The sequence below is a fragment of the Nomascus leucogenys genome, chromosome 11 (assembly GCF_006542625.1).
Source record: "Nomascus leucogenys isolate Asia chromosome 11, Asia_NLE_v1, whole genome shotgun sequence".
NCBI classification, from domain to species: Eukaryota; Metazoa; Chordata; class Mammalia; order Primates; family Hylobatidae; genus Nomascus; species Nomascus leucogenys.
In genome coordinates, this window is record NC_044391.1 from 108,295,105 (window position 1) to 108,583,462 (window position 288,358).

The window sequence follows — 288,358 nt, forward strand, 5'->3', positions numbered from 1 at the left end:
GAGCAAACTTCTCTGTTTGGTGGGATGGTTGCTGAGCCCTCACTAACTTCGTAACTTCACCTTCTGCTAAACGTTGCCATGGGCTGAGCTCTCTAGTGCTCAGCAGGATGATGGCGTGGCTCTGACAAACAGAGCTTACTGCCTGGGAATAGGTGCTGAAATGAGATGGAGCTTGAAGAAGTCAGGCTAGCAGAGGGTTTTGTTTTAATTTAATCCCAAAAGGTGACAGATGGTTGTGAGCTACTCTTCAATTCTCCACACATCCCTGTGACCCTCCTCAGGGTTGCCTCCTGCCTTGGCACTTATGGCAGATCCAGGTCTCAGGCAGACATGTTGTAACCACCCAAGGGGTTCACCTTGCCTGCTGCCTAGACAGAGCCAATTTCTCAAGAGAGGGGAATTGCCATAGAGAAAGTGTAATTCACACAGAGCCAACTATGTGGGAGACTGGATTTTTATTATTACTCAAATCAGTCTCCTAGAACATTCAGGGAGGAGAGTTTTTAAGGACAACTTGGGAGGTAAGGGGAAGCCAGTGAGCCAGGGGTGCTGATTCATCAGGGATGAAATAATAGGCAGTCAAAACTGTCTTCTTGCACTGAGTCAGTTCCTGGATGGAGGCCACAAGATTGGATGAGCCAGTTTATTGATCTGGGTGGTGCCAGCTGATCCATCATGTGCAGAGTCTGCAAAATATCTCAAGCACTGATCTTAGGAACAGTTTAGGGAGGGTCAGAATCTTGTAGCCTCCAGCTGCATGACTCCCGAACCATAATTTCTAATTTGTGGCTAATGTTAGTACTACAAAGACAGTCTAGTGCCCAGGCAAGAAGGAGATCTGCCTTGGGAAAGAGCTGTTATCATTTTTGTTTTAAACTATAAATTATAAACTAAGTTTCTCCCAAAATTAGTTCAGCCTACAGCCAAGAAGGAACAAGGACAGCTTGGAGGCTAGAAGCAAGATGGAGTCGAGTCGATTAAGTTAGATCTCTTTCACTGTCTCAGTCATAATTTTGCAAAGGTGGCTTCAATGTCAGTCTGGCCGCTTTACATCAGGGTGACATCCACAGAACTACAGATTTCACTGTGAGTGGGAGCTCTGTACTGAGCTGCCTGGTTGTCACCAAAGCAAAGTTCCTTGCTTCTTTTTTCTCTTTCTTCTACATTATTTCTCTTCCTCCATTAAAAAAAAAATTCTTTTCTTCTTCGTCTCTCTTGTCTCCATTTCTCTTTTCTTCTTTCCTGCTAAGAGTTCTGTATCTTCCCTTCTCTGTCTTTGTTCAATTCATTTGACACATATTAGATACATCTAAGTAACAGGGTGTGTGTTAGGTGATGGGTATATAAAGGTGAGTAAGATGAGATCCTGTTTTCCTGTAACCTAGTTCATTGTTGGCATCAGAACTACAACCCACAAAATAAAAAGAATCACTAGGAGAGTTATGGCAATTTCCAGGTTGCTTTATGTACATGCTGCGGTGTTTGGTTTTTTGTCCTTGCGATAGTTTACTGAGAATGATGTTTTCCAGTTTCATCCATGTCCCTACAAAGGACACGAACTCATCATTTTTTATGGCTGCATAGTATTCCATGGTGTATATGTGCCACATTTTCTTAATCCAGTCTATCGTTGTTGGACATTTGGGTTGGTTCCAACTCTTTGCTATTGTGAATAGTGCCGCAATAAACATACGTGTGCATGTGTCTTTATAGCAGCATGATTTATAGTCTTTTGGGTATATACCCAGTAATGGGATGGCTGGGTCAAATGGTATTTCTAGTTCGAGATCCCTGAGGAATCGCCACACTGACTTCCACAATGGTTGAACTAGTTTACAGTCCCACCAACAGTGTAAAAGTGTTCCTATTTCTCCACATCCTCTCCAGCACCTGTTGTTTCCTGATTTTTTAATGATGGCCATTCTAACTGGTGTGAGATGGTATCTCACTGTGGTTTTGATTTGCATTTCTCTGATGGCCAGTGATGATGAGCATTTCTTCATGTGTTTTCTGGCTGCATAAATGTCTTCTTTTGAGAAGTGTCTGTTCATGTCCTCTGCCCACTTTTTGATGGGGTTGTTTGTTTTTTTCTTGTAAATTTGTTTGAGTTCATTGTAGATTTTGGATATTAGCCCTTTGTCAGATGAGTAGGTTGCAAAATTTTCTCCCATTCTGTAGGTTGCCTGTTCATTCTGATGATAGTTTCTTTTGCTGTGCAGAAGCTCTTTAGTTTAATGAGATCCCATTTGTCGATTTTGGCTTTTGTTGCCATTGCTTTTGGTGTTTTAGACATCAATCACAGACAAACAGAGAGCCAAATCATGAGTGAACTCCCATTCACAATTGCTTCAAAGAGAATAAAATACCTAGGAATCCAACTTACAAGGGATGTGAAGGACCTCTTCAAGGAGAACTACAAACCACTGCTCAATGAAATAAAAGAGGATACAAACAAATGGAAGAACATTCCATGCTCATGGGTTGGAAGAATCAATATCGTGAAAATGGCCATACTGCCCAAGGTAATTTATAGATTCAATGCCATCCCCATCAAGCTACCAATGACTTTCTTCACAGAATTGGAAAAAACTACTTTAAAGTTCATATGGAACCAAAAAAGAGCCCGCATCGCCAAGTCAATCCTAAGCCAAAAGAACAAAGCTGGAGGCATCACGCTACCTGACTTTAAACTATACTACAAGGCTACAGTAACCAAAACAGCATGGTACTGGTACCACAACAGAGACATAGATCAATGGAACAGAACAGAGCCCTCAGAAATGATGCCGCATAGCTACAACTATCTGATCTTTGACAAACCTGACAAAAACAAGAAATGGGGAAAGGATTCCCTATTTAATAAATGGTGCTGGGAAAACTGGCTAGCCATATGTAGAAAGCTGCAACTGGATCCCTTCCTTACACCTTATACAAAAATTAATTCAAGATGGATTAAAGACTTATATGTTAGACCTACATTAATCCAAGATGATACATTCAATACTGGAAGATTATGTATGTACATTCTTGAGTTTAATTGCCCTAAAAAATTAGTAAAGTAAGCATTTCATTTAATGGGCGAGAAAATTGAAGCTCAGACAGGATTGCGATTAGACAATGGGTGGACAAAGCCCCTGCATCTTGTTTCTAACCCAACCCTTTCTCATTTGCTCTTCTCTTTTTTCTGTTTGTTATTTCCATTCCGCTTCCTTCTTCTCCTTAACACCCACTCCTGTTATCTACACTTTTTCAAGCCCCTTTAGTTCATCAAGGCAACTGACTCCTAAGAGGTCCCTTGGGAGGGGATAATGTCCAGGTGTGTAGGTAGAGAGTTAAGGGAAGAAATTTTCCCTTTCAAATTCTCCCTCTGTGCTTCTGTTTCTCTAGCTTCCTGTTTCTCCCTGGCCTTTTGTCTCCACATTCTGAATTCCCTCCTCCTATTTCACACTCTCTGCCCTTTTCTCTTTTTCTTTTCTCTTCCTTTCTCCCTTTGGTTCTTTTTGGTATTTTTAGACTGTCTTTCTTCTTCTCTCCTTTCTTCATTCCACTCTATCTCACTTATCTCAAGGACTCTCCCTCCCCCTTACCCATGTCTCTCTTTGTCTCTCAATCTTGCTGACTCTGTCTCTTGCTTTCTTCTTTCTCCATTCCTGCCCTTCCTACCTCTGCTTCCCCTAGTGGCTTTCTTCTTGCTCTTCTGTTTCTTGGTCTTTCCACCCTAGCCAAGAAGGACAGTGAAGTTCTGTCCTTTCCTTTTTTTTTTTTTGGCTCTCTCTCCCCTTTATTTCTTCCTATTATTCTTGTTTCTGACTGTTCCTTGGCTTCTCTTCTTCTTTTTATTACATTTTCTCCCTCTGTTTCTCTCTCTGAGTCTCTGCTTTATTTTTCCTAAAGATTCCCTCTTATTCGTGCTCCTTTTTTTGACCCTCCTTTTCTCCTTCCTTCCTTCTTCCCTTTTGCCCATTTATCACTATTATATTTTCTTCCTTCCTCTCCATCCACTTTCCTCTCCCCATTTTCCTTTCTTACTTTCTCCCCTGCTGTGATCTGCCATCTCCTCCAGCCACCCTAGCCAAGAAAAACAGTGAAGTCCTGTAGCTGCTGCCTCCTTCTTTTTGGCTTGTGGGTTTATGATGCTGGGACTTTTTCCTGTTCCGGGGCCTCTTGCTCGGCTGCTCCCCTCTGGGCAGTGTTAATAGGTCCAGGCTTGCAGGGGGATGACCTTGGCTGTCATATTCACAATGCTGAGAGAGGCCAAAGAAGTCAGGACCCCACCCCCAGGGAGAGGGATCATCTTGAGGAGCATCCAGGGTGGGGCCTGCTTACTGCATGAAGTCAGAGTCCATGTGGAGCAAACTGTTTTTCCCTTAACTCCTCCTCTCTCCTCCTGCACATGTGCAAAGGCACCCCCTTGAAAAATCCTGGTAATGGTGAATTTTATGAGCGAACAGCTGTCATGGTCATGCTCTCTCAGGCCTCTGGAACTTTGAGCTACCCAGCTCTAATATTGATCAGGCCGCCTCTAAGAACCCTTTAGCTTGGCCTTATATAGGCAACAAGAAGATTCGAGTCTGCTTGCATTCTCTTTGCAATGATTCCTGAATACTCTTGCTTATACCTCCTTCTAGGGAATGACTATGTATGTGGTCAGTGAGTATTCTCCATTCCAAATACATATTGAGCTGAGGCTGAGAGGAGGCCCTGTTGTGGGTAGGTCCTGTGCTGTGTATCCCACATTGCCCATGTCTCAGCTGACGTGGTCTTCCCGATATAGCTGCTTCCTGGGTAAGGTACCCATTAAGCCAGAAAAATTATGATTGCTAATGTGAGCCCATCAGGATGGACACAGTGGCAAAGTCTGGGACCATATGAGTCATCTACCTATAGCTGAGCCTGAACCTATAGCTAGTGCTTTCTCTGATAGGCTCTGTGCATGCTGCTAGGATTGTGTGATGCTGCACCTCTATCTAGATGAATGAAGGCTACAAGGGAAAGCCACAGTTGACTCCTGGAGTCAGAGTTGAGAGAGAAAAATTGTTTCTGGGAGAATCAGAAAGCTTCTGGGAAAAGATGGCTTTTGAGCTAGCCCCCGAAAGATGGATTTGCTTTAACAGTTAGAGATGGGGAGAGAAGCAGTGGAGGTCTCTTGGAGGTTTTGTTCAAGCTGGTCAGTAGATCCTACACTTTGCTGGGTAGGAAAATTCTGATCCATGAAATTAATAGGCCAGGCACAGTGGCTCATGCCTGTAATCCCAGCACTTTGAGAGGCTAAAGTGGAAGGACCACTTGAGCCCAGAAATTCAAGACCAGTCTGGGCCACATAAGGAGACATTGTCACTACAAAAATAATAAAAAATATTAGCAGGCATGGTGGTGCACACCTGTGGTCCCAGCTTCTTGGGAGGCTGAGGTGGGAGGGTTGCCTGAATCCAGGAGGTTGATGTTGCAGTCAGCCATGATCATGCCACTGCATTCTAACCTGGGCAACAGAGTGAGACCCCTTCTTAAAAAAAGAAAGAAAGAAAGAAATTAATAGGTGTGTAGTATGAAGTAGGGATGAAGTACCAAGGGAATTTCTGGGCTCATAACTTGAAGGCAGAAATCCGTAGGTGCTTGGAAGGTAGGAATCCTTGGCGAGGTTGTGGCTTGTTTAGTCACAATGGGCTGCAGCGAGAAGATGGTGATGTCAGAGTAAGATGCCAAGGTGTGGCTTGCCTATAGTCATTAAAAGCGTGGGCTTCAGAGTCAGACCAGCCTACGTAGCATTTTGGTGATGTGTGGGTTTGGTCAAGTTCTCTTTGAGTTTGTTTCTTTATCCTTTAAGTGGCTATAACCATGGAATTTACCGTGTAGGTAATTATATTAAGATTAAATGAGATAATGCATGTCAAGCATGCATGGTGCCCGTACATAGCAGTTGCTCAGTAAAGCTTATCTAGCATTAAGTTATATAGATTATTGATTTTTTTGCAGCATACTTTATCGCTCAAGAATTATCTAGTAACCTAACATTGTTTCATAACTATGTTTACAATGATTACATTGTTGCTTTCCATGACTTTCTATTTTTTTTTATTTTTATTTTTAGCTATACCTGCTGGGATGGGACAACTTTCTTTCTATCCCATCTTCCTTCGGTCAGATCCCCTCAGCTGCCCACGCCTGCCCTCACCCTGAGCCTTTCTGCTGTACGTTGATGGTTTTCTCAGGTTCTGGGGAAGGGGTTTATTCAGTTACTTTTCTCTCAGGCCCTCTTTTCACACGTGACTAGTCGGTCAAGACTTTGTGCAATCTCTTCCCATCTAGATCATTTCCTGAAAAAAAAGGTTTTAAGTTTCTGGTCCATTCATGACACTATTCCTTGTTGTTCAGGGTATTACAGGTGATTACTCAATATTTTTGAACTTTTTGATGTTTTCATAAAGTTTAGGTGGAAAAAGAGCTAAGAGTGTGGGCTCCAAAGCACGTTTTGACAAGGATAACTTGGTAAGTTTCCTGCCCCAGTGCGTAGGCCCAACGGGGTGGCAGTTAGGTTTAAGCGTCTGACAATCCTGATTTCCACAGAAGCCCCACTTCCTGCTCAGAAAGCATGTTCTCCTGTGGCTCACCTCCTCACCAAGTTCCCAGTGGCCCTAGAGAACACATGGGCTGTCTCCCTGGTGACAGTTAAGCCCTCACTCCTTGACCTATCAGTCCTTTTATAACTTAGGCCACGGTTTAAATTTTAGCTAAAATTATTACTGCATTCCTCCAGAAGAAACTCACTGTGTGGACATACTGAGATTTATCTAATCGATTGAATCTCCATAGATTTATCTAATCTATTCAACATCTCCATCAGTTTTGATAACTAATAATAGTTGTCAAAATTCCTGTTTTACCTTTAAAAATAAGAACTGAAACAATAGCCAGTGGGGACTACTAGAGCGGGGAGGGAGGGACAGCAGCAAGGGTTGAATAATTATTGGGTACTATGCTCAGTACCTGAATGACGGGATCATTTGTACTCCAAACCTCAGCATCAAACAGTATACCCAGGTAACAAACCTGCACATATCCCCCATGAATCTAAAATAAGAGTTGAAAAAAAAAAAAATTCTTACCAGGTTAAATAAATAAGAGCTGGATTTGCTGCCCCCTTGTGTCTTAGAACAGCCATAACAATATCATCATTTGTATTCTTTCTTATTTCTTACCAGCTCGGGTTTCACCTGGCCCGATTGTTCAAATCACACCTCGGGGTTTAGGAGACCACATCTCTCAGTTGCAAAGAGCTCTCCTAAGGGAAAGGCTTTTGTTACCAGCACCAAGTTCAGCTCTGTCTGACCGCTAAGGTTTGAATCATCAGGACAGAAAGAAATTTGGCATGAACAGACTTACCAAGATCCAGTTAGCAGGTACTCACGTACCAAAAAAGATGTATTTTATAATATCACTAACTCAGATACCAAGCGCTACTCAGAAAGCAGGCTAGGAAAATTCATTTTAATGGATGTCTCATTGTTTTATTTACTTGATGTTACTGAGTGCCAGACACCGTTCTTGGCATTAGAAAACAAAACTGAACAAATACAATAAGCAAATAGGCAAACAACTACTGCAATATAATGCTAGTTAGTGATAAGTACTAACATGAAAATGAACTAATGGTAAATAAATAGAGGGTAATAGGGTGATTCATGGAAACCACTCAGAGGGTGACATGCAGAAACGTGAATGAAGTAACAGCAAGCCACGGGAAGGTCCAGGGAAGAGTGTAGGTAAAAGAAACCGCAAGGGCAAAAGTGTTGAGGTGAAAAGAGTCTGGTATGTTTGAAGAACAGCAAGAAATCAGTATGGTAAGAGCAGAGTGAGGAAGGCTGAAGTAGCAAGAGATGAGATGGAAAGATAGGTAGGGCCTTGTATGTACGATGAAAAAATTGGATATTACTCTGAAAGTGATGTGAATCCATTGGAGAATTGAGCAGGGGAGCAGTATGATTTAAATTATATTTCAAAGCTGTCATTCTGACTGCTGGGCAGAAAAACGAATCTAGGTGACAAAAAGGGAAGTAGGATGGTAAAATAGAAAATTATTGCAGACAGAAATGTTCCCATCACCCTAGAATATAGACTGCCCCAAGACAGAGTTCTTTATCGCTTAGATCTTTGTGTCTTAGGTTAGTGATCACTGGAGTTAGTGTGGGTCATGAAGTTGATGAGAAGCCCTACTGGGCCAGGGCTCTCTTTTCCTTCTCTTGTTACCACATAAAATTTGTATGGGATTCAGTTGACCTTTTTAAAGAAGGATGAAACTCCTGGTTGAAAACTGAGCTTTGGTTGCTGATGAGATGGCATGTGGGCACTCCCACAGGGTAGATGACCTGCTTAGGAGAGGTGAGGACACTGACACAATGGCTGGACAGCAGGTAAAGGAAAAGCTGGGGAGGGGACAAGTGCCCTCACCTATTCTTAAATAAATGTTTTGGGATAAGGAGTCTTGTCTTAAAGCTCCCCACATAGATAAAAAGAAGTGAAGGAACTGGAGAATGGGGTGGAGCATAGTGTAGGATGACTAGAAGGTACAGAATTACCATCTTCGAATATCTGAAGGACTATTTTTTTTTTCACAGAAGGATTAGCATTGTTTTCTCAGCCTCCCAATACAGAGAAGAATTAAAAATATGGGATAATATTTACAACTTGTATTAGTCTGTTCTCACACTGCTAGTAAAGACATACCCAAGACTGGGTAATTTATAAAGGAAAGAGGTTGAATAGACTCACTGTTCCACATGGCTGGGGAGGCCTCACAATCATGGCGGAAAGCAAAGGAGAAGCAATGGCACGTCTTTCATGGCAGCAGGCAAGAGAGCATGTGCAGGGAAACTCCCATTTATAAAACCATCAGTTCTCGTGAGACTTATTCATTTACATGAGAATAATATGGGGAAAACCACCTCCATGATTCGATTATCTCCACCTTGCCCCACCCTTGACACATGGGGATTATTACAATTTGAGGTGAGATTTGGGTGGGGACACAAGCAAACCATATCACAACCCAAAGCAAGAGAGTAATTTCCATCAGAGTGGCTAATGGTAAGGTAGGCTGCCTTGTGGAATGAGGTTCCATTATTGCAAGCATTCAAGCAACAGTGGGAGGCCTGTGGGTGAGTGTGCCAGACTCCCTGATGGCACCCAGGGAGTCTTGCCTCCTGGTGTTCATACCTTGTTTAGTGAATAGCATTAGCTATGTAACCAATAAGATACTGCGGAAATGACAGTGTTACTTCTGGTACTAGGTTATAAAAGACATTGTGGTTTCTACCTCCCTGGTATTTAGATTATTGAATCTGGAGAAACCAGTCATCATGTCAGGAGGACGCTCTAGCAGCTTTTTGAAGAGGCCCATGAGATTAGAAACCTGAGGCCTCTTAACAACAGCCAGCAATGCAAATGAGCTGTTTTAGAAATGGATCTTCCAACTCCAGTCAAACTCTCAGGTCATTATGACCCTGGTCAACATCTTAACTGCATCCCGATGAGAGACCCTGAGCCCAACTGACTCAGTTAAGCCATGTGTTAATTCCTGACCCACAAAAACTTTATGAGATAATAACTGCTTTGGGTGAATTAAGCCAAGTTTTAGGACAACTTTTTATGTAGCAATAGATAACTAATTTTGTGCCATACAAGAAATTCACACATCAGCTGGAACTGAAATCAAATGGCTTTCTGAAGCCCTTTTTAGCCCAGATCTTTGGTTTTTGACAGTCACTTTATTGGAAAAGAAGTGAAGTTAGACTCAGCTCCCAGCCATCCTTAAGATATATTTGCCTCTTTTCTCTCTAGCTAATTTTAGCAATCCTCCAGAGCACTGGGCAGCCAAATGTTTCAGCTACCTGGACAGGGCCCAAGGCTGGCTTTCGAGAGACGCCATTTCATTATAGACTTTATCACTTATGTGTTGCTACAGAGCTCATATTGAATAATTCTCTAGACACTGAGAATAGACAAGCTCATTCAGTTTTTAAAAATAACGCCATGGATGTATACACAAATTAGGTGCTTATATGTAATACATATAAATACATATTTACATGTGGATATACCTTTTTAGGCATATATGCATTTAATCAAATAACTCACATGTTATATATGTACGCATAAACAAAGTAATCTATATAGACTTGACTTTCTAGAAATCTGACATTTCTGAAAGTCAACACAGAGACCATATTCACCTCAAGACCTGGAAAAATACTACCAAATGAACTAAAGCCCCTGCTACTGTCTTACTAACTAATAACTTACCAGTTTTACTTGAAGGAGAAGAATAGTCATTAAAGGTCCTCGAACCCTATAAACATCTCTACCACTGTGGGAGCCTACCAAAATTTTTGCGTAATTTTTCTGATTGACGGTCAATTGTAAACACGAATTTAATGCTTGTCTCTGTACTGTGGTCCCCCCTTATACGTGGGAGATACATTCCAAGATCCTCAGTGGATACATGAAACTGCAGATAGTATCGAAACCTATATATACTACGTTTTTCCTATACACACATACCTATGATAAATTATATCATATATGATAATTTATAAATTACACAGAGTGGGCAGAGTGTGGTGGCTCACGCCTGTAATCCCAGCACTTTGGGAAGCCAAGGCGGGCAGATCACGAGGTCAAGAGTTTGAGACCATCCTGATCAACACAGTGAAACCCCATCTCTACTAAAAATACAAACATTAGCTGGGCGTGGTTGTGCATGCCTGTAGTACCAGTTACTCGGGAGGCTGAGGCAGGAGAATCGCTTGAACCTGGGAGGTGGAGGTTTCAGTGAGCTGAGATCACGCCACTGCACTCCAGCCTAGGTGACAGAGCAAGACTCCATCTCAAAAAACAAAACAAACAAACAAACAAAACTTTCACACAGTAAGAAATTAACAACAATAATAAAATAGAACAATGATTACAATATACTGTAATAAAAATTATGTAAATGTGGTCTCTCTTTCTCAAAATATCTTATTGCTGTGCGTTCACCTATTTTCAAACCATGGTTGACCATGAGTAACTGAAACCATGGATAGCAAAACCTTGGATAAGGGGGGAGGTCATTTACTAAGCACCTCAGAAGGATGTGTAGACCACCTCTGCCTTTGGTTTATGTGGAATGCCACCCCCAGCAAAACCCATCTTGTGCTAACAACACACAGTTATGGTGTTTCTGTAAGAAACCTTAACTTGTCCTGAGAATTTGAAGTGGAATCCTTCCTACTTCCAGAGATCTTTGTTATTTGCTCTCATGACCTATCTATCTTGGCATGATCTGATGGTTATATGAATGTCAGCAAATCACTATAGACTCTAAGTTAGCTGACAGCAGAGCCTGCCTTCTTTGTAAATAAATACTTTACTCTTACCACACATACTGAAATATAGTAGAGTTCAACAAATGTCTCTTAAATGATGAGGGATCTTTCGGTCTTATATAGTTCAGGTAGCTGGGGTACGGAGTAAAGGATTTAAATGTTTGGTGAATCAAATTAAAAAGGGCAGCTGTCCTGGGTTTGTTTTAAGTGATGATCCAGGGCAGAGGATTTGCTCAGGACCTAACACCAGAATGATGCTCTACCTGAAAATCTTGTTTGTTTTTGCTGAATAGGTACTGAGCACTTTCTCACCATTTTTCTCTCCCTTCTCACATTTGGTAGCTGTAAACATAGAGCTTGTTTTTTTGTTTTTTTTTTTTTTTTGAGACGGAGTCTCGCTCTGTCGCCCAGGCTGGAGTGCAGTGGCGCAATCTCGGCTCACTGCAAGCTCCGCCTCCCGGGTTCACGCCATTCTCCTGCCTCAGCCTCTCCGAGTAGCTGGGACTACAGGCACCCGCCACCACGCCCGGCTAATTTTTTTTTGTATTTTTTAGTAGAGACGGGGTTTCACCGTGGTCTCGATCTCCTGACCTCGTGATCCGCCCGCCTCGGCCTCCCAAAGTGCTGGGATTACAAGCGTGAGCCACCGCGCCCGGCCCATAGAGCTTGCTTTGTGGTACTCCTATAACACATGTATACATCTATGCACCAAATCCAGTCCTGGATCCATCTTATTTACAGTTTTATTCCCTTTTACCTTCTGCTTTTGTTTTTACTATTAAACATTTTTTTAATTTCAAATTTTCAAATGCAACTCCTCGAAATTCTTCATCATCATTCTTCATAATTTCTCATAATTCTTCAAAAAGAATTCCTCAAAATCATCTAATTTAGCACATAATTAAATTGTCTACGTTATCTCCAACATACCTTTTTATAGTTGATTTGATTCAATCAGAAAGTCCACACATCACATTGGGTTGTACATCTCAATTCTTTTTAACTTTATAGCAGTCCTCCTTCCCTCTTTTCTTCTTTACCATTTATTTATTTGGAAAAAAAATCATGTATCTTGTAGAATTGCTCACATTTTGGACTTTGCTGATACATTCTTGTGGTTTTTGTCTGAGACGTTTCCTCATACTTCGTATTTCCTCTGGACTATCTACAGGCCTGATCAGATATGTGTTTTTTTGTTGTTTTTTTTTTTTTTCAAAATCTCACTCTGTCACCCAGGCTGGAGTGCAGTGGCACAATCTTGGCTCACTGCAACCTCCGCCTCCTGGGTTCAAGCGATTCTTCTGCCTCAGGCTCCTGAGTAGCTGGGATTACAGGCACGCGCCACCATGCCCAGCTAAATTTTGTATTTTTAGTAGACACAGGGTTTCATCATGTTGGTCAGGCTGTTCTCGAACTTCTGACCTTGTGATACACCCGCTTTGGCTTCTCAAAGTGCTGGGATTACAGGTGTGAGCCACCGCACCCAGCCAGATTTGGATTTTTTAATGTGAATATTTCAGTGCTAGTGTTGGACAGTTCCTGCAGCATTATATTAGGAGACACGTGAATTCTGATTGCCTTTCTTTTCTTAATTGATCAGTAAGATCAGAGGGTGTCAGCCTGACCCATCCACTATAAAGTTCCCCACAACATCTTAATTAATGAGTTTAGCAGATTTAGATTTTTTTCTTTATTATTATTTCATTAGGAGTGCAAAATAGTGATATTCTGATCCTATTGTTCCCTTTTATTTTTTTATTTATTTGTTTTTGGAGATAGAGTCTTGCTCTGTCACCCAGGCTGGAGTTCAGTGGCGCAATCTCAGCTCGCTGCAACCTCCACCACCTGGGTTCAAGTAATTCTCCTGCCTCAGCCTCCCAAGTAGCTGGGATTACCAGTGTACTCCACCAGGTCCCGCTAATTTTTTTGTATTTTTAGTAAAGATGGGGTTTCACCACATTGGACAGGCTGGTCTCAAACTCCTGACCTCAAGTGATCTCTCTACTTGGCCTCCCGAAGTGCTGAGATTACAGGTGTGAACCACTGTGCCCAGGCCCCTTTTCTTTGATTAGTTGTAATTCTTCTCTAAAGAGCAGCTTCCCTTCAACTATTATTTGGTTATCACAAACTGCAGATTACATAGGAAAGCCAAGATAAATATGTAATATTCTTCCCTTGCCTATTTTTGAAATAAATAGTTGGTATTTTTTTATTTAAAATATCATTATTAATTTATGGATTTTTAGCATATTTGATGTACTTCAATGAGTTGCGGCCATTATTCTTTTTGATGATCCAATTATTTTGTTTTTGGCCAGTGAAAGCTTCTCCAGGTTAGTTTCATTTGCCTTTTGTCTTTTGATGTGACCCTAGGAATTTGTGAAATCTGGTACAAGAAAATATTCCAAATATTTTTTGACTTATATCTGAAGGAATTATTTTTCCAGAAAGTTCTGATCACTTTTGGTGATCTAGGTTCAGAGAGGTACTTGTTGCTAATGGATTGATGATTTATTTCTTTCAGGTCTGTGTAATAGACAAAGTTAGGAAGTTCATAATTTTTATTGGCAATACAATTTCATTATGATATAATACTTATATTTCCAATTCAAATTCAGATAATATGAATTTTTATTTACCATCTTAGATTTTATATATTTCTAATCTCTTTTTGATTACCATAAAAATCTTGGTTCCCAGTAACACTAATGGAAGGACTAATACAATGTGTTACTTACTCTACTAAAATAAAAATAATAACACTGTAATTACTTCCCATCCCCACACTTCAACCTCCTTGAGATATATGGAAACAGTCAAATTATTATGTTTTAAAGTCATTTAAAATAATTCACCATTGAGTAAGCCACAGATTTCATAATGTTAGGTTAATTTTTCCCCCAAGTTTTCAGAATTTTTAAAAATTCAATTTTTTTGTTTTATAATTATGTAAAAAATAACATGGACCCAAAACAAAACAACAAAGCACATTTAGAAATATCTGCGTTCTACCTGTGTCTCCTCTACCCTGTTCCCTCCTCCCCAGTGAGCAATAATAATCCTTAGTTTTTAACTTATCTTTCCGTTTATTTTTAATATAGTCAAATATGTATCTTTCATCCTTAGAGGAAAGGTAGCAATCTTTATATACAGTTCTGCCCCTTGGTTTTTTCTTTTTCTTTCTTTGCTTTTTAGTTGAGAGGCTATCCTGGATATCACTCCATAATGGGTTATAGAGCTAATCCTCCTTGTTTTGTTTAGCTCCATAGTTCTTCACTGGGTGGTGTTTCATATTTTATTCCTCTCGTATCTTACTATAGGTAAGGTCTGCTGTACGGTTTAGGTTGTTTCCAACTCCGACTGCTACAAACAAGATAGTACTGCATAGCGATTTGTGTCTATCATTCTCTGTTTTTGCCAACATATGTTAGGCATAAATTTCTAGACATAGGATTGCTGGGTCAAAGGGAAATGCATGTATTATTTTGTTAGATATTTTTGACTGTTTTAAAAATAGAACATATTATTATGTTGTATGCATCTTTGAAAGCTAGTTTAAACTTTTTTATAAAAAGAACGTTGGGGTGTAAATTACTTTTAATATTTATTTAATAATAATATGAAGCACTAAGTAACATACATTTATAATTATATAAATATCTATCTTTTATAGGCATAAGACTCTGTTATAAAAATTAATATTCATCGGGGATTATCCACAAATTTCCCTTTTCCCCCACTCCACCAAAGTGAATGCAATTGCTGGATGGACCTTTCCCCATTCTTTCACATGCTTTTCTCATCCCTCACTCCCTACATTTGTCATTGCTAGACCAGTCTCTAGACTTTTGTAAGAATGGATCAAGAAGGATTTTATGGCAGGAAGAATGACCCAGGGAGAAAGTTGGAGGGATAGGAGGTGAGAAAAGTGGAGGCGAGGGAGGCTGAAGGTGAACAATGCGTGGTGGAGAGGTGGAGGCAGCAAACGAAAGGTGCTGGGGGACACAGAAGGGAAGAAGTAGAGGGGAAGAGACATAGGAATATGAGAAGTGTTGCTACAACTTGTGAGTCTGATCCACTCTCATCTTCTTTTGGAAAAGCAAGTTAATAAAATTCTTCTATAATTACTTTTCTGGCTCTTATACTGTGTATCTTGAATATGATCACATAGAGACTGATCTATATGGACTGTGACTTCCACAGGGCATCAGGTCTTCATAATGAAAACACCTGAGAGTTTACAGATAATACAATACTGAGATTTAAGTTGGCTGTCGGTGTGAAATAAGTTATATATGAATTAATATAAATGCTGTAGCCTGTGTACTAACTGAAGCCCACCCATATCCCTACAATGTAGGTATGCCTCTTTCTAATTATAAGCAGACCTATAAGGCAAGACTGAGTAACACCAGATGTCCACTTACATCTTAATGCTTGAGTCCAAGTCTTCTGGCATAAAATTATATAGATCACTGGCAAAATATCTAAAAAAGAAGAAAAAAACCCATAGCAACAGAAAGTAAAATCTGATTCTTAGCAAAGCCAATGCATTAGCTAAACAGAATAGTCCGGGGCATCAAAATGTTAGCAAGCATGGCTGCCCTCTAAGGAGAAACTGAGGTCAGGTTGCCCCAGATCAAAGCCCGAGGAGAAGCCAGACCCTGCCATGCACAGAATTCATTCACTGGAAAGGAGCCTTCTAGGCCGAGTCCCTGATGGCATTGAGGGCTGACTGGAAATGCATTCCCTGAGAGAAGGGTTTTGTAATCCTTGATTTAGTTTATTTCAGTGTGTGGAAAACCTAGGAGCTGAATTCAGGATTCTTTCTTCCAGAGAAGATTTGGGCTTGTGTTTGCAACAGCCTTGGACAGCTACAGACCTGCAATTCCTTGAGCCCCTTTCCTTGTGTCAGGCATAATCTGGGAACCGAGTCGATTCTGCTCTCCCTCTGCTCAAAGTCCAGCTCTGGATTTTTGTGTTGATACTGGCATTTGCCCTGAGGGCAGCTCCCTCTTTTCCTGCTCACTGCTGTGGTTTCACCTCAAGGTTTTAAGAGTAAATGTAAAATTTCCATATATTTATCTCCTTTATCCTCATAAGAACCCTGTGAGATAGCAATAATTACCTGCCTCCCTCCATCAGCCAAAAGAGGGAATAAGGTGTTAGAGGATACAAACTCTTTGAAAGTTACAGGCCCAGTTAAGTGGTGGAGTCAGCTTTGTCTGCCTCACTCCGAAGTGAATTTTTTTGTTTTTTTTTTTTGACAGAGTCTTGCTCTGTTGCCTTGGCTGGAGTGCAGTGGTGCGATCTCGGCTCACTGCAACTTCCACCTCCCGGGTTCAAGCCATTCTCCTGCCTCAGCTATGACCTTCAAAAAGCCACTCTGCTGTTTCTCCTCATTTCAGTCCAGACTTCGGGCTTCCAACCAACCGTCTTTTTTTAAAACATGGGAATATACCATCATTCTAACCATCCTTGATATTCCATCTCTACTTCCCACCGAAATGCGTAAAAGCACTTTTTTTTTTTTTTTTTTTTTTTTAAGAGATGGAGTCTCGCTCTGTCACCCAGGCTGGAGTGCAGTGGCCTGATCTTGACTAACTGCAACCTCCACCTCCCATGTTCTAGCAATTCTTCTGCCTCAGCCTCCTGAGTAGCTGGGATCACAGGTGCATGCCACCACGACTGGCTAACTTTTTGTATTTTAGTAGAGATGGGGTTTCAGCATGTTGCCCAGGCTGGTCTCGAACTCCTGAGCTTAGGAAATCCACCCGCCTCGGCCTCCCAGAGTGCTAGGATTACAGGCATGAGCCACCACACCAGGCCATAAAAACACATTTTGCCACAGCATTGAGAATTAAAGATGGCAACAGACCGCTTGCCAATGTCTGGAAAAATTCTCACTAGGTGAGACACGGTGGAGATGCGAATGACAAACTTTCGGTGGATAACACTCACTTTGACCTGTGAAACAAAATGGCAAGGCTGGTCATGAGGATATCAAATAGCAGATTTAACACTCCCCTCCCCCTATTCCTCTCTCTAGGCCATGCCATGCCCGGTTTCTAACTTGCCACATCCACTGAACACAGCAGTTGTCTGGGGTGGGAGGAAAACAGCAGTAGGGTCTGTGACAGTTTCCTCCCAGCATGAGATGTAAAAACAGCCTAGGCATTGCTGCGTGTGGTGGCTCACGCCTGTAATACCAGTACTTTGGGAGGCCGAGGTGGGTGGATCACCTGCGGTCAGGAGTTCAAAACCAGCCTGACCAACATGGCGAAACCCTGTCTCTACTAAGAATACAAAAATCAGCCAAGCATGGTGGCGCATGCTACTCAAGAGGCTGAGGCAGGAGAATTGCTTGAACCCGGGAGGCAGAGGTTGCAGTGAGCTGAGATTGCGCCATTGCACTCCATCCTGGGTGACAGAATGAGATTCCATCTCAAACAAAACAAAACAAAACAAAACAAACAAAATGAAAACAGCCTAGGCAGAGAGTTAAAGCCTGGTGGCAGCGTGGTCTGGGAGCTGGTTTCTTGAGACAGCGCTGCTCTGCTCAATAATGCAGATAATGTAGTTAGGGCTATGATGGTTGGTCTACACTGAATATGTACAGACCTTTTCTCTTGTCATTCTCTAAACAATACAGTATAACACAATGTACCTAGCAGTGACACTGAGTTAGGTATTATGAGTAATCTAGAGATGAGTTAACGTGTACAGGAGGATGTGTGTGGGTGATATGCAAGTACTATGCCATTTTATATCAGGGACTTGAGCATTCTGAATTTTGGTATCCATTGAGGATCCTGGAACCAACCCCTGCATGGATACTGAGTGATGACAGTACCCTAAGTCTGTGCAGGCCTCCAAGCTGCAAATCATAGTGAAGAAATAAGTCCTGATTCCTTAAAATAAATATTCCTTAAAGACCTGGAGTAAAGCCTAGAATGAGTAGGATAGAGTGGAAGGAAGCCCAAGAGGCCTTGCCCTGGAGGTGCTTACATGTGTTCATACCTGGAAGGTGGCTGGAAGCTGCAGGTATGGAGGCATTCCCTGTGAGGACTAAACTCTGATTTGTTTATCTTGCCTGAATTCCTGTCTAAGAGGTCTGGGGAGTCATGCCCTACAAATCATAAATTCTCAACAGATGGGTTTTATTGAACCCTGTATATCATGATTTGCTTTCCAACCTGACTCTGGCATAACATTATGAGACAAGAAAATCAAAATATTTTACCCCAAAACACTTTTCTTTGCCATATTTTGAAAGAGCCATGCAAAGCTGTTCTTTGTGGGGGAAAATTTGCATCTGTAAAGAATCTCTACTAACATAGCTAGATGTTTTTCTTCCAGAACCTCCCAATCCTAAACAGATTAACTAAGATCTGAATAGGAAACCTTTGTCACCTGTTGTCTCTAAGGGCAGCCACTATAAGACTTTAAAAGAACTTTGGTCTCCACAATCTTTATCTTAACCTGAACATTCTCTTTCTATGAATCCCAGGTCTTTAGACAAGCTCAACCAATTGTTGCCTAGAAAATGTTTAAATTCACCTATGGCCTGGAAGCAAGCACCTGCTTTGAGTTGTTCTGCCTTTCTGCACCAAACCAATGTATTTCTTAAATGTATTTGATTGATGTCTCATGCCTCTCTAAAATGTGTAAAACCAAGCTGCGCCCCCCTCCCACCAACCTTGGGCACATGTTCCCATGTTCTCAGGACCTCCTGAGGGCTGTGTCATGGGCCATGGTCATTCATATTTGGCTCAGAATAAATCTCTTCAAATATTTCACAGAGTTCCACTCTTTTTGTCGACACCTGGAAACCTCTCTTTCATGCGCGTCCGTGTGAAGAGGCCACGAAACAGGCTTTGTGTGAGCAACATGGCTGTTTATTTCACCTGGGTGCAGGCGGGCTGGGTCCGAAAACAGAGTCAGCAAAGGGTGGTGGATTATCATTAGTTCTTATAGGTTTTGGGATAGGCGGTGAAGTTAACAGCAATGTTTTGCTGGCAGGGGTGGATCTCACAAAGTACATTCTCAAGGGTGGGGAGAATTACAAAGAACCTTCTTAAGGGTGGGGGAGATTACAAAGTACATTGATCAGTTAGAGTGGGGCAGGAACAAATCACAATGGTGAAATGTCATCGGTTAAGGCTATTTTTACTTCTTTTGTGGATCTTCAGTTACTTCAGGCCATCTGGATGTACACGTGCAAGTCACAGGGGATGTAATGGCTTGGCTTGGGCTCAGAGGCCTGACATTCCTGCCTTCTTATATTAATAAGAAAAATAAAACAAAATAGCATTGAAGTCTTGGGGCGGTGATAATTTTTGGGGGGTGGTATGGAGAGAGAATGGGCGATGTTTCTCAGGGCTGCTTCAAGAATTGGGAGGACCTAGGACATCTGATTAGAGAGTGCTAAAGGAGATTCAGCATAGTCCTGCCAGCAAAGATTATTTATTTACTTCAAGAGTTTAGAGTGGCAGTTTGGGGATAGCACCAGGAGATATCAGCTGTGATGGCTTGGAGAAACAGTGTAAACTGGCAGTGTAAACAAGAGCAGGGCATGTATGAGTAGTTGAGAACGGTGAATAGGAGTATGACTAGACAGAAGATAGTAGGGATGACAAGTTTTTTGGGGCACAGTCTAAGTTGGTCTGGTGTCTGGAATGAGACTGGGGCCTAATAAAAAGGAGCGTCTATACAGGAGCTTAAATGGGCTGTACCTTGTAGCATTCTGAGGACAGGTCTGACTTCTGAGAAGAGAAAGTGGTAAAAGTATTGTCCTGTCCTTTTTACGTTGGTGGCTGAGCTTGGTGAAGTGTGTTTTTAAAAGACCTTTAGTCCGTTCTACTTTTCTTTAAGACAGAGGACTGTAAGGGATATGAAGGTTTCACTGAATACTAAGAGCCTGAAAAACTGTTTGGCTGATTTGACTAATAAAGGCTGGTCTGTTATCAGACTGTATAGAGGTGGGAAGGCTAAACTGAGGAATTATGTCTGACAGAAGGGAAGAAATGACTGCAGTGGCCTTCTCAGACCCTGTAGGAAAGGCCTCTACCAGTGAAAGTGTCTACCTAGACTAAGAGGTATTTTAGTTATCTGACTCGGGGCATGTTGAGTAAAGCTAATTTGCCAGTCCTGGGTGGGGGCAAATCCTCGAGCTTGATGTGTAGGGAAGGGAGGGGGCCTGAATAATCCCTGAGGAGTAGTAGAATAGCAGATGGAACACTGAGAAGTTATTTCCTTGAGGATAGATTTCCACGATGGAAAGGAAACGAGAGGTTCTAAGAGGTGGGCTAGTGGCTTGTACTATAGCATAGCCTGCCTTTGCTGGTGTGTGGCGATTAGGCCTGGTGGAACTGCCATCAATAAATCAAGTGTGATCAGGGTGAGGAACAGGAAAGAAGGAAATATGGGGAAATGGGATGAACATCAGGTGGATCAGAGAGATGCAGTCATAAGGGTCAGGTGTGGTATCTGGAATAATGTGGGAGGCAGGATTGAAGTCCGGGCCAGGAACAATGGTAATTGTGGGAGACTTAACAAAGAGTGAGTACAGCTGAAGGAGCTGGGGAGCAGAAAGTATATGTGTCAGGTGTGAGGAAGAAAATAGATTTCAGAAATTATGAGAGCTGTAGAGAGTGAGTTGAGCATAGTTTGTGATTTTGAGGGCCTCTAAAAGTATTAGGGCGGAAGCAGCTGCTGCACGGAGACACGAGGGCTAGGCTAAAACAGTAAGATCAAGTTGTTTGGGCAGAAAGGCTACAGGGTGTGGTCCTGGCTCTTATGTAAGAATTCTGACCACACTAACCATGCCTAGGAAGGAAAGGAGTTGTTTTGTAGAAGGGGTTCATGTTTAGGAGATTAGCTGGACACCATCAGCAGGGAGAGCACGTGTGTTTTTATGAGAATTATGCTGAGATAGGTAACAGATGAGGAAGAAATTTGGGCTTGACTGAAGTAATGGCAGCTGTCTGTGAAGACTTGCAGCAGTACAGCCCAGGTAATTTGCTGAGCCTGATGGGTGTTAGGGTGAGTCCAAATGAAAGCGAAGAGAGGCTGGGGTGAAGGGTGCAAAGGAATAGTAAAGAAAGCATGTTTGAGATCCAGAACAGAATAATGGATTGTGGAGGGAGGTATTGAGGATAGGAGAGTATATGGGTTTGGCACCACGGGATGGATAGGCAAAACAATTTGGTTGATAAGGCGCAGATCTTGAACTAACCTGTAAGCCTTGTCTGGTTTTAGGACAGGTGAAATGGGGAAATTGTAAGGGGAGTTTATAGGTTTTAGAAGCCCATGCTGTAGCAGGCAAGTGATAACAGGCTTTAATCCTTTCAAAGCATGCTGTGGGATGGGATATTGGCATTGAGTGGGGTAAGGGTGATTAGGTTTTAATGGGATGGTAAGGGGTGCATGATCAGTCACCAAGGAGGGAGTAGAGGTATTTTATACTTGTGGGTTAAGGTGGGGGAATACAAGAGAAGGACGCAAAGGAGGCTTTCGATTGCGAAGAAGGGCAGCAATGAGATGTAGCTGTAATCCAGGAATAGTCAGGGAAGCAGATAATTTAGTTAAAGTGTCTCAGCCTAATAAGGGAACTGGGCAGGTGGGGATAACTAAAAAGGAGTGCTTAAAAGGGTATTGTCGAAGTTGGCACCAGAGTTGGGGAGTTTTAAGAGGTTTAGAAGCCTGGCCATCAATACCTACAACAGCTACGGAGGCAAGAGAAACAGGCCCTTGAAAAGAAGGTAATGTGGAGTGGGTAGCCTCCATATTGATTAAGAAGGGGACGGACTTACCTTCCACTGTGAGTTACCTGAAGCTCGGCGTCCGTGATGATCTAGGGGGCTTCCAAGGTGATTGGGCAGTGTCAGTCTTCAGCTGCTAAGCCGAGAAGATCTGAGAAGGAGTCAGTCAGAGAGCCTTGGGCCAGAGTTCCAGGGACCCTGGGAGCGGCTGCCAGGTGAGTTGAACAGTCCAATTTTCAGTGGGGTCCCACACAGATGGGACGCAGCTTAGGAGGAATCCCGGGCTGTGGGCATTCCTTGGCCCAGTGGCCAGATTTCCAGCGTGTGTAGCAAGCTCCTGGGGGAGGACGTTCTGGAGGAACGCCTGGCTGCTGCGGTTCAGGCGTTTGGAAGTTCTTGTGTGCTGGAGATGTGGCTGGGATTTGTCTCACAGTGGAGGCAAGGAATTGCAACTTTTTTCTATTATTATACACCTTGAAGGTGAGGTTAATTAAGTCCTGTTGTGGGGTTTGAGGGCCAGATTCTAATTTTTGGAGTTTTATTTAATGTTGGGAGCAGATTGTGTAATAAAATGTATATTGAGAATAAGACGTCCTTTTGACCTTTTAGGGTCTACAGCTGTAAAGCATCTCAGGGTTGCTGCCAAACAAGCCATGAACTGGGCTGGATTTTTATATTTGATGAAAAAGAGCCTAAACGCTATCTGATTTGGGGTAAAGAAAAAGGAGCATTAACCTTGACCATGCCTTTAGCTCCAGCCACCTTTTTAAGAATAAATTGCTGGGCAGGTGGGGGAGGGCTAGTCATGGAACAAAACTGTAAGCCGGACCGGATGTGAGAAGGGGAGGTGATAAAAGGATTATAGGGTGGAGGAGCAGAGGCTGAGGAAGAATTGGGACCTAGCTTGGCCTGGGGAGGAGGGGAGAGGTCAGAAGGGTCTGTAGAAAAGGAAGATTAGAAAGACTCAGCGACGCTTGGGGTTGGGACTGAGGGGACAGGCGGGAGGGAAAGAAGGAAGATTTGGGATGAGTTGCATTGGGCACAGAGACTAGGAAGGGACTGAAGTGTAAAAGAATGCCTGGACGTCAGGCACCTCAGACCATTTGCCCATTTTATGACAAGAATTATTTAGATCTTGTAGGATGGAAAAATTGAAAGTGCCATTTTCCAGCTATTTGGAAGAAAATAAGATGCTTAGATTTTAGATCAGGTGAGAGTTGAAGAGGTTTTAAGTTCTTTTTTTTTTTAATTAATTAATTAATTTTTTTTTATTATACTTTAGGTTTTAGGGTACATGTGCACAATGTGCAGTTTTGTTACATGTGTATCCATGTGCCATGTTGATTTCCTGCACCCATTAACTCGTCATTTAGCATTAGGTATATCTCCTAATGCTGTCCCTCCCCCCCCCCCACCCACAACAGTCCCCGGAGTGTGATGTTCCCCTTCCTGTGTCCATGAGTTCTCATTGTTCAATTCCCACCTATGAGTGAGAACATGCAGTGTTTGGTTTTTGTCCTTGCGATAGTTTACTGAGAATGATGTTTTCCAGTTTCATCCATGTCCCTACAAAGGACACGAACTCATCATTTTTTATGGCTGCATAGTATTCCATGGTGTATATGTGCCACATTTTCTTAATCCACTCTATTGTTGTTGGACATTTGGGTTGGTTCCAACTCTTTGCTATTGTGAATAGTGCCGCAGTAAACATACGTGTGCATGTGTCTTTATAGCAGCATGATTTATAGTCCTTTGGGTATATACCAGTAATGGGATGGCTGGGTCAAATGGTATTTCTAGTTCTAGATCCCTGAGGAATCGCCACACTGACTTCCACAATGGTTGAACTAGTTTACAGTCCCACTAACAGTGTAAAAGTGTTCCTATTTCTCCACATCCTCTCCAGCACCTGTTGTTTCCTGCTTTTTTAATGATGGCCATTCTAACTGGTGTGAGATGGTATCTCACTGTGGTTTTGATTTGCATTTCTCTGATGGCCAGTGATGATGAGCATTTCTTCATGTGTTTTTTGGCTGCATAAATGTCTTCTTTTGAGAAGTGTCTGTTCATGTCCTTTGCCCACTTTTTGATGGGGTTGTTTGTTTTTTTCTTGTAAATTTGTTTGAGTTCATTGTAGATTCTGGATATTAGCCCTTTGTCAGATGAGTAGGTTGCAAAAATTTTCTCCCATTCTGTAGGTTGCCTGTTCACTCTGATGGTAGTTTCTTTTGCTGTGCAGAAGCTCTTTAGTTTAATTAGATCCCATTTGTCAATTTTGGCTTTTGTTGCCATTGCTTTTGGTGTTTTAGACATGAAGTCCTTGCCCACGCTTATGTCCTGAATGGTATTGCCTAGGTTTTCTTGTAGGATTTTAATGGTTTTAGGTCTAACATTTAAGTCTCTAATCCATCTTGAATTAATTTTTGTATAAGGTGTAAGGAAGGGATCCAGTTTCAGCTTTCTACATATGGCTAGCCAGTTTTCCCAGCACCATTTATTAAATAGGGAATCCTTTCCCCATTTCTTGTTTTTGTCAGGTTTGTCAAAGATCAGATAGTTGTAGATATGCGGCATCATTTCTGAGGACTCTGTTCTGTTCCGTTGAGCTATGTCTCTGTTGTTGTGGTACCAGTACCATGCTGTTTTGGTTACTGTAGCCTTGTAGTATAGTTTGAAGTCAGGTAGCGTGATGCCTCCAGCTTTGTTCTTTTGGCTTAGGATTGACTTGGTGATGCAGGCTCTTTTTTGGTTCCATATGAACTTTAAAGTAGTTTTTTCCAATTCTTTGAAGAAAGTCATTGGTAGCTTGATGGGGATGGCATTGAATCTATAAATTACCTGGGCAGTATGGCCATTTTCACGATATTGATTCTTCCAACCCATGAGCATGGAATGTTCTTCCATTTGTTTGTATCCTCTTTTATTTCATTGAGCAGTGGTTTGTAGTTCTCCTTGAAGAGGTCCTTCACCTCCCTTGTAAGTTGGATTCCTAGATATTTTATTCTCTTTGAAGCAATTGTGAATGGGAGTTCACTCATGATTTGGCTCTCTGTTTGTCTGTTATTGGTGTACAAGAATGCTTGTGATTTTTGTACATTGATTTTGTATCCTGAGACTTTGCTGAAGTTGCTAATCAGCTTAAGGAGATTTTGGGCTGAGACAATGGGGTTTTCTAGATATACAATCATGTCATCTGCAAACAGGGACAATTTGACTTCCTCTTTTCCGAATTGAATACCCTTTATTTCCTTCTCCTGCCTGATTGCCCTGGCCAGAACTTCCAGCACTATGTTGAATAGGAGTGGTGAGAGAGGGCATCCCTGCCTTGTGCCAGTTTTCAAAGGGAATGCTTCCAGTTTTTGCCCATTCAGTATGATATTGGCTGTGGGTTTGTCGTAGATAGCTCTTATTATTTTGAGATACGTCCCATCAATACCTAATTTTTTGAGAGTTTTTAGCATGAAGGGTTGTTGAATTTTGTCAAAGGCCTTTTCTGCATCTATTGAGATAATCATGTGGTTTTTGTCTTTGGTTCTGTTTATATGCTGGATTACATTTATTGATTTGCGTATGTTGAACCAGCCTTGCATCCCAGGGATGAAGCCCACTTGATCATCGTGTATAAGCTTTTTGATGTGCTGCTGGATTCGGTTTGCCAGTATTTTATTGAGGATTTTTGCATCAATGTTCATCAAGGATATTGGTGTGAAATTCTCTTTCTTGGTTATGTCTCTGCCAGGCTTTGGTATCAGGACGATGCTGGCCTCATAAAATGTGTTAGGGAGGATTCCCTCTTTTTCTATTGATTGGAATAGGTTCAGAAGGAATGGTACCAATTCCTCCTTGTACCTCTGGTAGAATTTGGCTGTGAATCCATCAGGTCCTGGACTCTGTTTTGTTGTAAGCTATTGATTATTGCCACAATTTCAGAGCCTGTTATTGATCTATTCAGAGATTCAACTTCTTCCTGGTTTAGTCTTGGGAGGGTGTATTTGATGAGGAATTTATACATTTCTTCTAGATTTTCTAGTTTATTTGCATAGAGGTGTTTGTAGTATTCTCTGATGGTAGATTGTATTTCTGTGGGATCAGTGGTGATATCCCCTTTTTCATTTTTTATTGCATCTATTTGATTCTTCTCTCTTTTCTTCTTTATTAGTCTTGCTAGTGGTCTATCAATTTTGTTGATCTTTTCAAAAAACCAGCTCCTGGATTCGTTAATTTTTTGAAGGGTTTTTTGTGTCTCTATTTCCTTCAGTTCTGCTCTGATTTTAGTTATTTCTAGCCTTCTGCTAGCTTTTGAATGTGTTTGCTCTTGCTTTTCTAGTTCTCTTAATTGTGATGTTAGGATGTCAATTTTGGATCTTTCCTGCTTTCTCTTGTGGGCATTTAGTGCTATAAATTTGCCCCTACACACTGCTTTGAATGTGTCCCAGAGATTCTGGTATGTTGTGTCTTTGTTCTCATTGGTTTCAAAGAACGTCTTTATTTCTGCCTTCATTTCATTATGTACCCAATAGTCATTCAGGAGCAGGTTGTTCAGTTTCCATGTAGTTGAGCGGTTTTGAGTGAGTTCCTTAATCCTGAGTTCTAGTTTGATTGCACTGTGGTCTGAGAGACGGTTTGTTATAATTTCTGTTCTTTTACATTTGCTGAGGAGAGCTTTACTTCCAACTATGTGGTCAATTTTGGAATAGGTGTGGTGCTGAAAAAAATGTATATTCTGTTGATTTGGGGTGGAGAGTTCTGTAGATGTCTATTAGGTCCACTTTGTGCAGAGCTGAGTTCAATTCCTGGATATCCTTGTTAACTTTCTGTCTTGTTGATCTGTCTAATGTTGACAGTGAGGTGTTAAAATCTCCCATTATTATTGTGTGGGAGTTTAAGTCCCTTTGTAGGTCACTCAGGACTTGCTTTATGAATCTGGGTGCTCCTGTGTTGGGTGCATATAGATTTAGGATAGTTAGCTCTTCTTGTTGAATTGATCCCTTTACCATTATGTAATGGCCTTCTTTGTGTCTTTTGATCTTTGTTGGTTTAAAGTCTATTTTATCAGAGACTAGGATTGCAACCCCTGCCTTTTTTTGTTTTCCATTTGCTTGATAGATCTTCCTCCATCCATTTATTTTGAGTCTATGTGTGTCTCTGCATGTGAGATGGGTTTCCTGAATACAGCACACTGATGGGTCCTGACTCCTTATCCAGTTTGCCAGCCCGTGTCTTTTAATTGGAGCATTTAGCCCATTTACATTTAAAGTTAATATTGTTATGTGTGAATCTGATCCTGTCATTATGATGTTAGTTGGTTATTTTGCTCGTTAGTTGATGCAGTTTCTTCCTGGCCTCGACGGTCTTTACAATTTGGCATGTTTTTGCAGTGGCTGGTACCGGTTGTTCCTTTCCATGGTTAGTGCTTCCTTCAGGAGCTCTTTTAGGGCAGGCCTGGTGGTGACAAAATCACTCAGCGTTTGCTTGTCTGTAAAGTATTTTATTTCTCCTTCACTTATGAAGCTTAGTTTGGCTGGATAGGAAATTCTGGGTTGAAAATTCTTTTCTTTAAGAATGTTGAATATTGGCCCCCACTCTCTTCTGGCTTGTAGAGTTTCTGCCGAGAGATCAGCTGTTAGTCTGATGGGCTTCCCTTTGTGGGTAACCCGACCTTTCTCTCTGGCTGCCCTTAACATTTTTTCCTTCATTTCAACTTTGGTGGATCTGACAATTATGTGTCTTGGAGTTGCTCTCCTCGAGGAGTATCTTTGTGGTGTTCTCTGTATTTCCTGAATCTGAATGTTGGCCTGCCTTGCTGGATTGGGGAAGTTCTCCTGGATAATATCTTGCAGAGTGTTTTCCAACTTGGTTCCATTCTCCCCGTCATTTTCAGGTACACCAATCAGACGTAGGTTTGGTCTTTTCACATAGTCCCAAATTTCTTGGAGGCTTTGTTCATTTCTTTTTATTCTTTTTTCTCTAAACTTCCCTTCTCTCTTCATTTCATTCATTTCATCTTCCATCAGTGATACACTTTCTTCCAGTTGATTGCATCTGCTACTGAGGCTTCTGCAATCTTCGCGTAGTTCTCGAAACTTGGCTTTCAGCTCCATCGGCTCCTTGAAGCCCTTCTCTTCATTGGTTATTCTAGTTATCCATTCTTCTAATTTTTTTTCAAAGTTTTTAACTTCTTTGCTATTGTTTTGAATTTCCTCCCGTAGCTCATAGTAGTTTGATCATCTGAAGCCTTCTTCTCTCAACTCATCAAAGTCATCCTCCATCCAGCTTTGTTCCGTTGCTGGTGAGGAACTGCGTTCCTTTGGAGGAGGAGAGGTGCTCTGCTTTTTAGAGTTTCCAGTTTTTCTGCTCGGTTTTTTCCCCATCTTTGTGGTTTTATCTACATTTTGTCTTTGATGATGGTGATGTACAGATGGGTTTTTGGTGTGGATGTCCTTTCTGTTTGTTAGTTTTCCTTCTACCAGACAGGCCCCTCAGCTGCAGGTCTGTTGGAGTTTACTAGAGGTGCACTCCAGACCCTGTTTGGCTGGGTGTCAGCAGCGGTGGCTGCAGAACAGCGGATTTTCGTGAGACCACAAATTCAGCTGTCTGATAGTTCCTCTGGAAGTTTTGTCTCAGAGGATTACCCGGCCGAGTGAGGTGTCAGTCTGTCCCTACTGGAGGGTGCCTCCCAGTTAGGCTGCTCGGGGGTCAGGGACCCACTTTAGGAGGCAGTCTGTCTGTTCTCAGATCTCCAGCTGCGTGCTGGGAGAACCACTACTCTCTTCAAAGCTGTCAGTCAGACAGGGACATTTAAGTCTGTGGAGGTTCCTGCTGAGTTTTTGTTTGTCTGTGCCCTGCCCCCAGAGGTGGAGCCTACAGAGGCAGGCAGGCCTCCTTGAGCTGTGGTGGGCTCCACCCAGTTGGAGCTTCCTGGCTGCTTTGTTTACCTAAGCAAGCCTGGGCAATGGCGGGCGCCCCTCCCCCAGCCTCGCTGCCGCCTTGCAGCTTGATCTCAGACTGCTGTGCTACAATCAGCGAGACTCTGTGGGCATAGGACCCTCTGAGCCAGGTGCGCGACACAATCTCCTAGTGTGCCGTTTTCCACGCCCGTTGGAAAAGCGCCGTATTAGGATGGGACTGACCCGATATTCCAGGTGCCGTCTGTTACCCCTTTCTTGGACTAGGAAAGGGAACTCCCTGACCCCTTGCACTTCCCGAGTGAGGCAATGCGTCGCCCTGCTTCGGCTCGCACACAGTGCGCTTCACCGACTGTCCTGCACCCACTGTTTGGCACTCCCTAGTGAGACGAAACCGGTACCTCAACAGAAATGCCGAAATCACCCATCTTCTGTGTCGCTCGGGCTGGGAGCTGGAGACTGGAGCTGTTCCTATTTGGCCATCTTGGCTCCACCCCGACAACTATTAAAAATTCAGTTTTAAGTTCTTAAGAACACAGGCTAAGGGGGAAGAAGGAGGAATGGAAGGTGAAAGCTTGCCCATAGTGAAGGAGGCAAGCCCAGAGAAAAGAGTAGAGACTCGGAGACGGGGTGGGGGCTTCTTGCCCTCCAGAAAAGCAGAGAAGGGGCTGGGGCATGGAAATAAGGGATTGGGGCACAGAGATAAGAGGTTGGGGTGCGGAAATAAGCAATTGGGGGTTCTTGCCCCCTAGAAAAGCGAGACTTGCCGCTAAGGGTGAAGGAGAAGGGGTTGAGGGGTACTTGCCCCTGCCCCAGGAAAGCGGGACTTGCTGCTAAGGGTGAAGGAGAAGGGGTTGAGGGGTACTTGCCCCTGCCTCAGGAAAGCGGGACTTGCTGCTAAGGGTGAAGGAGAAGGGGTTGAGGGGTACTTGCCCCTCCCCCAGAAAAGCAGAGAAGGGGTAGAGACATGGAGAGAAGGGGTTGGAGTACTTGCCCCTCCCCCAGAATAGTGGGACTTGCCACTAAGGGTGAAGGACCAAGGCAGGCGTCCCTGCGTGGTCTGACTCCTTTGAAACGTGGGTGAATAATCAGAGAGGGGTCCCTGCAATGATTAAACACCAAGGGAAGGCTGCCTTCCCAGTCCGTGACCGGCGCCGGAGTTTTGGGTCCATGGATAAAACGTGTCTTCTTTGTCTCTACCAGAAAATGAAAGGAACTGAAATTAAGAGAAGGGAGAGATTGAAGTGTGGCACCAAGATTGAAAGGAGAAAGTGGTTGAGGGATAGTGAGGGAAGTTGGAGAAGAGAGTAAAAAGAGGCCACTTACCAGATTTGAAATTGGTGAGATGTTTCTTGGACTGGTCGGTCTGAGGACCTGAGGTCGTAGGTGTATCTTTCTCAGGAAGCAAAGAGCGGGAGGACAGGGGATTGATCTCCCAAGGGAGGTCCCCCGATCCGAGTCACGGCACCAAATTTCATGCGCGTCTGTGTAAAGAGACCACCAAACAGGCTTTGTGTGAGCAACATGGCTGTTTATTTCACCTGGGTGCAGGTTGGCTGAGTCTGAAAAGAGAGTCAGCGAAGGGAGATGGATTATCATTAGTTCTTATAGGTTTTGGGATAGGTGGTGAAGTTAACAGCAATGTTTTTCGGGCAGGGGCGGATCTCACAAAGTACATTCTCAAGGATGGGGAGAATTACAAAGAACCTTCTTAAGGGTGGGGGAGATTACAAAGTACATTGATCAGTTAGGGTGGGGCAGGAACAAATCACAATGGTGGAATGTCATCAGTTAAGGCTATTTTTACTTCTTTTGTGGATCTTCAGTTACTTCAGGCCATCTGGATGTATACGTGCAAAATAAAGGGGATGCAATGGCTTGGCTTGGGCTCAGAGGCCTGACGCTCTCTACTTTCCCCCCAACTTTAGTATCCTGTATGTAATGGAAGTTAGTCACGAGCCATTTTCTGAGGCTTGTGTTTTGAGATGAGGGCTGGGAAAGCTCTAAAGATCATAATAGCTGTGGCCTTTAAATATCTGAAGTGTGCCATGAAGTTGTGGGAAGGATAGCATGTAGTCAATGTGAGTCCAAAAAGCAAACCTAAGGTCACTATATGGATGGAACAGGAAAACAGGTGGCTTGCTCGTTTTTATTTTAAACTCTCAAAGAGTTTAACAAAAGGCAGTGCTCTGTCAAAATCCAGCAGGTTATGAAGTAGTGAGTAAGTGTAGTTGGAGGTATGCAAGCAGAGGTTTGAAATGCAGACAAGGTCAAAGAGGATTCTTTCATTGGGATGAGCAGTTGACCTAGATGATCACCAAAGCTCATTCTAGCTCAGAAATAATACAATAATGACTAACATTTATTCAATATTTACTATATTAGTTAAATACAATTCTGAGACAGCCAAATGCCTAGGCAGATAAAAAGTGATACCCAGGGAATCTCTGACCCGTCCCACAAGTGTTTACAGCAGATGCTTTTGTGCAGATGAAGGAATCTGCCCAGGGCTTGTGTGGGCATGCCCACAGCTGACTGGAGCCCGACACGCACGCTGAGGAAGTGGGTGGATTATGGCGAATTTGCAACTTAAGCAAAGGAGGAGCCTGCTGTCTTCAGTTCCTGTGTGTGGCCTGGGATTAAATCTGTGAGGTCAGAGGCCTGTTAGCAGGACTCCATCTCACTTTGCTGAGTTTGCTTTCTTTTATTCCTTTTTCGCCCAATAAAACCCTGCTCTACTCATCCTTCAATGTGTCTGCTTGCCTAAATTTTTCTAGTCATGTGACAAGAATCCAGGCTTTAGCTGAACTAAGGAGCAAAATTCTGCAACATTTCTATGAATAATAAATACTATTCTAAGAACTCTTAACATATGACACCATTTAACTCGCACAAATTTGTAAGATGGATACCATTATTTGGTTCATTTTAAAGATAGGATATTAAGACCCAGGGAAATCAAGTCACTTGGTCAATTGTCACACAGCCAGTAAGTGGTGAAGCCAGGATTTGAGCACAGACAGGCTGATGGTAGAATTTATAATCTTCATCTCTTGAAGATCAGTGTCTGAACCTGAGGTATTATTGCACAACAGTGTGACACTAAGACACACGTTAGAAAGAGCCAAGGAACAACAGGGATGGACCCTTATGTGTTAGCAATTCCGCATCCTGTTAGTGAGTTACTTAGCTAGGTAATCTGACATTTGAAATGTCTACAAATACTATTACCCAAGAGACATATCACTGCCTGTTGCCTCAGAGAATAAGATAATCATGACCTTGACAGATAGTCTCTAAGCAGTGGTGACTCAGCATGTGTAAATTTGCAGATGTGTTTCTTTGCTTCTTTTGTGAAGTTAGAGGGGCATTATGAATGCATGATCCAATCTGATCACAGGATGCCTGAGGGCAGGAAGTGTAGCTGTGTTTCTTTAAGTGCAACAAATTCCTCCTCTTCCTCTACAAGTCACCTTGGGTTCACAAACAAGTAGCTAAGCCCACGTAGTTCTGGCAGACACAGCACCCAATCTTAAGGAGCTTGTGAGTTATTAAGAACTGTTGTCACCTTATAACTCACTCATAATGAAAATACATGGGAAATGTAATAGAAGTACCAGAAAGAGTTTTTAGTGGTCAGAGAAGAAAGAGCATATTTCCCAGTGGGAGCAGTCGGGGGAATCTTTTCCCAGTGCAGGCAGGATTTAATTCATTCATTCAACTCCAACTTTCTTCGGTGCTCTACTTGATGCTGGGGTTCATCAGCGAGTAAGCCAGGTGTGGAGCCTCTGAGAGCTAACCTTTTTGTTGGAGAAGAAAAATAATTAATCCTGCCATCACAATGCCCAGTGATTAAGAGAGTGGGCGCTGCCACCAGGCTGCCCAGTTCAAATCTCTCCTTTAATCCCTTGCTGGCCAAGCGACCCAGGGCAAGTTATTGAATTATTTCAAGGCTTATTTGAGTCACCCATGAAAGGTGGAAAAACAAGCGCCTATCATAGGGTTGATATCAGAAGAAAATGTAAATCTTTAGCAGTGTGCCTGCTTGGTGTATAGTAAGTGCTCATTAAGTGCTAGCAATCCTTATAAATGCTGTGGTATGGAAAATGTGGGCTGCTAAAGAGAGTATAGAAACTTGCCTCCTCCTTGGCCCAAGTATAGGAGAGAAGCACACCAGGCTGGATAAAAGAGTGTTCCATGAAAAAGGGAATGAGACATTTTAGGTAGAAGAAAGAGCAAGAACAAAGAAATGGAGGTGGGATTATGCATCCTTTTGTGGGAAAGGAAAAGCATCTGCTATGTCTGTTGAGAAACAGTCAGGTGGTAGGAGCTGTGCTTTGCAGGTTAAATGAGACCAGATCATGGGTTGGAACTTGAGTGCCTCACTAAGCAGTTCACCCAGTGGGGCAGCCCTACAGTGTGAGAGCAGGGCTTGATTTCCATGGTTATGTGCCTTTTTTTTCTTTTTTGTGTAGGTCCTGCTAAGTTTACTTGGAATCAGAAAATATTGGAGGACATATAGATTCGGGTAAAGGTATAGCCAAGAACTGTCTAGATCAGAGAGTGGTTATAACTTTGGACATTAAAAAATTGGGGGAGGCTTCTAGATAGCCATCATTTCATATTTATTCTGAAAATGTTTAATAAGGAAAATTTATGAGCACAGCAATACTCCTTCATGGGGAAAATAGAAAGTACCTCCTTATATATGTTTCTGAGTATCTAAGAGGTTTGGGAGAGGATCATTTTGCCTTTACCAAAGCTATAGGTGTTTCATGTAATTGTGACCCACAAATTGCTAGAGCAGGAAGGAAACTTTGAGATCAGGTGATTTTAAGTACACAGAAATGTAGAAGCAGAGAGGCCACGTTCTTTGGTCACATGGCAAGTCTCTTAGCAGTGACAGAATGTGGACCTGTCATTTCTCCCTTTCATGTTCTTTCCACACAGGTCTTGCTAATACTATCTCTCTCCTGTAGTTTCTGAGAGTTATCAACGTAGAATGTATTAACCGAGTTTCATATTTACACCTGAGACAGACCTGCATAGATATGCAGGGGTATAAGGCACCATTTTATCACACCAGATGTCAGTTGCTTTCAGAAGCATGGGTCCAAGATGCCTGAAATACCAGTCAGTCAAACAACAGCAAGAAGTTAAAACAGTAAAGGTAGTGCTAAACGAAAAGGCTACGGATGCCAAAGCCCTTAGCCTAGCCAGCCTTGCTAGCTGCCATATAAGGTAACACCAGGGTCAGTATGACTCATGAGTTTATTCTGGTGCAGACTTGGCCAGTTCTGGGCTGGAGTGTTTATTTGATTGGGCCTTCTGAATCTGTTCCCCATGGGTTTACAGATAAGGAGCTTTAGGCCCCTTGGCCTCCTACTTGGTATGAAAGCCATCTCTCTTCCTGAACAGGGCTTGGCTCCTGGGAGCTGAGAGAGGTTCACCTCCTGGAGCTGCTGCCTCAGACAGCCTGCAGTAAGACTGACCTCACACCTGCCCTGCTGGCCAGCCTCTCAGTCCTGGGACATTGCCCACTCTAGCCTCAGGGCTCACCTTTCCTACTTCTCTTTCAGGCTGTGTCTGGCACTAACCATCCTGCCACCCCTAACCACTAGGTGAGGCGTGGCCTATACCCAGCTCAAGGGAAGGGCCGCCCTTCAGGATATGTAGATCAGGGCTCTTTCTCACTGGAACTTCTCTCTGCGATTCACACAGGAGTTAATCTAGGTCAAGAATTAGGTCCCAGGAAAGTAAATATCTGCTCTGGGACACCAAAGAGAGAACCTGCAGTTTGAGGATTCTTTGTTCCTTAGTGGCTAACAAGTGAGGACTCCCTTAGCCTTCTTCCCCTGAATGAGGTCTACAAAGGAATTAACTTAGATCCTTGAGAGACCAACATTGGCTTTCAAGAGAAAGTGAGAACAGTTTTTAATAAAGTAATGGACTTCACAACTGATGTGACTGGTAGTGAAGTATGCACCTGGTTGTTTCACTGTCTTTTGTCCTGTTTGCCTGATGTACATGACTTTCCAATTTCATTCACCTATGTCAAATTATTGCAACCCCCAAATTCCGTGTAAACTTATAAATTAACCTCCAAAGTAAAGCCAATCAAAAGTTGAGGCCTTAGAAAAATGACAATTTTTTTGCCCTGAGAAGCCAGGCTTCTGGATAATAGACCTACTTACTGTGCTAATTACCTACTCTTATGTGTGCCCTGAGTATTTCAAATATAGACATTCATTGGTAAGTATATGTGAGGATGTAAGAGGAACATTTTTGAACTGTTTTACATATGTAAGTTTATCATTACAATGATAGGAACAGTATGGAAAAATTCAGACCACAGAAGATTAAACTAGAAGTCCACAGCTACAAGGAACAAGAACACGAGTTCACTATTTTGAAAGCCAAAATTTAGGAGAGAACAATGATGGTTAATTTTATGTGTCACTTTGATAGGTCCATGGGGTGCAGATATTTGGTTAAACATTATTTCTGGTGTGTCTCTGTGAAGTGTTTCCAAATGAGATTAGCATTTGAATTTATAGACTGAGGAAAGTAGATTGCCCTCCTCAGTGTAGGTGGGGCATCATCCAATCTGTTGAGGGACAGTATAGAACAAAATGGCAGAGGAAGGGAGAATTCACTCTTTTGCCTGACTACCTGAACTGGGACATCTCTTGAACTGTAACCTACACCATTGGTCCTCTGGGTTCTCAAGCTTTTGGACTCGAACTGTAGCTATACCACCAGCTTTCCTAGGTCTTCAGCTCACAGAGGGGAGATCATGGGCTTTTCAGTCCTTATAATTATGTGAGCCAATCCCTTATACTCTCTCTCTTTCTTTCTCTCTTTTTCCTATTGGTTCTGTTTCTCTGGAGAATTCTGACTAATGCAGTAAGCAAAATAAAAATACTTATTTATTTATTTAATTTCTATTATGGAAAGTTTCAAGATACAAAAAATACATAGAATAGTATAATGAATGTCCATGTATCTACTACTCAGCCTCAACATTACCAACTCATGGTCAATCATATTTCATTTACACCCCTACCCGTATTATTTGAAGGACATCTCAGATATTGAGTTAAAGAAAATGTTTTAGAAGACATATAACTGATGGTTACTGAAGCTGGGTGATGGGCACATGGAGTTTCATTGTCTGTTTCACTTTTCTATGTGCTTGAAAGTTTCCGTAATATTCAGATTAACAAGTAGAGATTGTTTTTGCCATTATGGAAAATCATGTCAAAGAGTAGAATACATAGTGCTCCGTCTTTCTCCTAAAGTTGCATTTCAGCTCGTTACAAGGTATTCTTTTAAAAAGCTTTCATGTTTAAAGACTAAAACAAGCCAGTGGTGTTCTGGCAATGCAGAATTTTACAACTTATAAACATAGGCTTTAATAGTGGTAACAATGAGACTACAACACCCCTTTCACTTCCCGAATGTAGTCAATATTAACTGCCTGCTTACTGTGGGCTGGCACGTTGTTAAGTGCTTTCTATTGCAAGGCACAGAGAGTCAAGGTTTTAGAAAGTGAGATGGTGGCACTCAGTAAAGAAGAGCTTCTTAATAGCCAGGGGTTAGAGAGTGCCGCTACCGCTGGATAATGAGCTCCACGTCACTGGAAATGTTCACATTCAGGCTGGGTAACTGCTTGGCTCTCAATAGGCGTTGGTTATTACTTCGATTTCAGAGGCAACCCTAATCCCAGATCACTGGGTCAGTCTAAAGATAGACAGTGAAGTCTCCTCATTCTATATGAAGAACTACCTTCTCACTAAATTAAAATCTGATTATTTTATGCCTATTTATGTCTTCATATGAAATGTCTCAGAGTCACTGGCACATCTGATCAGGATTAGACTAGATAATTTCCAAGATCCCTTTTACTCCGTAATTCTGTTCTATACATCTTTGTATTTTCAGGTCATGTGGTAGAGACTCAGCCAAAGTGACTGAATGCAAATGTGATTCAGGTTTATTCTGTGGCCACTGTGAAATACACATCTGCTGTCCAGAGCAGTTTCCTCTCAGTTCCAAAAGAGAGGACCAAGTTTTCTTGTTTTATTGCTTTTCTTGGAAAGGTCATGCTCAGAGGGAGGGCAAGTGTGTATCGGAATGGATTTTTTTTCTCTTCCTTTCTCTACTTTCTTTCTTCCTTTTTACCCTAGTGAGTAGAGGTCTTTGATATAATAGAATGAAGGGGCATAAATTTTGTTAGCATAGTAAGAAATAACAGCTATGCAATGGAATGTGGTCAGTATTAGTGGGAGAAAGGTTATTAGCTTATAGATACTCTACACTGAAGGTTGAAGCAAGGTCCTGAAGAGAAAGTAGAAGAGCACAAGAGATCAAAGAGAAGACCTAGAAAGGACACCAGAAAAATAAGGGGAAGTTCTGGACATGCATTCTAGGTGGACTCTCAGTGGACCTATTGGAGACTTGATGGAAGAGTAAAGGAAAGTTGTGTCTTGTTCTCTGAACTCCACGAGTATGCCATTCAACCACAGTAAGATGGTCTGATAACGTACGGTGACTTCATTTCCTACTAGACCTTCCATGAAATGTTATTAGGGTTGAACAGTTGCATATCTTTCCAAAACTGCTTCAGGAAGAATCTCTTGGGGGTACAATCTGAAGATACATTCCCATAGTAGTGGCTGCTTGGCAAGAGGAACATGCTTAAAGCTCAGTCTTCATGTCCTAAGCCAAAGGCTCTGGGTTAGTGTGGGTCACCTGGCTATTGACGTTCACTGGACATGAAATGAGTGAGACTAATTTATCTCTATATCCCATGTGTCCAGTATAGAGCCTGGTCCATGGTAGTTGATAATTCAGAGTGTTTTAAAAAACAAATAAATGAATAAACTGGTTGCTTCCCCACATGTAATGTTGCCTTGCCCCTTCTTCAGAATAAGGGGAGGGAAGCTGTCTTTTATTCTAGCTCAAATATCCTGAAAATAGGGAAATTAGTTTTTGAGGACTTGATAATTTCTCTCAAGTATGCCCTTCTTCACTTCCTGGACCATGGCACTCTTCCCTTGGTAATATCCATAGACAATTGTCTGATGAATGCTCTTCTCAAAGACAAGATCTTGCACTTGAAAAAAAAAAAAAAAAAGCACAGAGACTGGGCAGTGGGGCATGCCTGTAGTCTGAGAACTTTGGGAGGCTGAGGTGGGAAGATCACGTGAGCCCAGGAGTTTGAGACCAGCCGAGGCAACATAGTGAGACCCTACCTCTACAAAAAAAAAAAAAAAAATAAAAATAAAAAATCAGCCGATTATGATGGTGCATGCCTGTAGTTCCAGTTATTTGGGAGGCTGACATGGGAGGATCACTTGAGCCCAGGAGATCAAGGCCGCAGTGAACCATGATTGAATCACTGCACTCCAGTCTGAGTGACAGAGTGAGACCCTGTCCCAGAAAACAAACATAGAAAAAACAAAACACATAGACTGGGCACAGTGGTGTGTGCCTATAATTCCAGCTACTCAGGAGGCTGAAAAGGAGGATTTCTTGAGCCTAAGAGTTCAAGAGTAACCTGGGCAACATAGAGAGACCCCATCTCTGAAAAAAAAAAGCACAGAGTTTTACGGGGATAAAACTTCAAGAGAATGAAGACTGGGGGACTTTGGATTTTGGGCTGTATATCTCTGAAGGGCCCTCGCTGATGGTAGGCACATATGCCTCACAAAATTGAGCAAGAGTTTGGAAAAGAAGTTCAATGGTTGCTGTCGGGATGGAGGGGAAGCAGAGGAAGAGATTCTTATAAATCATGACTGGGCTTGCAGAGGCAGGTGGTACTGGCAGGCTGGGTACCTGTAATGCTTTCCTTTGCTTTGATCCAAAGGGAGCAGCCCTACTGTTCCTATCTGGCTATGTTTTGGGATTGGACTTGCTGGATTAGTTTACTCTTTGGCTACTTTGCCTTTTTGGTCCTTAGTTTGCTTTTTTTTTTTGCAAAATAATGTCAACCTCTACCTACATCATAGAATTTGACATAGCATTCTCAAGGCACTAAGCTCTTTGAAGGATGAAGAAAAATAATCAGGTACTGTGGTAGAAAGTCTCCAAAGATGGCTGCCACCAATTCCTTCCCTTCCTATAGGCACAGGCAATTTCCCCATCAAGAGTTGAAGTTTATTTCCCATTCGCTTATATCAGGCTGGCCCTGTGATTGCTTTCATCAACAGAATATGACAGGAGTGATGTTCTGGGACTTCTGACTCTAGCCTTAAGGAGGACTGGAAGCTTCCATTTATTCTTCCTAGAATGAATCTTCTTGGAAACAAACTACCATGTAGTGAAGAAGCCTAAGCAGCTAAAAGGAAAGACCCAAGTGGAGAAATACCATAATAGTGAATAAGGCATTATGAAAGTTCACAAATGGCAGAGGCGTTGTGGAGAGGGAAGGGAAGTCCATATTCACGGTAATTGTTTCTTCCAGTGAAAACAAAGGTCTACCCCTTCCTTGATGGAAATGGTCCAGTGTAATCAACTTGCCACCAGGTCATTGGCTGGTTCCCCATGGAATCATGCCCCAGTCAATTGTTCAGTGTTCATCTCTCTCTGTTCTTGGAATTTGGGCATTGTATTAGTCCATTCTTGCACTGCTAAAAAGAAATACCTGAGACTGGGTAATTTATTAATATAAAGAAAAGAGGTTTAATTGGCTCAGGGTTCCATAGGCTGTACAGGTAGCATAGCTGAGGAGGCCTTAGGAAACTTACAATCATGACTAAAGGTGAAGCAAAGCAGGCTTGTCTTACGTGGCCGGAGCAGGAGGAAGAGAGAGTGAAGCGGGAGGTGCTACACTCATTTAAACAACCAGATTTCATGAGAACTCACTATCACCAGAACAGCAAAGGGGAAATCCGCCCCTATAATCCAATCACCTCCCACCAGGACCCTCTTCCAACATTGGGGATTACAATTCGACATGAGATTTGGGTGGGGACAGAAATCCAAACCATATCAGGCCCTCAGCAGTGGATTTAGCGAATTCCTTATATACCATTGTGATATTCCATATAGCATTGCTTCTGACTGGCAACTCATTTCAACGTAAAGGAAATCTGGCAATGAGCTCACACTCACGAAATTTATTAGTCTTAACTATATCACCCATAATCCTGAAGGAGTTGGCCTGATTGAACAATGTGGTGATCTTTGGAAGACTCAGTTATAGAATCAGCTGGGGAACAGGACCTTGCAGGGCTAGGACAATGTTCTCGGGGATGTGGTATATGCTCAGAATTAGCAACCATGATGATATAGTGCTTAGTTCCAAGAATTAAAGGGGAGAATGGAATGGCTCTCTCAAAATTACCCCCAATGGTAAAGTAGTTTTTTTCCCTTTTCTTTCTGTACCCACAACTTTGAGCTCTGCTATTTTAGAAATCTTAGTTCCCAAGGAAAAAATTGTTTCCATTAGAGAAGAAAATTAAAAATTCCTTTAAAGTTGAGACCACTACATGGGCTCTTAATATCATTAAATCAACAAATGGAGGGGCTTACTGTTCTGGCCCAGCAATGTTGGGGCATTCTGAGAGGAAAGGGTCTTTGTTTTGGGACTGTGAGGCACATTTAGATCTTTGGTACAGGGTACCAGTAGAAACTTCCAGTCATGGGTCTAGCCCTAAAACACACCCCTCCTTCTTCTCAAATGCCATTTAGGGATAGAAAATTGCGCATAGTTGAGAATTTTTCATGAGTGCATCATTTCAAGAAAAAAAATTAGAGGCTTGTTTTTTCTTTTCATCGCTCTATTTTCTAGTTGGGAACTTAATTTAAACCATTTTATCCACTTAAAACATGATCACAAACTTTAAGAAATTGGCCAGGGTGAGGCCAACAGCTTTAGAGATGTCTGAATTGGCATTCTCTAAATTGTAGATTCCATGGTGTTAGAGGTCATTTGATAGAGAGCAAGTTGCAATACTACAGTGTTTTTTTCTGTCTCGATAGAAATTTTTATTAGAGAAAATACTCTGCTATCCAGAAGGATGCATTATATTGGCCTCTGCAGAGCAAGCTCAAGTTCTAAATAAAACTTAATTTATGCCAATGGGGATTGCATCAGCTGGTTACACACGCGCGCACACACACACACACACACCCCTCTGGTGATTCTTACTTTCTGTCTTCTGTCATCATAGTGTTTATTGTAGCAACACCTGCAAAATACTTCTAGAGGATTTGTTCTGGGTAGCACTGTTTGTTATAAGCTCCTCTCAGCTTCACGTATTTTCTGGGAAGGTCCACAGCCCCCATTCTCATTTTGGCCAGTAGCCCCCATCTGAGGCAGTTCGCATCATATCTGTGAGGTTAGTTAAATGAGTTTACTTATTTAGGTGTTGGTTGCCTTAATTCAGAAGTAAGAATACTGACTAGAAGGACTAAAAGTTTAATGAAGTGTCCTGAAGAACTTAAAAGTTTTTCCCAATGCCAGCCAGGTGAGGTGGCTCATGCCTGTGATCTTAGCACTTTGGGAGGCCGAGGCAGGAGGTTTGCTTGAGCCCAGGAGTTTGAGACCAGCCTGGGCAACATAGCAAGACCCCATCTCTACATAAAAAATGGGTTTTCCAGTGTTAATGTTCAGTGGCTCGATATATTTAATTTCTGTCCCTCTTGCTGTGTTCAGTACAAATCTACTAGAGAGGAACCTCCCCAGAGATTGTCAACTATATAGCAGGCCCCAGGAGACAGAGCCTGGCCCCAGGCATTACCTGCCATGCCTCTTTAGAAGCTTCCTTCTTCCAACCAGTGGCCTCCATCCTACCTCCTGCCCTCCCAGGATTCAGTTTTCTAAACATAAAGCTGTTTGAAACCATATATGACTAAAGTCAGAGGGGACCTTACCTTTGTCATCTACCCTAATTCTTCATTGAACAGATGGACAAACTGAGGCCAAGGGAAATTAGTGACTTGCCTAAGGTCACAATGCCAGCCAGGAGCAGAGCTGGGCTATGTGTCTCCTGACTCCCAGTTCAGTGCTCTCTCCATTTAGCCAAGATGCCTGGTATCAAATGATTGAGGCTTTACAGCGTTGCTGTGCCTAGAGATGACTTTCTGTACCATATTTTCTTTGGTAAGATTTCAAGCTAAATATCTCTCTCAGCTCTAAAATATTTACACTGAGTATCAGGGGTCTGTGGACACCATTGCTTCATTAAGTTTGGCAGCAGAGGCAGCATCCCCAGCAGTAGCAGGGAGCCTGGTGGGTCAAGTACAACTCACTCCTCTTCTGGGGAGATGTGGCCTCAGTGTGGGGGGCGCCCAGCGAACCATTTGCTGAAATGATATAAACTTCATTTGCAATTCTTGGGGTCTGTAATGGCCACGTGAATGATGAAGAAACACACATTTAATTAGCAGATGTTATGTTCTAGATTCCATGCTGAGCATCACAATGGCTAAAGCTGGGGCTTTGTAGACAGTCGTATAGGTTCAAGTCCCAGTTCGACTAGTTATTAGCTGTTAAATCTCGCGCAAGTTATCTAACCTCTAGACTTTAGCTCACGTATCGGTAAAATGGAGCTGCTGCTGCTATTGCCTACCTGTCAAGGTTGTTATTGAATGAAATAAGGTAATATTTATAAAGCATGAGAACAATGCTTCCTAAGCACTTACCAGGTAAGTGCTATATAGTGATTGCTATATGGTGATTGCTGTTACTATGCAAATTAAAAATATATTCACATAAAACATTAACATGTGTTTTTACTAGGATGAAAAGATACAGATTACATATATTAGAATTGCTACCTACAAGGCTATATGGAAATTTTTTTTAAAAAAGCGGCCAGGTGCGGTGACTCACGCCTGTAATCCTAGCACTTTGGGATGCCAAGGCGGGCAGATCACCTGAGGTCAGGAATTTGAGACCAGCCTGGCCAACATGGTGAAATCCTATCTCTCCTGAAAATACAAAATCAGCCAGGTGTGGTGGCACATGCCTGTAATCCCAGTTACTTGGGAGGCTGAGGCAAGAGAATCACTTGAACCCAGGAGGTGGAGGTTGCAATGAGTCGAGATTGTGCCATTGCACTCCAGCCTGGGCAACAGAGTGAGACTCTGTCTCAAAAACAACAACAACAACAACAAACAACCAGGCAAGCCATTCTAGAGCCCCTGCTTTTAATCACAGCAGATACTGTTTTGTTATTATCCCACTGAGAAGATGAATAAACTGAGGTTAAAATAGTGTAAATCAAGGCATCAAACATTCATGAAGTGGCAGGAGAAGCACTTGGAAGATGGTTTCTGGTATCAGATGGGTGATTTTTAGGTCCTTTTTTTTCATCACTAAACTTCAAGATCTGCTGGCTGTCCAAAATTCATACTGTTTGAAGAGCCTGCTCAGATTCTTCTAGACACAACAAGCTTTTGGAGAGAGTGGAGTCAAGAGATGGGTTTTCCAATCGTAGGAAGTATTGTCTCTAATGCTTGTGATGAGCTTTGTCAACAAGTTTTATACAAATAGATGGCAAGAGTGTGATGTGAGAAACTGAAATAAAACCAAAATGCCCTAAAAGACAGGATGGGCTAAATAAATTATGCCTATCCATATAACAGAATATAGGTAGCCTATAATATACTACTATGGAATATGACCTAGAAAAATATTCATGATATATTATTTTTTGAAAATGTCACAATGTGGTATGTAGAATGTATGTGGTGTGCAGAATGTGTGTATATACACACACATATACACATGTATATGTACAGAAAAATGGTAAGCGGGATGTACATATCATAATGTTAACAGTAGTCTTCTCGGGTGGGGTATTATGGAAGAGTCTTACTTCTCTTTTCTTTCATCTATATTTTGTAATTTTTCTAGAATAAACCCATATGATTTTTTAAAACGAAAAATAATTTATTAAAAATAGCAGGAGAGGCATATATAGTAAAGGCTGTTTTGCCTGTGGGTGGTGCTCCTCTTCTGCACTTCTATAATCAGCTTGGAAATAATCTTGTCTGCTCCTGCCTGGCTGATGCAATGCGCCTACCTTTGTGCACAGGTGGCTGTTCTTGCACAAGGCCATTACAGCATGGATCCTATTGCACAGTAATTGGGTATACAGTCAGCTACAAGCACTGACATAGAGCCTGGCACATGTCTGCAAACCCTACCCACATGCCTGGATATGTTTGAAATGAGTGAATTAATGAACTGGTCTGGGGTCAACAGCTTGAATTTGTATACAGGCTCTGCCATTTATAGGCTAGGTGAGTCCCAGGCTCCTGATCTGTACTGCAGCAATAGTAATCATAACTTAAGAGACCTTCAATTGTGTTTTGAAAATGGCAAAGTGCTGGTCACAAGATGGCTGGGGAAGCCGAGAGAGAGTTTATTATTATTGCTCCATCTACTAACAAATTTACATCTCCCCATCCCTCATTTCTCCTTGGCTTCCTAAGGCATCATGGTTACCATAGCAGCCAGATGCTGATGATGCCTCAAGGGAGCGGCAAGGTGAAACTGAGCCAGTTCCCAAGTCCTCACCTCCCCATACTCTTTCCAGGCCAGGGTGAGATGGTCTGAAGCTCAATCTCTGGTCAGGTCCCCCATTCTTTCTTGGATCATTTAGACCCACAAACTCTGCCTCTGCAATCTCAGTTCAGGGCCTTGAAACACCTCTTCAGAGACTCCCTCCTCCCCAAGCTCTGTCTTCTGGCGCCCTGCCTGGTTGCCTTGGAAACAGGTTCCACTGCGGACAAAGGAGGGAGCTGGGTCCTGCTTCCTCCTGATCTTGTCGATGAGGATTTTTAGACCGTGGAGACTACGCTGCCCTGCCCTGCACCTACCCTCACTCTCCGTGTTCTCACTAAAGTGGAAATTGCCTTCCCTCACTACTGAAGAGACCATGTGTAAAAGCGTGACCACAGACGAGTGGAAGAAAGTCTTCTATGAGAAGATGGAGGAGGCAAAGCCGGCTGACAGCTGGGACCTCATCATAGACCCCAACCTCAAGCACAATGTGCTGAGCCCTGGTTGGAAGCAGTACCTGGAGTTGCATGCTTCAGGCAGGTGAGTAGCCCAGGAAGGTGGATCCCTGCAGGCCGCCTCTAGGTCCCTAGCTCTGGGGGACCTTCCAAGAAGAGGAAGATTACATAGAACCCAAGTGTTTAGCTTCAATCTCACTATTAGGCTGGCGTAGACTGGAAGTCAGAGAAAGAGTCCCTAACTGGGAACTAGGACACTTGAGTTGGATTTCAGCTCTTCTACTGATCACCTGTGTTACTCTTCCTCTCTGAGTCACAATTTTTCCATCTGGAAAATAAAGACATAGAATATACGTATGAGTCCTACACACTGACATTTTACATATTTTCTATTTTAACAATCTCTTAAAAGATAGTTTAAAACCAGAGAAGAAGGGCTTGAGGCCCACTGGGGGTTGAGAGGTCTGTGCTCTGGTCCTGGGACCAGTTTAAATCTATTTAACTCAACTTAATTTCACTTAAAATATTGAATACATGAGATGTGCCATAAACTGGCTCTACCGTTGGCTCCATGGCTCTTGAGGAACTCAATTTTCTTCTTGGACCTGGGTTTCTCCTTTTGCACAGTGAGAGGTTAGCCTGTGATCCACAGAGCAGCAGGATCGGTCGGCATCACCAGGAACTTGTTAGGAAAGCAGAATCTTGGGCCCCTTTTAGACCTGAATCAGAATCTGATTTCAAGAAGAGTTCTAGGTGATTAGTATGTAAAAACTATCTGAGATGAATTTCTAGCACTCTTGTTCATGGGTTCAGAGTGTAGGGGCTTACCTTTGAGACATAAGATGGGGAGGCTGAGTGGTGCAGCCTGGAAGTCAGAAGCAAGGCCTTCCTGCCTGCCTTGGTTCAGCCAATTCACTTCAATTCAGGAAACATTACTGGGCACCTGTTATGTGCTGGGCGCTGGCTCTGCCTCTAGCTGTGTGTACATGGATGCCTCTCTCACTCTCTTTGTCTCAGCATAAAACAAAAGATTAATTAGGTGATTTCCAGGTCCCTCTAGTTACGACATTTTTCAATCCAGGTTTTGTAGTCTGGTCTGAGAGGAGGAAACAGTCTCTAAAAGATGTGAGTGAACAAGAAGAGAATGAAAATGTGAAGCTCCTAAACCGGCTGACAGGAGGGGTGTCAAGGGCTGGACACTTACAGGCGGGACTCAGGAGCTTCTTGAAGACCTGGAAGGCTGTGGGGGCTGAGTGGGGAGGGCTTGTGGCTGCCCCAGACCTGGCTGGGGACCTGTAATCCCCAGCTGGCCCCAGCCAGGCCTGGGAGACTACAGGCCTTGGGGATCTGGGCACAGACTGCCTCCACCTCCAGGCCTTGTGATGCATTAACTCTGGCACTGGCCTGGACGCTGATAGCTAGTAATGGTGTCATTTTCTCCTGATTTGGATCTAGCCTGTTCACAGTCAGTGTTAACAGATAGAAATGTGCATATGGATTATGTATTTCTTATCTGGTGTGAGCAGGAAGGACTCACCTAGTGCACCGTGTGCATTTTGCAGATGAGGAATAAGAATGACGCCCAGCGCTGGGGTGGAGGGAGGTAGGCCTCTGGAAAGCACTGAGGAGGTAGAGCACTGCTGGATGCCAGGTGACATCCTGAGGAACCTGCTCTAGTCCTAGGGGCACTCGCAATGCTGAGTGGCTTCCTGGGGAAAGCTGATGAACCCAGGGCGCCGGCAACACACTTCCTCAACCTCCAGGCTCTGCTTAGCCCCCACGTCCTCTCACCCCATTCCTAGGGCTGTTTCCACCTCCTCCGCCCGTCTTCTATTCCTCCCTCTCCTCCCGTCTCCTCAGGTTCCACTGCTCCTGGTGCTGGCACACCTGGCAGTCGCCCTACGTGGTCATCCTCTTCCACATGTTCCTGGACCGCGCCCAGCGGGCGGGCTCGGTGCGCATGCGCGTCTTCAAGCAGCTGTGCTATGAGTGCGGCACGGCGCGGCTGGACGAGTCCAGCATGCTGGAGGAGAACATCGAGGGCCTGGTGGACAACCTCATCACCAGCCTGCGCGAGCAGTGCTATGGCGAGCGTGGTGGCCAGTACCGCATCCACGTAGCCAGCCGCCAGGACAACCGGCGGCACCGTGGAGAGTTCTGCGAGGCCTGCCAGGAGGGCATCGTGCACTGGAAGCCCAGCGAGAAGCTGCTGGAAGAGGAGGCGACCACCTACACCTTCTCCCGGGCGCCCAGCCCCACCAAGTCGCAGGACGAGACGGGCTCAGGCTGGAACTTCTGCTCTATCCCATGGTGCTTGTTTTGGGCCACGGTCCTGCTGCTGATCATCTACCTGCAGTTCTCCTTTCGTAGCTCCGTATAAGATTCCGTGGTTGGGCCCAGAGCCTGTCGAGGGTGCCAGTTAGCTGATGGAAGGGTAGAGGAGAGACGTGGGTTGAGAATAGTGTCAACTTCTAGCGCTGGTGATGCCACTGCCTCAGTGGGGATCTTGGACAAATTATACAGTTTTTCCATCTATAAAACTTAGGGTTTGGGCAAGATCATTGGTTTATCATAGTGAAACCCAGGACCCCAAAGTTCTGCATAGGTGCCTCAGGGACTTTTGGATTTGGAAAGTAGGCTAAGCTAGTGGGTGTCTCCAACTCCTGGTCTAACCACCCATCCTCCAACTCCTACCTCCTCCTCTTGCTTTGATCAGAACAGCTTTACTTTAGATGGGGTTCCATTTAAGATTTTTGTACCAAAAAAAAAAAAGTTTAACTACTTTTAAAACGTTTGAAAATTAGAGGACTGGGTGATGTCAAAAGGGCTTTCCACAGTAATGAGCTCGACCTTGCTCTTATTAGTCCCTCACCCCTGCCCCGCATGATCTCCCACTTTCTCCAGCTGCAGCCTTAAATTAGCTTCTTTGCCCACTCTGAGAGCCTCATCTGTGATTCTGCCTTCACATACGCAGCAGAGGTTTCCCTTGAAGTGCAAGAGGCGGGAGATCAGGCTGTTCCTTTGCTGCCAGGTACACAGGGTCTCTTGCTTTTGTTTCTCAGATTCCAGCTTCTTTCCACTCAGGGCAGATTCTGGGGTCTGCCTGCCTGAAAGATGGTTGTTGGGGTGGGGTCTCATAGAGCTAGGCTTCTCACCCACTGCGTATGAACTGGCAGAGAATTTAGGGGAGGTTTAGAAGACAGAGTTTTAGAAGCAAAGCACAAAATCTCTGGGAAGCATTATAATGGAGGATCTTCAGAGTGCAGGGACCAAGTCCAGCAGATTCTCAGCAGTGCTGATGGCCAGAATTCAGGAGCAGGGGCCTGGCCTCCTGGGTTCTTTGCTTAAATTATAGTCGAATGGCTGTCCCACATTGGTCAAGCCTGAGGCCTCTTGCCAAAGATCAGTTGTCCCCCTAAAGCCACAGGGATGGGTATCTTCAGCAAGAGAGAGGGCATTAAAGATGTAAAATGCTTTGTCCATGGGGAAGTGCACAGATATGTGGAAGAGCCTTACAAGGCTGTAAAATGAGATGTGATATGGCTTGAAATGGGAGGAGAGAAGACTTTCTGACAATGGGGGTCTGGAATGGAATTGATGGGGAGAGGCAGCAAGCTGCAATTTTGAGGGGCCTCATTTACCCCACCTGTGTTAACAGCTTGACTACTCTCCTCTTTAATAGAAAGTCATCATCTGTAGTGATGGAGGAAGGGGGATCACTTATATAAAGATAGGACACTTTAATAGAGACAGGATATCTTTAGTAAGGCTTAGTAGTCATTAATGTGTGTTTGAGATTCCCCCACTGTCCTTGATCTGTAATGAGCTATTGGTCTCCTCCATCCCATCACCCTGTCTCCCCTTCTCTCCTTTCTGCACCCCCCCACCAACTGCCACATGAGGCTCTATCTAGCTCCAGTTCTGGGCCAGTCTTGTCCACAGTCAGGAAGGATGGAGGTCAGTCATTCAGGGGATCAGCAGAAGATCAGTTTTACTCCTATCCTGGCTCAAATTCAAGTAAGCAGTGATGGCTTCCTTTACTTCATTCACAAGTCCTGATTTACTTGCTAGATAGTGGGTATTCAGAATATGCGGATTAGATGAAGAAATGAATACTGTGGGTGCAGCGGAATATAGGGGGTGCTCTCTGGTTTCTCAGACATTTCTGCTTGCTGCAGAAGTTTTCAACCCCGGCTGTACTTCAGAAATTCTGGGGAGATTTTAAAGAAATATAAGTACTTAGCCTCTACCCCAGACCAATGGGATCAAAATTTGGGGGAAGTGGGACCTGAGCATCTGAATTAGAATAAAACACCCAGGTGATCGACCTGTACTGCCTGGTGTAATGCCTTCTAACTGAGGGATAGACTTCCTTTTGCATCTAGTTTTATGAAAAATGAGCCCTGAGATCTTCCTTGATAATTTGCCCTAGATTCTTTAGGACTGGGGCTCAGCTTCCCTTTCTCTAGCTGCCCTACAGACTCCCCAACCTGTGCTCTGGGGATTTCACCCTCCCTCACACTCCCTTGCTCCTGCAGGTTTGCTGCTACAATGGCTGTGTTCTGCTCTGAGAGTCTTTGCCACTGAGCTCTGCCACCCTTACTGGGACGCTCGTAAAACTTGTTATAATTACTAATCCCTGCTAGGATGTAAGTTCCAAAAAGCATAGACTCCATGGATTTCATCCACCTCTATTGAATGCATAACAAATGTTCAATAAAAATGTATTGAATGAATAAATGAATCAATAAGCTGAGCCATCTCCAGCCAGATCCTCACCTCTCTAGCATATTATGCTTGTGACAATATTTGGAGTCTCCTTCTCACTTCACCACTCATTCTTTCTAGGTCTTGCACTTATATATCCCAAAGCAAATCAGTTTAAATTAAGGTACTTGAAGTAGGAACAGTGTTTTGTTTTTATTTTTGTTTTGTTTTAAGATGATAGCATGTGGTCATGTGAAGGGCCCTGAACCCTGCATGGGGAGCTGTGGGTCCTCGTTTGATTTTAATTGGGTTCTGCTGGGACTTTGGGGGGTCATTATTCTCTCTGGGTCTCTGGGTCTTAGATGCTTTTATGATATGAAGCATTCTGAAGTCTGTCTTTGTGCCATCCTGTATTAGCCCATATAAGGCATTTTTACACACTTTCCAATGACAAGTTCTCCAGCCTGTGTTTCAGCACCCCCAGTGACAGGAGATCATTACCACCCAAGGCAGCTTATGCCATCTTTGGATAGTTCTGCCTTTTAAAGAAGACTTTTTCCTTTTAAGCCTCCCTCAAAAGTGATTTTTTTCACTTTCTGGTTCTGGTTCTCACAAGCGGGATCCCACAGGGGAGGATGTTTCCTATTCCCCGTACAGATCTTTTCTCAGCACTGCAGCCAGGGCAATCCTTTTAACCTAAGTCAGATCCTGCCATTCTTGTGCTCCCTTTTGTGTTCTGTAAAAGCTAAGACCTGCAAGGCCAAACATGATGTGGCTTCAGCCATGTTACTGGCATCTTCTAGTACTCTTTGCCCTCATTTCTGTAGCTACCCTGGTTTCTTTGCCGTTCCCCAAATACACAGGCATGTACATGCTTAGGGCCTTCTTCTACCTGTTCCCTCTGCCTGGAATGGTCTTTCCCAAGAAATTCACTTGTCTTACTTTCTGACCTTCCTCAAGTGTTGGCTCAAGTCTCAACTCAGATGCTCTTCTCAGGCCTTCTACTTCATGCTGTCACCTGTTCCCCCACCCCACCCTCTTTCTCCTGATTTGCCTTGTGCTTACCTTAGCCTGTGTTTTCAGAAAGCAGAAGTCAAGGCAGAGGTTTATGTGATAGTACTTGACTGGGGAGCATGACCTCAGAAAGCTGGAGTAAGACAGGGGGAGCACAGCAAAGCAGGAGGGAAATCCGATGGAAGGAGGCCTTGTCAAGTTGGCCATCTCCATTGATGAAGGGTTGTTCAGTCCCACAGAACCATCTGAGAAGCCGGTTGAAATGCATCTCCAGATCACTTGTGGGTAAAGGGCTATCTATCCCCTGGCTCCTGTCTTCCAATAGCTGAAGTTTGCCCCATAGGATGTTAACTTCCCTCTACTCTGGGTTGTGGTACACTAACTGAATGAAAACATGAATGAGTAAGTGCCGAAAGGGTATCAGAAGGCAAGGTTAGTGTCCTTGCTCTGACTTTCTCAAGGTACAAGTTCCAGTTTCTGACTTTTGCTGTCCTGTTCTGGTTGGGTTTCTTTCTGCGGGCCCACATCCACTCCACATTCTTTAAAAATAGCACTCTGACTTCCTTTTCCAGGAATTACCTGTCCCCCATGCAATATAACGTGGTGGGATATCAAGGAACTCTGCACCTCCCCTCAACTCCCAATCAAGGAGCACATGCCCTAAGAGAAGTTGATTGGAATTTCAATGATGAGCAAAGTGATAAAAACACTAAAAATGGATGGAGCCTATCAATTCCAATGGTGGCCCCCGACATGATTATAAAATTGTTTCTATTGTTTTTGCTATTCATATCCCCTGCATGGCCAATTTTTTTTTTTTTTTTGAGATGGAGTCTTGCACTGTCACCCAGGCTGGAGAGCAGTGGCGCGATCCCGGCTCACTGCAAGCTCCGCCTCCCGGGTTCACGCCATTCTCCTGCCTCAGCCTCCCGAGTAGCTGGGACTGCAGGCGCCCGCCAACACCGCGGCTAATTTTTTTGTATTTTTAGTAGAGATGGGGTTTCACCGTGTTGGCCAGGATGGTCCCGACAGCATGGCCAAATTTTGTCGTTTGCTGAGACTTGTTCTCCACTCTTCTGATTCTGTGAACTTTCCCCATAGCTTTTCAATACTTTCCCTTTTATGCTTAAATCAGCTGCCATCTCTGTGTGTTTCAACCAAAGGACTCTGACTGATACACCAGGACTTCTCCATTGGGTCAACTCTGACGATGAAAGCTCAGACCAGAGCTCCATCTGCCCTCTCCCTGGACCTTCAACTTCTCTGTTCTCTGTGCTGAAGTGCCTGCCTCAACCCCACACAATCCCCTCCAAATCTTGCCTTTTCTTTTCTTTTTCCTTTTTTTTTTTTTTTTTTTTTTTTTGAGATGGAGTTTCGCTGTTTCACCCAGGCTGGAGTGAAGTGGCGTGATCTTGGCTCACTGTAATCTCCGCCTCCCTGGTTCAAGCGATTCTCCTGCCTCAGCCCCCCGAGTAGCTGGGATTATAGGTGCCCGCCACCACGCCCAGCTAATTTTTGTGTTTTTAGTAGAGATGGGGTTTTCCCATGTTGGCCAGGCTGCTCTCAAACTCCTGACTTCAGGTGAGTCACCTGCCTCAGCTGCTCAAAGTGCTAGGATTACAGGCATGAGCCACCAGGCCCAGCCAAATCCTGCCTTTTCTCCTTCCATTTACAATGAGATGTTTCAAGGACTGTTCATAGGCTGCCTCCGCATTTACACTTCCAGTTAATTCTGCAGGCTAGCGTTCACCCCACAATGTTGCAGAAATTGTCCTCATCCAGCTCACAATCAGGCATCTTATGGCTACATACAATGAACACATTTAAACCTTATTTTTCTTGGCCTCTCACAGGAGTTCAACACTAATGACCAACTCCAAACACTCGCTTCACTTGGTTTCAGGGACACGCACCCTCCTGATTTACCTTCAGCTTTTCTGTCTCCTTCTTCTCTTCTTCACGGGGTTCTCTGCCTCTGCCTGCCTCCTGAATGTTGGTATTCTTTAGGCTCCAATTCAGTCTTAGTCTCTTTGATCCTCTCATATTTGTCCATGTCCTCTGGCTGATTGAATCTATTCTGTGTTCTTTAATATCTGTATGCTAATGACTCAAATATACATCTCAAGGCATGAATTTTCTTTTGGACTTCTTACATTTATGTTCTCTTTGACATCTCTCTGTTTGACTGTTTCACAGGCATTTCAAAGTCAACATGTCCTAACTCATTCTAAAATATGTTTTCCCTCTGGTGTTCCATAAAATTTTTTATTTTAACCATTTTTAATTGCACAATTCAGTGACATTAAGTACATTCACATTGCTGTGTAACCATCACTGCTGTTTATCTCCAGAACCTTTTCATCACCCCAAACTGAAACTATCAAATCATTTCACAGCCCCACAACAACCATCATTCAACTTTCTGTCTATGAGTTTGACTATTTTACCTGGTTTACTTTAATACATAGAGTCATTTATTTTCTTCCCCTCATATTTATTTCAAGCGATGACTTCATGTTTCCAGTGGCGTCATAGACACAATATTTGTCCTTCTGCATCTGGCTTATTTCACTTAGCATAATATTTTCAAAGTACGTAGTATTAAAGCATGTATCACAATTTCCTTCCTTTTTAAGGTTGAATTGTATTTCCTTGAATGTATATACCACATTTTGTTTATTTATTTTGTCTTAGTCCATTTTCTGTTCTTACAACAGAATACCCAAAACTGTGTAATTTATAAAGCAAAGAAATATATTTCTTACAGTTATGCAGGCTCAGGAGTCTAAGGATGAGGCACCGCATCTAGTGAGGGCCTTCTTGTTGGTGGGGACTGTTTATGGCATCACAAGGTGGCATCACTTGGCAAGGGGACTTAGCATGCTAATGTGCTCACTCAGGTCTTTCTTCTTTTTCTTATAAAGCCACCAGTTCTCCTCCGATGATAACTCATTAATCCATTAACCTATTAATCCATGAATGGATTACTCCATTTGTGAGGCAAAGCCTTCATGACCCGATCACCTTTTATAAGCCCCACCTTTCAATACTGCCACATTGGGGATGAAGCTTCAATATGAGTTTTTGAGAGGACGCTCAAACCATAGCATTCTGTCCTAGCCCCCCAAAACTCATGTCCTTCCCACATACAAAGACATATATTCCATCTGCATAGCTCCAAAGTCTTAACTTGGTCCAGCAGCAACTTAAAGGTTCAAAGTCCTAAGTCTTATATATGAGCCTGTGAAATCAAAACAAAATATCTACTTCTAATATACAATGGTGGGACAAGCATATGGTATACATTCCTATTCCAAAAGGGAGAAATAGAAAAGAAAGAAGGGGTAACAGGCTCTAAGCAACTCAGAAACCCAGGAAAGTAGACATTGGGTCTTAAGACTCCAGAATGATCTCCTTTGACTCCATTTCTGGCATCCGCTACACACTGGTATGGGAGTTGGGCCCCACAAACCTTGGGAAGCTCTGCCTCCAAAGCTTGATTGGGGTCCATCCACCCAGCTCTTCCAGGGTGGGGTCTTGGTGGAATTCCATTCCCAGAGCTCCATGAGGCATTGCCCTACTGAAGACCTTCAGCAGCAGCTCTGACCCTACATTTCTGCTTGGCATTGCTCTAGTAGAGGCTCTCTGTGGTGGCTCTACTGTCACAACAAGTCTTTGTCTGTGCTGTCAGGTTATCAATGACATTTTCTGAAACTTAGATGAAGGCTTAATAAGCCTCCATAGCTCTTGCTTCTTGCAAGTCAGCAGAATTAGCACCATGTGGATGCTGCCAAGGTTTATGAATTACCTTCCAGATCTGCTGCATGAGCCACACCTTGGCCTGCTTGAGTTCTGGCTGGGGTGGCCTCAGAGTACTGTGCCGGGGCACAGAGTCTGGAGGTGGTCTTGGGCAGAAAGCACATAGAAAGTGCCTGGGCTTGCTCCCTGAAACCATTCTGCCCTCCTAGGCCTCTGGGTCTGTGATAAGAGGGGCAGCCTTGAAGATCTCTGAAATGCCTTTGAGGTCTTTCTTCCATTGTCTTGAGGAATAGCACCTGGCTCCCTTCTAGCCATGCTAATCTCTTTAGCAAATGGCCTCTGGGTTATATCCTTGCTTTTTCACTTTTTACATGGCTGGGCTGATACATTTCCAAATCTTTCCACTCTGCTTCCCTTTTAATTATAAATTCTTCCAATTATTTTTTTTGTTCCTCAGCCTCAGTGTAAGCTGCCAAAAGTAACCATGCAGCTGCTTGTTTTGCTTAGAAATTTATTCTGCCAGATACCTTAGCTCATCACTCTCAAGTTTGGCCTTCCACAGAGTTCTTGAGTGTGGACACAGTTCAGCCAAGTTCTTTGCAAATTTATAACAAAGATGGCTTTTATTCCAGTTTCAAATACTTTGTTCCTCAGTTCTATTTGAAACCTCATCAGAATGGCCTTTACTGTTCATATTTCCATCAGCACTCTGGTCATGACCACTTAACCAATCTCTAAAGAGTTTCAAACTTTCCCTAGTCTTTTTGTCTTCTAAGCCTTCATCCGAATCTAGGCATTTCCTAGACTGCTCCTCCAAATTCTTTCAGCCTCTGCCCATTACCTGATTCTAAAGCCAATTCCAAATTTTCAGGTATTCTTTACCAGCAGTACCCCACTCCTTGGTACCAATTTTCTCTCTTCGTCTGTTTTTTGTTGGTTCTAACAGGATACCTAAAACTCCACTCATCCATTGAAAAACATTTGAATTGTTTCCACCTTTTGCCTATTGTGAATAATGCTTCCACAAACATTAGTGGACAATGATTCATCTGTTTGAATTCTTGCTTTCAATTCTTTAGATAATTTTGTTGTTGTTCAAAATGGGGCATTTGGAGTACAGCCACCTCTTCCAGTCTTTGCAGACTGGCTTTGTGCCAGAGAAGCCCTTCACTAATTAGCTGGGTGTGCCCTGTACCTAGGGATCAGCTAGAGGTGAAAGCTTAAAGTCTTTTCAGTTCTTTTATGAGCATGCATCTTGCCTGGGCCTATGGCATTTTCAATTTCCCAGTATACAGGCCTGCTTTTGAATGTCTTCATTTCCCAGAGTCTCACTCCAGCTTCTCCTCTGGGTCTTAGATGATCTATTGTGTAGCTCCACCTGTAATGTCTTGCCACAGGTGTCTGTGGGTCTGTAGTTTCCTGGAAGCTTTCTAAAGCAGACTCCCATGCCTGCGACCCTAGGTTAAAGAGGGAGATTAGCCCTCTAGGCAGCCCCACAAAGATGTTAAAACATTGCAAATAAGGTCTGATCTGCTCCTTCTGTTCTGAGGGAGGATATTGGGCATGGGCTGCTGCATCTCCCTGTGCCACACCAGGGAAAGGGTGGGTCAAGGGTGAATAAAAACACCATGAATTTCCTGATGTTTTGAACGTGGCTTTTTCTTGACTGAGCATTCACTTCTTTGCTGTGGACCTTTTACCATTTTCCAACACTCCTATAAAGTTAATTTCATCGAGTTTCTGGTTGTTTTAATGGTCTGTGAGGGGAACATGGGTTTGGATCTGCCTCATCTGCCATTTCACTGCAACACACTCAAATGTTCTCCCTGTTCTTGTCTTCCTACAACCCAGCCTCCACACAGGGCCATAATGATACCTCACACATGCTGTTCCATCTGTTCCTCTTTTCTCTTTGCCAGGCTAATTCCAACTCATTCCGTTTCCAGCCTACACTCTTTCCTCTTCATTTTATCCATTCAAGAATAGAATAGATGCTCCTGCTAAGAACATGTATATTTCCCTCTGCTTTCCATTTCATAGGGTCCCCTTCCAACTGTAAGACTTTATGATTCTCAAAGTCTACTTAGGGAAGCAAGTATTTACAGAGTCATGGGATGTTAGAGTTGGAAGAACCATTAGAGACTCAATCACTTCATTTCAAAAATGACAAAATGTGATGACAGTGTGGGAGTAACTAACCCCAGGGCCTATTGTCAGGTGATGGTAGAGCAAAGCATCCAAGTCTCACCTAGTTTTAGTCCAGAACTGTTTCCCAAGACTCTTCCTGATCTGCTAGGAAGATGTTTCAATCTAAGGAGGCTTCACCTGCCTCTCTTATTACCTCTTATACTTGCTACAGATGGGGAATTCTGGGTTTGCACATGGGCTTTGCTCCTGTCTCGGCAAAGATTTCTCTGTGATGTTTCTTTCTTTGCACACATTGCCACATGCCACATAATGAACTTGTTAGATGTATCTTATATGTTATAAATAAACTCCTCAGGGAAATTCCTGGATTCCGGGCCTCTCCCACTGGAGCTTTTGTTTGCTTGTCTTGATGTTCAAGCTAGGAAGAGAACTACAAGCACTGAATTATAGTTCCAGAGGCTGAAATTCTTGGTGTAGGGTTGGGAAAAATTATTACCTTTATTGCTTTCCTCATGCCCATCTGGACAGAGGACCAGCTCAATGGGAGGATTCCTCTTCGGGGTCAGGAGCCTTGAGAACTGAGAGGACAGCCAAGTAAGGAGTATGTCCGACATAGTAAGTCCATAGACTACCAGAGCTGTAAGACAAATTAGAGATGCTTTGAGCTAGGGCCCTTATTTTGCACATGAGAAACTGAAGCCCAGACAAATTAGGAAACTTGACCAGCATTGTGTATCATGGGGTAAGAGAAGATTGTGAATTTGGGGTCAGAAAACACTTGAGTGCTGGTTCTGCTACTTACCAGCTCTGTAACCTTAAGCAAGCCTCATTTTCCTCCTCATCAAAATGGAAATAATACTATCTGCCTTGGAGGGCTATTGCCAGGAATAAAGAATACCCTGTCTGTGATAATGCCTGCTATAGGGCACAAGCTCACGGAATGCTCATGCTCTTCTTTCATCCTCTTTCCCTTTTAATTTGCAGCTTCCTCTTTGAGTCCTGAAAGGCTCTTTCTTCTCTGTGGTTTCAGTTAAGCTTGGTTGGTAAATACTTAAAAAAAAAAAAAAAAGGCAAGGGTTAACTTTGCAGCTTTGAAATGGTTTCCTTATTAACCGTAGAGTTATTTATTTTCTTCCCTCATTTTTATTTCAAAGCAATGATTTCATTTTTCCAGAAGCATGATGGCCATTCTTCATTCTTCAAAGATAGCTGTTTAAAAAAATCTCTTTAAACAGAAAACACCAGTAATTTTCTGGGCTCCCTTCCCATTGGCTGGAATACCCCAGAGGAATTTAGTTCTTTTCCAAGTCCTATTCTGGCTCTCTGTGGGACTCCCAGCTAAGGAATTTCCTTTGGAGTCATTTTTGGCATTGCCTGGGTACTGCCACATGCACCAGGGAGGTGAAATCTGCCTGTTATACGACTATGCCGTTACAGAGTCCTGTGGAGGTGGTTGCATTAGTGGTTGTGGTATAGGAGAGCTCATTGGCCTAGGAGTCAGAAAACCTTGATTTCAGACCTGGTTTAACCATTATCTAGGCTGCTGGCCTTGGGCGACGTAGTCTTTCCTCTCCCCTAGATATCAGTTTCCTTATTTGTAAAGCAAACAGATAAAGTGCCCTGAAGGGTCTCTGCCAGCTTTGACCTTAATCACAAACTGCTACTTAGCCCTATTTTGGGGAAGGAGGGGAATTTGGAATGGTGTCCTAACCCTCACCCTTCCAACAGGTCATCTGGTTGTTACCCCAGGATTTCAGTCTGCCTAGGTTGGTTTGGTGTTTGACCCTCTTATCTGAAACCTTCATAACATCTTTCTTTCCTTTCTTATCTGGAAACAAACATATGTCTTACTCTCTGACTTTTCTCTAAAGGAATTCAAGTTTTTAAAGGCAGTTACCTTGAGAGGTGTTGTCTTATACAAGAACTTGGGTGGTAGTGATGAAATTTCAGTCTTTTTCTTATCCTTTCACTTCTTTTAAAACAAGCCCAATAATCCTACATCACCATCTTAATAGGGTCATAGTGATATTTACAGAATGTAATAAAATATTCCCTATTTTCAAGATCCATTCATTTAATGGATGTTTATTGAGTGCATATTATATGTCAGATATTTTTCTAGGCACTTGGGGATAGGGCAGAGAGAAGAGCTACTAAACTGCTGTTATTGTGGATAGAGGAGCTAGACAATACACAATATAAGTTGAGATGTGTGGTATATTAGATAGGGTTACATACTAAGAAGAAGAACAAAGTAGGCAAGGGAGATAGGAAGGGTAGGGAATGAAGTTACAATTTAAATTGGGTAGTGAGGGAAGGCCTTATTAAGATGACACTGGGGGAAAAAAAAAGATGAAGGAAACGAATAAGAGGAATGGCATGTGCCAAGGCCCTGAGGCAGGAGCATCCTGAAATGTTCGTACATGAGGAGGCAAATGTGTGCAGTAGGACCGGAGTGGTAACGGGGATCAGGTCATTGTCAGAACATTGGTTTTTAATCTGAATTAGATAGGAAGCCACTGGAGAAGCTGAGTGGCAGGGTGATGTTACCCAATTTACTGTCACCAAGTTGATAGTAGACCATAGAGATACAAGAATGAAAGAGGAAATATCAGCCAGGAGGCTCCAGCAGGACTCCTTGCAAGAGGCTGTAGTGACCTGTTCCAGGATGGTAGCAGCTGTGGTTGAGTCTGGATGTACTTTAAAGGTGGAGCTGAGAGGATTTGCTGGTGACTCAGATGTGCAGTATGAGAGAGAGAGGAGTCAAAGACGCCCCAGGATTTTTGGCCCGTGCACCTGGAAGAATGGAGTGTCTACTTTCCGAGATGAGGAAGGCTGTGAGGAACACATTTTTGGGGCAAAATGAGGAGCTCAGTTTTGGACATGGGCATTCTGTTAGACATTAAACATGAGAAATGCGAAGGTGACAGTTGAAATATCACGCCTGTAGTTTAGAGGAGGTGCCCAAGCTAGAGATGACATTGGAGAGCCATCAGCATTTAGGTGGTTTTAAATGTCGTCAGCCTAGATGAGATTATTTAGGGAGTGAGGGTAGAGAGGAAAGAAAAGAGGCCAAAGAGCTAAGCCCAGGGAATCCCCATGTAGAGAGGTTGGAAAAATAAGGAGAAACCAACAGGGAGACTGTGGGGACTGAGGCACAGAGAGCAGGATTCCCTGGGACTTTCAGAGCCTTGGGAGCAGAGTGAGGGCCGGAATCCAGGCCTTCACAGCCAGGTTCAGAGCTCTGTCTACTGGCCCAAGGCTCCTTCTCTCTCATGGCACCAACTACTTCTCGTATTGGAATCCTGCTGATGTCCCTTGCATGGGACACATTGTTTCATCAAATCTGAGCAGGAGGTGGATTTTTGTCTCATTTTTTTTTTTTTTTCAGTGCACTTGAAGTACTTCATAATTTTCAAATGCACTCAAATGAAAAGACTTGGTGGGAGGCCCAGACTGCTATCATGGATTTGGGCGTCAGACATGCAAACTCCGACCAAAGGGAGATGTTGTCAGAGTTGTTAAAAGAAGGATTCCGTTGTCTTGGATCCCACTGGCAGGCCTGGGCCACACGTGAGCATTTAACTGGCATGGATTAAATAAACCAGATGGTCCCAGGCGATGGGCAAGATGGGATAACGTCACAGGACAAATAGCCCAAGGGGAGAAGAGAGTCCTCACTTTCAAACTAGGTCAGCATCTTCTGAGAACACGGGCCTGGTCTATATCTACACTGTGAACTGCAGATCCCCAGGCTTGCTCTGGTTGGTGCTGGCCTGTTGGTATCCATTGGGGCACCTCTTACTTTGTAGAGGTCTCCTTTGGGACTGAAAGATGCTGGCAGGGAAGACATGTTTTTGCCCATGCTGATCTGTTTGTCGTTCAGACACTCACCCTGGGTACCGTCCAGGGCCGAAACACCTTCCCATTGTCATCACACTGCTTTATCCTAATACCCCATTCCTCAGAGAAGACTCCCTTGGAGGCTTTGTGATCTGCCTAGGTGTTGAAATGGTCCTGGTTCTTTTTCCTTATTATCAGAAGCTCATTGCTAGGAATTGAGCTTGTGTTTCTGCATCCAAATGACACTTTTCTTTTCTTCTTGAAAAAAAAAAAATGCCACCACAGGAAATTGTTGCAAAGGCACTGTTTGTCTCCTTCCCTCAAGTTCAGAGAACCCATGGCTTCCTTTCTATGGACAAGTGCTGGTACCAGTGGGTCACAGAAAGACCAGGGACCTGGGAAACAATTTCTCCTTTTGGGTTTTGGTTTCTGCTCTCTTTTCTCTCTACTTCTCTACTAATTCACCTTGAAGTGTTAACAGAGTTGAGAATCTGTTAAAAGTGACTCTCTAGACCCAGCCCTAGGTTCTCAGAGCCCTCAGAAGGAGATTCCTCTCCTCCCTGTAAGCTGGCCTGCCTCATTCAGGACCATTAGGTCTCTTGTCTAATGTACTGTGGCCATCTTGAGTCTCCCTCAGTTCACTGCATTTAATGCCTCATTTGAAAGGGAAAGCTGATCACATCTCTCTTTGGTTTAAAATCCTTAGATGGCTCCCTATTCCCAAAAGCAAGCTGTGTATTCAAGGCTTTTTATAATCCTGCACATAGAGATCTTCCCAAATGGTGTGATGTTCTTTCTCCCAAACTGTCTGTCTCTCTAGGGACTGTATCACTCAGTTTTCCCCAAATGCCCGGTGTCCTTTCATATCTCTGCTTTCGCATATGCTACTCCCTGGTGCCTGGGTTGCTCCTCCTCCTCTTGGTTTACTACTGCAAGGTAAAACAGCACCGTTCTTTCCAGAAAACACTAGTGCAGAAAGGTCTTAGCAATGGTGTTTCTACTGAGAGTCACAAAATAGTTCTGGATCGTGGGCTACAATATCAGGGAATCTATCTCATCTTTGTTTCTTGCCAGCTGAGTGACCTAAGTCAGAGGTTGCACACTGGCAGGAAAGCCTATAGTAATGACTTTCAAATTGCATGCCCATTAGAATCACCTGTGGATCTTTAAAAAATCCCAGTGCTCAGGCCTTACTCTAGATTGATTATATTTGGATCTCTGTGGTTGAGACACAGACATCGGCATTTCTTTAAACTCCCCAGGTAATGCCTGTGTGTAGCCTTGATTGAGAGCCATTGGTGTGTGAGTTAAGGGATTAGGCTCCAGAGTCCATCAGAACTGGTTTCAAATCCTGGTTTCTCCATCTCCTAGCTGAGAGATCTTGGGTCACATTTTTTTAAATGACACTTTTGTTTTTAGAAGTGTTGGAAGGTTGTGAAGATGGTACAGGAAGTTCTGATGCATACTATACCAATTTCCTCTATTATTACCATCTTATATTTGTTTAGTACCTTTCTCTCAATTAATGAACCAAGAATGATACATTATTATTAACTAAAGTCCATATTTTATTCAGATCTCCTTAGTTTTCACCTGATGTTTTTGTCTTTTCCAGGATCCCATCCAGGATATCACATTGCATTTATTTGTCACGTCTCCTTAGGTTCTGTATTAGTGTCCTAGGGCTGCCCAAACTGGGTAGCTTAAAACAACAGACATTTATTATTACACAGTTTGGAGGCTAGAAGTCTGCAGTCAGGGTGTCCCCTCTGAAACTTGTAGAAGAGAATCCTTCCTCACCTGTTCCTAGCTTCTGCTGGTTTGCTGGCAATCCTTAGCATTTCTTGGCTTGTAGCTACAAAACTTCAATCTCTGCCTTCATCAAGACATGATATTCTCCCTCATGTGTCTGTGTCTCTGTGTCTTTTCTTTCTTTTCTTTTTTTGGAGAAGGAGTCTCACTCTGTTGCTCAGGCTGGAGTGCAGTGGCGTGATCTCAGCTCACTGCAAACTCCGCCTCCCAGGTTCAAGTGATTCTCCTGCCTCAGCCTCCCAAGTAGCTGGGATTACAGGCACCCACCACCAGGCCCGTCTAATTTTTGTATTTTTAGTATGCATGGGGTTTCACAGGTTGGCCAGGCTGGTCTTGAACTCCTGACCTCAAGTGATCTGCCTGCCCTGGCCTCCCAAAGCGCTGGGATTACAGGCATGAGCCACCGTGCCTGGCCTGCTCTTCTTATAAGGATGCCTGTCCTATAGGATTAGTTAATGGCCCGCTCTACTCTAGTATGACCTTTTCTTAACTAATTACAGCTGCAATTATCCCATTTCCAAGTAAGTTCACATTCGAAGGTACTGGGGGGTGGGACTTTAACATATCTTTCCCATTTTGGCTCCTCTTGGCTGTGATAGTTTCTTAGAATGTCCTCGTTTTTGATGACCTTAACAGTTTTGATGAGGGTTGGTTAGGTACTTGGTAGAATGTCCCTCAGTTGGGATTTACTTGATGTGTTTCTCATGATTAGCCTGGGGTTATGGGATTTGGAGAGGAAGAACACAGAGGTACAAAGCCATTTTCATCATGGCGCACAAAGTCACACAGCATCCATGTGACTTAACACTTTTGTATTAACCTTGATTATCTGGCTGAGGTAGTGTTTATCAGGCTTCTGCACGGCAGAATTACTGAGTTCCTGCCCCGCCTTTTATACGATATTTTTTGGAAAGCAGTCACTATGTGCTGTCAACACTTAAGGGATGGGGACTCATGCTGCATCTCTGGAGGGATGCACGATTTTGCATTTTTTCAGTGGGAGATTGGTCTATTCTCCCAGTTGATTTATTTGTTCAATAATTTATTCACATAAATATGTGCTCATGAATATTTATTTTATACTTTGGGTAATTATCCAATGCTATGTTGCTTTATTGCTCAACATTCCAGCTTCGGCCAGTGGAAGCTCTTTCATTTGGCTCCTGTGTCCCTTTGACATATCCTCAGCACTGTGTGGCACTTTGAGCATTTCCTCAATTTCTGGGACTACAAGATGCTCCAGGCTCAACTTGTGTGTTTCTTGCTCCAATCCCGGAATCAGCCATTTCTTCAAAGAGCCTGTGTTCCTTGTATGGGATGATGATATTTTGGAAACCAAGACCTGTGCGCTAAGAGTGCTCATTGTTGCTGGGGTATTTGTGCTCCTAAGTCGGCCCACATTTTACGCTTCACTGCGCTTCAAGTTGCTCACCTGTAAAAGGTGGATAAGCATAGTCCTTTCATGACATTTTCTTGTGAAAATTAAATTGGAGAATGTGTATAACAAGCAGATAGTAAATACTCAAAAATGTTAGTGATTATTATTTCCCATATAACTTTTTATGTTTGAGTAAACTTATAATTTTCTAAGTTCTTTCCTATCTGCTAATTCATCAGATTCAACAGCCTCAGGAGGGAGGTTATTCTACCAGTGTATAGATGGGAACATTAAATAAATAAGGGAGTCAACCTATGCTGCACCAGAATTCAAGTCTTTTGATTCTGAGACTTATTCTAGACCAAGATTGGTTTCCACCTCTGTCATATGAGGGGTCTACATTCCCCTCCCTGACTCTTGCCCAACTCTAGCTTGAAGGGCTTCTTGGTGGTGGTGTTTCTTTGATTCTTGTTCTCCATTGAATAAGATTAACTAACGGCAGAAAGAAAGCATGTACTCCAATCCAGAACAGACCACTCACAGACATGGTGCCATATTTTCTAAACCAAACACTGAACATATGATTCAAATTTATTAAATGCCACCGGTAATAGTAAATTTAATAAATGAGTGGCATTTAATAATTGTAATGTGGATGCAGAAACATTGGCATTCTGGGATATTTTGATAATTTGCAGGAATAATAGGACAGGTATTTAAACAGAACTGACGCAAAAACCTAAGACATGCTTTTGTATCTACAACAATCTTCCCATCATAGTCTCTCTCCCTTCATGGTACAGTGATCCTACATGAATAGAGCAAAATGCTAGTAAATGAAAACAACTCACTATAATCATCAGTGCATAAAAAACATACAAACAAACAGGGAGCTTTGACTCAATGCTAGATGTTTATTGGAACTAATGTTTGTTTTTTCATAAAAGCAACAGCTTCTGTTGTTAATAAAATCCGGGCGTGATTATTATTGCTAACAGCAGCACTCATGGTATGAAATTATAGCTTCAGTCACACAAACTGTATTCTAGAGAGGTGGGTTTCGGTTGCACAAAGAGGAGACCTTTTTAAGAGGCAGCACATTTAAAACATTTTCTTACTTATATTTTTAAAATTAATATTCACAATCAGTGATTCAAAAAGCAGCAATTTTAAAGTTGAATGAGCTGCAATTGGGGATAGCGAGTTTCTCATCAGTAGAAATGCTCAAGAATGAGGTCGCAAAGTTAGACAAGGTTGTTGTCCTCACAGATACTCCAACCCTCTGCTTCTATGGCTCTGTGAGAGATTTGGGTTTCTTGGACTTTAGCAGCAGTGCAGGAGCTGGCACAGCTAATAAGTGCTTGTAGATCACGGGGAAGCCTGGGTTCCATGGCCTATTTAGACATTTTCTCAGGATATGGATGAAATTGCAATTGGAGGAATAAACAGAATAAGCTGGGTCCAGCCAGAAGTCAGTATTTGTGCACAAACCTTGAGGCCATTTCAAGTGCTGTTTAGAATTCTAACTTTAAGGAGAAAAGCTCTTTTTGGTGTTGGTTCTGATCCCAGAAAAAGAGTGTACTGGACATGTGTTTTTGTGGGAGGGGCTGGTATAACAAAGGACATCTTCAGTGGACATTTACTATTGTTCTCCCTCCATCCGGAAGGCCTCCTCCGTCTTACCTGTGGACAAGGCTCCGGTCCAGTCACCTCTTCTGGGAAGCCTTCTTGATTGATATCTCCTCCCCCAAAACCTTCATATCAGAATGGTCTTTCTTTTACCTCCATGACTTTCCAAAACAGCACTTGGCAGGGTTTATTCTGTTACACAGTAGTCACTTACATATGTTTCAAGTCTCCCAGTGGGAGCTCCTAGAAGGTATAAATGATACTCTCTTCATCTAGGTAGTTCCCACAGCAGCCAGCACAGCCTGGGATGTTGGGGTGTGCCCAGGCGTGCTTGAAATGGGAAGGTATGGTGTCTTGGAATGCCTGGGGAGGATTCCAAAACAGCATTCCAGTTCTTTGGCATTGAAAATGGAGTTTCTGCTAGCTTGACAAGTGTCTGATGGAGCTGGGTCCCATTGCCACCTTCCCCTTATAGAATAAACAGCAGGGCACAGAGAGGTAGAATGACTTGTTTATAGAACCAGGAGCAGGCTGTGAATTGCTGTCCCTGAGTATTCAGCCTGGGGCTTAATATATATATAAGTTCTCATTCTCCATTATCTTCCTCTTTTTTTTCAAGAGACCTGGAATTACTCCAACAGCTGCATACAGGTCAAGAGTTAAAATCCCCCAGGGAAGATCAATTTCTATAAAACAGAAGACAGGAACTTGGAGCTTCTGATCCCTTGGAGGGCTTATATCTTGGAGCTCTGGAGGGCATAAGGTCTCTAGAAGCTTCCTGAGAGAGGATGGGAGAGGCATTTTGCTTGGAAAACACTTACGGCCTTGCAAGATCAGGGAGTTCAGGGTGAGGCTCAGGGGTGTGGAGTTGGGGAATGGCTGCTTGAGGTCAGCTGTGGACATAGGAAGGAAGAGTGTAGGGGCCTGGGGTACAAACTACCAGGGCCCGCCTTGAGCAGCCCAGTTTCCCAAGAAGGGAAGGAGGCCAGGGTCCAGAGCAGATGCTCTGCTTAGGAATAAGGAAGGATCCCTTGGCTCACACTTTGCCTGGCCTGTGTCCTTGGGAACCCACCCGTAGTGGAAAGGGGTGGGTATTGCAGGAGCAGCAGCAGCATTTTGTCTGCATCAAAGTTCCTTTGAACCGACTGTAAGTTTTGCCTTTTAGTTACATTGGGTTTACTTCATCTTATCAGGGGGAAAATGGCTTCATTGTATCTTAGATCGTCAGAGCTTGGAGGACCCTTTGAAATGAGGGAAAAGGACTTGCACAGGGTCATACAGGGGGCTAAGGGCAAAGCTAGTTCTAGAACCAGGTGTCTGCCTTTCCAAACCTCAATCCCCAGGCTCCCTCCTGTCCGTGCTTCTCTCAGGCCCTTCCGCAATCTGGCATCTAGCGCATGTTCCTAGCTACATTGCTAGGGGACACACCATAGGACTCAGAACCTTGTCTGTTTTACTTTTTTAGGGGTGAGGGTGAAGATGGATGTTGGGAAAGTTGCACGGTGGCAAAAAATCATACAGCATTTAAAGGCAGATGGAGATGGTCAAGGCCGAGGGGAGAGGTGTGTCACTGATCAATGCTAAGACCCAGGCAGGGGTTTGTAATTGAGCTTCGTTTGCCTGGTAGACGCACCGACCTTCTGCTAAGGCGCATGTGTTGAAAGCAGTGTATGCTATGCACTGTGTTAAGTGCTATGCATCTATTAGTTAATCTTTTCCTCATCAGACTTTTATGAGGTAGGTAAGGTATAGCATTTCCATCTTATGAAGGAACTGAGGTTCGAAGAGATGAAGTCACCTGCCCAGCACTGCAAACTAGTAAGTGATAGAGCCTGGATTTGGCCTGTGTTCCGACCACTCCCCTGCTCCATCTCTTTAAAGAGAGTGAAAAGTGGGTGAAGATACCTGCTCTATTGCCCAGTAATGGATAGGCTGAAGGAGGGGGGATGGGAGGAAGGAAAGGAGAAATGGCTGCTTTCATCGGAGGATTGTCCTCTGCTACTGACTGCCCACAGCCCGTGGTGCTGGGGCTGAGGAGCCAAATTCAGTTCCTCACTCCGGTGACCCTCTGAATCCAGTCCTTGTTGTGGTGGATGTAAGAGTATACTCCGTAGCGGTCCTTCTTCCCGCAGTCCTCACCCCAGGACACAGTGCCCGCTAGGTACCACTGGCCTCTTACCCTATTCAGGGTCACCATGGGGCCTCCAGAGTCACCCGCACAGGCATCCTTTCCCCCTAGATGAAAAAGAGACACAGATGAAGATAAAATGCCCCTTCCCAGCCCGTCTCCTTCTCCCATGTATGGGTTGTAGTTCAGAGAATTGGGCACTAGAGGGCACAGCAGACCATTGGACCCAAACCTCGCTCTGGGCAGTTCTAGGTCAGGCCGCATCAAAGCTGAAATGATTCTAGAAAGCACTGATTCAGACCTCTTTCTTTCTTTTCTTTTTCTTTTATCTTTTTTTTTTTTTTGAGATGGAGTTTTGCTCTGTCACACACAGGCTAGAGTGCAGTGGCACGATCTCAGCTTACAGCAACCTCTACCTCCTGGGTTCAAGCGATTCTCCAGCCTCAGCCTCCCTTTGTAGCTGGGACTACAGGCACCGGCCACCACGCCTGGCTAATTTTTGTATTTTTAGTAGAGATGGGGTTTCGCCATGTTAGCAAGACAGGTCTCGAACTCCCGACCTCAGGTGATCCACCCGCCTCGGCCTCCCAAAGTGCTGGGATTACAGGCATGAACCACCGCGCCCGGCCAAGGCCTCTTTCTTAAGGGAAACACTGGACTTGGGAAGGGAATTATGAGCATCCTGTAGATATCTTTTCTCCGATGCATCTTCTCCTGTGGAATCCCTCGTCCCACGGCCTTCCTCCAGTCCCCTGCGCCCCCACACTGGCAGCCCACCAGGCTGGGAGGCCTCTGTGCTCCCTTGCTGGCTCTGCACCACTCCCTGGCTGGCAGTGCCCCTGTTGTATGCCAGCCTCTTAACCCACCTTCCTTCTCCCCAGCACAGATCATGTCCCTGGTCACTTTCTTCTTCAGCGGGGCGTAAGCCTTCTGGCAGGTGCTGTGGTCAACAATCGGGATTTCAATCTAGAACACAAAGCTGTTATTGGTCCTCACCCCTGGCTGAGAAGCCTCTGCTATTCTGACACCCCTGAAGATGGCTCCTCTCCACTCCATACCTGGACGGACCTGTGTCTACCTTAGACTTGATCTAAGAGACTGCCCCATGCTACAGGTGAAGGAACAGTTGAGTGGAGAATCAGGAGGCCCGTGTTCTAGGGTAGTCTTGGCTCTGAAGACCTTGGCTGTGTGAACTTGGGCAAGTAACATGCCCTCTCTGGGCCTCAGATCTCTCATCAGTAAGATAGAGGTAATAATACTTGCCTAGGAGATGTATTAGTCAATAGGACAATGTATACAAAAATGAAGGTTGGTTTTCTTTTCTCTCACCCCTACTGTAGGACCTAGAACATGTGGCTTACTCACTGTTTTTCAGACTCTGAGACTCAGTTTCCTCATCTGAAAAATGGAAGTTGCAGTATTTGATATACTAATCACTGTACAAAGAGGAGAGGCATGAACAAGTGCTTTGTAAACTACACACACTGTATAAGTATTAATTACTGTGGAGTTATCACTGCTGGCTTTGCAGCAAGCACTTTCTTATGTTGTCCTCCCTCACTACAGTATGAGCGTCTGTCTCAATGCTGGATCTGTATTTTATGCATTTCTATCTTACATTGCTTGGAGCTTAGTAGATACCCAGAAAATATATATATATATTTTGCAATGCAGCAAAATTGATACATAAAAATAAGGCATTGTGACTATTATTGCCCTTGATTCAGCGTGGGGGTAACTGTTGGAGTAGATGTCTGGAATAAAAAGAGGAAACATGTGATTCTCTTTTAGTCAAATCAAGAACTGAATGGGCCATATTCTCTAAATGGACAACTCCTGTTGCCTTTGCTGGGAGGAAACCAGAGGCCATTCAGATCCCTCTTGGGCCATGGCCTTCCCTGGATAAGGGGAGAGGAAGCCAGGGCAGGGTGGTCCTGAGGACAGGTCCTCAGCAACTGTTGAGCACCTGATTCGTCATTCAGGTATCATTTCAGCATCACTTCCTTTGGGAATGCCTCCTGAAGCCCTGAGACGAGATCAGATTCTCTTTCATATGTTCTGGAGCATCCTACATTTCTCTTTCTCCACCTTCATCACATCCATAACTACTTTCCGTCCATCCCACTTGACCATGAGCCCAAGGGGGCCAGGGACCATATCTATCCTTTTACCCTAGCACAGCTAGTAGCTAGTACAGCGTGTGGTACTGAGGAAACACCAAATAGACCCCCGGGAGTTAGTGAATGAAGAGATGAATGGTTGTTGCAAATCCCAAATTTTAAAGTATGTCAAAATAATATATGTGGAAGAATTTAGAAACTAGCTGTGTCAGTCATAGGCCCCTGTGATATCAGAGCCAAGCAACTCTTTGAGGGCATCTCCTGTTGCCCCATAACTTTGCAGTTGGAAATAGTATCTTATGGTCTAGAGAGGCAAAATAAGTTGCTTCAGATGACCCAGCAAGTTAGTAGGAGCTAAGACTTGAAACTATGACTCCTTACTTTTAGTTCAGTGTTTTTTGTTTTTTTTTCCCTGAAATGATAGGAATTTGAACTTCTAAGTGTAATTGTCAAGTTCATTACTGCAAAGACTGTGGTTCTCAAGAGCCTGGCTCATTCTGGCCAATTTGGTGTGCAGTTCTCATGGGGTGCAGCTGGATTGTCACCCATGGGGGTGTCTAAACTTCCTGTTTTCTGGGAGAATTTTCATAAGCTAAGCCTTTAATAAGCTACCAGGAAAACGTAACAGTGTTTAGAGGCTAGAGTCCATGACATGTAGAACAAACAAATCAAGCTTTCTGGGGTTCAAAGTCCCATTGAACTTTGGAGGTGGGTCTGGGCTCCTAGTTTCCCTCTCACCAACCCCCACCCAAGCCTCAAAATCCCTAAGGGAACAATATGGAGCAGGAAGGCCCAGTGCAGAGCTGAGGTGTCACTGTCTGTAGGTTATAAAGTGGACTTCACCTCCATCAGGGTCTCTGGGAACCTCTGTAAGAACTGCTTCCCCCAGCCGCTGACGATGACCATGTCTCCTGGAGGAGAGAAGATACTGTGAGAACACAGAGGCTATCTGGGGGGTGTTTGGAGGGGTGCAGCTTGCAGCTCCATCATCCTCTTCTGTGGAGGAAAGACTGGATTGTTCTTCTCAGAGAAAGGTGGCGTGGTGGGGAGGAAGACGTGAAAGGCAGCTGGGCCACAGATTACCTGCGGCAGAGCTAAGGGCACTGGTTTCTATGATGTGTTACTGGTTTACTTGTTTAGTTTTCTATTTGTCCCACCCTCAACTAGTCTGAAAACTAGGGTCCACGAGAGCATAATCTCATTCTTGGTCACTGCTATATCACAATGCCTATAACAATGCTGGCACATAGTAGGTGCTCAATCAAGAACAGCAAATAAATGCAAAGCCCAGCCTAGTCCACTGTGTGCTATGGTGCCTTTAGCAAGCCCTCCTCTCTGCTCCCCTTCTAAGCCTCTGTTTTCCTATCCATAAAATGAGGAGGCTGGACTTGGTATTCTCTAAAACCCCTTTCAGAGTTGACATTCTAGAAGTCTATGAAGTTGGTAAATCTGTAGGGCAATGTGGAAGTGGGTTGAGCACTGACAGAGCAATTATTTACTCATTTGAAAAAGAGCCTGGATACTGAAAACAGTGGTGGGCTGAAAGTCAGAAAACCTGTACTATATCCCCAGATCTGCTTCATACAAGCTGCATCTTGGGTGAGTCACCTCACCTTGCTGACCCTTAGCTTTCTCATTTGTAAATGGGGCTACAAAGCCACCTTGCAAGGCTTGCGTGATTCGTAAATAAGTTAATAAACATAAAGCACCTGGAACATGGTGGGCGCATGGCACCCAATGAGTCAAAGCCAGCTACACTTGTGCCTTTCCTGTTGGCTCAGTTCCCCTAAATACTTCTCAGATTACATCTCAGCCATTTTTCTTTTGAGCTAAAGGAAGTGAACTTGATGTGGCACCACTGAAATTAGAATGAAAAGGAAGCCAGCTGGCATGGGTCACCTATGTTTAAGTATTATCTCAAACATGGAAATATCACAGCCACCACATGGGATAGCATCTCCAGTTTAGAGGTAAGGGGGTTGAGGCTTAATGAGGTTAAATAACTTCCTCAAGGTCACCCAACTGGGAAATGGTCGCAGTGGGGTTTGAGCCTGTGCTGAGTATTAAGCCATTGTCCCCCAGCTCGAGACTTACCCTTCTATACTCTGCTTTGTGGCACTAGGGATGAGACTCTGAAGTGGGCAGTTCTACTTTGCTAGCTGGTTTCCTGAAAACAGGGGGCACTTTCAGAGAGGCAGGAAGACTTGCTTTGGCTGTTGGCATCAGCCCTGGCAGTGGTTTTTCACCCCAGTAGTGGCCATTGTTTCCAGCTGTTTTCCTTAGCACATTAGACTCTCCTGCAGAAGTTCAGGTTCTGGCCCCATAGGGCCCCTTTTTCAAGCTTCTAATTTCTAACTCCAGGTTCTTACCTTTGTTTCCTCAGCCCTAGGGCTGGTGGTTTCTTCCTGCAGGTACCATCTCTATGATCTCAGTTCTTCCCTTTTACTTCTCCATTGCTCCAGTGCCCTATATTAAATTCTCTCTGTTACGATAACTAGTCTAGGTTTTGGTTTTCTATCTGGACCCTCGGGTCTGACTGTTTACTATGTGCTTCCCACAACTTTTGCTGCCTTGGACCCAGTTCTGACTTGGCTGTTTGAGGGGAAGCAGCTGGTGAGTCATGCAGACACTGTCAGCTGACTTAATTGGCACCAGAGCTTCACTAACATGAAGACGGAATCCCTGTGGAGGCACCAGCTGCCCTGCAGAGGTGGAGGTGAGGGAAAGTACCTTCCTGCTGGGGTCCCTCTGGCAGACAGATGGGCATCACAAAGGCATTCAGCACTGGGCTCTCCAACAGCTCCACCAGAGCCACGTCATTCTCGAATGTGCTGGGGTCATACTGGGGGTGGAGAGTGATGTGTTTGACACTGAGATGCTGTTCGTTTTCATCTGACTGGAGCCTCCAATGCTTGCCTGGGCAAGAAGAAGACATGTGAGGCATGGGGGCAACAGAGGATAAGGTCATACCTTGTTCCCTGTCAGCCCCCACCCCAGCCCCATCCAGCCCATGCCTCCAGCCTTAGCCCTTTCACTGCCTTCATCCACCTTTCCCGGACATCCCACCCTATTGGTCATTTTCTACGTACTCTCATGGGTTCCCACCTCTGTCTTTCTTCAGGAACTGATGCTGTTGCCTTGTAATGCTTGTTCTGATGCCTGCTGCCACATGTTCAATCCATATCATCACCTTCAGTGCCTGCGTCAAACATTACCTCCTCCATGTAGCCTCTCAGACTCTTGGGTTAGAAGCCTTTCCCCTCTCAACTCCCATGGCATTTTATCTGTTCTTCTTCTACAAAACTTACTGCTTGCTACTTTCCATTAGAGGTCTCTGTGCTCATATCTTATTCCTTTATTAGACTGTAAGCTCCCTGTGGGCAGAAACTAGGTCTTAATTATACTGTATCCTTAGATCCTGGCATAGTGTCAGTAGGTAAATATGTGTGGACCTGAATTGAATCAGCTGGTCATCTGATTTTATAAACAAGAGGGGAAATCTGGATCGTATATGTATGATCCATTTGAAACCACCGGTTCATGGAAATCTAACAGGTCTTTGGAAATTATCTAGAAGCCTCCTCATTTTATCGTTGTGAAACTGAAGCATAGAATTCAATGCCTTGCTCATGGTCATGTGTCTGGAGAATCGTATTTTGCACTTGGACTCAGGTTCCTGGACCTCCATCCCAGGTGTCCTGCCCTGACAAATGAGTGAGCAAGTAAGTGAGCAGACACGCCTTGGAAAGGGCCAGTAGGTCATTCCCAGAACCACAGTTGGCTTCGAGAATCAGCTTGCCCCTCACTCACTCACCCAGGATGATTTTGAAGTCAGAAGGGCTGAGCAAGTCTGAGTTATGTAGGGTTGGATCTTCTGGATCGAGTGACTGGTGGAGGCAGTGTGCGGCGGTCACAATCCAGCTGGAGCCTGGGGAACAGAACACATGTCTCATCGTCCTGCATTGCCAGATCTCGCCTCCCTCTGTCTTGAGCTGAGGGTCTTCGGGCTACTCCAGAGGACCCCTCAAGACCTCGAAAATGGCCATACTTCTCTCCATTGTATTTTATGGCCCCTAACTCAAATGCTCATCTGATCCTAATCTGAAGATGAGGGTTTAAACCTGTGATTTTTACCTGCCTATTCCAACCGAGGCCAGGACTGAACACTGTAAACAGGATTTCAGGGATCCGTTAAGCCCATGGCATTGGTGAGAGCCAGAGAGCCCAAGGTGGGTGCACAGAAAGCCTGTGGTCAACTGGCTGCCTTCTCAGGCCTTGGTTCTCAAAGTGTGGTCCCTGGACCAGCAACATTAGCATCACCTGGAAGCTTCATAGAAATGAAGACTCTTTGGCTGGCCCCACCTCAGATCCACTGAATCAGAATTTTCATTTTAACAAGACTCCCCAGTAATTTGTATGCACATTAAAGTTTAATACTGACGAATCAGAGGCTAGCTACAACTGGCTGCATATTAGAATTACCTGGAGAATGAAAAAAGAGTAAATCAGTGTCTGGACCTATATCTAGACCATTTATGTCATGGGGGTGGAACCCAGGCACAGATAATGTTTTAAACATTTCCTTAGTTAATCCTACTGCTGCCAGGGTGGAGAATCACTGCTCTGATCTAGATCTTTCATTATATAGACAGGAATCCTGAGGCCTGGAGAAAGCAGAGATGTCCAGGGTCACCCAGCAGGTTGGTTTCAGGGTCAGGGTCAGGGCCAGGGCCAGACCCCAGGGCTCTTGATAGTCAGCTTAGTGCATTTCCTGTGTCTCAGCTGGCATCTTTCTGGATGGACAGGCATCTGCCCTTCGTTTAATGCAGGGTCAGGCTTCCATTCACCTCTTATGTGGAGCAGATGACAAGCCCATAAGTAGCTGAGCCCAGAGACATATCCAGGATGAGCCAAGCAGAAAGAAAAGCTCTAGAACATGGGGGTGGGGGAGGCTGAGTATCAGGTCAAATTTCAGGGTCGAGGGCAGAAGTGCTTAGTCCCAGAGCAGGTTCCAGGCTCCACTTGGCCCTCTCAGAAGCAGCTATGTGCTCCTGGTTCCTGGCCAGGGCTGCACTTAGGCCGCTCTTCTCTGCCCTGGGGCATTTTTTGATCCCTGCCCACTTCCAGGACCAGATCTTCCAGGTGGATCAGGTGTGCTGAGGTGCCCAGGGTAGGAGAGCCTGCCTTGGCGTGGGGCTCTGGGCTGTTTGGATGAACCCACGGGTGTGCACTGGCCAGTTCAGAGACATAGCTTGGCCTCTCAGCTCTGCAGATCCCTCGACCCAGGCATCAGTGTGGGCATTAATGAGGTGCCTTCCCCTTCCTCTGTCCCTTGGCTGCTTTCCTATTTCTTCTGCCCTCTCCTATCCTTCCCTTGCTCTTTAAGACTGAAAGATGGGAGGGAGACAGAAATGATAGATCAGGGTTGCTGCAGGGAGTGCGAAGTATGAGGGCATTCCAGCTTGGCTGAGGGTAGAGAAGTGAACGTCAAACATTTTTCAAACATAAGTCATAAGGAATAAACACACAATGAATAACAATACATGGTGGACATTAGTGGACTCAAAAATTCAAGGTTTGTCCTAGCTACTCGGGAGGCTGAGGCAGGAGAATGGCTTGAACCCGGGAGGCGGAGGTTGCAGTGAGCTGAGATTGCACCACTGTACTCCATCCTGGCGACAGAGCGAGACTCCTTCTCAAAAAAAAAAAAAAAAAATCAAAGTTTAAGAAAATGAATTCATTCTTAAAATTAGGTGCACACAACCCATCTCTCTTACTTGCCGTCTAACAAAATCGGAGCTGTCTGGTGAAGCAGAGTCTTCCCTTCCTCTGCCCTCACTGGCAGCTCTTCCTCCACACCACCCTGCTTCTCTCCAACTTCCCTTCAGGTCCCTCCTTCCCTGGCTTCTTCTCTCCTGGGTATCTTGTGCCCTGCCAGTACCTCTTCCTCTTGTTGTATTGTTCCCTTTCATTTTTCTCGTTACTCTCTTCAATCCTCTATCTTATTTTTCAGGTATCTCTCAGTGTCCTCTGTCTGTCTCTGTCCTCTCCATTGTCTTTCCAATTCTGGTCCTCTGTCTCCCTTCCCTTCTCTCCCTTGGTCCTCTCCCCGACTCTGCTCCCACTGAACTGCCCTCAGCCCTGTCTGGCCCTATAATACCTTCCCTCACTCTCTTTACCTCTCTGGGGGACTCCTTTGAGTGAGACCATTCATCTTTGGGCCTGTGAGAATATAAGGATAAATTCCTTGCAGAGTAGGGATTTATGTAGCCCTGGTGCTTTGGCTGCAGTTCTAGCCCAGACCTGATGCCTTGCCAAAGGGATCCCTGCCCCAGAGCTGTCCACCCCTTGTTGGATCTGGAGGAGGGTGAGGCTGAGTGAGAGGCATGCCCGTCAGCCTGGGAGCTGCCCATGCAGAGATGGGCCAAGCCTGGCCTTCTTCCTCGGGGGTGGGATCCGATTAGATAGCCTAGATTGCTATTCAGTTTTCTTTTGACATCAGAACTGGAATAGATCTTAGATTGCCTGGACCAAACCGTGTCAGGGAGAGCCATTGGCTATTCTCATTCTTGCTCCCACTCCCACCCACATTCCATTACAAAGGTGACAGTCCTATTTCCCAGTGTTATCGAATCTGCCTCCTTATTTCCATCCATCATACCCTGTTCTTACTCTGAGGCTAAGCCTTCTCTCCCCACCGCTGCAATGGATGCCTCACTGATCTCCTGGCCTCCAGTTTCACCCTCCTTTTTATCAATGCTGCCTCTGGAGAGAACTTTCCAGAACATACTTATCAACCTAAAGCAGTGTTCAAGACAAGATAGAAATTCCTAAGCATAGCATTCAAGGTCTTTGTAAATCGACCTTCCCTGATCCCCAAGCGTGAGTTTCCTGGCTCTCCCTGAACTCACAGCCCTGGCATGCCCTGTCTTTGACCTCCATGTACTGTTATTCGTGGTTGAGAGACTCCCTGACTTTGTCCTTCCCAGTGCCAGAGACAGACCAGGATCCAGTCTAGTCGAGAACTCTTTCTACCACACTGTGCTTCTGCGCCCTGACGCTAGTGTGCACAATGATTCTCAATGAAGAAACCTTGGTCAGTCTCCAAGGAGGGGGTTCAGTTCCTTAGCTTCCACTCTTCCACCTTCTCCTTACCTAGAAGGGAGCCCCCGCAGAAGGGCTGCCCATTCAGGTGTGACAGCATGGCAATCCAGGGAGTGGTGCCTTTCTGGGCTGGGCGTCCGTTGAAGATCCTGGCAATCAGCTTCCGGGAGAACTTGGGGAGTCCACACACTGCATCCAAGGGAGGGAGGGAGAGACAGATCAGACTCTGGGCTCCATCTTGCCCACTGCCAGAGCTCCCAGCTCATCACCCTGTTAGGGACATCTATTATTTTTGCTCCTCCACCATTAATTGACCTTCCTGATAATAGCATCCCAATCTTTCTTTGGAGGCTGCACTTTCCCTATTCTTAGTCTATGCAGCTAGAGGTGGATTGACCTCACCTCTGGTTTCAGGATAGGAATGTGACTGATCAAAGCCATGCACTTTCTGGTCACAGCAATTGCTCAGAGATGGGAATGTGACCTTGGCTGGACCAATGAAAGCCTTACTTGAGAATTTTGCTAAACATATTACAGAAGAGAAAGTCATTCCCTACTGGAATTGCCAAGCCATAAGCCCAGATCTGCCAACAATCACTTCATTAAGAGTCTGCTGAGCATGATGAAGAAAAGTGGAGCTGAAAGTTGAGGGGCAAAGAGAGAGATTGCACCCTAATAGTTGAGCCCTTTGATCTAATTATACGTGAAGCCTTTTGGTACAGCCTTTTCAGTTATGTGTGCCTATAAATTACCTTTTTTCCCCTTAAGCTGCTTATGTTGGGTTTATGTCACTTACAAATGAAAGAGTCACAGCTAATAAAGCATCATTATGCTCCATCCACAGGAATCTTGTCTCCTCAGAGAAGCCCTTCCTCAGGGCCTTGTGGAGTTGAAGATCCCCTCCACCACAGTGTCTGCCTGCTCCATCCTGTTTTCCACTGGCTTGGATTGACAGACATGCTCCCACATATACACTTTACAACTGAATAGTCCTTGGAGATAATCTGGTCTATCCCTTTCATCATTCAGCTAAAGAAACCAAGGCCTGGAGAAGGAAATTGACCTCCAATAAGTATTCCAAGAGTTAGTGGCAAGACTATAATTCTAGGTCTCCTGACTCCCAACTCTGGGCTTTTCTTACTCAGGCCAGCCCCATAAACTTTTAACTATGTGGCTTCCCAGAATACTCAGAACCCAAGCCCCAGGATCCAGGCAGTCACCTGCTACCTTTGTAGCTGTCACCAGGCTGGAGAAAATCACAGATAAATGCTCTGCATCCACAACCTTGATGCAGCCTCAGCATCTCCCAGCATCATTCTACATGCCCACAGCCAGCTTCCCCTAGCTAATGCCCTGCCTCCATTCCCAACAGACGCTCAGAGCCCAATGAGTGGGAAATCCCTGAGTGGGAACCCCACTGAGTGGGAACCATCCTCCTCACCATCTCTTCTTCCTATAAACATTATTGTCTTCAGAACTAATTTTTCACTCTGGATCTCTTAACTTTTGAACTCTTAGAGACCTGGCCTTGGAGATTGTCACCCCTCTCCTGTATTTTTCATCTCTCCTTATTCTATGCCTCCAAAACACAGTCAAGACCTTTCATCCTAAAAATCAGCTTCCATTTCCCCATTCGCCATTCATTCCACAATCTCTCCTTCTCCTCCCTTCTATAGTAAAGCTTCTGAAAAGACGAGTTGACATTCCTTTCCCACATTCTTCCTCCCCCTTTGGAGCCAGATTCAGAAGAAGAAAGTGCCATGTACTGCACAAACTTGGAAATAGGCAGCCATTTGAATATTTAACAGGTCTACAAATAGTAGATGGAAATAAAATGTCTCTGAGACCATAAATGGAACTTCAACCATGATATCTACATACAGAGTAGGATACTATTTTTCGAATCTTATCAGATACATTTTTCATCCCTAGGAATCTGCTGTGCACTGTGGCTTCCAAGCCATTGAAGCTGGAGCATCCACGGTTTTAAGCAAAGGCTGGATAAGGCTTTGACTTGAAAGAGCAAAGCAGAAACCAGTCTGGAAAGACGGACTTTCATTTTGAAGAGTCAGGCTTTATAGTAAGAATAAAAAATTTGTAGGTTTCAAGGAACCAAAACATGGAGAACTGAACATGTAATTTTTACCATAAGGCTTAGGGAAGGTGCAAGGGCAGTTTCCTACCTCTGAGAAAAGAGCTAAAAGCCCATCCTGGGAGACTGAGAAGGCTGGAGAGAGAGGAAGGAGGGAGTACAGAGAGAGGACGGAGAAAGAGAGGACCAAGGAAGAGAGAAGTCCTGGAGACTTGAAATTCACACATGGAGCCTGCTGCCTGCATACCCCTCAGGGATGATGATGGAGACTTGATTCCTGTCCTGGGGAACTTCCATCCTGCAGTCCTTCACTGGACTCTTGGCAGCATTGGGTGCTGTTGACTACTTCATCCCTCTTTACAACTCGTCCTCTTGGCTTCTGAAGCACTTTTCTCCCTGCGTTTCTGATCCCTTCCTTTTTTTTCCCTTTAGCCTCTCTTTTCTTCATGCCTTCTGTGATGCTGGTGTTTCACCCATTTGGCCCCAGGCCTTGGTCTCCTTTTCTTATCTGTAAATTTCCCGTAGATGATGCCCTCTACCTCTATGCCATCATACTACCCATGTGCTGATGAGCTTCAAATCAGTGTCTTTAAATCTGCCCTGTCCTCTAAAACTCATCATTCTTTACTGCCTACTTACATTTCCAGCTGGATTGCTCATAAACTCTTCCAGCTCAGGGAAACCAAGCCCAAGTATCCATCCTTCATTAACCTTCTCTCCTTTGTTATTCCAGATGTCTGCTGATGTCTGAATCAATCACATCCTTGTCTCCCTTTTCTTCAACCCCATGTTCAATCAGTCACTAAGCTGCTGGTAAATCCCTAGGAGAAGGAGAGTGATATGTCTCCCCAACTCCATGTCAGAAAGTGCTCTCTAGGTAACCTCATCACACCTCAGTACCTCAATATGTTACAACATAAAGTCCAAGTATCAAAAGAAAAACAAAAATTGGAAATGTAATAGAACATGAGACACGATAGTCCTTCAAACCATAAAGTGCAAAGAATAAATAAGCTCTTATTTTCATTCCCAATAGTGTAAAAAGGATGGCATTTTCATTATGGTACAAACCAGAAACAAAGGCGAACCATGAGTGTGTCCCATGGTGAGACTTCACTATCACGTGCCACTCATGCTTGAACCTATCAAGAGATGCCTATAGGCCAAGCCCTGCTGAATGTACCATTTAAATCAATTTAAACTGCTCCTCCTCCTGACTGCACTGTCACAGCCCTATGGCTGGTGGGTCTGCACCATCCCTCATCAGGACAGTTGCAGAAGTTGCATAACTGCTTTCCTAGCTCAGCCCCTTCCTGTCCACTTTCCACACCATGCTGCCCGCCCTCAGACATACTGAATTCAAATTTTCCAGTGGGTTAGACCCAGCAATCTGCATTTTTCACCAGCACCCCAAGTGATTCTCATATACCCCGAACTTAGAGAATCACTCGTTTCAGGACAGTTCAAATAGAGTATGCCTTTTAAAACTCTTCCCACTCAATGCCCACTGCTCTCACTTTAACCATGGCCAGCTTTCATGCTTTGAAAGCTTTCATGCTTTTTTCCACTCTGCCCCTTCCCTCCTATCTCCCACACATCCTTTGAAGCCTCTGCAAAGCTATTCCAAGCCCCTCCAGCTGTATGAAATAGCCCCTTCTTTAAGTTCCTATAGTACTTAAATCTCTGTTCCTTTTACATTTAACTCCTTTTGCCTATGTAAGACCTATATGCACATAAGCTTGTCTTGCATGCCAGTTTCAGCCCTTTGAAACTGGCACTAGAAACTAGCTGGCACAGAACATGTTCTCCATGACACTGTAGTTGCCTGAGCGGGATTCATAGCTGGTTTTGCACTCAGCGTGTGGCACCACAGGTAACTTGACATCCTGCAGGGCATCTGACAAGGTCCGTGTATCGCTGCTGCTGATCTCATCCAATGTCACATTGGGAATGGAGATGCCCTAGTTGGTCACCAGGCCCAGCATGTGGGGGGGCCGGGCCTTCAGGCTCAAGTCCTTTGAAGGCAAGGACTTAAATGGCAGGCACTTAAATGAAGAAACGAGCAGCCTCCGAGAGGGAGACACATCAATAACCAAATCCTTTCCTCATTACCTCTTGGATAATGTCCAGGTACCAAAAGTTGTACTTTTTCTGCAACAAGCGAGATTTTGGTTTAATGAGGAGGCCAATTTCTTTTCAAAAAAGTCAAAACAAATGAACACACTTCCCCAACAATAACAAAACCCATAAGCCAAGGCTATTGGTTATCCACGAGGGTTTATTTCCACTTTAGACCCCTGACGGGAGCAACAATGCAGAGGCCCTTTACAGAGTGGTGAAGCATATGATATAAAAGATACAAAATATAACATCCTTTACATGTGCCATTCGTAGACATAGGAGTGTGCTTTGATGAGCCGGTTGGAGAAGTGGATACTTCCCAATCATTCCCTCTCAGGGGCTTCTCTGGCTGCCTTGCCCTGATGGAGATTTCCAGGAGAGAGAGCTCCAGGGAGAAGGAGAACAATCAGCCCTGTGAGGGCCAGAGAGGCTGCTAGCAGTCAGGGAAGCTCTGAGTGCTCCAGCTAGAAGGACCCTGCAGGGGACCTTATGCCCTCCTATGCTGATGGAGAACCAGAGACTCAGAGAAGGAAAATGACTTTTCAAAGGTTATACAGCCAGTTGGGGACAGAGCAGGGACTAGAACCCAGGACTCTTGGCTCTTTTCACTGCCTGCCATGGGTGAGCCTCTGATTCCCTTGACTCTGGAAAATGAAGGAGTGGGTCCCTCTGAACATCCTGTGGGGTGGATTCTCCGCCCAGCTCATGCCCCAGGGATGCCAGGCAGCCTGGCAGGATTTGGGTGACTTCTAATGTGCCCATCCCACTCTTTCTTCCGTTTTCCTGCCCAAAAGCACAGCAGGACATGGTGTGGGTCTTCTCTTTTTCCAGGTAATCGACTAAGTCCCCATATTTGGGTCTGGGGTTCAGGTAGCCTTTCAGATAATACATTTCAAGGCTGAAAGATTGCTTTGTGCTTGTCTGGAGCAGCAGGTGTGGACACCCATGGTGTCAGCTGGTGTTCTAGGGTGGCATATGGGCCCAAATGTGTTCTGAGTTGACAATGGGAATTTAAGGGCTTGGTGGGCCTCCCACGGCTATTCTGTTCCCACCAGTCAGCACAAACCTTCCCAACTTTCTCCATGTCCTTTGAAATTCCTTTATTGGGGGAACATAGGGATAAGGCTTACACTGCAAGAAGCTTTAGGGAGAGAAACCCCAGGCACGAAGGTGCTCCAAGGGATTACACTAAGAGAGAGGGGCGTGGCTATGAGCCATCTCCCAAAACCTGAATGCTCTTCTCCTAGAGGAAGGACTAGGCCAAGGCTAGTCCCAGAAGGCAGAGCAGGAAAATATACAGATGCAGCATTCAGTTCAATGTTAGAAACCATTTTCTAATAGTCAGGTCCAAGCTCAGTTATACCAACAGTGGGACCGATGGGTTTGGTAAGTGATCAGGAGTGAATAAAGGCCACTTGGGTAAGAAGCATGGCCTGGAAAGGAGTGCTGGGATTGGCACAGAGGCCTTGGTTGAGCTCTTGCATTGTATTACTGGGTAGAGTGAGGCCAAGACAGGGAAAGAGACTTGGACAAGCTCAGGAACGCAGGTCTCCTGCCTAGAGCCTTCTCCCTATACCACACTGCTGCCTCTCAGGGTCCTGGGGGCTGTCTCGGTAGGAGAAGCCAGCGCTGGGTCAGTGTGTTCCATTCCATTTGGTCTGAGAAGTAATGTGGAGTGTGCTGTTGGAAGTGCGGTGTAGCTTCACTCAGGGGAGGCAGGCCCCGAGGACGTAAGTCAGCTCACCGTTCCACTTGGGGCTCTCCCGCGCTTTGTGGTGAGCCCATCTGCTCCCACACCCAGTCCACATAATTGGAGACCTTTGTGTAGACTCCGTAGACCTGCTTGCTGCCACATTCTTCAGGTCCCCCCCAGGACACCAGGCCTTGCACCACCCAGCGCTGGCTCAAGTCATCAAAGATGACAAAGGCTCCACCGCTATCTCCAAGGCACGTGTCTTTGCCGCCCTCATAGTAGCCAGCACAGAACATGTTCTCCGTGACGCTGTAATTGCCTGAGCGGGACTCATAGCTAGTTTTGCACTCAGCGTGAGGCACCACGGGTAACTTGACATACTGCAGTACATCTGATAAGGTCCGTGTGCCGCTGCTGATGATCTCATCCACTGTCACATTGGGATTGGAGATGCCCCAGCCAGCCACCAGGCCCAGCATGTGGGGGGCCGGGCCTTCAGGCTCAAGCCTTGGCAGGCAGACAGGCACAACGTGGGGTCCCAGGGGCACAGGCTCCTGCAGCTGCACCAGAGCTATATCGTGGTTGTAGTTTTGGATATTGAAGTCTGGGTGGAGCACCACTCGGGCAGCTGAGCTGTTGACCGCCCCCGATTTGTCCCGCACATCATGCAAGCCCAGGTAGACGGTGACGTGCTCCTTGGAGACTGGTATCACCGTGCTGTCTCTACGCTGGGAGCGCAGCACATGAGCTGCTGTGAGGATCCAGGACTCAGAGAGCAGGGCCCCACTCCCAAACCACTTATCATTTGGCACTCTCGAAGTGTCCTCCACCACTATCAGAGCCTGCCACGGGAAAAGGCCGGGCTCAGCATTTCGGCCCCCAATGATCCTCTTGACCAGGCTTGGAAGGGAGCGGGAGGGCTGACCGCACTCTGTAAGGAGAAAGAGGGAGCAGGGACAAGAGACAGAGACTGGTCAGGTCAGCCATATGATAGCAGCCACAAAGAGAAATTCACATCTCACCCACTATAGATTATGCCACCATGGGACCCTAACCTGCCTGGGTCATGCTAGCCTGGGAGAGCTCTACTCAGGGTCATTTTGGGTCTAAGTCTCTCTAGGCTGGCCCATCTCTAGTCTGGCTCTTCTGTAGCTGGGACTGTCTCTGGACTGGACCACTCTGTGCTTGGGCTTTCTCTGTCCTGAACCACCTCTGGCTAAGACCACTTGTGACCCAGACCATTTACAGCCATCTATTTCCAGTAGTGGTCACTTCTCCCCTTCCTTCTCTAGAAAGGCAGGTCTTATTTCAGAAGTGGTCCATGCTATGGGAACCTAGAAAACTTCTGAAAGTTTTCTGTCCATGGGGACAGAGAGATGGAAGGAACCTAAAAAAGCATCTAGCAGGTCACAGCAAACGCTAGACTGGGAACAAAGATGCTGGAAGCCTTGACCTGGCTTTTCTCTTCCATTTCCCATGTGACTCTGAGTCAGTAAATTTCCCTCTCTGGATTTCAATTTTTGATCTGCCAAATGAGGCGTTTGGTCACAATGATCTCCAGGGATCCTTCAAATTCCAGGGATCCTTTAATTTTCATTTTATTTGCTTTGGCCATCACCATTTTCTAGGTGAGTAAACCTCCTGAGTTTAAGTGACTAGCCCAAAAGGATATGACTCTTAATTCAGATAACAGGAGCTTAACTAGATTCTAAGTCTTGTATCCCACACTGACTCAACAGGTATTAAGACCGTGAGCACAGGCCCTCAAACCTTTTCTTCTCTGTCCTAAAAGAATCTTGCTATAAATTGATGCCCATGGATTAAGGCCCAGGGCACCCATGGTTGGGGAAAGGTGGCATAATCTATAAGCAATGATGCATGGACCCTACTCTGGGCCACCCATCATTGCACCCAGGAGCTGTGTAGTACCTTTAGGGGAAGGAGAAAGATCTGAGCAAACTTCATTCCACTGAGTTGCACCCTGAGCATGCACATGCACCACCAGCCTCCTGCAGCCAAATGCCTCTGGCCAGTGAGCAGAAGGTCTTCGACACCAGGCCCCCTCTGGCTAAGAACATGCTTGCACGGCCCTTCCCAGGCAGGGTGCTTGGGTCTTGGAGGTAGACCTACTATGAGTGTGGGCCTCCTCCTTGTTCCAAATGGCCAGGCTACACTCCTTGGCCTGGGCGCTTTCGACAATCCTTTAGACACCATGGAACATTTGAGTTTTCTTGGCAACTTTGGGAGAGCAGGCTTTTAGCAACCTAATGCTTTTCAGATGCTCTTCTTCCTGAGGCCAAATGCTTCTTGCTTGATCCTGGGGCACCCTGCCATTCACCCCAGGCCAGATGTGAACTGGTCTTTGTAACTCTCTGTGGCCTGGCCTTTCAAAGTTGAGGGTCAGCCTTCCAATTACAAGTAGCAAGCTGCAAGGCAACATCTCAGTGCAGCTCTGTGACTGGTCCTACATATATTTAGTGCTTCAAGGCCCTAATCTGGTAAGGGACACGTCTGTGGCTTGGTCCGTGGTCACAACAAAGCCAACACTAAACGGTACCTTTCTCCAACCAAGGTGCCAGTGGCACACTGCAGGTCACAGATCAGATCTGGAGATACCTTGGAGAACAGCTAATTTACAGATGGAAACATGGAAGTTCAGAGAAGGCAAGTGACTTACTCAAAGTTTTAATGGGAAAGCCAGAACTTGAACCTGTTTATCCTGAGTCTAGCTTCGTATCTCCACTGAAATCTGTTTTTCTCCTTGATGTGTTCTTGTCCTTTTAAGGGCCTGAATGATGCAACAAGCTCTTGGGAGAGCTCACTGAAATGGGGTCATTCTTATTGGCTGCTGCCATTCTCCACACAGTCTTTCCTGGGAGAAGGGGATCTTCCTGAAATGTTACAGCTTTGGCTATGCTGAAGCAAGATTTGGGTTCTAGAGGACAGTGGTTACTGAGGGAGGGTCTTTAAAAAAAATGTGATACTCTAGGATTCAAGGTTCCTGAGGATGGCATAAAACACGATCATGGTAAAAGAATGGCTCGGCATTGCTTATGTTGCCATCAAAAGCATTGAGTTCACCTTTCAGCTCTGCCCCTGACTTTCTACAAGTAGCCTTGTGCAGATCACTACACTATTCTGACAGTTTTCTCATTTATAAAATAAAAGGGCAAGTAATATTTGCTTAGCAGGCCCCCTGAAATGGTGGGCCTTTTGACAATAGATGAGATGGCCTTCTCCATCCTGGCCTGCATCCTGGTTCAATCACGGTGTTTTGCGAAGAGAGAATTTACAAATTTCTGGCCTAGTCCAATGATACACCATGGTTCTGCCCAACACTGGGTGTTAAGAGAACTTCATGACTCACTGTATCCAAGATGCTTTGTACAAACATAGAGGATGATGACCATTAAAAGTCATAGAATAGCTGGGCACATGGCTCATGCCTGTAATCCCAGCACTTTGGGAAGCTGAGGTGGGCGGATCACCTGAGGTGGGGAGTTCGAGACCAGCCTGACCAACATGGAGAAACCCCATCTCTACTAAAAATTAAAAAAAAAAAAAAAAAAGTCAGTCATGGTGGCGCATGCCTGTAATCCCAGCTACTTGAGAGGCTGAGGCAAGAGAATTGCTTGAACACAGGAGGCAGAGATTGCAGTGAGCCGAGATCGCACCATTCCATGCAGCCTGGGCAACAAGAATGAAACTGTGTCTCAAAAAAAAAAAAAAAAGGTCATAGAATATCACAGGTCTCTTGGTCCTGATGCTTTACTTCTGAGGTATGGGATCCCAGACCCAGAGACATGAAATTACTTACCAAAGATCACAGTTAGGAAATGGCAGCATCAGTATTAGTACCTATGGCCTTGACTCCTTGCCTGGGGCTTCTTCCTCTTCCAGAGGTGGCCACATGGCTTTCCAGCATGGAATCTATCCCTAACTTTTTTTTGGCTCACATGGTCTTTTAGCAAAATGGGGATTAGATCCTCTGGTTTGCTAAAGCTCCACTATTCCTCTCTTTTCTGAGGCTTCACTGCCTAGAGTCGTTGGGTGTACTTCTGGGCAAGCCTAATTGAGGTAAGTGGAATCAGCAGAATGGGTGGGATGAACATTCCATTATTCCACATCCTCATAAGTTTTTCTTAGAAATAAAGACCTCTTATGTGAACCCTTCCTAGTCAGTTCTTACCCCTCCACTCATAGACAACCAGGCATTGTTACTTCCTTCTTCTCTGGGATCTCATAGCACCCATGATGGTCAAAACCTGACTCCCAAATGCTAACATGTTCTTCACTTCTTAAGGATGAATGGTAGACAACTCCATAGCCTTTCCATTTTAGTGTCTAATCTGATATCTAGAAGCCTCCTGATATGGTTTGGCTATGCCCCAAACTGGCTATGTCTCATTTCTCTCTTGCCTGCCACCATGTAAGATGTGCCTTTCACCTTCCGCCATGATTGTGAGGCCTCTCCAGCCACGTGGAACTGTGAGTCCAATAACTTCTTTTTCTGTGTAAATTACCCAGTCGTGGGTATGTCTTTATCAGCAGTGTGAGAAAAGACTAATATATCTACCGTGTACTAGTATACCTACTTTATACTGTATACTGTAGGGTTACTGAAATGTACCATTAATATAATACACTACGTCAGTTTACCCAACACTCTCATTCAGCAAAAACAAATATCACCCAATGCTTCACCATATTGCAAATTTCCTGCTGTTTGTGCAAACATGCAGATGGAATTAGACAAGGCACTTAATTTTCAGTATTCCTCAATGCTGTCTTGAGTGATTGTATCATTAAACTACTGCCATTCTTGCTTTTTTTTAAAAAAACGTAAATTACTATGTTGTGAATATTAAATTTAATTTTTTGTGGATTATTTGTTTAACCCTAGAGTGTGCATTTTGGGGCTACAATTTTATAAGTCGACTTGAACAGCTACACAGTGTGATTGCAATGCAAATCACCCATACTATTTATTTATTTATTTATTTATTTATTTATTTATTTTTCAAGACAGAGTCTAGCTCTGGCACCCAGGCTGGAGTGCAATGGTGCAATCTCGGCTCACTGTAGCCTCTGCCTCCTGGGTTCAAGCAATTCTCCTGTCTCAGCTTCCCAAGTAGCTGGGATTACAGGTGCGTGCCACCACACCTGGCTAATTTTTGTTTTGTATTTTTAGTATAGATGGGGGTTCCACCATGTTGGCCAGGCTGGTCTTGAACTCCTGACCTCAGATGATCCACCTGCCTTGGCCTCCCAAAGTGTTGGGATTACAGGCATGAGCCTGTACTCCCGGCCTATACTTTTAATGCTAAAGCAAATGTCCCCAAAATCTGTATGCACAGTAACACTTCCTATTACCACAAAATTTTCTTTCCATTTTAAAGTGGAATCAGTAAGTAAACCATGGGAAAGGCAGCAATCGGAAAGGCTTGACCACGTTGATGTTTGGAAGAAATAATTTCTCACTCTGTCTTATGATGTTGTTTGTCTTATCATCTCCTTGATAGCATGGTGAGTGCTTGAGGACAGGGTGCCCACTTTTTCAATTTCCCTGGCACAACAGCAGACACACACACAAACTGTGTTATATGAAAAAGCTTGTGGCAAGGGCACAGAGAGGGGACAGGAGGGCTCTTGGAGTGACGGAGCAGGCAGAAAATACAGGCTGGTTTGAGAAAGTGTGAAGCAAGGCTTCTCTGACCTTTAACCTTTTGAAGACATCTCTTAAAAAGCAACCAAAGCATCACCTCCCCTGTCCCCCATCTCCCTATTAACAGCCAGAAAACCTGGGGTCCTAGGGCCTTGGATGGAAAACCATGAGGCGAAGGATTTGGAGGGTGAGGTACCTGGAAGGCAGGTGGGTAGGCTTCTCCCCAATATTTTATTCATCCAGACTCCTTGGGCAGAACAGGTATATATACCTGGATTAGTGAAAGAGGTTAGGAGAAGAGGGAGAAAATGGTTGATTTGTAACACATGAAAAATAGATCTGGGTACTTAATTTCTCTAAAGTGAGTTATTACAAAAGTCCTCCAAATGGTCATCTAGGCTCAGATACCATTGTTTCTGAGCCTAGATGTACTAAGAAGAATGAGGAAGAATGTGGCAGGTACTCTCTGGGATATAATCCTCCAAAGGGACCAATTAACCTCCAAATCTCTTCAAATACCCATAGGGCTACCATCCTAGTCCTTCTACCAACTCCCTTTGCAGCCTGAAGGATCTTTCTAAAATGGGAATCTGACCATGTCCTTTCTCAGCTCAGAATCACCAATGGCTTGCTGTCACCCTCAAAAATAAACACCACGCTCTTCAGCATGGTGTCTGTCCAAAGCTCTGGGGAATCCCACTCCTGTCTGGCTGAGGGCTGCTCCCCTCCCCAGGTCCTGGAAGGCACCTCCCCCTCACTTGTCACAAAGACCTGGGCTCACATGGCTCTCCGTTGCACAGGTGCACTTTCCTTTCTTCTCCATTTGACAGACTCTCTAATAAGCATACATTTGTGGCCACCATCTCACTGGAGTTTCAAAATAGCTCTAAGAACTTCACTGCTGTTCCTTCTTTTAAAAATGAGGACTTGGGGCCAGGTGCTCACACTTGTAATCCCAGCACTTTGGTTGAGGTCAGGAGTTCGAGACCAGCCTGACCAACACGGCAAAAGCCAGTCTCTACTAAAAATACAAAAATTAGCTAGGCATGGTGGCAAGCTTCTGTAATCACAGCTACTTGGGAGGCTGAGGCAAGAGAATTGCTTGAATCCAGAAGGTGGAGGTTGCAGTGAGCCGAGATCACGTCACTGCACTCCATCCTGGGTGACAGAGTGAGACCCTGTCTCAAAAACAAAAACAAAGAGGAGTTGGAGGCTCAGATGAGTCAGGAGAATATTCTCCGTGCTTGCATGCCAGAGAGGCAGAGCCGATGGGCCCTCCTTTCTCCCTGAGAGTTCCTTTTCTGCTAGGGACTATGAGTGCATGTGAGGGGGTGTTGGGCTGCCACAAGGCAGGGAGAGGTGGGTTATGTCTCTAAGCACTTCTCCTCCCAGTTCCTCCCAAACCCCCAGTGTGGCCAATGGACAGGTTATTGCTGGTGCTTCACCCTCTGGCCAGTGTGCTGCTGCCCAGCCCCTGGGGCAGCCAGGGGTCTCCGCCAGTTGGCATGGATGAGGCCTGGACAGGGACTGCTGTGGCTGTGCTTGAGCTGTGGTCAGGGGATATGCTGGGCTACCTGGGGAGGCAGAGGATCTGCTCCTCACTCCCCAGCCCTGCCTGGACCCCTGTCCGTATCAGGGGAACAGGTCTTTGAAGGAAGGTCCCTTACCTGCTGAATGGGTCTGGCCTGGTGAGATGTTGCCCTCACCCAGAAGCCAAGGCAGAGGCTGGATGAAGCAGTAATACTGGCGAATTTTTGGAAACTCCAAATCAGCCTCAGACCACATGAGGGAGGTTAACTTGGGGGATTCCAGGCTTCCTTTAGGGTCTTGTTTCTTCCCTTAGTTGTGTCACACTCCCACCTTCAACTCATTAGTAAATCAGTTCCTTCACGCTCCCACCAACAACTCATTAGTAAATCAGTGCTAGATTTAAAGTTAAGAACAAAAAAGCCTGCTTTTTGGTTTTGAGACTGTTTCTGCATCTCCACACGGACACAGTAACACAAGCTCATGGAAAGTGAGAAACTGAGGAGATGTGTGAGTGACACGTTTTGCATTATCAGGCTCTACACACTTATGAGCAGTTCCTCCTTTCAGAGCTGTCTCAGCCCCCAGTCCAACCCTGAGGCCCCGAGAGTGTGAAGTGGGGGTGCGGTGGCTTAGCATGGAGGGCTTACCTGTGATATTGTTGAGCATCTTGTAATAGGGCTCCTGACAGGAGTATTTGATCTCAGACTTGTATGTGGTGAGGTTGTTCCTTGTGGAGAAGGTGAACAGCCCATGTTCCAGCTCTCCTGGGGCTCTACAGTCTACAACTGAAAGAGAAGAAGTGAGACCCCTCAACTGCCTTTTGCTCATCCTCCTTAGGCTATCTGATGGATCTGTCTCATGCACAGGTTGTGCACTGCACACAATTCCAGAAAGCAATGTTATAAAGCCTCTGAAGGGTGCCCCTGGGATGCGCAGTATACAGCCTGTGAAGCTACCAGTGGTCCTGCTTTTGAGGTCTCTTCCATTCATTATGGTACTACTGTGTGGTCGACTCACCTGCCCAGTGTCAATTTTGGGTAGGGGAAGGTCTACTGAGGTTTAAGCAGACTCCAGTTTCTTACCCACCAGGGCCTCTTTCTTTTACTTCTAGTTTTATTGTGCAATCCTCTCTGCCTCTTCTGCCCCAGGATGAAACCCTTGGCTTAGTGAGAAAAATTCTAGCTGACATAAACCAAACAATCTTTTGTTCTTCTAGTCCCAATCCTAGGCTGAGTAAGAGCAGCTAATATGTTCACATTGGCGTTTGGCACAAAAAATCAAAAAACCCAGCTCCTGTTTGAGTACACAGCCCGACCCTGCTGCCTCTCTACAGGCAACTTGCTTGGCCATAGAAGCCAGGAGGCAGGGTTGGAGGCGGATCAGCTTTCAGTTTTCCTCTGTTCATCTTCTGTAATTGTTGATGGCCAGATGTTTGAGCCATAATTCCCAGTATAGGACATGACTAAAGATGCCTGCTCCTCAGCGGTGGTCTTTGGGGAGCTTTCCAGTCCAGCTCAGTCTTAGGGGAGCTGTCAGCACTGATGGAGCCCAGCGACAGTCAGCTGAGAGTCAGGGCATCTTTTCATGGCCATATCAGAGGCTGTGGACCCAAATTTGTCAATCTTTTCATTCTTAAGGAAATCCTAATCTTAGATATAACAGCCTACGACAGAGTTGAAGAATCATAGATGAATCATAGAATGTCGCAGCTGGAAAGAAACCTGAAGTAGGCAATCTAGAATGTCCTTTTTATTTTATCTATGAGCCCAGAGAGGAGACTTGACTCGTCTAAGGACATACAGCAAGTTACTGTCAGAGTGAGAGCAAGATTTGACCTCAAACCCAGTGCTGTTTTAGTAAATGGAACTAGTGGTTCTTAAGGATCTGTTTTCCAGTTAAATGGCCTATTCTAGATACTAGCTGGCCAATAGTGGACATCAATTGTCAGAATTTCCAGAGCCCTGGTAAAATTTCCAAAGTTCCATGTCCTCCTGAATTTTACCTGGTCATTTTGGGAAACAGTGAGATGTAATTTATCCCTGAGTGCCGTTTAGATATTGTGATTTTAACTTTAGGACTCTAAATTCATCTTTTTGATTAGCTAGAGAGTCCACTCAGAATGTAAATAATTCCAAGTCCCTCCGGGTTGGAGGAAAAGATGAAGGAAGGGAGTAAATATAGGTACTTCTTATCCACTAAGAAGGCCAACCAAGACAACTGTTTTTTTCCTGGCCTCCAGTCCAATCACCCTGGACAAATCATCCCATTTGTTCTGATCATCCAAAAGTAGAGATGCTCTTCTACTTTGTGAGGTAAATGTGTGCAGCTCAACACTAGGATAATGAGGCAATAATATTTATTATTTAAATACTGTGAACAGTTTTAAATTTATTTTCTGTTAAAGCCGATTTTTCCTCCTTTTTCAGAAAATGCCATTGACGTGGTGCTTAGGTATTGGTATCACTCATCTCCCTTAACTTTGGTCCACCTGACCACCTAGTTCGGGAATTCCAGGGTTGGCTTTAGCGTGGCTAGGTGGACGGGCCCCTGGGAGCCTGTTATGTGGCTGATGCTGGCAGATAGATATTTTCTGGGTGGAGGACCTACTTTCACATCACTTCAGAGAAGTAACTTTGCCCACTGATAAAGCTGGACCTCCAACTAGGTAGAGGGGGTGATAAATAGTGGAAGGTAGAGGGTCTCGGCAGTGTGGAGGGGTGCACTTTCTTCCCAAGTCCACAGTGGCAGGGAAAAAGCCATGTTTCTCTGGGACATGGAAGTGACTTAGCCCCTCACAAGAGGCCTTGAGCAGCTCTGTCTGGCACAATCAGCACACACTAGACCCTGCTTCCTCTGTTGGCCTATGCTCTTTGCTTTAGGAAGGGTTTTATCCTTTTGTCTAAAGTCCTGTCTGGCCAGTTCCACACTCTGGAATCAAAACACCCTTCTCCTTCCCCTTGCCTTGGCGGTACCGCCCAACACCCTGTCTCCATGGTAATCTCTTGTTGCCACTTATTTTCCTCCAGACACACCTTTCTTGACCTGTAGTTCCAAGTGTGCTTTGCTGTATTGGGGGGCTTTCTAGAGAACGATGTGCAGTCAGCTAACCCTGGCACTCAGGCCTGGGGGTTTGGGCTCTAGCCCTCTCCCTGGCCTCATCTCCTTTCCTCCCCTTGGTGCGCCCACCCTCCAAACACCAGCTCCTTCAGTGTGCTCCCCTGCTGCTTCCTGCTCCCAGGCCTCGCTGGTGCCATCCCTGCTGCCCGGGGCACCCTGCGTCCATGCTCTGGCCATCCTGGAGGCTTGATGAAACACTCCTTCTTGAAAGCCTTTCTAATTCTAACTGGGCAGGGCTGCTTCCTTGTTCTGGAACTCTTCACTCATGTTTCTTTGATGGGATGTATCTGATGTTGTCTGCATCAAAACTATTACAATTATTTGGGTACATATCAAATCTTCCTCTTAAATTCTGATTCCCTGTATGACACTGAGTATGATTGCTGTTAATACTTTGTAGGTTTAAAGACATTTATTCAACTGACACTTGTCTTTAGTAGCCAGCCCATCTCTTCTTTCAGTGGTGTCTCTAGCCAAGAATGGCACCTCAGTCTCCCGACTGCCTAGGGTTCTCCCCTCACCGCACAGCCATTTAATCATCAAATAGATCGGGCAGTCCATTTAATGCAAAGGTTCTCTAACATGTGTGTCCAGATGTTCAGACAGAAGCAGAGATTCCAGCTGCTATTCCCCAGCCCTTTCTCTATCACTGTTTAGGACCTGTGATGTCCCACGGCACAGAGCTGGGGCCACTGCTTTCAGTTGTGATACCTATCTTTTTAAAATTTTTAATCAGAGAATTTTAAGAAACATAGAACTTGTAAGCCCCAGAAGACAGAACCTCTAATGATGACATTTCAGCCCTGTGCCAGGTAGGGGTAGAAGGGATACTTTTGTGAATGAGAAAACATTCAGATTCTCAAAAATCCACACTCTGTGAGTTATTATTTGCTTTACCTACTCATGGCAGTTAAGAAAGCAGCAACAGATAACACCTTCAGATTCATAAAGTCACAGGCAGTCTGGCTCATTTAAACTTGACATGTAGAATGGATTAGAAACCACTTTGATCTGGTCAGCCTGAGGCCACATGATTGTATATTAAATCTTATGCCTCTAGAACCAAGGGCATTTTTTTTTTTCCTTTGAGAAAAGTACAGTCCACTCAGAGGTGCTAAAATAAATCCCACATTTTTTTTTCATTATTTTCTGGAATAGTGTTTGAATGATGGGCAAACCCTCAAGTGGAGAATTTGTTTTCACACACGTAGCAGCTTCAACTGCTGAGATCATGTTGTTCAGCACCCATTCTAATCCACACGGAAAGGGGCACGGGAGTGTTGTTGGGTGGGGAGGGGTGGTGCAGCTCTGGGCCCCAGGGGTCTTGGGAGTGATCCATTTCTGGGTGTCTGCATTGTGTGGGGTCCCGTCATTCACTCTGTCACTTGCTCTGACTTGAGTTCGCTCTCCAGATCGATTTCGTTTTCTGCCACCATGGTGAAGATCAAAGAGGGATCAAGAGATACAGAGGAAGGAAGCAGAGAGAGGAAGAGAAAGAGAGAGAGAGAGATTAGCAAGCAAAGCAGAAACAGTTTATGCAGGAAATACAGAAATTACTCCACCAGGATTGATTAAGAATGCATAGTTTAGGTACAGCCAGTGTGAAGAACAGTTTGGGATTGTGGAATTTCTATCGTTCTGAGAATTTGCAGAGTCATACATCCTGGCTCATGAGGATTATAAAATTCTGCCCCTGGAGGGAGCTTTGCCTGCATCTGGTGCAAACCCTCACTTGACAGCATTCAGAGTAGAACAGGGCTTGTCCGGCGGTCACCACAGCAAGGTGGAGGCAGGGCCAGAACAATGACCCGTAATTCCCAGCTTCTTTTCTAGTGCACGTTTCTCTACCACATGGTGCACCCCTCTTGTCTGGAAGCAGAGATTCCAGCTGCCACTCCCCAGCCCTTTCTGTATCACTGTTTAGGATCTGTGATGTCCCATGGCACAGAGCTGGGGCCACTGCTTCCAGGTGTGATACATATCTTTTTAAAATTTTTAATCAGTGAATTTTAAGAAACATAGAACTTGTAAGCCCCAGAAGCCTGGGGATTCTCGACTCCTCAGTGCTGTCCTTGCCTCTCCCCTAGGACCTAGCACAGTGCCTCGTACAGAGAGATGCTCAATAAATACCTACTGAGTGAGCAAAGATGCTGGGTATGACTGAATGGGAATTCTAATAGTCTTATCCAGCCTGTTTTGGGAGAATAGGGTCATATCAGGGAAACAATTTCTCTTTACTACAAAATGACAGGGTGTTCTGTTGTATGCTAATGTAAGTCAGGGAAAAATATTAATCAGGGAAAAATTATTAATGTTTCCTACTTTCCAAACATGTGAATGAGAGAAACGAAACCACTTCCTAGTGAGGGGATTGGGTTGGGGCAGGAGGAGTCTGTTGATCTTTTGCATGCTTCTGGCCCTCCATGGGTATGCTATATATATTAACCCAGTTAATCCCCACAGTAATCTTGAGGGCAGGAAACTGAGGCCAAAGAGTCTGAATACACTGATTACAGCTGAGAAGGACTCTCAGCTGGTAGAGTCTGCATTTGAATCTAGAACTTCCTAATTCCAAAGCCTGATTCTATCCAGAATACCCCATATCCTCCTTTACCTTCTCCTTCAACATGGCTCTTGCTTTGTTCTGCAGAGTGCTTTGCTTAGAACCCAGTCACAGCACTGCGCCTTGAGCCTCGGATTGGAGGAGGTGGTGGCTGTGGCCACCAGCACTTGAGTTCCACCATGCCTGGACCTTGTCTTTTCCATCTGACTTCCCTATGGAACTCTGCGCAGGCATCCAGTCAACATTTTTTGAAACATTTTGTTAAAGCCATAAAATGTCCCCTCCTTCCCCACGCTAGGCTCTGACTCCAGCTCATCACATGAAAAGGAAAAATTTCATCATATAAAAAGGAAAAGAACAAGCATATTTTACTTCAAAGTTCTTCCTGGGATTTGCCTTAAGGGAATGTCCCCCTTGGGACAATGGGAGATTTGTCTGCCTACTGAATCAAGGCCAGTAGGAGAAAGGGAAGAGGATAGCGCTCCAGTTTGCATGGAAAGTCATGAAAGGAAGATGGGTGGGACCAATTCTAATTCGGTTTTGTTTGTTTGTGTTTTGTTTTTTGAGACACAGTCATGCTATGTCACCCAGGCTGGAGTGCAGTGGCATGATCTTGGCTCACTGCAATCTCCGCCTCCTGGGTTCCAGCAATTCTCCCGCCTCAGCCTCCTGAGTAGCTGGGATTACAGGCGTGCACCACCACGCCTGGCTAATTTTTGTATTTTTAGTAGAGACTGAGTTTCACCATGTTGGCCAGGCTGGTCTTGAACTCCGGAACTCAAGTGATCCACCTGCCTCTGTCTCCCAAAGTGCTGGGATTACAGGCGTGAGCCACTGTGCCAGGCTCTAATTCTTGACCTCACCAATCCATCATAAAGCAAATTCTCCCTTCTCTCTCCCTTCCTTCCCTGACTATTTCTGTCACTGTGCCTCCTCTCATCAGTGTTGGCCATAGATAAGTTTCTAAAACTGTGGTCCTTATAAGTCTTTCATTGAAATCACCTGGGTGTTGAGGGGTGGTTGCAGGGGGTGGTGGTGAGGTGAAGTGGTTGGAAGCTTGTATTTTTACAAAGCTCAGTAGATGATTTATATAGACTGTATCATTTTAAAACCATTGGCACATATTCTAAAATATAAAGCTAGTCCAAACTCCTTATTTTATAGTTGAGGCGAAGGGTCTTATTCACAGTCACAGAGTTGGTTAGGGGCAGAGCCAAGGCAAGAACTCTGGGTCCCAGGAGCCAGTGAAGAGCTGTATCCTCTGCTTCATGCAGGCCCACTGTGCTGACCCCACAGCCCTTCCTGCACAGCCCTAAATCATGGGCTGTCTCAGAAGATGTAGGGGATATGGCTGATGGCCATGTGAAGACTAGCAAGGTCACTCAGCTCTGGGCACTAGCACCAAACTAGTTTCCTGAATTAGCAATTGCCAAAGCTGGTTTTGAACCTGGACACATGCTATTCCTTTAGTAAGTTTGGCAACCCATCTATGGGCTAAAGTAAAATTGGTATTTAACAAAGTACTGGGCCCATAAGAAGTTTCTTTTGGGATTCAAACGCCTTATTGCCAAAAGGGGCATTGATACTCTTTTTTTTTTCCCAACCCTGTGTGTCTGTTAAATTCCTGCTCCCATCCCCCTTAGAGTGCTCCTGCCACGCTTTCACCCTTGCATGCTCCGCTCGGATCCTGCCAGTGTTGGGGAGCTCAGTAGCTTTATAACAACCCATTAGGCTTTCTTACTTTTACAGGTGGGAATCTTGTTACTCCACGTCCCATCCTTCAGACACTCAATCTGGAATGTGTCCATCTCCACATTGTCCTGGGAAGAGACAGGAAGAAGGGAGTGGGAAGAAGGAGGTGGGGGTGGTGTCAGGGGTTTTTTCCTAGCAAAAACAACTCAAGCTCCACACGTGTCTTGATCTCGACTGAGATTTTCCACCCATGGGCCTCCAAGGGTGAGCTTGAAGGTAGGGGAAAGATACATGCTGAATTCATACTCCCTTTTCATACTCTGGAGAGGGGCAAGGGCTGTGTGCAAGAAGGGGTTTGGGCAACTATCTCTGAAGGGAAAATGGTAAGCCTTGACTCCTTTTTCAGAGCAGTGCTTCTCAAACCAGGGCAAGCGGTCAGCATCTCCTGGAGGGCTTGTTAGAACACAGGCTGCTGGGCTTCTCCCCCAGAGTTTCTGATTCAGTGGGGCTGGCCTACCCAAGCATTTGCATTTCTAACAAGTTCCCGGTGATGCTGAAACTGAACACCCCTCTTTGAGAACCATTCCTTGAAAGCGATGGTCCTCTAGCTTGGCTGCACCAATCACTGGTCCCAGGCCCAAAAAGTCTGCTTTAACTGATCTCAAGTGAGAGCTGGGAGGTGATTTTTTTTAAAGCTAACCATGTGATTCCTAGAACTACTGCTTCAGGGGGTGGGAGAGTGAGGGGAACCCATCTGTTCCTTTTTTTATTTTTTTGAGGTGGAGTTTTGCTGTGGTCACCCAGGCTGGAGTGCAAAGGCATGATCTCAGCTCACTGCAACCTCTGCCTCCTGGATTCAAGCGATTCTCCTGCCTCAGCCTCCTGAGTAGCTGGGATTACAGGCGCCCGCCACCACACCTGGCTATTTTTTGTATTATTTAGTAGAGATAGGGTTTCGCCATATTGGCCAGGGCTGGTCTCAAACTCCTGAGATCAGGTGATCCACCCGCCTGGGCCTCCCAAAGTGCTGGGATTACAGGCATGAGCCACCATGCTTGGCCCCATTTGCTACTTTTAAACTGTTTACTTCCTTTCCTGGTATCCCACTCCACTCCCCTCTATAAGCCTGATGAACTTTGTTACAGTTCTCAGCCTTGATTATAGAGCTGTATGGATCCATATTTTTAAAATTCAAACCAGCTCATGCTCTGATTAAAACAAACAAACAAAATTTTGTGCCACTTTCAGAGTATGAGACCGCCTGGGATGCATGCTTTGGAATTTCTGGAGCATTTGAAAAGTTGATGGGCAGCTATGAAATTCTGTGCTGGAACTATGACAAGTTCTGGCAGCCCATCTGCCCTGGGGAGGGGGCAGTTTTGGAGAGTTTCTGTGGCCTGGTCACTCCCCTTTCCCAGGCAAGGCTCTGCACCTTCAGCACTTTGTAGCCTGTGTCACAGCTGACGAGCACTTGGTCTTTGAAGGAATACTTGGCTTGGGAGGGCTCGATTTTCCCATGGACAGGAGGCTGTAGCTCTGGGCACTCATTTCCTGGTGAGGAGCAAATGAAAGAACAGCAGGTGAGAAAATGAGAATTCTGACCTTAAAGGGCCAGTCCCTAGAAAGCAAGGCCTGATGAAGGTGAATAAAACCTGGAACTGGGTATTGGAGGCATGGATCTTCCAAGCCCTGCAAGAGACTAATTCTGGAACCATGAATAGGGCAGTTTCCAACTTGGACCACCATGTCCTTACTTGTAGAATGAAATGGTTGACCAGATGATTTCATTAAAACGCAGGGTTGGGAGGAATGTTAAATGTCATTAAATCCAATCCTCGTCTGATGCTTCTCTTACAATATCCTCCTCAGTAGACGCCAAACATACTGCTCAGCTAGGAGCCCCACCAGGTCCAAACCTGCATCCCTCCTCCCTCAGCCACCACCCCCGGGAGGGCTAAGCATGGCGGCTCAGGGACACAGTGACAGGGAGCTCAATGCCTCCCTAACTTGTACCTTTCAGGCACGGACTCTGCTGATTACGTGAACACTGTTTTCCTACTTAACTGAAATTTGCACCCCTGTAATTTTTACTCATTTGTCCTCTTGGGCCACCAAGGATGACCCAAATTGCGCTTTCTTCCCAAGGCCTTTCTTCAAAGCGTTAGAAAGACTGTGATCACATGCCTCTGAGTCCTCTCCTCGAAAGGCTAAATCTGAGAGGCTCTTCAGGCCTGGGGCTATACCTGACACTTTTTCTGAGACAAACTCTCCTTTGTTAAGATCCTCCCTACTCTCCCCCATCTGAGCAGTGTATGTGATAATGTAGGCAGGGCCAGAGTTTTAGTCTATGAACTGGATTAGTCATGCCCAGCTGCGATCTTTTGTCACCGATGTTCACCCTTTCCTTCCTTGAGTTCCTACAGACCAGTTACTGCAGGTTGAATGGCTTGATCAAGGTTTGAGCCAGGACTGGCTGACTTGGGGGATGGGGGCATGAGACCCATGGGCTTTGCCGATGGGGGGCCCAGAAGGAGGCAAAGCACCATAATGAAACATTCTGGGCTACAGGCCCATATCCAAATTCTAGCCCTAGACTTGGAGAAGGCTGGAGCTGAAAAGGCCCTCTCCAAGTCTACTGAGTCACTGTGTGAGGGGTAGAGTTCAGGAAACAAGATTTCTTTTTCTTTAATCTCTGTATGTGATACTGAAGTACATGTTTTGAAAACCACCAGTCTAGTCCACCCAACATTACTGCTGCCCTTGCCCCCATTTTATAGATGGAAAACTGAGTCAGGAGAGAGCACATGCCTTGGTCCCCAGCTGCTCAACTGGGAGTCCCATCAGGTCTCCAGAGGAGATCCAAGCCTGCACATCTCCTCCCTCAGCCACTGCCTCTGCAAGGGCTAAGCACAGCAGCTGAGTGTGACCTGGGAGGGAAGAGGTTACCTGCAGCCCTGTATGAGAGCCTCCAGCCCCGGTTCTCTCCCGAGTTGTCACTATGGAATAGGATCAGGACACTGTGGCTCTGCGTGCTGATGGGTTCTGGGGCTTTCTCTCCACAGAAAGGCCCAAAAACTTTTGGACCAACTTTGATCTGCAAAATATGAAAGAGAGAGAAAGAGAGGGTTACATCTGAGCAGCCAAAATGGCTACTGCAGGTAACACCTCTCCACTGCACTCTGGGTTTTCTGGAAGCTTCCATATGAACCCTTGGTATTCACTTAGGTTTTTAGTGAGCCTTACCATTCACCAGATGGTTTCATCTTCATTCTCTCTTTTATAATTAACAATGGCTCTTGAAGTGGACAAGGCAGGTTAATAATCCTCTACTTAACTATTTACAATAGCAAAGGCATAGAACCAACTCAAATGCCCATCAATGATAGACTGGCATTGATATGGCACATATACACTGTGGAATACTATGCAGCCATACAAAAGGATGAGTTCATGTCCTTTGCAGGGACGTGGATGAAGATGGAAGTCATCATTCTCAGCAAACTAACACAGGAACAGAAAACCAAACACCGCATGTTCTCACTCATAAGTGGGAGTTGAACAATGAGAACACATGGACACAGGGAGGGGAAGATCACACACCAGGGCCTGTCAGGGGGTGGCGGGGCAAGGGGAGGGAGTGCATTAGACAAGTACCTAATGCATGTGGGGCTTAAAACCCGGGTTTAATTGGTGCAGCAAACCACTGTGGCACATGTATACCTATGTAACAAACCTGCATGTTCTGCACATATATCCCAGTACTTAAAGTAAAATTAAAAAAAAAAAATCCTCTGCTTAAAGATGAACATATTGTGGCTCAGAGAAGGGCAGAGTGCTGTCTGGTGCATAAAGCAGAGATGATCTCTGCTGTCAAAGAAACTGCAGTCTAGTCGGGGGGAACTAAAAATAAATAATAAACAAAATAATTATAGGTTGTCATAAGGGTTATAAAAATAATCAAGATGATATGCATATACAATAGAAATATATGCTATATGTTTATAATTGATGTAAAATCTATGTAACCTGTAGAAGTAATCATTCCTATAATGGTAATATAATAGATAGTAACTTTAATTAGGTAATCAAGGAAGGCCTTTCTCTGAGGTAGCATTGGGGATCTGAGATACGTAGGATGAGTATGAGCCTATTTGAAGAGAAGGGAAGAACACTTCATAGGGAGAGAAAACTGCATATGTAAAGATCAAGGCCAAGGGTGGGAAAGAGCTTGCCTAGTGTTAGGAACAGGCGGGAAGCCAGGCTGGCTGGGCAGTGGGAGTGCTGTGGCATGAGGTTGGAAAACAGACAAACGCCACGTTGTGTTGAGAAATTTAGGTTTAATTTCAAGTGCAAACTCGATCGAATCTAGCTTTTATAAAGATCACCCTCAATGCTGTGGGAGAATAGATTGTGTAGGGCAAGAGCGGAAGCAAAAAAACAAAACAAAACAAAAAACAGTTGGGAAGTTTTGCAGCTGAGCAGGAGGGAGGTGATGAGTTTGCGGGAGGTTGGGGGCAGTCGGGGAGAGAAGGCAGTAGGCTCTATTATCTGATCCAGATTCCCCACCTTTCAGTCCTGGTTCTTTTCCACGTCTTTAACCTGTTTTTTCCCCATCTTTGAGGGCCATGACTCCTTACCTATCATTTGGTGACTTCTGCAATCCCAAGTGACATCTTTGTCCTGTCCTTATTGAGGAGAGGGGAAACAAATGAAGCCCTAAGAGGTTGCGCGCTTGGGTGGGGCTCCTATGTGTAGCTCCTGGGATACCACGGCAGGCAGAATTCTAGGGTGGTCCTCCTGACCTTCACCCCTGGGGCTACTTTGTGATGATGTTATGTTAAATGGCAAAAGGGATTTTGCAGATGTATTAAAGTTATTCATTAGTTGACCTAAAGTGAGGGAGATTATCTGGGTGGGCCTAACCCAATCACACGAGCCCATTCAACACAGTTTCCTCCTGCTGGTAGCAGCAGCAGAAGTCAGGGAGATTTGAAGTGTAGTAGGAATTTGATGGAAGGGACTGTCTCTGATGGCAGCGGCCAATGTAAAAGTATCTGAGCACAACTTCTAGAGCTGAGAGCCACCATTGGCTGACAGCCAGGAAGAAGAAGGGGATTTTAGTCTTACATCTGCAAGGAACTGAATTCTGCCAACAACTTAAATGATCCTGGAAGTTGATTCTTCTCCAGAGCCTCTAGATAAGAGCTCCATCAGCTGACACCTTGATTTCAGTCTCATGAGACCCTGAACAAAGAACCCCATTGTGCTCACTGGGACTTCTGACCGACACAATGCTGGGATAAGAAATTGGCATTGTTTTAAGCTGTTATGTTTGTGGTAGTTTGCTAACACAGCAAAATAGAAAACCCGTGGCCTATGCTTCCTGCTATCCCCCTGCAGCCAAGCTGCCTCTTAGCCTCTGTACACAAGTAGGGGACAGCCCAGGCTCTAAGTTCTAGAGTTTTCTTCGGTGTCCTCTCAGTCTTTTCTGCCTCTCTCACTGTTGACAGCTTTCTCCTGGGCAGTCTCATTTTCTGGCTCTTTCTGACCTCTTTTGTGGGTTCCTCTTCCTCCGTCTAGGTCTCATAATCTATTATGTTCTAGCTTCCATTTAATTTTTCTAGGACATCACGCCATTTCCACAGTTTAAATCAGCACCTCTTTGAACATTTCATGGCACCCATCTTTATCCCCAGCTCAGGGTCTCGTCCGAGCTAGACCCTAATATTCAGCTCTACTTGGATGTCTTGTCTGATCACTCTGTAAGAATTGCTGGTTTTACTTTCCACATATCTCAAAAATATCTCCCCCATTATCCCAGCCATGGCTCAAATTCAGGTTGCCATTCCTTCTTAATTATTATATTGAAATAACCACAAATTGAGTAGTTATTTGCCTGTGGTGTTTGTTCCGTCTTTATTTGCCTTTGACATAGCCTCTTCCCGCAAGTGGGCCCAGCAGCATAATTTGTGAGGTCTGGGGCAAAATGAAAATACGGGGCCCCTTATTTAAAACAAATTAAAATTTTCATACATTTTTCTTTGCCTTGGTAGTAGGTTAAAAAAATAAACAGAAGAAAAATAGTTCCGTATGTGTATTAAACCAAGCATGAGGCCCTTCTGTGCACAGGGCCCTACGTGACGGCGTGGGATTCGTGTTCGTGAGGCTGGGCATGCCCGCAAGAGACTTTTCTAAAATGCAGATTCACCTTACGACTCTCCTCCTCAAGCCACCCTAGTGGCCAGCGGGGTCATTTCAGATCAGAGATTCCTGGAATAGATCTAATTAAGATGGTAGATATTATTTTAAATAATGCCTTTTTGAGAAACTAGCTGCTAGGCTCTCTATCCTGGGAGAAGAAGGTGAAGGTTCTGCAATACCAATTTTCCCAACTCAGCCAAGATTTTCCAGCATCTCCAGGACAAGTGTTCATTGCAGGCTCACCTTGATGTAGTCATAGGGGCAGGGCACCTCAGGATGGTCCTCAATGTCAAATATGTCTTCAAACTGCAGGTTGACCATGAAACCCTCCTCCAGCTCGATGGTATAGAGGCATTCAGAGCTCTTGGGGTAAGGGTTTGGGAAGTCAGGGCTGGTGATCACCCCAGTCCTTTGAGTGAAGAGGTTGTCACTGCACTCCACTGTTGGAAACATAATAGAGAAAATGGCGCATCGCAACCATGGCCATAGCAAGCCTTGCTTATCTGTTATTATATGATTTTCCCAATGGTCCCAAGCAGTAGACAGGGAAGGTATCGGCATCGCCATTTTACAGATGGGAAAAATGAAGCTCAAGGTCACATGTCTAGTAATTTACCGAGTTGAGATTCAAGCACAGATTTTCTAATTGTCTGTCCAGGGCTGTTTACCCTGTGTGAAGAGCCTTCTCATCAGATCCTCTGGTATGGGGGTCAGGGAGAGGGATCTGAGAGGGAAAGGTTTTGAGATGGAGTGGTCAGGGGGATGCCTGGACCTCTGTGATGGTGTCCTCCCTGCACCCAGAACTTCAGGAGATCCCTCATCTCCTACAGGCCCTTGACACACACCCTCACTGTCTAGCCCTTGTCTTTATTTTGTTTTTCTTTATAGTGCTATTCACTCTGTTCAACTAAATGTAGCCTTAAGCTTCCTTCTTAGTTTTTATTTTATTTTATTTTATTTTATTTTATTGAGACAGGACCTCACTATGTCACCTAGGTTGGAGTTCAGTGGTGCCATCTCGGCCCACTGCAACCTCCGCCTCCGCCTCCACCTTCACCTTCTCCCAGTGATCCTCCCACCTCAGGCTCCTGAATAGCTGGAACTACAGTCACGTGCCACAACACCTGGCTGATTTTTGAAGTTTTTGTAGAGATGGGGTTTTGCTATGTTGCTGTTGCCTAGGCTGATCTCAAATTCCTAGACTCAAGCCATCTTGCCTGCCTTGGCCTCCCAAAGTGCTGAGATTACAGGTGTGAGCCACCTTGCCCAGCCTCCTTACATATTTTAAATTCAGCCTGAAGGGTTCTGCATACATGGTGAACTGTAACCTAATTGGATTTTTAAGTAGACTGTGATCTACTCTTCTATTGTAAACTAAAAATAAAATCCTAAGCCCTCCACTGACCTCATGGGCCTCCTGTGGCAAAAGGATCTCCAGAAAAACCTTAAAATGGAATTCCTGGCCATGATGGAGTGGTAGGTTAGACACTCCTTCTATGTCCCCTTTTCTCTGCAGTTTGGACCCAACAACCGACCAACATTAATGTTAAATAGAGATCATGAGAGTGAGAAAACAGACTCCTTGTGGCAATAAAATACCAAATTATAAATGATGAAGGAACTAAGGCCATGCCAGGCAAGGGTTAAGTCACGCATCCCTACACTGAAAGCATAAACTATGTTCTAACGATGCAACAAAGTTTTTCTTTTTCTCCAGCAGCTGAACAAGTACTGGCCTTGCGATAAGTGATATGAAAACAATTTTCAGCTCTACCAGATGCTGACTGGCTGATCCCCACCCTGTTCCACCAGCCATAACTACAGCTTTGAATGGACAAGACATCGATTTCAGTCACTTTCTCTTGATAAGAGACTTCTGACCATGGCCTGGTTCTCGCCAGTTTACAGAGGCTGCACACCTGAATGTCTCCTGTCCTGAAAAGACGTTTGGACCCTAACTGTAATACATTTAATGTAAAGTCTCCATCCCAAAGTGAACATGGGTCCTATGTTGCATTTATGTTTGTTCAATATGCATGTGTCAGGACCACTCTTAGGAATATGCATAGCTCCTCCTATGACCTGTTGAATATGTATGTTTAGCCAACCTGTTCAGCATAAAGCTCCTATCTCAACCCCTCCTCCTTTTAAGTGCCTGTCTCTGGTCTTGGCTGGAGGCGGTGCTTCCCAGACTATGAGGACGGCCACCTGCTGTAACCCTTCATAAGGAATAAAATCTCCTCTCTTTTTCTAAACTTACAGATTTGTAATCTTAATTTTTAAGTTAACAGTACCAATCACAGAGTTTTGGCCAGTCACGGGTGGCCATCTGCTCAAACTATGTTCAAACAAGGCAAATACCAAGCTGTAAGTAATTTGGCTGTTTCTGTACCTGACTTCCATTTGCTGTCCATCACTTTCCTTCTACTTCCTATAAATATTATCCAGCATGAGCAAACCCTGAAGTTGCTCTGAACATATTCTGGTGGTGGTAGGGTGGGTGGAGGGGAGGATTCTCAAATTGTTCTTTGCTCAGTTAAACTCTGTTAAATTTAATTTGTCTGAAGTTTTTCTTTTAACAGCTCCCTATGCTCATTTTCTTGCTCCCACTAGACTGTAGGTTCTGTGAGTGCAGGAATTGTGCTTCGTTCCCCACTGCATTTACTGCACGCGAGAATCCACTGTCCTGGGAACCTAGACCTGACTTTAGCCCTGCTAAGGAACCTTTATTTGTCACTAAGTCTTTACCCTTGGGCCAGTTCATCCTAGATCTGGGATGTCAAAGTTTCTACGCCCTTATTCATTCTGCTTATTTGCAAATGAGAAAACTGTGGTTCTGAAAAAGGGGTCATGACTAACTTAAAGTTTCACAGCTATGAGCTGCAGCACAAGCTGAAGATAGAAGTCTCCGGAGTTCCTGATTGTTCTCATTTGTTACCCCAAGCATTCTCATGGGGGCGATCTTGCCCTCAAGAAAGCTAAAATTCCTTGTTGGTGGGGAAGGTCTTGCTTTTTAAATGCACAATACACAGATGGACATACAGTACATAAACAGATATATATAGTCTATCTGTGGTATTAAAATTTCATGGGGGAGGGGGGCCTTAGGAAAATGATATTTAAAAAAGCTACTGGTGATGGGTGAAAATGAAGAAAATGAGTGAGACCTTGCTCTGCCCTAAGTGTTCGTGGCCCTGACTGTACTGAACACATAGTAGATACTCAGTGAAAACTTAACCGAATAAAAATATAGAAACCATACACTCTTTAAGAAAAATCCTGCACGTGCCAGTTCTTTTGGTTTTAGATTGCTTTATACTGATGCGTTATATAGGGTTTTATTCAGAAGCAAATAACAGCTTTTGAAGGAGGAAGAAAAAAAATTGTCTCCAGACTTGCCCTCCTCCAGTGATCCCTCACTCAGCTTCCAAGTGAGATTTCAAGCACACATGCTTATCCTGGACCATGCTAATCTACTGGCTGTTCCCTGAAACATTCGAAGTTCTATCACACCTCTGACTGTTTGCAGAAGCTCTTCTCTCTGCCTGGAAGACCCTTCTTCTCCTTATTCTTTCATCTCTGTCAAGGGTCACAACTCTGGGAAGTGTTTGCCTGCACAGGTCTGATTGTGCTATGTCCATACTTCCATTACATAAATGTAATGGAAACATTAATGTTAAAATAGAGACCATAAGACACTTCACCATTTGCTTACATGCCCATTACCCCACTAGCCCAAGAGCTCCTCCTAGAAAGTGGCTAAACCCTTCCATTTCTCCATCCCTCCCTAAGCACGAGACTATAGCATAGTAGGTACGTTGATAGATGAAAACAAAGATAGATAGAAGGAATGGGAAGTTTTCTGGCTGTTTCTGTTTGCCTCTTTCCTCTCTCTCTTCTTTCCTTTGGACTGAGGTCTCTCTATTGTAGAGGAACTTAGGGGCCATGGAAAAGAAGAGAAAAGGGGTTGCTGGGTAAAGCATAACTCATGGCTCAAAGAGAAAGAACTGGGAAACCCAAGTTTTCCCCTAACTTGACCAGACCAATTGCCTACAATAGGATAGGAGACAGCAACCTATATAGCAAAAATACTGCCGAGAAAGAAAGATGGCCAAATAGTCTAGAGCTTCTCTCCTTTGGGAACCCAAGATCAGGTTTCCAGGCTGGGTGGGCATTTCTGCATCTTCATCCGTGTGGTGTCTGAGGTGCATCATTGACTTCACTTTTACTTGTTCCTATTGCATATCTGTCTTTCTCTGAGCCTCACCTAATGTTATTGAGGATGTGGCCTAATAAGGGCAATGCACAGAATCATGGGTAGACTCTACCTCGGCAGGTCCTGTTGTCTGTGTGGAGGATGTAGCCGAAGCGGCAGGAGCAGTAGTAGCCGCCAATGTAGTTGTGGCAGTAGTGGTCACAGGACAGCTCCTCATCCTCCCTCTCCTTGCACTCGTCCACATCTGTAGGGCAGGTAAAGCCTCTCCGTCAATACATGCATGATGATGAAAACTACAGCCAACATTTATAGAGCACTTGATATGGGCCACTCACTATGTTAGGAGATTCACGCATTCTCTCATTTAATCCTCACATACAGCCCAGAGGTAGCCATTATCTTCACTTTACAGACTAGGAAACTGGAACTCAGAGGGGTTAGGCAACTTACCCAAGGTCACAAAGAGCCAAGTTCAAACCCAGGTAACTTGACTTCTGGTGGGACCACTATCCTCTAACAGTTATAATAATAACTGTGTGTGAGACAACAACCTCAGGAAGCATTACACATTTGTTACTATGCATTCTGTTACTATTCACATTCTGTGGAGGATGAAATGGAGACATAGAGGCATTAACGAACTTAGAATCACACAGATAGTAAGTGGCAGACCAGAGATTTAAATACAGACAAGCTGGGTACGGAGCTTGTGCTCTTAACTTCTACCTCATGCTACCTCTTTCTTTCTTTCTGCCCCTAATGTGGGTCAAGCCCTGTCCTAGGCATTTGAATGTACATTTCCCCAGAAGGGATAAACAAATGGCCAACAAGCACGTGAAAAGATGTTCAACATTGCTAGTCATTAAGGGAATGCAATTTAAACCACAATGAGGTACCACTACATACCCACCAGAGTGATTAAACTTTTTAAAAATTGGCAACATCTAATGTTAGTTTAGATGTGGAGCAGCCAGAACTCTCATACATTGGTGGACAGATAAAAAATGTTATATTTGCTTTGGAAAAGGTCTGGCAGTGTCTCATAAAGCTAAACATATACCTATCCTATGATCCAGCAATTCTTCTCTTATATATTTACTCAGTAGAATTGAAAACATATGTTTGCAAGAAGACTTGCACAAGAAGGTTCATAAAAACTTTATTAGTGAGAGCCAAAAAGTGGGTAGATCCCAAGTAGCCATCAATGAGAGAATGAGTAAACATACTTTAGTATATTCATACAATGGAAAAATACTCTGCCGGGAAAAGGAGCAAATTACTGATGCATGCGACACATGAATTAACTTCAAAAACATTATGCTGAGTAAAGGAATCCTCACCCCCAAAATATACACTCTATGTTTTCATTTAAATGAAGTTTTAGAAGAGGCAAGAACTAATCTATAGCAGAAAAAAAAATCAAAACAGTTGTTTCCTCTAAGGGAAGTGGGAGCAGAGATTGACCGGGCAGGGACACAAAGGAACCCTCTGGGCTGGTGGTAAAGTTGAATGTCTTGTTAGAGGTTTGGGTTACACACAAATATAGATTTTTCAAAATTCAACAAATGTATACATGAGATATGTATATTTCATTTTATGTCAATTTGACACAAAAAGAAAAAATACTGTGAACAAATATGAAACTCTAGCAAAATAATATGCATGCTGAATTTTTTAGGAAGAAGTATACTGATGTCTGCAATTTACATTAAAACACTTTGTAAAAGATGAATTGCTGGATTGATTGATAGAGGGTAGATAGATGGATAGATATGTGATAGAGCAAATGCAGTAAGTGCACACACAGATTTCCATCGTAAAGGAGAGGAGGTCACAAGGCAGTTTTCATCTTCGGAGAGAGAGAGAGAGACCTGAGGATGAGTCAGTTCTCCAACTTACCCACAGCCATGTAGTGGGCATCAAAGCCTGTGAATCGCTCCTCATTGGAGAAATCTGACCGGAAAGTGATGGACATGAAGGAGCCAGGGGAGAGGACCACCTCCTGGCCGGGAGTCTGCTCTGTGTCTGTGGTCTCCCTGCCACAGAAGGTTGCCAGCACCTGGTCCTCAGTTTCTACCTTTGAGGTCAAAGAGAAAGGGAACAAGATGAGCAGTTTCCCAGCTAGGATTATGTCCTTATCTTTAGAAAGAAAAAGGAAGGGGCCACCCAAGAGTAGGCTAGTCAGCCTGAGAAACCCAAAGAAAGGAGGTTAAGGATTCTTGAGAAAAGACGCGTTACAGGTTAATTCAATGTGGCCATCTGATCAGTTTCATTCATCTTATTTAGTTCCATTAGAAGTAGCTTGATATTTGTTGTTCCTGTCAATAACCAAGCGGCTTATTTATTAAAAATAACTCAATATGAAAGTTTAAAAAAGTTAGATAACCTCGCAGACAGATTCTCTGCGTAACAGGAATTTACCACATTTCCAAAGAATGGAAACTGTGTACACAATATAAGTCATTCATTGAGTACCCAGTGTGTGCCTACTGCTGAGCAAAGCATGAGGTGATGAGAGATAGTCAGACACAGTGCTGTGCACACAACAGCAGTGTTGAGATTGAGGAACACAGACACAGGCAGGTATTACACAGTGTGACAAATGCTTTCACACAAGCAGAAGCACTGCATATGCACTCAAAGCAGGCAAACGATCCATATTAGAATGTAAGCTGCAGGAGAGAAGGACTTCATTTTCTTTATAGATGTGTCTTCAGTGCATGGAACAGGACCTGGCACATAGTAGTTATCCAATAAACATTTGTTTACAAGAACTGAAAGTACAAGCCCCATTCTGTGAACAGTGAGTAGCCAGGGAGTCTGTGGGGATTGTAGGAGGAGATGTACTTGGAAGGATACATGGAAAGTAAATTATGGTTGACCTTGAATGCCGTTAATTCTGTGAGTAAGTGGAAGACACTGAAAACTTTTAAGCAGGAAAGTCAGGTAATGAAAACTAATGTTTAATAGGCAGTCTTAATACAGAAACTATTTATTGGAATCATCCAAAAATAGTTTGAGTGTGTATCTCTGTGTGTACATGTTTGTGTTAAGACTTAGATGCAAAAAACATGCCTGTTTGCTAAAAGAATTCCCTTCTTTGGAACAGCCAGAGGCCCTGTGATCCAAGCAGAGATCCTAAACTGGAGGCTTAAAGCTGATTTTATGTGAGACAGGAGTTTGGGAAGCTTTGTATGATAGCTAGTTGGTATACTTATTTGAGTATGAATTCTTGACATACCTATTCGATTATCTTATACCTAATCCAATTCTTTTAAGTTGTATTTGTGTTTGCAACCTCTGGACTAATATTTTAGCCAAGATGTGTGAAAAAAATCTCTTACCAAGAATGATTCCTGCTGCCTTTCAAAGTCATTAGAGAAAAGTTCTCAAAGGCTGCCTATCTCTAGTAGCTTCTAATGAATTCATTGTTTTGTTCATTAGTTTAGCATGTCAGAAATATCTTGACATTTGACACTTCTGTTTTGAAACTAATGGTTTATTTATTTAAAATAAGTGGGAGTTTCAAAGAAAAACAATTTGCCCTGGCAACAAAACACAAGTACAATTAATCACTAACTTTGGGAATTGAAGTGTAAACAGAAGATGAGATCATGGCTTTGCTATTTATTCCTCTTCTCTGCAGATACCAGCCGAACTCACACCAGTCTTGTTACTGTAGAATGTGCCTATCTGCACACAGCTGAAATGTCACTTCCTTGAACCTCCCAGCTGCTGTGTTATTTTGTCTGACTCAGTTTTCCAGATAGCCAAAGCTTTACCTAACTATAACTAAAAATTTTCTTTTTGGTGTAACACTTTTTTAAAAAAAGTACTTTAAAGAAGTACCCACTTTCTCAAGTGAAACATGCTAACCCTTTCTTGGTGATCCAGGGACATTGTTATGAATGTCAACCACTGTGATACTACATTAAAGTGATAATCTTGAGGATATTGAGTTGCATAATGTTGCTTGACCTGGCATTAAACATTGCCAGACTATAAAGCCCTGAAATTCTGAAGTCTTCTTTATGTCATGTTTTATTTCCTGTCTTTTTATCAGCCTATTCACTGTAATATTCTGTCTGCTTATTTTTAATATGCTATGAATTAGAAACCAGTTAAACTGCTTTTGCTAGAACTTAATAAAAAAAAGCTAAACAGATTTAGAATGAGGGCCTGGGAAAGGGATTCTTCTGTGAGTAACTGCATGAACTAGAGTACACCATCTTGGTGACCTCTGCTTTGGAGTAATACGATATATAGGAACCTGGCACTTGGAGGTCCTGGGTCCTGTTCCTGACACTGCCGTATTCTGCATTTTGGGCCATCTCCTTTCTAGCTCTCAGTTATCCATTTGTAAAAACAGGGGTTTGGACTAGCTGAGCTCTAGATTCCTTTCCAATTCGGACATCGTAGCCATCATAGTCTAACACAGTTCTAAAAAATCATCATAGTCATATATTATATAAACCAACCAGAAGATGTTAAGCAGGAGTTTTAACACATGCAGGATTACTGCTTGCGGATGAACTTGAATTTGTTAATAATGAATAGTCATGCCTTGGGCATTAATAGTTCCAGCTACACAGCCTTCTTTCTGGAACTTGGTATCCCCAATGCCTCTTGGGTTCTGCAGTGACTGGGACACGAACATTTTCAAGTGAACCCACTGGTCATTTGGATTAGGGAGATACTACTGAGGGTCTGTGATAAATGACCTCCCTCCTTGTAATGTCTGGGCTGAAGGACCTTTTCATAATGGCAGATAAATCAGATAAGTGGTTATCACCTGCAGAGCCACAGTATTCCAGAGAACAGGAAGCATGACCCAGCTGAGGCCCATGGGAAAATTTGAGCCATACATCCTTTTAGAAGCAGAGAAGAGAAGACCAGTAGCCTGGGGCCCTGGGAATTCAGCCTGCAGCTCAGAATAGAGTCCTGGAATATCAGAGCTGGGCGGGACCTTTAAGAGCTATTTCTATCTGCCTCCTTCTATAGGAAACAGAGGTCAAGAGAGGGGAAGTGACTTGCTCAAGGCTGGAGAGATAACATGAACATTTTCTGATATCAGTTTTGCTTTGGGAACTATTCTGAGATGAGAGAAAAGAACCCACCAACCCAGAGAGTACATGACTAAAGACACAGACACTTGGCCAAACAATTTTCCTGGCTCAAAGGCCTCTTGAAACCTTATCTTGGGTGCATGGACTGTCTCTTAGAGAGGATGTGGCTCAGTGACAGCTCCAGTCATAACCTAAACAGAGGGGTCACTGGTCCTGGTTAATATTTGCATCCTCTGCTGTGGAATATGGAGTTCTATAAAGATCATTTACCTCTGAATATAGGCAGATTGAGACCTAGCTTCTATTTGGACTGTCCCCTCTCAGAGATCATCATATCAACATGATGGAGGGACCTTATCAAGTGAAGACAAAACATTCATAATGATGGAGACCCATGTGGCTGCGAATAATAAACTCTTCATTTTTCTATTTCTTCTTGTGGGCAACTATGTCCTTACAGACTATTGTTATTTAGGACACCAACATGTGGCTGTATGTCCTCAATTTGTTTTCTTTCAACTCAATTCACCAAATATGTGTGTACTAAGTTCTGTCTACACTTTAATGTGAAGGGTGCCAAAAATTATTTATTTGTTATACGAGCTCAATAAGCAAGTTTCCTGCCTCTAGGAATGTGATACTTGGTAGAAGAATAAGATAAGTACTCAAAGGTGTATGTGTTGGGGTATTATCAGGGTATGGTAAGTGCAATCAAAGATGGGCTGCCCTGGGGGTTTAAGGAATGGAAAAGATTGAATCCAGCTGAGGGGAATCAGAAAACATTTAGGAAGAAGAGAATAGTCTTTGAGCTGGAGGCTGAAACATGAATAGAATTTAGGCAGGTAGAAATCATGGATGGAGGGTAGGGTGTGGGTAGAGTATGTAGGGAGAGGAAATAGTGAAGGCCTGGGGTATTCAAGTCTCAACTGCTCCTCTCCACTACCCATTACCTGGCATCAGAAAGGGGCTCTGTTAAGGACAGAGAACTGGGAAGGCAGATTTGAAAAGGAGAAGCCAAGAGGCTTTGGTTTCCATGAGTTTTCTACCTCGGCAGAAACAGCACAAACCTGCTAGGCAAAAACTATGGCAGGGCAGCAGGGGTTGGCCAAATTTCTGTGGAAGGACAGCTACTCTATGGAAGGACAGCTACTCTTGCTATGTATGTCTGCTCTCTGCATGTCCATAAATTCATTACATCAGCTAAACAAATGCATTGACATCTACCAACTGGCTCCTCAAAGTAATGTGTAGAGAAAGCAGCCCAGGGGGGATTGCTCTCCTTTTATAGATGAGTAAATTGAAGCCCAGATAATTTGAACAAATTGGGCAAGGCGACTGGTGAATCTAGTGAGTGGTGAATGAATCTCATGATAAATGAATCTAGTGAGTGGTGGATCCAGGTCCACAATTGCAGCATCCTGATTCCCTAGCCAGTGCTCCTCTAAGACGTTAGGCAAATAAACAAAGGCTGTCTTATAACCCAAATGCCTCATGAGTTTGTTTGTCAATGTTCCCGAGCTATCTCCTGGAGCCTTTCTGAAATCTGCTCAGGGAACTTGAGGAGCATTGCAGACTTAATTTAGGGAGACATTTAGGGAGTATGCTGGATTACCCTGTTGCCAGTTTAGTTAATCTGGGAGCTACGTTCCCCAGACTTTCTTTCCCTGTATAGTTCTAGATTAGAGTTGGCCAAAAGAGGAATTTGTGCAAGTTTGAAAGGCAATAGTCATTACTCACTGAAGGTTGTTTTATAATCACATACAGAGAAAGAAATGTGTAGATGTGTCCAATACATCCTCACTTGCTCTCACGTTCCTCTACTCTGCACCCGGCTCTTCTTTATAATTACTGGCTCTGATGACCAACAGTGCCCCATGCCTATCACCAGATACTTTCAGGTGAAACCACAGAGGTGGTAGCTGCTTACAGCCAACAGCTTCTCAGAGACCCTTTTCCACGAGTCTCCCCTTCATAGTTGCACTTGGGCCCCTTAGGTAGAATTGACTTATCAGATTCCCTTGCAGATGCCAATATTTCCACCCATGCCAGGGCTTTAAGAGAACTGCTTGGCGACCTTTTCTGTAATCCTTTAACTCCCCATTCCTAACTTTTACTTGCCCAGCTCCTTCTATAATTACATGAGTTCTAATACCCATAAATATTCATTATCTCACATTACTCATAAAGACTTTGCTTTCCTGATTGAAGTCTGACTGAAATAGTTATTGATACCAGAAGTAGAATGCTGCAGTAACAAAAAACTAAAATATGAAGCTTCAGTTTTAGGATTGGCTAGCAAGTAAATACTAGAAAAACAGTGAAGAGACTACTATAGGAGTCTAAAACAGACCACTTGAGTAATGCAGTGGTGAATCAATTGGCAAAACTTGTGTGCGGCAACTTAGAAGGTAGAAAAATGTATGTAATGGGCTAGGTGTGATGCCTCATATCCGTAATCCCAGAAATTTGGGAGGCCAAAGTGAGAGGATCACTTGAGCCCAGGAGTTCAAGACCAGCCTGGGCATTATAGCAAGACCCTGTCTCTACAAAAAATACAAAAATTAGCCAGGTGTGGTGGTGTGGCATGTGCCTGTAGTCCCAGCTACCCTGGAGGCTGGGGTGGGAGGATCACTTGAGCTTGGGAGGCTGAAGCTGCAGTGAGCCACGATCGTGCCACTACACTCCAGCCTGGGCAACAGAGGACAGAGCGAGACTCTGTCTATGAAAAAGAAAGAAAGAAAGAAAGAAAGAAAGAAAGAAAGAAAGAAAGAAAGAAAGAAAGAAAGAAAGAAAGAAAGAAAGAAAGAAAGAAGGAAGGAAGGAAGGAAGGAAGGAAGGAAGGAAGGAAGAGAAAGACAGAGAGAGAGAAAAGAAAAGAAAATAAAAAGAAAAAAGAAAAGAAAGGAAGGACTGTATGTAATGAACTTGCATATCTGGCTAAGGAGATCTCTAGACAGAATGTTGAAAGTGTCAGTGTGTACTTCTGGTTGTGTATGGCAATGTACTTCAGGAAGAAGTAAGTATTCAATATGTGAGCAGAACTTAGAAGAAATACAGAGGGCCCAGAACTAGCTGGGTTGGAAAACAGTCTATCTACTAGTAAAGGATTTTAAGGCTGGGTGTGGTGGCTCACACCTGTAATCTCAGTACTTTGGGAGGCCAAGGTGGGTGGATCACGAGGTCAGGAGTTTGAGACCAGCCTGGCCAACATAGTGAAGCCCCATCTCTACTAAAAATACAAAAATTAGCTGGGTGTGGTGGTGTGTGCCTGTAGTCCCAGCTACTCAGGAGGTTGAGGCAGAAGAATTGCTTGAACCTGGGAGGCAGAGGTTGCAGTGAGTTGAGATCATGCCATTGCACTCCAGCCTGGGCAACACAGCAAGACATTGTCTCAAAAAAAAAAAAAAAAAGATTTTAAAATCAAAAATGGCTTCAGGCTAAATGTCAAATCAATGGTGTGACTGTAAGAATCATTTTGTTAAGACCTAGAAGATTTAAGGCAGTACCTAGTACTCCCTATCAGCCAGACCACAAGGCACCTAAGAATCTTAAGAGCATTGTTCTATAGCACCCTGATATGCCCTTCAAAGTAGGAAGGCCTATTTTGAAAAGAATTGTGGATATGTTTTTCATCTAGTGGAGTGAACTATATTCTGCTACACTGGAGACCCAAAAAGATTTTAAGGGAGCTATATCTGCTTGGACCAGAAATGACTGAGGCAATTCAAAATGAAAAGAGGCTCCTGAGTCTCAGGTTTCTATGTACAGAAAGTGAGCTTAATAGACTACTCAGCTAAAAACACGGGCCATTTCTTACAGTAAGGAAAGAATGTCTCAGAAGACAAAGCTAAGAAGCCAGAGGCAGAGTCAAGATCAGAGGCAAGAGCCACTCTCACCACTCCCAGAGAGCAATGGACTGGGGATCCACTCTCACCACTCCGAGGAAGCAGAACTGGGCTCTAATTAAGGAACATTCTTGGTATCTGGAGTTGGCAACATGTGCCTGGCTAAATTTCAGAATTACTGTGGAGCAGTAATGGCTATATGCCTCTCATTTTTTCCATTTTTCAATGGAAATTCTATTGTGGTTATCTTATTCTTCTCTCACCAAGACAAGGAGATATTGAGCATGTGGAGAGCAAATAACTTTTCTTTTGGGTTCAGAGATCTCTAGATCAAGAAGAGATATACTTCAAGAGCTATACCTTTGTGTGTCATCTAACTCTAGACCTGATTTAGATCATGAGGTCCTGGAGTTCAAGCCTGAATGGCTAATGGGATAAAACTTTGAGAGAAGGGGCAAAAGCACATTTCACATATGCAAAGGACAAGAATTATTTTGTTCCTAGGATAGATAATAATGCATTGTTTGCAAAAATTATTCACAATAATCTCTTCCATTTCTGCACACAGATAATTCTGCAATGTAACTTCACTGCTCATTGATTGGCCTAACTTGCTTTCACAACAAGTATACGATACATTAAAAACAGTATACTATTTCCAAATTTAGGCCTCAAGGGGCCTTGTAGCTATTAACAAAGATTCTTTGCTTAGCCAAACTTTAGTCAGGCTTCTGAAACGTCTCCTCAACTCATCTGTGTACTTCCTTGTAAAACTGTTTTAGCAAAATCTTTACTGAATCAGTGTAGCAAGAACGCCCCATCCCTGAAATCTTTTCACCCTAGAGATCAAATTGGGATCCTCATCCTCCACCATCCCCACAGGTGCTGTCCGATCATCTTGGCCTGTCATCAGCAAGAATCCTGTTAGGTCATTTTAGCTAGAACCCCCATTACCCCTGATGTTTCCCCTTAGTAATTTAACATCCACTGACCACCACCATGCTCCCCGGCTATAAATCCCCACTTGCCCATGCTATACTCAAAATTGAGCCCAATCTCTCTCCCTCACTGCGAAATCCCATTGCCGTGGTCCCTATGCTTTTCGTTCCTGTCCTGAATAAAGTCTGCCTTACCACACTTTAACAAGTGTCATTGAATAATTTTTTCTTTAACACTTCCACATGTAGAATACTGCCCTAAGGCAACTGTTTGAAGAAGCCCTGTGAGGCCCCAGGGCTCAGCGGCCACATAGGGCAGAGACAAACCGTCTGATTAAAATGTCTAGACCAATTCACTGGCATTCACTATCAGCTACCAGATGAGCAACTGAGGCCATCTTTGACCTTCCAGCTTCAGACATGCCTCTGAACAACTGTAGCTGCATGAAGGGCCTCAGGCTAATCCAGCAAAAAGACCATCTCATTGGGCCCAGCTCAAACGCCTGGCCACAGAATCATAAGCAAACAAAATGGATGTTGTTTTAGCTACTAAGTGTTGGAGTGGTTTATCATATAGCAATAGATAACTTTTATAGCAAGTAAGAAAGTGATTTGGGACAAAGAACAGGCTGACGTTTGTAAACTGAAATTTGGAGAACCACAATCTCATGGGTTTCTGGCGCCTCAAAAGTCACCTAGTCTAACCTACTATCTTTTTACCACACCCTAGCAAATATCATACCACCTTTTCACTATCAGCTGCAGGGATGAGAAACTCAGTATCTTCCAAGATAGATCAGGCTGTTTTGGATTATCCTTGACTTTGAAAGTTATCTCTTGGTTCCATATCTGGGAATATAACCTAGGGAAAAATATTCCAAATGTGGAAAAAACCTTTTATAAACAAAGATATTTATAGCAGTCATATGATAATAGAATATTAGAAATACTGTAAATATCCTTTTCTAGAGAAATAGTTAAATTAGTACTAACTTCTAAATACAAGGCAGCCATTAATTATCACATTAATCGAGAGTTTATAGCAATATGGAAATATTCTTAGGAGGCAATATTAAGTGAAAAAGCAGAAAAAATAGCATATATGGTATAATTATACCTATGTTGAAAGTATGCATTGAAAATAAAAAGTAGAAGGAATTAGAGTAACTGTTAGCAATGGTTAGTGGAACTATAGGTAATTTTTCTTTCTCCTCTCTTCTTACATTTAAAAAGAAACTTGAGCTCAAAGCTGCTTCCCTCTAGCTTCCACCCCATGGTATAAAATCGGTTAATTCAACTCAACAAACAAGGGGAGCACACAGGAGGGGCAATAAACTAGCCTGGAAGTGCAAGGTCATTCATCTGCTATCACCCTCCTCCCACCGTGTCTTCCCTTCATCATAGAACATGGCGTGGGAACTCCTCGCACTCTGTCACCTCCTCTCATTTCTCTAGCCCTTGGGTCCCAACAGAGTTGAAAAAGAGATCTTTGCTTCATAAACAATAAGGTGAAAAGTAAAATTCTGAGAAAATATCAAGAAACTCAGAATACCTAAAACTCACATATGGCAGTGTATGGCAGGGAGGGTCTCATGTCAGGGGATAGTTTTTGTGACTGTGAAGTCCAAGGAGTGAGTAGGTGGGTGTAAGTGAATGGCTAAGGGGAGAGAGAAGAGTTTCTTAGTCTAGAGTTCATGAAGACCTAAAGGACAGGAAAGAGAGAGAGACAGAAAAAGAGAAGAAAGATAGATCTTAGATGTTCAAGAAAGGTTGCAATAAGAACATCTGTGCCCTTTGTTGACTTCTCAAGAGTGAGTCAAATTGTGAATTGTTTTCACTTTGTTAGGTTTTCTGTTTCTTTAGGATGCAACCCCTTACTTATTCGGGCACCTCATTTTTATATGATCTTCTCCAACGATTAGATGTTGGAAAAATTACTTAAACTCTCTGTACTGTAGGGTGAATTGTGTCCCCCTAGAATACATGCTCAAGTCCTAACCCCTGTTTCTCTGCATGTGACCTTATATGGAAATAGGTCTTTGCAGATGTAATCAAGTTAAGATGACACTACACAGGGTTAGAGTGGACCCTAACCCAGTGACTGGTATCCTCATAAGAAGAGGGAAGTTTGGACACAGACACACACACAGAGGGAAGACAGCCATGTGAAGACAGAGGCAGAGATTAGAGTTATGCTGCCACTAGCCAAGGAGTGCCAAAGACTGCCCGCCTACGACTACCTATTCTAGAAAGCTAGAATAGGCAAGGAAGGATCCTCCCCTGGAGCCCTCAGAGGGAGCATGGTCCTGCAGACACCTTGATTTCAGACTTTTCACCTCCAGAACTGCGTGAGAACAAATTTCTGTTGCTAAGAAATTTAACAATTTAAACAGCCACCTAGTTTGTGGTCATTTATTACAGAAGTCCTAGGAAACTAATATTCTCTGTATATAGTTTTTCTCATATGTAAAATAGTGAAAATAATCATATTTATATCACAGAACTGTTGTAAATAGGATGGGAGGTGATATACATAAAACACTCAGAAAAGTGCCCAGGATATGTTGGGCACTCAGTACATCAACGAGAAAAACAGGACTGCTGAGATCCATCCACCAACTGAGATGACACGTTCTGGCTCCCAGCTAGTGGGGCAAGGGTCACTTCATGCATTTGGAGAACATTAAGAAACTGAGATTGTCCCTGGATACTATTTCTCCATTTCACTCCTTTCCTAATCTCGCCGAAGCCATCAGCAGTGGTTTCCCCTTTTGCGAGGACTCACAACCCAGGCTGATAGAGCTGGAAGGGCATCTAGAGAGACCTCCCAGCTCAGCCTCCTCCTCTGGCAGGTGGCTTATTAGCTGTTTGGCTCCTTGCACTTTACAAAGACTTCCAACAGTCCTGGGGATGAGAGACATCAAAAGGGTACTCTTTAGTTATGAAAGATGATCAGAGCAAAGTGAGGGATCTCTAAAGGCTTCTGTCCACAAGAAGATAGCATTAAGTCTAGGAATTTCTCTCTTTACTTTGCTGTGCTTCAAAAGATTTTTCTAGATGCGTGAACGGTAGGCCAGTGATTCACTGACAGCCCCGGGCCGACTCCTGCTCATTGTACGGGCTTGGTACTCCTGAGCTCACCTTCACAGAAAGTCCATCACTCCCAGCTGCTGGGACAGTGGTTAATGGCCCAGTCCTGCTACTTCACCAGGCAGCTTTAATTTCAGTCAGCGATCTGAGTAGAAGCAGGTTAAAGGCACCTGATACCAGATAGAAACCTGGGTCTAGAAACGAAGGAGGCATCTGGTATGTGTTTGCATGTGTGTGCTGCACTTCAGAAGCTCTTGAAAGCCACGTAAAGTAAAAATAACACAGCTAGCAGATCTAAGCTCAAGTTGACTTCAAATGAGAGGTTCTGGAGGTTGATGCTCCAGTCCTGGCTCAAGTCTTTTGGCCATAAAAAAAGAGTAATAATAATCAGCCAGGCACCGTGGCCCAAGCCTATAATCCCTGCATTTTGGGAGGACAAGGTGAGTGAATCATGAGGTCAGGAGTTCAAGACCAGCCTGGCCAACATTGTGAAACCTTGTCTCCACTAAAAACACAAAAATTAGCTGGGAGTCCTGGTGGGTGCCTGTAATCCCAGCTACTCAGGAGGCTGAGGCTCAAGAATCGCTTGAACCCGGGAGGCAGAGGTTCCAGTGAGCAGAGATTGCACCATTGCACTCCAGCCTGGGTGACAGAGCGAGAGTCCATCAAAAAAAAAAAGTAATAAAAATGATGATGATAATAATTCCTTGTTCTATGTGGAACTTTCCAGTTGACAGGGCACATTTACCTTCTCTATTTTATTTGCTCCTAATGGCAGTCATGTAGTGAATGCACTTCAGGGAGACAGTTCTGAGTCCAGGGAGGTGACATGACTCCCCCAAGTCCACATAGCCTACAAGTAGCAGACCTGAGACAACATCAGGATGTTCTGACAGCCAGGTTTGGCTCAATAATTGGAATCACACAGTTGATAAGCCACCTGCCAGAGCAAAGGTCAGAGCTGAAAAGAACATGAAAAGACCTCGAGTCTATACCTGGTGGAGGAATAGACTTGTTCAAAGTCAGTCAATGGCAGAGCCAGTACCGGGGCCCAGGTGCACTGCTCTTCCCAGGATGGTGTTCTTATTTGTTAATCAGGGTGAAAACCTCCTAACAGAGCTGGGTGAGCCCCTAAGCAGGTATTGTGTACATGCAAATGCTTGGCACCAGAAAGAATGTGGGGGCCTGAGAAACAGCTGGTGGGGGCCAGAGAAACAGCTGGCAGGTCCTAAAAGTCCGAGAATGCCACTGCTGCCAGGAAGGATTGCCCATTCTTGGGAGGGCTCTGGACAGAAAAGGGCAGCATGAGCAGAGGGAGAAGAAAGAGCTGGCAGGGGAGGGGTCCTGCCAAGAGCCTGGGAAGCGGGCATCCCGCAGGTGGGAAACCAGCAGTGCCCACCATCTCAGAGGGAGCTGGGCTGGGGGGTGGGGTGGGAGGGAAGATTCTGGGAATTGTGTCTGGGAGGGAGAGCCAAGGAGGATTGACACTCTCTTTGGTCTGAGAATGGCTCAGACTCCCCCACCTCACCCCTTCTGGGACTCTAGAGCTGAGCTCATTCATATGCAAATCCCTTCAGCAACTTGGAGGCTGGGCCCCAAACAGTTTAGGACAGGAAAATAGCCCGAGGATGGGAAACACAAAGGGTTGTTGTGTTCTGTGGCAGAAGCTGCCTGGCTCCAGGTGTGTCATAGCCAGGACGTGGGTGAAGGCAGTGATGAGGCTGGTGCTGAGTGGACAGAAGGGGCCGCCTTGGGCCAGGGTCTTCCAGCAGAGTTTCAAGGGTTGTGAGCCGCTGTGTTCCTGTGACACTGCCCAGGACCTTACCCCGACTCAGGCTAAACTTACATCCTCAAATCTTTGCACAGAAATCCTACAAGAGTGCTGGAATAAGGACCAACTGTCATAGCTCTGCCACTTATACCTCAGGGGTCATTTAAACCTCCCCAGGCAGCAGGTGTGCTGGAGCCGGCAGCACACACCAGTTTATAAGAGCCAACTGTCAGCTTTTCAGAGATTTTGCTACCCTAGTTTCATAAACTTACAATTAAATGAATTCTATTAGAAACCAGTTCTATGAAAATCAGTTCTGTGAAAACTCATTACTTCCTAATTATGTGATTGTTCTATGATCCATGCTCTGCGGGCTCTCTGTGTCCGTGCTATCTGAGTGTTGAATGATGAGCCACTGCACATCTCTTTGCCCCCATTCCCTGTCCCCACCCCCCAATCTGGTTTTTAGCACTCATGCCCCTGTCTCCAGGCCGCAGTTTTCACAAACATAAAAAATGGACATTAATACTATCCTCTGAGCATCAGGTCAAATGAGATTCGGGGCATGAAAGCAGCTTGTAAAGCCTGCCATTGCCTGGCAGCATTTAACAGGAACCCTGTTTTCCAGTCTCCCATCCCGCCCCCCATCTGTACCTCTCAGTCTTCATTCATGTTCCTGCCCTCCGGCCACACTGCCATCCTTGCTATTCTTCAAACACACCAGGCACTTTCCACCTGAGGGCACTGAATATTCCCTCTGGTTAGAGTGCCCCCCAGGGCAGCCCCCCACCAAGAAAGCCACATGGCTAACCTTCTTACCTGCTTCAAGTGTTTGCTCAAATGTCACTCTGTCAATGAGCACCATATTTAAATCAGAGCCCCCATCTCAACTCATGCAGAGCCCTGCTCTATTTTATTTCTTTGTCCATAAACTTATTACTTAGTACATCATTTAGTTATGTTTTATGTTTAGTGTTTATTGTCTGTTTATCCCAGTGCAATGTAAGCCTCACTTTAGAGATTTCTATCTGTTCTAATTACTGCTGTACCCTAAGCTCTAATAAATTGTAGGCACTAGATGAATATTTGTTGAATAAATGAATACCTCTTCTTCCCTTAACTTTTCCCTTTATAAGCACATCGAAGTAAATTCAGGCACTGTTCTTCACCAAGGTGTTTTCAAGAGCAACCTGTAATATACTCAAGCACAGAGATATGCACCCCATGTGCACCCACACGTGGGACCTTCCCAGCTCACACTCGCCCACATGCTCTTCCTCAGCACTGGGAACTTCCTTTTGTTTTCCATCACCCCGAAGCCTGTGCTGTTTGCACTTTTGGCATAAAATGAGCTTTCATTACACTTTCCTGAAGCAAGCTCATTTTCATTTTCTAACTCTTCTGAATCAGCTAGAATTGGTGTTTGGGACCCGGTGTCTCTGGAGTGGGAGAATTCCACTGGAGACTACAATTGAAATTCATGAGAAATGTTTACCCATTTCTCATTTCCTTCTGGGGCCAAGGCCTCCTGTCCACTCCCAGAGAATGAGCAGAGTTACGCAGTAGGTGAAGTGAGTTCAGCCGGAAGGTCGAGGGCATGTTCTAAGTAAACACAGAGCATTGTACAGAAATTAGGAGCTTAGGGGTCAGAAGAGTACCACTTAGGAGCGACTTACCTCTCAATTACACAGCAGGATGCAGACTGACCCAATGTGGCCTGAGGGAAGGGGCATTGGACTGGGAGTCACAGACCATCAGAACTGGAAGGGTTTGGAGAGGCCAGCTGGTCCAGTTCCCTCATCAGGCAGATGGGGAAACTGAGGCCTTGAATGAAGACGTGACTTGCCCAAGCTCTCAGCAGGAGTCAGCAGCTGTTTTCTAGGCCAGAGCCCTTTCCACTGCCAGGAGACATGTGCCTTTTCCTGTTCTGCCCAGGACTGTGCTTTCTACTGGAGAAAACACAGACATAGGCCCTGAACTCATGGGGCTGGCAATCTAGTGGGAACGAGCTTGAGCTCATCAGAAATGATGCACTACAAGCAGATAATACAAGCACTTGCAGATTCACTGTAGTTCAGACTCCATTTTCTATTATTTTTAAAAAACATTTTTTTCTCAAAGGATAAAAGAGAACGTTATTTAAAATAATCTAGACAATATAGGGACCCTCACGGACCTTCTGTTTTACTAAATTTTATGAAATCATCTTGACAAGTAGAGTATTGTTTTAGGAATAATGCATGGCCAGGAAACACAACAGGGCCCCCTCCACAATAAAGCCTATTCTGAGGAAGGCTCCACAGAGACACAGAACCATGACTCGGGGAGTTAGAAGAGCAGGGATTCAAGCCTGGCTTTCCTTCAGAGACTTGAACAAATTCACTTGTACCTGTTTCCTTTTTTATAAATTAGGTGCAATAATCCCTGCGCTTCCTATTCCATGGGAATCAAATGAGTTAATAGACTAGAAACTGTCGTAAAATGTGTGCTTCTACAAGGTAAATACAAAGGAGAAATAAATAACCTCCTGCTTTTGAATAGTGCTTTGGAAGCACTTTTCCATAAATTGCTAGAAAAAACTGAGTAACATTAGCAAGGCCATACATAGCCAGTCAGTGGTAGGGTCAGAGCTGATAAGAAAACTGACATTCATTGAGCATCTGGTGATACCAGGCAGACACTTTATGACTCATACCATTGCCTTCATTACCACTACAACAGTAATTTTGAGCTAATTAGAGATGTGTCGGACATATGTCATTAAAGCATTTACTTCATTTGGCATTCACAGTAAGTCTATGAAATAAGTATCATTATTATCTCCATTTTACAGATGGAGAAGAAAATCTTAGCAAGGTTAAGCAACTGCTCCAGTAAGAAGTGAAGGCAAGACTTGACGCTAGGTCTGAATGACTCCCAAGTTTGAGCTCCCAACCACTAAGCACAACTGCGTTTTGCAGTACTGATTTCACTTCGACCCTCACCTCATTCAAATCCTCCCACGACCTGTGAGGAAGATGTTGTATTCTTTAGGAACCCTTCCTTTCAACTGATGACAAAACCATTGCTGAGGGAGATCAAGGAGCTTCCCCAAGGTTCCTCACTCAGATGGTGGCAGAGACAGAAATTAATCCTCAATGTGTTAATCCTCTCTCCATCACTGTCTCTGTGCTCTTTCCACACCCACTCTTATGACTCTTTAAGCTCTGTCTCAAAATTTAGACTAGCATTTCCAGCTGTATTCAAAACTCAGTGCACTTCAGTGCACTCTATATCTTTCTAAATCTATACATCTTCACGTTCCTGATCTCAATTTCTGGGTAAGTAGCCAATAAGTTGTCATAACTGGGGCTTAAAGCCTCTGATTCCTCCTTTTTCCTCTCCCATACGCAGCCAGTTCCTGTGGCGTTTACCTCTGCACATCCTACCTGCTCTTCCATAGCTGTCCAGGAGGTCTGTGGGCTTTCTTGAAGTATACTACGCTCCACATAGTCATATTCAATCTATTTAGCACAGCCACCTAAATGGCCTCATTCAGCGGCTCCAGTTTCTTTTGACTTTACTAGTCCTTGACGTCCCTCACGTAGCTCCAGATTAACCTTCCTCAAGCATACCCCTGACTGTGTCACAACCCCGAACCCCACTGCCCCACCCCTCCGCCACATCACAGCTTCTAATTGGAGGTCCTAGACTTAAATGCTAAAAGATGCCAGGCAGAAAACATAAATGAGTGAAACAAGCTGCTATGAATTCTTTACACAGAAATACACACTTTGCGTGTGAAATACAGAGGGATATTCTTCACTCTGCAAAGAAATTTTTCCGGACATACGTGTCTTTCTCAAGAACTTTCAACTTTCCTACTTTTGATAGAGACACTGGGGAAAAATGATTCACTTTCTTTACTGTAAAATCAGCAATGGTGCCATTAAGAGGCCAGAAAGCATTAGCATGGGGGAGCTATAGGGAATGGTGGGGACCCTACCCACAAGGCCACCTCTTCCTAGTGCTGGCTGATTGTTGAAGGCAGGAAGCTGTAAGAGTTGCCAGATTTTCTAATATTCTAAGAGAATTTGGAAATGTAGATTGTTGTGTGAGATCGGAAATTTCATGTTGTCATAATTCTTTCTTTTTTTACCCCCCCAAACCATAGTATAAGTTAATACTAGGCTGGCCAACAAAATCCATCTGTGAAATTAATTCAACCTTTGACCACTTGTATGTGATTTGGGGAGCATATGCTTAAACCCAGATTTACCAAACACTTCTCAGTTCACCCTCAGATAATCTTTCTGGGCTTTACATCTCCCCAAAACATGCCAACTCTGATTATTCTCAGTTTTGCATCATTCCCATCCTCTTCAACCTCCCTGCTTTGATGGTAGCTCTGCTAAGAAATCCTACTTAGAGAACTGCACTGCCAAATTATTATTTACCTCTAAAGACTAATCTCAAACATCAACTATTTCCAAAGCCCTCCCTGGCCATCTAAAAATGACCACTCCCAAACTTATATACTGACTGATACCCCTTGTGTTACTTTGTCTGGCTTTATTATGCACTTATTTCATTACATTCTATGGAACCGTGAATTCCTTGAGGATTTTACAGTTCATTTTACTGTGAAGAATTCTTTTTGCTGATCTTTGCAGACCCAGTCTTTGGCATAGTGTCCAGCTTATGGAAGCTTTTCAATAGGATTACTGTGCTTCCTTCCATAGACAATGGGGAGGCATTGAAAGATTTTTGGAGTAGCATAATCAAAGCTATGTTCGAAGAAGATCCTTCTGGATACTCATAGAAGGTAGGCTAGATGGGGAGAGGCTGACATCTGGTAGACATATAGAAGGCTATTACAATAGACTAGTTGAGAGGAGTAAGAATTGGAACTAAGGAACTAACAGTGGAAAGGATGGAAGAAATGTCGAATACATCAAGGATATAGGGTTAAAAGGAGAACAGTGGCATTGCATTACATAAACGTGTCACAGATGCTATTAAAATATTACACATGGTGACATAAAGAGAAAAAAAGAGAGTACAATCCAAATGCAGATGATTTATGCTTCCTTTTACAGTGAATAGATGCCATGAAATGAACTTGAAATTGGAACTTGTAATCTGCTATTCTCTTGGTGGTTCTGGTTTCTAACTATCTAAACTCTCTCCATAACTATAGCTTCATAGTCTCTTTGTAAGTATAAATGGACCACTTCATCTGGTGCTCAACCAAAGGAACTTTAGTTTCTTGCATTTTTGGAAAAAAATTCTTTTCTGGACATCTAAAATATAATGCTTTACAATATTTAAGGGATTTTTTAACAGTAAGTTTGACTAGAGACAATATTTGTCTTATATTACAACATAAAAACTAGTCATTCACAAGATGGGACTTTGCTGTTTTTTAATCTGTTAAATAATTCTGTTAAATAAATAGAAGAAAAGACTGAGAATCTTAAGATGTAAATTCTGATACAAGCATGATGTTGGCCAATCAACTGCCCTTCCCTGGGCTTTGGACATGATGATCATGGGGTTGGGTCATGATTTCTAAGGTCTTAGATGCACAGAATATCAAGGCAAAGTAGACCTTAGAGACCATCTGGTTTAACCGTTTGTATTTGAAAGAGGAGGGAACAGAGTCCCTTTTAGGTGTAGTCATCTGCCCAAGGTTAATGAGTATAGAATGACACCCAGGACCCAGGCTGCCTGACTCCCTGACTAATAGCTGTGCTTTGCCTCTTGCCTGCAGCATTAACCAGCCTTGATTCGTATGCCTCATCTATACACCACAGGAATCTAAACATTGCAGCCACATTCCAAGGAAGCAGATGCTGCTGTGCAGATGTGCATGAGTCTTGAAGACCAAGAACTGTGGGAAATCAGGCAGGAGAGGAATTTTCATAAATGTGAGCAACCGGACCACAGACTTGTGAGTCCTGCTCTTCTTCAGGCTACTGATGAGCAGTATAAGCAGTTCTATCATCATCGCCCCGATGGGCCTGGGTGGGAAGGGCAGTTTGTGCCCCGATGGGCTGGAAAATGTTCCTGTGAGTTGGAAGGTTTCTTAAACCCACTCCTATATAGGCCTGGGAGGAGAATTTAGTCATAGAGGAAAAATGCCTCAAAAGAGGGAAATTTATCCTGCCAAAGGCAAGTCAGTGATATTTTAAGTTGCTTGGTAAAGGACAGTGTTGGCATGATATGTTTACAAGTTCGGTGATGACATACCACCAAGGCATCCCCAGCAGGCTGCAGGCTCCTACTGGAGTGCTTGCAGCTATGCAACATTGAGAAGCAGCTGCTGTAAACATACGATTTCTGTTTTCTGGTGTTATCCTGACTATGATAAGGAGGGTTTGGTGGGGTCATCTTGGAAGTTCTGGTGAGGAGGATTGGGATCATAATTCCAGAATTGAAAGGACCATGGGGATCATCTCATTTCACCCTCTCACTGAACAGAGGAAAAAACAGAATTTTGGAGAGGGATGTGGATTTACCTGGGGGCCACATGGCATATTTGGGCTTTTATTCAGATGGACAGGGAAGAGATTCTCTTCCATTTATAGCCAGAAAAAGCATATATGCTAGGGGCTAGCATTGGCCAGGCAATTAGAGAAAGTCAGTGGGTTTCAACTAAGTGTGGAAGACTTCTGGGTTTGGGATTTCAGAGGCAGACTGCTCACCCACTCTCTGAACCCTGACCTCCTCTTCTGTCCAATAGGAATGTGGCCAGAGCAGCAAGATTCAAGCCATAATCCCTCAAGGTGCTTCAGGGTAACCAAGGAGGATGAGCAAGCAGAACCACCTTCAGCTAGAGCAGCTCACTTCTGTCTCTTCTCTATGTTGGGCCTAACTGAAGATTTTCAAGAAGAAAATGTGGGCTGGGTGCAGTGGCTCACGTCTGCAATCCCACTTTGGGAGGCCAAGGTGGGAGGATCACCAGGTCAGGAGGTCGAGACCATCCTGGCCAACATGGTGAAACCCAATCTCTATTAAAATACAAAAAATTAGTCAGGCATGGTGGCAGGTGCCTGTAGTCCCAGCTGCTTGGGAGGCTGAGGCAGGGGAATCACTTGAACCCAGGAGGTGGAGGTTGCACTGAGCCGAGATCGCGCCACTGCACTCCAGCCTGGCAACAGAGCAAGATTCTGTTTAAAAAAAAAAAAAAAAAAAAAAAAAAAAAAGAAGAAGAAGAAGAAAATGTGTGCTGGGGAGAACATATTTGAAAACTACAACTTAAGATGAGATGTGTCCCCAGAGGGCCCCTGCAGCCTGACATTCTGTGAGTTCTCAGCTCTAGGAGGGCAACTCACTGGGTGTGTGTAGGCAGGGGCACAGGGTGGTCTCCACATGAGCACCAGTAGTCAGCCAACTAGCATGCAGCATCCTGCAGAGGGGAGGCCTGCTGGTGCCCCACAGCTGTTGAAACCTCTGCAGGAGGCTAATGCTGACCTTAGGGTAGCCTTCTGGAAGAGAGTCAGCTGTGCAAGCACAAGTGGAGAAATCTATCTCACCTCCTGCCACCACCATGTTAATCTCTTCTTTCAAAGGAACTGGAAAATTGTCCCAACTCACAGATGCAAGGACTGTAGGGCACTCCAGGTAGGCAGCTCAGTGCCTAAGTTGCCTCAAGTAAACTACTTCTCTGTTATGCCCAGAGGTCATCTGTCTAATTTTGGAGCAGAGAGGGTGCTGTAAAATAATATTCTTCTCCACTCCATGTCATTTGGACATGATCTGAGACCAGAAAAGGCATTTCCTGAATTCCATGTAAGGGCCCAGGACCGTGCTGCCCCTTCCAGCGGGCCCATGTCCATCTACTTGTGGTTTCAGGAAGGAGTCTCACCATTCTAGATAGAAACCATCAACCAATTTCCAAAATATTCTGTAGCCAAGAAAGCCAAGCTTTGGAGAGAAGTCTATTCCGATGTCTTTAATTCAGTGTTAAGCGAGGTCTTCAGATTATATTATTGCTCTTGAAAAGTATCATCATTTTTTCCCATTAACAAAATGCTGCTTTATGTCAGCTGCTTCATCTGCTTTCCTTGGATACTCCACTTATTTGGAGCAAAGAAATGAGCTAAATCCTCTCTTGTGTGTTTATCATCTTGATAAAGGAGACCTAACAGAGTTAAATTTGTCTTCTGTCTGAAAAAGAATCAAACTTAAGAGAAAGAGTTGCTCAATGAATATGAAGTTAAGAGTCAAATCTTAAGGAGGAGAGGTGGCAAATTATGAGAAGAAGTCATCGCTGTAACTGAACAAAAAAATTCTATAATTTCTGTGATCTTGAGCCTCAGGTACCAATAAAAGCTATTGGCACTGATAAAATTTCTAGATGGTTGACATGTTTCAAAGTGGAGAAAAATATGGTTAGAAAGTTCATATCTAGCCTTGTCTAAATCCATGGAACTTATTGTCATATTAAACAAATGTTTGGTAATTTTTCTTCCGGTTAAGACAACTCTCCAACCAAAATATTAAAGAATGCTATGATTTTGTGACCAACATTATTTGGGGGAATGGGCTGGGAGATTCCACTTAGCCTGAGGACCCATACCTACAATCCATCTTATCCTGGAGTTTAACTCTGGATAACCCTTTTATCCCGAAAAGCATAACTGGCCTTTTCGTCAGAAAGTTCAGTTTAGGATGATACATACTCATGGCCTCAGTGAAGACCCCCTGGATGATCCTTGTGACCCTGAGAAATTGGTTCTATTTTTAATGAATTTATAGGAATTGCATCTAGGTTACCAATCCACATTGTCTCTTACAGCAACCAGTTCCACGTTTTCTCATTCTTTATCAGTTAGTCTTTATTGCCATCACTGTTTTCTATCTTGTGCAATGGCTATTTTCAAGACACATCTTTCTTTTTAAGGGACCAGATATTTTGTGTCCTAATATTTCCACCGTCCCTAGCACAGGGCATTCTAAGAGGGCATCATCCCATACAGCAGTGGTTCTGGAACATTGAACAACATCTGGACGCATTTATGATTGCCATAACTGGTGGGGCAGGGGCTGCTACTGGCACCTAGTTAGGGTAGAAGCTAGGGATGCTGCTAAAAATCCCACAATGCTCAAGACAGCTTTTCTCAGCAAATTATCTGATGCAAAATATCAGTAGTGCTGAGGTTAAAAATCCCTACCATGGAACACCAATTTTGGAAAATGTTTAGATGCAGAGACCCATTGTAAATGGGACATTGCAGGCAGACCCAACATATACAATGACAACGGTCTACATATAAAGTAAGTGGAAGCACAGTGCCTTTGTATGCCTCTGCTGTATCTTAGGCTCGGTGGAGAATAGCTTGGGAGTTGTTTGGTGTAGACAAAAGAGCATGTGATTCAAAAACACAAGGCATGGGTTTGAGACCTTAATCCGTCACTTACCAGATGTACAACCTTGGGTGAGTTGCTTAACCTTCCTGGGTTACTTCTTTACCTGTGAAATGGGGTCATAGCTCCTGTCTCAAAATTGTTTTAAAGTTTGATTGAGATTATAATTGTAAAAGCACCTTGTAAACTCACTTCTCTGCTGTTGACCAAATATTCTAATTAATACAAGGTTAATTCATGTTGGATTACTGGTCATGGAATAATGAGTCTACAATAATACTAAAAATATCTAAATGCTCTGGAGTTGTTTGATGAGAACCTCTTCCAGGAAGCTGCAGAGAGCTTAGAAGGTAGGTTCTTAGGTCTCCACATCTTTTTTAACTAGATATAACTGCAATAAACTTGATCCCTTAGAAATATTTTGACCTTTTTCAGCCTCACTTTAAAAGAAGAACAGCTTCCCACTCATGGAATTTTTTTTTTGTGGGGGTTCTCTAAATTCCAGGGTATATTGTTTTGATGCGGTCCTGCTCTTCCCCCATATTTACTTTTTACATCTACTTCTGATAGTGACCGTCCCCTCCCTACCTACGCTTTTTGCTGATAAAATGCAAACTCCTTGGCATGACATTCAAGGCCCTTAAGAATCTCCCCTCCACTCACACTTCCGACTTCATCTCTGACTCTTTACTACTGTATACCCTGCACTTCCCATATACTTGATCTTTATTTGGGAAATTGGACAATGCTTTCTAATGCCTCAACTTTGGACATAATTATGGTTCTCTTTCCATGATTACTGCTTACTTTGAGGTCTCTGCCCTTTTCTGCTTGTTGAATTAAAGGTGACCATGGAACAGAGGCTGGTAGAAACACTAAAGGCTTTGAGAACAGGAAGAAAGAAGGGATGTTGTGTTGGGCTGAGTCATACTCTATCAGCTTCAGTTTCTTTCATGGACCTTTCTAGTTCTACCCATCAGCTTGCACTTAGCTTTCCACCTTGACCTGAATTCATACCATTGTGATGTTGTGTGTCTCTCTTACTATATGCCACCCTGGAAGGGTCTAATTTCAGACTGCCTTGTCTAAATCCCAGAAGAGAGCCTGGCCCAGTTAGGGGACATCAGGAGTCTCACCTTCACGTAGTCATATTCACAAAGGTAGGAGGATTCCAAGTTGAAGTGCATGAAGTAAAGCTTGATCCGAAACCCATCTGGGACAGTGATATTCCAAGTCACCTCTGAATCACTGGGGTAGGAGTCTGGATAACCAGGCGACTGGATCTGGCCAAACATGTCGTTTAGCTCCACGGTGTGGGCTGAAGCCTTTGACAGGGAGAAGCACAGAGCATAATAGAGAAGCAGCCACCTGAAAGACATGAATGTAGGTCTACTTACATTTATAAACACAGGCCCCTGCCATTCATCTCCATCATAGCCAGGAGAACAAGATCTCAGCACGTCTCTGTCTCTGGCCTGCTGTAATTAGCTTTCCCCTTCTGACCTTGCCTCCTCAGTCTGTATTATGGGAATACGGTAACTAGATAATTTCTAAGATTTCTTCTGGTTTTGCTCATTAAAGATCTGATAATAGTATTAAACTTAAACTCCTAGGAAGTATCATATTTGGGAGTCTGACACTTCCATTTTACTGTTGAAAATGTAACTTTTATAATTAAGTAAAAGTTGATATTTCTTCAGCTCAGCTTCATTTAACTCTTGATTCTCTTTTCTAAAAAGTAAATGATAATAACATGGTAATACTGGGATGAGGCTTAAATGCATTGATGGAATCTGTAGTACCTTAAACAGATTTAACATGTTGAAAATGGTATTTCACCAAAAACTCAGTCAAAGTATGCAAAATCTTTAATAAAGAAAGAATAAGCAAAGCAAGTTTTCTTCCTCTTGGTAAAAGGATCAAAAACCTACAACTTATTCCTGTAGGAATCAGAGATAATAGACTAATAAAGAGTTGCAAAAGAGGCAAGGAAAATTCAATAAAACTTACAGAGCACATCACCATGGCTGACGCAATAACGAGGCAGAATGAGCAAGGCTGATCAAAGACCTCCTGGTCAGTCAGTATTCACCACACCAGGCTTCTGTCTAACAGACTGATTCCCCTGTAAGGTCCAGTGACCTTGAACTTAATGGGCCCAAACTTGCTTCATCACTCCTCTCCTAATCTTTTCCTGCTCCCATTTCTGACTTCTGTTCATGGTATTACCATCAACCAGTTCCCTGGCCTGAACTTTAACCATTCATCTTTTCATTTACCCCAGAGTCAACAGTCACCACTTCCTACTTATTCTACTTCCTATGTTTTGGAAATCCATCTCTCCTCCTCTCCAGTTAATTACATAGTTTACATTTTCCTATAAGGCTTATTGCTGTAGCATCCTAACCAATATCCCCAACCCACCCACCAGCAGTCTTCTGCCAAAGCTGATTTTCTCAAACACAGATGTGACCACGCTGTTCTACTGTGTTTGCAGGGTAAAGCATCTGCTCCTGGGATGGCTGTTGAGGCCCTTTTGATCTGGCTGATCTGTCCTTCCCACCTCATCTCAGTAGCCAAACCTGTGAGCCCCCTGTTATTCTGGGAGCAAGCCATGCCCTTCCATTCCAGCCTCATTGCACGTGCCCTGCCCACTCCTCACCTACTGATCCTCCACCGTCTTGCTTATCCTCTACCATCCAGCTCAGAGCTTCCCAGCTATGGAGTATCCTTTCACTCTTCCACAAGCCACTGCTCCCTGCACGTTTCTCTATTATTGTGGGTATCACATTGCACTACGTTAGACACACCCTTTGCAGTGAAATGTACTTGGATTGAAGTCCCAATTCTTTCACTTACTGACTGTGAAAACTTGGGCAACTAGTTTCCCTGAGCCCCAGTTTCCTCAGATGTAAAATGGAGATTATAATATCTAATTCATAAGGCTCCTATGAGCATTAAAGATGATGTATATAAAGGTCCCAGTACAGAGTCTGATATATAGCAGATTATAAATGAATGAATCCATGAAAGTGGGGCCTGAGTCTTAGCCTAAAAAGTCAATGCTGGGAAACCATACCAGCATCTTCAGATTAACAATGATATATTTGCTAATCAGGAAGTTGTTTCTCTCCAATACACAGTCTGCCCATATATTCAGATGCATATATCTGTATAATGCATACATTTGAGTTTTTGGGTATGTAAACAGAGCAAGATAACTACATACATAGATTATGTAGCTATGTCATGTTAATATTTACATAAAGTATAAATAGGTAAGTACAAAAAGTCTGAAAGGATATACACCAAGGTATTGACAGTAGTAATCTCTGAAATGGGAATATAAGCGTTTCAATTTCTGTGCATATAAAATGTTAGCATTTGTCAAGAAGGACCATGTACTATTTTTTCAATAAAAAGAAAATAAATTTATTTAATTTTTTTCAAGGTCCCTACAATAGCAATATGTGAGATTCTATTAAGAAAACAAAATGCGTTAGTCCCATAGCCAATGTCAATATTTTCTTACACCAATCTGTGGAGGAGGGCCTCAGAAACAGAAGGAAGGGAAGGCATGTGTCCAAGTTAACCTGTGAATTAGTTGGAAAGCTGAGTCAAAAAACCAGTTGGCAGGGCCCAGGCATCCATTTTCAAGTGAGGAAATGAACCAGTGTTAACAGGGCTGGGAGTTCAGGTTCAGCCCTGCTGAGGAGGGAAGAGCACTGGCCCTGGGTCAGAAGAGCTAAATTCAGCTCCAGCTTTGACTTTATTTATCCTTTCCATTTTGGGAGGTCATGGGAGGTCTTGTTTCCTCATCCATTAAGTAGTAATAATAACGACTTCCCACAGCACTGCTATCAGCGTAAAGGAGGATGGGGAAGTATTTTGTTAACTGTGCAGCCCTAGTCAAACATTAGTTATGATTATTCCATCCCGCTACTTCCCGAAAAGCAAGAGTCAGGAATGAGCTTTGGCTCCTGAACTGGACTTCCCTATAATAGCGACACCCAAATTATGCAAGGCCGAAAGGTCAACTTCCTCCATGACTGCTTTTTCCAGACCGCATCGGGGAGACGCTGAGCCTCCTGAGGCCGGTTCTGTCAAGGACTTGGCAGCAGACAGCCCTGTGTAGCCCAGAAGCCTGGTGCCATGTGTGGTAGGCAACTGGTCAGCGTGGGAGGAAGGCCCAGGAAGCTTTCCCTTCTACTTTGTTTGCATCCCAAAACGGTTTCAAACATATGAAACAAATATCTCCCTTCATGTAATGGGCTTGAACATATGCTTGCCTGCTTGCGTTAGGGGCTGTAAACTGAAGAATATAAGTGGCAGCTTTCATTCCTCGTCACACTCTCTGAATGTTTTTGGCTTCTTGTATACGAGGCACCGGCTGTATAGTTCCCAACACCTGCTATCTATCCTCCGGCTAATCAAAAAGTTTAGCTACATTGCAGAAATGTCAAAAGTAATATATAGAGCTGAGATTTTGGAGGCTCCACTGTAGGAACAGGCTAGGAGGACTCTAAAAATGCCCGCATATATCTGTGATTGTGGCATGAACAGCACTTGCTATCTTTTCCATACACTGTCCGTACACTCCCCTTGTTTCAACCCACAACACACCGAGACTCCATTTTTGAATTGCAGAGTTGGAAGGGACTGCATGGATCCCTTACAGAGCACCCTAATTTGACAGACGATGAAAAGGATACCCCAAGAGATGTCACATCATGCTCAATACCATATGGTAAATTAACTTCAACAGAAGAAGGGAATAACAAGAGCTCACAGAAGAAGCTGGGTCCATGCCCATATCATGCCCAGGCATCTGGCCAAAGCAATTAATCCTGTGAAAAATAATTTAAAAACCCATAGCTTTATGTGAAAAATTTAAAAATATTAATGCCAAAGTCCCTCCCCAGGAGATTCTGGTTTAATTGGTCTGGGGTGAGGCCTGAACACTGGCAAGTTTTAAGGCACCACAGATCATTCCGATGTACAGTCAGAATTATGAGCCATCAGTTTAGAATAACACACTTGGCTGAAAGTCTAGTGGAATATAGCAGAAAAAATCCTTAACTTGGAGCCCGAAGACCCAAATTTGCATCTGGACCTTTTCATGATCATCAGTGTGGTTTGGGCAAGTTGCTTAACTGCTTTTATACCCACCACTTTTCCATAAATCCTTACTTCATCCAGAATCTGAAAACCAGATGAGACAGTGCTCTTGAAAGTGCTCTGCAAACACTGAAATACTGTATCCATGTGAGACAAGACCTGCTGGAGACTTTTCTAGTGGAGCACTTTTCTCGTAGTTTCTTGGCTATTCAAAAATTGAATTCAATTCAATAAATAGGTATTGAATGGCTAGTAGGAAATAGACATTATGTTAGGTGCTGGCCGTACAAAGATGAAGACATAGATCATGTAACTTAAGGAGCACTGAGATTTGTAAGGGGAGGTGGACATTTAAACAAGGAGATACTACAAGGACAATAAGAGATGCAGCTTCAAGGGATGGAAACAGAACAAAGGACAAAGGAGGGGATGCTCACTCTGGAAGATGGTGGTCAGGAGAGAGAAAGAGATATTTGTGCCAGTTTGAACAATCAGGGCTTCTAGGTGGAAAATAAAGATGAAGGTTGCTCCAGGTCGAGGGATGAGCATATGCAAAGATACAGAATCGTTACTCAGCCAAGTAGTTTGGTATGGGCTGGGGCTCTGAATGGTAGCGTGGGGTTCAGACCAGATCATTGACAGATAAATGAGATTATCATTCAATGTAGATTGACATAAATCACATATTTTTTTTTTTTTGGAGAAAGAAAAATGATGTTTAATGGCAGGTTTAAAATTACGATGGATTTAAAAAGAACAGAATTATTGCACTAACTTTTTAAGGACCTGGTTATCTCTCTGAACCACAGGTAATCGGAGTTCAAAGAGTTAACATAGTCTGAAGCCTCTCATTGGTCTCAGACCCAGAAAAGTTGCTAGGTTACTTTGCAGAAGAGAAACAAATAAAAACACTTTCCCAATTGAAAAGAAAATTAATAGTAAAAGATGTGTTTAGGGACTTTACACATCTGCAGAGCATTTGTTTTTTTTTTTGTGTGTGTGTGTTTTTAACAGCATTAACACTCAAGTAATAAAAATAACTAGGGTGGTTGGGTTTTCAGACTTGCAGGAAAGAACTTGTATGAAAGGTCTGGTAAGGAGTGTCAAGTATAATGAGGAATAAGAAAGGTTAAAGAGTTTAAAACCAATTAGAATTTGAAGTTCTTGATTTCAGAACTCTAAAAATCCTTTTTTTTTTTTTTAAGTGTGATATCTCTTTAAGAGCCATTTGGTGTACTTCATAGCTTGATTCATGCCACCAGCTGCCTCTGATTTCAATGAGAAATGCAGAAAATTTATAGGGAACTGTAAAATGGGGACAGATTTTTAGTTTTCTAAATTGAGGTTTAACTGGCAAACTTGTAAAGGTTGAAGAAACCACAGAGCCAAGCTATGGGAAGCTGGTTTCTTTTCTGGTCAGAACGAATAAACACACAAACACATATCTAACTCACAAAGTGCTGGAAGAGAGAAAGCAACGCTCTTTCCAGAGGAGGAACATGGAAAAATCAGCCTTGTGGGTGAACAGGAGGAGAGTCACATTCCCCGGCAGGCAGCGCCCTGTGCAGGCGGTGGGAGAAATCCGAGCTTCAGCAGCGTCCGGAGCAGGATTTGCACAAAGTCTCCCATTTCAAGTTTTATGTCTCCTGGAGTCCTGGGGAAGGCACCCAGTCCACCCACAGCTCCCTTCTCAGAGCCCTAAGAATTGATGAGAAAGCCCCTCACTACCACACGCAGGACACGCAGGTGAGTCTGTCCAGTGACAAGGTCAGACCCTCCCTGCTATTTTACACTGGTCCCCAAAAGGGAACCGTGCCCTCTCCTCCCCTGGCACGTACCTCATTTTCCTGCCTTGGGTGCTCCCAGCTGCCCAGCCTTGGTCCTCCCAGCTTGACTTGCCTGTGAGCTCGTGCCCGGTGTGGTGTCCGTGATGCCTTATCTTTGTTCTGAGGTCCCTGTGTGTCTCTGGAATTGGCTGGCATTCTCCATTCAGGTCACGCCTTCCCCTGCCTGCAACAGATCCCCTCTCCCCCTCTCTCCCTCTGGCTTTTCCTCTCTCCTCTCTCTCTCCTTTGACTTGCTCTTGCACTCCCAGGAACCTGACAACAAAATCTGTCTTCTTCCCGAAAAGATCTGCTCCTTCCCTTCCCTCCTTTATCCTGTGTGGCTGACTTCAGCCCTTGAGAGAAAATAACTGAGGGGCTCAAGCAGGTATTTGTATCACTGTGTGTGTGTGTGTGTGTGTGTGTGTGTGTGTGTGTGTGTGTGTGTGTGTGTGTGTGTAGAGAGAGAGAGAGAGTGAAAGGGGACAAAGTCTGATTTCTCTTTAGTCTTTTTTGCCAGATGACTATAATTTTCTGCTTTGCTTCAGGACACCTGTGAAAGAAAAGCAATTAAATAGAAACAACCAACTAAGAAGGCAATTCTAGCACCTCCACTAGAAGGAAAAAAAGGGCTAAATCCCAGAGTGTCTGTCTGCAAATAACTACAGGTTTCCTTGTGAGCAGAGCCCCAAATAACTACAGGTTTTCTCGTGATCAGAGTCACAAACAACGGCAGGTTTTCCTGTGAACAGAGCCACAGGCCCGGAACTGGGGGAGCACCAAGTCCTGAAGTTGGCTGCTTGTTCCTCCCCATGAGCAACACCTGTGGCACTATTTACCTGCTCAGAGTGTGTGCGGCTCTACTCCAGCCCAGAAAGGGCCCGTCACAGCAAGAAATCTCACCGCCCCAGAAAGACCTGGGCCTGTATACATGTCTATACCCATGGCTTCTGGAGAAATCAACACTAGATCTAAGATGAGCTGAATAATAAGAAAATTACCCCCTCCACAACAACCACCAACACTGAATACGGAGAGGCATATCTGAGTGTAAAAGTTAAGTTTGACTGTGCAACTTTTCTGTGTTAGACACAGTACTAGGCACTAATATCGTCTCAGTTACTTTCGCAAGCTGGTGAGAGTGCTGCTGTTATACTCATTTTACAAGTGAGGACACTAAGGCTCAGAGAGAATATGTCACTTGCCAAGATCATCCAGTTATTTATGACTCCCCACTGCCATTACCACTAGAAGCTAACAGCTATTGAGTGATATGTGTCAGGCACTGCTCTAAGCACTTAATATATGAATTCTTTTCAGTCATCTTTATATCTCGTATACATGGCTGGTAATATTCTCATTTTTCAGAGGAAATTGCCCAGAGAGGTTAAGTAACTTTCCCAAGTTCACACAGCTAGAAAGTAATAGAGGCAGAATTTGAAGTGTTAGCCACTGTATTACACTGCTACTTATTAACATTTTATAATGCATAAGGAATTTCAAATGCACACACACAGATGGCATTCGTAGAGAAACTCAGTTTGAGTCATTTTGAAAAGATTAGACTCAGAGTTTAGCTGTAATCTTTCCTTTCTACTCAAGACAGCTGTGCACTTGGGCACAATACCTAACGTATCTGATTCTGTATCTTCATTTGCAAAATGGGAGTTACTATGAGGCTTAAATAAGATTGTGCTCGTAGAAGTGTCCAGGGGAGTACCAGAGAGAGGGCTGCCAGCCACGCTAACCCAAGCGGCAGACACATGCACTGCCCACCCTCAGATAACGTTCCTTTGGCATGTTCTGGGGAACACTGGCTTGATTCTCACTGTACTTCTCACTCCATTTTCGCTCCGGTTTCTCTAATTTTCACACTTTCGAATGCCAGCCTTGCCAAGCTTGGCATCGTCAAGAGGCTGTGGTTGCTAATGCAGGTACAAGTATATGAGATGGGAGGATATGTTTGAATTCAGGCACTGTTTTAGCAAAATGTGTTCCGTCTCAGTCAGCGCAGGAAAAAAAGCTTTTAACGTTCCCATTAAGAAGACTCACAGGCTCCGCACACGTTAAATAACTCTCACAAAACAACATTTTAATGATTTAAGTGTAAACGAATCGGAAACACATGGACGACATCTCTCTTGGAATACACAAGGGTTTTAAAACTGAAGGAGAAAGAGCTTGGAAAATGCACGCTGTGCTGGGAAGAAGGCCCCTGCCCAGTAAAGACATTCCTTCAATTCACGCTTCCACGGAGTTTGCCCTCTCCTAATTTAGGGCATATACTGGGAACTGCAGTCATTTGTTCTGAGTACAGAGGGAAGAGCTTGGGTGAGAAAGCCATCAGCTTCTCCTTGTAAAGTATCACAGAGCAATTAGGCCTCCTGGAATAATTTTCTAGCCATGTTTCTTCAAGGCTGCCAATGTTCAACGGAAAGCATTTGAGATATGTTCTAAGCCAAAGTTCTGCCAATATATAGCAGATCTGATGTGTGCGCTTCCCTGGGAGTTAGCCAAGGCTCAGAGGAAATCTGCATAAAAACAGGAACTACGTGGCTCAGCAATGATCTGCATGTGATTCAGGGCAGTTTTCTACTCGGTTACACTACATATTGTCTGATGCTTTTGATGAATCTCCCTGAAGTGTCACTAACAGATCGTGGGTCATGAGGGGTGGGAGGAATGGAAGGGACATTAGACTGGAAATAGAACTGGGCTCAGTGACTATAGGCCAGCTTGTATGTGACCTTGGGTAAGTCACTTACTTTCTCAGGGGTGGGGGTTGAGGGGTGCAGGGGTGGGGCATCAGTTTGTTCAACTATGAAATCAGGGGGTTGGACTCAGTTGAGATCATAGATATCAACATGTGGATATGAAGACTATGAAATGTCGTTGGGAGGGGGGTTAGGTAGTTTGCTAGACCTAAAAGATTGTCAAGGAGTCCAAAATAGCTCTAATAATCTTGACATTTGCTTTTTCTGTGCTCATAATAAGGTTATCGTTACTCAGAATTTAATCATAGATATTCAGAAAAAGTAATATTTAAAAGGGTTCAACCAGTTTTTTAAGTTTGGCAAAAGCAATTAAAAAAATGCACACAAGGAACTGACATCATTTAGAATCATGAAAGTGTAGAACGACTGAGGTGGGCTCAGTACCTGCGCGTTGTAGTCCTATAGTCCGGGAAAGGGATCAGAGAGCTGCCTACTAAGGGTAAATGCAGCAACATTCCTAGCACCGGAACAGGTTTTGGTTTTACATGTTCTACCAAAGTATTGATTTTATGCAACTTTTGAGCTAGAGTTTCTGGAATTCAATGAATGGGTTAGCAAATGTAAAGAATTTGGGCAATGACTTTTTGTTGGCAAGGGCTGAAATCCAGGCTTCCTATAGAATATCTGAGAAACTGATAAATAGCTCCAAAGATTGCAGCTTAGAATTAAAATTTGGGTTCTTCAGCACATTGGCTGACAGCATGCTGAAAGTCCTGGCTTCTGAGTCTGTCAACAGAATAATGGGGAAAATATTTTTAAAAAATGACAATCCTTGAGCTTCATCCCAGGAGATTCAAACCCAGTGAATCTGCGAATAGGCTCCTGAATCTGTAATTTGAAAATCTCCCCTGGCCTGATTTTGCCACTTTTGGTACAAATAACATAATGATACATTTTATAATTGATGGCTCCTTAGATTTGATAAGATGTAATCTGTATATGCCAGATACTTTTATATATATTATTGCATATAGTATTCACATCTTTTTACAAGTAAAGACATTGAGGTTCAGAGAAACTAAGCCTGCCCGTGCCTGTAAGTGAATGATATATGTCTAGAGCCCAGGGCCCCCTGATGTCAAGTGCGAGGCTCTTCCAGTTGTCTGCAAATTTCTCGTACTTCTTGTGGACTCTGAACATTCATGTGCCATGCTGTCACGTGATTACAAGATTTTAGAGAAGACAAAAAATAGCTTCTATTTTAAAAAAATAAATGATTAGGCTCTGTTATGGGCTGAATTACATTCCCCTCAAATGCATATGTTGAATTTCTAACCCTCAGTACTTCAGAAGGTAACTGTGTTTGGAAAAAGGGCTTTTAATGAGGTGTTTAAGTTAAAATGGGATCCTCAGAATGGGCTCTAATCCGATACAATTGGTGTCTTTATAAGAGGACATTAAGACACAGACACACACAGAGGGAAGACCATGTGAACAGGCAGGGTGAAGACCATCTGCAGGCCAAGTATAAAAGCCAAAAAAAGAAACCAAATCTGCCAACACCTCCATCTTGGACAGGTTTTGTTTATAGTCCTGAAAGACACAATCCTGAAATCTATAATCCCAAATATTGAAATTCCAAAAAATCAAAACCTCTAAAGTCTAAATCTCTAACATCTAAAATCCCCAAAATCAAAATCACAAGATAGCTGCATCATATTAAGTGGAACTATTTACTTTGTTACTGCCTTTATGCAGAGGAAAATGGATTTCAATTGAATCCTCAAACCATAAAGACAGATTTGGAATTAGGTATGATTGAGGTTTCTAAAGGTGAACTTCAAGGTGTTACCAATAAAGTTTGTTTTTTTCCATTCTATCCAATGTGTTTGGCAGAAACTTCGGAGGAGTGGACGGGTCACGTGATACAGCAATGACAAAAACTTCAGTATTGGCATTCATTCCAGCTGATGGCATTCCAGGAGCTTTTAATGAATTAAAGCCACATTTGCCTGAAGAAGCCAGCGAAGTTACTAACTGGTTCAAAAACGATTACGTGCACGATGGGCCGTATTGTTGCAGTTCAATCACCAGTATTGCTTCCACCAGATTTGTGGTCTATATATGTGTGCGTATGGAATAGATTTCCACAGACCCACAACACGGAAGCATGGCACAGAAGATGGGGAAACTTAATGGGGAATACTCATGTAGATGTATATTAAACCATAGAAGAATTTCGAAAAGAGCAGTGTCACATAGAAAATAAATGTGAACATATTCTCCAAGGACAGCCACGTCCTAAAAGAAAAAAAGCAGCCATTTTTTGTGATGTGAGACTTCAAAATATAGTTAATGACTGTGAAAGTTGGCCAGCTCTTACGGACTATCTCCATGCAATTGCCTATAATCTAGCTCCACAACTTTTTTATTTGTTGAATTTTCTTTTTAGTTTTTTGTTTTTGTTTTTTTCTTTTAGATTTTTTCACTATTTGAAATTGTCAGCATTATTTTTTATAATTCGCTATGCTACCTATTTCATCTTTGCATCATTTCCAATACTGTATGCATTGTATAAAGGGTTTTAGAGAGTTCTAATTTGCTTTGTGCATTTTTGTAAATGTAACTCCATGAAAGTGCACTTTCAAAATGTTGAACTTGTGTGTAAGCAGTATGCGTGTGCATAAAGACATTAAAACTTCCTCAATAAATGAAAATGTATCTTCTTTGTACATCTGCTTTTATGAAAGATAACATTTCTCAATGCCTTGGCTCTTTGGGCAACTGATGTGGTGGTGATATGGTGGTGACTCATCATGGTTTTTGATCAATCTTATCAAAAGACTTAGAAGAATCTAAGAATCACAGTATTTCAGATGACTGCTGTATAAAGCTGGGGGCACACAATTACCAACCATAGTGTGATATACACTTTTATATTTTGCTTTTTGATCTATTTCTTTATGAATATGGTTCATCTGCTCATAACTGTTATACCCATGTGACTGTTGTTAGTATATCTGAGTGTTTCTGCTTGCAAAAATATGGTATTATTGTCCATTTTATCGTGTAAAGTAGCCTATGAAGAGTTCTGTCATGTTTTCATATGTTTCTTAAATAAATCCCCTTTAAAAATGTAAGTAAATATTTTACAACGTTTTGAAAGAGTTTTTTTTTTAGACGGAGTCTCCCTTTTTTGGTCGTTGCCCAGGCTGGAGTGCAGTGGCACAATCTCGGCTCACTGCAACATCCATCTCCCGGGTTCAAGCGATTCTCCTGCCTCAGCCTCCTGAGTAGCTGGGATTACAGGCGTCCGCCACCGTGCCCAGCTAATTTTGTATTTTTAGCAGAGACAAGGTTTCACCATGTTGGCCAGGCTGGTTTTGAACTCCTGACCTCAGGTGATCCGCCCACCTCGGCCTCCCAACGTGCTGGGATTACAGGCGTGAGCCACCGCGCCTGGCTGAAAAAGATTTTTTCTAAAATATTTTTGGGATTTTGATTTTTCAGGATTTTAACATTGGGGATGATGGCATTTGGGATTATGATCAGCTCCCATCTTGGACTTCTGGCCTCTAGAATTGTGAGAAAATAAACATCTGTGATTTAACCCCCCCCAGTCTGTGGTGTTTTGTGATGGCATCTCTGGCAAATGAATACAGCTGGCTTACAGAAGGGCCTCCCAAAGCATGAAACCCACACCACCAGGGGTGTCACATGGATTTCACACATCACATTCATGGAATTAACAAACACTAGGTCAGTTAAGGCTCTGCTTGGCAGGAAGTGAGAGAAATCTTGACTAATGTTGAAGTACATGGGCCTTATTTTCCTCACATCGCAGGAAGGAAGGAAGTAGGCAGGGCTGGGGCAACTGCTCAAGATTCTTTCCACTCTGCCAGCCTTAGAATGGGGCTTTTCTCCTCATGCTTGTCACCTCTTGGTCACAGAAAGGCTGCTGTAACTCCAGATGTCATGTTCACATTCAAAGCGGGAGGGGGGGAAAGGAGGACAAGGATGAGGTAGCACTGGGAGATTTCTGCTCGTGTCTCACAGGCTAGAGAGGGATTGCGCAACCTGCACTAGCAGCAAGGGAGGCTGGGAAGTCAAATTCTTATTTTGCAGCTTATATGGCAAGGCAGGCAGCAAGGAAGACTGAGGTTGGAAATGGGTGTTGCATGAGTCAGCGCTCAACATCTGTTACCATATGTGCCAAGAAAGTCCTGCCTTTTTCATTTGTCTTTTATTCCTGATATTATTAAGAAGAAAGTTAAGAAGAAAGCTTCAAGGGGCCATTATGCCATTAACACTAATTTGCCTCTTAAAAAGGAATGATGGGTCTCAGATTCAGAGCTTGTGGAGGCATTAGTATTCTAGAATTTGACAATTTAAAAAAAGTAGTATCGCTGGGTGCGGTGGCTCACACCTGTAATCCCAGCACTTTGGGAGGTGGAGATGGGCAGATCACTTTAGGCTAGAATTTCAAGACCAGACTGGCCAACATGGCGAAACTCTGTCTCTATTTTTTTTTTTTTTTTCTTTTTTTTTTGAGACGGAGTCTTGCTCTGTCTCCCAGGCTGGAGTGCAGTGGCGCAATCTCGGCTCACTGCAAGCTCCGCCTCCCGGGTTCACGCCATTCTCCTGCCTCAGCCTCTCCGAGTAGCTGGGACTACAGGCGCCCACCACCACGCCCGGCTAATTTTTTTGTATTTTTAGTAGAGACAGGGTTTCACCGTGGTCTTGATCTCCTGACCTCGTGATCCGCTCGCCTCGGCCTCCCAAAGTGCTGGGATTACAAGCGTGAGCCACCGCGCTCGGCCCCCTGTCTCTATTAAAAATACAAAAATTTGCTGGGCGTGGTGGCGGGTGCCTGTAATCCCAGCTACTTGGGAGGCTGAGGCTCAAGACTTGCTTGAACCCGGGAGGTGGGGATTTCAGTGAGCCAGGATTGAACCACTGCACCCCAGCCTGGGCAACAGAATGAGACTCCATCTCAAAAAAAAAAAAAAGTATTATCAGTGGTAGTGACATACTTTTTTTTTTTTCTTTTGAGACAGAGTCTCACTCTGTCACCCAGGCTGGAGTGCAGTGGCACAATTTTGGCTCACTGCAACCTCTGCCTCCCAGGTTCAAGGAAGTCTTGAGCCTCAGCCTCCTGAGTAGCTGGGTTTACAGGTGCCTGCCACCACGCCCAGCTAATTTTTTTATTTTTAATAGAGACAGGGTTTTGCCATGTTGGCCAGTCTGGTCTTGATCTCCTGGCCTCAAGTGATCTGCCCATCTCGGTTTCCCAAAGTGCTAGGATTACAGGTGTGAGCCATTGCGCCTGGCCGACAGACTTTTAAATATGTGGATTTCAGTTAAAAATTCCAGAATAGATTTAATCAAAAATATAGAAATAAGTAATAATATAGGTGGTATTAAGACATATGATAAAACGTAAAGATAAATTACTAAGTGTTAAAATGGTGATGGTTAATTTTATATGTCAACCTGACTGAGTTAAAGGATGCCCGGATAGCTGGTAAAATATTATTTCTAGATGTGTCTGTGAGGACGTTTCTGGAAGAAATCATCATTTGAATCAGTGGGCTGAGTATGGATGATCTGCCGTCATCAATGTGGTGGGCATCATTCGATCCATTGAGGGCTTTGGTGGAACAAGAAAGCAGAGGCAGGGTGCGTTTGCTGTCTCTTCTGGAGCTGGGACATCTGTCCTTTCCTGTCGTCAGACATCAGAGCTCCTGGTTCTTGCACCTTTGGACTCTGGGTCTTACACCAGTGGTTACATGCCTATCCCACCCTCCCAAGCTCTCAGGCCTTCAGTCTTGGACTTAGACCTTTGGGTCTTAGGCCTTTGGACTTGAACTGAATTGCAGCTCTGGCTCTCTTGGTTTTACAGCTTGCAGATGACATATCCTGGAACTTCTTGTCTTCCATCCTCATGTGAGCCAATTTCTATAATAAATCCCCTATTATAAATGTATTTATTTCCTACTGGTTCTATTTCTCTGGAGATCCTTACTAATATAGAAACATTGCTCTGGAGAGTAGACTCAGTGAAAGCATCCCAGCAAGGTGGGAGAGGACTGGAGTGTGAGTTGTGATGCCTGAGACAGAGGCCAATTTCTGCCCTAACCCAATGTGAAACCTTGAACTTTTGGTCTTCCTTGGGCTTTGGATTTCTAATTCACAATGTTGAGGTGGATTTGGTGTTGTGTGTGTGTGTTGGTGTTGTGTGTGTGTGTGTGTGTTTAAAGCACACTTCTACTCAGTTTATGACATCTCTGTTTCATTGTGTGGAACTATACCTATCACATTATTATTAAGACTGGATTATAGTTTTAGAGGCTCTCAAAGGAGTTTTAAAAAGGGGGTGCACTCTGGTATGAAACAAGACGTTATTCCCAAAAAGAATGTTTCTCCTTTAATACTCATTTCATCCTGAAAACAACAAAAAAGTCAAACATTATCATCTTTACTTTACTCATAAAATTAGCAATATTGAGGGGAGGTAACTGAGTCCAAGAGGAGAGAAATACCTTGCCCAGGGTCACATAGAAGGTAGGTGAGGCTGGGATCGTGAACACGGATTTCCCTGTACTCATGCTCTTTTTTTTTCTTTTTAACATTTGTTTATTTAAATTGACAAATAAAAATTGTACATACTGATCGTGTACAGCATGATGTTTTGAACTATATATACTTTGTAGAAAGGATAAATCAAGCTAATTAATATATGCATTACTTCACATCCTTTTTTTTGCACTGAGAACATTTAAACAAAAAACTAATCTCCGCAATTTTCAAGAATACAATATATTGTTATTTACTATAGTTGTACAATAAACCTCTTGAATGCATTCCTATCTAACTGAAATGTTGTATCCTTTGACCAATATCTCCCCACCACATTACCTCCCCCCACACCCTAGCAACCTCTTTACTTCTCTTTACTTCTATGAGTTCAACTTTTTTGGATGTTTGTCCCCTCCAAACCTGATGTTGAAGTTTGATCCTCAGTGTTGGAGGTGGAGCCTACTGGGAGGTGTTTGGGTCCTGGGGGTGGATCCCTCATGAATAGATCAATGCCCTCCCTCGGGAATGAGTGAGTTCTAACTCTGTTGGTTCTCATGAGAGTGGGTCTTAAAAAGAGTCTGGCGGCCGGGCATGGTGGCTCACGCCTGTAACCCCAGCACTTTGGGAGGCCGAGGAGGGTGGATCACCTGAGGTCAGGAGTTTGAGACCAGCATGGCCAACATGGTGAAACCCATCTTTACTAAAAATACAAAAATTAGCCGGTCATGATGGGCGCCTGTAATCTCAGCTACTCAGGAGTCTGAGGCAGGAGAATTGCTGGAACCCGGGAGGCGGAGGTTGCAGCCATTGCACTCTAGCTCGGGTGACAACAGCGAGACTCTGTCTCAAAAAGAAAAAAAAAAAAAAGAGCCTGTCATGCCCTTCCACCCCCACTTCCTCTCTCTTCATGTGATTGATCTCAGCACATGCCAGCTCCTCTTCACTTTCTGCCATGAGTGGAAGCAGCCTGAGGACCTCACCAGGTGCCTAATCTTGAACTTTTCCAAATATCAGAATTGCGAGCCAAATAAACCCTTTGTACTTATAAATTACTCAGTCTCTAATAGTTCTTTACAGCAACACTGCATGGACTAAGACATGCATGTAAGTGATGTCATGTGAGATTTGTCTTTCTGTGCCTAGCTTATTTCACTTAACATAATGGTTTCCGTGTTTATCCACGCTGTCACAAATGAACAGGATTTCCTTCTTTTTCAAGGCGGAGTAGTATTCCACTGTGTATATATACCACACCACACTTTCTTTATCCATTCATCCATTGATGGACCCTTAGATTCATTCCATATCTTAGCCATGCTCATATCCTTTTATATTAGGTTGTTGACCATTCTATTTGAGAGTAAGTACCCTAAAAAGAAACTTAATTGTTTTTTGAAGGTACAAAGTGACCTTTGCTTGGTCAACACGTCCTGGCTTTCTAGCACATGGTATTGTCAAATAAAGGTACACTGAAATGTTTTTTCTCCTGAAGAACAAAATCCTCACACTTTCTCAGCTGCCATTAGGATGATCACTTCTAGAACCTACTTTAGTCACGATGTAAGAAAGGACACCTCTCTCCATTTTCCAGCCTCTCAACCCAACCTGCTTCCCACCCTCTTCTTCATTTTTATCCAGACCAGAGTCTGTTTATTAGGGGGCAGTGAAAGTGTCATCAACAGGCCATATTACACATTAACTTCTCCTGCTTTCTGCCCTATTTCATACAGTGAAAAAACAGCTTGGGACCAGCCTCCTTTAAATCATTCTGGCTTTGTCTTTCTTTCTCCATGCACTTGGACAAAGGGTGATAGGAGACCAAGATTAGGATTTAAGCTCTGGCAGGAGCTAGGGATGCCCCACTTAAATCAAAGGAAGCCCTGTCATTTAACTCAGAATTCCTGAAGAGTCCAGTGCTATGAAATCAGGTAATAGCCTAGCTGGTAACACAGGATATCTGGTTTCCTCTTTGGTTATTTTCCCCATGGTAATCTTGCAGGAGCATGGGTGAGGTATTAGGAAGAATTCTGGAGGTTTTTTGTTTTGTGTTTTTTTTTTTAATGAAGTCTCACTCTGTCACCCAGACTGGAGTGCAATGACGTGATCTCAGCTCACTGCAACTTCCACCTCCCGGGTTCAAGCGATTCTCCTGCCTCAACCTCCTGAGTAGTCGGGATTACAGGCACCCACCATCATGCCTGGCCAATTTTTGTAGAGACGGGGTTTCACCATGTTGGCCAGGCTAGTCTTGAATTCCTGACCTCAGGTGATCCACCAGCCTCGGGCTCCCCGAGTTCTTAAGCACTTCATACATATACCATCTGTTATCGGTTGGATTGTCTCTTCCCCAAGTTCATATGTTGAAGTCCTCGCCCACCACTACCTCAGACTGTGACTGAATGTGAAGATAGAATCTTTACAAAGGTGAATAAGTTAAAGTGGGATGGTTTGTGTGGGCTCTAATCCAATATGACAGGTGTCCTTATAAAAGGAGATCAGGGCACAGACACACAGGGAAGACCATGTGAAGACACAGGGAGAAGACACATCTGCAGGCCACAGAGAGAAGCCTCAGAAGAAACCAAACTTGCCAACTCGTTGACCTTAGTCTTCTAGACTACAGAATTGTAAGAAAATAAACTTCATAGATTTCTGTTAAGCCATCTAGTCTGTGGTGTCTTGTTATGTCAATCTAGCAAATTAATATACTCATCCATACCTCCTTTACCTTTGCTCACCTAAGTTTATTTTATATTAATTATAGTTCTTTTCTTTCCTTCTTCCTCTCTTTCCCTCCCTCTTTTTCTCTTTCTTTTCTTTTCTCTCCTTTTCTTTTTCCTTCCTTCCTTCCTTCCTTCCTCTCCTCCTCCCCTCCCTCCCTTCCTTCCCTCCCTCCCTCCTCTCCACCTCCTCTTTCTCTCTCTCTCTTTCTTCCTTTCTTTCTTTCTTTCTTTCTTTCTTTCTTTCTTTCTTTCTCTTTCTTTCTTTCCTTCCTCTTTCTCTTTCTTTCTTTCTTCCTTCCTTTCTTTCTTTCATTCTTTCTTCCTCCCTTCCTTCTTTCCCTTCTCCTTTCCTTTCTTCCTTCCTTCCTTTCCTTCCTTCCTTCCTTCCTTCCTTCCTTCCTTCCTTCCTTCCTTCCTTCCTTCCTCCTTTTCTCTCTCTCTCTCCTCCTCCCTCCCTCTCTCTCTCTTTCCTTCCTTTTTAGTAATGGGGTCTCATTATGTTGTCTAGGCTGGACTCCACCTCCTAGGACTTCAGGCATATCCCACTGCACCCAGCCCAATTATAGTTCTATCCATTCATGTTGTCTCCACTTTCCTAGAGGTTTTTCCGATGCTACAGCCACATGGACCAAGCATACTCAACCACAGGATATGAGAAAGTAGGCCATATGAAGCAAACGGATCACATGGCATGGTCCCACCATCTGGGGAGCAGGACTCTGATCATGGGAGGATCAGGGTTCTCGCTTCCCTAACTCCTTACTGATGTTTCATGACCATTACTTTTCCACTCTTTTTCCAAATTCTTCTGCTCTTCTTCCACTCTGGCTATTCCATATTTACTCATCTCTGTTACTGTCACCTTTCAACCTCTTTATCCAATCCTTCATTCCTTTTGCTTGGGGATGTGTCACCATTGCTTACCTCTCCTTCACAATTGCTCCTGGTGCCCTGGGCATACTGGGCTCTCAGTTCCTTGACCTCTTCACCTTCAAAGATGACTTCCTCCACTTCACCTTAGCCATCTATTATACCCGTAGCCATGTCTACCTCTGAAATCTGAAATTCTTACAACCCACTCTCTAACCACAGTCTTCTATCTTTCTAGGTCTTGCATTCCTTCAATGAACTTCTGTCTAGATTTCCACCTCATCTAGTTTTTTTGCCACTACTTCATTTTATACCAGTCTATCAGAATCTCTTGGCCTTACATCTTCCTTGAATTCCACAACCAGTCACCAGCACTCCTTAGATGACTCTTTTTCTGCCTTTCTTGACCCTCTTCTTACTTCAAAGGAGCAGTACCTCATCTTCTGGTAAATTATTGAGGATCTAATGATAGTTAGATTCCCTCTGTCTGGGACACTCGCAAATAAAATCTCATAGTTCACTCCTTCACCTCCTTCAGTTCTTTCTAAAAATGTCAACTTTTCAGCAAAGTCCTTTGTGACTACGTTGTTTAAGGATGCACCCTCTATTCCTATCCCCACTCATTATCTTCATAAGCTATTTTATTTTCCTTCATGGCACTGACAACTAGCTAAGAGGCTATTTATTTTGATTACTTATTGGTTTATTGCTTGCTTTTTACCCCACTAGAATAATATAATCTCCAAGTAGAAAGCATTTTTACATTCCCTATTTACTGTTGTAGTCTTAGTACCAAGGATAGTGCCTTTGTTTTGTACATAGTAGGAACTTAATACTTATTTGTGGAAAGTAGCTTCTTCCAAGAAAAACTTAAATACAACATATATTCTCAAAACTTGGCATATAATTTCAGGAGGCTGATGGTCCTCCTGAGGCCTGAAGCTCTGAAGCTCAGCTTCAACCATCATTCCCGAATATGTTGCATACACTCTACCACTATAGACTTAAAAATTGTTAACTACTGATCACTGACAAACCTATTTCTTTAGTCTAAATGTCTCTGCTCAATTCCCCACCCACAAATCAAATGACTACTCACACTTCAATTTAAAGATTCAAACATTAACAGTTACTTATGTGGGGGGTACAACAGTAAGAGGCTTTATTCTTATTTATAATACAACAAAGCTTTTGATGCCTGGCCTTGTAAGCCATGGTCAGGGTTTTGGTTGTATTCTTAGTACAACAGGAAATCACTGATGCAGTATTAGCAGGAGTGTGGAACAATGTAATTCCCCGTTATAAAAGGTCTCTCTCTGTATTATGAAGAGAACGGACTTGGAGGATGGGGAGACAGGGAAACCAGCTGGGAGGCTGTGGCAGTGGCCAGGACCCAGGGCCACTTATACTAACAGGCACAGTGAGCACAGAGCCTGGGGCCACAGCACCATTAGGGGCCCATGAAAATGTTTTAATTTTGATTTCTTTAAAAATGAGAATAAAAAATAATAAATCCAGCTTGGATTATATCTGCTTTTATACCAGCATAGCACTAAATATATACTTTTTAATGTTTTTTGATGGATGAAGAGGCCCATGGAGGTCATAAAGAGGCCCTGGGTATGACTTCGATAGAGCAGAGTGGGGACAGTGGACATGGAATCAAGTGAACAAAGGCAAAGACAAGAGATGTTTTGTAAGAAGAAAAGCCTGAACCTGGCCATAAAATGAGAGTGAGGAATTAGGGAGAGGTGGAAAGCAAAGATAAGTATCAGAATTTCTGCATAAGAATTGGCCCCATTTACCGAGATGGGGAAGACAAGGGGAGTGGGCGTCAAGCAGGGGTCAGAGTGTAAAGAGCCTCTCCTGCCAGACCCGTGTTGAAAATTAATGGCATGGGTCAGTGCTTTTCAACTCTGGTTGGACATTAGAGTCACGTGGGCAACTTTAAGAACTCAAACTTCTGCCACATCCCCCAGACCAACCAATCCAGAATCTTGACAGTGGGCCAGGGCCGAGGACTGCAACATTTTTAGGCAATGGGGCTACACAAAAATTTTTTAAAACAGAAAATGATATGGCCAGAGTGATTTTTAAAATTCACCTGTTTGGCCGAGCACGGTGGCTCACACCTGTCATCCCAGCACTTTGGGAGGCCAAGGCGGGCAGATCACGAGGTCAGGACATCGAGACCATCCTGGCTAAATGGTGAAACCCCGTCTCTACTAAAAATACAAAAAATTAGTCGGGCGTGGATGTTTGTAGTTCCAGCTACTTGCTAGGCTGAGGCAGGAGAATTGCCTGAACCTGGGAGGTGGAGGTTGCAGTGAGCGAGATCACACCATTGCGCTCTAGCTTGGGCGACAGAGCGAGACTCTGTCTCAAAATAGTAATAATAATAATAATAATTCACCTGTTTGATAGTAGTATGGGAGATGGGAAGGAGTGGGTGAGAGACTGGAGGGTAAGCCAGGGAGCTAACAACACCCAAATACCCAGGTCTCCTGATTCTCATGCTCTCCCTGGGCTCAGGAAAAATGTCAGATAAGGCCACTCGGAAAAGAGCTGGAAAGACCTTCTGGGCCCTCAGCCAGAGCCCGTCTTGCCTGACGGTCATGGGCATGGAGCACAGGGGCTGGGTGGTCCATTGGCTTCTCTGGCCAAACCACAGGGCAAGTTTAAACACTCCAGCTGTCACAACACAGCAAATCTGAATGACAATGGCTTTTTTAAAAGTAGGATTTTAAAAATAAAAATACTTATTCACAAAAAACCATCTCAGGGAAGCTGGCTAATCCTAAGGTATTTTTTTTTTATGTGTAAACATTTAATTTATTTTTTAAATTACTTTGTAATTGATGAAAATTGTACATGTCTATGGTGTACAACATGATATTTTGAAATACGTATACATTGTAGAATGGCTAAATCAAGCTAATTAACATATGTATACTATTACCTCACATACTTTTTCTGTGGTAAAAACCCTTAAAATTTACTCTCGGCAATTTTCAAAAATCCAATACGTTGTTATTAACTATTGTCACCATGTTGTACAATACAGCTCTTGAACTTACTCCTCTTATCTAACTAAAATTTTGTATCCTTTAACCAGTACCTCTACATCTCCACTCCCACCTACCAGCCCCTTACTTTTTAAGTAAGTTGAACTCATAGAATTTGAGAGTAGAATGTTAGTGCGATTACATGGTATTTGTCTTTCTGTGCCCAGCTTCTTTCACTTAACACAGTGCCTTTTGTGTTCATCTATGTTGTCACCAATGACAGAATTTTCTTCTTTGTAAAGGCTGAATAATATTCCATTTGTGTGTGTGTTTGTGTGTGTGTATCGTTCATCAACAGACACTTAGCTTGTTTCCATATCTTGCTATTGTGAATAATGCTGTAATGAACACGAGGGTGAAGATATTTGAGATACTAATTTTGTTTCCTTTGAATATGTACCCCAAAGTGGATTGCCTGGATGGTATAGTAGTTCTATTCCTAATTCTTTGAGGAATCTTCATACCATTTTCAATAATGGCTGTATAAATTTACATTCCCACCAACCGTGTACAAGAGTTCCCTTTTCTCCACATCCTCGTCAACACTTGTTATTTTTTAAGCCATTCTAACAGGTGTGAGGTAATATTACAGGTTTGATTTGAGTTTTCTTGATGATTAATGATGTTGAGCACTTTTTAATATACACGTTGGCCATTCGTATGTGCTCTTTGGAAAATGTTTATTCAGGTTCTTTGCCCATTTTTCCATCACGTCATTTTGTTGTTGTTGTTTCTATTGAGTGTTATGAGTTTCTTATATATGTATCTTGCAATATTAACTCCTTATCAGATACATGATTTACAAATATCGTCTTCTCTGTCGGTTGCCTTTTTATTTTGTTGATTGTTTCCTTTTTTTGTGCAGAAGCTTTTCAGTTTGATGTAGTCCCACCTTTTTATTTTTGTTTTTGTCGTCTGTGCTTTTGGTATCGATCATACCCAAAACATTATTGCCAAGGCCAATGCCGACGAGCTTTCCCTCTGTGTTTTCTTTTGGGAGATTTACAGTTTCAGATCTTACATTTGTCTTTAATCCACTTCAAATTTCATATATGGTATAAGGTAAGAGTCCAATTTCATTCTTTTGCATGAGGATGTGCAGTTTTCTCAACACCATTTATTGAAGAGCCTAACCTTTCCCTATTGTGAACTCTCACCATCCTTGCTAAAGATTGCCTGTATATGCATGGGTTTATTTCTGGGTTTTCTATTCAGTTTCATTGGTCTATGTGTCTGTGTTTATGCCAGTACCATGCTGTTTTGATCACTATAGCTTTAATTATTTACTTTTATTATAGTTTGAAGTCGGGAAGTGTGATGCCTCTAGCTTTACTCTTTTTTCTCCAGATTGCTTTAGGTATCTGTGGTCTTTTACGGATCCTTACAAATTTTAGAATGGTTTGTTTTATTTCTGTGAATAATGCCATTGGAATTTTGATAGGAATTGGACTGAATCTGTAGATCAATTTGGTTAACATGGGCATTTTAACAATATTAATTATTCCAATCCATGAACATGAGACATCTATTTATGTCTTCAATTTCTTTCTCAATGTCTTATAGTTTTTAGTATATAGAACTTTTGCTTCCTTGGTTAAATTTATTCTTAAGTAAAGTCATGTTCTGTATAACAATGTTTCAATTAATGATGGACCGCATGTACAATTTCCTATCAGCTAGTGATGTCTTAGCCGTCTTAGCATTGCAGCACAGCACATTAACTTTTCTATGATTAGAGATGCTTAGATACACATTGCGTTACAACTGCCTATAGTATTCAGTACAGTAACATGCTGTTTGGTTTTGTATCCTAGGGGCAATTGGCTATACCATATAGCCTAGATGTGTATTAGGTTGTACTATTAAGGTTTGTCTAAGTACACTCCATGATGTTTGCACAATGACAAAATCACATAACACATTTCTCAGAACATATCCCTGTCATTAAGCACCATATGACTGTATTTTAATATTTTTATGGGATTGTAAATGGAATTTTCTCAGTTTCTTTCTTTCATTTTTTTTGAGACGGAGTTTCACTCTGCCACCCAGGCTGGAGTGCAGTGGTGCGATCTCGGCTCACTGTAGCCTTTGCCTCCTGGCTTCAAGTGATTCTCCCGCCTCAGCCTCCCAAAGTAGCTGGGACTACAGTCACCCACCACCATGTCCGGCTAATTTTTTTGTGTTTTAAGTAGAGGCAGAGTTTCACCATGTTGACCATGCTGGTCTCAAACTCCCGATCTTAGGTGATCTGCCTGCCTTGGCCTCCCAGAGTGCTGGGAGCATGAGCCACTGTGCCTGACCTCTCAGTTTTGTTTTTTTGTTGTTGCTGTTGGCGGGGGCGGGGGTTGGCTAGTTTGTTGTCAATGTATAGGAATGCTACTGATCTTTGTATGTTGACTTTGTATTCTGAAACTTTACTGAATTTGTTTATCAGTTTTAACTGTTTTGATGGCGTTTTTAGAGCTTTCTGTCTATAAAATCATATCTCTGTAAACAGAGACAATTTAACTTCTTTCTTTCTGAATGGGATGTCCTTTATTTTTATGTTTTTTTCTAATTGCGCTGGCTAGGATTTCTGGTGTTGTGCTGAACAGAAGTGGCCAGAGTGGGCACTCTTGTGTTACTCCTTATCTTAGAGAAAAAGCTTTCAGCTTTTCACAATTGAGTATAATGTTAGCTGTGGGCTTGTTGTATATGGTTTTCATTGTGTTGAATTACATTTCTTTTATAGTTAATTTCTTGAGAATTTTTTTAATCATGAAAGGATGCTGAATTTTGTCAAACGCTTTTGCTGCATCTGTTGAGATGTTCATAGTTTTTCTTCCAAATTTTGTTAATGTAGTATATCATATTTACTGATTTTCATATGTTAAACCATCATTGCATCCCATTTCATCATGATTAATGATTTTTTAAATATGCTGTTGAATTCAGTTTGCTATATTTATTTTATTACATTTTCCCATTTATGTTTATCTGGGATATTTTCCTTTTTTCTTGTAGTATCCTTGTCTGGCTTTTGCATGAGGGTGATGCTGACTTCATAAAATGAATTAGGAAGTTTTCTCTCCTCTTCATCTTTTTTTTTTTTTTTTTAATAGTTTGAGTAGGATTGGTTTTAGTTCGTCTTTAAATGTTTGTTGGAATTTACCCATGAAACCATCTCATCTTGAGCTTTTCTTTATTGGGAAGTTTTTCGTTACTCACTCAGTCTCGTTACTCATTATTGGACTGTTCAGATTTTCTATTTCTTCGTGGTAGGTTGTATGTTTTTAGGGATTTATCCACTTATTCCAGATTATCCAATTTGTTGACATAAAATACATTCTTTGAATTTCTATGGTATCACTTGTAATGTCTTCTTTTTCATTTATAATTTTATTTATTTGAGTTTTCTCTTTATTTTTTCTTAGATAGTCCAGCTAAGAGTTTGTTAATTTTATCCTTTTTTAAAAAGACCTCTTAGTTTTGTTGATTTTTTATATTGTCTTTCTAGTCTCTGTTTTACGTATTCAGAAGTAATCTTTAGTTCCTTCTGTTAACATTGGGCTCAGTTCGTTCTTTTTTTCTACTTCCTTGAGGTATACAGTTAGGTTGTTAATTTGAGACTTTTCTTTTTTCTGTATTTTAATAATTTAATTTTTCTGTATTAAAATAAGTAATGTTGGCACTTATTACTATAAACTTCCCTCTTAGGACCACTTTTGTTGAAGTCCACACATTTAGTTACGTGTGTTTCCATTTTCACTACTCTCAAGATACTTTTGGATATCTTCTTTGATCCACTGGTTGTTCAGAAGTGTTTTGTTTAATTTCCAAGTTAGAATTAGGAACAGAAATTATTTATAAAACAGGCATTTGCTACTGAGCACGTTTTGGTCTTCAGTTAAATTCTTTTTAACTTCTGGCTCCATGGTGTAATGGTTCCGGAATTAGCAACAATAAAACATTAGTTACATTGGTGAGTTATGGTGCTGAGAACTAAATGTCAATTCTCTAAGTGGCTGGCCTTGTGAATGTCAGAGGCCGTGACCACTACTAATAATGATTAGGTTGGTGTTTGAGACTCATGAAGCAACCTGCATTTCAACTTGCTATTTTATCTGAACCTCAAAATCTTTTGGGGAATACCTAGCATAACTTCTTTTACTGGTAAAAATTCCTAAAGCTCAGAAAAGTTAATCTGCTGGAAGTCGTAAAGCCTGTAGGCAGTGACAGAGCCCAGGAGGTTATAAAGCAACCTAGTGGATATAGCAAGAGTCTGATTCCAGGCCTCAGGCAGTTTGGGTGTCCGTGTAACTCAGGTACTGGTATGACATACAGTCACCATGTATGAATGGGGAATAATGCCTACTTCATGAAGACACAGTGTGTAAGCTGCTTAGTGTAGAGTCAGCCATTGACTTGAATGCTTCATGAATGTTAACCATTCTTTTTCATCGTCCATGTAACTTTCCACTAGATCACCTGTGTGTTGACAAACACAACCACAGGCAACCTTCAACTTATCTAGTTGCCCAGATTACCCAGGAACATCACCCCCACACCGGAATTGACTAAATTTGGTCAATTCTCCCCTCTCAGCTTGTTTGTTCTAGACTTTGGGGAAATTCCCTCACTCCTTCTTTCCCTTCCCTCTGCTTTGGCAGCCAGCACTTCAGCCTGAGCCCCACCCACCCTTCTCTGAACTTGAATCCCAGCCTCCTGGCTTTGGAGCCTTTCTCCACAGTCCTGACTTATTACATTCCTGGGGAAGTTGAGGGAAATTTAATTCATATGTTCCCCAGTTATTTACACAATTCTGAGCAAGACACCACCATTGTGTAAGAGCCATTTGATGTCAGTGGCACTGCTTTCTTTTTTCCATTCTGAGAAAAGTCCTTGAAGAAAAGCCAGCTCCTTCATCTCTGAAGAAGGAAGGGGCAGGAGCCCAGGGAACTGTCATCTGGACCTGGCAGGGCTCTGCAGTGTCTGGGGAGACTGTTTTCATGAGATTCAGAGAGGAGGCTGAGGAGAGGGGTTAAGACAGGCGCACCAGTGGGCTGCTGCCCAGCCCTGTGCCCCCATGGGCTCTGCCAGCTGCTGCCAGCAGGAACTTGGTGGAGGGAGGTAGAAGCAGCTGGGAGGTGCAGTGGGAAGACGGGGTCTTCCAGGCAGGGGTCCTCCAGTCTTGCATTCTGTCATAACTTTGGGAAGGTTACTTTCTCTCCATAAGCCTCAGTTTCCCCTTCTGCAAAGCATGAGGGTGTACCTGGTTCTGCAATCTTTATGGGTTTCCAACAGCCTATTTATTCTAGGACTCTTTTTTGTGTCTTACTGTGGATATTATCTGGCATTCCCTAGACAAATGTCGTTTAAAAAATATTTTTACCATAATCCTCAGTAAGAAATACATTTTACACAGTAGCCTACTTTACATAATTGAAACAAAGTTTTCATAAATTAATACTTAACGCTTTCTATGGGGATAGACATAAAGATTGATGGACTAGAAGAGAGAATGCACAAATAAATCTGTACACTTATGGTCAATTGATTTCTAACAAGGGTGCCCAGGTAACTCAATGGGGAAAGATGGTCTTTTTAAATAGTATTGGGACAACGGTTATCCAGATGCAAAAATAAATAAATACATACATACATACATAAATACATAAACTTAGAGTCTTACTTCACATGATACACAAAAAATTGATTAGTAAATGGATCACAGACAGAAATGCAAGAGCAAAAAATAAGGAGTGACTGATTATATTCCCATATGAGGAATAGGAGCATCCTCACAGACGTTACACTGAGTGAAAGAAGCCATTCACGAAAGCCTGAAGGTTTTATGATTCCATTTATAGGGAATTTCTAGAAAAGGCAAAAATAATAGAGACAGAAAGTAGATCAGAGATTCACTCAGGCTGTGGGACTGTACATAGGCCAGAGGGGACTTTGCTGTCAGAAAATGGAAGCGTTCTAGAACTGTGATGGTTCTTACGCAGCGGTACAGATTTACTAAAACTCATCAAACAATACACTTATAAAGGATGGACTTCATGGTATATCAATCATAACTCAAATACGACGACTAATAAAATTAAACCTAAAGAATACAGATGATAAATTATTTGTTCATTTTTTAAAATGTAGGTTCTCTGGGTTAGTTCCAAACTACCTCTTATTACTTTATTCATCTCTCTTCATAACATCCACAGCATCATTACACATAGCTATTGCTTATCAATGACGATTCATTTGAAAATATTAAAAAGAATAGATACATACTGATCAAATTTATTTTGAAAACTGGATTGTTTTAAGAAAATGAGTTTTATAAGTCTAAGCAGATCTTTCTACATTTTTATATCCAATACCAACAAATGCCACTAGTAAATCATAATTAGCCACAGATTCAAGCACATAAATTTGTCATACCCACTGCAGGCCCAATCTAATGGTTCTGAATGCTTGTGAAGCACAAGGAAAAAAGTTCTATCTCTCTGTAGGAGTTTTGGATGGGAACCAGTCACCTCCAAACCAACTGATGACTAGTTTCCTACACAGTTCAGTGGTTTCAAATCTAGCTATCATCAGAATGATTCATTGACCTCTCATCCCCTGTCCAGACTTAATCAATTGGAATTTCTGTGGGGACACTTCTAAAAAGTTTTTCCAGGCCGGGCATGGTGGCTCATGCCTATAATCCCAGAACTTTGGGAGGCCGAGGCAGGCAAATCATTTGAGGTCAGGAGTTCAAGACCAGCCTGGCCAACATGGTGAAACCCCATCTCTACCAAAAATACAAAAATTAGCCGGGCGTGGTGGCACACACCTGTAATCCCAGCTACTCAGGACGTTGAGGCACGAGAATCGCTTGAACCTGGGAGACGGAGGTTGAAGTGAGCTGAGATGGCGCTACTGCACTCCAGCTTGGGTGACAGAGCGAGACTCCATTTAAAAAAAAAAAAAATTCCCAGGTGGTCGGGGAGGTTTATGAGCCTCATTTGTAGCCACATCCTTTCGTATAGTCAGTTTTGAGATAGATCACAGAGAACTGGTTTCCAATTATAGCTTAAATAGCAAGGTTTGCAAATAAAGGACATTAAAATATTATAAAGAACAGTATAGATTAAGTTGCCTCAACAATCACACCACCCACTATTCCTTGCCTTTGCATCTTTAGAAAGAATTGGTATAATAGTTGTTAGGCTAGAATTCTGCAAGCCCCTGAGAACCCACATTGATAACCTCAAATTCTTGGCTTTTCAAAGCCTCCTAAGCCTTTTTAGTCAAATGGAGACACCATCAATTAATTTTTCACGTCATCCTTTGCTATTAGATCAAGTCACCCTCCTGTATTTGCACAAGCTAATTTAAAAACCAACTGCAGAATTTCCACTTACACTACTGAAGCCAGTTTGTAGCTCTTCACTCTAGATTGTAAATATCTTTTTGAATCTTCAGTTACTTAATGAACTCATCAATTCTCCCAGATTTATAGTATCTCGAATTTTACCAAATGAGCTTTTGTATTCAGGACATTTATTTTCATTGCCTCTACCTTTAATCAACCTGCGAATCTATTTTCCCTCACACTTTCCCCTTGCTTCTAGCCACCTACCTCAGGAGGGAAGGGGCCCTCCTCCTTGTTCCTCAGGAGCCTCCCCTCTCCAGCAAGGCCCGCTCTGTCTTGTATCCACTGCTTGCGACTCTCAGCCTGCTCATCTTCCACAGCTTAGACCGATACTCAAATCTTTCCCATCTGAAAAACAAAATCTTACTTTGGCACAAAATTTCCCTTCCCATTCAGCTTTCATCCTTTTTCTCATTTTCCTTCCCAGTCAAGCTTCTGTAGAGAGGAATATTTCCTGAGTTGTCTTTATTTCTCTTCTCCAATTAGCTCCTCTTCTCTATTTTCTCATTCTGCCCTCGTTGTTCCAATGAAACCGCTGCCAGGTGGAGCCATTAGGGACCCTCTGAGTGGCCAAATCCAATCCATAAAGTTGGTATGAACCCATTTTTCGTTCATACCTACTTTAACTTTCCTGTTGAGTATGTTTTTGTGAACGATTGTCTCCCTCTTAAGACAATCTTCCTTTAGTTTTTCGCACATTGTCTGTTCTCCTTTCTCCTTCCTACACCCTGGACTGCCCCCCTTCAGCTGAAATCTCCAGGCACTCTTTCCCTTTCATCCCTTGCAAATTGCCTCTGTCTTTGACTGCCTCCTCCTCTCATTCTCCTCCAGTGACTCTTCAAGTGGGGCTCTGGAATCATTTGTGTCAGAAACACCCAAGGAGCTTTCTGCTTGCTAAAGGTATGACCGGAGTTCTAGCCCAGACCGACTGTATGGAGTCTCTGGAGGTGGGTAGGAAAGTGCATTATAAACTGTCTCTCCTGGAGATTCTGACACTTTCCCTGGACCACACTTTCCCTACCCACTCCACCCCCACCCTGACAGGGTCTTGCTCTGTCACCCAGGCAGGAGCGCAGTGGTGTGATCACGGTTCAGTGCAGCTTTCATCTTCTAGGCTCAAGTGATCCTCCCAACTCAGCCTCCTAAGTACCTGAGACTATAGGCATGCACCATCACACTTGGCTAATTTCTAAATTTTTTGTAGAGATGAGGCTTTGCTATTTAGCCCAGGCTGTGGGCCATACTTTTTCTGTGTTTGTGTGTGAGACAGGGCCTCACTCTGTTGTCCAGGTTGGAGTACAGTGCCGGGATCTTAGCTCACTGCAACTTCTGCCTCCCAGGTTCAAATGATTCTCGTATCTCAGCCTGCACCATTTTTGTATTTTTAGTAGAGACAGGGTTTCACGGTGTTGCCAAGGCTGGTCTCAAACTCATGGCCTCAAGTGATCCACCCTCCTTGGCCAAAGTGTTGGGATTACAGGCACGAGCCACAGTGTCCGGCCTGTGGGCCATACTTTTTAATGCTTCCCAGTTCATCCTCCCCACTGCTGCCTTGACCCCATCCCATTGCTCTCCTCCTTAAAATCCTTCATGGGGCTCTCCTCCCTACAAACAGACGCTAAGCTCTATATCCTGGCATAAAGGACCTTTGGTGATTTGGCCCCTGTGCAGCTCTTGGGTCCCCCCCAAACTCTCAAATCTGCTTTGTGCTCCGGAGATATCCTGAATACACCTGCTTGCTCCCACCCTGAGCCTGGCAGTTCCTGCTGTCCACCATGTTTCACTTGCACCCACCTTCAAATCTCAGAGTGGGAAACAGCTCCCGAACGAGAGGAAAGGCCTAAGCTCCAGTGTTGGCTCTGCCATTGATAAGTCACATGACACGTTGATTATACAATCCTTGAGCCCCAACTCATATGTAAGCAAAGAGAGGACTTTAAACTGGTTTCAGTTTTGGAATAATTAAAAAAATCAGAAATACAAACTTCGTACAAATGTGTTGTGAAAGGTGCAGTAACAAGTCGTAGCCACCAGAGAGCACTAGAGGATCTCATTCAGCACAAGCGCGGGGCTTTGTCTCCATGACTTAAATTTCATTCTGAGGGTGGTCCACTCGAATTTGGGGCTGATGCGTGCCATCAGCTCCATGCCTAACCTTTATGTAAGAATATTATGAGACAGAGGAGCAGAATCTGTCACTTAAAAACCTCACTTTGGGGGAGGCAATGAAACTAGTCGTTGTCTTTAAATGCACAAATTTCAAAGGCATCCCTTTCCATGCTGGCTGGTGCATTTCGAAGGCTGTCCCGGTACTCCCACCCTACAGCTCGTTTTTGGACCTCATATGCCCGACACATGGAGGGAGTTGTTTTGTTCGGGTTCTAGTGGAACCATCTGTACATTCTTCACTCTCTGTGGGGAGCAGGAATTGATCACAGGAAATGACCTCAGCTGCCGTGGGAAAGACGGACTTCCCATCCTGGGGCTTTGAGCAAATCTCGGTAGTTGAGGGGCTGAAGAGGTAATTCTAGACCCTCCTGTGGCTGGGTTTGAATCTGAGACCCCTATGAGGATCTGATGAAAGTCATGGACAATCCCCTCCAGAATACTCATAATATGCAGATTATTTCAGCAGCTTCGCAGACCTTTTGTCTAGGGACCCAGGCTATGGACTATTTAAGGTTCCTCTCAGCTTTAAGAACCCAATGTCTTACAGTTGTACTTCATAACGAGCTACGTACATTAGCAGCTTTCTAATTTGTAGTGAGACTAAACTCTTGGTTATTTCCTCTGGAGAAGTGGGGGTGATGAATCCCACTATTTAGGAATACCTCAATAATGGATCATCCATCAGATCTGGGCTTTCCTATGAGCACTTCAGCCCCTTACAGAGGGTGCATTCTGAAACTCTCCTGCAGGGGTGGATAAAGAGCCACACATATCCCCAGTGAGTGCCTGCTCGCTGGGGCTGTGTCCTGGCCACGCAGGGAGGAAGTGAATCTTCTTGCCATGTCGGCGTCCACATCTCAGTCTTGAGCTTTCTTTGTAAATCTTTCTGTGTTCTGGGAAGCTCCAGGGACTCTGCCTGCTTTGCTCTGCACTGTACAGCTCCTCCATATGCTCCTACCTTTGGAGTTCTTTGCATCCTGAAGCTTGTGACCTAGAAGCCTTGTAAGACAAAATAGCTAGCAATGACCTTGGGATTAGGATTCTCCGTCTTGTCTTGGCTCTGCCGTTTATTAACTGTGGGACTCTCGGCCTCAATTATAAAATAGGAATAATAACTCCTATTTCTTATTTTATTGGGTTCTTTTATTTTTATTTAACAAATATGCACTGAGCGCCTGTTACATGCCACTCCCCGTCCTTAGCACAGTTGATAACAATGAATGGGACAGACATGATTCTCTGTCTTGATGAAGCCGACAGTCCAGGGTAGTTTGAGAATCAAATCAGCAAGTATCTGAACACCTTCTGTTAACTACAAAGTGCTCTACTCACACACTCTTCCTACTGCTTTTGCTTGATAACAACCACCTTGATCTAGAGAGCAGTCAATCATTTGAAAACTCGTAACACAGTTCCCTTCTGAGCATACAGCAGTGCCCTTGTGACACGGTGGGTGCAAACTCTCCTGGGGGTCACAGGGTAGAGCCCCTCTCTCCCAGCCTTGACTGAACTCATGGGGTCTCCTGGGCTCTAGCAACAGCCATGCTTTCACCTTGTATACGTTCTTTCCCCACGATGCCCTGAGCCTTCCAGGAAAATTGATTCACCCAAACAAGCAGGTCAAGATTTCCATTTGATCTTATTGCTTCATGTGGTCCTAAATTCCCATAGCCATAGTGGCATATAGAAAGTAAATTAATATTAGTAATGGGGAGCTGGGAGGCCCTCAACTCTCATTGCTCACTCTTACCCCTTTTCCTCTCCAGGTTCACTGGCTGGGTCAGGCTCTGTGTCTGGGCAAGGAGCCATCAGTGGATGGGCTACAGATGAGAAGCAGTGGCCCAGTGGTTCTAACTGCTCAGAGGACTTCAGGTGAGAAAATGGAGCTCTTTCTTATCCCAAGGGCTCAGAAATATAAAATGTTGTCTCTAGCCTCTCCCCAGTACTCCTCTCAGTTACAGAAATACCCGCTCCTCTTACTGGGTGACTTTAAATGGACATTGAGGCATTCAGGCAAGACTTGCACGTTGAGGGACTATGTTCACTCGGGAGAGGCTGTGTGTGTGTGAAGGTCACTAATATCTGCATTTTTATTGAAGAACATGTCAGACTTGAGCTGTTTCTGTTCTGTGAAAATTATTCAGAAAACTAATTTTTCTGGACATAGTGAAAAAGGCAGGGAAAGGAGGAATTAATGATTAGGGATTTTGAATTCCTCTCTCTTGTTTCTGAGAAAATTGAAAAATACATGTCAGTTCTGCATTAAAGAAGACATGCGGCTCACGCCTGTAATCCTAGCACTCTGGGAGGCTGAGGCGGTGGATCACCTGAGGTCAGGAGTTCGAGACCAGCCTGGGCAACATGGTGAAACCCTGTCTGTACTAAAAATAAAAATAAAAAATAAAAAAAAAATTAGCTGGGCGTGGTGGTACACGCCTGTGATCCCAGCTACTCAGGAGGCTGAGGCAGGAGAATCGCTTGAACCCAGGAGGCAGAGGTTGCGGTGAGCTGAGATCGTGCCACTGCACTCCAGCCTGGGCAACAGAGCAAGATTCTGTCAAAAATAAAATGAAATAAGAAAAAAGACATGTGAAATGTTCATGTACAAAAAAATGTAAGGCAACCGCACATACACATTCTCTGAACATCAGCAGTGTCCTAGAGGTGGGGTGAGGTACTCTGAGGGCTCCCTCTAACTCAGCTGAGGGCAACTCTGTCCTTCCAGATGCTCAGCTCCAAAGCTGTGCTGGTGTTTCTGACCCCTCTTTTTCTCTCATGCCACACATCACACATCTGGCCAGCCAGGAAACCCTACTGACTCCCTTTCTCAAGACATATCTAGTACCCACCCACCTGTCACATCTTCTACTGTCACTGCTGTGATCTGAGCTGTCATCACTTCTCTCCTGGATGATTGCAGTAGCCTCCTAGCTGGTCTCCCTACTTCTACCCTTCTACCCTACACTCTGTTTTAAAAGCTGCAGCCAGAGTCATCCTGTAAAGCAGAAGTCACGCGGATTTATTAAGTCAGTCCTCTTGTAAGCCCTTCTATTAAAAACAATTTTTAAACAATTTGTATTTTCTACTGATCACTGGAATATCCTGACAGACTGTGCAGAGCCTGCTTGTTCTTTGTTTAGTAGCATTAACCATTACCAGCTCTTTGGCTAGGGTTTACTACTTTTATTTATTCTTAAAGACAGAAAATTTCTGGAAATGAGGTAACAGCAGAAATAGGGTGAGGTTTCTTCGAAGTTGTTAATTTTTACTTCCTGCTAGCTAAATTGGGCTTGTGGTTCTCCCGAGAAACCCAGAGCAGCGATTTTAGCAGAGCTCTGCCAGGGTTAGGTCCAAGGGATCCATTCAAGGCTGGCGTAAGAAATTGATTGGGGAAAAATCAAAGAGCCCATGTAAAGTCTACTGGAAATAAATGAGTCTTGGATGAGCTTCATTAATCTGCAAACATTCCCTGCGTTTTCCTCCTCACCCATGGTCTTTTCCTTCAAGGGGTTCTTTGCCAACCAAGTTCCTAGATCTTTATAATGCAAATGTGATCTGAACAATGGGTGGTAATATTGATGATAGCAAATAATTATTAAGCACTCTTTTGGTGCCAGGCACTATTCTAAAAATTTTATATCTATTCATTTATTCACTCATCCAACAAATCTATTTTGAGTATGTGAATCCAAAAGTATCTGAGATGGGTCTCTATCAATGTAGAAAGTTTATTTTGCCAAGGTTAGGGATGCATCTGTGACACAGCCTCAGGAGGTCCTAATGACATATGCCCAGTGGTGGCTGGGGCACAGCTTGGTTTTATGCATTTTAGGGAGACATGAGACATGTAAGATATACATTGGTTCTGTCCAGAAAGGCGGGACAACTCAAAATTGGGGTTTCTAGGTCATAGGTAGATAAGAGACAAAAGCTTGCATTCTTTTGGGTCTTTGATCAGCATTTCACTGAAGACACACTTTACATATAAGAGGGGGTAGAGGAGGAATACTGTTTTATGCCTTAGTCTGGCTCAGTAAATCTGCATTTTTACACAAACAATAGGGCAGAGGAAGCAATTGGATATGCATTTGTCTCAGGTGAGCAGAAGAATTACCTTGATTCTGCCTGTCCTTTGTCCCGCACCTATGAAGATAAGCTGTCAATTTATGTTGTCAGGGTGAAATTCCACAGAACTGGTTTAGGGCAAAGATCTTGAGGCCCACAAGGAATTTCCTTGCAGGCAAATTGTGAGGGAGGTATATAGTTTTTTAAAACATCTTTGCAGCTATCTTATTTAGGATTAAAATAGGAGGCAGGTTTGCCTGATGCAGTTCCCAGCTTGACTTTTCCCTTTCACTTAGTGATTTGGGGGTCCTGAGATGTATTTTCCTTTCACAAACACTTATTGCATACATGAATAAACAAAACAGAAAAATAAATCCCAGCCCTCCAGAGCTTATAGTCTAGCACAGGGAGGCAGAACATATATGATAATCACATGAATAAGTAAATTATATTGTATGTTAGGAGGTGATGGGGCAGGGAAAAGAAAAGGAAATGAGAGCAGGGATTACAATTTTAAATAATTGTAATCCAGGTAGGCCTCATTGAGGGATGGTCCAGGTATGCCTCACTGAGGTAGTGACATTTAAGCAGAAGCAGTAAGAAAGTTATCCCTGTGGGTAGCTGGAGGCACAGCGATCCAGGCAGAAGGAACAGCCAGTACATGGACTCTAAGGGGAGAGCAACTTGGATGCTCCAGGGCCAGCAAGGAGTCCTGTGGCTGGAGTGGAGGAAGGAGGGGAATAAAAGGGATGAGGTCAGAGATAAAAGGGTGGGCAGAGGCCATGAAGGGCCTAAGGGGCCACTGTAAGGATTTGGCTTTCTCTCCAAATCAAGTAGGATCAAGTAGGGAGCCACTGGAGAATTTTAAAAGTGAGCTGACTTAATGCGACTTGTGTTTTACAAGATCTGACTGCTGAGTTGAGATGGACTGTAGGGTGCGGAATCCTGAGAAGGTAAGTAAGCAACAACGAGGAAGGGGCCCCAGGTGGGGAAGAATAATCCATGGGTATGATGATCTTATTTGGCAGGCACAATGACCTTATTCCACACATAACCCCCTTCAGCAGGACCCTAAAAAACTTCCCTCCAGCCCCTGCATCTTTGCAGATAGTCCTTTCTCTGCTGTGCTGCCCACTGCCACCTTGCAAAAAAATTTCGTGCTTTCTCTAATAAATCTGCCTTTTTGTACCTACAACTGTCTTGATAAATTCCTTTACCACCCACGAAGTCAGTCCCAGCCAGTTACACCCATGACATAGGGTGCAAAAGTGGAAGTCCAGAGACCAGTCAGAGGCGATTGAAATAATTCTAGGGAGAGATGATGATAGCTCAGCAGAGGAAGTGAGAAAGGTTTAGATGCCAGATATAGTTTAAATGTAGTGTCAGTCAGACTTCTTGACTTAGTGAGTCGGTGGAGTGAGAGAAAGTGAAGAGTTAAAGATGACTACCAGGTTCTGGCCTGAGCTCCTGGAAGGACGGAGTTGGCCATTACTGAGAGGGAGAAGAATACTGGTGAGTAGGCATTTGGAGGAAGATGAGGAGTCCAGTTTGGGACATGTTAAGCTTGTTGGTATCTACTAGAGTGGGCGGCGGCACAGGTGAGTCTGGGATTCAGGGAACAGACTTGGCTGAAGGTATACATTTAGAAGTCTTTGGTACACAAGTGATAGTTAAAACCTTGAGCCTGGAAGAGCTCGCTGAGGAAATGTATGCACACACAGAGGAGGACCAAGGACAGGGCCCTGCGGGCTCCAATGTCAGGAGTCTCAGAGAAGATGAGAATGAGAAGGAGCAGTCAGTGAAAAAGGACAAAGAAAGCCAAAGTTGTGCTGTCCCACAAGCCAAGGAAAGGAAATGCCTCAAGGAGGAGGCAAAGATTGGCTGCATCAAATGTTGCCGGTGGCTCAAATAAGAGCATGGCTGAAAATCAACCATTGGGCTTAGCAATGTGGAGTCACTGGTGACCTGGACAAGAGCTCTTCATGTGGAATAATCAGCGTGAAAGCCTTAGTTCGAGTCTCTTTAAGAGAAAATTGGAGGAGAAGAACTGGAGACAGTGAATATATCAACACAAGAATTTTTGCTGCAAAGTACTACAGAGAAAAGAGGGGGTGGAAGGCAGAGGAAGTGGAGTCAAAGGAAGCTAAAAACTATTATTTTTTATGATGGGACAAATAACAGCCTGTGTGGATGCCAATGACAATGATGCAATAGAGTGGGAAAAACTAACACGATAGGAGAGAAAAGGAAGTGCTTTTAAGCAACGTCTTTGAGCAGTTGAAAGAGGGTAAGACCTAGCCACTTTAGGTAATTGAAGGGTTGGACTTCATGGTAGTCTACTAGGCTGCCATAACAAAGTACCACAAACTGGGTGGTTTAGGCAACAGAAATTCATTGTCTTATAGTTCTGGAGGCTGCGAGTCCAAGATCAAGGTATGAGCAGGGTTGGTTGTTCTGAGAGCTGTGAGGCAGAATCGGTTCCATGCTGCTCCCCTGGTTTCTAGTGTTTGCTGATAATCGTTGGTGTCCCTTGGCTTGTAGGTGCATCACTCTGATCTCAGCCTTCATCTTAATGTGGCATTCTCCCCATGTGCATGTCTGTGAATACAATTTTCCTCTTTTTAAGGATCAGTCATATTGAATTAGGGGCCCACCCTCCTCCAGCATGACCTCATCTTAACTAATTACATCTGCAATGACCTCATTTCCAAATAAGGTCACATCCTGAGGCACTGGGGAGTAAGACTTTAACGTATGAATTTTTGGAATACACAATACAACCCATAACAGCTTTAGAGAAGAGATGGAAAATTTGTCTTTAGTAATAAAAGTGAAGGTAGAGGATTCGTTTGAACATGCTAGCAATTTTATGGATATATTTGTGACATTCCATAGAAAGCTCGTCTGATTGTTTCCATTTCCTCAGAGATGTGGAAAGCAAGGTCAGTGGCCGCAGGTGTGGGCAATGGCAGACTGAGGAGAGGGGAAGCTGCAAAATTGTTTCTAGCAGGTGGGAGAGTGAGTAGAATAAGAAAATACAATATGGTAGCCAGGTAGCCTTAAGGGCACACCTGTGGTCCTTGGTCCTATATTTAAAGCAGGGCAGTTTGTGTGGTCGTGGATTTTTCTCAAGCTCCTCTCAGTTGCATGGTAGCAGGCAGAGAGTAAAAGGAGAGTTTTGATTAACTAGGGTTGTGGTTTTGCAAAGCGAGTACAGCACACAGAAGAGAAGGAGAGGCAAGGGAGTCGAGAGTAAATATAAGGAAGTTGCAGTGATAGACCCTGAAGAAAAAATTGGATAAGAGGGAAGAAAGGACCCTATGTGGAGATACTGTGATTACACCGATTTTACAGGTGTGGAAAGCGATACACAGAGAAGTTAAGTACTTTTTGAGGTTTGATCAGTGGCAGAGCCAGAATCCAAACCCAGGCAGTGTGGCTCAAAGCACATAGCTCCCTATGAGAGACACAGTATCAGAAAGGTGGGAGGATGGAGGCAGGAAAGACAGGGCATCAGATTCGAGTTACAAAACTGATTCCTTCTGCTGACTTCCCACGTAACCTCAAGGAAGGCATTCCTCTTCCCTGTAATATGATACTCCATGACTGCAAAGATTTCCCCCTCATCTTTGAAGAAGGATCATTTTAATTTTACCAACCCCCCACCCTCCCTTCCTTTCTTTCCTTAAATGTACACAATGTTTCACTATTCACAAAATCTTTTATATTCATTTTCACACTTTGTGTCCACAGTCACCTATGATAGCAGTTGTTATTATTTCTACTTTCAAGATAATACAATGTGGCTTGGGATAGTGAAAAGATGAACACAAAAGCTGGTTAATAGCAGACCTAGACTTCAAGCCTAAATCTTTAACTTTAAATTCAATTCTCTTTCCATTTCCTAAAATGCTTTCTTCTAAAAATAGTGTTTTCCTGAGTTTGAAATAGGTGAATTGGAGAGCAGGTGTATCCCTGACAGTGGAGGAGTTTGCACTAGATTAGCACTCTTCTGAGATTCGGCAGAATAAATTCAAGCAGTGATTGTGGTGTTAGAGTAAATGACTGCTCACATGCTTTCCACCCTTGACTCTAGGATATGTCAGGGAATAAATGTCTGTGTTAACAGAAGAAAGCCTTAATTAGAATGTTTATATCATGTTGGCCGGGCGCGGTGGCTCACGCTTGTAATCCCAGCACTTTGGGAGGCCGAGGCGGGCGGATCACGAGGTCAGGAGATCGAGACCACGGTGAAACCCCGTCTCTACTAAAAATACAAAAAATTAGCCGGGCGTGGTGGCAGGCACCTGTAGTCCCAGCTACTCGGAGAGGCTGAGGCAGGAGAATGGCGTGAACCCGGGAGGCGGAGCTTGCAGTGAGCTGAGATTGCGCCACTGCACTCCAGCCTGGGCGACAGAGTGAGACTCCATCTCAAAAAAAAAAAAAAAAAAAAAAAAAGAATGTTTATATCATGTTTAGCATGGCACATGAATTTGTCTTATTTGTTCTTGGGGCTGTTTTCTATATAAACAAAAATGCTTCCAAAATATTTGGTAAGCCTCCTTAGTAAAGTGTATTAATTTGAACATTCATTCATTAATTCCTCAAACTTTTATTAATCGCTTGCTATGTGCCTGGCGTTGTTCTAGCTGTTGTATCTTTGTCTTTAGGAAGTTCAGTTAAGACAGATCTATAAACAAACATTCACCCTATAAATGCTGTAGGAGAAATATGCCCTAAGTATTAAGGAACACAGAGCTGGGACTGAGCCACTGCCTGGGCAGAGGAAGGAGGACTTCAAGTTGGAGGTGACGTTGGAGCTTCTTAGAAGAGTTTTCCTGGTAGTGCAGGGGAACAATTGCACAGCCACCACAGCTCTCCCGAGACTGGTCTTGGCACAGCCTCACACCTGGAATGACAAAGCCCCTACCACATTCATACTTTAAGACAAGCAAAGAGCAGAATGATTCTTTCAGCTCTGAGAGGCCATGAGATTCAAAAGACAGACACTGTGACCAACATGATTAGGGACAGGAAAGAGGGCATGAGCAGGCAGAATTGGGGTTTCATCTAGGCTTCTTGGGTGAGACAGTAATGTTTTCTTCAAGGTCTATTGCTACAACTTCCTTGTATTTACTCCCAACTCCCTTGCCTCTCCTTCTCTTCTGTGTGCTGTACTCGCTTTGCAAAGCCACAACCCTACCCAGGCTTGTTGTCAATCTTGTGTTTCTCCAACCAATAGAAAAAACAAAGTCTTCCTGTTTCGGAGGGAAGGACAGAGGATTAGCATGGAGAAGACTTGACAAGTGACCTACTCCCTGCTAGCTAGATTCCTGGCCCACCACTTCTCCTTCCTGAGCCACAGCTTATACATTATGGAGCTGATCTGGTCTCTGGTAATGAGTTTATGGATGACTTTTTTCATATTGTTTTATCTTTACTTTCCATATTTGCTGCAATGAAAATGTTTTAATTAACCTTGAAATATTAATGTATTAACCTTAAAAAAGTGAAAATATAGGGATTGAAGTAAATGGCTTCTAAGACCCATTCTAACTTAAAATCTGATTTTAAAAAGAGAAGCAGTAGAGATAGAGGGAAAAAGAGGAGAGCGTATGACTTTTGATGACTATAATACATTCTTTGAATGTCTTTTCATAGTGGCTCTAATTTATTAACCTTCAGGTCTTGTGGAAAACACTTAACATATTCAAGTTAACTATGCACACGTAACCACTAGGGTCTGGCCTTTTAAACACGTATATTCACCCTGGAATAAGGAAAGGCAACATAGTGAAATGTTTAAAGATTTTTTTTTTTTGTCTTTGGATTATGTTTGCATTCATGTATTTCCCAAGTATCTCTGAGCCCAGTGCTAATAAAATTCAAAGAGAGGCCCACTTCCTCTACATGTGAGCATTGGCAGACTACATCCCTAGACCTAGAGGGTCTCAAGACCCACTAGTAGTGCTGCCAGTCTTCACCTTCAACTCCCTTCACAGAGCCAAGTAGCAAGCCGGATGAATGAGTGCAACAGGACAGTGCCTCCTAGTGCTGTGGCCCCAGAGGCAGGGATGTACCTGTGACATCCAAGAGAAGCTGGAACCCCTCCACCCCCCACGCCTAAGTCTGGGCACAGCCACAACTCATTGCCTAGAACATATCCCATTCCTCCACCACAGGACTAGAGTCAGATTTTGGTAAAGAAAGAGCACTCTCAGATGGCCTTGAAAGCCATCTCTAATACGAAGTTGAATATGTCACCAATAATAGCTAAGTATTTAAGGAAACAAATATTGAGAAAGAAAGGAATAAAACTTAACAGAAAATAGCACCGTAGGAAGGAGAAAATTCAGTAAATAAAATGTAGAAACTATAATTAAGATTTACATTTATAAAATAAGAACAAACTGTTATAAAAAAGTACCAATTAAAGATCTTAGAAATGAAAAAAAAAAACTGGTTGAGAAGAAAGTCAATAAATGGGCTGCAAAGACTCATTGGATATACGTGAAGAGAAGACTGAATGGAGTGATTCTGCCAGTACTTAAAACAGAAGGACCAGCCGGGCATGGTGGCACACACCTGTAATCCCAGCTCCTCTGGAGGCTGAAGCAGGAGAATCGCCTAAACCCGGGAGGCAGAGGCTGCAGTGAGCCAAGATCGCACCACTGAACTCCAGCCTGGGCGACAGAGTGGGACTCTATCTCGAAACAAACAAACAAACAAACAAACAAACAAACAAACAACAGAAGGACCAAGAGATAGAATATATGGGGAAAGTTAAGACATTCGGAGGATAGTGTAAAAATTCCGGTATCTATAATAATAAGAGTACAAGATGGAGAGAACAGACAAAATGAATGAGAAAAAAATCAAAGACATAATAGAATATTCTAGTGCCAGAATTTTTTTTTTGAGATGGAGTCTCACTCTGTTGCCTAGGCTGGCGTGCAGTGGCATGATCTCGGCTCACTGAGATCCCTGCCTCCCGGATTCAAGCAATTCTCTGCCTCAGCCTCCCAAGTAGCTGGGATTACAGGCGCCCACCACCACACCCGGCTAAGTTTTTTGTATTTTTAGGATAGACGGGGTTTCACCATCTTAACCAGGCTGGTCTTGAACTCCTGACCTCGTGATCCACTCAACTCGGCGTCCCAAAGTGCTGGGATTACAGGCATGAGCCACTGTGCGCAGCCTAGTGCCAGAATTTTTAGATTGAAAGGGCACACCAGGTTTCTAAGCAAAATGAGTGGGAAGAAACAAATCAATCCTAGATGTATTCTAGCCAAATTTTGGAAAATGAAGGCAAAAACAATATAAAAGCTTCTAGAAAGAAACCAAAGATTATGTACAAACGAGAAAGAACAGAACAATAATAAACAACAAGCTTCTGGTTGGCAATAATGGCTTCAAGAGAAAATGGAATAGTATAGTATCTTCAATGTTATGAGGGAAAATAATTTTGAACCCAGAATTCTGTACCGACTCAAATGATCATTGTAAGGCAAGATCAAAATAAAAGTATTGCAGGATACAAAAGTCTGCACAATTCTCACTATAAGAATTCCTGAAAGCTCTAATCTTTAAAATGAAAAAGGAATACAATGGGAATTCATAGGAGAGAGAAACATTCTTGAGTAAAGAAAGAAAATTTAAAATTAAATCTAAATAATTGTTGGACAATCGATATTATGCTAGATCCCAACCCCCAAATGATCCCTATGTAGGATGTGGGTAGTAGGAAGTTATTGTTTTTGTTATTATAAATAAGGGAGAATATAGATAGCTTAATTTTAGATATACAAAAATGTTTATTGTGTTGTTTGGACTATAGCAATAAGTGTGAACTGCTTTTGGAGTTTGAAAGGAAAATCAACAAGATATGAATAAGAAGAAAAAGAAAAGAATCCTTCATTAAAACGAGAATAACATTCTTAGCGAACATCTCAATTGCTGAATAATTCCTTAATTTCCTTCTAACATCTGTTGGTTGACTATCTAAATGAGAGTAAGAATGGGCAATATTTACAAGGCTTAATGCCCAGGCCCCACTCCACATCAATTAATAAGAATTTCTGGCCTAGTATAGTGGCTTATGCTTGTAATTCCAGGACTTTGGGAAGCCAAGGCAGGAGGACAGCTTGAAATCACAAGTTCAAGACCAGCCCGAGCAACATAGTGAGACAAATGTTTCTACAAAAAACAAAAATAAATTATCCAGGCATGGTGGTGTGTGCTTGCAGTCCCAGCTACTCAGGAGGCTGAGGCAGGAGGATCGCCTGAGCCCAGGAGTTCAAAGTTGCAGTGTGCCATGATCATGCCATGGCACTCCAGTCTGGGCAACAAAGCAACGCCCTGTCTCTGAGAAAAAAAAAAAAAAAATCTCTAGGGGTGGGACGCAAGCATTAACAAATTTTAAAACTCCCCAGGTGAGTCCAGTGCAATGTGAAGCTGGGTTGCTAACCAGAAGAATAGAGAACAGGTCCTTCAAGGGAAAAAGTCTCATTTCAGGTGGGACTAGATGGCAGAGTGACAGTGGGAGGGCTCCTGTACCCTCAGACATTCATTTTGAAATCTCACATCCCTCTGAGTTGTGAGAGCTGGTATGGAGGAGCTCCACAGGCCCTGCTAGAGTTGAGGAACCTCAATTCTGTAAGACCAGTCTCAGAAAACATAGAATCCACTTACTGTCTTCTAAAATGTACCACATGGGACCCATATGAGTGCAGAGCTCAGCTGTTCCTGGTGGTCAGAACTGGTACCCATCCTGCTGCTCTGTTTGTGCAGGTGCAGCCAAACACGGGACCCTTCTCTTTAGGAATTTGTTAGGCATTTGTCCACAGCCATGGGTCAAAAAGCCCATGAAGACATTCTCGATTTACATTAGTGGTCAGGGCCCTTGCTCACAGCTGCTGGTCCCAGGGCCAAGCCTTGCCCAGCCTAAAGTTCCTTCTCCTCTCCTCCCTGCCTGTTCAGGATCTACTCATCTTCTCTGGGAAGATATCACTTCTTTCTGTTAACTTCTGGTCTCTTCTTTTTCTTGTCTTCCATTATTACTTGAACATTTTCTATCTTGGCTCCTAAGTAGATGTTCCCTTCCTATCTGGCATTTTTTTTGAAATTCCCTGTATTAGTCCATTTTCACACTGCTGTAAAGAAATACCCTAGACTGGGTAATTTATAAAGGAAAGAGGTTTACTTGACTCGCAGTTCCACATGGGTGGGGAGGCCTCAGGATACTTGCAACCACAGTGGAAGACGAAGGGGAAGCAAGTATCTTCTTCATAAGGCAGCAGGAGAGAGAAGAGCAAAAGAGAAACTTCCAAACACTTAAGAAGCCGTCAGATCTCATGAGAACTCACTAGCTATGATGATAGCAGCATGGGGGAAACTGCCCCCATGATCCAATCACCTCCCTCCCTTGACATGTGGGGATTACAATTTGAAACGAGATTTGGCTGGGGCACAAGCCAAACCATATCACTCCCACAAACACTTGTTTGGTTCCAAAGTCCAGTGTAACGAAGAAGCATTTGAACCTGCAGTCTCTGCATGTGCTCTCACTAGAACCCACCAATGTGTGTGTCAGTCTCCTGAACCGTTCGCTTCTTTTCCTCTTTGCTGATATTTGTATTCCGTCAGACATTTTAGGTACAATTTGTGTCTGACATGATGAAATGCACACGCGTTTACATGGCATGAGCTCTTCCCCATCCAGCACTCGTCAGCCTCATGAAACACCACACCCTCTGCCTTCCAGTTAAAATGGATTCTCCAGCCACCTCTCTAAGGCTCTGCACCTTTGTTGGGAGAACATGCCCCTCAACCTAGTTCTCCATTCACCATCTCTAGAAGCCTTCTTGGACTCGCCATTCAGAGCTGAGCTCTCCTACCTCTGTGTTCCCTCACCATTGTGTTCCTCCTTCACGGCACAGTCATAGCGGTGGTAGTTTCTGTTGTTAAACCACAGGAAACTAGAAAACAGAGGTCAAGTCTCTGTCTTCATGTGTGACCAGCAGAGTGCCTAATGAAGATAAATATTTATCAGCTGAATGAATGAATCAATGATTGATTGATTCTTAGATGACTAAAATTATCTAAGACCCCAATTGACAAAGGAAAGCAAAGATCTTGAGCTGGGATAAAAACCAGAGTTTAACACGAGAAGTTGTTAAATGCTTACTCCCAGTTATGACTCTTCAGCCCAAAAGATTCAGATTCAGTAGGACCAACGCAAGGCCGGGCAAACTGCGTTTTTTCAAAGCCTCCCAGTTGAGCCTAATTTATCAGCTCTGGCGACCTGCTGATGACTTGAGGATTCTTCTTTGGGAAAGTCTGTGCTTTTGCCTTTCTCCCAGGGCCCAGGGACGGGAACAATGTGGCAAGTCACTGGATCTGTTTGGCTCCTCACTCTCTAGGGAGGCTGAAGAGGCCACTTACTTCTCTAGCATTCTGACCCTGCATAAGTAAAACCATTTACAGCCTGACGCCCACTGAGGGCTGTGTCCTAGGCAAGACAGTCCTGTGCCCATGCAGAATGCAGAGCCACGGAGCCTAGCCTGACAGCCGATTTGCATTTTGGCTAACTTCTAAATCCAAGAGGATTTGAGGAAAATAGAGCAACATTTTGCTATTAGGGTCCTGTCATCTCATTACTGCCTGATGTGATTGACAACCCTGGTATGAGCAGTCTCCCTTTCAGCCTCCGTCTTTTTCTAATGAGTATTGACTCAGTGTTTTCCTTTAATTAATATTCATTGCGATAAAAAATGGCACTCATTCACTTTTAATTATGCCCTTCTTGCATAAACAGGCTTTTAATAACAGATCTTTTAGGGTAAAAAAACAAGCTCTCTGCTTCCAGCTTTGTCTGATGCCAGGAAAGCCGCCTCTGTTATTGATAAAGGGGATTTCAATTTGTTACTTGGTGCAGTGGAAAGAGCTGTGGGTGGAAAGTTAGCTCTTCTACTTCTAGCTCCAGCTCTACAAAAGGTATTGGAGGTTCTTGGGCTAACTCCGTTCCCTCTCGCACCTCAGCCTTTGTATCTGAAAAATGGTGATTGAACCAGATCAGTGGTTCTCATCCATTACTGTATATTGGGATCACCTAGGGAAATTATTTAAAAATACCAAAGACCAGGCCACATTCCAGACCAACTACATGAAAATCACTATGAGTAGGACCAAGACACCACTATTTTACAAAAGATTTCCAGAAGAAAATTCTTAAATACTGAATACTTCAGGATTGATAACTGCTGATATGGGCGTCACTCTCACCAGACTTCGAGTGACTTGGGGCTGCTGCTTGGGTTTCGGACCACACAGGACCCAGGAGAGAGGCTGGGCTAGGCCTCATGCAACAGCCCAGCTCTGCTCTGTGTTGCTCTGTGCTGAGGGATCACTGCCTGTGGAGGGCTTAGTGGTACACTCTCAAAGAGAATAGGAGAGGAGAGGGGATTGGAGAGGGGAGGGGAGGGGAGGGGAGGGGAGAGGGGAGGGGAGGGGAGAGGGGAGGGGAGAGGGGAGGGGAGGGGAGGGGAGGGGAGGAGAGGAGAGGAGAGGAGAGGAGAGGGGAGGGGAGGAGACGAGAGGAGAGGAGAGAATAATATTTGTGAGCATCAGCTATTGTCAGACACATTCAACATTTCATCTGTCTGTCATCAGATACATGTATTTCATGTCTGTTATGTTCCAGACATGGAGGATTTAATAGTGATGAGTTAGGCAGTTTTTGTCCTCATGGCACTTATGAAATAGTAAGGGAGAAAGACTTTATTTTTTATTTTATTTTTTTGGAGATGGGGTTTCATTCTTGTCGCCCAGGGTGGAGTGCAGTGATGTGATCCCAACTCACTGCAACCTCCACCTACCAGGTTCAAGTGATTCTCCTGTCTCAGCCTCTCGAGTAGCTGGGATTACAGGTACCTGCCACCATGCCCGGCTAATTTTTATATTTTTAGTAGAGATGGGGTTTCGCCATGTTGGCCAGGCTGGTCTTGAATTCCTGACCTCAAGTGATCCGCCCGCCTCAGCCTCCCAAAGTGCTGGGATTATAGGCATGAGCCACTGTGTCAGGTTGGGAGAAAGACTTTCAACTGGTAATTGACAATTACACAAGTTTAAGGAGTTGCAAAGGAGAAGTACAGGTTGCTATGAGAGCACAGAAGAGTTGCGGGGGAATGTTTGTGAGGGAGACCTTCTTTAGGAAGCAACACTTAAGACCTAAGGCCGGAGGACAGGAAGTTCATTCAGTTAACAGATGGGGAGGAGCATTTGAGTCAGCTAATGCTCCTACAAGGCAGAGGTTGTCACTCTTATTTTACAGATGAGCAGAGCGGCCCAGAGAGGCTCAGCGCTTTTCCTGAAGTCCAGAGAAACCACTCTGGTTCTTTTCAGCCCTGAGGGATATTAGCAACCACTGAAATCACATGTGGGGCAGAAATGGACAAAATGACTTTGGCTGCAGCTGGACAGTGTAGGAATAAGCTCGGAGTAGGGAAGGATTGAGTAGGCAGCCTAGAGGCAGAAAATGCCACCTGCTCTGCTGCACAACAGGCCACATGTAGTCCTGGGAAGCCCATCATGCTGTCCAACAGGAATTCAGGATGGGAAGGAGTTCTTTGTGAGGCAGGTGGCATGACAAAACGAAGGGTCCGACAGCCAGTGATAGCTGCATAATCCCAGCAGGTGGTCAGAGCAGGGCAATCTTTCCGCTAGCAGCAGGTCTCCCATTAGCCTAGGGTTCAGACTCTGAGAAAAGCCAAACAATGCCTTTCCAAGCAGAGCTGGACAAGGCCATCATGCAGCTCTCCTAGGGAATGAGGTGAGCACCACATCTTGATGTCTGGGTGGAGTTTAGATGTGACTGAGACAAGAGGTCAGAGCCAGTTTGGGGCTCAGAGGACTTGACGCTGAGGTCCAGAGCTTGGGCCTGAGGTGGTTTAAGTGCCTCAGCCTAAGGATAGGGTCAGTGCTGAAGGTTGTGTCCAGCCTTATCCTAAGAGAGGGGTCCTATAGTTCTAGCAGTGGGGGGAGCAGGTATGCAGAGGTGGGAGGCAGGCAGAGCTTGACCGTCCATTCCAGTGGTTCTCAGTGGGCATGAGAACCATTCCTTTCTCTAGAGAATCTACTTCAGCATATCTGGGGTGGAGAATGGACATCTTTACAAAGCTCCACTGGCAATTCTAATGCAAATTTCTAGTTGAGAATAACTGATCTAAATCAATGTTTTCAGTTTTCAGATGAAACTGTGGCCTGGAGAGACGTGACTTGCCTAAGGTCATATGAAGATCAGAGTCAGAAATGGGATTAAAACCCTATTTTCTTCCTTCCCAGTTCAGTGTACCTTAATGTTTGTGTTAGAAATTAACATCAACAGCAGTCAAAATAGCTCTTAAAATGCACTTGCCATTCACAAGGTGTTCCCATGCTTCTGATATCATCTGATCTTCCCAACCAGGGCTTATTTATGCCTAGGTAAGGGGTAAGCAAACAGAGGCTGTGTGAAGTGAACTGATTTGCTTGCCCAAGGTCGTATGGCTGGGCTTGGACGAGAACTTATCCCTGTTTCCTAGTCCTGAGATCTTTTTCCTGCTTCAAGCATCAGATTAGAAAGCTAGGCTTTAGGCTTTTCTCTCAAGAGGCAAGACCTGACCTTTCTCAACCTGGATGGTCTAATGGCCTCTAGTCCATTTCCTGTGCCTGTCACCAGCAAGCCCTAATGGAGCACAGCAGTAAGGCTAAAGGGGAGCCTTGTAATTAGTGGCCCAGAGGCCTAAGTGATGTTTGGACAACTGGCTGGCCGGCTGCAGTGCATCTGGCACCCCCAAGGGCTCCAGAAACCAGAGCCAAAGTGCCAAGAACATCAAACTCAAGTGCCACCAAGGCCTGAGCTCAGCTGCTCCCTCAGTATTTGCAAAATATCCTGCCCACACTCTTCCCCTACATCTTCCCTTGGTCATTTTCAGGAGCAGATGAGCTGAGGTTACATGCAGCTGATCCCAGACCTGCTGGTTAATTATTTTGGCCTGTAATTAGTGTTTCCTGTTCCTCACTCCTTGCCAACTCATGAAGTTAATGTATCATTTCTCTCTCTGCAGAAACTCCTTTGGGAGGGCTCTGAGGTGGCCACAAAATAAAATTCTCTGGCAGTGGCAGACTTTTGAAGATGTTCCATCTGCTGACTGTCCCATCACCCCAAGCCAACCCCTTGGCATAATCCCTGATTCTTTTCTCTATCTCAAACTCTACAGCAGTCATCAGGTCTTGCCAAGGTTCCCTCCTGAACATTTCTTGGAGGTAACTTTGTTTCTCCATCTTTATGTCCTTTGATTTGCTCACCACTCACCATCTCTCACTTGGACCTCTTAGAATATTTTCTTATGAATCTTCCTGTCCTGGTCCTGCAGGCATCTCCTCTACAATATAGGGCAGAATGATCTTTCTTTTTTTTCTTTTTTTTTTTTTTTTTTTTTTTTGAGACGAGTCTCACTCTATCACCCGGGCTGGAGTGCAGTGGCGCGATCTCGGCTCACTGCAACCTCTGCCTCCCGGGTTCAAGCAATTCTCCTGCCTCAGCCTCCTGCATAGCTGGGACTACAGGCATGCGCCACCACGCCCAGCTATTTTTTTTGTATTTTTTAGTAGAGATGGGGTTTCACCATATTGGCCAGGCTGGTCTCGAACTCCTGACCTCAGGTGATTGGCCCGCCTCGGCCTCCCGAAGTGCTGGGATTACAGGTGTGAGCCACTGCGCCCAGCCCCAGAGAGCTCTTTCTAAACTGCCAGTTTGGCTGTGTCACTCTCCTACCTCAAGTCTAGCCGTGTGAGTTTCACATATAATGCCCTCTGCAATATAGCCTGCCTGTTTTTCTACCCTCTCTTCCACCTGGCTTTTACACTGTACTAATTCAGAACTGCTGTATTTACTCCCTCTTCTCTCCTGTGCACATCCCAACACATATGTACATGTGCATACACACATGTCTTCTCACATATGTACACACACATCATCCATCCATCTGCTCCATGATCAGGAGGACAGAAGAGGCGATAGAAAGGGGACTTTACTGCCTAAAGCAAACACCCTCATTGCCAACATGAGGAATGGGAGAACAGACTCATTCTATGTGGACTTGAAGACAGGACTGAAAACTGTGAGTTCATTTCAATGTAAAGAATCATTACTTGGCAATTGAAGTTGTCTGAACACATGGCGGGCGCCCCTGGGAAATAGTGAGTGTGCCGCTGGGATCACTCGGCACAGCCCCTCTGTCTCAGATGCTTCAGGTGCAGTTCTCACTCCGGGCATCACCTGGGAGTCAGTGACCTTCAGGTGACATTCTGATTGCATGATTCTATAAATCTCTGACAAAAAGTCCAGATCCAATTCCGCTATTTCCAGAAAAGACATTCCTGTTTGAGGAAATCTCTCATCTCCCCAAACACGGGTGCCCCCATGTAATCTACTCATGGGGGTGGATCACACAGTCATAATCCACTCTGTTATCTCCTCTTCCCACTACCTTATGACAAGAATCTGAGCCCAAGAGAGAAGAAGGGATTTGCCTAAAATTACAGAACTGCTAAGGGAGCATAATTGGGGTCCTAACCATTAGAAACCGCCCCCCCCACCCACACACACATACACTCCACACACTTCCCCCACATGGCCAGTCTCCACTAGACACTGAAAGCTTTACCACACACAACCCCATGCTCAAATTGCTTCCTATATTCAGTGGAGTTACACTTGCTCTCATTTAACTACCTGAGCTTGATGGGGAAGAAGAGCAGGAAAGTAATTTGAACAGTTTGGGGAGGCCACCTGGCCTTCTGCTCATTAAGCAGAGCCCCAGCCCAGGCTGAGGGTAGGATGGCAGCTGAGTGCCTGCTGTTTCCTCAATGTGTCTGATTCCCTGAGTGCTGCTCAGAGTTGTAGGCATCCTGAATTACGCGGCTGCTAAACGCAAGCTGGCGACTTCATCCGAGGCATCATCCACGAGCAGAAATCATTTCCAGCCCTGGAGGGCCGACTGCTGGCATCGGACTCATAGAGGAATGTAAAGTCAGTTTGCATCTCTTTCTGAGAGAGTTCAGCGGGAAATTATGATGCTGTGTCCTTTCCCCTCGCAAGCTGCAGGTTTTAAGGTACTGCTCCACTGTGTGAGGTCTCCCACCACTTCTGGTGCAGACCACATGACGGGAAGGCATCAAACTTCCTTTCTACAACTTGTACTCCCCACAGCAGCCTGAGAAGGGATGGTGCTGGGCACCCAGTGTTTCAGGAAGTAGTTATTGAATAGTTGCTTAGAAAACAACCTACCTGCCTGGGCGCAGTGGTTCACACCTGTAATCCCAGCACTTTGGGAGGCTGAGGCAGGCGGATCATGAGGTCAAGAGATCGAGACCATCCTGGCCAACATGGTGAAACCCCATCTCTACTAAAAATACAAAAATTAGCTGGGTGTGGTGACGCACACCTGTAGTTCCAGCTGCTCGGGAGGCTGATGCAGAAGAATCATTTGAACCAGGGAGGTGGATGTTGCAGGGATCCGAGATCATGCCACTGCACTCCAGCCTGGTGACAGAGTGAGGCTCTGTCTTAAAAAAAAAAAAAAAAAAGAAAAAGAAAAGGATAAAAATAGAAGAAAACAACTTACCTTAGCCTTTCAGGATTGATGTGGTATTAACAGAAGGAACATTAGTCTAACAGTTAGGGACCCCAAGTATGCTCCCTTACCAGTTCTGTGATTTTAGGCAAATCTCTTCCTCTCTTGGGTTCAGATTCTTGATCGGTGTGTGGGCGGCAGCAGGGTGGAGAGGGAGAAGGTAATTGGATTACAGGATGGCCACTCTCCTTTCCCATGTGAATATGCTAGGATTTTCTGAGTTTTTTGTTTCAGAGGTCAGCAAAATTTTTCAGTAAAGGGCCAGAGGGTTTAGGCTTTATGGACCACATGGACTTTGTCGCAGCTACTCAACACTTCATCGTTGTGTGAAAGCAGCCATAGACAACAAATAGATGAATGAGCCTGGCTTTGTTTCATTACAATGTTATTTACAAAGCAAGTGGAAAGCTGAACTTGGTTTGCTGACCCCTGGTTTGTAGATGCTTGTTCTAGCCTCTTCTATCTATTCTCCACACAATAGGGCTTTCTTACTCAGGCTGAGGTGAGTGGTGGGGACTCTTTTCTAGACCAGTCTGTTGCCTACCTATGGCAAGACTCCTTACTTCTCCTCTGCCAGAGTCAAAGGGTTCCAACTGTAGGAAGACTTTTCTTAGATTATTTCAGAGTTCTGCTTAATTTAGAGGCAAGAACCCTGTGGTAAGAAAAAGTAATAGCAGTTGACCATCTTCACTTCTGCCATAGAAGCCCAGGTTTTCAAGACATCCCAAATCACTATGATGAGAGAAACATTTAGCTAATAACTAATATGTTCAATCTTTTCAGTAACAAGACCTATAGAGAATATCTCAAGAGCTGGACACATTTGCCTCCTAAGCTTGACATCTAAAGTCCTCTTGATTTAGCGTCAGCACCTTTTATACATCCTCCTATAACCACTACCAGACATGGCATCCATTCTATCACTTCTAAGCTTCAAGCAAGGTGATCAGCCTATCTGTGCCTCAGTTTTCTCAATCAAATGAAATAATTTGTTTCAAGAGCTCTGCACAACTCCTGGCATACAGTAGGCACTTGATAAATGCTGTGGATTAGCTCCTTGTACCATGAATAGTCCTCACACTCACCTGCCTCTCAGGTAATGCCTTGACTCACCTTCCTCCTGGCATGTCTGTGTTCTTCTCATTCTCAAGATTCAGCTCCAGTATTGACTGGCCAGGAAAGTTTTCCTGATTCTCTCGGTAAGAATAATCTTCCCAAGTTCTACTCACTCCTTAATTGAACCTCCTACTTCTACATATCACAGTTATTTTCTACTTTGTCATAGTTTGTTAGTACCTGATACTATAAATATCTTAGGAACAAAATATGTCTCCAGGTCTTTTCTGGATCCTCTCCAAGGTGCTGAACCAAGGGCTTCAATATATAAAGGATTCTTGGTAAGTGTTGGTTGAATTAATCAATCAGGTAAATCAAACAAAGCCTCAACAGCCAGATTGATTTTCCTTTCATTTTGCATTCTTCTTACACTTTGGTTTCATGATGATGGTGCTCTACTGTCAGTTTCAAGTCTCATTCATTTCCTAACAAGGCTCATTAGTTTTCAGAATATATTGGACATAACTGACAGAGATGTGATTTTCGTGCAGGTTTCTTTTGAGCATGGGGAATGGACTTTCTTGATAACTTGTATCCTAATAAACGTATCCATTGACACCAAATCTAGGCCCAGACTGGAGGCTTTGCGTTTTGAGCCTGTGAAGTAGCAGGAGCAGGTGGGCTTGGAGTCTAGGACTCAAGAGAAAATTTGTCAAATTTTGCTAATTAATCTGAGATTCCTCTCTCCCTCTGCCTGAGAGGGTGATGCCAATGGGCTGCAGCTAGTTATTTCACTGGAGAATTCCCATTGTAATGTTTTCTGTCATTAGTGAAAGAGAAGTCTGTGTGCATTAGCCACATGTTGTGGTCATACTTTACCCCAATTTACAATACATATTTGCTCCTCCTTGATTTCAAATTCGTGGACTTCAATTTAACTTCAGGGAGATTTTGGTTCCCAGGTCTACAACACTTGCCAAGTACTGAATAAATCAAAGGTTTTAGAAAATTGAAAAGGGACTCGGAGATTAAGGATTTGAAGGTCCTATGCATCAATCTCCCCCAACATTTCTGAGAGAGGGTTGCGTGCCTTCCTTACAAATGTTTCCAGTGATGGGATGTTTTATTACTATTTAAGGCAGTCCATTTTTTTTCTTTATTATAACTCTCATTCTCATTGATATTAATAGCAACATCAGCTTTCTTTCTAATGGTGGTTTATCTCCAATAATGTATTTTCACTTTTGTTTTGTTCGATTTTTCACAAGGTTATTGGGGAGTAGCCTGGGTTTATTCTACCATGACTGCTGCACTGATGAGGAACATAGGTCCATCTGGCTCCCCACCATGAATCTAGTGCAGGGTCTTCTGACTCTACACAAGGTGCTTTCAAAAAGGAGTTCCTGGCCGGGCATGGTGGCTCATGCCTGTAATCCTAGCACTTTGGGAGGCCAAGGTGGGCGGGTCACCTGAAGTCAGGAGGTCAAGACCAGCGTGGCCAACATGGTGAAACCCCGTCTCTACAAAAATACAAAAATTAGCCTGGCGTGGTGGTGTGCGCCTGTAATCCCAGCTACTTGGGAGTCTGAGACAGGAGAATCTCTTGAACCCGGGAGGTGGACCTTGCAGTGAGCCAAGATCGTGCAGCACTGCACTCCAGCCTAGACAACAAGAATGAGACTCCATCTCAGGAAAAAAAAAAAAGTCCTTTTTTAAAGATAGTAATTATTTTTACTTTCCAATTTACAAATAATGGAATGTATTTTCTAAGGGGGTAGAAGGGAAATGAAATATTCTATCTATATGCTTTGAACTCACTCCCTGTCTCAGCACTCACTATGTGGCCAAAGACCAGAGAAGAAAAGAAGCCTGGAAGAGATCCCACCACCACTGCAGCCTCGGTTTTCATGGAGATGATTTTGGCAGTGTCTGGGGATCTGCTTGCCATGGGTCATAGCCTGCATCTCAGAGGGCAAGGAGCAAAGTTTGGGAGAAGCCCAGCCTTCCAGTTAGTATACAGCTCGTAGCCCCAGGAGAAGCTCAGCCTTGCTGACACCCTCTATCCTGGTGGGTCTCAGTCTTGTAGAGGGGCACAGCTCTTTAGCAGTGCTCACTTTTCCCTCTCCCTGAACCTGAAGAAGTTCGTGAAACTAATGGCCTTTCTCTCTCCTCAGTTTAGAAATCCACGCCTCTCTACCCCATTGCTGTTGATCTACCTGGAAAGGGACCAACACCTTGAAGTAAGTCCTCCACAGCCCAGCCTTAGAAGTGTTGAAGGAACTTATACTGGCTGATGGTGCTGGTAGGTCTAGGCCTGTGTTCATAAGAATGAAAATAGAAAAAAAAAAAAAGTAAAAGACTATGACATAAATAGTGGACATTTGAGGGAATTAGAAGCCTAAAGGGAGAAATATGATATTGACAAGTCAAAATAAAGTAGGGCTGGTTGAAACAGAATAGGAGAAAGAAGAGATCAAAAGAGAGAACTGATACAAATTCTCAATGAGCTTCAGGAAGATATTACATAAGAGAAAACTCATAGTAAGAAAGAAATCTCAGAAATTAGGAAGAAAATTTAAAAATGATTTCTGAAATTAAAATGATCTTTAGAAGGAGTGAAAATATGTGGAGAGGCTGAAAATTGAATTATTGATCTTTAGACAGACTTAAAAATATACTCCATAACATAAAGCAAAAAAAAAAAAAAAAAAAAGACAAATTAATGAAAACGTTAGTGAAAATGAAAGAGAAATGGAGGGTAGATTCAGGATGCATAACTGAAAAAGATGTGCAGCTCTGGAGGAGAAAGAGAAAAGAATGAAGAAAGAATAACATAAAAAGTTAAAAAAAATTCCTGGAGCTGAAAAAAGACCAAGATTTTTGGACTGGAAGTCAAAGAATTACGTACATAATTCATGAAATAACACAAACATTTTCTTGTGAAAACTCTAATTTCCAGGAATAAAAAAGCACATTTTGTAAGTTTTTAAAAAGAAAGAATAGGTTACTTACAAGGGAAAGGAAATAATTTGACATTGGAGTTCTTATCTTCAACAACGGAAGCTAAAGACACTGGGAAATATTCAAAGAGCAGCAGTGGGAGAGGGCTGTGATTACAGAATCTTCCACAGCCAGAGACTAGAAGGACTCCAAAAGTATGAACCCACGAGTCTCTTACAGAGAACTTGAAAAAGCATGCCTTCCAAATTAAAATTTAATCAGGAAAAAAGATAGATTGGGGGAGATGAAATACACAAGAAAAATATTGATTCTCAATGAATCCAGTAAATCTTATTTTAAAATATAAATCAAGTTTCTTATAGAAGAGAAAGTACTAAAAGAAATATTTTAACAACTCAGACAGAGTAGAAATTCCAATCATTTTAACAGGCACAAGGAAGACAGAGTAGGAGAAAGGACTCTAAGAGTCTCTTCTTGAGGGAATATAAACATAGTTACTTCACTTTCTAAGTTTTGTATTTGCATAAAGTTCGTGTTTGTTAAATGTTTAAAACTAACCATTAGTAAAATAGAAATACATAGTAGAACTAAAACAAATCATAAGAGAAATAAAAGACAAAAGAATAAATTCAGATAAGAAAAGAAAAAAGGGCAAGTAATGCATTACTTGAGGGCAAAATACAAAGTAAAAAACTCAAGCTTTCGGCCAGCACAGTGGCTCACGCCTGTAATCCCAGCACTTTGGTAGGCTGACGGGGGCAGATCGCCTGAGGTCAGGAGTTCAAGGACAGCTTGACCAACTTGGTGAAACCCTGTCTCTACTAAAAATGCAAAAATTAGCCGGGCATGGTGGTGCATGCCTGTAATCCCAGCTACTTGCGAGGCTGAGGTAGGAGAATCGCTTGAACCCAGGAGGCGGAGTTTACAGTGAGCCGAGATCGTGCCATTGCACTCCAGCCTGGGCAACAAGAGCGAAACTCCATCTCAAAAACCAAACAAAACAACAAAACAAACAAAAACCTCAAGCTTTCAAATGGTTTCAGTGAATAATTCTACTAAACATTTAAGGAAGAAGTAATGTCAATCTTACACAAACTATCTCATATAATAGAAAGAGGGAGCAACCTCTAACTTGTTTTTTTAAGGTTAATATGATTTTGATATCAAAATCTGACAAGAATGGTATGCAAAAGAAATATTATAGTTCATTTTCACTGAAATATAAAGTCCTAAACAAAATAGTGACAAGTGGATTCTAGCAATATATAAAAAAGATAACGCATCCCGTTTAAATTGACTTCTTATAAAAGTTTAAGGATCATTTAACAATAAAAAATCATAAATGAATTTGCCACATGAATAGAAGAGAAGATATCATATAATCACAGAAACATAAAGAAAAAATATTTAGTAAAATTTAGGATCTATTCATGATAAAAGCTCTTAGGCAAGCCTGCAAGGTAGTTTCATAAAGCCTTCAGCAAATTCACGCATCATGGTGAAATGTTGAAAGCTTCTCCCTCAAAGTAAGAACAATACAAAATGCCCAAGTTCCACTTCTGTATTGACTATTATTCAGGGGATTCTAGTTAGAGTAGTAAGTAAAGTAAATAAAAGAGTATGAAAGATTTTAAAGGAAAGATTAAAATGGTAATTTTCATAGATATACGATTATATATGTAGAAGATCTAAATAAATATATAGATAAATTATTAAAATAATTTTAAAATTTAGTAAGTTTTCTAGATACAAAATTAATGTACAGAAATCAGGTGTATTCATACATCCCCTTAACAAACAGTTAACACATAAAATTCTAAAAATATATATTACGAGTATAAAAAATATCAAATATCTAGGATCAAATCTAACAAAAGACGTGTAAGGTCTCTCTTAAGATGAGCAGAATATTTTTGAGAGACATTAAAGAAGAACAAACTAAATGGAGTGATATAACACACTCCTCATGGACTGGAAGATAGTGTTGTAAATACGACACTTCTTCTAGATTATACTGAAAATTCAATGCAATATCAATCAAAATCCCAAAGAATTATTTTTTCCCAAATTTCCTAAAGGAACTTCAGCTGATTATGAAATTTATATGGAAATTTTAAAAGTCAAATACCCAGAATACTTTTAAGAAGAAACCAAGGTAGGAAGACATGCTATATAAGGTATGAAGACATGCTATATAAGGTATGAAGACATTATAAAATCACAGTTATTAAAACACTATCATATCAGCACAAGGATATAGCCAATGAACTTGAATAGAGAAGCCAGAGACAGACTCCAGCAGAGATAAATACTTGATATGTGATATAGGTCATAATGCAGAGCAGTAGAGAAAGGGCATTTTTTTTTCTAAGTAAATGATACTAAGCTTGATCCCTATCTCACAAAACATGCAAAAACTATTTTCAAGAGATTTGAGACCTAAAAGTGAAAGACTTAACAAAAAAATAAATATTTTTATAAGATAAAATAGGAGAATTTCTATTTCCAGTAAATATTTATTTATTTATTTATTTTTTCTTGAGGCAGAGTTTCACTCTTGTTTCCTAGGCTGGAGTGCAATGGTGTGATCTCAGCTTACTGCAACCTTCGCCTCCTGGGTTCAAGCAATTCTCCTGCCTCAGCATCCTGAGTAGCTGGGATTACAGGCATGCGCCACCACACCTGGCTAATTTTTTATTTTTAGTAGAGACAGAGTTTCTCCATGTTGGTCAGGCTGGTCTCGAACTCCTGACCTCAGGTGATCCGCTGGCCTCGGCCTCCCAAAGTGCTGGGATTACAGGCGTGTGAGCCAGAGGGCCCGGCCTATAAAGGTTAATTTAAAAAGACATGAAAAACACACATTTCTTTTCCATAAAAGAATGAGAAGTTTGAGTATATTAAAATGAAGAAATTTTGTTAATCAAAAGATATTATTGAGGGTGAAAAAACAAGCCATAGAGTGGGAGAAGATTTTTACAAGGGAGTCGTATGAAGAAAATATAATTCAAAAAACAAATTAATAAGAAAATGACTGACAACCCAATAGTTGTCAACCAAGAATTTTGAACAGACATTGCACAAAAGAGAAAACTTAATGAGAAATTAACATGTGAAAAAGCACCCGCTTTCATTAGTAATCTCAGGAATGCACAATTAGAACCACTGGAACGTATCACTATATAGTCATCAGAATCATTATCGTCAAAAAGACTAATCATGTATCACTGAAAATGTGAGCCAATAGAAACTCATACATGTCTGTGGGACTTATAAATAGATACAATCCCTTTGTACAATATTTGGCAAATCCCAAATTTGATGATACACAGTATGTGTATCATACAACAGAATCTACTTATTGTTGTATAATCAATGTAAATGTATGCACAAGAAATTTAAGAATGTTCATAGCAGCACTATATGAAATAGCCCCAAAGTGGAAATAACCCAAATGGCAGACAATAGCGGAAGAGAAAAATAAATTACCATATATTTAAACCATGGAATAGTATAAAACATCATCAACAACCCAAAAAGCTATAGCTCCACAAAAGGTAAGTAATTCTTTAAAAGATAATACTGAGCAAAAGAAGTAAGACATAACAAATTTATACTAAATAATTTTTACAGTGTAAATTTTTTTTCCTCCTTTTTTTTTTTCTCATAGTTTTTTTTTTTTATTATACTTTAGGTTTTAGGGTACATGTGCACAATGTGCAGGTTTGTTACATATGTATCCATGTGCCATGTTGATTTCCTGCACCCATTAACTCGTCATTTAGCATTAGGTGTATCTCCTAATGCTGTCCCTCCCCCCTCCCCCAACCCCACAACAGTCCCCGGAGTGTGATCTTCCCCTTCCTGTGTCCATGAGTTCTCATTGTTCAATTCCCACCTATGAGTGAGAACATGCGGTGTTTGGTTTTTCGTCCTTGCAATAGTTTACTGAGAATGATGTTTTCCAGTTTCATCCATGTCCCTACAAAGGACATGAACTCATCATTTTTTATGGCTGCATAGTATTCCATGGTGTATATGTGCCACATTTTCTTAATCCAGTCTATCATTGTTGGACATTTGGGTTGGTTCCAACTCTTTGCTATTGTGAATAGTGCCACAATAAACATACGTGTGCATGTGTCTTTATAGCAGCATGATTTAAACAGGATATAAAATCAATGTATAAAAATCACAAGCATTCTTGTACACCAATCACAGACAAACAGAGAGCCAAATCATGAGTGAACTCCCATTCACAATTGCTTCAAAGAGAATAAAATACCTAGGAATCCAACTTACAAGGGATGTGAAGGACCTCTTCAAGCAGAACTACAAACCACTGCTCAATGAAATAAAAGAGGATACAAACAAATGGAAGAACATTCCATGCTCATGGGTTGGAAGAATCAATATCGTGAAAATGGCCATACCGCCCAAGGTAATTTGTAGATTCAATGCCACCCCCATCAAGCTACCAATGGCTTTCTTCACAGAATTGGAAAAAACTACTTTAAAGTTTATATGGAACCAAAAAAGAGCCCGCATCGCCAAGTCAATCCTAAGCCAAAAGAACAAAGCTGGAGGCATCACGCTACCTGACTTCAAACTATACTACAAGGCTACAGTAACCAATACAGTGTAAATTTAATAAAGGGCAAATCTAAACCTTGAAGTAAGGAACACACACTTTGGTGGATGATACATGAAGAAGAGAAAGGAGACAATTCCTATAAAAGTCACGAGAGTGGTTAATACTTGAGGGTAAGATTGAAAAGAACTGTTGGCTTTTGGGGTTCCGTCATATTCTACATTCTGTTACTGGGCCTGGGTAGTGAACAGACTTTAAGTCACACATTTATGTTTTATGCATCTTTGTCTGTATGCTATATTTTGTAATAAAATATTTTATAACCAAACCAACCACAAAACCCAAAGGTTTTCCTTCTATGGCTGGTTTATTTCACTTAGCGTAATGTTCTCCATATTCATCTATATTGTTGCAAATGACAGATTTTTCTTGTTTTTTTTTTTTTTTTGAGATGGAGGGAGTCTTGCTCTGTCGCCAGGCTGGAATTCAGTGGCGCAATGTCAGCTCACTGCAACCTCCACCTCCCGGGTTTAAGCAATTATCTGCATCAGCCTCCTGAGTATCTGGGATTACAGGTGCGTGCCACCCCGCCCTGCTAATTTTTGTATTTTTAGTAGAGACGGGGTTTCACCATCTTGGCCAGGCTGGTCTTGAACTCCTGACCTCATGATCCACCCTCCCTGGCTTCCCAAAATGCTGGCATAACAGGCGTGAGCCACCGTGCCCAGCCACAAAGGACAGGTTTTTCTAAGGCCAGATAGTATTCAGTGGATAGAGGTACAACAGTTTCTTTATCTTTTCAACCACTGATGGACACTTAGGGTGATTTCACATCTGGCTATTGTGAATAAAGCTGCAATGAACATGAGTGTGGAGTTATGTCTTTGACATACTGATTTCATTTCCTTTGGATATATAGCCAGTAGTGGGATCACATATAGTTCTATTTTGAGAAACATCTCTACTGTTTCCCATAACGATTATAGTAATTTACATTCCACTAACAGTGTATAAGTATTCCCTTTTCTCCGCATCCTCACCAACAGTTGTTATCTTTTGTCTTTTTGATATAAACCATTTAAACAAGTGTGAGGTAATATCTTATTGTAGTCTTAATTTGCATTTTCCTGATGATTAGTGACGTTGAACATTTTTTTCGTATACCTGTTGGCCATTTGAATGTCTTCTTTTGAGAAACATCTATTTAGGTCCTTTGCTCATTTTTAAATTGGGTTGCTTTCATCCTATTGAATTGTTTGAGTTCTTTATATATTCTGGCTATTAACCCCTTATCAGTTATATCGTTTGGAAATATTTCCCTCCATTCTAGAGTTGGTCTCTTTACTCTGTCGTTTCCTTTGCTGTGTGTAAGCTTTTTAGTTTGATGCAATTTCATTCGTCCACTTTTGCTTTTGTTGCCTGTGCTTTTAGAGTCACATCCAAAAAATTTTTGCTGCGGCCGATGACAAGCAGCTTTTTTCCTAGTTTTTTTTCTAGAAGTTTTATAGTTTTAGGGCTGACATGTAAGTCTTTACTCCATTTTCAGTTGATTTTTATATATAGGTCCAAATTCTTTTTTCTGCATGTGGATATTCAGTTTTCCCAACACTGTTTATTGAAGAGACTATTTCCCAGTTTTGTGTGGAATCTAAGAAAGTTGAACCCATAGAAGCAGAGAATAGAATGGTGATTACTAGCGGCTGGGGCAGCAGGAGTGGGGTGGTGAAGGGGAGATGTTGGTCAAAGGGTACAAAGTTTCAATTAGATGCAAAGAATAAATTCTGGAGATCAGTTGTACAGCCTAGTGACTATATTTAATAATAATGTACTGTATACTTGAAAATTGTGAAGTTCTCACCACAAAAAATAAGCATGTCAGGTGATGGATATGTTCATTAGCTTGATTTAATCGCTCCACAATGTACACATATATCAAAAAATCACATTTTGCCTCATAAAAGCATATAATAAAATAAATAGGCTGGGTGCGGAGGCTCATGCCTGTAATCCTAGCACCTTGGGAGGCCAAGGTGGGCGGTTCACGAGGTCAAGAGATTGCCATCCTGGCCAACATGGTGAAACATCATCTCTACTAAAAATAGAAAAAAACTAGCTGGGTGTGGTGGCGCGTGCCTGCAGTCCCAGCTACTCGGGAGGCTGAGGCAGGAGAATCATTTGAACCTGGGAGGCAGAGGTTGCAGTGAGCTGAGATCACGCCACTGCACTGCAGCCTGGTGACAGAGCGAGACTCTGTCTAGGAACAACAACAACAAGAAAAACAAACATAAATAAATAAACACACACGTGAAAACATTTCAAAAATAAATTTTGAGGCCAGGAGTAAAAATGGAAAAACAGAATATTTTCTGTTTGATTTAAAACATCAAGACCATATTTGTCATAAACTTATATGCACTTTAAACAATGTATTGCAAGATACAGAAAGCACAATTCTTAGATATCAGAATGAAATTTTATACACTAGAATTAAAGAATTTTTATTCATTCCAATTTTTCTGTACAAAAGAGTTTTTAAACACCTTGTCTCTAAATTTAATTGAGCAAATAGACCAAAAATAGAATATTAATGAGTTTAGTCACATAATTAATAGGATGAATTTACTAGATAATCTAGTATATGGTACCTTATAAAGAACATATATTATATGCCCACAGAAGCAGGAAAAAAAATGTGTACTACATTCTAGGACTATCACACAATCAAGCTAGATCCACATAAATGCTAGATCAAAACTGAGACCTATTGAAAAACTTAAAAAGAAAAACTAAACAAACAAAATCTCAAATTTCTTTAAAAAATTGTAAATCAAAACAAAACTATATTCTGAGATCTAAAAATCAACAAAAATAAGAACAGTATGCAGCAAAAGTATGGGCTGGTGCTAAGCATAAGGACTATTCATACATTTAAATTCAAAATGCCAAAAATAACAACCAAGGCTTCAATTCAATATGGAAAAGTCAACAAAATAAGCCATATAGATGTATATATAAAATTTTACAATTAATGAAATAAAAGCATAAATTAATGACTCTGAATGCTAAAAATAAAAAAATACAATTAATGGATAAAAGGGGCGATTCTTCAAAAAGATAAATAAAATACACAGGTCCAGGCCAGTGCAATGGCTCACATCTGTAATCCCAGCACTTTGGGAGGCCAAGGCGGGCAGATTACCTGAGATCAGGAGTTCGAGACCAGCCTGGCCAACATGGTGAAACCCTGTCTCTACTAAAAAAGCAAAAATTAGCAGGGCGTGGTGGCACACACCTGTGATCCCAGCTACTCAGGAGGCTGAGGCAGGAGAACTACTTGAGCCTGGGAGGCTGAGGCAGGAGAACTGCTTGAGCCTGGGAGACGGAGGTTGCAGTGAGCCAAGATCATGCTACTGCACTCTAGCCTGGCTGACACAGCAAGACTCTGCCTCAAAAAAAAAAAAAAGCAAGTCCTTTGGAATTTGGGCCTTGAATGAAGGGAGAAAATAAAAATATAAAGCATTAGAAATGAGAAAAGTATAACTAGATGAAAATCTAAACAAAATACACAATTCTTTAGGAAAATTAGAAAACCGAAACTGACTTCAGACAAGGGTCTCCACCCCTCCCCACTCTGTGTATGTGGGTGTAGGGCTGGCAGTGGGAGAGGCTGTGGTTCTCCAGAACCTTCCAGTTGCCTGGAGAGTTCTGTTAGGAGGATCCCACTTTGCCCGCAGAGATCATGTCCTTCAGGCCATCTTTGCAGGTAATAAAGGGTGTATGGTATTTTAATTACCCCCAGGTCAGTGTCTTATCTTTCAATGTGTTGTAAATAAAGGTGGAAGGAGGTATGAGGCATTTGCTTTTCAACATGTTCCAAGAATGCGAACAATATGAAAATCTGCCTACATCTTTTTATGGGGCTAGCATTGATAGGTCTGACACTAAAACTTGATGAGAGCACAAAAAATAAAAATACAGAAAATTCTAATTTATGAGTGGTAAATTAAATCATGTCAAAGTGACTTAAGAAAAAAAGGGAGCTGATTTGTTCATATTACCAAAAAATATGGCAGAATGTTCTTTGGCATGCTGGAAACAAGTACTTAAAGCTTCCCTTTGTACTGGTTTCATTCTCAAGCACTTTTTCACCTAGCTGTGGCAAGCTGTCTAGGTACAAGCTGACATTCTATTAGCTTGGCACTCCAGCAGAAGGAGAGCATCTCTTTGTTGGCAACTCCAGCACAAGTCCCCAGAGTGGCATCTCATTGGGCCGGCTTAGTTCCCATGCCATCACTAAACCATTCACTGTGGCCAGGAAATCTGGTGCTCTAATTGGCCAGGAGTGAATTATGTGTTCACTCCTAGGTTATGGCTCAGTATTAGGAAGTCTATGAATATAAATGAGAATATTAATTATTTAAAAAGAAAAATCACGTGGGGAAAGGCATTAGACTTGATTTAGCACTCATTTCTTGTTAGTTCATTTATTCCTTCAACATACATTTCTTAAGGACCAATTCTGTATGGCTTTCTGGTTTTGGTATGGAAGTGAACAAAAACAAGCCAAACTCCCTGCTTTGTGGAGGTTACATATTAGGATTTAACACTGTATGCAGAATAGTAAGAAAGTTTAAATATGGTTAAAAAAAAGTTAGATGCTGAAAGCAAAATGTATGTTAAATATTGCAGCACTAAAGACATTCCCATCCTTGGGTATTTATTTTAATTATCTTTTAGCACACAATGTTAATAAGGTTTCTGGGAAGCGCAGATATATATATAGAGAGAGAGTTTATTTATTTATGTATTGAGTTTCTACTTGTTAAGAATCCTTGTTTTCCCTTTTGCAAGTGAAAATAACTTGATAGATTTTTCAGACTTCAATATTTTTCCTTTAAACTCTGCAAAAGTTGCATCATATTTTCTGGAATTTACTATTAATGAGAAAGGATCTGAAGCCAACCTAATTTTTGTTGCTTTTTAGGTAAGCCCTTTCCTCCCATCCCTGCCTGGATACATGTAAGTCACCTCACCCAACCAATCTAAAAAACTGAAAACTCACCAGAGTATGTGTGTGTAGAAAGCTCTATTGATTAATTTTGATTGCTTCTTATGAAATCCTTTCAAACCCAAACATGTCTTTTTTGAGTTTCTCCTCAATTTGCACTTTTCTCCTACCATATTTTATGTATACCTAAATGGGATCCTCTGCATTTGTTCTTTACATCTTTGTTTTTCAATGGTTCACCACCTTCTCTCTTTTCTTTGATTTTGGGAGACGTTTTTGAACTTGTGCTCTCCTGCTTTGGTTTTCCATGATATCTAGTGCCCTTTGCTGTTTGAATTTTGTTGGTGATATTCTTTGTTTGCAGTCTTTAAAACTGCATGATGTCGTTTTAAAAGAAATATTTATTTAATTAAAGATTCTCAGAATCCAAATGAAATGTTCTCTCTATTCCCTAGTAATTTTATTTAATGTGAAGTTCTCTGATTTCAGAAGCCTGTCCTTCCCAGTATTGGATGTTGAGCCTGAATTGCTCAAGAACTACTTGTGGACCTTTTAAATTTTTAGGTCTAGACAAGGAGGGGCTGAATAGGTTTGGATATACAGCAGTTTTTCTTTGCCTGTCTGCATTCCTGAAGCCCGACAAGGGTAGGCAGAAGGCTGGAGAAAATGATGGTCAGGGTCTTGGAATTCTCTGCTCAGGATTCTTTCCTTTCCCATGTTTCACGTGATCTGAGAGCTAGCTGGGGCAGTGGCCTTGTTTGCTGACCCTCAGAGTTCCATGCCACCTGGCTCATATGTCCTTGGGCGTGCTCCAGTGTGCTGGTACTCCCTTCACGGTGCATGGACCAGGAAACCTAATCCAAACAAGTCTAGGCAATAAAGGGAATGAGCACTTAGTTCACTGAGATAAGCTGAACGCTACAGGACTTTTTCCTCATAGCCTAATGAGGTTGTCAAGGACCAAGTTTCTTTTAATCTTTGGTCTCTGCCTCTCAGATGTCTTCACCCCAAGCCAGACCTTCCTTAAGGAGACAAAGTAGATGCAGCAGTTCCCACAGTTCACGTCTGCACAGCACACAACCCCATAGGAGATGGGACTGACTGGGTCAGACTGCAATACCTGAACTCCTTGTTATTGAAGGAGCATGAGATCTCACTAATTGGCTTATACTCATATTGGCATTGCCTCTGCCTCCAGGGCTGGGATGGCATTAATTCACTGTTTCCTGCTCCACCACACAGCTGCTACCCAGGTGAAAGAGTTAAATGGCTAAGGGATAGTCATCCATAATATATTCAGGTTTTTAATGCCTCTTCTAAGTGTGTTCTCAGAATTAGCCAAGTTGCAGAAGTGGCAGAGATACACAGGGATACATTTATTTACTTTTATGAATCTACTACATTAATCATGTAGTTTGTTTAAATAGTGTGATTCAGTTTTGAGAGTAAAGTTGGGAAAACCTCTTACCTGTTATTTTTATTTTACTTTGATACTCTGTTAAGTGAAACTCAATGAGTGGGGATCAGGGAAGCTAATGGGCATTTATAGAATGACATTATACTTTCATATTAAAATAGGAATATTTAGATTTACTTATTTATGTAAGAAAATTTTGTTAGCATGTACTACTTGCCAAGTACAGTTGACCCTTGAACAACGTGGGGGTTGGGGCACCAACCCGCCCCCACCACACAGTTAAACCTCTGTGTACGACTTTTGACTCCTCCAAAACTTAACTCCTAATAGCACATTGTTGACTGGAGGCCTTACTGATAACATAACCAGCCTACTAACATGTATTTTGTATTATATATATTATTTATTATATTTTTACAATAAAGTAAGCTAGATAAAAGAAAATGTTTCTGAGAAAATCATAAGGAAGAGAAAATAGAGTTACTATTCATTAAGTGAAAGTGGATCATCATAAAGGTCTGCATCCTTGTCATCTTCACATTGCGTGGGCTGAGGGAGAGAAGTTGGTCTTGCTGTCTTGTCTCAGGGGTGGCAGAGGTGAAGAAAACCCATGTATAAGTGGACCCACTCACTTCAAACCTGTGGTGTTCAAGGGTCAACTGTGTTTCATTACTGAGCGTGAGAATGCAATGTGTACCAGCCAAAGAAATGTTCCTGCTCTCAAAGAGTTTAAGTCATAGAAGAGATCAGTCAAGTCAGTAGGCTTGTAGTGTGAAATTGTTATACAAGATGCCCCAGGTGCTATGGAAGCACATAGAGCAGGCACCCAAATCTAGGCCTAGGGAAGCAGAAAAAGCTTATTTATTAGAGGAGAATACTGAGTAATACTTCAAGGGCAGGTCGGCAGGGGCCAGGTAAAGAGATGCTGAAGGAACCCCAGGCAAGGAGAGCTCATGTGGGAAGGCCCAGCAATGCGAGAGGCAGTAGAACAAAGTTCTAGAGTTAAACTATCTGGTTTGGAATGCTGGCTCTTCCACTTATCAGCTGTGTGCACAAGGTATTTTGACAGGGATAATAAAAATGGCAGCTACCCCATGAAGTTGTTATGAAGATTGAGCAAGTTAACATTTGTAAAACACTTCAAACAGGGCTTTGTATGTTACATAAAAAATAAAATTAAACCTACATATAAAACAAAATAAATCTTTCCATACTGCCTCAGTCAACAACGAGTAAGAAAGAATCTACTCTTTAGTGTCTCCCATTGGAGGCCGCCATGTTTACTTCCTGACCTCCGCAGCAGTGGATCCAACTGCCTAAATGAGCCTGTCTGCTTGCGCCTGCCCTGCCTGCATCGAGCTTCCGGCTGGCTCAATAGACAGGCTCACACACAAGCTCAGAAAAGAACCACGAACATTGAGAGACAGCAGCTCAGTCAGCGAGTCCATGGGAAGAGCACTAAGATGGAATCCAGGAGAAGTGGTCATGTGTACATCTGAGATAAAAGCCAGGCAAGGCAGCCATCAGTGATTTGGGCAGGTGGTCACAGAGACTGACAGGAAGTTCTTGTCGCCACTTCGATATCTTGTGAAAAGGCAAGACTCCAGCTCTGGGAAGCCTGACCAGCACCAAGCCAGGCCTGCATCCAAGAAAATCACAATACAAGGCAGGTTATCAAAAGACTAATTTCTTTCTTTCTTTCTTTCTTTCTTTCTTTCTTTCTTTCTTTCTTTCTTTCTTTCTTTCTTTCTTCTTTCTTTCCTTTCTCTTTTTTTCTTTCTTTCTTTCTTTCTTTCTTTCTCTCTCTCTCTCTCTTTCTTTCTTTTCTTTCTTTTTTTTCTTTCTTTCCTTCCTTCCTTCCTTCCTTTCTTTTTCTTTCTCTCTCTCCTTCCTTCCTTCCTTTCTTTGTTTCTACAAAAAATTTATTTAAATGCTTAACTTGTGCCAGACAATGTGTCAGGTACTGGATGTATTAACAGTAATATATAGTTTCTGCCTTCAAAATGTTTAGACTAGTGAGAAAGACAGAAATCAGATGATGTGATGCTTTAATAAAAATATGCACAGGGCACTATAGTAACAACCCAAAAGTTCTGACCTTACCAAGCTCAACTGCAAGGATGAAAAGAGAAGTGAGGAATGGAGGTGGATAGAGAAAGAGGATTAAGAAAGTCTTCATTCAGGAGAAACCCAATTATTAATATTAGATCACAGCAAGATGGCTTCTAAATTGGCCTGTTGAAGCCACTCGTAATACACCTGTGCTTCTGGAACTTAGGGTAGAGACTGTGGGTTGGCAGTGTACAAGGACAGTGATATAACAAATATAAGAGCAATGTTTGAATGAAAGAAAAAAATGCAGTGTCCATAATATAAGAACAAACCTCCATGTAGAGACTACAATGATGTACAAAGTAGAGAATTGTAGAGAATACTACTCAACAATAAAAAGAAATGAAGTAATGACATATGTTACAACATGGCTGAACCTTGAAAACATTATGCCAAGTGAAAGAAGCCAACCACAAAAGACCATGTATTACATGATACGAAACGTCCATAAGAGGCAAACCTACACAGACAGAAAGTAGACTGGTGATTGCCTAGGGTTGGGGGAATTGGAGAAAAATTGAGTGACTGCCAATGGGTATAATGTTTCTGTTTGGTTAATAAAATGTTCTTAAATGGATTGTGGTGATGGTTGTCCCCCTTTGTGATTATACTACAAATCATTGAATTGTATACTTTAAATGAATGGATAGTATGCTATGTGAATTATATCTCAGTAAAGCTATTACACAGTTTTTAAATAATAAAAATGGTTCCTTAGCAGAGTAGAGGAAAGTTGAGTATGGCTAGAACTTCAAACATATAGGGTGTAGGATGTACTGATAAATTAGCTTAACGTGGTAAAACTCAACCAGGGTGAATTTTGCCCTCCACAGAACATTTGGCAATGTCTGGAGACATTTTTAATTATCACAATTGGCATGGTGGTGTTACTGACATCTAGTGGGTAGAGGCCATGGATGCTGTTAAACAGCCTACAACGCACAGGACGATCTCCCCAACAAGGAATTATTCAGCCCAAAATGTCAGGAGTGCCAAAGTTGAAAAACCTTGGTCTGAAGAGGTAAGAGGCCAGGCCATGAAGAGTTATGGGGTAAAGTTGAGAAGTTTGGCCTTCCTCTAAAGAAGAAACAGTGGTACTAATTGAGGGATTGGCATGATGAAATTGCCACTGAATACCCAAAACGTCACTTTGTGTACAGCTTAGAAAACAGATTAGAGAGTCAGGGAGGACAGAGATAATGGTGACCTAAGTGGGGTGGTAGCAAAGGGAATGGAAGGATTTAAAAGATATTCATTCACTAAGAAGAATTCTCAGGGTATGGTGATTTGTTTGATTCAGTGTTCAGAAAAAGAAGGAGAAAGAGGAGCAGCTTGGGATCCAGGCTTCTGGATGTGCTAGTAGGTGATGGCAATAAGGCCCTTGGCTGACACAGCAGACAAAGGTGAAGGAGCTGGCTTGGGGGAGAAAATGACAAATTGGATTTTGTCATTTTCAAAATCAAAGTGGAGACTTTTAGGGAGTAACTGAGGATAAGATCAGGAAACTCTGGAGAGATTGGGGCCGTGTGTTGGGCATCAGGATATATAATGCAATCGTACATGGGAATGCGTGCCACAGCCTAAGAGGAGTGTGGCATGAGATAAGAAGGCAGAACTTGGAGGAACACCAACAGGCATAGAAGAAAGAATCCAAAAGCTATTTAGAAAGTGGCAGGCAACTTGAGGAAATAAACAAAACCAAACAAAACCAGGACTGTGCAGTACGATAGAAGTCAAAGAAAGATGATTTCAAAGAGGCCACAGTATACAATTTATAGTATACACTAGGAAGATGGAGAATCACCCAGTGGATTTAGCAACAAGGAGTTTGAAGGCGACTGTGATGAGATGGGCTTTAGTGGTGCACTGGGGACAGAAATCAGATGGGGTGTGTTGAGAAGTAGCTGGAAGGGAAGGAAGCAGAGTGGTGAGCATAAGCAGCTCACTTGAGAAATGTGGTTATGACAGGGAGATCAATGATAGCGGGAAGGGGATACAGGGGTTAAGGTTGGGGTCATTCGAGACAAGAAGGACTTGCTTTAACATGTTTAAGCGCTGAGTGGAAGGGGCCAACAACAAAAAATTAGATACACAGAGAAACTAAAATGTCAAGATTTGGGGGAAGCACTGAAGTCATTGCTCAACATAGATTGAAGGATGCTTCTACTATCAAAGTAGGAGAAAAGGATAAAAACATGGGTACAGAACACAGATAGTTTATAGGTTTGGTGGCATAAATTTTAGGAAATTCTCATTTGAAGATTTCAGCTTTCTCTGTGAAGGAGGTAAGGTCATTTCCTGAGAGTAAGCCAGTGAAACAGCAGAGTTGAAATTTTGTGGATAGTGGACACAGTTTGAAATAGCTGTAGTAAAGTGGGAGAAAAGAAAGCAGAGAGATTTATGGACCATACGGAAGGCTCTACTGAGATAGGGGAACATAAATGTGCAATGGCATGAGTGTGTGTGTGTGTGTGTGTGTGTGTGTGTGTGTATGTGTGTGTGTGTGTTTTCCTAACAGCACTCAGCAGGCTTGAATAAAATGGGGAGTAGATTAATCCTAGGTTGAGATTTTTACAAGTAATATAGGACAATGCCTAGTGTTGAACTACATTTTTTTAAACTAGAGAGAGAAGGAGGTAAAGGCAGCAGAGTACTGACGGATGGAGAGGTCAGAGATTTGCAAGGTCTAACACTGGGCTTGGTGGAAGTAGCTGAATTGGAGAGTTGGATGTGGTTAGACAGATAGCCTGGAATATGACAAGGTCTAGTATGTGGCCATGAAACTGGCTGACTTACATAAATGGAGGTGAAGGGCACTGAAAATGAATGGGGTCAGAAGTGTAGGATGGATTTGCTTCATCAAACCTGACTTGTCTTGGCAGAATAAATGTATATCATGCCTCTTTGGTTAAGTGCAGATTCTAAGTAATGCCTTGTTTTGTTTCAATTCTCAATTGGATTTTATCCATAATGCTAGACTCAATAGTACTTGTTATATTTCAAATCTGTCTAATACTTGCACTTAAGGAAATTACAGAGAAGAATGAAAACATTTCAGAAGGCTACAAATGAATATAAATCATTGTGTGCTCATTGATGTGAGGGTTAGAGGAAGCTATGAAGAAGTAGTAGCCTGGATTTTACCATCTTTTCGTAAACAAATGCTCACTTAACCTACTTATACCAAGAGTTTGACTGGCACCAGACCAAGCAGAGTCATGCTAATTTCTTCCATATTTTAGTTTTGATTCCAGGGAAAGAAGGAGAGACACCCAAAGATTTTCATAAATCTAGGACTGGAAGAGGCCTTAGAGTCATCTTCCCCAGCTGACATTTGGTGCTGAACTATTCAATATCCTCGCCATGTGGCCACTCCACCCAGTCACTGCAACCCAGTCCTGGCAGAGCCTGGATTTGAATCCAAGTGTTTAATTCTTAACCTGGCCTTCTTTATGCTATATCAAAATTCCTGGGCTATCACTAGGGAGAGGGAGCTGGAGAGAGCAGTGAGTGGGGTAACCCAAATAGTTTCCCACAGCTTGGAATGATGGTTGTGCGTATTCACACTGAAACAGCTACTCTCCTTGAGGCTCTTGTCTCCTGCATATAGTTCAGCCCCTTGGAGCCACTGGGGATAAAATTGCTTCCTCTTGCACACGGAACATCTTTATTTGGTATTATCAAGTAGCCAAGATTCTAGTGCAACTTCCCTTCCTCAAGGCGACCAGTCTCATCTACCCTATCACCCTTCCCTCTTCCAGCTTCACCTCAAGTCTCTGCTTTCTTCTAGGGAAAGTAAGCTCTACCAGGAGGCAGGTCTCTGGCCTTCAGGAGGACTATGCTCAAGTTCATCACTCCACTACACACTTGGGACAGCCTGGTGCTGTCAACATCACCAAGTTGAGATCTGGGAAGACTCTTTGCATTTCCTAATGGAGAACCAGAGCCCTGATCCATCCATACGATGACAGAGCTGGAACCAAACTTGCAGACTACCTGGTCCAGTGCTTTATTATACAGAAAGGGAGGTGAAGCAGCTCATCCAGATCATGGCAATTGACTAGTGGCACAGCTTGGATTTAAATCCAGGTCCTCTTATCTCTAATCTGGTTCTCTTTATGTTTATCAGACTCCCTGGGACAATATTGTATTTTGTTCTCCCTATATATTTGTGCCAGAATAATTTTTCAGCTCAGTTTCACATATTCATACTATGAATATTCATCTTCCAAATCTCAGGAGCTTAGCAAGAACAAAAAGTGGATCCAAAAATTAATCCATTATTGGTTGACATGGATTATAGCAAATACAAAGTAGGAGAAAACATACACAGAAAAGTGAAACCTCAGAGTATTTACAGCCTTATGACATCCATCAGGCTGTAACCAAAATTGGATAAGACAGAGCATTATAAATCCTGGGGCTATAAGGGAAGCACAAGGAGAGAAAAGTGTGCAATAGTGGCTGCTGCCCTGAGCAACATTCATCATCTGCGGTTTCCCAGCCTTGCCGTCTTCAGAGCCCGTCCTGTGCACAGTGGGTTTTGTTCTGAAGCAGTGGCTGCACTGACACTGATCCCTCTCTACATTCTTGACGTATGCGACTGATACTCCAAAACTGAAGCTCACAGGGCCAGCCTGTATCTGGATTTTTAAACATGAAAATGAAAAAAAAAAAACTGTCTGAATGGCTGGCAGAGAACAACAATGAAAAACCTAATCTGTGATCCTGTGGCTGAGGACCAAAGAGTGCCCCACAGAGAGGTGCACAAAACAGGCTGTGAAAATGACCCATCAGAAGGAACTCAGGAGAAATCAATAACTTCAGATTTTAGGTCAAATTCTGAAACTACTACAGTGTGAATCCTGTGAACTGTCCTGTGGGGAAGGAGTCAGAATCTTTGCAAAACATCTGCGTTGAGGTGAAAATCAGGAGTCCTTTAACGCACTCATCAAACCACCCCTGGGTGGGCTTGTTTGTTTCCTTCTCATTTCCTGGGCTCTTGGCTGCTGTTTGCACAGGCGTAAAATTCTCACTGCCATCAAGAGGGGACACAGGGGTCTCACTGAGGCCCGAGCTGCATTCTCCTGCCCAGACTGAGTCTGCAGAGGTAAAAAGTCCAGTTACTACATATTGGCATTATAATTGGCAGGCTGTGTGGTCTCACCTCAGCTTTGCATTGTAATAGCCCCAAATGATCTGTCTCTGTTTCTCATAGCTCTCCTCCCTTGCTTTCGATGTCCTCTGCTGTTAATTAAATTCATACATTATGACTGTGGCTGTCTCCTGGACTCCATCCATCAGACAGCAAGCTGCTTTCCAGTGCCAGGTCAACTCAGCCATAATGAATAGACTCAGAGGCTGACCCTGCCTTCCGGATTTTCACCATGGAAGAAAGCACACAAGTGGTAGTTAAAGCAGCTTGTTTCACATCGTACTTCTGCTACTCATAAAGTGAGATCTTGGCAAGTCAGTCAAACTTCTCGAGCTTCATATTTTCTATTTATAGTGATTTTTATCCAGGAGTATTTCAGTATCATTATTGGAGCTTTTAAATAATACAAGTCCCACCCCATACCTGTGGAATCAATTTCCAGAGCTGGACCTGGATATCTATATTTTATAAAGCTCCATTAGATGCATCCATTCCGAAACATTTCTTGATAAAGGACATAAATCATTGGGTTATTGTAGGGACCATATAGATATGGGTACAAAGGTGCATTCGAAGACATAAAGTGCTCCAAATCTTAGTTATTCATTTTATCTTTTGCTTTTCTTCTCCCGAACACACAGACACAGACACTTTCTAGGTTCTTGTTCTAAATATCTCTTTCCTTTCCATATGTGAGCCCTATCTTTTTCTCATTCATTAAATAATGAGTTTAAATGTTGTATTCCATTTAAGTCCTATTAACTTATGCCACTTCATAGTCTTTCTTTTTTGAAATAACCCTATCTATTTTTTTATTACTGTCCATGTATATGTCATATTAGTATATATATCATTAAATCTAATGGAATGAGTATTATTTCCATTTTACAGCCAAGGACATTAAGATTCACAGAGATTAAGTAACTCAGTAAGTATTGGAAGTGGAATTGATATCCTTGTCTTCTAATTTTAAGTTAATTGCTTTTCCCATGGGCTAACTCTGGGAATAGTATCCGTTTTTACTTATAACTTAGGTGTTAACTATTACAAAGCCAGCAAGTAATAAATGGAACTTAGGGAACCTTTAAGATCTCTTCCATGGCTTGGTGGTTTAATTATTATTGTAATATGTTTAGAAATTTTGATGGCTGATTGAATTCTTTATTCTCTCCCAGACATTATTAGCTGAGTAGAGAATTAGTCTGAACTGTGTGGGACTTGGTTCCTCTCCTAGAAAAAAGCACACAGGCAGCCCTGCCTCCTTGAGCTTATGCCAGACTCTCTTTTCCTGACCCTATAAGCATGGAGGTCTGTGTCTTCATTGCCATGCAGAAAGGAAGTCACGCATGAAACAAGTGGGGGCAGTTCCTATCCCTCACATTTCCCTTCTCTCAGGTTGATTAGGCATTGGTAAACTCAAATGTGTTACTCTGGTGAAATAGTTTCCCTTGAGGTCAGACTGTTAGGGAGCACAGAGTTCTGAGTGTTAACAAAAATGGTTATTTTTCTCCTCACATGATGAGAGCACAAGAAGATTTTTGTCACTATCTTCATAGTGACAACCTGGTGGGGCTCCTGGAGGTAAAACTCCTGAAAGAGTGAGGGCTCTCCTAAAACTGAGCCCGTGCCCCCCAATTATTTAATTCTCAAGCTTGTTCTCACTGAGCTTCCAGCAATTGCCAATTTCAGTTTAAAGTGTTCTTACCCTACTGGTACTAGTTCCGGCTGTGAACTTCCGTTCCTGGGCTTGGCTCTGATAAGCTGTGACTCCCTGTATCTGCCCATCCATCGCTCCAGTTTTCAGGGTAGCAGTTTGCCCTGTGACTTCAATTCTCTGATGTACTTAAGAAGAGTAACAAACCTGCACGTTGTGCACATGTACCCTAGAACTTAAAGTATAATAAAGTAAAATAAAATAAAATGTATATATATAAAAAAAGAAGAGTTGTTGATTTTCAGTTTGTTCAGCTTTTCTCTTGTTATGAGGATGGGGGTGATGACTTCCAAGTTTCTTACAAGTCAGACTGGAAACGGACTTTTTTACACATGGAAGAAGAAGAAGAAAAAGAAAATAAGTTGCTCTCTGTCTTGGTTGAAATTCTTTTAAAAGCAGAGCCTGAGGCAAGAACTTGTTGCAAGTAGTTAATTTGAAAAGTGATCCCTGAGGGCAGGAGTGAGAGACTGGTAAAGTGAATCAGGGACAGGAGAAAAGTTCATTTACAGAGTATAGCTTTGGCCTGCTTGTTTCCTGACATTGGCCTGATATGGGGGTGATTGAAAACTCTGCATATGTAGGGTACCTATGTTCACCACAGCCTTGGAACAGAGCAGAAAAAGTCCTGTCTCTGATTTTAAGACCATTTGTGCTGAAAAAGAGGAGGTGGCTGTCAAGAATAGGAGTCGGGGTATCTATTTGCAGTGGTCTCAACTGGTCACCTCTCCAGGGCTTAGCTTTCGTTAAGCTCACAGACATTCTTTCTACCAAAAAATATCCAAATGACTGTTGAGGCAAATCCCACATCTGAACAATGGGCCCCAAGAGGTCTGAGGCCCAGCAGATTTTCATAGAAGCTGTGAAACCAACGGCCCCTTTGGAAACTTGTTAAGTTTTTATTTTAGTTCTTTTGATTTTATACATTTCTTCTTGCTATTTCTCAGAGGTTACCTTCAATCTAATCTTTGCTCTCCTGAATGGTGTTCTTAGCAGGCTTAGCCCCTAGGCCTGAGCAGCAGTTGGCTCTGGGTGTCACACTTCATTTTACTTCTTGTTTTACCTTTTACAGAGCAGTTGGCCACCAAGACAGAGGTTGGACAAGTGTCCTGGGGGAAGAGCTGGCCTTCCCAGCCAAGTGCCATAGTCTTTCATCTCCTCTTTCAGTCCGATACCCACCAATTCTTATCACTCTTGTCTAGCCTCCTTTCTTCCCAAGCCTAAAATGTCCCCAAAAGAACATATTTCTATGTGTTAAGTTTTGTGCTAGCCCTATTTGTGATGGGTCATGTTATATTCCAAAAATGGGTGCATGCCTAAGGTTATAAAAACTGAACTTAAGCCTTGAGTAACCCAAATCTGTCTTGACTTCAGTTTCTGTAATTTGTTGGAATATTGCAGAAATGGCAGAAATGTTTCATATACCAATCAGTTTCTAGTGGCTGCCTAGAATGCTATGATGAGGGAAATTCTTAAGTTATACCCAGACCCCGAGGGGAAGGTGAGATTGATTGGCAATGTCTGTCTTAGACAAGAAAAGGGGAGAGACATTGCTTGACATCCCAGGATTAAAAGATCTTATAGATTGGTTTCAGGTCTGAACTGTTAAGAATCTAAATTTTTCTATGCCCTCCTTCAGAATTCATCAGTTTTTTCCCCCTTTGGGGATCTTTGGGGTGTGTGTGTGTGTGTGTGTGTGTGTGTGTGTGTGTGTGTTTCTAGCTGTCTCTCAGCAGTTCTTTAACCAATCTGGGATAAAGCTTCAATAGTTGAAAGCTCGAAGGTTGCAACTATCACACTGCATTCCTTGGGTAAGTCATTTCCTTCACTGGGTCTCAGTGAAATTGGAGGGGCTGTCACAAGATATCTAAGGTCTCTTTCAATGACCAAGTCCCACAATTCTATTATTCTGGAGTTACAATGCCTTGGTGAAAACAAACAAACAAACCACCCACCAAGTGGCTTAAGTGCATTGTGGGGTTGGAGAAGGGGCTGTATTTCTTCTTTTCCTTCTCTTTCTTTTTCTGTTCCTTCTTGGTGATGAGGAAGGAAGGTAGTGGGCTTCATCCAGCCCTCAAATCTCAAAGTGATATTGTAAAATATATATTGATCATTGACTCCATTTCCTGGCATACAATTCTTAAAATCCTTAGAATCTCTGAGGAGATCTTTTTGTATGCTAATGAAATGACAGGTGGCTGGCAGCTCCTAGGTTGCTTCAGGATGAGAGCTGGTCGTCAGAAAGCTCCAGGCAGAATTAGAGTGTTGGGATTTTCAATCCCATCCCCTAACCTCTAAGGCTGAAGACTAAGTTCATCACCAATGGTCATAGTTTAATCAATCCTGCCTGTGTAATGCAGTCTCCACAAAAGCTCCAAGAGGACAGGGTTCAGACAGCTTCAGGATAGCCAAACACAAGGAGGCTCCTAGAGGATGGTATGCCCAGGGTGAAAATGGAAGCTCTGTGCCCCTTCCCATACCTTTCCCTGTGCATCCCTTCATCTGTATCCCCTTTAATACCTTTATAATAAACTGGCACACGTAAGTAAGTGTTTTCCTGAGTTCCGTGAGCCACTCCAGCAAATTAATCAAACTTAAGGAGGGAATCCTAATGTATAACCAGTTGGTCAGAAGCACAGGTAAAATAACATGGGACTTTCAACTGGCCCCAAGCCCCAGTCTGAAGTTGTAGGGGAACAGTCTTGGGGACTGGACCCTCCACCTGTGGGATCTGATGCTAGCTTGAGGTAGATAGTATTAGAATTGAATTAAATAAGAGGTCATCTCGATGGTGTCCTCTACAGAATTAAGTGACTGCTTGCTTGTTGGTGAGGAAACTCCCCACATATTAGGTTAGAAGTCTTTTGTGTTGATTGTTATTAAGTGACAGAATAGAAAAAGCACTTTGGGTGTGTTTCTTCAACACGCATTACCCTTAATGTTCCTGCTGATCCCCCATGCAAAGGACCAGGCTGACCTGAACAGTTGGGTATATCAAAGGGCACACACGAAGAAGAGGCAGAAGGCAATCATGAAGGTGTGCAACGGACTGGTCAAGCTACCTTTTGGGAAAAACAGAGCACTTGAGGTGTCATGGATAAGGGGACTCTCTGAAGTACACTCTGAAGACACAGAATAAGTAGAGTGGACTTGGGATCCTAAACCCAGCAGAAAGTCAAGAGAAAGGGTAGAGAAATGATGTATGCGTAGGTGGGGCAAAAGCGCAGAGCTTGGAGCCAGGCCCTGTATTGGCACTAATTTGCTGCGTGACCTTAGGCAGGAGACCTTATTCCTCTGGGTCTCGGTTTTCTTTTCTTTTCTTTTTCTTTGAGATGGAGTTATGCTCTGGTCACTCAGGCTGGAGTGCAATGGCACGACCTTGGCTCACTGCAACCTCTGCCTCCTGGGTTCAAGCAATTCTCCTGCCTCGGCCTCCCAAGTAGCTGGGATTACAGGCGTGTGCCACCATGCCTGGCTGATTTTGTACTTTTTTAGTAGAGACAGAGTTTCATCATGTTGGTCAGGCTGGTCTCAAACTCTTGACCTCAAGTGATCCGCCCGCCTCGGCCTCCCAAAGTGCTGAGATTACAGGCGTGAGCCATCGTACCTAGCCTCAGTTTTCTCATGTATAAAAATTAAAGGGAAAAGGAATAAGTTAATTTCTAAGGGTTTTCCCAACTCTAATATCCTGTGGATCCAATTCTAAGTTCCTAGAGCTTCCTGTATAGACATAGGTGTCCAGGAAGGGAAGGAAACAGAGAGGGTGTTTCTGAGTCCCTGACAGGGTACATGGAAGCCTAGAAAGCCCAGGAAGACGGAGGCTGATACTGTCTCAGACACAGAAGCTGTAGCGGGGCTTCTAAAGACCTCAGCATCCTGCTTGTCCTATCTCCCCTATTTGAATTTAAGCCCCAGGAGGACAAAGCTTACTCTCTGGAATCTCCACGTTTTAGACTTACAAGTGTCTTTAAAGGTCATCTTTTCTCAATCCCTCACCCCAAAATGGGAATTCTCTGTATCCTACCACTGAAAGACGGCCCCCAGCCTGTTTGTATTTGCCCTTCCAGATAATTTACAGAGTGAAGGGCAGAGTTTGAAATCCCTTCACGCAGCTGACCTCCTGCCTCAGGACCCAGGAAATCTCCCTAGGGTTCCTCTGACACTGGCTCCAGTGTGCCAGCCTGGAACCTGAAATGCCATTCTCAGCTTCTCTTCAGGGAGTGAGGTGGGCGGAGACATGGCAGGTTTTGGAGTCACACAGACCTGGGTACAAGTCTCACTTCTACTGCTCATTAACTGAGGGGCTTTGGACAAAGTACCCCAGCCCTCTGTGCAGCTAACCTGCAAAATTCCAAGAATAATCCTCCCTCGGGGGACTGGTGAGGATTCAGCAGGTGCATGAGATGAGCGTTGAACACGTGCTCCCCTACTCTGCTCCCAACCTCCCTGTCTCCACTAGGGTGTGAGCATCTGTGGGGGTAGGAACTGTTTCTTAGCTACAGGATACTCTTTTATCCCAGTGGCAAAAATAGTGCTTTGCCTATTATAAAAAATGAGAGAGAGAAAATAAAAGCGAATGTATATGTGACCCCAGAATCTAGAACAGAGCTCTGTATCTCTCTCTCAGCAAGGCCTATTAACTAACAAAGTTTTGCTGCTCTCTGTCTTCCGAACAAAGACTTGTTCTGTGTACTCGGACAGTCTAAAATGAAGGTTAAAAAAACAGCTCATGTCCATACACAGAAACAGAAACAGAAACGGAACTGAACACCGAAACTGAAACTGTTTGTCTCTTCCTGAGAAATGAGCAAACCTGAAAGCTACTCTCTGAGCTTCAGAGGGGAAAAATGGTTGTAGATGTCCGGACTTGGGAGCAGACATTTCAAGAACTAATCCAAGAGGCAAAACCCTGGACCACATGGACGCTGAAGTTGGATGGAAACCTTCAGCTAGACTGCCTGGCTCAAGGGTGGAAGCAGTATCAACAGAGAGCGTTTGGCTGGTGAGTGTGGGTTTCCCAGTCAATAGCCCTTCTGAGAAGAGAGGCTCAGGCTCAGCTTAGCATGATGTATTCCTCTGAGAGCTTGTTGAAGGAGTAAATGTCACCAGGGTCTCCATCCTGTTGTGATCATAGTACTCTTTAGGGTCTAAATGATAAGACGACTCCAAACCTCCATTTTGTTTAACTGCTGGAAGTTTCTTCTTTTACTAGGTTTCCCTCCGTAAATATTTCTGGAAAACCCTGGAGAAGGACCCCCTATTCCATAAATCTGCCCTTCTAGTTTCTCACCACCTCATTTGTTCCAGACTACCTCTAGAGTCTTTTGCAGCCTCCCCAGCAGTCCTGACCAGCTTCCCCCAGCTTCAGCAGCTCTCCAAGCCTTGGCCCTGTCCAGTACAAGCCTGGGATGGACCCATTTTTTTTTTTTTAATATCCTAAGAATTGGCTAAGATCAAGCAGTTACTATGAACATTGCTTTACTGAAGGCCTGGGGATAATAGGAGGGAATGATGTTGCTAAAACTAAATCTAAAACCCAGTTCACGAAGTAACCAAGTAATACTCCTCCCTTACTCATCACTTCCCTCTTTAACCCCCAGCAAGCCTCCAGGTTGCAGGAACCAGTTTCCTTGCCCATGTTAGGAGGGTGAGAATTGCTGACCTGGACAATCAAATTTATTTTTAAATGACACACAGGACCTTCAGTCTAGTTTTCATCTGACCTATTACTCAGCTTGCCTGCCTGCCCCATCCTGCCTCAGGTATGGCCTACTCCATTCCTTATGGACTATTAGCTATGCCACGCATTTTCAGACTTCCACACCCTTGTTCATGGAGTTCTGCTTGTTCAGCAGACCCTCCCCTCACCCCTCCCTGCTCATCCTTCAAGGCCCACTCTAGTGCCTCCTCCTCCTAAAAGCATTCTCTGGTTCTCCTAGGCAGAGTAAGTATTCCTTCGTATACATTCCCATAAGAATGGGATAAGATAAAATATATATGTGTATGTATACATAAATGATAAATAATTATATATACATATGTACTATGTATTTCAGAATAATAAATTTATAAATAATATATATTATTATATATTGTATCAAATACAGTATATGCTTATTTTTAGCTGCAGAATCTGTTGTTTAAACAAAGCCTCCTAAACGTCTCCAGAACAGTTCTCAAGTCACTTGTCAGAGCCCATATAGCAGTCATTTTGCTCTGCTTTCTAATCCAGGGAAATGTGTAAATGTTTCTCTCCACACCAGCCAGAGCTTTTTGAGGGACTCACGATGTCTTACAACGTTTTGGCACTCCTCCAAACAGAAAGAAGGTGTTTCTCCTGTTAGGATGAATTGATTTGATTGTCATTTTGAGATCGGAAAAGCAACCTACCAGTGTACTTTTGGAAAATATCAATCAGCTTTTGAAAAGCATTTTGTAGTTTACAAAGTGTTTTCACATACATCGTCTCTTTTGATGCTGCCAATATAACCCTTGAATTTTTTTTTTTATGGATTCAAACAATGAGGGTTATAGAAGGGAAGGGCTTTGCCCAAGGTCTTCCTGATGTAAACTGTGGACTTGGATCTTCAGCCCAGGTATGAGGGATGCAGTCTGTTTCTCCAGGTGTGAGAGATTAGCTACACTACTCACCAGAGGCAACGTGTTACAGCAGGTAAACGAGATTAATTTCAGATGGCCTGAGATTAGCAACATGCCTCTAACATTTACCCTGTGTGTCCTTAAGCAGGTTGCGTATCCTTTTCATGACTCAGTTTCCTTATCTGGATATTGGGTTTAATAGTGCTTACTTCACAGATGAAATGGGATAAAATTATAAAGCACCAATTATATTGTATGCATCAAAATAGATACTTTACCAAAGCTTTCTATGACCAAAATTAGGAATAAGTTTCTCTGGAAGATGGCAGACATGATTTTCCCTCAGAGGCATCTGGAGATGTTTTACTAGCAAAGAGGTAGACTTGGGTATAACATATGGGTGGATACTCAGTAGGTCACAGGAAAAAGCCTTATCTGAAACATAATCCTCCTTGTTCCTGTTTATCAATGACTGGGACAATCTAAATCACATGAATTTTTTCAAATGGAAAAGGATCTTAGAGACAGGGGCCAGGACCATTTTCCCTCAGGTTTAACAACCAGATAAAGGCATAATGGGTGTCTTCCTTCTGACTGCAGGTTCCGGTGTTCCTCCTGCCAGCGAAGTTGGGCTTCCGCCCAAGTGCAGATTCTGTGCCACATATACTGGGAGCACTGGACATCCCAGGGCCAGGTGCGTGTGAGGCTCTTTGGCCAAAGGTGCCAGAAGTGCTCCTGGTCCCAATATGAGATGCCTGAGTTCTCCTCGGATAGCACCACGAGGATTCTGAGCAACCTGGTGCATCATATACTGAAGAAATACTATGGAAATGGCACAAGGAAGTCTCCAGAAATGCCAGTAATCCTGGAAGTTTCCCTGGAAGGATCCCATGACACAGCCAATTGTGAGGCATGCACTCTGGGCATCTGTGGACAGGGCTTAAAAAGCTACATGACAAAGCCATCCAAATCCCTACTCTCCCACCTAAAGACTGGGAATTCCTCACCTGGAATTGGTGCTGTGTACACCCCAAACCAAGCCAAGAACCAATCAGCTGAGGCAAAAGAGGCTAAGGGGAGTGGGTATGCGAAATTAGGGCTCAGTCGAGACCCAGATCCATTGAACATCTGTGTCTTTATTTTGCTGCTTGTATTTATTGTAGTCAAATGCTTTACAGCAGAATGATGAAAATAGGCTTGCTACCTTTTCTTGTTTTAATTCCATGGTAGTCCATGAACTGGCTGCCACTTTAATATAACTGAGAATTCACTTTGAGACCAAGCAGGATCAAGTTTGTAGAATAAACACTGGTTTCCTAGCTATCCTCTGAAAACAGTGTAAAACATGAGCAAGTACATAATGGATTTAGTAGTAAATATTGTTGAATTGCTAAAAAGTCTTCAATCATTCATTCACTAAGTCATTCAGTGATATCAATATACATAGCTCAGAAAGTGTGGGAGGCTGAATAATGGTCTCTCCCAACATATGCATGTCTTAATACCCAGAACCTATAAACACGTTACTTTACATGGTAGAATGGACTTTGCGGATGTAATTAAGGACCTTGAAGTGGGTAGATTATTTCATATTGTCCAGGTGGATAAGAACCAGGATTTTATAACAGGGAGGCAACAAGCTCAAAATCAGAAAAAGGAGATTTGTCAATGGAACAAGAGGTTGAAGTGCTTTGAAGTTGGAGGAAGAGGTCACAGACAAAAGAGTACAGGCAGCCTTTAGAAACCTGAAAGGACAAAGAAACAGATTCTCTCCTGGAGTCTCCAGAAGGAACCAGCCCTGCCTGCACATGGCTTTAGCCCAGTGACACTGATTTTGGACATCCGACCTTCAGAACTGCTTGCTTGTAAACTTGTCTTGTTTTAATGCACTAAGTTTGTGGTAATTTATTAGAGAAGCAATAAGAAATGAATATAGTTATCAATATTACAGTATGAATCAGGGAATTATGTTTTAGGTATGCTTCAGGTTTGATAGAAAAAAGAGCACTTTATACATTAGAAATACCAGTCAGCCCCATCTCCTCTTGTTCTTCTTCCTCCCCTACTTAAACCCACTCAAATATCTCCATCTCAAAGAGATTCCCTTTGATTTGATGATCTTTGGAGCTATCATATTCTCACTTCTTTCAGCATTGGATTGGGAATCACAGAAGAACTTGCCAATCCTGAGATCCTCTGATGCATCCTTCACCTCCTATTTTCGTCTGTCTGCTAGGCATTTCTGTGTGGCTGTCGTGTTTAAAGCCAAGCTCAACACCTCTGACTTTCCTGTTTTAAATCCCCCAAGTCACCCAAACTTATCACCTCAGAGTCATCTTCAACCTCTCCTGATCAGCAACACTTATTTGCTTCTTTTGTCAAGTTCCTCCCATCTCTTCCTTCTACATTTCCTTGTCATCCTCTCTCCTCACCTAGTTCAAAATTATTGAAAAATGAGGGGATTTGGACTTGATCCCATAGGCAATGTGGAGTCATTGCAAGCATTTGAGGATATGGGCAATTTGAGTAGAACCACATTTTTAAAATACTATCTATTTTTGGGAAAGAATGGAGTACAGAATAGAAAGCGTGAGAAGTCTGCCTTGCAATAGAATAGTGAGAAACACAGAAAGAGGGTCCCGTAAACAATAAATATCTTGAAAGAATTTGAAGACAAATATAAGAGACCAAAAGACCTAAGGATGAAAATATCTCCCTTCTTTCTGGCCATTTCTTCATTTTATTTCAGGATGCCCCTACCAGTGCTCTGTCTGTATACATACCCCCTCCCCAAACCAAACCACACTATTGAATTCCTGAATTCCTCCGGTTTTCCTACCTCTCTGTTTTTTTCACAAAGAACACTGGCCTGGGGATCTACATGAAAATATTATTTATAGCCTAGTAATGCTGTATGACCTCAGCAAGTCATAATTCCTTCCAGGGCCTTAGTTTCTCCATCTATAAAAGGGTAAAACATGGAGGGTTGATCACATGTATTTACCTCTGATCTCTCTTGAAACCACAATGAGGGACAGCAAAAGGAAATAAAGGCATCAATACAGAAGGGCAAGGAGAATGGTTAGAAGATAGAACACTGATGGACTAGTGGCAGGTAACTAACTTAGCAGAGTAAGGTGAGCCAGAATATAAGTTTAGTGTGGAAAAACCAAGATGTGATTCATGTTGCACAATTCCAAAAAAGCTCCAGACCGTAGGATGAAGTAGCTCTGAAAGTGGGCACTGGGAAGGCAAAAGTGGGAGTGTTGGCTGAAAGACTATACCAAGTTTCTTTCCCCTCTCCGAGGCAGCCTCGTAACCACACTTTACCCAACTGAGGGAGAAGAATGGAGGCTGCTTCTCTGAAGATATTTCTCATAGGGACTATGGCTCAGGGAAATCCTTAAGAGAAGAGGAGCCACAAGCAATCAAAAAGACCATGGACGTTCACACACTGAATAATGAGACCCTCTTACCCCACTATCAGCCCTTGGAGCCATTTTATAACCTACCTGCCCATCCCTCATAGACACAGAACAATGGAGGACTCCTTTTCTAGAAAAATGGATCTGCTCAAAATAAAAGAAAATACTTATACTGAAAGGGGGTGGGGGCTTCAATTCTGATAACCTCAGAGTGGACCCATCGGATGGAATCTCCTCCGCCAGAGCTTGCAGGTGGCTTTTTAAGGTCTCATATTTGCACCTTAAATATGACTGGACGGACTGCCAAGGGATTCTCAAATGTTTGATAAAGTCCCCTAATATAAAGGCAAAGAAGAAAAAAGGTTAAAACAAAAAAGACTCTGAAGAAATAGAGATGATTACAGGATAAGAAAACCAAAAAAATATTTAAAAAGTAAAACTATTATACCTCAGTGAGGTAAGAGAAGGTATAATATTCATTAGACAAGAATTAGACATCATCCTTTGGGATAACCCTAGGCGAGGCAGCTACCTTTGGCTGGAATCAGATCTGTGGTAGAGTCTCAGCTACAAGCATCCAATAGGCAATGTTCCCAAAAGCCTGGACAATGAGCACCTTAGTCCTCAAGGAAGGGATGTGAGTGGTGCACCACAGCCTCCACTATAATCCACATCTTGCAAAAGTCAAATATACTTGTTTTGTATAAAAAAGTCTACATCTGGGGAAAGGTCTTCCAGGATTCTTTTCTGGCAGAAACATACAAGAGGAAGGTTAGTGGATAAACTTAGCCCCTACCGCTGCATCTGGTCTTGGGACAGCAGTTGTACACCCATTATCTCTTTTTTCTACCTCCAGTTCTTGATTCTCCTTATCCTAACACCTCTGCTGGTTTAGGTGGCTTACCTATAAGGCTATCCAAATGCTTATCCTGAGGACTGTAAGCTCTGGGTCACGAGGTCCTTCTCAGTCTGTGGCTTCTTCCTTTGTCCATCTATTAAATATTATCAAACTTAGGGAAACACCAAATGATGCACCAGTGAATCACTTGGGTGCCAAACATATTCTTCCCACACCCATTGTTTAATAGTAGTCCTATTTCCCTCTGACGATCAGGAATATAACTCTTTTTTGTTTAAACTTTTAGGTTCAAGGGTCTATGTGCAGGTTTGTCATATAGGTAAATCTGTGTCATGGGGGTTTGTTATACAGATTATTTCCTCACCCAGGTATTAAGCCCAGTATCCATTACTTATTTTTCCTGATCCTCTCCCTCTTCCCACCCTCTGCCCTCTGGGAGGCCCCACTGTGAGTTGTTCCCTTCTATGTGTCCATGTGTTCTCATCATTTAACCACCACTTACAAGTGAGAACATGTGGTATTTGATTTTCTGTTCATGTGTTAGTTTGCTAAGGATAACGGCCTCTAGATTCATCCATGTCCTTGCAAAGGACATAATCTCATTCTTTTTTTATGGCTGCATAGAATTCCATGGTGTATATGTACCACATTTTCTTTATCCAGTGTATCATCAATGGGAATTTAGGTTGATTCCATATCTTTGCAATTGTGAATAGTGCTGTGATGAACATATGCATGTATGTGTCTTTATAATAGAATGATTTATATTCCTTTGGGTATATACCCAGTAATGGGATCACTGGGCCAAATAGTATTTCTGTCTTTTTGTGTTTGAGGAACTACTACACCGTCGTCTACAATGGCTGGACTAATTTACACTCACATCAACAGTGTAAAAGCATTCCTTTTTCTCTACAACCTTGCCAGCATCTGTTATTTTTTGGCTTTTTAAATAGCCATTCTGACTGGTGTGAGATGGTATATCATTGTGGTATTGATTTGCAATACCATATTGCGGTATTGATTTGCATTCAGGAACATAACTCTTTTTCTTGTCTGCTGTACTCTTGGCAAAGGATCTCTGGAATGATCAGCCATAGCAAGATATAGGGACTTTTGCTGTTTCTTGGTGGAACCATTCACCATCTAGGATCTCTAGACCTACAGAGCCTTGAGTTGTGGCAATGGGAAGCACAGAAAATGGCAAGTGATTTAATGTGAAGCATTGTAAACAGAGTTACTCCTAAACCACTCGTTGATTTCCAGACCCATATATTCTACTTATTGTGACCACAGGCTTCATGTGATGGTAATTGATTCAGGTTGTATACTGCGTTCTGGTGGATGGTGATTCATCTTTACATGAGAGCATCTCTAAATTGCACCACAGCTGCATCTTAAAGATCATTGATCTACCATTAATCTATCAGGCTGGCAGCTTCTGGGAAATGTAGTATTTGGTAAAACCAGGAAATTCCATGGTCATATTGCCACTTCTGTAACTCTTTTGCTATGAATTTTGTCCCTTGGTCTAATGTGACATTATGTGCTATGCTAGTTTGCTAGGGCTGTAAGAGAGAATCAGTTTTATGCCTATCACTTAGCTTCTGGTGGTTTGTTGGCAATCTTTAGAGTTCTTTGGCTTGTAGAAGCATCACCCTAATTCTTGCTTTTATCTTCACCCAGCAGTCTCCCTGTGTTTATATCTGTGTTCAAATTTCCCTTTTTTATAAGGACACCAGTAATACCAGTAATATTGGATCAGAGGGCCACCTGACTTCAGTATGACCTCATTTTAACTAATTACATCTTCAATGACCATAATTTCAAATAAGGTCACATTCTGAGGTACTAAGGTTTAGCTCTTCAACATAATTTTGTTTGTGGGGAGGGGGCACAATTTAGTCCATTACATGAAGCATCCTGGGCTCGTGGATCAAATACTCCACAAGTCTTTGGAGATTTGTGCTGGCCAAAGCTCTACGTGCAAGAAATGCAAGCTATATCTGGAGTATGTGCTGAGCGCGGTCAAGATAAATCACTGCCCTCTCCATGATGGAAGGGATATAATTTGCCACCAAATAGCTGGTTTGATTCCTCAAGGGATGGTGTCACATTGAGGGCTCATGTATTGTTGGCAGATTGGACATTCAGCAGTGGGATTATTTATATCAAACTTAGTGAGTGGAAACTCATACTGTTGGGCCCCTGCATACCTTCCATTCTTACCTCCATGGCCATTCCATTCATGCACACATAGTGCCAGTACTGGAGTGGCAGATGACACAGTCTGCTGTCACCAACTGGCATAGACATTCTGTCTACTTAATTGCCTAGTGCCTCTTCCATGATGGGTGCTTTCTGGTGGGCATTAAAATAAAATATAGAGATCTTTACATTTTGTGCTCACTTTTAAAGATCTGTGTACATTCCTCTTCCCCAAACTTTATTATCTCTAATCTTCCCAGGTTTCTCCTTCCAGGCCTCTGACCAACCAGCTGGGCCATTTGTCACTGCACATGAGTCTATACTTATGCTTACTGGTCCATTTAGCTTTTCAAATCAAGAGGATGACCAGGTGCACCAATCAAAGCTCTGCCCATTGGGAGGATCTCTTCTCTCTACTACCTTTCAAGGCCACCCCTGATGGAGTGTGTAATGCAGCCACAGCCTGTTTTCAGCTTTCACCACATATTGAAATAAACCATTGTTTAACCATTATTGGCCTTTTCCTTCCTCTGTTGGCTGGTTAAAAGTGACAATCCCCCCACCTGCATACCACCACAGCCACTACATGGCCAGATGTGAGCTGAGGGAGATGTACTAATGCAACAGTGGTGGTTGACATGAGGGCTGGACCACCAGTTTATCTAGCTCACCTGTGTTCTCTAGCCCTGACTTATCCTTCTCTAGCCTGGCTGCACTGCTCCCATATTTTGATGGATTTCTAGTGGTTTTAGGACTTAATGGGCCGTTTTGAACCTAAGCCATGATGGGCATCTCTGGCCCCATTATCTCTGCATGTCTCATGGTCATGAGTTCTAACTCAACCACAGCCACATAGATTGCAGGAGTTGTTTTTTTTTTGAATGACATACAATCCTCTGATGCAGACGGCATGACCTTTCTTCAGAGCACAAGTATTATAAACTGTATTTTGTTTTCCATTGGGATTGTCATAAACTACACATGGTATCAATTCCCACTACAGCTAACTAATTCCACAGGGTCTGCCAAATAATATGGCCCATGTGGTGAAGCTGCTTACACTGCATTGTGGACCAGCTGCAGATCCCTTTCCTATTCTGTGCCCTATTCAAAGCTGTCACCTTTCTCTGTTGTTTGGTAAATGGGTCAGAGCAGTGTGGATTATCAGCTGTTGTGTTTCCTTTCAGTGGTGGGAGAGTCCAGATGCAATAATTTGAACTTTGTTTTGGAAGTGTTTTCCTGGCATGCTCCAAATTACTATGCCCCTACATGTTTTACTGATTTGGCAGGGAATCTTTACAGAGATTATCTCACACTCTCTAGAGTGAATGTGTCTTACCAAGGCTTCTGATGCAGTTGCCACTTTTGACTCATCAGTGATGTCATTGATAGCGTAGACCAATGTGATATTCTTCAGAATGTCCAGATGGATCAGGTCTTGCAGATTGTATTATGACAGAGGGTGAGAGGGTTAACATGACCCTGGGACAAAAGTGTAAATGTATGCTATTATCCTCCCAAATGAATACAGTCTACTTCTGATCCTCCTTGTTAGGGATGAAAAAGAGTGCACATGCCAGATCAATGTCCATATATCATATATCTGAAGCTATGTTAGTTTACCCTAGCAAAAATACCATTTCTGGCACAGTAGTTGCAACTGGGATCTCCACTTGGTTGTTTGAGATAGTCCAATGTCATGCTCCAGGATCTGATTCCTTTTTGTAGGGGCCAGACTGGTGAATTAAATGAAAATATGCTGGAGATTACCATCTCTGCATCTTTTAGGTCTTAAGGATGGCACTATTTCCCTTGAGATATAATATTTTAGGGTTTTGTGTTGGATTTTTAAGGAGGGTCCTCAAATTTTCTCATTATAGCAGCTCTTAACCCACAGACTAAGGAATCAGCAAGGGGTTCTGCCATCTACCACATGTATCGTTTCCGGTGATAAATTCAGGAACTGGGGAAATGGCCACTGGGTGAGTCCATGGAACCAGTATACTCGTGGCGAGTCTAACCTGAACTAGAACTCCTTTTATAACCTGCTTCCACATGCTTCCTCTCTAGCAATGGGCTATTATTTGCTTCAGCTGCCTGGGGACCAACTCAGACCATGAATCCAAAAGTTCTCAAAATGTCTGGGTATTCTCCCTTCCCCAGCATCTAGTTAGCCAAATGCATGGTCATACATCTCTTTGGGCAAGGACTGGGAGTTCCTGCAGCATTCTTTCTCCTGGGGACCTGGCCTTTTCAGTCAGTGAGTTATGAGTCTGAAAATCAGCTCAGTTCTCAGTCAAGAAAAGGAGTCCTGATTTGTGTGTGTGTGTGTGTGCAGCTTTCAGTCTAAGCATTCATTTTTTTCTTTTAATTGTATAAATTAAGAAATATCCTTACTGATTGCCCACCTACTTGCCCACACATAGAAAATAGGAAATAGATAAAACTAGTGGATTTGTCTACAAGGCCCAATATCCAACAACAGGAGCGCCAGAGAGATAGGAAACAGAGATAATGAAGGGAAGGAAATTATGAAAGGAATACTTTAAAAAACTTTCCTAGAACTGAAGGACATGATTGCCTACTTTAAAGGGTTCACCAAGGGGCCACCTACACAGTGAATGGACAAAAATTCATACCAAGTCACACCATTATGAAGTTTCTGATGTTAATATATAAAGATATCCTAAAAGCCTTTGGAGATAAAAACAAAATAAGAAACAGATAAAAATAAAAACAAACAGAAACAGGTCACATATACAGGACCTGGAATTGTAATGGGGTTGTACTTAATATCTCAATATCTGAGGCATTAATGCCTTTGTTTATTTGGGTGTACCATTTTCTGGTTCTTTCACTGACTACCTCTTCTGTCTCACTTTCCCCCTGTCTGCTTGTTTTGGCCTCTGCCTTTCATGGTAGAGGATTTCTTCAGATATCAAAGTATCCTTGGCTCTCTGTCCAAGACCGAGTGTGAGACACTAAAAACCTCCCAGAACACTCACTGTGCAGCCAGCATAAAGAGAAACCCATCTAGATTGGGGCCATTTGATGGAAGGCTATGGGTAGGGGGATGTCCCCAAGGGAAAAAACAAAAGGAAACAAGAGGTTACCTGATGCATTTGAACGTTTAAAGAGGAGTTTACATTTCTAACAGAGTTTCAGAATGAGTTAAATGGAAACATGGAAAAGTAAGCAGAGAAACAAAAAATGAAAACCAAGGCAATTATTAACGTCAGGGATAAAACAAGATAAAACAAGAACTTGTACTAGAAAATAAACGCAATTAGAGTACTCTACACTGCTTAGCTATAAATAATATTCAAATAATCATAGTATTAAGTATTATGACTGAATATTGGTTTAACAAAAAATGTGATTTAAAAGAATTTGAAGGTAAGAGAAGCGTGCCTGATTAGAGCCTGAGGGTGAAAGACAATTAAATGCTTATCTTGGTGGAGGAAATCAGTGATTAATATCAAAAAGTGAAAAATCAAGAAACAGAAACAAGGAGCTGAATACTAGAAGAAAAAGCTAAAAGAGAGGAAAATGATTGCTTCTGGGGAGAGGAAATGGAAGCTGAGAGGGCCCAGAAAGGGCTGATTTTTGCCATAAGCATTATAGAATGACTCTATTTTTCTTAAGCTATGCCCACATATGACTTTGATAAAAATTAAAATAAAATGTCACTTTAAGAAAATAATGGCTTATTAGATTTCCAAGATCTCTTCCTGTCACATTCTCCCTTTTTGTTGTTGTTGTTAATAAAAAAACAAAAAAACAAAAAACAAAGATAGGGTCTTGTGATGTTGTCCAGGCTGGCCTCAAACTCCTGGGCTCAAGCAATCCTCCCACCTCAGCTCCTAGAACATCTGGGAGTGCAGGTGCAGCCCCCACTTCTGGCTACATTCTCCCTGTTTATTTTCTTTATTCTGATATGCTTCTCTCCCCTTTTTCTTTTCTTTTTATTTTTTTGAGATGGAGTCTCACTCTGTCGTCCAGGCCGGAGTGCAGTGGCACAATCTTGGCTTACTGCAAGCTCCGCCTCCCTGGTTCAAGCGATTCTCCCGCCTCAGCCTCCCGAGTAGCTGGGACTGCTGGCGTGAGCCACCACACCTGGCTAATTTTTTTGTATTTTTTAGTAGAGATGGGGTTTCACCATGTTGGTCAGGCTGGTCTCAAACCCTTTTTTCTTTTTATATTACCTAGTCTCCTCTTTTCTTCTTTACTCTGACTCCTCTTCCAACCACAATTTAAATATAATCACGGCCAGGCACAGTGAGAAATGCTGGTAATTCCAGTACTTTGAGAGGCCGAGGAGGGTGGATGGCTTGAGCTCAGGAGTTTGAGATCAATCTGGGCAACAGAGTGAAACCCTGTCTCTACTAAACATACAAAAATTAGCTGAGCGTGGTGGCATGTGCCTATAATCCCAGCTAGTCAGGAGGCTGAGGCAGTAGAATGATTTGAGCCCAGAGGCAGATGTTGTAATAAGCTGAGATCATGCCATTGCACTCCAGACCGGGCGAAACCCTGTCTCAATAAATAAATAAATAAATAAATAAATAAATAAATATAATCGCAATTATAGAAATGCAGATGGTACAGATGTTTTTACTTTGCAAAGGATAAGGCAGCCCTAGACTAACATTATTTATTAAAGACCCAAGTTCATTAGCTGGAGGTAGATACCCAGGCAAGGGCAGTGAGAGGGCTGTGGTGTAGGCAATGAAAGGGGCATTCACTATACAGAATTTAAAATTCATAATAAAACGCATAAAAGTTGTCTATTTTTAAATTACCATTATATCCCACCAATTCTGAACAATTTTTGAATTACCATTATATCCTACCAATTCTGAACAATGTCAGTGATGAATTACTTCCCCCAAATAACATTTTGTTGATCTAAATTATAAATAATTGCTGTGATCACTGTTGAGTTTTAATAATACATATGTAAGTATTGCTCCAACCAGTGGATAAATCCCCAGCCTCAATATTTGATTACTTCAAGAAATTCCAAGATTGGCCAGGAGTGAGAAGACAACTCCTTCCCTAGCCCTAGCCAGGTATCCATCTCTCTTGACTCTTTTTTCTTGCCAGGGATGTGACCTTGGAAAGAATTGTGTCCCAGAGGCTCAAGACTTATAAACAAGTGTGGAATCTGTTTGGAGTTGGCTTCAGCTTTCTTCCTTCTCAGAGACACAAATGCCCACAACGTTTTGGGGAAACTTTTCTTGAAACTGAAGCAGAGGGTCCCTAAGGTCTCTGTTGTGTACAGGATGGAGGTGTTTAAAAACACCCTCTCAGTGTGTCACATAGATACATCATGGATTGGCTGACCTCATTTCATATTTTCAGGATATTCATATCCAAACATTTGAGGATTTTGTCTCTGGGGAACCCTGTGTAACCACTCAAAGCCCAATAAATATTATGTGATTTATCAGACATTTGGGCTTAATCTTCAGCAACCCCTCCTCCGCCCCCCATCCAACTGCATAGTACAGGAGGGGTGAGGGCCCAGGCTGTGGTTGGCAGCCTGGGAAGCACCACTCCCTCCCCATGCTGGGGAATTAATTTGGCTCCTAAAATAATGGATGGGGTCATCACTAGAAGGAAGAAAGGTACCAAGAGAAATTTATCAGCACCTGACCAAGCCATGAGCATTAGCAATTAGGCCTGACAGCCAACTTGGCATCAGAAACAGAAAAATGTTTATTTCATAAACACTGTACACACTGAGCTTATTCTCACGCACACAGAGATCTGACCTAGGAAGGCTCAGCAAAAGCTGCTGTTAACAAAATCAGTCATCCCTTGAAATGGAAAAGGCTTTTTCCATGTGTTGATCATTAATTGTTGCCAAAGGCCAAAAGGGGCTTTCAGGAATGCTAAATGTAATCTCTGGCCTTTCCTGAACCTCCTTTCATGTTCTCTGCCCCATCTACACACCACATCTTCGCCCTCAGTGAATTCAGACACTTTCAGTTTAGAGGATAATGCCCTCTGAACAACCTCAGGCCAAAAGGGCAGAGACAGAGAAGCCTCTGGAGGTTTGGAAGGACAGATTCATCAGACGTCAGAGCCGGAAGCGATTTTACACCCCTTCTGCAGGAGTGAGAGGAGTAGCTGTTTGACCCCTGCTGTCTCAGCTGAGGCCAAAAGGCATGGCTGATTTCCACTTAAGGATGTCAAAGAGGTGAGCACTCAGGGGTGATGCCTTAGGCTCTGGGTTGATCTAAAAGCTAGGGATGTAGAAGCAGGAATTTTTCAGGTTTGTAGTGGGAAGTAGAGAGTGGTTAGGAGGAGGGAGAGGCTGAGGAATGGGAATAAGTGGGGAAAAACAATGTATTCTGGCTCCTGAGAGCTTCTAAAGAATCTCAGAGTTGCTGAAGGCCTGCAGTGTTCAAATGTGACTTGACCACATTTTCTGGGGGGCCATGGCAAGAAGCAGTATCGGCAGTCACTAATTCTCAGCTCCAGAGAGTTAAGAGGGCCTATTCCCTGGAGACCCTGGGATGGTGGAGAAGATGGGGCCCAGGTGGCTTAGTGGCTCAGACATCTCAGAGTGGGCTCTTAGAGACCCTCTAATCCTAATGCATCTTGTAAAAGATAAGAAAACCAAATCCTTGGAGTCAGAAGTGAGTTTCCTGTTAAAGTATAATCTTCAAAAAGGTAAAAGTATGCCTCATACAAATAGTGAATGTTTTAAAGATTTTATTGAACTCATTAGTTAGTGGGGAAACAATAAGATTGAGAACCACCCCGAAGAACATTTGAGAAGCTAGGTCTATATAAGCAATTTAATAGCTTGGTGTGTAATAAGCTATATAAAGACTGGTTTACATTTAATAGGATCATAAACTATACACTTTGGGGCTATTAGTTCCACTGGGCAGAGATTATTTATATCTCTACTGAACAAAATTTATAAGTGAGGCTTTCTTTTACAGTGAAGTAAAATAATCCAGTAAATAGAAAGTTAAGTCCAGCACTGAAAGATTACCCAATAAACTCTTTGGCCTATATCTAAATTTCAGATGATTTTTTAAAACTTGTTCATGGTTTCACTGATAATTGATAGCAGATATATAATGATAAAGTCTCATTACGCTCAACCCAATATTTTTGTCCTTGCAACACAATCCAGAAAGACCAAGATGTCCAAGAGTTAAATTTAGAGAAGAGGTGGATCTCCTACTCCCTGTTAGCCCAGCTCACTTACCCTCCCTAAAGTGCTGCTTATGGAAACACTGACCCCACGAGGAAGCCCAAACTTCCCACATTCTCCAAACCCAAGGCAAGGTCTCCATACTTTCCTTCTTCCTTCCAGCATCCCACAGGATCCCTTGGCCACCCTACTGTTACAGATAGTTAGGCATGAGAGGGGCATGAGAGGGCTTTTCCCCCACCCACTAGAAATGTCGGTGACAGTTTGGCAATTATTGCATTGCCTCTCTCAAAGTGATAAATTGACAGCCAGTGCTAGGGAGAGGCCATTTCCTGATGATCCACACCTGTTAACATCAAAATGTTAATTTAATACAGGCCCCAGGGAGAAGCAGCTTCTTGGGCACACATGTTAAGAGATGAAATGGTGAAGTATGACATTCTGGGGGCACATGCCACTGGAAAAAGGGAAAAAAGCCTCATAACCTCATAAACTCTCTAAACGCACTGTGCATGCTCAATTCCCAAGGGCATTGAGGGCACCATGCATTCAGAAAGCCCACCCTAAGGGAAGAATCATGGGAACGAGGTGAGCTTATCAAATCCTAGAACCTTGGTGAAAGGTGGCTTCCTTTTTTTGTCTCTTTAACCTTTAGGCGCCCACTTGGATCTCTTCCAAGGGTTCTTTCCTTTCTTTACCCTTCTAAAGTCTTTTTAATAAACTTCCATTCCTGCTCTGGAACTTGCCTGGGTCTCTTTTTCTGCTTTATGCCCCTTAGTCAAATTATTTCTTTTGAGGAGGCAAGGACTGAAGTTGCTATGGACTCTGACAGATACACTGCTGGTAACTCGGGGTAACTCGGGGTAACTCAGATCTCTTCCACTGCTAACACTACCACCACGATGCACTCACTCAGTTCTCATACTCAGCTGTCTCTGAGCTCTGTGGGGCCCTGTGGCTTCCTTTTTGCCTCTCTGAGTTCTTCCTACAGGTTCTCAGTTGGAACTCTCATTGGAAGTGTTCAAGTGAGGCTAGGTGACACTTTGGCTGAGTACTAAGCAAGAGGACTTAAATACTGAATGTGCTTGGTTGGTATAGATGCCATTTAAAGTCCTGTCGGTGCTTAAATTCAAGGATTCTGTAAGAATTTATTCCCCTAAATGGGAATGATAACCTGCACATGCAACCTAGAAAGACTCAGGTGGGTTTGCAAAGCTGGCATTGTTTTTTTTTTTTTTTGGTTTTAGGAAAAGTCTAATTTCCTGGTTCCTTATCAGAGTGAATACTAACGTCCTTCCTTCTGGGACGGTTCTGAGGATGAGACGTGAAGGCCTGAGGCAAGTGACACTGAGCTGCTTACCACTATGACAAGGCATCTGCACAAACACCCATCCTTTTGTTCTTGCCAGCTCTGTGTGGGTGGCAGAGGTTGGAATAATTTCATTACCAGAGTCTATCAGCCTTGACAGTGTCTCTCTAAGATTGCCTTTTTCATGATCATTTTGTTTGTTTGCCTGAAATGGAATTCAGGTAGATAAGGAATGGGGTAGTGCAGGGGTAGCTATTAACCTTTCAAAAGATAACATGACGGGAATGAATCATCTACCCCCACACCCTGATTCCCAGGTTTGTTTTTGCTTTCTTTTTTATCCTCTAAATAATAAGAGAAAATTTCAAAGGAGAATGAGTTCCTTATGGCTAGTAAAGTTGAGAATCATCATAATATGAAGTTTAGACCACAAATCTGGGATAGAAATAGGAATCTTTCAAAAATGCTGGGCCAAGATTTCAATTTTGTTATTTTACTCACAGTACGGTAAGACCAAAGGAATATGAGACATCAGCATTTTACAGATTGAGAAATGAAGGCCCAAGGAGGAAGTGTAACTTGCCCAAGCTCCCACAGCCTGTGTTGAGGCACATTATTTTGTAGTTTAGAGGGGATGAGGCAGAAGGAACAGAGCTCTAAGATGGGGAAGCTAGTACCCTATTTACTAAACTGCCCAAGGAGTGAGGGATATTTCTCTGAGGCTTGAGCTATAAAGCAAAGATAACAGAGATAGGAAGGAGTAACTTCAGCTCATTTTCCCTGTCCTCAAATTAAGCCTTTTCCTCATCAGTCCCAGGTTTCTGCTCTCAAGGCCTCCAGGACTCACTGTCATCTCCTGTTAATGCCACTCGCCAATAGTTTCCCCATATGCTGTCTCCTCATTTCTCCCAGAAATAATAATAAAATAGTAATGTTTATCAACCATTCATTAAATGTCAAGCTCTTTGCACTCCACTTCTAGTAACTCAATTAACCTTCATAGCAACACTAAGACCAATGCAGTTAATTTCATTTGATAAATGGGGATGTTGAGGCTCAGTGAGATTGAGTATCTTGCCTAAGACCCCAAAGCTGGCGACCATACAGCCAGAAACCTCAATCCCAAACCTGCTCTTAGGTACTGTGAAGAAGAGATAAAGTCTTTTTCAGACAAACAGATGCTGAGAGAATTTAGCACTACCAAGCCAGCTATACAAGAAATACTAAAAGAAGTTCTAAATCTTGAAACAAGACATTGAACTACACCAAAATTGAACCTCCTTAAAGCATAAATCTCACAGGGCCTATAAAACAATAACACAATGAAAAAAAAATGAAACAAGGTATTCAGGCAACAACTAGCAGGATGAACAGAATATTACCTCATGTCTCAATACTAAGGTTGAATGTAAATGGCCTAAAAGATCAATTTAACACATATACAATGGCAGATAAAAATCGACCAACCATGTATCTGCTGTCTTCAAGAGACTCATCTAACACATAGGACTCATATAAGTGTAAGGTAAAGGAGTAGAAAAAGATATTACATGCAAATGGCAACCAGAAGTGAGAAGGACTGGCTATTCTCATATCAGACAAAACAGACTTTCAAGCAACAACAATTACAAAAGACAAAGAGGGACATTATATAATGATAAAAGGATTAGCCAAACAGGAAAATATCACAATCCTAAATATATATGCACCTAACACTGGAGTTCCCAAATTTATTAAACAATTACTACTAGACCTAAGAAATGAGATAGACAACAACACAATAATAGTGGGAGACTTCAATACTCTGTCAACAGCACTAGACAGGTCATGAAGACAGAAAGTCAACAAAGAAACAATGGACTTAAACTATACCCTATAACCAATGAACTTAATAGATATTTACAGAACATTCTACCCAACAACTGCAGAATATACATTCTTATCATCAGCACATGGAACATTCTCCAAGATAGACCATATAGTAGGCCACAAAACAAGTTTCAATAAATTTAAGAAAATGAAAATCATATCAAGTACCCTCTCTGACCACAGTGGAATAAAATTAGAAGTTAACTCCAAAAGGATCCCTCAGAACTATATAAATACATGGAAATTAAATAATCTGCTCCAGAATGATCTTTGGGTCAACAATAAAATCAAGATGGAAATTAAAAAATTCTTTGAACTGAACATAATCTATCAAACCTATAGTGACACAACCTGTGAAATCCTCTGGGATACAGCAAAAGCAGTGCTAAGAGGAAAGTTCATAGCATTAAATGCCTACATCAAAAAATATGAAAAAGCACAAATGGACAACCTAATGTCACATCTCAAGGAACTAGAGAAACAAGAACAAACTGAACTGTAACCCAGAAGAAGAAAAGAAATAACAAAGATCAGAGCAGAACTAAATGAAATTGAAAGAAAAAATACAAAAGATAAAGGAAACAAAAAGCTGATTCTTAGAAAAAAATGAAGAAAATGGATACACTATTAGTGAGATTAACCATGAAAAGAAGAGAGGAGATCCAAATAAGCTCAATTGGAAACAAAATGAGAGATAGTAGTAGGTCGGCACAAAAGTTATGGCAAAAATCACAATTACTTTTGCACCAACTTAATACAACCAATACCATAGAAATATAAAAGATCATTTAAGGCTACTATGAACACCTTTATGTGCACAAACTAGAAAACCTAGAGAAGATGTATAAATTCCTGGAAATAGACAACCCTCCTAGATTAAACCAGGAAGAAATAGAAGCTCTGAACAGACCACTAACAAACAGCAACATTGAAAGGGTAATAAAACAAATTGCCAATAAAAATAGTCTAGGACCAAATGGATTCACAGCTGAATTCTAGCAGACATTCAAAGAAGAATTGGTACCAACCATACTGACACTATTCCAAAAGACAGAGAAAGAGGGAATCCTCCCTAAATCATTCAATGAAGCCAGTATCACCCTAATACCAAAACCGGGAAAGGATATAACAAAAAAAGAAAACTAACCACCAATATTGCTGATGAACATAGATGCAAAAACCCTCAACGAAATACTAGCTAACTGAATCCAACAGTATATCGAAAAGATAATCTACCATGATCAAATGGGTTTCATATCAGGGATGCAGGGATGGTTTAACATAAGCAAGTCAATATATGTGATACACCACATAACAAAATTAAAAAGAAAAATCACATGATCATCTCAATAGATGCAGAAAAAGTGTTTGACAAAATCCAGCATCCCTGTATGATTAAGACCCTCAGCAAAATCGGCATAGAAGAGACATACCTTAAGGTAATACAAGCCATCTATGACAAACTCACAGCTAACATTATACCGAACAGGAAAAAATTGAAAGCATTCCCCCTGAGAAGTAGAACAAGACAAGGATGACCACTTTCACCACTTCAATTCAACATAGTAGTGGAAGTCCCGGCCAGAGCAATCAGACAAGAGAAAGAAATAAAGGGAATCCAAGTCGATAAACGAGGAAGTCAAACTGTCACTGTTCACCAATGATATGATTGTATACCTAGAAAACCCTGAAGACTCCTCTAAAAAGCGTCTAGCTCTGATAAATAAATTCAGTAATATTTCAGGATAAAAAGTCAACGTGCACAAGTCAGTAGCACTGCTGTAAACCAACAGCGATCAAGCTGAGAATAAAATCAAGAACTTAACCCCCTTTACAATAGCTGAAAAAACAAGCAAACAAACTTGGCAATATACCTGACCAAGGAGGTGAAAGACCTCTACAAGGAAGACTACAAAATGCTGCTGAAAGAAATCATAGATGACACAAATGGAAACACATCCTATGCTCATGGATGTTTAGAATCAATATTGTGAAAATAGCCATACTGCCAAAAGCAATCTATGAATTCAATGCTATTCCCATCAAAATACCATCATCATTCTTCACAGAAATAGAAAAACAATCCTAAAATTCATATGGAACCAAAAAAGACCCTGCATAGCCAAAGCAAGACTAAGCAAAAAGAACAAATCTGGGGGCATCACATTACCTGACTTCAAACCATGCTGTAACTCTATAGTCACCAAAACAGCATGGTACTTGTATAAAAATAGGCATATAGATCAATGGAACAGAATAGAGAACACAGAAATAAAGTCAAATACATATGGCCAACTGATCCTCAACAAAGCAAACAAAAGCATAAGGTGGGGAAAAGACACCCTCTTTAGCAAATGGTTCTCGGAATAATTGGCAAGCCACATGTAGAAGAATGAAACTGGATCCTCACTCTCATTGTATACAAAAATTAACTCAAGATGGATCAATGCCTTAAATTTAATACCTGAAACCATAAAACTTCTAGAAGATAACATCAGAAAAACTCTTCTAGACGTTGGCTTAGGCAAAGAGTTCATGACCAAGAACCCAAAAGCAAATGCAACAGAAACAAAGATAAATACATGGGACCTAATTAAACTAGAAAGCTTCTGCACAGTTAAAGAAATAATCAGCCAAGTAAACAGACAACCCAGAGTAGGAGAAAATATTCACAAACTATGCATCTGACAAAGGACTAATATCCAGAATCTACAAGGAACTCATACAAATCAAGAATAAAACAAATAATCCCATCAAAAAGTGGGCAAAGGACATGAATAGACAATTTTCAATAGAAGTTATACAAATGGCTAACAAACATGAAACAATGCTCCACATCATCAATTATCAAGGAAATGCAAATCAAAATGACAATGTGATACCAGCTTACTCCTGCAAGAATGGCCATAATTTAAACAATCAAAAAATAATAGATGTTGGTATGCATGTGGTGAAAAGGAAATACTTTTACACTGCTGGTGGGAATGTAAACTAGTACAACCACTATGGAAAATGGAAAATGGAGATTTCTTAAAGAACTAAAAGTACATCTACCATTTGATTCAGCAATCCCACTAGTGGTTATCTACCCAGAGGAAAATAAGTCATTATATAAAAAACACACGTGCACACACATGTTTATAGCAGCACAATTTGCAATGGAAAAAGTATGGAACCAGTCTAAATGCTCATCAATCAACTAGTGGACAAAGAAAATGTGGATATATATACCATGGATATATAAAAGAAAATGGATATATATACCATGCAATACTACTTAGCCATAAAAAGGAGTGAAATAATGGCAATCATAGCAACCTGGATGGAGTTGGAGACCATTATTCTAAATGAAGTAACTCAGAAGTGGAAAACCAGACATCGTATATTCTCATTTTCAAGTTGCAGCTAAACTATGAGGAAGCAAAGGCATGAGAATGATGTAATGGACTTTGGAGTCTTGTGGGGAAAGGAGGGAGAGGGGTGAGGGATAAAAGACTGCACACTGGGTACAGTGTACAATGCTTGGGTGATGGGTGCACCAAAATCTCAGAAATCACCACTATGCAACTTATCCATGTAAACAAAAACCACCTGTTCCCCAAAAACTATTGAATTTTTTTAAAAAATAAAGTTCATTAGTGAAAGAGTCTCAGTGCTCATTTAAAAAGTCCTCTGTAAGCATGGCTCCTCCGTGTCATCCCTCCCTATGTGCCTGGTCATACAGGACTGCTTGATGGTGGGGTTCAGGGGGAGGGCCCCTCTTCCATTCTTAGGCTGTGCAGGAGAGACACCACAGTTGTCACTTACAGAGAAGTTCCCAAAAGTTGTGGGAGAGGTGAAGGGCAACAGTAACCTTTTGACATTGTTAGATATTTGGAGTTGGGAAATATCTGAAAGGAATAACTGAAAGGAAGCTGAGAAGTCACAGAGACACACTTTCTTTTTCAGCTGGGGAAACTAAAGCAGACAGAGGAAGGAACCTGTTCAAATCTCTACTCTTTGAGAATATTAAGGTGACCTTTAATAATTATCACTGAATGGATGGGAAAGTCTGGAAAACTTGGCCTATCATTTCCTTAAACACAACTCCTTATTTATTTTTAGGTCTCTTTATCACTAAAAAGTAGGACAATTTTATGGTAACTAAAAAACGTTTCTAAATAAGTGGCCATTTTAAAAGCAGTACTAACATTTTTACATAGCTCTGCAGTTAAAAGAAACCCTCATTTTTATAGCCTGGTCTTCTTTTAAACTGTATTCTAGAGGTAGAGATCGTTGTTTCTACTGTAGAAAGATATAAACCAATCTCATCCCTTTTTCAGGGTGGCACTGAAGACTCAAATTGGGAATTCTTATCTCTTTTTGCCTATTCCCACATGCTTTCCATTCTGTTCACATGAGATTGAGAAACATCAATTTTGAAGAATGCGTTCAATGCCTGCAATGTTTCCAAACCCCAATTTCCCTTCACAATGGCAGAGCTTTTCCTTGGCCCAGCTCGAATTCTAGACTTTGGATTTAGACCCCCCTCCTTGTCTGGTTGCAACAGAGTCTCTTTAATTAGATGGGCCAGAAAATACTACCCAACATCTTCAAATATTAATAACTTCATTTGTTTCCAAAACTCAGAGAAGGTGTCATAAAAATTAATGTATGTGCTGGTGAAAATCAATTGCCTTCTGCTTTCTGGAATCATTGTGTAGGAAATTATGGGGAATTATGTGGACTTTTTTTTTTTGCCTCTGGGGCAACACATTTTTAACTAAAGGGTATGATTTGATTATATTTGTGATGCACAAAATGGAGACTGGGTGAAAATCCTTCAGTCCTTTGTTTATAGAAGGATAAAGTTTGGTGAGATATAATACCAAGAATGAAAACCCAAGGAAATTACATCAACCAAATATTTCTCATGACTTTGTCTTGAGTATCTGACATTTTCTTCAGTCCTTGTATTTTTGCAATTGAAGCTAGGCTAAAGTAGATTCTCAATGAGCTAGGTACACAGAACCAGACTTGAAGAAAAAGATTTATAGTGGGTGTCACAATCCAGTTAGTGGAAGAGGTTGTTGGTTTTTAACCCATAATTCTTGTTGTACTATATTACCTACCTTTTCCACTTACTCTTAGAAAAAAAAACTAACATGGGGGTAAAATTTAGCAATGTATTCATTTGTTCTTGTATTTTCAAAATTAAGGTATTTTTATTATTTTTAGTTAAGACTTAGATCTTTTTTTTACTCTGACCCTACCTTCATGTAACACTCAGTAGTGTCATGTGGCATAAAATAGACTGAAGGCATTTTTGGGGTCCAGCCATGAGGAATCTGAAATGGGAATACACTTAGGTATGGATTTAGTAGAATAGATTTTATATATTTCACATATCTGAACATGCATAAGATTCAAAATTTTATGCAGAAAGTTGGGAACATTTCAATACATCATTTTATTTTATTTTATTATTATTTGAGATGGAGTTTTGCTCTTGTTGCCCAGGCTGGAGTGCAGTGGCGCCATCTCAGCTCACTGCAACCTCTGCCTCCTGGGTTCAAGCAATTCTCCTGCCTCAGCCTCCTGAGTACCTGGGATTACAGGCATGTGCCACCATGCCTGGCTAATTTTGTATTTTTAGTAGAGATGGGGTTTCTCCAAGTTGGTCAGGCTGGTCTTGAACTCCCAACCTCAGGTGATCCACCCATCTCGGCCTCCCAATCCGTGTTGGTCAGGCTGGTCTCAAATTCCCAACCTCAGGTGATCCACCCATCTTGGCCTCCCAATGGGATTACAGGCATGAGCCACCTAGTCCGACCTCAATACACCATTTTAACTGGAAAGATATAATGGACATCTCATTAAATCAAGTGAGGATTTACTGACTCTTGATTTGGACATACACAATGGATGCCTTGTTTCGTCCCTTCAAAATTATCAAAGAATTGAAGGAAAAATCAGATAAAAATTAGTGGATATTTATTGCACTCTAAATCAAAAAGTATCTGAGACAGGGCTCAATCAATTTAGAAGTTTATTTTGCTAAGGTTAAGGACAATCCCTGGGAGAAAAAACACAGACTCACAGAAACAGTCTGTGGTCTGTGTGTTACAAGGAAGTGTGCTGTCCTCAGTTCTCAGTTTTGTTAGAGGAAAGAATTTGGCCAAGAGACCAATTAGTAAAGTAAGCAAAAGATTTATTAATGGGAGAGAAATAATACACTCCAAGAGAGAAGTGGGTTAAGCTGGCTGGGAGCAGCTCTGAGAGTTCTGCCTTGCGGTTTTTATTATGCTGGACTATTTCTTTAAGTTCCAGCTTTTGTCTTAAGTCTCCACCTTTGTCCCCATATAGTTCCCTCCCAGGCTGGTGGGATTCTCCCTTGCTGTCCATTGATGTTCATGTGCAGGCCTGGGATCAATACAACTCCTACCTAATGGTGGTGTTTCTCATTCCCGCCACCCCAAGAAGGTCGTATAGCGGTTAAATCTGTACTTATTGTACCTGTATACCTCTTAGGACTTTTGCCTTTGTCCTTCTTCCCTTCTTACCAGCATGTAGCTAGCTATGTTCTCACAGCTTAACCACAGAAAGAGTGATTACTGGACATCTTAAGGCGGGTCCTGGGGAGTTCCTTTCTGCACAGAATCTCCCCTCCTCTCTGCTCATATTTAGCGTGTATGTTTTGGGTGGTCTCTGGGGCATGAGATTTTGCAGAGCTTCCTCCCACTGGGGCTTCCTCTCCGTCTCATGTCTAATTATCTGCCTACTCTAACATGTGCCTTCCTTCAAAGATGATTTTGAGGGCTTTAAATTTAAAGGGGAAAAGCAGGCTGGAGGGGAAAGAGGGAGCGTGTGGTCACATTACCGAATCTACATATTGCAAGGAAACAGGAGCAGGTGTGTGAGTAGTCAATTATGTATTTGTCTCCTCAGAAATTGGCACTACATATAAGATAAGGTGAACATAGAGTAGCTACCTGTGGCGGTATTTGGCCTTTTATCTGGAGGTGTCTGCTTAGGAACGAAAGGACAGATAGCTTCTTGCATGACTCAGCTTTCAGCTTTTTTTTTTTTTTTTTTTTCCTTTTGGCATCATGAATTGGGGTCCCAAGTTTTAATTTTCCTTCCACAGCATCATTTTTTTTTCAATTTTTTATACGTTTGAAAATTTTTGTAATAAAAATTAGAAACTGTTTACAATGAATGAAACATGAAACAACGATGATCAAGATGAGCAAAGAAATTGACAGGAGTTTTCTGATATTGAGAAGCAAATTGTAACAAAAACAAAAATTACCAAACGAAGTAATTCATTAAAAGGAAAAGATAACTTTCACATGGCAATAAAGACTAGGCTCTTGGGTGGCTTGATATTCCAATTAATGAGTCAAGTGAATCATATAATACATTGAAAAATTTGAAGATGTTCTGTAGATTTGACTTGGAATGCTAATAGCAATGAAGACAATATAAAACCAATCATTTGCCACTAGAACAAGGGTGTTTTTAACAAACTTATTTTTAAAAAAATGCTAACAAACTTGTTACTCCTTAATTCAAAGAGTATTCAAGATAAGTCACGATACAAAGAAACCTGAAGACATGCTGTTTACATATGAAAGCAACTCAATAAAGCTTTTCCCTAATGGGACAATAATCCTGACATTTTGCATGACATTATTAATAAAGAGTTATAAAGCTGAAAGGAATTTATCTATGTTGCAGACGAGTGATGACTACCTGGGCTGATAATGCAGGGGTAAGAGAATTTAACGAGACAGTTGTAGGTAGAGAAAGGCAGATTCATTAGAGAAAGTAGGAAAATACGTTGCAAGGAGGCAAAAGACAGCCAGCAAGAGAGGAGTTGATCGCAAAGAAAAGCCGATTGCTTGAGATTTTATATAAGGATAGTTCTTGGGCTGATTAATAATACCAAGGTAGCAGGGAGCTTAACTTGCATTCTTCTGTTAGTCTAGGTGTTTGATAAATTGAGGCATTTGACAATAGGCAGGAGATTTGTGAATTATGTATGTTATTTGCACAGGAGGGCTATATGTTCTGGGCCATAGAGAAAGGCAGACCTACAGCTTACCTGCTTTATCTCTTTGCTTTCCCCTAGTCCCACCAGCTTGACTCCTTTTCCCTAATTAGGACACCACAATCTAAACTATTAATACTTTTTTAAAAAAATTGACTAACCGTGATAGAAGAAAAGTATGTCTTTGTTCTTTTTTTTTTTTTTTTTTTTTTTTTTTTTGAGACAGAGTCTCGCTCTGTCACCCAGGCTGGAGTACAGTGGCATGATCTTGGCTCACTGTAACCTCTGCCTCCCAGATTCAAGCAATTTTCCTGACTCAGCCCCATGATTAGCTGGGACTACAGGCGCATGCTGCCACGCCCGTCTTTTTTTTTTTTTTTTTTTGTATTTTTAGTAGAGATGGCATTTCACCATGTTGCCCAGGCTGGTCTCGAACTCCTGAGCTCAGGCAATCCTCCCACCTCGGCCTCCCAAAGTGCTAGGATTACAGGCATGAGCCACCACGCCTGACCTATATCTTTGTTCTTTACAGAAAATAACATCACAACATTTTTTAAAAAATCAATCAAATTATAGTATATACGGTATTGCAGTATGTCAGGCTATGTGACATTGTTGAATTTTGCCATAGTTGTTGTATCTGGCCGCATTCTTAAATTTGTAATTTATTGTGATTTCTTTTCTCATTCTAATAAACATTCATTTTCACTCCTAACTTTGTGTTTTTGTACTCTTAAAGGGCCCAATCATATTTTATAAGTTTCAGACCCCACCAAACCTGTGAGGAAGAGAAAAAGAGCCTGGTGTGGAGTTGCTGGAAGAGAGGATGGTATTAACTGGGACCCGAAGTATAGGCACAAGTTATGGGGTGAAGTAAAAGAGCATGCAGATAGGTGGCCAGTAGCACTAAACTAAATTCTGGCTCAGCCAGGTTACATCTGTAAAGCGACAGGAGGTTGAGCAGTGGACTGGATGGTTTCCAAAGGTTCTTAGTAACAATGACGATAATAATTTTTACCACTACTGAGCACTTATTACATGTCATGCATTGTGTCAGAGGTCAGCAAACTATAGCCCATGGACCAAGTCTATCCTCTTCTGTTTTTGTAAATCAAGTTTTACTGGACACATCTGTAACTATTCATTTAGGTATTATCTATGGCCACTTTTGTGCTATGATGGCAGAGTTAAGTAATTGTGTCAGAGACCATGTGACTTGTATAGTCTAAAATATTTACTATTTGGCTCTTATAGAAAATATTTGCTGGCCCCTGCACTCTGTGGTCATTATTTCTGGGGCAGATTGCATTTTCCAAATACGTCCATATAGTGTCTCCCAACCCATATGCTCTTGTAAAAATGTGAACTTGTTTCACATCATCAGGAAGTGAAGTCAGCTTCTGTCTGGGTGGGCCCTGTGACTGCTTTGACCAATAACATAGAAATGAAGTTGGACCATTGTTTAGCCCACAGCAACTTCTGCTTCCTGCCCACAGGAAGCCAGCTGCCAGTTAAGAAATACAAGTATCTGAGACCACCATGCTCTGAAAAGCCCAAATCCCACAGAAAGGCTCTGGCATGAGATGCCATGTGGAGAAGGAGCACAAGGGTTGTGGAGGAGCCCCACAGGAGTAAGGAAAACATCTTGGAAGTAGATCCAAGCACGCACTGCCCCAGCTGACAACCTGTGGATCACACACAGATTGTCCAAACAAGCCCGTCCTAAGTTCATGACCCACAGAATCATTAGATGTAATAAAGTGTTTGATTTTATCCATTGAGTTGGAGTTCATTTGTCAAACAGCAATAGCTAATTGGAATGATCTTATGTAATCCTCATAACTGTCCCAGTACAGATGAATTATTAGTCTCAATTTATGAGTGAAAGAGCCAAAAGTTGGAGAACTCAAATTATATGCCCCATGTCACACAGTTGGTAAATGACAAAGCCAGAGTTCAAACCAAGGTTTATCAGGCTCTGAAGCCCTGGTACTTTATGCGCCTTCCTGTATTGACATTCTGTGTGCTGAAAGCTGACAAAGCTAAGAGACGATTGGTCAAGCAGGAGGCCCCTGAGAAGGTCATATTCCCAGACATACTGGGAATTGGGCCCAAGCTGAATTCTGAGCATTCAACTTCTGCAGAGTAGGGCAGTTAATAATATGCCAAACATTGGTTCCTTGGCAATTATCATAACCGTGTTTCTTTTCCATCCACAAAATGTTTTTATTTGCCTCCAAGGCACAATTGTTTTTTAAAATGCTTTCTTTTAAAATCAGCTTTATTGAGATATAAAACACATAGCATAGAACCCACCCATCCTAAGTGCACAGTTGAGTTATTTCTAGTAAATTTACACAGTTGTACAATCATCACCACAATCCACTTTAGAACATTTCCATCACCCAAAAGGTCCCTCATAACAACTTGTGGTCAATTCCCATTCCCACAGCTAACCCCTAGCTACCACTGATCTGCTTTCTGTCTCTATAGGTTTGCCTTTTCTGAAAAGGCTGTATCAATGGAAGCATACAATGTGTGGTTTGCTGTGTCTGGTTTCTTTCACTTATCATTTATCAGTAATTTGTTTCTTTCAATTGCTGAAGAGTATTCTATTGTATGCATATGATGTGCTTGTTTTTACCTTCACCATTTGATGGACATACGGATTGGTTCCAGTCTGGGACTGCATCAGTGGCAGCATTTAAACAGTATTTGATTGCTTAAAAAGACTGACAGGACCCAAAGTGACAATGCTTACAAAGGAGACAAGAATATAGCAATGTTATTCAAGTAAGAACCTCAGGCACTTCCTATCACATTCTCCACAGTCAAGAAGGTTGACCAAGATTTGTGAAGAGTTAGGGGAATCCAAATTGATTATTTTGGGCCCAGGGAATCTCCATCCTTCAATGGCTCGTTCTCTATACTCTCAAATCTAATCTTGAGTTTTCTTGGATCCACCTCTCATTTCAGATGGCTACTGCTTATGAATAATACAATTTAGAACATCGGCTTTACTTGAAAATTCAGTTTAATTATTGAATTTTTAAAAAGGAGTATTCTCAAACCCTCAGAATCATGGATGGCACTACAAATAGATTAGTTCATGATTATGATAGTTTTTGCTAAAATGGTAACACAGTGATGTCCTTGAATGAAATATGCAGATAAATCCACTGTTACTTGATTATGGAATTGATCCTTTTTGACAATAAAATGGGAGCAGACAAATCTTTAAAGTATCTGAAAAAATGTTTTAAAATGAGCTGGATTTTCTCAGGTTAAACCAAAAATTTACCTTCTGATCTTGAGTAATTATGTCTGTCTCATCCAGTAGCTTCTATTCTCCTGAAAGGCAGGAATTGTCTCATTTTTGTTTGAATTTCCCTTATGGCTAGTTCAGTGCCTGGCACACAATAAGCACTCAGAAAATATTTTTGCTGACTTAAAGTGTCATCACAAGCTGCTTTTTACGTATGCCAGTTCCTTTACTCCTTGGGATGACTTTGCAAAGCGTTACCACTCTAGTTTTCACAGAGGAAGGAACTAACCCTAAGGGAGGGTAAGTGATTTGCCCAAGATAGTACCACGAGTAAAAGGCAAAGTTAGGATTCAGTCCTGTCCTGATTTCTATACAGTCCTTCTTTATAGACAGGGAAACAGGACACAAAATAATCTAAAACAAGGCATTTCTTTGCCATCTTGCTGTTGTGGATTTCATGCTTTTCTCTCCTTTTTACACCATTGACTTATCATATTATGCTCTTCAATTACATATGTCCGTTTCCTCCCACAATGGCTCTGCAGTCTGTGCTGTAATTGCTCCTCACGGAACCTGAGCCCACATGCCTACAATTTCTCCATCAACTCAGCAGCTCCTACTGCCTCCAAAGGACCATGGCTAATACAGCCCACGGATGTATATGCACCTGTGATTACTGCCATTTTCCACTCAGTTATCATTAAGAAGCACTACTCTAGAGTGCCTTTTAAATATTGTGTACTGGCAACACTCTGATGTGGGTAGGTGGCTAAGAACCATTATCCTCCAAGTTATTACTGAAAAGTGGTGCCCTTAAGGTTGGAGCCGACATGTTCGCTCGCATGATTGAGGGAGGATGCAAAGTTCTTCTAGAATTAAGGTCCATTCCCTGCTGTTAAGTTGAGGGCACAAGGCTCCTTCCTAAGTAATTAGTTAAGCATCCACTTAAGGGGGAGGGGAGGGAAACTTCAGCTAAAAAGCTACTAGAGTTTGTGTTGTACAAGAAAAAAGTGGTTGAGAAATAAAGGATTTCCTCAATTTCTCAGGTATAGAAATCCCTAAAATACATTTCACAATAAACTCAAGCAGGTCATGGAAGCCGAGAACCTGAGAACTAAAAGGACTTTGAACATATGAGGAAATTGGAGTCTACACAGGGAGCAGGGCTTGGCCAAGTGGGTAGCCAAGAATAAGATTTTAAGACCTCCCAACATGGGCCCTCTTCACCATTGTTCAACTGAAGGCTGAGGCGGGACAGTGATGCCACTTCTACCTTCCATCCCTCGGAGCTTCTTTCAGGAGCAGTAACAGAAACACCAGGTCTCTGGGACAGAGGCTCCTGCCTTCAGAAGAACATTATTTCTAGGACACCCAGAGCTCAGTCTAGAAACTCTGGTCAAGAAAGCCAAACATTGCTGAAGAGATTTAAAATGAAAAGCATAAAAGTGCTAGTACCTGTGACTGAGATAAAGCCCCCTTTCCACCTCAGGGCTGAGAGAAGCTGGTCAAAACGCTGATTCTAGAGACCTGAGACAATTCTGGGAGAGATTAAGGGATCAAGTGCAAGGATTTTCCCAACCAACCTGAAGCCCAGGGTAACTAATCATTGTCATAAAAGAAGGGACTCTCTTTCCTCAGGGTTAACCAAAAGTAGAGAGCTGCAGGAAAGGCTGAAAAGAGGTCCAGAAGGGCTGCCTCGAGGCAGGGACATCATGGAGAGCCACAGTCTGAGGAACTTGACTGGCATCCAACAAAGACAAGGCTTAGCTGAAGCAACCACTGCGTAAAAACACTAATGAAACAGCCGTCACAACTAAACTTATTGGGCACGTATCATGGGCCCAGCACTTTTTAAAGCACTCCGTATACATGATCTCATTTGATCCTCATAACAGCCTGTGTAATTCTAATAAGAATTAGAAAATGTGGTAGGGCCACTTTCAAAAGTTCCGGGAAAGGATTACTATAAAGGAGAACTCTCCCATTAATAACATGTTATAAGAGACCAGTGCTATTTTGAGTTCCCACCATTTCTCTGTGTATGTATAAATAATAATTTTTTGTATACATGTTAGTTTGAACCAGGGGAAACCATCCATTTTATATCTCAAAAATGGTCAGATAGCAAAAATTGTCTATGGCTCAAACTAATATATATATAAAATATATATTCTTTATTGGAGGCAAGTGAAAAAGTAGCAGGCAAATACAACAGTGTAGGAAATGTGCTATGTAAGGAGTAAATACTGTGCATGCTGAAGAAAACAAGACATGAAAGAGAGTTCTAACCAAGTTTTCAGTGAGGTGAGCAGTCAGGAGAGACCTCTAAGAGAAAATGACATCTACGTTAAGGCCTGAATGGATGACAGTAAAGGAAATTAATCACTAGGAGCCAGATTTAATAAGTCAGGGATGCTTTGCATCATGATGAAGTATCTGGTACAGCACTTGCACTGCCACTGCAAACAAGTAAAAAACTGGGCAAAATATATGAGGAAAAAACCATTTTCAGACATTGGATACTAGACATCACAAGATCGTAATTACTGGGAATAGGAACACAAACAGTGAATCCTTTAATTTATTAAAATCAACACATTTTGAAAGATTGAAATAATAAAGAATATGTTCTCTGATTTTACAGAATTAAATTAGAAATTAAAAACAAAAAGGGATCTAAAAATAAACAACGTAGTTGTAAGTAACTCAGGTTAAAAAAGAAATCACAAGGGGAATTTAAAAATATTTTGAATTGAATGAAAATAAAAACAAATGTGTGGGACATAATTAAAACAGTACCTAGAAGATGTATAACTTCAAATGATTATGTCAGAAAGTAATGAAAAGTCAAATCAATGATTTAAACTTACATGTTAATCTGCTACAAAAAGGTGAGACAATAAAATTTCAAGTGAGTGGAAATAATAAAATAGTGGAGGTAATAGCAGAAATCAGCCAAATAGAAAATGTACAAATAGCAGAGAAAATAAATGAAACCAAAAGCTGATTTTTAAAAAAAGAACAATAAAACCAATAACTTCTATTTAAACACACCAAGAAAACAAGGGAGAAGACACAAATTATTCGTATCAAGAACAAAAAAGGGAACATGATTACAAATTTTACAGTCTCTAAAAGAATAATAAGGTCTATTATAAATAGTTTTATGCCAATAAATTTAACTTCTGATAGGAAATGGAAGAATCCTTTGAAAAACACACATGACTAAAACTGACAAGAGAAAATAGAAATTCCAAATAGTCTATCTAAAAATAATTTTATTTCTAAATAAAAATGCTTCAGAAGGAAAAATCCCAGCCCAGATGACATCTATGGCGAATAATTTCAAACATGTAAGGAAGAAATAATAATGATTATACACAATCTCTTTCATGAAATAGGGAAGGTGATGGTACATGAGCTGTCACTAGATAGGTGTTCAAAAAAAACACCAGCTGCACCACCATGATCCTGCTTTCCTATTGGAGCCTCGTGGCGTCTGCAATTCCACTTCTGGGCACTTATCCAAGAGAAATTAAAACATATGTCCATAAAAATGCTTGTATACAAATCTTTACAGAATCATTATTTATGCTAGATTAAAAACTGGTAACAATCTAAATATGCATTAGCAGGAGAAGGTATAAATAAACAATTTTAATACATGTATATGGTAAAATACTACTCAGAAATAAAAAAGAATGCACTGCAGATATATACAAAAGCATAGATTAATCTCAAAAGCATTACACTGAGTAAAAGTAGCCAGACAAAAAAGACTGTGTGTGTGTGTGTGTATATATATATATATATATATACACTCTCTCTATATATAAAAATATATATGTGTGCGTGTATATATATATATATATATCTGAAAGTGTAGATTTTTCTCCTCCTAAATCCATGCTCCCTATGCACCATCATTACTCCAGTACCTTGAAGAGCTACAGGGATCTGGAAAGGACCTAAAATACCCTATGTTCAAATAACAATAAGCTCAACACCTTTTAAGTGAAAATGTTTGCACCCACTGGTGGTAACTTGAAGCCATAGGAGAAAGATAACATTTATTTCTGAAGTGCTAGTTTTGATCAAACCTGCTTTAGTTAGTTAGATTATGTATATATACACAGACCCAGAGACCTGCACACAAAACCAAAATATGTATAAAAAACAAACACTGATGTACTATGGAATATAAAAATAATAAATTTTTAAAGATCAATCATGAGGCTGGGTTGTTGTGGCTCCCACCTGTAGTCCCAGTGCTTTGGGAGGCCACAAAGAGAGGATGACTTAAGCCCAGCAGTTTGTGACTAGCCTGGGCAACATAGTGAGCACTGTTTCTACAAATTTTTTTTTAAAAATTCGCTGTGCATGGTGGAGTGTGCCTGTAGTCCTAGGTATTCCAGAGGCTGAGATGGGAGGATCACTTGAGCCCAGAAGTTGTGGGCTGCAGTGAGTTATGATTGCACCACTGCACTCTAGCCTGGGCAGCAATGAAACACTGACTCAAATAAATAAATAAATAAATAAATAAATAAATAAATAAGGAAAGATAAAGCATGAGATTTTAAAGACATTTTATGTTTTCAGCAGGCTAATTTAACCCAAATTTCTAGGCTTCCTTCACCTCCTGCCCGCCACTTCACGTCTTCTTCCCACCCCTGTGAGAGGTATCTCTATTCATTCTCCTTGGCCATCCAGGGACTTGGATGGATATGTTTGACAAAGACCAATGAAAGGCATATGCCAACAGGTACCAAGAACTAGGAGATGGTGTCAGGTGCTCTTTGGCTTTCCTCAGCATCACCTAACCCGAGGAATCTGGAGGACTGTTGCTTGGGACCCTTCCCAGAAGAAGAAGTTGTCAATCTTGTCATTTGACAATTCCATTACCACCCTTTCTACTTATTCTATCCATCTTCCATGACTTCTGATTGCACCAGGCCACAAACAGTCCATAGTACATTGTATACTCAAGAGCCTAGACCCAGAGGCTACAGAGAGGGCACACAAACATGTGGACAAGGAACTTCCAAGTTTTTGTGAACACCACTACTAGCTGACTCACTACCTGAATCACCAGGAGAGAATGAACTATGGGAGGGGCCTTGGTAGTCTCCCATGTTTCTGTGCAACCCAGAGCATATCAGAGCTTCTCAGAGCAGTTACTGGAACATTGGCTCTGCTTTACTTACGGACTTCAGGATCTATAGACTTCTTTGTTTTTAACATCACATGTTGTTTCCATCAGAAGATTTTATTGTAATGAGTCAGTGCTTCTCACTGGAACTAATACTGGTCACAGGGCATGTTTTAAAATTTAATGGGATCATTTGATTTGCTACTGTTATTAGTGGACAAGAGCCAGGAATGACAGACCTTTTGCATTGCAAAGGACAGCTCCAAACAACTAAGAAGTGTCCTGCATTCCATGTAAAAGTTAAATAACCTTTTTTATACTAGTCTGACCTAGCATATATACTAGTCTGACCTTTTTATACTAGTCTTCCTTCACCAGTGCTTCTTTTACCTCTCAAATAAACTGCTTTGCTATTGTATCTTTGTTTCAAGGTGAGTTTCTGGTGTAACCTGAACTATGGTAATTTGTTAAATTCTAGCATTTAACTCTCTCTCTCTCCCTCTCTCTCTCTCTCTCTCTATATATATATATATATATATATATGTATATATATATATATACACACACACACACACATATATACACACATATACACATATATACACACATATACATATATACACATATATATACATATATACACATATATATACATATATACACATATATATACATATATACACATATATATACACACACTAGTCTGACCCTAGCATTTAACTCTATTTTATATATATACTCACACTGATAATGACATTTGAATTCTATTGTAACACACCTGTGCTGATCTGCATTTGTATCTATGGCATGCAATCTGATTCTGTGAAGAAGTGCAAGCATTTCACTACTTGCTCATGTACTCGAGTGTGATGTGCTCCAGCAATTGCATTGCTAAAATGTTATTTTTTTTTTTACAAATTACTTCCCTTTATTTCTTCACGTATTAAGTTCGAGACATTATATTGCAGTTTGTGAAATGATATGTTTATAGATTAAATTATCTATGATTTTTATATCCAGATACTAAATGGGATATCACAAAATATTTGTTGTTGTTGCTTTTGTTGTGTGCATGTGTGTTTGTGTGCTTTTTTTTTTTTTTTTTAGAAAAAACAGCATTTGATCTAAAAGTCAAGAAAATGACTGATATAGGTGATAAATATTGACAGCTTAGACAAGGGCTTGAGGGGTGAAAAAGAAAGTCACTGTGGATATAGAATTAACAGAATTTACAAAGTGATTAGATTCAGTGGATTATAATTAAGCTCTGTTTCAACTTTCCCTTCTGTAGGCTAAATAAACCCAGAGCCATCAACCAACTTGGCCTGCTTTATAAACCTTTTGTTCTCTTGGCTGCTGGCTTCAGAAGCACTTCCCTGGGTCTCTAAGTTGTGTTCAGTTATGGATTTCCAAACAGAGCTTAAACATATTAAGCGAGAAATTGGGTCTCCCAATTCCCACATAATACACCATGCACTGGCTTACAGATCTGACCATGTAACGTGGATACGCACATGTAGCAGACATTATCAGTGGCCTGTCTATATTCTCCCATCTCCTGTGTATGTCGAGTGACTTGCAGCTGCCAGCATCTGCATTTCTTTAAGAGTCTTCTTTGGCCACTGAAGCCCATCATGAAGGAGGCTGGAAGTGCAGCCCATTTGCATCCCCCAAATAACACTCAACCTGTAACTTCCTGGAGTAGGTGTATAAATACTGGAGCTCCCTCCTCCCTTATATGGGACAACTCTAAGGTGTGTGCCCAACACTGCTCTCCAGGGTTTCTCCTCAGGATTAAGTACCAGTCATCCACAGTCATAGATGATTTGATAATAAACCCCATGTCGATTGCCTTTCCTGTCTCATTTTCCCCTTCTTTCACCAGTATTTCTTTCACCTCCCAAATAAACTGCTTTGTTATTGTATCTTTGTTTCAAGGAGAGTTTCTGGTGTAACCTGAACTATGGTAATTTGTCATTCATTGGGCTAGAGTCCTCTCACGGTAGAGGTATGAAGTTGAAGGGCTCAGGCCTAGGAGACAGACCTGGACCCTAGCTCCCATCTGTAACAACTCACCATTTGAGTTTAGGCATGTTACTTCTCTCTGGGATTTAGTTTTCTCACCTTTAAAACAAGAATTTGGCTACATTAGCCTTTCCCAAAATGCACTCATTGGAAGAACACTAGGTTTTTGAAATGTTAATAGTTGTCATGGGGAAAACAGAAGAGAAGGAAGAACATTTCTGGTCTATATCAGGATTATGCTGAAGTAAAAGTAGGAGTGCCTAGCTCAGTGCCTGACGTATAGTAATCTTGTAATAAATGGTGATTGATTCTGAATACTAATGAGTTAGGTCATGCTCCACACAGAATTGCCATAGACAGGGGTTCTTAACCTGAAGTCCATGAACTTTCTGAAATTATAATTAGAATTATATACCCTGTGCTCCTGTGCCCTTTTCTGGGGCAAATTTCTCAGTTTAATTATATTTTTAGGCTCCCTACAAAATTAGCTCTGTATTAAGCCATTTATTCTTATCAGTTGTTTTAAAACATAACAGTAAACCACTACTTCCATTTCAGTGATTAATCATCAATAAGCACTTATTAAACATCTTATCTCCCTTTTGGAGGAACAATTTCTAGGTCTTTGTGCAGTGGTCAATTGTAGAAGGATGTAGTTGAAAAGCTACGTAAGAATTTCTGAGATATGAATACAATTGAATAAAGTGATATTTAAATATAAGAATTCAGTTGATATAAGAAAAAGAACTAATGGGTTAAAAAAAAAACCCTTGTATGTCACAGGAAGGGGTATCGGCATTTAGGTAGAAATGAAAAAAAAAGTTGAATCTGGTCAGTTTGATGGAGATATGCTGTATGTTGGAATGGGGGTGGGATAGACTCTAAATGGATCAGGATAATCAGGCTGCTGTTAGAATACTTTCTCCACTCTTTTCTGTTAGAGCAACAGACCACAAGTCGTAGATTAAAATGCTTTGCCCCACTCTCAGTCCGTCCATTGGATCAGTGTGTCCTGGTGTTTATTATTATTATTTTTTTAATGTTTGCTACATCTGTCTTTGGTGACTCAATAGCTTGCACAGTCCTTTCCTATGTGTAAGGCCTTAATCACATTTTTCAGGCTGTTTGGAGATCTGATGTTATGCCAAACCATGAACAGCAGAGCTGTCTTCGCGTGAATCAACCTCAAGGAGAATGGAACAAACCACTAGAGGTGTTTCCAGCTCTAATTTTTTTTTCAGTCTTTTTCTCCACACAAAGCCTAATCTTTGGTTGTTATTGACAACTGTTATGACCACATTTGAGAGTGTGTGCAAGGAGCCATATGGAGGAAGTGTGGGGGCAGAAAGAAAAAGAAACAAATTGGCAGAAATAATTTTAAGTGACGCCTTTTCCCCCAATTACTTAAACTCACCTGGCTTTGTCTACATCAAGAGAGGCATAATTTTCTTGTTTTTAAAAACAAATTATGCCTCAGTAGAAAATAAATGCATTATCATGGGTAAAAGGAAAATGCATTGTCAAAATAATTGCTATGGGAGATAGAATCCAGTTTCAGCAAACTCTTTTCAGTTTCTTATAGGCAGCAAACAGTGTTTAATGAGAATAAACTAAACAATATCATTGCTACAATGACCTCTGCTACACTTTTTCAGTTAAAATTTCTAGCTCGATCAGTCTTTACATTTTTGTGAGTTTAGGGTCCCTTTTTAATAACTGAGGATTTTAAGTACTGGTGGTTGTATGCTTAGTAACTATTAAAGAGAAAAAATATAAAATGGTGTTCTAGTTATTGTTGATACTGATTGTGGGACCACAGCTGTGACTGTCACCCACAAAACCTATACATAGCCTCTCTCTATAGTCTCTTTGCTTTCGCATGTCAAGGTAGTTGGGTTTCAAGAGCAAGTATCTCAATGTCACCTGTATCGCCTTTTATGATCCAGACTAAGGTCACTTGGACTCAGGTGTCCTCAGCTTAAGTCACAGAACTCACTCCTGCTCCCATAACAAACCCACCCAGACTTATTTGCTTCAGGTCAACATTATATTATAAGACAAATATCTGGGATTAGAGATAGTATTGTGGCCATCTAAAAAAGTACAATCTTCCACAAATAGAAAAAAATGCTATCACCATTTTTGTAACATTCTTAAATGAATATATGAGCTTATCACATCTGGCAACGAGATTTCACTGTCTCAGTATCACCTGCCATCATTGGGCATCTCTGCTGTAGAGTAAATGCAGGTAAAACACACTTCAAAAGGGTCAAGGCAAATAGGCACTGCTTTCCACCCTTACCATGCCATTTCTACGCACAGAAGATCGAACTTCTTGGTCTCTACTGAGCATACCTTCCAGCACATTCCATATTCTGCCCTTTCTAGCCTTCTTTTAATCATTCTCCTACATGTGATTTATCCCTCATTCAGACAACAAGGTTGAATGAAAATACATACCTAGTCACGAAACAAAGCATCTCACAAACCAACTCTAGCTACATTTTTTGGCACAAATAATAACAATGACATATGCAGCTACCAATTTTGAGTACTTAAATGCCAGACAGTGGGCTAAGTTCTTAACAGACATTAGCTGAAGTAACCATCAACAGGATAAGAAGACAGGTCCTAATATTATCCTATTAAAAAAAAACAAATCAAAAGGCTCCATGAAGTTTGTTATAAATGTACCCAAAGTCCCAGCTAGAACGTCATGGACTGGAACTCACAGAAACCTTGCTTTTAATCATTACGTTGCTATGTTCCCATACAGGCTAAAATTGTCTATATAATGTGACGTTAGTGGACTTGCATGATCTGGACCTTATTTTTCAGGTTTAACAGTTTTTCTCCACCCTTATGCAATCTATACAATAGTGACCTAGTGCATCTTACTATATCCCCTTCCTCCAGAGACACATAGTAACTTTCATTCTTTTGTACATGTGCTTAAGGTATCTATTTTCCAATTGGCAAAATAAAAATTCCCTGCAAAATTCCATTTCCTCTAGGAATCCTGTACTGACTTCTTCAGACAGTTAAATGTCTCTCCTCTCAATCTCTATGTCACTGAATACATTCCTCTATTAAAACTTCTCTGAAATCATTGAATTTAATTATCCGGGTGTCTTTCCCACAAGGTACTATATTACGTGAGGCCTGAGATGTACCATTTGTCTGCAAAGCTCAAAGATGAACACAGCACTTGTACCAAGTAGTCATACATTAAATATTTGTTAGAACTTTAGTTTCTTGCCATGATGAAGTGCACTAGCCTTCTTGTAGTAAACAATCATAAGCCTGGATAAATAATGTAACTGTTTTCTGATGTTGAACCAAAGGTAGTGGAAGACTGTGCTCTCTGAGAGCTGGGAAACAAACAAGATAATCCCTACAATAACCGTGGATTTCTGCCTGAAGGCACCTTTCAGACTGTGGGGCAGTGAAAAAAAAGCCAAAACAGCACAGTTGCCTCACTGAGCTAAAAAAGATAAAGACTAGAATTTAAGACTGCTGCAACAGTTGGAGCTTCTGGAAACAGGATAAGAGGGAAAAGGCTGAGTCTTAGCCTGTGTATATAGCACTGTGTATATGTACTCAAACGACCAACCCATCTTGGCCTCCCAAAGTGTTGAGATTATAGGTGTTAGCCACCACACCTGGCCCCTTTAGTGAATTCTTCAATTGCAGGAGTTCTACTTGGTTTTTTTCTTAATATAACTATCTTGCCTTTCATACCCTGAGTAGTTTTTTTGTTTGTTTCTTTCTTTGTATTGGGTTTCAATTTGGATTTCGTTGGGTTTCCTTGAGATCCATATTTTGAATTCTTTATCTGTCATTTCAAACTTTTCGATTTGGTTAAGATCTATTGTTAGAGAGCTGATGTGATCCTTTGGAGGTGTCAAGACACTCTGGCTTTTGGTACAGCTGGCGTTCTTGCACTTATTCTTTCTCATCTGAGGGAGCTGTAACTTCTTAATTTTGAGTTTGGATGACACTTTTTAATTTTTAATTTGTTTCCCTTTAGTGTATAAATGTGATGTATAATCATTTGGCGTTGTTTCTGGGTGCTTTCAGGGGACCGAGGCATTGTATGGGTTCCTTGGTTGTGGATAGCTTCTGTGTGGTGTTTTTCTCATACGCTGCTTTTTGTAGTGATGTATTGAATGCATGAGCCAACACACTACATCCTGTGGGGCTGAGGTTGCAGAGGCGTCAGGAAGTTTATCTCATTTACTAGTACTAAGCCTTTTCTGGTAGCAGGTTTTTAATTTTGGTGGTTCAGTTCAGGCTGAAGACCAGTAGGAGGCGCTTAAGAGTAAGAGCCCGCTGGCCCTCAGGTAGGCTGATGTCTGGTGGAAAGGACTGTCCTGATGGAGGAAGCAGGGGGCAGAGGTGGGAAGAGAGTGTTGGGATGTGCCGAGGTCTTGGGGAAAGCAGTGGGAGTGGGGGATGTGTGCGCCAGCTCCTTTTCCTGAGCTAGAAGTAATGAGACCCCCTCTGAGGGCAACCACAAAAATGGGCTCGGGGCGGGGCCTCTTCCCCCAGTCGGGTCCAGGGCAGGCAACTCCACAATTTGTCTGTCTTCCATTGTGAGAATCCTGCCACTTTGTGTAGGCAGCGGAAGTTGGCCCTTGCCCTCTCTGTAAACCCAAGCATCTTGAGATCACCTTCAGCAGAGTGGAGCAACCAAGAAAAGAGCGAAAAACACTCTGTGAGTATACACACTGCTCCCCAGAAGGAAGATCCACTACTGAGTCCGTAACAGTGTACAGGGGGGTGGGAGATGACCCCCTCTCTATGCCTGTTCCCGGGCGGTGGGCGTTGCCACGTTTAGTGGTTGGTGCTGTGCCTTCCTTTTCTTTGTTCTGAGGAGGTTTTAGCGGGCTGTACTCCCCCGCCCTTGTGGGTGGCCCATACCCAGGGTTAGGTCTGCATGGGTCTCACAGCTTCCCAGGAACCCACCAGTTCCCTGTGCTTGCCGGAGTTAGAGTGGAATATATTTTTGTCCATAATGGAATTAAATTGGAAACCACAACAGAAATATGTATGGAAAATCTTCAATAATTTGAAATTAAACAACATATTTTTAAATACAAAATATGTCAAATAATAAAACATAAAGGAAGTCAGCAAATATTTTGAACTTAATGAAAATACAACAGATCAAAATTTCAGGGATGTAGTTAAAATAGTTCTTATGGGGAAATTTATGGTTCTTATGGGAGAAGGTTTAAAAGCAATCTATGTTTACTTCTTAAGAACTTAGAAGAAAGAAGAACAGATTGAAGTCATAATAAACAGAAGGAAGAACATAGAAAAGATAAAAACAGAAATCAACTAAATAGAAAAAGAAAAAATAATATAGAAAATTAATAAAAAGCAAAGTTACGACTATGAAAAGATTAATAAGATTAATATACCTCAAGCACATAGCCTTGCTTGATTACAAAGAGAAGAAAAAAACACAAATTACTAACATTGGAACACTATTTTTTAATCTACAGACATTTAAAAAATCTTGATACCTTAATGCCAGTAAATTAAGTAATTTAGATAAAACTGGCAAATTTTTTGAGATACAAATTACCAAAACTAATTAGTAAACAAGAAAAAATCTAAATATCCCAATATCTATTAATGAAATTAAAAGTTACTAGAAATATTTCCAAAAAGAAAATTTCAAGTCTATATGACTTTACTCATCAATTGCATCAAATATTTAGAGAAGAAATGAGATTATTTTATAACAGATTCTCCAGAAAAAAGAAGAGACAGGACTTCTCAACACATATTATGATAATCTTGTTTCCCAAATCAGACACATTATAAGAAAACCACAAACCAATATCTCTTATAAATGTAGACATGCCATCAGGGAAATGCAAATCAAAACCACAATGAGATACCATCTCACACCAGTTAGAATGGCCATCATTAAAAAGTCAGGAAACAACAGGTGCTGGAGAGGAGGTGGAGAAATAGGAACACTTTTACACTGTTGGTGGGACTGTAAACTAGTTCAACCATTGTGGAAGTCAGTGTGGCGATTCCTCAGGGATCTAGAACTAGAAATACCATTTGACCCAGCCATCCCATTACTGGGTATATACCCAAAGGACTATAAATCATGCTGCTATAAAGACACATGCACATGTGTGTTTATTGCGGCACTATTCACAATAGCAAAGACTTGGAACCAACCCAAATGTCCAACAACGATAGACCGGATTAAGAAAATGTGGCACATATACACCATGGAATACTATGCAGCCATAAAAATGATGAGTTCATGTCCTTTGTAGGGACATGGATGAAACCGGAAATCATCATTCTCAGTAAACTATTGCAAGGACAAAAAACCAAACACCGCATGTTCTCACTCATAGGTGGGAATTGAACAATGAGAACTCATGGACACAGGAAGGGGAACATCACACTCCGGGGACTGTTGTGGGGTGGGGTGAGCGGGGAGGGACAGCATTAGGAGATATACCTAATGCTAAATGACGAGTTAATGGGTGCAGCAAACCAACATGGCACATGGATACATATATAACAAACCTGCACATTGTGCACATGTACCCTAAAACCTAAAGTATAATAATAATAAAAAAAAGTAAAAAAAAAAATAAATGTAGACATGAATTTCCTTAAAAGTATATCATTAAATAAAATCTAACAAATCTTAAAAAGAATATATCAAAACCAAGAGGGGCTTATCTTCAGCATCTTAGTCAGTACTTTGTGCATAATGAACAGAGATTTATTTTTTATAATTCTTAAGGCTGGGAAGTCCAAGACTGGGGTGGGGTGGGGTGGGGGGTGGGCAGCTACATCTTGCAAGGGCCTTTGTGCTGCATCTTCCCATGGTAGAAGGTGAAGGGCAAGAGAGGGAGAAAAAGACAGGGCCAAATTCAACCTTTTATAATAAACCTACTCCCAAGATAACAGCCTTAGTCCATTAATGAAGGCTCCACCCTCATGGCCTAATCACCTCTTAAAGGTCCCACCTCTTAATCCTGTTACATTAGGGATTTAGTTTCCAACACATGCTTTGGGGGACAAAATCAAAATGTCTACTTTGCTTGTACTCAGAGTTGAATTGGAGTTCCTAACCAGTGTCTTAAGAAGAAGGAGGAGAAAGAGGATAGGAAGAGGAGGAGGGGGAGAGGGGAGAAGAAAGAGAAAGAAAAAAAGAAAGAAAGAAAGGCCAAGCATATAGATTAAAAAAGAAGACTTGGCAGGGTGCAGTGGCTCATGCCTGTAATCCTAGAGTTTTGGGAGGCCAAGGCAGGTGGATAGCTTGTGTCCAGGAGTTCGAGACCAGCCTGGGCACCATGGTAAAACCTTATCTCTACAAAAATAAAATTAAAAAAATTAGCTGGGTGTGGTGGCACATAACTGTGATCCCAGCTACAGTGAGCCAAGATCATGCCATTGCACTCTAGCCTGGGTGACAGAATGAGATCCTGTCTCAAAAAAAAAAAAAAAAAAAGAAGAAAGAAAAGAAAGAAAAAGAAAGAAAGGAAAGAAAGAAAAAGAAAAATAAGAGTTAAACTATCTTTATTGGCAAATGGAGAGAATCCTAAATAATCCTTCGAAAGTACAATAATTCTTTGAAAGTACAAGAGCTAATGAATAAAGTTAGCAAGGTTGCAGGATACATGATCAATAGAAAAACCAATTGTATTTCCATACAAAACAATTTAAAATAAAAATTTAAAATTAAAGCATTTTAAATTAGAGAAAATTTATTTACAACAATATTTTCAAAGCATAAAATCCTTAGGGATAAATGTAATGCAGTATGTGCACACCTCTACACTGAAAACTACAAAATATTCCTGAGAGAAATTTTAAAAGACTTAAGTGAATGGCGTGGTATACCATTCTCATTATTTGAAAGGCTAAACGTTGTTAAAATATTAATAGTCCTCAAATTAATCTATAGAATCTATTTAATCTCAATCAAAATCCCAGAATGCTTTTTTGCATAAATTAATAAACTGAATTTAAAATGTATATGGCAATGCAAATAACCTTAAAAAACCAAAACAATTTTATAAGAGAAGATAAACTTTGGAAGGCAGATACTACCTTATTTTAAAACTTATTAAAAGCTATGATAATCAAAACAGTGTGGTATTAGGGAAAGACAGACAAATAGATTCATGGAATAGAACAGAGGGTACAGAAATAGACCCACATGTATATGGTGAGTTGATATTTTACCAAAGCGCCAAAGAAATCTAATGAAGAAAGACATTCTTTTAAACATGTGGTGCTGCAAAAACTGTCTACCTATAGATAGTAAAATAAACTTCAATCCATAGCTTACATCATACTATAGTACTAACTTGAGATAGATTATAAACATAAAAGCTAAAACTATAAAACTTTTAGTAGAACATATTTGTGATCCTAGTGTAAGCACAACTTTCTTAGAAAAAGCCATTAAGAAAAATGAATAGTCAAACTAAACTGGGAGAAAATGTTTTATATATATATATATATATATATATATATATATATGTATACACACACATACACACACACATATATATATATACACACACATATATATATCTGACTTCTATTATATATAGTTATAGGTAAACAATTTTTATACTTCAATAATAAAAAGACTTTACAGTTATGCCTTATAATTCTTATGATATTTTTTAGTTGACAAAGTACTTTTCTACCAATGTTTTTATGTGGACTTTACAACATTACCCCATGAGATTAAACAGTATTAGGATTATTTTTCTAATCTTACAAATGTAAAAATGAAGCTCAGAAATAAGTGTTTTCCAACAGAACTAAAACTAAACCCTGAGTCTTTGAGGCACCCAGTTCATCATCATTGCCATCACACTGGCTGGTATGCCTCACTTAGGTTGATTTCTGATATGCCTCTCCTTATGGACTGACTCCTCAGGCTTGCCTCTTAAGTAGAACAGCCCTGGCACAACACTAAACCCCTTTCCTTGCCAAACTCCACCTCTGAGCTTCTTGTCTTTCTAATTCCAGATTACAGCATTAAACTCTGGTTGAGCCTGAATGATCCCATATAGTCCTTCCCAGGTAAAAAATTTCGTTAGATGATGGTTTCTTAATCACAGCTCAGCTGCCTCCTTGGGTTATTTATCTGATTCTGGGCATGTCACAAAAAGAATGTTGTTGAAAGGCAATGTAATAAGTATGCATCAATCCTGCAGCCTTTCTTATTAAGAAATTTCAAGAGGGTCCACCTTCTGGAAGGAAGCAGCACTTTGCTACAGAGGCAAACACATCCCTTGGCATTTTATGAACCCCTTCTGAAGGGAATGGAGAGACAGCTCATCTTAGTGACAGATCTGTCACAGGCAATAAGAGGGCAACAGGGAGTCAGACTGTTACCTATTATCGTTACTGTTATTGCTGCTGTCATTATTATGATCATATTACACATTCACTTAATGGTAACAACAGGGCCTGGCCCCAAACGAGGACTCAAAAAAAGATGTAATCTCTTCCCAGAGGTCTCATTTTTAAGTCGGATATGTTTCCGGTAATCCATTGTCACAGTCCTCTGGTGCCGCCTATTTTGGGTATCTGTCTGTGTGCTCTGACTAGCCTGGTCAGATAAATGTCAATAAACTGTGCGCACAGAGGAATTTTCTCTCTTATGTATGCTTTACTTTTGATAAACCAGGGCCTATTCTGAAGATAACATGACAGATTTATTGACATAATCATGCATATACTTCCATCTTCTCAAATAGGTCTTGGAGAACCTAATAAAACGCCTGGGGTTGAAAGTGACCTCAGAGATGGAACTACATAGCGCTCAAATTCTGCCCTTCAGTCGCCATCCTGCTTATGCTTGAATGCCCCTCATGTTGGAGAACACAGCACCTCCTGAAACAGTCCATTCCATTCTTAGACAGCTCTTCTTTTTATTAGTTCTTAAGTATCTGCTGAGTCACCTCCCTTCTCTTTTCAGAGACTGGCATTCTCCAATCTGTACAGGAAAACAGCTTTCTCCTATCTTTGCCCATGGCTCTGCCCTCACTGGAGTTCTCCCTAGCACTGGGGAGTTCTCCTATTGCTCTGGTTTTTCTATGGTTGCCCTGCAAATCCTCTGGGCATCATCTGGAGCTCATGCTCCAGTAAAGGGGCTGTTGCTTAATAAGCCTTCTCAAAATGTAGTGGCTTAAAACAATGATCCATTATTTGTTATGATCTGAAGTGTTGGTTGGGGAGTCTGCTCTGCTAATTTCATCTGGGATCCCTGCTGGGGCTGCATTCAGTTGGAAAGCTTGGCTAGGCTAGAAGAGGCAACATGGCCTGAGTGTCAGGTATTGCAGTTGGTGCTGACAGTGACTAGGACTCCTTGGTTCTCCTGCAAGTGGCTGCTCATTCTTCCCTAGGCTCAACTGGCATTCTGACATGGTCTCTGGGTGGATTTCCAAGGTGGCAAACATGGAGCTTACAAGGCCTCCTAAGGCCTAACCTTGAAAATAGCACATTATTTCTGACACATTCTATTGGTTAAAGCCAATCACAAAGCCAGCCAAGCTTTAGGGTGGGGAAATCGACTCCATGTCTTAATGGAGTGTGGCATGTTTTTTGTTCTACCAATGCCCTGTCTGCTAGAAAACACGGAAGATTGAAAGTATGGGTGGAGCACAAGGGTTTCCTCCTTCTCTGTTTTCACTCTGTTTCTTCATTTTCTTAAAACCAGTCTCTCTGGGTGTCATGCAAATTTCTTTTCTAAGGAGTTTCAATTATCTTGAAAGAATTATTACATAAAAGGGAAGAGAGCATGGTTGTAGCAAATGTAAACATTGCTTTGAATCTCAAAAATGAAGGCACTTAAAGACCTGTGAGGGGGTCCTCTGTGGCCATTTTATCAAATCTCAGTCTGGTTCTTCTGTCCTCAGGTTGAATAATTTCTGCCTCTTTCATACCAAGGGCCTCATTGTTCAAGGGCCTCTATCCAAATTTCCACCCCCTCCACTTCCTTCTAGGAATTCTTACCTCTTTACAAAGGATGAGATTCCCCTTACTCAGCTTCTTTATCTTTTCCAGATATAAAAAGGATTTAGGATTGAAGCATGTGATCTTAGCACCCCAAGCCTTCACTGATGTTGGTCATCAGCCAAATTTCAGACAGGCAGGCACAGAATTCCTGGGGCAAAGTGAGCAGTGTCCCATTCTACAGTTTTTTATTTGATGGCATCTTGTGAAAGCTGAGGCTGTCAGTTATTCTTTCCGGGAAGCTACTAAAATAAGATCAGCTCCCAAGAACAAACAACAGTTGTGTGTGTGTGTGTGTTTGTGTGTATGTGTGTGCATGTACATGTGTGCACATGTGTGAATAGGTTTAGGAGTGGGTGTTGAGGACAGTTCAGGTAGAGTGGGTTTTTATCAATTAAGAATGGAGTCAGTTTGTCAATTGAAAATGGCGTTACTGAAGCTCCCAATATTGAGTAAGAAGTGTCTGACTTCTTTTCTACTCAGCTTTGATCTCTGATGGAATCATAAAAGTCTCATGCTGCAGACTGGATTCAGTGGTTTCCAACCCCAACTACACATATGCGTACACAGACACACACATATCTGAAGGGATGTGCTGACTCTTTTTACTATGTCTTAGAGGAAATCTACCTTCTTATAATCTCCACCCACCTGTAATAATTTTCTGCTGCGGACACACAGATAAGGTCTAATTCATCTTTTTATGAGAGGCTTTTGTGTATTTCAAAATAATTACCACCAGGCACAGTGGTTTATACTGGTAATTCCAGCAATTCAGAAGTCTGAGGCAGGAGAATCACTTGAGGTCAGGAGATGGAGACCAGCCTGGGTGACATAGTGAGACCCATATCTAACAAACAAACAAACAAAAACTAAGATATAAGTTAGCAGGGTGTGGTAATGCATGCCTGTAGTCCCAGCTACTTGGGAGGCTGAGGCAGGAGGATAGCTCCTTGAGCCCAAGAGTTCAAGGCTGCAGTCAACTATGATTGTGTTGCCGCAACTGCAATCTAGCTTAAGCAACAGAGTGGGTCCTCACCTCTAAAAATTAAAAAGAAAAATATAATTACCATGTACTTCCCAAGTTTTCTACTGTCCTAGTTAAACATTGAGGCTGGATGAAGACAATATTACCTGACAAATGCCATGCGATTGATGCAAAAAACATGAGAAAACATATTCATGCTCATACCTATTCTTTTTATGCTAGATAGTTCAGTAGTGCATACAGCAGAAATTCAAATTGTTAGATATAGGATATAGATAATGGGTGGAATATGGAACATGGAACATTAAGTCATCAATTCTGCTCTATTTCTTTTTGTTTATGTGTCCAGCACCGTGATAAAAGATAAGAAGGAAAAGACTGTGAAAGTAGATTGTCTTAATCCATTTTATGTTGTTATGTTACAATACCACAAAGTGGGTAATTTATAAAGAAAATAAATGTATTTCTCACAGTTCTGGAGGTTGGGAAGTCCAAGAGCATGCCACCAGCATCTGGTGAGAGTCATCCCATGGCAGAAGGATGGAAAATAGAAGCAAGCATGAGAAACAAAGAAAGCACATTTTTATAACAAAGCCATTCCTTCAACATCTAACCCACCCCTGAGACGACAGCAGTAATCTATTTATGAGGGTGGAATGTTCATGACCTAATCACCTCTTAAAGGTTCCACTTCCCAATAGTGTTACGCTGGCGATTAAATTTCAGCATGAATTTTGGAGGGTACATTCAAACTACAAGACAGATTTCATGTTCAATCTAATAATTCTCTTCCATAACTGGACAAGTCCTACAAATAAGGTTAGTATTTAATAACATTCAATGATATTTATTAAACACCTACTATACATCAGTCACTGTGCACCTGGCACCCAGAAAACCTGGTTGGGTGAATACTAGATATCACTTAAGTCATACAACTCTGTGAGGTAGAAATTATCCTAATTTTCAAGATAAAGAAATTGGAATCTGGGTAGGTTAAGTGAGTAGGCCAAATTTTTACTTTAGTAAGTATAAAGCTACCCCAGAACTTTTGTCTCCAAACTCAGTACTTCTTTTTACTCTACTCAGTGCATGCCTGTTCTGTGCATCGGGTGGTGGGGTTAGACACAGCACAAGAGGTTTTTGCCTTTGTATTTTACCCTCTGCATGGGAGGAGGAGAATTCAGAGAGGAGGGGAATATTGAGCTGGTCCTGGAAAAACAGTGGGCAGAGGAGGCATAGGAGGGGACAACAATACGGGGAGATTTAAGAGCCAAGATATATAGAGAGAAATTTGCTGGGATGGTCAGCAAATATTGAGTAGAGTGGTCTGGCTGGATGGGGAAAGACCCATATTGGGAGTGAAAGGAGGCTGGTTTGAAACTCTGTGTTAGTTTGGCTATAGTCCCTGATAGAGTGTGACTGTGAAGAGCCTTGAACAACAAATTAAGAAGCCTTGTTCCCACGGTTGATCAGGTCCAGTGTATTGATTGGCTGCATTTCCAGAGGTCTAGATAAAGCTGCATCAAGGAAAATTCCCTTTTTGTTGCTGTTGATGTTAAGCATGTTCTGAGCTGGCCTTTTCTCACCATTGGAAAGGTAAACAACTGTAAGATTTAGATTTGAGTTTGACAATAGGAAGCAAGGTACCTTGCTTGACCTGTGTACTTACCAGTAGAATGGGGAAAAACATAAGAATTCTTTACATGGGATCTGGCATCTATTTTTGGTGGGAGTTCCTAGAAATATTTAGCAACAGAATTCAAAGGGTCTGGATCCAGCCATTTAAGTCTTAAACTTTTCTTTGTCCCAACTCCATCAAGAGGCAGTCAATGAATACTTCTAGCAGAGTTGTCACTTGATGAAAAGTAGTGTGATGGGACCACCAAACTGTGGCAGATGTCCTAGCATGGCTTAGAGTAGAGATCCAGGAAGCAGGAGGACCAGGTAAGAGACAAGCCAGTGGTGGAAGGGTTGTCAGGAAATCTAATAAATTTGTCCATGTATGTATTTATTTATTCATTCATTCACTCATTCATTTATTTATTTACTCAACAATTATGTAGGAAGAACCTACCATGTGCTGGGCTGTAGGTCAAAGCTCTGGAAATCAGAGGTGAACAAACTGGACATAATTCCTTCCCTGAAATTATTTACAGTCTCTCTTCTAAACTTATTATTCTAACATTTCCATGCAATCTTTCAGTGTTGTAGGGTGGCGGAATTTTACAGTATTTAAGATGTTTCAGCAAAGGGAGAGGGTAGTTGGTTATGTAGTGATCTCCCTGACCTTAGAGTTAGTTGTTGCACTAAGTAAGAGTCTGACTGAAATTTCTACTAAATATCTCCCAACACAGGAAGATAAGCATCTAGAATTCTTGTTTATAGGATATGCATCTGAGCCTGTGATGAGACCTCTACTGGGATTCTTCTTAAAAAGAGTCAAGAAATGAAGTGAGAAGATTTTTTTCTTCTTTATTCTCGAGCAAAAACAATGTGGGATAGAGAAGCCACAGGCCAAGCCCTCTTAGGAAAGCTGGCCAGGAATGCAAGCACAGCGAAAGTTCTTTCACAAGAAAAGGAGAATTGCCTTCTAGGGTTATCCTGATTTCAAAGTCAAGATAGCATGAGATCGGCTTATTTTTGCTCTGGGCTTGAAAATTTAACTGACTCAGGAGAGAAATGTTAGCTAACGACCAATTTCTGGCCTTGAGAAATTCCCTATCAGGAGGTTGGTACAAAAGTGCATTTGCAGTAATCAGCCTTTTTCTTTAGCTTACACCTCCACCTGCATCATGTAATTGCATCAATACCTCCTCAAATTCCCATAAGATTATTTTTGAGAAAACTTAATGTGTTACTATGTAACTTCTCTGAGCCTCAGTTTCCTCACCTGTCCAATGGGGCGGATGATATTTTAGCAGCACTAAGTTGTATTACAGAAGTAATAAGCCAAATTAAGTTTAGCAGACTTAAGTTGTATCACAGAAGTAATTATCCAAATATAGTACCTAGTACCTGGCTGTCACCTAATACTTGCCTCATAGCATCACATCTAGGAAAGTTAAAATACCTTCTTTAAATGACACACTTTGTGAGAAAAGTTAGGCCAAATATGTAAGGAAGAAATTATTAGTTATTAATATTTTCCCCAGTCAATTTCTAAGTTCCTCAGATTATTTATCCCAAGATTTGTGGGAAGAAGCTCAAATGAGACAGGGTCTAGGAAAACTTGTTGCAAGCTATTAAGTGTCCTCCGCCTATAGGGGACCATCTTAGACCTGAGGGGGCCTGCTTCCTTGCTTTCGGCAAGACTGCTGGTGCCCCAAGGCCAGCATCAGTGCATGGAAGAGGGCTTATTATTAGCCCTGCCTGCCTGCTAATGATGACCACAAGTGGCCTTGAAGAGGCTTTTCATCACCACACCTTGTCTTTTTCCAACTCCAATTTGTACAGCCTATGGGTTGCTTCACTTCCAGGAGACAGACCCCAGGGGCTATTAATAGCCACGGTCACCAGTGTGAACCTCCGCTCATCCTAGCCAGCATGGCTCTGACTTCCCAAGAGAAGATAAATGACTGATAAGCCCCCCAGCCCCAGAGAAGAGAGAGTGACACTTCTCATTAACAGAGGGCCGGTCAGGGAGTAGGATGCAAATGGCACTGATGCCCCTGCGGCTGCTGCCACTCTCATTGCCTCCTGGCACATCACGGCAGGTGGATGACAACTTGTCTCACTGAAGAACTCCGAAAATGTTTCTAGGGGTGCTTTCGGGAGAAGCAGAGGCAAATCCTGCTAGAGCTTTCTGATACCAACCCTATGGCATTTGTCTTCTTGACTATATACCTGAACCTGCAGCAGAGTCCTCCACTTGAAATGTAGGCCTAGAGGAGGACCCACCTCTAGAGGGACTCATTCCAGCTTTACTTTCTTCGAATACACAGGCACGCACACGTGCACACACACACCCCTACACACGCATGCGCGCGCACACACACACACATCTTTTTCCTATTTATTTATTTATTTTGAGACAGAGTCTCGCTGTCACCCAGGCTGGAGTGCAGTGGTGCGATCTCGGCTCACTGCAAGCTCCGCCTCCCGGGTTCACGCCATTCTCCTGCTTCAGCCTCCTGAGTAGCTGGGACTACAGGCGCCCACCACCACGCCTGGCTAATTTTTGTATTTTTAGTAGAGACTGGGTTTCACCGTGTTAGCCAGGATGGTCTCGATCTCCTGACCTCGTGATCTGCCCGCCTCGGCCTCCCAAAGTGCTGGGATTACAGGTGTGAGCCACCGTGCCCGGCCTCTTTTTCCTATTTTTCTTAGGGCAGTGAGAAGTTCTCAAATTTCAGTGTGCATCAAAATAACCTGGAAAAGTTATAAACATGCAGGGCCACACCCCAGACCTACAGGGCCTAGGGAATCTATGTTTAACCAGTTTTCCAGGTAATTCTGGTATAAATGATCATGAGATTACACTTTGAGGTATACTATTCTAGGAGTTGAAAAATAATTACAGAACCTATTTTATAGAGTTTTAAAAACTGGAAGATAATTCAAAGACATCTAGAATAGCCTTGCATTCTACAAATGAGACAGTGGATAGAGGCCCAGGCTCTAGCTGCCTGACAGAGTTCAAACCCTGGCTTAGCCTCTTACAAGCTGGATGATTTGGTGCAAGTTACTTAAATTCCCCGTGCTTCAGTTTTCTCATCTATACAACAGAAAAAATATAAAATGTTACTTGCCTCCCAAGAGATTTTATGAGGTTTAAATGCATTCATATAGTCAAAGTTTTGGAAAAGTGCCTGGTAACACAGTGAACATTCAATAAATTATTTGTATCATTCAGGTTCAATCAGAAAAACAGAACCACTTCGAGTAGTATAGAATATGGGATATATTACAAGGCTTAGACCAGACATAATTGTGGGAACTCATTATGTTGCTACTTCAGGGGGCAGTTTCTGCTTTTGATGCTGCCCTAATGTCAGCAGGGCTAGAAACATAGAAGAAAAGGTAGACATCAAGTAGGAATAACAAGGATAGACTAGAATCTGCAAGAATTAGCTGGAACAATATGTGCTGCTTCTTCAATCTCGGTGATGCTGTTGGCCTACAAGATAAGCTGGCAGCCTGCACCATAGAGTCACACCTGCTCTTGTCCCAGTACTCAGAGAAGTTGAAAGGGGATCTGGCAGGAGCTGAAGGAGCTGCAGCGTCAACTGTGCTCTAAACCAACCAAGTAAGCCAGCATATCAGTGACCACGTGCAAGAGCTTGTAGCTGCCCTCATTAACCTTTAGAGGATAAAGAAAATAAAATAGCCCTTCTTCACTTTCCCCTTTCAAATCTCATGTGACTTGGAACACTAACTTGTGGCCAACCTTAACCTGAAATTATATAGACAAGGGGACTCTAAGATTTGTAATCCCAGCTTAGCTAAGTTAACAAAGTACAAAACCATCATATTGTCAATTTCTCTTAATACACATTAGGAAACTGAAACAGAGCTGATGAGTACCTCAGGCAAGGTCACACAGCAAATTTTTGGGAGAAGAGAGAGAGAGAAAGTGTTAGGTAACATGGGGTACCTTAAAATGGCGCCATACCTTAAGATGGGGCCAGTTCCGGGTTCTTCCCCACTCCTTGACCGGGCACTGTCTGAACCCGCCAAAGGAGGGCCAATCAGAAAGAAGCACCTCCTGCCTTCCCTTGGGCCCGCCCCTAGCCCAATCCACGTAGGCCCAAGGGATATAAAACCCAGCACACCAGCAGCCCTCTCTCTCTTCTCTTCCTTCTCCTTGCATGGTGCTGCTCGATACCTCCAATAAAGATCTCTTGACCGCGACCGGTGTAGTTTGGTCTCTGCCCGGCCCCTTTCATTGGTGCCGCCCCTCCACCCACCTCTAAGAGAAACAAAAGGGAGGAATGTTAGGTGATGCAAGGCGCCAAAAGATGGCGCTGGTTCCTGGTTCTTCTTCACCCAGCACTACGTCGGCCCGCCAAATGAGACCCAATAAAAGAAGGCACCTCCTACTCCTCCCTTCAGGCCCGCACCCCATCCAATCATCAGTGCCCACATAGCCCTGGGGGCTATAAATTACTCCACCCAACAGCTCTCTCTCTCTCCTGCGCGACCTGACCTCAACCTCGCCAATAAAGATCTCTTGGCCATACTCGGTGTGGTCTGAGTTTGCCGGCATCCCTTTCAGAAAGGCCTACGCCTAGGCCACTCAGCTTCTGACATTCAAGCCTCCTGGTTGCCACAAAGAACTTAAGAAGGTGTCCCTCTGAATGTTTCTTAAACCTACGGAGGGAAAGCCCAAGGAGACGATGGGTCTATTTCAATAATACATTCACCGAGAGGACTGCTAGGTGTCAGTTAGTCTGTCATCAGGCAGGTAGGACTCCCTTCTTTGCTTACAGAGAAGAAAACTGCATTGGTAAGTACAATAAAAGGCCAAAGAGATACATGCTTCAAGGGAGAGACAATGGTAGTGTTTTAGGGTAGAATGTGTTAAAAGATAGGTTATGAGACCATGTCAAGTAACTTTTGCCTAATACTCAAAGGTCATCAGTCTAGATCCTATTTCTCTACCCTCTTATCCCTTGCTACTCTGCCCGAATGAAGTACAGTATATGGGACAATTTACTTTGAAGCCTCTTGCTGCTGTGATAATGTGGATATTGTTGTTTTCTCCAACATCCATCTGGGTAAATCAGGCTAAGCATAACCTCCTTGCCACAGTGGTTGCTTCAAGTTACCCAGACCTGAGCCAGGTACTAGAGTCCGTTTGGTGCTGGTGTTGAGATGACCACTTAAAAAATTGTCTTAACTCTTTGAGACCAGCCTGGCCAACATGATGAAACGCTGTCTGTACTAAAAATACAAAAATTAGCCAGGTGTGATGGCACACGCCTATAATCCCAACTACTTGGGAGGTTGAGGTAAGAGAATCCACTTGAACCCAGGAGTCAGAGGTTGCAGTGTGCCAAGATCATGCCATTGCACTCCAGCCTAGGCAACAAGAGCAAAACTCCTTCTCAAAAAAAAAAAAAATTGTCTAACTCTTTGTATGGAAAGTTTGGAATAATCAGGGACTCCTATCAAGACCTTTAGCTTCCACCATGTAAACACCATATAGGATGAATCACCTTCCGGATCTTCCAACCAGGGTCTTTGTTCGGCTTGAACAACTAAAATTAGCAGTTTATTCACAGTCCATAATGGCTAGGGAATTATTTCATACACATGGGACAAAGGAGAGGGATCCAAAGAGGGCCCTCTTCCCTAAGTCTCATTCATGAGATTCTTCTCATTGAAGAGGCACTCTCAAGCATCCAATTTGCTGCAATTATAGCAATCAAAAAAGCATTCAATCTCCTTCCGCACCTGACAAGCCAGCTCATGCATTCTCACCAACAGTGGTGGGGTGGATGCTAATGCAGCTCCCATCCCCCTGATTCCAGCTACAGCCACTAATACCACCCTTATCGCCACATCCAGAGCTAGAGGTGGTTCACAGTCCAAGGAACTCCGTCATGTTAACATCGATGGTAGACCTGTAGCTGCCCAGATTCTCATGGGCTTACTGGTTCTCTAGAAAGAGACTGGTTTGCCTTTAGTATTGGCTTATAAATATCTGTATCCCCATGGCCTGAAAGAGAACTGATGATAGACAAACTCCTCCATTATGTAAGTTTCTAAGGGCTGATAAATAAGTTCCTGCCATGATAACAGGTGCAGGTGTAGCGCCATGGAGAAGCTGGGGCCTGTCTGATTGCTGCATTGTGCCAGCATTCATGTTACTTGAATGGGTGCTTTGTGAGTATACAGTCTCTGCAGATTGCAGGGACCGGCTGCTGCTGGTGAAAGGGTGGGGGTCTGTTGATTAAAGTCCCATTAAAAACACACAAATAACTCTCAGCTTCCTCTTCTCACTTGCCTCTTTGTTCTAGGCCAATGGCTCTCAGGAGAGCTGAAAATGTTATTTAATTATTTCTAACCCCCATACTGCTGCTACTAGGACTCCTTCTGGAATATCCATTCCCAGCAAGGCATCTGTATTCGTTCTCATGAGCCACTCCAGGCTTGCCAATAGATGAAAGAAGTTTGCAACCACTGTAAACAATCAGGCTGGTGTTGAGTCACTTATGTGGACCACCACTGTGCCACTCCTTCTGAACACTCCAGCTGCTCCACCTCTGACATGCTTCCATCTACCTTGGAGGCCAGCTGACCACAGCCCTTAGATCATTACTTGATCTCTCAATCCCCCGTGAGAGTCTTTGGGAAACAACATGCGGATGTTTATCATTGTTAAGTCTGGTCACTGAGCCTCATGGAAAATTCTCCCCTCTTCTCTCAATTTTCTCATTTATAAAATGGGAATAATGAGAATACCCAGACCTTCTTCAAAAGGTTATTGTGAGTCCCAAGTGAGATAATACCTGCAGAATACTGAACACTCAATTAAGGAGGTGCTCAATACGATCACTACTATTTCATTACTGTTTCTGTCTCGTCAATTATTAGGGTATTTTAAAATATCTTTCTCCAGAATATCTTTCTATCTCCCAATGTGACCCTAAATTCTCCTAGAGCAGGGCACTTCTAGGTTTTCTGATGTGTCCTCATAATTTATCAGGCAGCTGGAACGTGGAATGAACACTTGCATGGCAGCCAGGAGCCTCATGCTGGAGTCCCAGCACCACCTGTGATTACCACATTCCTCTGTCTGGCTGTCTTTCATTAGGTCTTCTATTATCTCCTCTGTGCCCTCACTCTCCCTTCCCTTCTTAAATCCCCATCCTTCTACCTTGGCCTCACCTATTGAAATCTCACTCCACCTTCCAGTTCAAACCAAATTCCCAACCTCTGGGAATCCCTTCCTCAGTAACTGCAGACTACACTGGCCTGTCTTTTCCCAGACTTCTCATTCCTTCACGTTAGCACCACAATGCTTAGCAGCTAGTGGCTTTTTCAATAAGAAAGATGTAGTCTTATTTATCTCTTTGCACAACTGCCTCTATTGTGTATTCCACACTCTATTGTGTGTTCCACATTTACATAGAACTTTGGGGCAGAAATTGGCTCAGTGGCCAAATCTGGCCCACTTTCTTTTTGTGTGGCTTAAAGCTAAGAATGTTTTTGTATTTTAAATACTCGAAAAAAGATCAAAAGAAGAAAAATATTTCATGAAGTGTAAAAATTACCTAAAATTTAAATTTTGGCATCTACAAATAAAGCTTTATTGGAACATAGCCACAATCATTTGTGAAGCAGGTTCACTGTGCACTGGTTACCAACTTGTCTGAATCTAGTAAGGCAGAAGATCCTTACACATAACAAATTACATGAAATAAATTTATTATTTACAGATAAACAGCAAGGGATAACAGAAGTGTAGGATTGATTGTGAGCTTCTCCCCCCCAAACTCAGAAAAGCTGTCGGGTAAATGAGTTCTCATCTGCATGTGCCCCACTTGCACTGCTGCTGAGGGACCCTGAAAAGCAGACAACCCTGGGTTTTATACCCTCCCCAGGGTATAAAAGGACTCACTAGGCTAATGTGTTGAAGAACATCCCGTCTCTAGGTGGAAACTGGAACAGAGCCAGCCTGTTCCAGCCAGTCTCTCTTTGTCTCAGGATGTTGCATTCTCAGCATATTTTACAGTTATTCCAGGGAACAACAGCAAGAAGGGGAGAGAGCTGGGTTGGTCCACCTGGAGAACTGTCCTGCACCGTGTGTCATATATTGTTTACAGCTGCTTTGCTACCACAACAGCAGTGTTGAGTAGTTGCAGTAGGGACTGTTTAACCCACAAAGTCTACATTACTTACATCTAGACCTTTGCAGGAAAAGTTTGCTGACCAGTACTTTAATATATAAAAACCCATTCACATTTGCACATTCATTTGGCAGTCACTACAGGCCTATGGTAACATCTCCATTTTCAGAAGCTCAGAAAAATAAGCTGCTTGCTCAAGACTGCACGGCTTCAAGGTGGCAGAACTGGTAGTTTCTAACTCACTCACCTCATACTCAGACCTGCACTGTTTTTTCAAGACAGTCAATATTTCAGGTAACTCTTCTTTCTTGTAATCCATTTCCTATCACGTGCCTCACTTAGCATCTCCAATGAGCTCCCTCAAGAAATGTGAGCTTGCATCAGTGCCTCCCTAGTCTCTCTGAAAAGTGATGTAATTGTTAGCAAATCAAAGCCCATCAATAACTGGTAAACTGATCTGCTCTTGGCTGGCTGGGCCCACAAGTGCTTTGTCTAACCAACCATAACTTCTTCCTTGGCTGACTGATAAGGTTTAACTAGGAGGAGGTGACATGTTGCTGGTGACCACCGATTTGTAATGAATGGCAGTGAGTTTTTTGGAGGGACAGATAGACATGCTGGCCCCCATCCAAGCCTGCCTGCCTCACTGACCTGTCTCCTAATCTCTTGCCACCCTCTTTGCCCGAGCTCATGTGGTGGGTGTTCACTGGTGTCCTTAGTCTCTACCTTGATGGCCCTTGGTCTTCAGCCACACTCTTTCCTTGGGACATCTTTTCCAAGAGCTTGGTGATTTAGGGGAAAATATTTTCTTACACTGAGCTTAGTTGCCTCATCTGTTGAATGAGAATGATGCTTCTAGCTTTCAGCACAGTTGAGATGATCATGTGTGGCAATTTATGTAAAGTGTACTTAGCACAGCTCCTGGCACATCAGCAGGACTCAGTAAGTGATATTACAGAATCTTCTATGATACTACTGTATCTTCATTCTGAGTCTCAGCAAGGGTGGGCACTAAGCCTTATCTTAGGAGGTCATTTCTTCTTTCAGGAGCTTTATGATTGGGCATGATCCTTTCTCTATCTTTGCCATTCAGTGCTCAAGTTCCCTGACACTTCCTCATAGCTCACTTGTCAGGAAAGCCAAGAATGTCTGTTGATGTGACTCCTGCCCAGGTAGGAAGTGGTGGTTCTGAACCAGAGCTGAGGTCCCTTGATAGGCTCCATGGGATGCCCTTTGTGGCCACTGGGGCCACTAACCAGGCCTTTCTCTCTCCCACAAATCAGGGTTCCCAGACTTTCATTGGGAGGGCAGTCTGTTGGAGAATTCTATCTAGCTTGTGAGGTTGATCTTTTTCTTCCATTCAGGCCATCTACTGACTGGATGAGGCCCACCAGCATGCTGAACGGTAATCTGCTTTACTCAAAGTTGATCAACTTAAGTGTTAGTCTCATCCAAGAACACCCTCCAAGGTGACACATAAAATTAATTAACATTATACGTTAGCATGCAGAAGTACCCTCCACGGTCTCTCCCTGACAATTCTTATTTTGTTTGTCTTTCTAAACAAATGTATTTAAGAGGTAAAGCAACTGGAGAGCCACATGATGTTTCTTTATCTGTTCAAGATGGTCAAATAATACTAATATAAATATTTCCTCATGGGGAGATTAACTATCTCAATTGTATAAAGCATTTTCAGTCTACTCTCTCATTGTTTTGTCATGTAAGGCCAATGATCAACTGATCTGATGCATTCATTTTTCAGACAGGGAATCTGAGACCTGGCTGGGAGAAGAGAACTTGCCTAAAGTTATCCCACACAGCAAATTAGCTGGAAAACCAGGATAGTTGAGTAAATATCCCGGATCCCAGCCAAGTAATGAAGCCAGAATTCAGAAAGCTGTCTTGACTAGATCTGGGATTTTTACAATAAAGGGTCTGTAAGGGATATTTGTGAAAAATGTTGACACTTGACGGCTGTCCTGATTCATTCAGCTACCTGGGTTATCTCTGCCTCTCCTTGACTTGTGTTTTGTCTTTTAAGATGGCAGTCTTGCTCTTTTGCCTGGGCTGGTCTTGAACTCCTGGGCTCAAGCAGTTTTCCTGCTTTAGCCTCCTAGTAGCTGGGGCTACAGGAGCACATCACTGTGCTCAGCTCTCTCCGTATCTTTGACTAGGTTATTTTACGACCCCATAAGATAGAAATGAAGTTATAGAAAACTGATAGGAATACAAATAATTATTGTCCATAGAAATGCAAATTGGATCTAATGGAAATCAATTGATTTTTTTCCAGCAGGTAGTGACCACTTTTGTATCCTTTTGTAAATTCATTTCAGCATATTCCATATTTGACTAAAAATGTGTGACACTCCCAGTTTGCTTTTGAATTCATTGTAACATCTACCAATTCCCTCATTAATTAATGAGTTAAATAAAGCCTTTGGTGTATATCTATTTTGTATTTATAGGAGAGTCATGAGTATATCTTCTTTTAAAAGGTATTCTTCAGTAGGTCTTATTATGCACAATACTTACATAGTATTTTCTCATTCTACACTGTTCCCACACCTCACTCAGAATAAATGTCATCTCCTATGAGCTTCTGAACATCATGAAGAACAACAGCTCATTTTGTAAAGTCCTTTAGTGTTTGCAAAGCACCGTCACTTTGATCATCTCATTTGATTCCTACAATCAGCCTGGGAGAGCACTTGACATTCCCGTTTCACAAATGGGGAGAAGAATGTGCTGTATAAAACCGAGGTCTTACATATATATATATGAGGCAGAGTCATGACCTCAGTATAAGTTTCCTGTTTCTAAGACCTATGCTCATCCCCTTCATTAAGTTATGTCATATTTCTGCATGTGTGAAATGCGGTGGGTCTGGATGCAAAGCCGGGAGCAGGAAAGCTGCTATTTTAGAAAGAAAAGGCCAAGAATTTGGATGTAATTGAAGGTGTGAGAAGTTGTAGTTCCATCACCAGGATTTTTGTTATTCAGCTCCCTTTTTCACTTTTCCCCTTGAGAATAAAAGCCAGTTTTACATGTTAATGGATTTAATTACTGCATAGAGATCTGAACAGATAGAAAAGTATCAGGCAGTGATGACGCAGTGCTGGTCTATTGAGCAGCATTTGAATTAATTTGGAGTTTTCAATGCTGTGATTAGTGTGGTTATTAGTGTTAATGCTTGAAGTTCATGTTAACAGGGTGTTACTGTGAATCTGAAGCACAAAAACAGGCCTGATTTCCTAGTATTTGTTTGTTTATTTGTTAATCAGTCCATTCATAATTGGTACAGTGCTGACATATAAAACGCCCCCTGCATTCAACTTCTCAGCTTGACTTAATAAAGGATAATATTGGGTCTCATTTAGCCCAGTGCTAATAGGTTGTCCTTATCTATTCTGGTGCCTTCCCTACTGTGGACATTGTCTCCTTTGTCCTCAGACCACCACTGAGAGACAGATAAAGCCTCAGAGCGTGAAGAAACAGCCTGAACTGTAGCTTAGGATAACAGTTCTTTGTTCATTTTAACTCTGTGTGACGCTGCCAAAAACATGCCTCCTTTCTGGACTTCAGTTTTCTGCTGAAGGGAAAACCGTGCTTCAGTTTTCAGCTCAGAGGAAATACAGGGATCGTCTAATCTAAACCTCTATAAAATGAGGGGTTTTGTATTTCCTTTCAGCTCTGTGGTTCAGGGAGCAAATCAAAATGGAGAGATGACTGGAGAGTCATCAAACTCCAGAGGTGTGGCTAAAAGATTATCTACCCTAGGACATTAATTCTACGAGAGGACAGTGAGATACAAAACAAGTTAGTGATGTCCAAGGTCAGATAGCAGGTTAAGGTCAGAGCCTGAACCTGATCCAGACGTTTTAATTCCTAATCTGGTGCTATTTGCTTCTTTTCATTTAGTTATAATGTGGTTTTAAAACAGAGTGAATAATATATCAAACTATCTGACTCCCGTAATAAAACTTGTACCTCGTTAGTATAAAATGTTAACTTTTGGCCATATTTACTCCCCCATCCCCCTCTTAATATAACAGTAAACTCCAGCAGAATTCCAAACCTGAAGTGGCCATCCTAATAAGTAACCGCCATCCTGAGATTGGTGTGTAATGTTCTTATGTGATTATTGTTGTTAATATTGTTATTACATATGAAATATCCATTTTCCATTTAATTCATTGGATGTTATTCTTTTTTTTCCTTTACTGGTTGGAATTATACTTTGTATCTCTTTTCTTTTAGGTATTACCCTTAAATTGTTAATATGCCTACTTAACCTAAAAAATGATCTTCATTTAATCAAAATCTTTCTCATACCAGTATGTAAAACCACCAATAATCCAATAACCCTCATCCTAAATTCCATGTATTTGGAATTGTCGACAGTTTAATTCTACCTCTTTTAAGCATCCCAATTAGTCATTGTTTTTTTTTAATACTTTGTGCTTATTTGGATTTAGACGCATGTTATTTACACATTTTCTTATCTTTTTTCTTGTATATAATTGCTCTAACACATTGAAGATAATATTCTATTGTCTTCAGGTTTCTAGGTTTGCTACTAAGAAGTCTGTTGTTTGTCCAGTTTGTTTCATTGTGTATAATTCCTCTTTTCTCTCTGGTAAATTTTAAGATCTTTTCCTTGTTTTGTTCTGTATTTTCATTTCAAAGTATCTAGGTGTTACCGGTAGAGGGTGTCTGGGTTCTTGGCCTTTTAAACAAAGAATTGGACAAAATGCACAAATAAAGCAAGGAAAGAATGAAACAACAAAAGCGGAGATTTATTGAAAATGAAAGCAGACTCCACAGGGTGGGAGCAGACCTGAGCAAGCAGCTCAGAGTTCTGGTTACAGACTTCTGGGGTTTAAATACCCTCTAGAAGCTTTCATTGGATACTTGGTATATGTCCTATGTAAATGAAGAAGCTGAAGTGAAGTTACAAAGTTATTTACTTGGTGTATACTTCATGTAAATGAAGAGGATATTTCCTGTCATAGCTGAAGTGTTTCTGTTGGATTTAGTTCTAGGAAGTCCTTAGGTTCCTTGCCTCCAGGCTCTATTCTCCCACCTCATAGGTATAAATTCATTTTTCTTTTTGCTGCTCTGAATGTATTGTAAATCTCCAATCTGAAGTTTCATATCTTTCTTCAACTATAAAAAATTCTCAGCCATTTCTTTAAACTCGTACTAAAAGAATGTGGTCTGCATTCTAATATCCAAAATCTGTCTACTGTGCACTAATTCTCTCTATAACTGTGTTTAGTCTCCTCTCTAAGCTGTCTGGCAAATTCTCAGTTTCAATAATTTTATTTTTTTGTTTCTGTGTGTACTATTTGGCTCTTTCTCAAATCTGCCTATTCTGTTTTCATGGAGTATTATTTTTTTCTTACTGTTTTATTGTTAATTTCACATCTTTAATTATTTTAAACATTTATTTTGTAGTTTCCCTTAGATGGCTTTATCTCAAGCTCTTAGCATGCAAACTCTCATTTTTTGTATCTGTTTACTGTCATTTTTTTCATGTATATTCTATAATTTTTGAGTGTGAGCACATTTTCAATGACAATATGGAGATAGGTAGAAATTAGATGTGGTCTGGGTTGTGGAAGTGTCCCTGCAGAAAAGCATTGCAGTTGCTTTTGGTAGGTGCCCCCAGAAATATCATGACCCCAGGAACATTTTTTATGTAAATGTTAAGGTATAGGAATTCCCACAGTGAATAGGTGGTGTACTTTTTTTTAACTCTAAGCTCTTTCACAGAATGGATGCATGAAAGACTTTCCTTTTTTATCAACACAGAATCTCAATGAAGACATTATATGCTTCTTTATAATGTCCCTGGGTGGTGTGGTATACAGAATAATGGCTGTCAAAGATATTAAGATCCTAATCCCCGGCATCTGTGAATGTTGCCTTATATAGCAAAAAGAGACTTTGCAAATATGTTTAAATTAAGGACCTTGAGATAGGGATCCTGGATTATCCTAAATGCAGTCACAACTGTCCTTATAAACAGGGAGACAGAGGGAGATTTGACCACAAAGGGGAGAACGTGATTTGAAGATGGAAGCAGATACTGGAATGATATGCTTTGAAAACAGAAGGGGCCGTGAGACAAAGTAAGCAAGAAAGGCACCTCTAGAAGTTGGAAGAGGCAAGGAAACACAATGTCTTGTAGAGTCTCCCAAGAGAACACAGTTCTACCAATCCCTTGATTTTAGACTTCTGGCCTCCAGAAATGTAAAAGAATTAATGTATTATTTCAAGATGCTACGTTTGCAGTAATTTGTTACAGCAGCAATATGAAACAGCTTGACTTAATAAAACAGAATCTTTCTAGCCCCCTTTGACTGAGAGTGCAGTATTTCAAAAGTCTCTGCACTGAGACTTGACTGGATTTTTCCATGAAGCCTAAGGGTGAGGATGCTGTCACTTCTACCAAGTCAAGCTGGGAAGATATCAGATGACAAGATACCACAAAAAAAAAAAAAAAAAAAAAAAAATCAGTGTTAAAAAAAATCAGACTTGAGAGGGAAATAAAAATACATGATTTCATGATTCTGATCCTTTTTCATTAGCCAAATCAATGATCTCAGATAATATGTCACAGTTGTCAGGCAAGTGGGGATAGAAGATGGTGTTTGTATTCCATATGTTTTATAAATTTTCACATGAACAGAGAAAAGCAACTTGGGTAAATTAGTTCTGTACTTCAATTTTCTCATGTGTAGTGGAGCTAATAATAGTGCTTCTCTGACATAATCATGTGAGGCACCAACTTGATGGTGCATATAAAGTGCCTGGCATATATATGCCTTTGCCTTGCATAGACTAAGGATCTTTGAGGGGCTTGATCCAGTATTTTTGTCCAAGAATTATGGGAAGAGAATGGAGTGACCCAAAAGGATTTATAAGAAGTTTTCTCAACTAAAAAAAGAAATACAAATGAAGTTTTGGAATTCATCACCAAAGCTTTGGAAAACAGAAAGTTCTGTTAATTTTGGAAGGAGAAGGGGCCAGTTTAAAATGGAAGATGCTAATGTGATTGCTATGTTGTTCATTCAACAAAAATGTGCCTGCAGGGTGGTTAACTTATGCTAAGTGCTACAAGGGAAGCAGACGTCAACAGCAACCACACTCTTCTCATTTAGAACATTCAAATGAACTGTTGTAGCAGTTCACAGTGTTGCAAGTGAATTTCGTCAGCATCCTCTGAGATGGAGAATCCAGAAACTACTTATCGGCATTTATGGATGAGGAAAATGACCTTCAGTTTTAACAGGGTCAAAGCTGGCTCTCTACCACCTCTCCTAATTCAATGCACTTGACCCCGTATCACAGACAACTGGATGGGATCTCTCATCTCAAAGGGTTTACAATGAAGTAAGGAAAACAAGATGGATAAAAAGAAGGGTGGATACCACAAGGTAAAAAGTGACCATCACAATATATAAAAGGAGAAATAAATAAGGAGCTTCAGGAGATTAGGAAGTCTGCGGCATGGATGGGAGAGGGGTGCCTGGTAAAGCACAGCAGAAAGGCACTGTGGAGGGACAATGAAACATATGCATTTTAAAGTTCTTTGCCTTACAAAATAAAAGCCAGTGGTCCAATAATAATACAAATGGTTTCTTACTATGCCAGCATGTTCCATTGTATTCTCCATTCCACAAATAATTATTGTGCATGCACTTAACCATACATGGGGAACTGGTCACACTGAAAAAAAAGCTATGATGTACCACGGCACTAGCCTGATTTAGTTGAAAAGAGCACTACGCTGTGTCACCAGGAGACCTGCAGTCCAGCCCTGACACCGCGAGTGACATTGGATAATGTGTTTCCTCTTTACCTTAGTTTCTTCTTCCACACATTAGGAATCTAAAATTCCTTTGCTGCTCTATCATTCTTAATCTGAGTGATGAGACGTTTGTCTACTCTGCCGTCTTCTCTTTCATTACTCTGTGTTTCATTGTCTTACATGATTTTCCTTTCCTCCTTTCCTCTTTATTTTTTTCTCCTCTTTCTTTTGGGATGGCCCCTCCTCTCGCCTCCCTACTGGTTATTCTGCTTCTCACGTTCAGCGTCTGCATCTTTTCTTCTTCATTACCTAAGTACATGTAAATTGGTCATGTTGCTGATGCGGAAGCAATCTTTAAAATTGGTTAAAATATGCCAACGTCAAATATGACGAATTCTTCCACTTTTGGACTCCTCATGATTTTAATCAACCAAAATCAGCCAATTGAGAAATGACAGCATGAGGTCCAAATTCCCTTAGCGTGAATTTTTTTCTTGTTTTGTCCTTTGATGATGATGATGATATGTGCGTGTGTCTGTGTGTGTGTGCATTGTGTTCGCTGGAGTCGTTAGTAGGTTCAGGCATTATTTAACCCATCAAGTAGCACTGAGCCCTTGCTATGTTTCAGCACTGACTGAATAGCTGGGGATGGGGAAGATTAAAAAAACAAAACAAAACAAAACAACAACAACAGCATCTCAAGTCTGTTAGTCAGAATGAGACGTGGAGATGTGGTGGATGCAAACATACGGACATGGTTAGGAATAAAGAAAGAAGCTTTGGCTGCATAATGAGGATATTTTGGCCCATGACGCAGGAATGCCTGGCTCTTGTCTTCAGCACAGGTTTCTTGGATGTTGCTGAACACACAGTAAATTGCAGCAGCATGGGAAGAAAATTGCCACTTTGCCACTGAGGCTGGGGCCTGATAATCCATGATAAGGGGCTATCTGGTCAAACCTGATTCAGAGAATGTAATTTAGGCCTATCAACTGCTTTCCTAAGCACCAAATCTGGGACTAATACATTTAGAAATACCCACGGAGAGAGAAAGAGAATTAGGCCCCAGAGGGACCTTAAACTCATTTAATAAGCTAAGCTGAAGACCAACAAAGCTGTCCAATCTGGCCTGGAGCCAGACATTTCCTGGATGTTCGGCAAAAAAGCAAGAAAGAACACAGCACGTGGCTGTAGCTTGGATTAGGTAGAATGAGCCAGGCCGCAAGGAAACTGGGCTTACTTGGTGTCCTGCCGAAGGTACAGGGAGGCAGAGGCTTCCAAGTCATTTGTATTTTCTGAAAGGGTCCATCTCTCTCCCAGGCAAGCAAAGCCAGAGGTCCCTTTTCAATTCCGTGCAACAGATTTTTTTATGAGTGGATATAGCAACTTAGGGCACACCAGTAAACGCTCAAGAATCCAGCTCATGGTGGGCTGGCTGCAGGAGGCCTCTGACACAGTGGCACTGGCTCAGTGGCTGGCTTTCTACTGTAATTAGTAAATGTTCTTCTGTTTGGAAGTGGAAGTAGCTGGAGAGGAGATGCTCCCTGCCATCCTTCTTTAAGACAGGAGGAGTTACTGCTCTGATGCAGCCTGACTGAGTTTATTTATTTATTTTATTTTATTTTATTTTATTTTTTCGAGACAGAGTTTCGCTCTTGTTGCCAGGCTAGAGTGCAGTGGTGTGACTTCGGCTCACTGCAATCTCTGCTTCCTGGCTTCAAGTGATTCTCCCGCCTCAGCCTCCCGAGTAGCTAGAATTACAGGCATGCACCACCATGCCCGGCTAATGTGTGTGTGTGTGTGTGTTTTTTTTTTTTTGGTAGACATGGGGTTTCTCCATGTTAGTCAGGCTGGTCTCGAACTCCTGACCTCAGGTGATCTGCCCGCCTCCACCTCCCAAAGCTGATTTAGTTTATGAGAGGAGCAAGAACATTCTTTACTCCAACAGAGACCTGGATACAAGACATTGCTAATGAAGTGCACAGGTTTAGGATGAAGCAGTAGGATCAACCCTATTTCAGGTTATAAAAGAAAGTTTAGAAACGTGGGTAAAGAATTGTATCTGGATAATATGGTGAATTATATTCTGATTTCTGAGTAAATGCTCAGATAAGCAAAATGGCATAACCAAGGCCACACTGCAGAACCAACACACAAATGGATCTTCTGGCTCCAACTCTAGGGCTTTTTCCATTTCACCACAGCTGCCAGGGGAATAGACAGCAGTCTAGGCAAATGGTGGCAACAGGGGTCACAGCAGGTGGGCAGAGTGTCGGGAAAAGACTGCTCATGGAAGATGAGTTCCCTGTCCTTAGAGAGAGGGCAGGACAGAGAAAAATGGAAAAAGCACAGAAAAGGCCTAAACAGAGAGGGGTGGGGGGCAAAACTGGCTTTCCATGAAGGCCCAGAGACATATAGACCAGAAGTGAGGACCGGGTGGGGTTTGGCTGCATGCCACTGTAGAAAGCCAGCACTGAGCCAGTGCCACTGTGTCAGAGGGCTCCTGCAGCCAGCCCACCAGGGCCTGGATTCTCGAGCGTTTACTGGTGTGCCCCAAGTTGCTATACGCATTCATAAAAAAATCTGTTGCACAGAATTGAAAAGGGACCTCTGGCTTTGCTTGCCTGGGAGACAGATGGACCCTTTCAGAAAATACAAATGACTTGGAAGCCTCTGTCTCCCTGTACCTTCAGCAGGTGCTCAACAAATACATGTCTTGCCTAAACTGCACCAGAGTAGACATAGTGTCTTACATGCTGGTATGAACAGAGGGGTTATTATAGTCAGAGCATCAGTAAAAGTGGAATTGGGGGGGATCACCCTCCTTGAACATCAATGCGTTTACCTATCAGAAAGCTCATCTATGTCTCACGTTCCAGATGTTTACTGTGGCCTTACTGACAGAGGTTTGAATATGACCAGGCTTGGAATACTGTGGCTTTGGAGTTAGATTATGGTTTGAAGTCTGGTTTTGCCACTCCATGGTATAAACTTTTACCCCAAGCACTCTTATTTTTTCCCATAAGAAGTTCTTATAGCTGTCGTGGCATCCCCTTTCCCTCAACTTGTCACAAAGATTAAATGTCATAACACGTGAGGTTAGTGCTGTTAGAGAGTCAAGAGAAGAAGGGTCCATCCCCACCTGAGCCTGGGACAGTCAGAGGTAACTGAGCAGAGTAGCTCCATGCTTCTATGTAAGTATTGAACTTCTCTGACCCTCAGTTTTCTCATCTGTAAAGCAAAGATAAAAATATCTACTTCAAATTATTTATCTAAGGATAAGATGAGATAATCTATGTACATAGCATTTGGACATAGTATGTGCTCAGTTAAAGGTGGCATTATTCTTGTTGGTGTCATGTGTTATCCTCCACAATATAAAATACACTAACTACCACAGAATAGTGATTCCTGAACTCTAATGTGCATGAGAATCACCTATGGAGTTTGTTAAAAATATGGATTCTCAGTCTTATCTCACTTCAAATGATTTTGAGGGGTGACCCTGAAAGATGCATTTTAGTGAGTATTCTCAGGTGATTTTGATGAAGTCATTCAATGATCATACTTGGAAAAATATTGCTATAGAATTATATATTAAATAGAAAACCTGGCTTTGGTTCATGGCTGTCAAAACTGGCTAGGTTAGGCCTATGTCCTAAAAATATCCCACTCCCCTTTCTTTCCCTTCTCCTCTGTCTCCAAGCATGACAGAAGTGGCAGTTGTTTAAAATAAGCTGCTACTATTATTAGCATCACCTTTGGATACCTCTTAGAATAGTAGCTCTCAACCTTGGAAGCATGTTAGAATCACTTGGAAAGCTTTCAATCATCCTGATGCCCAGGCCAAACCCCTGACCAATTAAGTAGGGATCCCCAGGTGGACCCAGGTGTTGGGGTTTTGGAAGCTTGCCTGGTGATTTCAATGTGCAGCCAAATTGAGAACCACTGCTCTAGATCCACTTTCCCCCAAATCGCTTCAAATCTTCTCCCTAACCTAGTTTCCATCCCATGCCTTCTATCTTGGAATTTCTTCTCTTTCTAATTTTTTGGCTGAGTCCACTCAACAGGTTTCCTGGTTCTGTTGGGATTCTTCCTGATGCCCTGATGCCTCTTACATGTCTCCATTTGGCACTGATGTGCTACTCACCGCTCTGTCTAAGCCTGCAGGACACCTGGGATATCTTCTCCTTGTCTTGGAAAAAGAGGATCACACATGCCACTGTCTTTCAAACTGTTTTGCCATTTGCTCCTGCTGCCATGTTTGTCTTACTCTTGCCTACTTATCCTGCCAGAACTCATGCAGAATTCTCCTCCCCTGCACAGCCACCTCTGACCATCCCAGGCTCAGGTAGATGGACGCTTTTTCTCTTGATTCTCTGATAGCACTAACCTCACATGTTATGACATTTCATCTGTGTAACAAGTCGAGGGAGAGGGGCTGCCATGGCAGCTGTAAGAACTTCTTACGGGAAAAAATATGAGTGCTTGGGGCAAAACTTCATACCAAGAGGAGTAAAAAACAGTTCAGAAATGCATTTTCAAAAAATCAAAGAGGGATTGCTAATCATTTCAGAGAGAAGAAAGGAGGTCATCCACTCTGCAATATGACCTACACTATGATTTTCTCAAAATCCTGAGTGTATTCTATAAAATTATTACAAAATATTTTATAAGAGTAGATTTCTTAGGGCACTGCTAGTGTGTCTGTGTCCAGGGAACTGCAGGGAAAAACAGGTCACATGAGCACTGGCATAAAGATAAGAATAAGCAGAGGACTCTCACATAAACCTTAGAGAGGGCTTTAGACTATCACAGGTTGTGGAATGTGTGTTAAGGCCAGATTTAGCCACACCTATAATGAGCAGAGAGGCTGCAACCATTATCAGAATTCTTTTTAAGCATTCTCTGTGCCCACTGGACTGTGGGTTTTCTGATGGAAGGGCCTATCTCCATGCATCCCAGTTTTCTGGGCACAAGTCTTGGCACATAAGATGCCCTAAATAAATCTTTGGAGAATGAACAACATAAAAGCATATAATATAGGCTTTTTTCCTAAGGTTCAAGGAAGCACGAAGGAGTCCTTATTGTCTGTAGCTATTCTATGGCTCAGACTAAATTCTCCTTTATTCCCCACTTAGATGCTATTGAACTTGTTTCTCCAAACTCTGTTATTCAAAATTTGATTAATTTGAGCTCAAAATGACATTTCAAAATCCCCTATTCCCAAACACATAGCTCATCAAAAACACCTCACACTATTTACAATTCCACTTCATTGAAATATGATGATGCCAGGCAGACAGCAGTGTGTATTCAGTGGAATTCAATTTTCCTGATCACTGGCTCCATCGATCAGTCTGTTTGCAAAGGGCTGATGCAAGCATTCATCCACTTCATACAGACAGTGGGTGAGCCACTTTCCTATTATTTCTGCAAGTGAAAAAGGTTGTTAAATTATAATGATGGTATTCTGAAAAATCACTTTATTATTGTTGTTTTAAGCTTTATTGAGTTTCTATCAAGGGCCAGGAGTTTTTACTATGTGTTCATATTTAATCTTTACAATTGACATTTTAGGGGGGAAGAATCTGAGACTTAGAGAACTTAGGTGAATTGTCCACAGTTACAGAGCTGGCAATGTGTGGAACCGGAATTCAAACACAGTTCTTGTGATTTCAAAATTGAATATTATCCATTATACTTGGTTCTCCCCTTGGCAGTTGTCTTGGGGCTGAGGTAGGGAAGGTAGAAAGAAGTGACTGAGAAAGGAATCCCAAGACAATCTGATAGAGAAGAAAAATTACAGTGGCTTAATATTCAACATATTCACCACCTGTCACTCTCTTCTGGGATCCCTACTGTGGCTGAATAAGCATTTGTTACTGCAGCCAGAAGGCTACGCTTGGCCACAGGCCTGTCTCTTCCCACGTGTTGTGAGTTCCTCGAGACAGTGCACACCAAACACAAACACACACACTCAGGGCAGTGGCCAGGCCCAGAGGAGCTGGTAGCATGATGAGCAAATGTGGTGTCAGAGAAGAGGTGCCTTCAGGGAAGGAATCTCTGTGACTCTTGCAGGCAAGCAGCATCTTCATCAGAGGTAATGGTCTGGACATCTGTCTTAGACAGAAGACAGAAAACAGGCCTGGGAGAGACGCATCGAGAATTCCAATCTACCTGGCAGTGTTGCCAACACAAATCTCCCTGGGGATAAAACCTTTTCTATCCCAGGCAGAGCCAGGAAAGTGCTCTGCAGGACCCATCTCAGCCCCATCATAGTTCAGGAAGCATGACTACTGTATCTTCAGAACTTCACTAAACGTTCCTTGTTGTTCATTGTTATGTCAATAGACACCTTTTACATTGTAGCTACCCTCAATGCATGAAGTACATGGAAAAAATCTAAAAGAGAATTATATTTTTGATCCATAGGTAAAATTGGAGAAAAATTGGGAGCATGCTTCTCTCTCTCTTTTTTTTTTTTTTTTTTTTTTTTGTGATGGAGTCTCACTCTGTCACCCAGGCTGGAGTGCAGTAGTGTGATCTTGGCTCACCACAACCTCCACCTTCCGGATTCAAGTGATTCTCCTGCCTCAGCCTCCCGAGTAGCTGGGACTACAGGTGTGTGCCATCACACCCGCTGATTTTTTTTTTTTTTTTTTTTAATAGAGACGCTGTTTCGCCACATTGGCCAGGCTGGTCTCAAACTCCTGACTTCAGACAATCCGCCCCCCTTGGTCTCCCAAAGTGCTGCGATTACAGGCATGAGCCACCATGCCCGGCACGTCTCTCTTTTTAGGCAATAATTCTAGCTGTTCTCAAGACGAAAACTGGTCAATACTTGTCCTCAGTTTCTCTGAAAACTGAATTAGCATCATGGCAATTCCCTTCTCTAGTAGGAAAGCTCTTTGAAGCAATCATTTTCTTTATTAGCAAGTGTGGGTGTCTTCGTAAACTTCTGGATTTGTTTCCAGGGTCTGGTTAACAAAGGATAGGATCTCATATGGCACTCATAGCAAATCTGAAATGGGTGGGGCTGATACTATCTGTTATTTCTATTTTGCAGATACTCATGAAACTGAGGCTCAGAGAGTGTGAATGACTTACGCAAGCTCACACAGCGAAGTAACAATTATACGTGGATGAGATCTGGGTGTTCTGTTGTCCAGTCCAATATCACGTTGTACATTAAGACTTGAGTCATGCCAGTATCCCTATGATCATAGTCACACTTTTATCATCTAACCTTGAATCCTTAAACCTTAATATTCATTTCTCTTAGAAAAATAAAACATGGTAGATCCAAACTACTGTGCTGAATACAATCTGACACCACTCTGAATAGAGAACCTCCAGGCAGCCATTCTGGTGGGTGGCGAAAGTCGCAGGAGGTGCAGTGTTTGAAAAAGCAATACAGATTTCAACAATCAGGTTATTAAGCAAAAACTCTTAGATAAGCTTTCTAATCCTATCAAGGGCTTGCTCCTATTCCCCACTCAGCTGGCAAAGTTCAATTACATTGTAGGTCAAAATAAACACTGCAGGGGAAAGATTTTATTGTTTTGCTCTCATTCAGGCTAAGTATTTGACTCCTTGTGGATAGCAAGCATCAGTGTTTCAAAAGTGTGTGTGTGTGTGAGAGAGAGAGAGATAGAGAGAGAGGATATCTGTACTGTTTTCAAGTCCTGGCTATTACATAGTAAATTTTAAATGTCTTAAACTTGGTTAATCACTCTGATTGTTATTTTGTGTTCCAGTTGTCAAAAAAAAAAAAGAAAGAAAAAAAAAAACAAAGAAAAGGGGAGCAAAAACAGAAATATTTGAAAAAAGAGGGGCATATGAACATAGATACACGTATTAGCTTTACAATGTTTATAGTACAGTTTATAAAGCAATTTTACCCACCTACATTGCTAATTTATTCCTCAACACTACTCCATGTACAAAGTAGGCAGGGTAAGTACACATATCAGCATTTTTAA

At 42.4% G+C, this 288,358-nt stretch overlaps 3 protein-coding genes and 3 long non-coding RNA genes across 8 annotated transcripts; 4 read left to right on the forward strand and 2 right to left on the reverse strand.

Annotated features, from left to right (window-relative positions):
- Positions 1–44,392: 44,392 nt before the first annotated feature.
- Positions 44,393–54,877, reverse strand: LOC105740507. Its single transcript, XR_001116543.2, has 5 exons — positions 54,536–54,877; positions 50,779–51,105; positions 46,544–47,429; positions 45,835–46,010; positions 44,393–45,334 (listed from the first exon to the last, which is right to left on the reverse strand). It is a non-coding gene; the product is annotated as an uncharacterized LOC105740507 (long non-coding RNA).
- Positions 44,796–48,767, forward strand: RTP1 (receptor transporter protein 1). Its single transcript, XM_003256627.3, has 2 exons — positions 44,796–45,091; positions 46,867–48,767. The coding sequence occupies exons 1-2, from the start codon at positions 44,820–44,822 to the stop codon at positions 47,384–47,386; spliced, it is 792 nt and encodes a 263-aa protein (XP_003256675.1). The 5' UTR covers positions 44,796–44,819; the 3' UTR covers positions 47,387–48,767.
- Positions 54,878–63,344: 8,467 nt separating the features above from the next.
- MASP1 (mannan binding lectin serine peptidase 1) lies at positions 63,345–138,950 on the reverse strand. Of its 3 annotated transcripts, XM_003256630.2 has the most exons (16): positions 138,556–138,950; positions 132,736–132,967; positions 109,438–109,615; positions 107,651–107,782; positions 103,566–103,762; positions 100,068–100,215; positions 98,554–98,672; positions 97,171–97,249; positions 90,397–90,534; positions 88,416–88,490; positions 76,700–76,837; positions 73,359–73,472; positions 72,275–72,460; positions 70,388–70,455; positions 68,291–68,390; positions 63,345–67,531 (listed from the first exon to the last, which is right to left on the reverse strand). In XM_003256630.2, the coding sequence occupies exons 1-16, from the start codon at positions 138,558–138,560 to the stop codon at positions 67,341–67,343; spliced, it is 2,100 nt and encodes a 699-aa protein (XP_003256678.2). In that variant the 5' UTR covers positions 138,561–138,950; the 3' UTR covers positions 63,345–67,340. The 3 variants fall into 3 exon arrangements, with proteins under 3 accessions (XP_003256678.2, XP_003256676.1, XP_003256677.1); XM_003256628.2 differs by lacking the exons at positions 63,345–67,531; positions 68,291–68,390; positions 70,388–70,455; ... (1 more) ...; positions 73,359–73,472; positions 76,700–76,837 and adding an exon at positions 80,999–83,485; XM_003256629.3 differs by lacking the exons at positions 63,345–67,531; positions 68,291–68,390; positions 70,388–70,455; ... (3 more) ...; positions 88,416–88,490; positions 90,397–90,534 and adding an exon at positions 93,264–94,292.
- Positions 138,199–144,864, forward strand: LOC105740544. Its single transcript, XR_001116592.2, has 2 exons — positions 138,199–138,463; positions 143,151–144,864. It is a non-coding gene; the product is annotated as an uncharacterized LOC105740544 (long non-coding RNA).
- A 68,735-nt stretch (positions 144,865–213,599) lies between these two features.
- On the forward strand, positions 213,600–216,811 carry RTP4 (receptor transporter protein 4). Its single transcript, XM_003256634.3, has 2 exons — positions 213,600–213,816; positions 216,015–216,811. Exons 1-2 carry the CDS (start codon positions 213,662–213,664, stop codon positions 216,598–216,600), a joined length of 741 nt encoding a protein of 246 aa, XP_003256682.2. The 5' UTR covers positions 213,600–213,661; the 3' UTR covers positions 216,601–216,811.
- A 55,326-nt stretch (positions 216,812–272,137) lies between these two features.
- LOC115837368 lies at positions 272,138–275,015 on the forward strand. The gene is made up of 4 exons (XR_004032420.1): positions 272,138–272,214; positions 272,695–272,845; positions 273,916–273,956; positions 274,317–275,015. It is a non-coding gene; the product is annotated as an uncharacterized LOC115837368 (long non-coding RNA).
- The last annotated feature ends 13,343 nt before the right edge of the window (positions 275,016–288,358 follow it).

Excerpts from the sequence above, each read along its gene's own strand:
- MASP1 (XM_003256628.2), bottom strand. Across the intron at positions 97,250-98,553 it reads CAGGCTACAAAGTGCTGAAG|GACAATGTGGAGATGGACAC; the intron begins GTGCAGAGCCTT and ends GTCTCTTCCCAG. Across the intron at positions 83,486-88,415 it reads CCTACCCACCTGCCTTCCAG|AGTGCGGTCAGCCCTCCCGC; the intron begins GTACCTCACCCT and ends TTCTCCTTACAG.
- RTP4 (XM_003256634.3), top strand. The coding sequence starts at position 213,662 with ATGGTTGTAGATGTCCGGACTTGGGAGCAGACATTTCAAGAACTAATC. Across the intron at positions 213,817-216,014 it reads CAACAGAGAGCGTTTGGCTG|GTTCCGGTGTTCCTCCTGCC; the intron begins GTGAGTGTGGGT and ends TTCTGACTGCAG.
- RTP1 (XM_003256627.3), top strand. The coding sequence starts at position 44,820 with ATGAGGATTTTTAGACCGTGGAGACTACGCTGCCCTGCCCTGCACCTA. Across the intron at positions 45,092-46,866 it reads GAGTTGCATGCTTCAGGCAG|GTTCCACTGCTCCTGGTGCT; the intron begins GTGAGTAGCCCA and ends CCGTCTCCTCAG.